Source organism: Catharus ustulatus, chromosome 8 (assembly GCF_009819885.2).
Source record: "Catharus ustulatus isolate bCatUst1 chromosome 8, bCatUst1.pri.v2, whole genome shotgun sequence".
Lineage (NCBI taxonomy): Eukaryota > Metazoa > Chordata > Aves > Passeriformes > Turdidae > Catharus > Catharus ustulatus.
Window position 1 is genome coordinate 3406295 of NC_046228.1, and position 276391 is coordinate 3682685.

The window sequence follows — 276391 nt, forward strand, 5'->3', positions numbered from 1 at the left end:
GCTTGTCCCCCACATACACGCGCTCTTTCAGGCGATGTTTAACCCTTGGATGCCCATTCGGGGCGGCAGGCCAGGCTGTCCCCCGCCTCCCCTCGCAGCGAGCGCTCCGGTGCGCGGCTCCCCGGGGCGGGCGCTCCGCAGGTGCGGGCCGGGCTCTGCCGGCGCTGGCTCCGCTCAGGAAGTGACAAGCACATTTCCTCCTCCTCCTCCTCCTCCTCCTCCTCCTTCTCCTCCTCCTCCTCCTCCTCCTCCTCCTCGCTCCCTCCCTCCGCCCGCCCCGCCCGCAGCACGGCGGCGGCGGCGGCAGCGGAGCGCGGTCGGAGCGGCGCGCACAGCCGGCCCGGCCGGGCCGCTCCGCCGCCACCGCGGGAAGCGCTCGGTAAGCGATGCCCGGAGCGCAGCGAGGCCGTGCCGCCCCGCGGGGTGCCGGGGGGGAGCGGACAAAGGGCGGCGGTGCCCCCTGCCCGGCGATGGGGCGGCTCGGAGGGGATGGGGTAGGAGGGTGGTACCCCCCTCCGCCGCCGCATCCCGGCGCAGCGGGATGGGGATGTCCGCCTTTGTGCCGTCGGGTCTCAGCCCGCCCCGGGGTGAGCGGGGGGCACCGCGGAGGAGCCGCCCGGGCGGGCGTGGAGCGGTGGGATGTGTGTGATGTGTGTCCGGAGCGGCTGGGGGTGCGGGATGCTGTGCGGGGATGGGCGGCTCTCCGGAGTTTGGTCCTCACCCGCTCCGAGTCCTCTGCCTTCGCCACTGGAATTATTTCCTGCCAAAGGATCAACACGTGCTTTCCTTTCTCCGGGCCGGGAGTGCTGCTGCAGGGGGCTGGAGCTCGGGCTGCACAACTCCCCGGGTTCGGGGTCTCACAGCCCGGGAGCCTGGCTGAGCATCCCCGCAGAGATGCTCTCCACTCCCCCCGGGCCAGCGCACCCTCCCCACCGTGCCGTGCTCGGATGTCGCTGCTGGCACGTGTGAGGTGGCTCGGGGCAGCAGAGAGGTGTCCCCAGCCCCCGGCTCTGCTGCCATGGGACACGGCAGCGCCTCGCTGTGCGGAGTGCCTGGCAGTGGGGCTGTCCTAGAAAGCCTGTAAGTCTTGTTTCTCCATCCAGTGACGTCAGGTTGATCAGGCTCTAAGGTACGTGAAGGTTTCATGTATAGCTGCACGCAGAGATTTCACGGGTAAGGGGCTTGTCCTCGATAATTTTAATTTCCTTGACGCGCAGAGAGTTCGCACCAGCCCTGTCACTGAGCTGTGCCGCTGCCTCTCGGTGCCGTGCGGTCTCCACAGACGCTGGTGTACCTTGGCAGCTCACCCCCTCCTTAGGAAATCCTCTGGAGTGAAAAGTAAGCGTAATTTGTTATGAAATAGGCTGATAGACGAAACTTCAGTTGGCGATTGAAACCAGATGTGCATATTTTCCTTTTGAATCCTCAAGCAATACTAAAAGTCTGTTTTGACAGATTAGAAACTACTTGCGAATTGCAGAGGTAGCAGCGTTTTGGGATAATCCAGTAAAAACACGGAGGGCTGTGAGCATCTCTGCCCAGTGTCGGGTATCTCCGAGCACAGGAGATGCTGCTGCCATCACAAAGCCCAGATTCTCTTGGCCTGCCTCTGCCCTGGGCAGAAATATTTACCAGGGCTTGGCTGAGGGCTGAAAAAAGAAATAAAGAAACCCCAAAACAGTGTAGATAATGTTTCTAGAGAAAATATTTGGGGTGGGTCATGAAACAGATTAATTAAAGTCATAGTAAAAAACCTGAATTTCAGAGCAGTTTGCTCTGTCCTTGCCTCTCGTGGCTCAGCATGGGTTTGAAGTGAGCTGATTTATTTCTTCATTTTCAGAAGTCCCGTGGAGCCTGAGGATGCTTGTGGTGGTGGGTGTGTCACACCCAGCTCTGGCACTCAGAGCTCGGGGGAGCAGGATTAGGGCTGGAGGCACTACTGGGAGAAAGCACTCAGCCTCCTTGCTTCCAAAAGTGGGGAGGAAAAAAACCCAGCCAAAACAACCTGCCGTGGAATTTCTTCCTTGTCTCCACTTCAGAGCAGGGAAGGACGCCCTGCCAAGCAGAGCCACGTGGAGCACGGCCACGCGTGCCGGAGGTTTTGCTGCTGGATCCCTGGCTCCAGACTTTCTCACTTCCAGTTTCAACCCAGAGGAGGGAGGAGGGAAACTTCTGCGACTTCCAGCTCTGTGCAGGGCCGAGGTGTCCAGGAACCACAGTGGTTATAGAAAGCAGATGGCCTTTTGCTGTAAATGCAAAACTTTGCATAGGAAATCTGTGCAAATCACTTCAGTGGATAATTGATTTGTGTGAGTGAGATCCAGATTTTTGTATATGGAGATCAAGCAGACTGTGGGACAGAGCCAGCACCAGTGTAGCTTCATTTTCAGTTGTGGATACCTGCATAAATAAATACATGTGCATAAATATGCACACATGCAAATAGGCAAACATATACCAATAAAATCCCCAAATCTGCTTTGGTTAATTATATGCAATAATTTTTTTGTAGCAGTAGCAGCAAAGGCTTGTTTCACTTTCAGCAAAAGTATAGGCAAAGCAAGACACACAACTTTTTGCCAAAATGCCTGGATTTGTGTGCAGAACTGACACCATGGGCTGTGTCCTGATGGGTGGGGAGAGGAATGAGCTTTATCCCACTTGTCTATTTATTATTGCTGGTTGATTTCTGATGTCTCAAATGGCAGCTCTGTGGTTTGAGACTCTTCTTCCTTTTTTTCTTTATTTCTTATAATGCCACACAGAATTTTTCTTTTATGTGTCAGGATGGAGGTGCTTTGCACTTGCCTGGTAAAATCACAGATGGGAAAGAGGACACCCCAAGCTGAAAGGCTGATTTTGGTTTTGTTCCCTTCCCCCTGCCGTGTCACGTGGTTTGTCAAATGATGTTGCTGGGAAATTGTCCTAATGAACATTAATCTGTGGCAGGGCAGACTTTGGACCCAGGGGCTGGGACAGGGAGAGGTGCCAGGGATGCTCACTGCTCTTTGGAGAGCTCAGCCTGGCAGGGTCGAGTCTCCTTCCCACATCCCAGGGGAGGGAGAGGGCAGGCAGAGCCTTGTGTCAGACTGGCACTCACCAAAACTCTCCTAGAGTGAAAATACCTTCAGAAAGACAACTTTTATCCCCATGGCTGTAGGGGACCAGGGCAGGAGAGGAGCTGAGATGTTGCTCCTCTGCAGCTCCTCGAGCAAACTCTTCCTGGCTGTTTTCTGCTCCTTTCTCTCCCAAAACAGGAGGAGGAGGAAGAGGAAGCAAGCCTGCTGACTCGGGGAAACAGAACTAAAAAAAAAAATAAGCAGGTCTGCCGAGCAGCAGAGGGCTGTGAGTGCTGTGGGTCTCACTGGTGGGAGCCACAGTTCCCATTGCAGGGGTCCCTGTGGGGCTGGGCAAAAATATCACCAAAACAACAGGCTGCTCCTCAGAGAGCTAAATATAAACTAATCAGGCCAAGAGGAGGGAATTTTCCACCATGCTGCTCCTCTGCCAGCCTGCCTGGTCATGAAATCTATGGGCTGTTCCCCTGGAGAAAATCCTGTCCCCAGTCCCCAGCATGGCATGGGATGAGTGCCACCACTTTCTTTAGGGATGAGACCTTCTGTAAATTCCTTGGAAGCGGTCAAACCTGAGCCCTGGAGCTCTGGTTGTGCCCACAGGTCTCCCTGCAAGCAGTGGCCGTGATGTAATTGTGAAAAAGGAATTCTCCAAGGTCACACTCTGCACCCACAGCTGCAGCCTGGCTGCTCCCAGCGTTTCTGCAGAGCAGCAATGCAGAACATGGCTCTGCTACAGGGAGCTGGAGGGAGCACATCCATGGGCTGTTTTGTTTTTCCAAACTTTTCTGAGTTGGCTGCCTTCAGAAAGACAAAAATTCCCAAGCAAGAGCCTGTTTCTGAAACCTCACTGGGATGGTGCATCTCAGTACAGGCTGTGTGGGTCTTCAGTCATCAACACGTGGGGTGGGGATTGAAAATTAAAAAGTGTGGTGGTGCAGGCAGTTTCCAGGTAGAATTTCTCCTGGCTTCAGGTGGTTTATCCATGAGTTTTGTAGCCTGTGGTGTTGGATATGTGTGATATTGCATGTTGTGGATCTGACATGTGCTATGTAAGATAAATAAGATTTGGTGTGTTAGAAGTTTCTTTGAAATGCAGGGAGGAGTAAACTGCATTAGACTGACCTGGAGGAGCAGCACCCAACCCTGTGTGAGGCATGGCTGCTCCCAGCACTGCATGCTCTGGGTCCCTGCATGGATGGATGGGAAGTACCAGGCCAGTTTGGCTCAGTAATCACTTAATTTGGGTAATATTTTAAGAACTGGTTGAGTGAGTGCAAAAAAATCTGTTCTGGTGCATTGAGTTTCTGTACCTCCCCCCCAAAAGTGTACCCAAGGGAGACTTGGTCATGGTTTTTGCTTTTAGAGGATTAAATATAGCAGCATCATTGGTGTCACTCCTCTGTAGTCCATTTGAAGCATCCCTTGGGCTACATCATTCCCTATATTTGTGGCTCCTGGCCATAGCTTTTGCTTTCAGCAGCCAGGGCTCGGGGCTGGCTGTGCGGTAGGTACGGGACCGTGGTGAAAGAGGAGTTTGACTTTTTGTGCTTACAAATCCTTAAGTCTCCTAGGGTTTGTAAAAAATGGGATCTGGCAAGCTTTGATCCAGCAGCTGGAAAGCCTGCTCTCCCTCTCTCTGCTCAAAACCAGCCCCTGAAAGGAAGGACAGGAGCCCTTTGGATGGCTGAGGAGAAGCAGGGCTTGGGGAGCTGGTGGTGCACGAGGATGTGGCTGCTGGGGTGCTTTGCTCTCAGCAACTGCTCTGGACTCACCCCTCATCCTGCTCCTAAAGCCAAGGGGATAAGTTAGTGTGTTACTTCTTTGCATTTTAGATTTTTTTTGTCCTTTACCCTATGGTGACTCTTGCAGTAACCCCAGACACGCCCAAGTTGTACAAGTGCCATCCTCACTATTCTGCACCAATGGGAAATGTTAATTGTAAGGAAAAGGAATTAATGCAGACAACTGGCCTTCTCTTGTTAGGACAGCACAGTTAGTGCAGGTGGAGCTGGCCATTTCTCATTTTTAGTGATGTGGCAGTCACAATAACTGTAATTTTTGTGTTTCTGTGCTTGCCTTAACCTTACTGACAGCAGCCTTCTGGTGTGCTGGGCAAGAGTTCTCAATGCTATGAAATTACTTAAAGTATATATATTATTATCCCTGTTACCAACCCTGTCTTTTTTTGTTCCAGCTGGTACAAATGAATATTGTATAATATTTTTGAAAGGACAAGTTTTAATATTATGAACCAGGTGCCAAAAGCTATAATTGTGTACCAAAGCTGAGAAGTCATTATAATTATAAAGATACAGAAAGCATTCAAAATATCCATTTTTGGGTTTGTAGACTCGCTTGTTAACTCAGAAAAACAGAAAAAAAAGGAGAGCCTCGAAGAGCTGTGGCTGCCCCTGATCTCTGGAAGTGTTCAAGGCCAGGTTGGACAGGGCTTGGAGGAACCTGGTGTGGTGGAATGTGTCCCTGCCTGTGGTAGGGGTGGAATGAGATGCTCTTTAAGGTCCCTTCCAGTCCAGGCCATTCTGTGATTATTGGATTATTAGCTGTGTTTTGCAGTGCAATGGATGGTACTTCTCAGAGTGAAAACTTTGTGGTTAATGAAGATGTACATTGCCAAAGTGTAAATGTTTCATTTAGAAACTCTCACCCACATTTTCGGCTGTGCATGGTTTGTGTTGTTGGTAGAAATTACTTTTCCTATGGAGGTTTCAGATGCACATATTTGAAACTTAATTGAAAAGTTCCAGCTCTGTGGGGTGATGGGTTGTGCTGTCAATGCCCTCCCTGTGCCTGTCTTGTGAACCCCATGATACACCATAAAGGTGGCAGCTTCCAGAGGAGCTGGACAAGAGGCAGGCCAGCCTGTGGATTCTTGCACATCCCTCCCTGGGACATGGGGGCTGCTGGGCACAGGGCAACAGCTCACTTGGGGTGTAGGGTTAGTGATTTTCTGAGTTCATTCTTGCTAGAGCATGGACTCAGTGATCTTAAAGGTCCTTTCCAACCTAATGATTCTATGATTCAGTATTTTTTAGAAAGGCAGAGATAAAGCTGTGGGCCTGTCTGAGAGCCCTGTGGTGTTGTAGTTTATTGCAATGATTATTGTCTCTGCTGTTCAGGAAAAAATTGCACTTTGCCCTGGCTCTGGATCTGCATAGCTCCAGCTTCCTGGCGTGCTGGGAGGTGTCCCAGTGCTGGTCTGCTCCCTCCAAGGGACCTGCTCAGCTTCTCCTGCCCTCTCTGAGCTGGCCAGGTCATCCCCAGCAGTTACCACTCCTCATTCTTGTACTGTACCTGAGTCTTGAAGCCCCCCATGTACTCCTGGAGTCCCCTCCAGACCTTGGCCAGAGGTGGGAGGAGGCTCCAGGTGCCCACAGAGGGTGTGGATTGCAGAGCACAGAGGCTGTCCCATCCCTTTTCCTCCTGGATACACCAAATTTACCCAGCCTGTGGACATATCCCTGCATGCCTGGGTAATCTACTGCACCATGCAGGAGCCTGGCACATGCTCTTGCCTTTGAGGTGAGTGGTTTTTGAGCAATTTAGTTTTTTAGGGTGTATCTTAACATCTCTGTAACCAACTGTGCTGGTTGCTTCTCTCTGTTCTGCATTACCACACTGCTCTCTGTGTTTAGCACTTTGCTGGTCTCGAGTCACTTACAGAGCACTGGTTTTCCTGTTTCCTCCCTGATTACTGCCAGAAATACTGCATGGCATAGGGTGGCAGTGTAGTTTCTGCTGCAGCCAGTGTCACCAGTTCCTTGCAGGTCTGTTTGAGGTGTGCCAGTGAAGTGTTTTCAGCAGCTGTCATCCACCCCTGTGCAGGTGTGTTCTACCAGCGCTCCCTTTCACCTGCACAAGGACTGCAGGGAGGGGAGAGCTCTTTCCTTGGGGTGTAACTGTGATTCCTGACTCCCTGACCTTGCACTGGAACCAGAGCCTTGCTGGTCTCACCCACATCATTCACCAGGCTGGCTTGTGCTGTCCTCAGGGACTGTCAGTGGTGATGGCTCACAAGACTTTTGGGCACAATCTTGTAAAATCAAAGGTGTAAATTTATTTGGAGCTGTTGTTAAAGAAGGATCTATATTTAGTACCTGCTGTTTAATATCATCCCAGGTTACTCCTGACAAATGTGGCTGTGTCATTTTCCTTTCTGCTCAGGACAGTTTATGTTGTTTATATTGGCTATTTCTTCCTTTTCTGCATCCTGACTAATATTTCCACCATTCTTTCTGTTGTCAGTGCCACTTCTTATTGTCCTTAATATCTATAAAAACCCCTGTATCTTGTTTTCTAACAGAACCTGCTGTTTAATCACAGTCTCATTTATTTTAGGGACTTGATAATGGTTTACAAATTCCAGGATTCATTAATCCCTTTGCTCATTAGGGTTGCAAGCTGATACATGTTTTTTCCATGTGATGAAGGTGGACCTTTTTGCTGCCCTATTTGTCCTGGGCAATCATTCATGTTTGTGCACTGACAGAATCCCTGGCGTGGTTCCCTTCCTGGCAGCTTTGGAGCTGGGATGGGATGCAGCATTTAGGTCAGTTCTCCTCGGGATGCTGTTTCAGGAGTGGGCTTTGTGCTTCACACCACGCTGCTGCTGGGGCCAACCCATCTGTCCTTTGGGCTTCCCTTTTCTGTGGCACAGGGGAATCTGTTTCTCTCCTGATTTTCAGCTGTGGCATGAGAGAAACAGGGGTATATGGAAACTATCCAGAGATGGAGACCTATGGGGTGGAAAATGCAGATTTTTAATTTCTTTTCCCCCTTTATTACTGCTTATTCACGCTGTCATAAATGAGCTGGAGGACTGCAGGGCAGGACTGTGTTCCTGCCAGCCCAAATAAAACCAGGGCTGTTTGCATTTCCACTTAGTTTTTTTTTTTAATTTTCCTCACCTCTGAGACAGGCTGCAAAATCTGGGGTTTTATAGCTGCTAAGCTACAGTGGAGCTCATCCTGCCTTACTCCATGGGAATCAGGGCATCCCTGGGGACAAAGCATCCCAATTCTGGGAAAGTTGTCCTCTGTGGGTGTTACTTCTTCAGCTGGGCCATCCCCTGGTGGGGTACCTTGCCTTGGAACAGCTCCAGCATGGGAAGCATCTCACTGCTGGCCCTCAGGGATGCCCTGATGGAGCCAAACCTGCCGAAGGTTTGGGCTCTACGTGCTGCTGACACCTCGCAGGAGCCCGGAGAGTGTTACAGCAACAGATTCCGCATTATTCCAGCCTTGCAAGCGTCTCCCTGCAATATTAAAAACAGCAGCTAAAAGCCAAGTGCAAACTCTCCATGAATGACTCTGTGGAAATGCTGTCGGGCACGTTTCAGTGCTGCTTTGGCTTTGATTTGGGCGGGTAAACACGGTGAGTGGGTGTTTGCTTTGACTTTTCTCTCGCAGCAAAAGACTTCCTTTGAGGGAAGGCGAAGCCTCCTGTGCTGTTCCCCATCACAGCATCAGCCCAGCCTGCCTGTGGCTGGGTGCTGGCAGTGCCTTTTCTGCATGCCTGGCAGTGGGAACCCCCCGGTTTGGTCAGGATCAGGGATACCCCTGCCCAGGGCTCTGCTCACGGGTGTCAATAACCCTGGCACAGCCTGGTTTCTCCATCTGGATGCAGCACAGTTGGGATGATGCTGCAGGATGACACCCTTGGCTGTTGTAGGCATCTCCTCCTGCTTGTTCTGCTTCCCAAAATCACCTCCAGAGATCACCTTTGCCACATGGTGGATGCTCGCTGGGGGAGGCAGGATGGGTGCAGCCCGTCCTTTCCTTGCCTTGCTACACCAAGAAGAGCTCCCCTCTGCTCATCACATTCCCCCATCAAACCCAGCTCCTTGGCAGCCCCTGCACGTAGGAACCATCTTCTGGTAACAGATTGTTGTGTATTTAATGAACCCGAGGAAAACAAGGAACGCCAAGGCTGCGGGGCGACGCGCGTTTGCTGTTCCGTCTGCCAAACTCGCGCTAATTCAGACAACTCACAGATGTTTGGCTGCTCCTTCGTTAAAGAGATTTATGGAAGGTGCAGGGCTCGGAAATTTGCAGAGACACGGAGGTGGCAGTGTGGGCAAAGGTTTCCTGGCCCCAGAGCTCCTTCCCTCCCTCCACTGTGCCTTCCCCTTGCTGGTGTTGATGGCAACGGATGGACAAACAGCAGCAAAAGTGCCTTTTGGTCTCTAGGAGGATTAACAAAGGCTCCAGGTTCATCTTTCAGGAGCCCAGGAGCACTTTCAAAGCCACTTCTCAGCTGAGGAATGAACCCCCAGAGCCTGCCCAAGAGCCAAAGTACTTTGGTGCAGTGCAAACAGTGTGGGGTGTGCAGGTGACAGCAGGCACCTGTGTCACCCTTTGTGGGCACAGACACCAAAAGCATCTGAAATTCTTTTAGTACTTCCTGCTGAGTTCAGGGAGGTAATTTCAATTTTTAGAAGGTTCTAAGTGATCATTTTGCTGGGCTTCATGTGAGGCTTCTGCAATCTTAAAGTATTTATCTGTAAAGGGGAGGTGGTGGAAGATAATGTGGAGTCTGGCAGTTGATCCATACATCCATCCAGTATTTTCCTGCTTTAAATCCAGGCATGTCCGTAAGGGCTGTCAACCTCTACCTGTTCTCCATCTCAGCCTTGCAGAAGGGAGAAATCTGACTTGAAAGCAGCATCCAAATTGGCTCTGACAGCGATGATGGTGTTGTGGGTCTTGGCAAGTGTTCCCCAATTACACAGTGAGATGTCCCAGACCCTGCTCCTGCTTCATCTGGGTGGACTTTTAGTGGTCGGTGCTGCAGAGCTGAACTTGCTTTGCATCTCCAGTATTTGCTTCTCACAGGGACCCTGAGAGCAAGGAAACCTGGGCTGGCTGAGAATTCCCCTAAATGAAGGTGGGGAGGCCCTGGCAGAAGTTGACCAGAGAAGCTGTGGCTGCCCCTTGGATCCTTGGAAGTGCCCAAGGCAAGGATGGATGGGGCTTGGAGCCACCTGGACACATGGAAGGTGTCCCTGCCCATGGCAGGGGTTTGCAATGAGATGAGATTTAAGGTCCCTTCCAACCCAAACCATTCAGTGATTCTAGCCCTGAGAGCATTACTGTGTGTCTGTAGACAGATGGAGGCTGTTTCATATAGGCAGGTACTCTGAGGGGTTCATGTGCTGTTTGAAGTTGTTTATGCTTGAGAAGTGAGTCAGTAAAAGCAGTGTGGTGGGGCCATTTACTGTCTTCAGCTCAGACATCCCAGGCTGTATATGGGAAAAGAATATAAGGAAGAGACAAGAATTGTTTTTTTGTGTTTGTTTACTAGAGCAGCATGCTCTGAGCGGTGATTAAAAGTAAACCCAGACCCTGCTGCCTTGTTCAGCATCCCTAGCTGTTGAGATTAAGCAGCCAAAGCAATTCTCAATTCAGCAATTCCTCAGTTTTTGGGAGTGTGGCCAACACTCACAGTGTCTCCCAGACCACTGCAAATTCTTGTAATAAATCTCACAACTGGGGCGGCGGGGGAAACCCACAGAAAGGTGAGATGGTTTGTTGGACCAGCAGGCTGGGCTGCTGCTGCTGCTTCAGCTGCTCTTCTCCAGAGACAACCCTTGGTCCAATACTTCCATGGAAATACTGCTCAAAGGTAGCAGCAGTCCCCTAATGAGTGGAATAGGAACAATTGCAGGTTTGCTCAAAGGACACGTGTAATTTCTGCTATCACTGGGACTGTAGGCTCTGTCTGCCCACACTTCCAGGGATGGGGCAGCCACAGCTTCTCTGGGTAACCTGTGCCAGGGCCTCACCACCCTCACAGGGAAGAATTTTCTCCTGATATCTAATCCAAACCTACTCTCTTTCAGTTTGAAGCCATTCCCCCTTGTCCTGCTGCTTCCCACGGCTCCTCGCTTGCACCTCTCTCTCTCTCTGGTCGCTGTTTTGCGATGACTAATTTTGCTTTCTTCTTTTCCTTTTCAGTTGCCAGGGAGGAAAAGGCAAAGTCACTGCCAGCACCATTTCCTTCGAGCTAAAGATGTTGAGACAAAGCACCTCTGCCCCTGCCCTGTCCTTTCAGTCCTTCTGCTGCTGGTGTGTACAGGACTCATTCCCCTGCCACTCCTACTCCCTAAGAGCACGGGGGCAATAAACCTTTTACTCAAGTAGATGGTGTGTAATTTTCCTTAATTCCTCTTATTCCTAATTTTTGTGAGAGCTTGCCTGCAGCTGAGGCTCAACCCAAGCATGTAGATCTGGGTATGAGCTTGGATTTCAGGCTCTCCCTGGAGCTGGGGGTGTTTGGGTGTGTGGTTTGGGGTTTGGAGTGCAGGGGACCCTCTGCCTTCCCAGGCTGAGAAGGCACATAGAGCAGGGGATGGGAAATAAGAGTTTTATTTGCTTTGTAGTTAATTTCTGGTTGTGGGCAGGACCCTGGTATGTCTGTTGTAGTGAGGGTTAATCTCAGGCTCTGTTGCATGAGGCCATCTGTGGTGGCTGCACGTGGCATTTTTGGTTCCTAATGTGTTCCCATGGGATGGGAGCTGTCATGGGAGACCTCGAGCTCCTTCTGGCTAGGGATTTACTAGGTGGCTGCAGATGTTGGCTCCATCCAGGCTGTCCTGCACTGGCAGGACAGTGAGTTCTGGGCTGTGCTGGGGAGAAGCTGTGCTCCTGTGTGAAGCTGTTGGTCAGAAGCACTGAGGTGATTTGTTTGGTTCTTGAAGCTGTGCAGACCTGTGGAGCCATGCTCACCTCACACACTGCTTCCCCCTTTGCTGTGTTGCATGCAGGCAAGTCCTTTACTTACTGATCAGTGCTGAAAGTGTCTTTGTCTTGTTAGCCCTGGAGAAGTCTAGTCTGGATGCAGGCAGGAGGCAGAGGAACACATTTCCTTATTCCTTTTCTTTGACTGGTAGTCTCTGAGTACTTGGAGCATGGGGCAGCAGAAGTTTTTGCCAGGCTGGACTTGGGCAGGAGTGGAACACTGTGAGAGCCATGGTGTCCTGGATGGTGTTTGCCCTTCCAGCAGCTGGGACAGACCCTGTGGAGCAGCAGGAGCTGCCTGCAGGCTCTGGGTGAGGTGAGCAGGGCTGCAGCCTTTCTCCTCCCCAGGCTGGGCATCCTGGGGCAGCTCTTTGCTCTTGACAGAGTCCCAGGGGACAATCCTGAAGCAGCTGCCTCCGTAGAAATTTTGTCCTTTGAAAGTCATGTGCACTGACTCATGATGCTGTTTGCTCAGGACTAGTCCATGGGGCATTTTCAGAGTGTAAAGATTTCATCTCGGGCCCTGAATGGCATCTTTCACATTTATTGGAGGTTTTCAGCCCATAAATAAACTCAATATTCTCTAATGGCATAGACTAGTGCTCAAGCAAGGGGAACAAACTGCCCAGAGCTGAGCCTACTCAGCCCTGTTGCAGAAGACAAATTATTGCCTGAGTGAGGAAATAAACCCAGACTTAGCTACATGCAGATGATAGACTTCATGGATTTTTTCCAAATTCATAACACAATGAATCAAAAAAGTGAAGATGGACTCCTTGGCATTGTCCAAAGCCCTGGGGGTGAGACAGGCTGTGCAATGAGGAGATTCAGTGCAGCCCCACATCACTTCTATGAAGTGGAAGGATGGGGAGAGAGCCATGATTTTTATTTTGGGTGAATATTGCCATGTCATGCTTGCAGAAAGCCTTAAACCCCACAATTTTCAATTACAGTCACCAGTTTTGGCTATTTCCCCAAATTCTTTGTAGCCCCCTGTAGGGTTTGGGAGGGGATGACCAGCTGTGCTGTGCCTGGTCCTCACAGTGGTCTGACTGCTGGAGAAATCAAAATGTGCATAGGGGAGGGAATTTCTGTCTCACTGGTGAAGTGGGATGGTGGTGAAGCCCTAGAATCATGCTCAGAGCTTGGCCCAGAGGGATTAGATTTGGTTCTTCAGACATGTGGGTCTAACCTGCAGTGAATAAACTCCAGAAACTGCAGAAGCTCCTTGCTCAGCCATTTTCATCAAGCACAGCACAGGGAATGGTGCTGGGCTGGGGTAGGGAGTGGGGTCCTGCTTGGGTCATGGCTTCTTCACTTTGATCAGCATTAAACATTCAGCAGGGGCAGGTGATTTATATTCTGAGAGAATTCTCACTGTTCTGCTTGTGAGGTGCATCAGTATGCAAAATACAGCTCCAGCTCCTCATTCCTGTGTGCCCTTTCTGCTGTAAATAGGTTTTATGTCAGTGTGTGTGTCTGGAGATGGATTATTGAGCTGGACAGGGGTTTCATGTTTTCTGTGCAGAGCCTGGTCATCCCACAGCAAGTGGAAATCTTTGTGATGCTGGTCCTCAGTCGTTTTCACAGGGAGTATTTCTGGGGTCAGACCATGGAATCATGAGGTTGGTAAGGTTGGAAAACACCTCTAAGATTATGGAGTCCAACTGTTTCCCCAGCACAGGCAAGGCCACCACTAACCCATGTCCCCAAGTGCCACAGCAGGGCTTTTAAATCCCTGTAGGGATGGGGACTCCAGGCTTGGTTACCCTTTCTGTGAGGAAGTTTTTCATCATTTGCATGGGGATGTGATTCTGGTCACTGTTTATGCTCCCTCCAGCCATGGCAGAGCACCTGGCAGACAGTTTGCTGAATCTTGATGTCTTTTCCATGTGGCAGGTGAGCAGGGCATGGCTGTGAGTGGTGCTTGGAGCCTGCTGTGCTAACACCAGTCATGTGTGAGACCTCCTTGCAGGGAAGGGCTGTTTATTCCCCCTGAGCAGCTCTAAGGCTGTGCTTGTGCAGCCTTGTTTGTTCCCCAGAGTTTACCTTTCAAGCCTGTGGATGAGAGTTGGATCATTTCACTTCATTTTTTTCCAAGCCCAACACTCCATAGCTGTGGTTCTGTCTGGAAAGCAGCTCTGAGAGAAACCTCTTCCCACCTCTACCACTGCAAAGATCATGAAGTTTCTGCTTGGTCTGTGTTTTGAACCATGTGGAAACCAGGGTTTGCTAAAATTTGGGGATTTCTGTGCACTGTAGTTTCTCAGGGGCTTTTCATACAGCTCAGGAGATTGTGTCAGTCCCAGCAGCCATGGCTCGAGTCTAAACTTAACCTTGACATCATGATGAAGATAGTTCCCTTATCTGATTGCAAATGAGGAAATACATTTCTTAAAGTAATTAATGGTCCCTGCAGAATATCTTTTTATTAGCATGTGTGTGTGTGAAAGAGTCCAGTCTATAAATACACAGTGGTTTCCTCCCCAGCATCAATAGGGTCCATCCTGGCTCTGCAGTTTGTGTCCCCTGGCACTTGTTTGCATGGAGAGGATGTGACAGGGCAGGACCGTGCGTCAGGAGCCCAGAGAGGCAGGATGGGGAGCCAGAGATCACGTTTCACTGGGAAGTTTCCCTTTTCATTGCAGTTTCTCCATGGGGATGGTTCCAAAACCCAAGCAAGCAGTGGTTTAAAATTGCTGATACCTGCGAGAGCGCCCTGGCTGCGGTGTTGGAGGGTGGTGGTGGCTGCCAGCTTGGAGCAGTTTGCTGTGCTGCCTGTCATTAGGGCTGAGATAATTGCAGGGGATGCAGAGGAGCAGGGAGGTGTGATGGTGTGTGCTGCATCCAGGGCAGGGAGCCTCTGCCTGTACTTGTGCTGCTCCTGCCTGGGTGTGTAGCCGAGTCTGCTGCTGCAGCATTAACCATCACCTCGGGGAAGGGTAATTATTCCTGAAGAAATCATTCCTGGTGAATGTGCTTAGCTGCTTTCATGCTGCTCTGAACCCCTGTTTGATCTTTGTGCCCCAGTGTCCTCCCAGCACAGAGAGTTTGTCACTGCAGCAAGCACTCCTATCTCTGGCAGGATCAGGGACAGCTGAGATTGTGATAGATAGAAATCACAGAATCACAGAATGGTGTGGTTTGGAATGCACCTCAAAGAGCATCTCAATCCACCTTCCACTGTCCCAGGCTGCTGCAAGCCCTCTCCAACCCTGGACACATCCAGGGGCAGCCACAGCTGCTCTGGGCACCCTGTGCCAGGGCCACCCCACCCTCCCAGCCAAGAATTCCTTCCCAGTTTCCCATCTAACCCTGCTCACAAATTATGTGTCATTTTGACACTCTGAAATGTTTACTTTTCTATTTGACAGTTTTCATTTGGTCACTGGGTTGCCCAGAGGTTTGTGATGTAGTTACCAGTAAACTGTAAATTATGAGTCCACTGATGTGCCATAGAAAGCTGGAGACTGTACTGGGCACCTTTGGGAACAGTAAATCTTCAGAAAATGTATTGATTCCCAATCTTGGCTTTGCACTCTGGATGAACTTTGTCCTCATAAAATAATAGAAGGTGATTTTTCTTCACCAGCCAGCTGGCCTTTAAATGAGCTACTCTTAACACCACTGCAAGCTCTAATCCAAGCAAACATGGACAGGATGATTTGGGAGCTGGGAAGAGCAGCCATATCAGTTTGGAATAAGGGTTAATACTTAGTGGAATATTTTCATTTATTATCCTTAAATATCACAATTGGCTTTGAGTGGATAGTACAAGATCAGTGTTTTATGCTCTTTGGATTGTGCAAATGGTGGGTTTGGTTGTTTGCATTAACTGCAAAGCAGCAAAATAGCGAAACAGGATTAGGGGAGTGATTTGGGGAAAACGCTGATTTCAGTAATCAGATTTGAGTTGCAATCTGTCTGCTTTACAAGGGAATAATCTGATGGGGAGGATGCCAGGAGGTGAGGCAGGGCTCATGGTCAGGGCTGGGCAGTGCTGGAGGAGCTGCCTTGCAGTTTTTTGCTAAAACTACCTAAGAAATAAGTGAAGATCAAGAGGCATGGTGTGGCCCTTAGGATTTCAGGGCAAGGAGCTGTCTCTCCTTCCTTGCAGAAAACCCTTTGCCTTGTGTTTTTCCCTAAAGGGCTCTTCATAGATTGGGAATCATGGAGTGACTGGGGTGGGATTGGTGCATCCAGGGGATTTCAGAGCCATAATGATGCTGGAGAGGCTTTTTCTGCTGGACATCTGCTCCCAGCTGGTCTGGGGGCAAAAGGTTTCTGTGAGATCAACCTGGAGCTTTAATAATCTCTTCTTTCAGTGTCCTGGTATCTTCAATATAGGGGATGTGAATCTCCTTTTCAAAAGGAAAATTCAGAGGAAACTTTATTAATTTGACTGAAATACTTGTGGATCACCTTGTGTACCTTGTGTGCTTCCAGCAGCTCCCCCGAGTGCCCCATCCTATGAAACACCTCTGTGCTGATGGGGAGCAGACACCAACCATATTTAACATCCTAAAATAAACACACCCCTCAACCAACCACCATCAGGGTGTTTTTTTGGGCAGTGCTTGCCCCTTGCCCAGTGCATCCACCCTCCAGGGCAGTTCCCTAAAGCTGTTCCTCTCTCTCTTTGTGCAGGGAGCTTTCCACACACCGAGGCTGTCCCTGCACATCCCCTGAGGAGCTGGCAGGGCCCAGCCTCTCCTGGGGGAACATGGACTGAAAGAGGAGCTTTGCCAGCCCCATCTGCCAGCACCCCTCTGCCTAGACCCTGATGGACTCTGAGGCAGGACTGCATTACCATGGTGATGATCTTAACCAAAACTCGGGAAAACAAAGGTGCTGACTCCGTAACATGCAGGACTGAGCTGGTAAGCTTTGTGAAATCTCTGCTCAAAACTGTTTTTCTGCCAAGAACTTTGCTGTGGCTTTGTAGTAAGGGTTTTCTTTCCTGCAGGGGTGGGTTGTAGCACTGATTTCTACAAAGCTGCATTAATATCCAAGGAGAGGTGATTAGTAAATGATTGGAGTGCTGTGGCTTTTGCATATTTGGATTTCAGGAAGCACCCAATGGGATAAACAGTACCAAAAAAACCAAATCAATGCTGTGAATAACACAGGTGAGAAGTTGCTTCACTGACAGCGAACAGATGCTCATCATTAATAGCAGGATGAGCAAGTGGGAAGGAGGATTAAGTGGGAGATGGTGAAGGGCAGTGCTGTGGTGCTTAATTTCTCTGGGAGCCTGGAGAGGTGCAAATCCACCATGCTGAATGAGCAGGCAGCAACAAAAAAACAAATTATGGGTGGCAAACCAACTAAAGGATGCTGAGTGTACCTGTGGGAGGGGGAAATGAGGGGCAGCATGGCTGGAGGCAGGATCAGAGCAAATGTTTGGTGATGGAGAGCCATCAGAGCAAGGCTGGCTGTGGACATTTGCCCCTGTGTTCTCCTGGAGAGATGGATGGGCATGGTCTGAGCAGAAAGGCAGGGTGCTCTGAGAGCCTCAGATAAGGGTGTGCAGGAACATAGCAGGAAGCATCTGGCAGGATGAGCCATAAATGGGCATTCTGAACATGAAAGAAATATAAATGCCTGGGTTTGCTGAGGATGACAAACTGTCCAGCTGAGCTCCCAGGCAGAGAGCACGGTGTGCTGGGGTGAAGGCAGGCTGCCCTGGCAGTGAAAGGCAGAGGAGAAGGTGAGCAAGAAAGAGGCAGTGGAAAATTCTGCCTCAAAAGGGTGAAATTTGGGAAGGATATTGATACATTTAAAAAATACCCTTGCTGTAGTGTTAGCTCCTGCTGGGAGGGCAGCATCTCCCATGGCTGCTGCTCAGGGTGGGAAGGGGGAAGCCTGAACATTCAATGTGCCCTGGAAGTGTGTGGGGCAGCTGAAGGGGAGCTGCAGAGAGGCAGATGAGAGGAATTTCTTCTCCTCCTAAGAGAAGGGCTGGGTGCTTGGTGTGTCTGATGGCAGAGCTGTAACACAAGACTTTACCCTCGCTGTTTGCTGAGTGCTTCCTGCAGTTCTGGGGCTGGGGCGGGAGTGCAGGGACTGTCCTGGGCACACAAGGTGAGTTGCTGGGTTGCCTGGACTGTTAAATTGGGGCAGACAATCCCAAGAAGGCTGATCCACTGAAGAAAGCAAGGGTTTTTCTGTTGACTTCATGAGGAAGGCCAAGAAGCAAAACCCAAAGGAAATGAATGTCTGAGCACTGGGGCAGGATCACCTGCCAACAGCCAGTGGGGCTCGTTTGGTTCAGCTCCCAATTTGGTATAAAGACAAAATTCTTACAAAATGGTAATTATACTCAATATGGGACATCTGTCAGACTCCTCTCCCTCCTGCCTTTGCAGACAGTGTCTGGTCTCTGGGGCTGGCACACAGATGTGCACTGGCACAGCTCCTGCCTTCTCTGGGGCTTGTCCCACTTCCATCTTTGCTCCACTTTGGCTGCTCCTTGGAGACAGCTGCCTGTCCTCTCTGCCTCCTGATTAATTCTGCTGATGGATCATAAGGTGGGGCTTGGCAGATGGAGATACCCTTACTTCACCTAGAAAAGTGGCACATGCTCCAAAGGTGACTGACCCTTATTTACCTTCTCCACATCTACACCCAGTAGTTGTTTAATGCCTCCTATTCCTTTATACTCAGTATTTCCAGCATTCTGTATATGAAGTGGGATCCTTTATTTTATTGCCCAGGTGCCAACATTTGGTACATTATCATTGTTGTTGTTATTATTATTATTACTGCTGTCCTCATTATGCACTGGAGATGCTGGAACAGAGAAACTGTGGCTGTCCCATCCCTGGAAATGTCCAAGGCCAGGTTGGATGAGGCTTGGAGCAACCTGGACACATGGAAGGTGTCCCTGCCCAGGTGGAACTGGATGGCTTTAAGGTCCTTTCCAACCCAAACCATTCTGAGATTCCATAGTTGTGTGAGCAGGCAGCATGTGAAACGTGGATCAGCAGGGAAGGTGTGAGTGCAGTGGCCTAATGCCAGATAAAACACAATTATGGCAGTGCAGATGAACGTGGGGGCTGTGCTGGTGCTTCCCTCAGATGATGTAAAGCCTCAGTCAGATGGGATGGTGTTGCCAGGATAGACACTTCAGAAGCCAGAATATGGATATTTTTAGGGGTAATAAAGGAACAATTAGTATGAAAGTGTGTTTTTGCAGGCATAGCTGAAATGGCATGCAGCTGTGGATAACATATTGATTTATTATATGTGAACCCATCCATGCTCATTTTTAGAAGTCTGATGGTGTCTCTTATGCTGTCAAGAGGAAAATTCTTGGGGAAAAAAAGAGTGTAAAAAGCAAGCAGGATTATTTTGTACCCATACAGTGGCATTTCCCCCTATTTTTAGTGCAAATCAGCACAATCTGAGCTCAGACTCCCCAGAAGTGCTGAGGTGAGGACGCCTTGCCTTAGAAACACATTATATGCTTAAAAAAGCTAAATAGCTGCTTTGTACCTAGATGGGAAGGCTTTAATGGGCTTGGATGAGGTTCAAGATACTACTTTTGCTCCTTTATTACCCAATCCAGGATTACCACTGAATTGCAGCTCCCATTTGAGTTTCTCCAGAGTTTTGGGGACCTTGCTGCATCTTTTCCCTGAGGTGAGGGCTGGCTGCAGGACGTTTGATCTGCAATCTCAGGCTTTGGCAAGGACTCTGCACAGCATTTAATTCAAGTTGATTTCCTTGGGGAAAGGTGACTGGGTCTGTGCCCTGGTCCCTGCTGGAGCAGGGCCATGAAGGCTTTGCCCAGGCTGGAGGCAGGATGGTGCCTGGTGCCCAGGTCCAGGCTGCGAGAAGTGAATAGTTTTTCTGGTTGTTTGCAGCACACTCCAAAGATGAGTCAAGGACCTACCCTCTTCTCTTGTGGCGTGATGGGTAAGTAACAGAAGCTTCTCTTTGTGTTTCCTCTGCTCCGGTTCCCTCACAGGGATGGGCAGGGAGATGTCCTGACTTTTGGATGTCTCCAAAACCACTCCCCTGCAGACTCTGGGGTGGGCACCCCTCTATCCCTGCTGTGGGGGCCCACCCCAGCACACCTGTGCCACTCTCCTCCCCAGAGGTGCTTGTTGTGCCCTGTTGCCATTGCTGATTGAATTGCTTATCTCTGTTCCCCTCCCCTTTGATACATTTGCTTATTTTTAGAGCTGCTCTTACAGTTGAGATTATAAACATTTGGGGTCTGAGGTTGTGTTTGAGTACCCAGCCTGAGAGTGTGGTTCTTGACTGTTTGCATGATGCAAGCAATAAATAACAGCATTTATACACCTGGCACAAAGTGGTTGGACAGACCTCAAACAACAAAGAAAATGTCTAATTTTTGCCGTTGACAGTAATCATGATATAATATGCTTGATACCTTTTATGTCAGAGCTTGCTATCAATTTTTAGGCTGAACAGCCCCCCAAATGGGTGGAGGATTGGTGCCTTGGCTGATGATGCTGGAGAGCTGATAGTGCCAGAGGATGAGCTGTTGTGTTGTGCTCTTTGGCGTTCGTAGCGGGGAGCCAATCACTGGGCGAGGCCTCAAAACCCAATTAAAATTGTAGGTCAAGTTTGAGCCAAGCTCCTTGCTGTGAAAGCCAATCCCTCACAGACAAAGAGGCTGCCCCTTTCTTCGTGGACACAACTCTCATTAGCGTTAATGAGAGCTGGGCACATGCACTGACAGGAGATGTCTCCCAAACTCTCTGATAGCTCCAGCCTTTGGGAGGGTGGGGAGATGGAGAGCATTTGTGGTTGTTTTCAGGGCAAAATCACAAGCTTCAAAGTCCAGAAGGGATAGAAACAGCCCATTCTCTCTCTCCTGCCTTTCAAACTTGAGTGAGGAACAAAGAACCCAAATCAGATGGTTTTGTCTTGCACTGTGGCACTGGCAGGCTCTTCAGCAGATATGCAGAGTCTCTGCCTAATTGAGAAGCAGCCTGTCTTTAATAGCTTTGACAGAGCCTTCTGCATTTTCATAGTGCTGCTGTGCTGGTCTTCATGGCTGCCAAATTATCCTTCTGAGAGAACTGAATGTCACCTCCTTGACCTCAGCTTGCCCTGCCGTGGTCTCTGTCCTGCCCAGCCAAGAGGAGTCCTTCCCTCATGTGAGGGCATTGCTTGGCTTGGGTTTCATTTTAGTTATCCTCCCTGAGTGCTCTTCTTGATGTCCCCAAATGTGGGCCACAAACCCAGAATGGAAGCTTGCTTGACTTTATTTAAATAAGTTACTATTGATATGCAAAACTTGGGGAATATTTCAGGTCAAAGTCCCTGTTGGTGGAAAGCACTGAGATAAATAAACACAGTGAAGTTTGGACTGGTAGCACAGACAATATGAGGCAAAGACTCACAGTCCTATCTGTGTTGAAGGTTTGGAGAGAAGTTGGCTGATTTTTGGGGACAAAAGGGGATCTTAGAAAAGAGTCTTTCTGGTGCCTTTGGGGCACCTTTGGGCAGGAAGGCAGTTTACTTCTGAACCCCATAGCCATGGGGCAGCAGGGGAGAGGGAAGCTCAACTTCTGCCAGAGAGAACATCATCCAAACCCTGGAGCTTTTCTTGTAAGGTACTGAACACTGCAAGAATCTGGAAATGGATTATAGGTTGTAACCAAACTCAGTATATTGAGTAAACATTATAAAGACTTGATGTATTGGATGATACATGGCTAGGTCCAGTTCTCAGGGTGACCTAAATAATCTTTTGGTTTTTAGATTTGTGAGAAATATTTCTGTCAGGGAAATGATAATATTACTAGAAAGATTGAGTTTTATCTTTATATAGCCCTTTGCCTGGAGGAAGATTAAAGGTGAAATGCCTAAAACTATAAATTCAACAACTACTGCTTTCCCTTCTCCTTGATGGGTCCTTGAAACACTCAGGAGTGTAAGAATTGTCCTGTTGATGGATAATTTGGGTTTTTTTTCCCCTCCTTTTTTTCCCCTTTTCCTTCCTCAGCAGTCTCTGTGGCAGGTTCCCAGTGAAAAAATATCAGTGACTGTGCTAGAAAAAGGTGGCATATTAGAAAAAGGTGGCATTAGGGTGGCGAGGGCCTGGCACAGGTTAGTGGATGCCCTATCCCTGAAAATGTTCAAGATCAGGTTGGATGGGGCTTGGAGCACCCTGGGGCAGTGGAAAGCATCCCTGCCCATGTCTTTTGCTATCCACCCAAAGACAGAAAAATTCCAATATAGGAAGTCAAAAGTAATGGAATCCCAGAATGGTTTGGATTGGAAGGGACATCAAAGCCCATCTTGCTCCACCTCCTGCCAGGGCAGGGACACCTTCCACTGTCCCAGGCTGCTCCAAGCCCTGACCAACCTGACCTAGTAAGAGAAGCTCAGTGGGTGTGTGCTGACAGCCACGACCTCCTGTTTTCTGTGTAAGCAAGAAATTATCTCTGAGGGAAGCTGCAGGCAGGGTTTCATTGAGGCAGTGACAAGGTGCTTGCACATGCAGGATCCCAATCCCAGCCCTGATTGTAAAAGGGAGGAGGAGGATGATGATGGCTTTGATCCCATCAGGGACAGATCCTGCACTCATCCTCTGGGAAGTGATCCTTTCAAAAATTTCTGTTTTCCCTTGGAGGGCTCTCTCAGAGTTTGTCTCAGAGCAGGGATGGGGCACACAGGTCAGCCTGTCTGTCCTTTGGCACTCTCAGTCACTCCTGCACTCGTTTGGCAGCACCATCATTCCGAGCGTGCCAGGGCAGGGCTGCAGCCTTGGGCTCACTGCTGCACAGCTCTTTATTGGAAGTGGCTTTTCACCATCCTTGGGTGATACCAGGAGAAAAGCCAGCTCTTGGAATCATTAAAGTTGGAAAAGACCTCCAAGATCATCAAGTCCAACCTTGAACTCCTTCCTGAGGGTGATGAATGCATCCTGAAAGCACCTACCAGGCTTGCATGCCTCCTCTTTCTGACCCAGGGTTTTCTGGAATTTCGGGGTGTTTTTTGGAAAGGTTACCACTGTGGAGCATCTTGGTGCACAAACACAAAGAGGAAAAGCTGTGTGGGGAATTCTGTGAGGTGCAGCTGAAGCAGGAACACCTCTCCAGAGGATCCCTTTGAAGAGCTGGGCACGTTTCACTGTGGAGCTCGGGGATTTCCCTCCCCTGTGCAGGCTGTTGGCACAAGGGACCCACAGCCCACAGATGTGTTTAGTCTCCAGAGTAGATTTTGGGGCTGTTGTTTTCATTTTCCATTGAAGCACAGCTCTGCCCATCGTATTTTCTTCTTATTTCTGCTCTAGGAAAGCTCCTTTGCACTGCCATCAACTAATTACAACCATTAAATGTGTTCCACACTTAGAAATTATCTCCTGAACATAAATAGAGGGCAGTGGAAAATGCAGGCTGCCTTTTGCCCTGTGCACAGGGACTGTGAGACCAAAATTCGACTTGAACAACACAGAAAAAAAAAAGGAATTGGATGTGCACCTGTGCACAGACAAATGTTTGGGTTAGGTTCCAAACAGAATTTATCTGCCAAAAAAGATAAGAAAAATTGATTGAAACTCCTAATTGCTTTACAAGTTGCCATAGTAAATTATGTATTAATGTAAATTATTTCATGGGAAAAGAACGTAGGGGAAACTTGAGCAGAAGGATCATGCATTATGTATAAAAAGGAACTGTAAAAATATTATAGCAGCACATTTGTGTGGCTGTAGTTAAAGTTGTGTCAGCGTTTTGGTTTTACACTCTTCTCTGTGGTTATGAGTGGTCGTTAAAATTTACTCTGTGTCACCAGAGGAGCTCAGCAGTCATTTAAAAAGCCCAGGGCCATCACTGAGCTGCAAAGTGCCTGATGTGTCCGTGTGCTGCTCCTGCAAAACCTGGAGCTCAGCCCTTGGAAACGTGGCTGTGATGCTCTGAGGGTGGCTCCCGTTCTCCTTGGAACAGTGCAGAGCTCTCAGGGATGGAGGACAGCACCCATCTCCCCAATTTTGGGATGTGACTCCAGCCCCACGAGGGTTTGTTTGATGTGGTGAAGGTTTTGTGAGAGAACAGCTGGGTTTTGTTAAGGTGTCAGTGTTTATTTTTGCAGTTTTAAGTCAAAATCCAGAAGTAAGATACTATTTCATCCAGGGATACTAACAGCCAAGAAGGACCTGTTTAAGCAGGGCAAGAGCCCCTCAGGCTGCACTTACAGCATGCTCTGGTTGTCCCTTTGTTTTCCAATAGGCAGAGTTTTCCAGCCAGGCAGCTCACTTGCAGACCAAGGGGTTCTCATGGTGGGTTTTATCCTGGAACAAATTGCTGCCTCAGGGTAAACCAGGCTGAGGTTTGTAGTTTAAGAAAATTAATACATGTTTAACTGCAGCAGAATTAATGGCTCCAGTGCAATTATCCTTATCAACGTGCGCAGGATGGGAATCTTATGTCTTTAAAAACTGAGCAGAAAACCAGCTGCTTTTCCTCAATAAGGCTTTCCAGAGTTCTTTAATTATACCCTCGCCCCTTAGACTGCTCCATTTTCAATTTTTTTCAGGGCAACCTGCTTCCTATTTGCACTAAAAACCCATTTTCTGGACTGTGTGATATTTTGGGACTGGTCAGTGATGGCTGGGGACTCGGAGCGGCCAGGTTGTGCCAGCTCACATTGTGCAAGGGGAAAAGCAAATAGCCCCAAGCTGGAGCTGGGGATAGTGGTGCTTTTACCATTTTCTTTGCCAGGTTTGGAAGATTTATAGCTGTTTGTGCTGAAGCAGGGGTGAAAGAGGAAGGTGTCCCGTATCCTCCACACCAAGGCCTTTTGTACAGTCTCCGGCCAGAGGATCGTGGCAGCTTGCCATGAAAAATCGGCTTCTATTTCTGTTTCTTTTGTCTGCTGACCTGACCCAAGAAATCTCTCTGCTGGCAGCACAGTACAGAGGAAAAATAATAAAGATCTAAACATAGATGGAGTTGTCTAGCGCAGATTTCTCACTTTTCATTGTGTTTATTAAAATGAGGAGAGCAACAGTTGAAATGCCGTGCGGTTATTGCGGGCAGGGCCAGGCTCTTTGTGGCTGGAGCTGTTATGGCAGCAGCTGGAGGCAGGGAGAAATGGGAAAATCCTCCAGGAATGGTGCAAGGGGGCCCCAAATCTGACCTCCTCACTCAAAACCTTCATTGGAAGCGTTCTGCACCGTTGCATCTTCCCTATCAGGCTGGTACCTGCAGCTGCGGGCTGGGCACGGCTTTTAATTCATCCTTCAGTTGCCTGAGTGGAAATACCCAAAAAGCCCCCCAGAATATCTCATGGTTTAGATACAATCATGTGAAACTTGGCAGCAACGCTTCTCCAGCACGGCTGGGCTCTGTTTGCAGCAGCCAACGACAAAAACAGGCACTGGTGAGAGGCTGTTGGCTGATGACTTTTTTCCACTGCAGCAGCCGGCGGGGTTGTCCTGCCATGGTTTTCCTGTTGAGGGTTGAAGGTGTATCTGCAGAGAGCCCCGTGCTTTGCAGGGCAGCCCAGCCCTGAGGGTGCTTTTCTTTCTTCTTTTGCTGTTAGTTGGAATGGGATCATCTTCCTGAATCCTCTTTTCCCAATGGGGAGTTGGGGAAGGGTCTGGAGCACAAGTCTGATAAATACAGCTGAGAGAGCTGAGGGGGCACCTTCTCACTCTCCACAACTCTCTGACAGGAGATGGGGAGTCTCCTTCCAGGTAAAAAAGTAATAAAACAAGAGGAAACTGCCTCAAGTTGCACCAAGGGAGGTTTAGATTGGGTTTTAGAGAAAATTTCTTCATGGAAAAGGCTGTCCAGCCCTAGGGCAGTGGTGGAGTCCCTGTCCCTGTAGGGATTTAAGATCCATATGGATGTGGCCCATGGGGACAGGGATCAATGGTGGCCTTGGCAGTGCTGGGTTAATGGTTGGACTTGATGATCCTAGAGGGCTTTTCCAACCTCAGCCATTCTGTGATTCATGTTTTTTAAATTCAGCTGTAAATTCAGGCAAGTTTTAGTTGTGGAGCCCAGGACAAACCACACAGATTTGAGACATGGTTTAGCACAGAGATAACCAATAGCCACAACATTTTACACCGCTGAATTCCCCTTAGCTAGTGCAACCTGGAATATTCAGAGGCATGTTTTTATCTTCTTCTAGCAGTTTTGCTCCTGCTGGGACTGTCACTTTGTCTCTCTCTCCATCTACACCACACAACCCGCTCTGCTGGCAGTTTGGGAAACCATATTCCAAGAGTTAATTAATTTGCACTGGAAAACGTCCCATATGCTACTCTTTTTGTTTATGGACGTCGAAAGCGAGTCGCAGAATTAATTAACGCTAATGCCTGTGCGTGTGTGTTGTTTCTTTTTTTTTTCCCCCTTTCCTTTCTTTCTCCCTTCTGAACCAGAAAATGACAGATGGAGAGATCTCAGCAGGAAATGTCCACTCCAGCTCGAGCAGCCGGGCGCCAGCATCTGGGACTGCCTGTCGGACAAGGGCGAGGAGGGCTCGCGGTGGCCGAGGGACGCGGCCGCCACCTGCTCCGTCACCAACCTGATCAAGGACCTGAGCCTCAGCGACCCCCATGGCCACCCCTCCGCCCCTCCCAGCAAGCGCCAGTGCCGCTCGCTGTCCTTCTCGGATGAGATGTCGGGCTGTGGCACCTCCTGGAGGCCGCTGGGCTCCAAGGTGTGGACGCCGGTGGAGAAGAGGCGCTGCTACAGCGGCGGCAGCGTGCAGCGCTACTCCAACGGCGTGGCCACCATGCAGAGGAGCTCCAGCTTCAGCCTGCCCGCCCGCTCCAACCCTCTCTGCGGCGGGCAGCCCAGGAAATCAGCTGCTGGAGGGCACGGCGGGGACAGGGTGGACATTCAGAGGTCCCTGTCCTGCTCGCACGAGCGCTTCTCGTGCTCCGAGTACGGCGCGGCCTGCACGCCCGAGCTGGGCCGCCGCGCCGCCGGCCTGGCCCGCAGCCGCTCCCAGCCCTGCGTCCTCAACGACAAAAAGGTCGGTGTCAAGCGGAGGAGGCCCGAGGAGGTCCAGGAGCAGCGGCCCTCGCTGGACCTCGCCAAGATGACCCAGGTGAGAGGAGGTGGTGCCGTCCCGCCAAGGGGCTCAGGTGTTCTCTGCTTTGCTCAAAAGCCTTCAGCGGCCTCCAGGCCTTCTTCTGTGCAGGCAGAATGGCCCCTTCCCTTCTAAAGGGATTTCTTTGGCAAGTTCATGCATTTCTCTTCCATGCTGGTTTTTGCACGCCTAGTACACTGTGTCATCATTTCCTTCTGGCACGGGTTTTGAGGAGGAGTGTGTTAAACCCCACGTTTTTGAGTTCAGGGGAGAGGAGCCTTGAGCCTGCCATGGTGAGATGAAGGCAGCAGCCCAAGGCACCCAGGTCTGGCTCTGTCAGGTGCCGAATTCTTACTGCTACAGGCTTTACTTGCTCTTAGGTTCTGTAATTTTCCACTCTGGAGATGTTATCACGTTTCATTTTCAGTTGCAAGCACAGAGCGCAGCCTCTCTCTTCGATCTGCTGCACAGAGCCAGATAACAGATCTCAAGCACGATCTGTTGGGAGGATTTTGTTCCTTGGTCCTCTCCCTGCTGGACCAAGTGACTGGACATTAGCAAGAGACAGAGCAGGAGGCTGCACTGAAGGACAGCGTTTCCCTTCCACACTCATAAGATTTCCTGCAGTTTTATGATTTGACATTTCCCACATCAATAATTTACAGTCACAAAGTCAATGACACCATCAGCTTAGTGTGGAATGGAGATAATGGGGAGTGTGAAGGCCCCAGGGCTCTCACCGTGGGAGCAGGGACACGCTGGCCACCTCCCAGGGTGGCTGTCACCTTCTGCTGGCCTTAAAATTTCCCCCATGGTTTCAGTTCCATGTGGTCGCCTGCTGTGCTTCACCTGTGTTGGGGTGTTTGCCCTAAAGGTTTTTTTGGGGCCAGCAAAGCCTGTTTGGTGCAAGGCATCCCCTTGTCTGCAGAGAAACTGCTGGGAGAAATTCACTGTATGGGTGGGATCCAACATTGTGTGTGCATTTTTGCCTTACAAGAACATGATATTTTATGGTGTTCTGTGCTTGGCAGTGCAGAGGGTGTTTGAAGGAGTGCAGTGGTATTGGAGGAAGAGATCATCTTTTCCTCCTCCAGAGGAGCTTAGAGGATAAAAAGGGCGAAGGAGTCACATATTTGGGTGAGATCAGGCAAAAAACATGAGGATTGCTCTTGTCTTTTCATAAATCACAGCAACAACATTTATTATGCCAAGCTTATTTTATTAGATAATAAGCTGGATGGACAGTAAAAACCACGTACATGCATTGTTATATTTTAGTAGCCACAGGGTGGAATAGCATAACTGCCCTCTGATTTTCTCTGTACAAGCAGACAAGCATCATTTCACTTCCTAGGAAGTGCTCAAGGCCTGGTTGGATGGGGCTTGGGAAAACCCAGTTCAGCAGAAGGTGTTGCTGCCCATAGCACAGGGTGGAATGAGATGGGCTTTAGGGATCCTTTCAGTCCAGACTATTCTGTGTTTCTGTGGTATGATGGACAGGGAAGGAGGAGACTGTCCAGGCTCTGGATGGACAGAGCTTTGTTCCCCTCTGAGGATGTTCTGAGGCAGCTTCTCCATTGCATCAATCCAAGGGGGAAAGTTTGTTGGCTGGTTTGAAAAAAGGGCTTGGCCAAGGAGATCCTGAGGGTCAGCAGGAGCTTCCCTTTCCCTCCAGTGGATGCTGAGCCCAGGCACATGTTTATAATTTGGATGGCCGTGGCTTTGACATGGGTGGGTGATCCAAAGATGACAAAAAATCTAATCACTTGGATGTCCAAACGCAGCTCAGTCCATGTTCCTGGAAAACCCTCAGCTTGAGGAATAGCTGTGTTTTCTCTGGCTGCTGTCCTCCACATCAAAACATCTTCCAAAGTGAGAAAGCAGTGCCTGAACACTCAGCATTGCTCAGTGTTGGGGTGGTTCCTCCTCTGGGAGAAGTGATACCACAAGGAAAGGGTTGGAAGCTCCACACTGTGTGGCACAAGCTCTGTAAGAATGGGGAAAAGGGTTGCCTGGTGCAGCATCTCTCCTAATGCCAGTGGGCACCTCCTCTCCCTGCCCCTCCTGTCCCTCTGGTCCAGGCTGGAGCTGCTGCCGAGCTCCTGGCGGTTGCTACAACCAACAACCAACAGCAGCATCACTAAGGAACTCCCCATGGGATCCAGCCCAAGCAGATCCCATGGATATTTTCAGTTTCCAGGCAGGAAACCCAGCAGAACTCAGGTGCCCATGGCTGCAGGTGAATCCCCAAGCAGGAATGTGCTGCAGGGTGTGGGGCAGCAGGGCTGGAGCAGAGTGGGAAGAAAGCAAAGCTGTGCAAGGGCCAGGGTTTCAGAGCTCAGGGGTTATGGAGAGCAGCTCTGGCAGGAGGCTGGAGGCGTGGGAGGACTGGCACAGAGGGACGAGCAGGATGAGGCAAGTCATGGGGAGCATTCTTGCCTTTGGTGGAGCACGGTCAGAGCCCTCCCCGGGATGGGAATGCCAGAAAAACCAACTAATTCCTCTTGGGGAATAAATGTGCTCGAGAAAACCCTGCACATCTGGGTATCTCCCAGGCTGCTTTTGATGCTTCCAGCCCAGGAGACTGCAAAATTGAGAGATGTCAGAGGAAGAGCTGAAATAATGGCAAGTGTCTGTGTGGCTGCACTCTGTGTGCTCAAGTCTGGGTTTCTATGGGGTGGAAATACCTCATGTGCAATGGGCAAAGGACAGCCAAGGTGTTCAGACTGGACTTTCCAGTTATCCACAAAGGATTCACTTTTCAGATGGGGAAAACGAGACATGGGGCTGAGTCCCTGGGTGCTCATGTGCAAGTGGGAACTGAGGTTGAGGTGCTGGGTACTGGGTCAGTGTCTGGCTCTGGCAGCAGATTGGTTAATTTTTCATTTGTGCTGGTAACCACATGTGTTTGTAGGCTTGAAAGCCGGCACCATAATCAAAATAAAAATAATTTGACCTGAAAGAAATGTTTTCTTCATACCAGGAGGGATATTTAGGCCAGGCAGGAGGGGAGGGAGCTGCTCCTGGAAGCAATTACATGGCTACATAACTGGGCTAATTAAGAGAGAAATCTAAATGTTGAAGTTAAGCTGGGAGGGAAAATACTTAGGAAACTATTGCTTTTCATTCCTCAAAATCCTTGTTGTGTTTCTTCTGTCTGCAATTCCCACAGCCCAGAGAGGGAAGGTGAGCCCTTATCCCTCCCTTTATTATTTACTCATATGGCACCAAACCAGACAGGCTTCAACTTCAGGCAGGAACCAAACCATGCACATGATTGTCATTGAAATAGCAACGAATTTCAAAAGCCACAGGCACCATGGCAATCCTTCTGCTCCTTTTAAATGCACATGAACTCTTTGCCTTGTGCCTCTTTGCCTTCAAACTGGGAGTGATCCAGGGGTTCTCAGGTGAATAAGTGACTGTGAGGTGTCATTTAATTATCCCAAGCCCAGAGGCAAGTGAGGTGGGAAGAATCTGGTTTCTATTCTTCACCCCAATCAAGGAGAGTTTGGGTACCTGCTCTGGCATCTCCAACCTCCTTAACATGAGGACATGAACCATCCTCTCATTTCAGTGTAGGGTTTGGGCTCTCATTCCAGCCTCAGCTTTTGTTCCTTCTTTCCATGTGAAGCACAAGCCCAAAGAGGGCACATCCCTCCTCCCTGATCCCAGCAGTTGTTCTGGCAGAGTGTTAATGAATCTCCTTCCCAGGCACAGTGCTCTTGGCATCACAGCCCCAGGGACTGTGTCTGTACTGGCAGGCCAGAAATGGTTGGGATCAGATTTTTCCATTATTTAGGAGCTGGTTTTTCTTTTTCTGATGTGGGTACATCTAAAATAAATGGGAGATGAAAAGTGTCACAAAGGTGACCTCAGGAGTCCTGATTCTGGCAGGAATGAGTGGTTTTACCCTTTGCAAGTCACTTGGAGAAGCATCTGGGTGAATTAGGTGAGAAGATGGATTTTCTAAAATAAAATCACACTCTGCCAGGGGTGCTGTGTGGTGGAGAGACACCTGCTGGGTTTTCCTCCCCCATGGTGTGGTGGATTCTTCTCCAGAGGAACATGACATGTCCCACCTCCACATCTGCTGCTTTCTGACATCCTGGTGTGAACATTTCCTGGGATCTCGGGCGTTGTGTGCTGGAACGTCTCGTGGCAGCGCAAACATTGGGTTTGGTGGCTTGGCTGAGTCATTGAGGGGAAGCTGAGCCGTGGGCCAGCCCTGCTGGTGGTGTGTGCAGCTTGCCTTCTTTCACACAGGCTCTGGGCAGCTGCAGGGGACACATGACACGTCCCTCACACCAGTGACTGCCACCCTCAGTGGGAATTTGCAGTAATCCCCAGCTGTGGCCACGCAAGCCCTCGCTATCTCTTCCCCATTCTGCTTCCTGCTGTCTAAAATTTTGATGTGGTGGTCACTGAGAGATTTCAATTTGTGTTAGGACAGTTCCAAACACAGCTATCCTTTATACAGATGTGGTTTTTAAATGGGTAATTTATTTTTATAGATGTGTTTATATATTTTACATATATAAATGTTTAAGGGCAGGTTAGATACAGCTTGGAGCAGCCTAGTCTAGTGGAAAGTGTCCTTGCCCAAGTCAGAGGTTGGAATGTGATGGACTTTGAAGCTCCTTCCAGCTCAAACCATTCTATTTTTCCAATTTTTAATGTATATATATATTTGTTCAACCCAACCATATTCCCTGCAGCACAAACCCCAAACAGGAGTAGCCCTGGCTGGAAATGGAGGGTGGTGCTGTAGAGTCTGAAAATACAACTTTCCATGAAAAGAAAGGCACAAATATCTCAGTGGCATGAAAGGCATTGCACTGCTGACAGGAATTGTCAGATGTGAGGAGATTCTGGTTCCTCCCAGTTGTAGGAGCTGTGTTTTGGTAGCAAATCAAGGTTTGGAGGTTGCTCTTGTACCCCATTTCTGATGGCTCTTCAAGGTTTTAGTCCCTCTGTGAGCCTTCAGTGAAGTTGCAGTTTGAAGAGCCACATCTCTCCTAACAAATACTGCACTCCTGGTCTTTATCTCCTGAGTTTTCTCTAACATCCATTTAATTTTCTACAAAGATTGTCCCCATGGACACTGAGGATTCCCAGGTAGCTGTCCAAGTATTTCTCTTCTGTGAAGCTCTGTATTATGTAATGTCTTGCAGTCTATGAGACAGAGAGTAGCTATTCCAGAATAAATAAAGCAATTAAAATACAATATTTCCATGGCTTATGGAGAGCATCCCACAGTTATGAGTTCATAAACAGCTTCTTCCCTTTGAGGGATGAGAGGGTGCTGGCAGCAGTGGGCACCAGCTGAGGAGGTGGTGAGGGTGAAGCCCTGGGTGTGCCTGATGAGGGTGAGTTATAGAGAGGACTTTGTGCCTGTGGGAAGGGTCTGGGCACAAGGGGACCATTGACGTTGTTCCCTGGCTGCCTGCACAGACAGAGCCTTTCACAGGGTGACTTCACTGCCCTAGGAGGAGCACGTGCCTGCAGAGGATGGAGTCATCTGCACCAGGAATCACAGGAGCATCCCCTGAAATGAGCATGTGTGGTTCTTGTGCCTTCAGGGTTAAAATCAGGGTTAAAATCCAGAGGGTCTCCACACACAGTGCAGTGTGTAATGATGGTTGAGAGCCTGGCTGGCCCTTCTGCCTTGTTTTCCCTTCCAAACTTTGGAGCAGTTTCCATGAGCATCCATGCACAAAGGGGTTTGTACACTCCCAGAGCTGAGGTAAGCAGCCCACCAGTTCAGAATGTTTCAAGCTGGTCTTGGCACTGAGTGGGAAAACTTTCAAACTGCAGGGTGGGAGAAGGGACCTCTCCTCTCTGAGCACCCAAGTCTTTCCTTGAGGTTAAAAATCTCTAATTTTCACGTCAGAAGATTTTCTGTTTAAATTCTGGCACCTTTCAGGCTGGCTGGGGAAGGCAGGAGAGGTGGCAGTGATCTTGGTTGGCGCCAGCACCCACTTGAGCCGGTGACAAATATTTCCAAATGTAGTGATAGGCAAAAAACTGGAGGTTTTAAATTCCATACGTATCCCAGGAAATAGTTTGCTATTGATGTAACTTCTGAGAGAGATTCCAGCTTCCAAGCCCCAGTGTTTTTTAAATAAACAGGAATGAGAGCCTGCAAAGGTCAGGTTATGGCTTGGTGGGAAAAAGCCTTTGGTTGAGAATCAAAAGAAACTGGCTGGCTTGAAGGTGGGAGGGACACCTTCCACTATCCCGGGGTGCTCCAAGCCCTGTTCAACCTGGCCTTGGATATTTCCAGGGGTCCAGGGGCAGCCACAGCTTCTCTGGGCACTCTGTGCCAGGACCTCACCATCCACATAGGGAACTATTTCTTCCCAAAAATCCCACCTAACTCTGCCCTATGGGAGTATGAAGGCATTCCCCCTTATCCTGTCACTCCCTTGTCTAAATTCCCTCTCCAGCTCTAGTGCAGCACCTTCAGGCACAGGAAGGGGCTCTAAGATCTCTCCCAGTTCCATCCCATTCCATCCCCTGCTCCTGGCTGTATCCCCTGTTCTTGCCTCCACCCTCCATCCCCTGCTCCCAGCTCCATCCCACCAGCAGGCCCAGGGATGCAGGGTTGAGTTGTTTGCACTCACATGGAGGACAGGGCTGGGAACACAAACAAAGCTTGGCAGTGTGTGTCCCAAACATGGACAAAATCCAATTGTATCCCGAGGATGCACATCTGATTCACCACGTGCTGATTAACCCTTCTGTCCCCAGGCTTGTAGGCTGTGTGACTCCAAATACCAGCTTTGAGAGAGCACAGATTCACCCTTGAAGGAGTCAGCACGCTCAAAAGTGGCATTTTGGCTCAAAAAAAGTCAAAAGGGACTTTTCATGATGGTTTACAAAAAAAAAAAAACAAAAAAACCCAGCACTCTAGGAACTACTGGGTTAGATAGCAGCTGCTGAGAGTCACTTGGAGCCACTTGCCTTGCAAAAATCTTCCAAAGCATTTCAGGAAGGCAAAGCATTTCAGGAAATGGTGCTAAATTACAAACAGACAAACAAATAAATAAATCAAGGCCCTTCATTTCTCCTTTCCAGAGAAAGGTGCTCAAAGTTAGCCCAAAGTTGAGGCTGTGACAGAAAAGTGAGGTGTGTTTCAAGTCTGCTGTGGATTTGCAGATCTTGGTAGGTGGGGGCAGTGGGTACAGGTGCCATACATTGGATTTTTGGTCATCTACAATGTGATTTTATCCCTTTACTTGCTGCTTTTCTCTTTTCAGTGCTGCTGAAACAGTGACATGAAGTTTGGTTTTAATTTTATAAGGTCCTGCCTTATCATTTAGACCTTGAAGTGAGAACCACAGTGGCACAATAGGAATGTTACTTCTATGCTGGAAATTATGAAGTATGAAATGGAATAGGGCTGAGAAAAAAAAAGAATAATTCTGTATTAGTGATGTTTCATGCTACAAGTCAAATCACTGAATTTCCCCAAAGATAAGCCACTCCAAATCCTGGAGTTTTGGCAGCTCTGGGGATGAGACAGGTTCAGGTTGACCTTTTTCTACTGCAATCTATGCTGAGCACTGGCATGAGGGCCTGCAATGCTCCAGGGATCTGCATCCCAAGAGGATGCACAGGAGAAGGCAGAGGTGAAAGGTTGGGAAGGGCAACCTGTAAATAGATAAATGCACAGTGATCACTAATGACATGTCTGTGCAAATGGATTTTTCCAGCTCATAGCAAAGGGTTTGGTGTCTGTTAGGGAAAATATTTGTTCTTGGCAGGAAATGAGGGTTTCCTCCAATTATTATTATGAATAGGAATGGGTTGGGAGGCTGTGCTGGGACTGAGTCCCCACATGTGGGATGCTGTGCTTGGGTGGAACTGTGGAGCCCCAGAGTGGTGCTCACTGCTCCCTGATTCCCTGCATTGCTGTGCCTGCTGTATTTTTCCATGATTTTTGGGATTCATCTCTCCAGCATCTCCCTGGGGCTCTGTAACACCACAGGGGTTCCCACTGGTGGATCATACAACATCTTTTATTTTTGCACTTATGGAATCTCCCTGAACATCCTCACTGGCACTGAGGCAGCTACACACTCCAAGGACAAGAGCAGAGCTGTGAGTAAATCCAGACTGTCTCCACAGGCTCCAAAGGCAGCATCAGTACTAATGACTTAAGGCCTCCTTCTTGCTTTTTTGGTTTTGTTTGTTTAATACTGTGGTGTGAAGTGACTTGGGAGGATAATAGATATTTCTGAGCCTGCTCATGAAAGCTGGGTTTCACACCAAACAGAATAAAAGCAAAATTATCTGCTAAGCTTTGAATGCACCAAATAAGCACTGGTGCCTGTTGCAAAATGGGGACTGGGGGCTGAGTAAAAGTTGTTCTTCAGTGAGTGAGAAGGGAAAAGCTGGGAAGGCAGACCCTGAAAACCAGGGCAGGAATGTGGTACCCACCAGGAGCAGGGCAGGGAGCCATCCCCTGTTCTGGGATGCTGCTGCAGGCACGTTCTGTAGCACCTTGGCCTGGTGGAGGCTGTGGGGCTGCCTGTGAACTGCTCAATGCCCCTATAGATAAATTTTTTAAAGAAAACAGATTAGCAGATGAGTTTGAGCTCCCTGACATGGCAACACTGTGCCTAACCCAGCTCTGCTGTGCACCAGGCACACGGGCTCCTTTTGCTTTTCACATCCCCTCATCAGTGCCTCCTGTGTTTCCCTCCTCAGGTATTCCAGCATTTCTTTCCCAACACTTCATCACTCAGAGGCTCCTTCTGTGGCAGGACAGGGTCGGTGCAAACCCTCTGACCTTCCCAGAGGCAATGCTGATATTGGAAGCCACGTGGGGCAGTGGTCACCAGTGCTCCTTGGGGCAAGCTGGCTGTGTCTCCCTCTTTTTGGGGAGGGCAAACTGCAGCAAGGGAGGTGCTGGTGAGGCTGGGGCATCACTGAGCCTGGCATGTGCCAGTGCTGCAGCCTGGACCTGCTGGCAAAGCTGCTGAGATGCTCTTTTGTTAAAAAGAGGAGAATTGGTTCTTGGAGCCTCAGGATGAAGCCATGCTTGCTGCAGCTCCCTCCTCATGTCCCTTCCATTTCCACTCACCAGGACAGCAGCCTGGGGATGGAGCTGGAGAAGATTGTGGTGTCTTAAAGGCGGTGCAGATCTTTGAACCCAAATGATGTGTGTGTGTGTGTGTGCATGGCCCAAATCAGCTGCCATAATGAAGTTCTGCAGAGCTTAAGATCCAAATCAAACCCATTTTCCAGTCTCATTTCCCAGTCTCAAGCCCCTCTCCCTCCTCCTCAGCAGCACGGATGAGCTCTTTCCCTGGCACTAAAGCCAGGCAGGATTTACCGCGATGCGAACAACCAAAGCATTCATACACAATGATATAAAGATAACAACTCAGCTGAAGGTGTTTTACAGGAGATGTTTGCCTCGGAGAGTGATTTAAACCTGAGCCAGGCAGAGAATCCCCCAGTGGAGGTGACTTTGCTGGCTCGGGAGGGCTGGCAGAGGCTCGGCATTCCCGCATGGAGCTCGCTGTCTGCTTCCCCCTTCCCTTCTGGCACCGGGTTATTTTCATCTTTCTGAAGCAACTGTAGCCCAGTGTGCTAACAGGAGGTGATGACAGCTTGGGAGGTAGGGCCCGTGCTGCTGACAGCTTGTAGCGTTACACCTTTCCCGGGAAAATTGCGGCAATCACCTGGCACGGTGGAGAAAATAAAAAAGTGTTTGAGCAAAAGCCGTGATCACCGCAGGGATCACAGTCCTGCTAATATTTGTTCTGGTAGAGCCACCAGTGTTTGCAGGGACGTGTTTCAGGGAAGAGGTCCCAGCTGGGTGTTCTGCACGGGAAGAGTCAGACAGAGGAATGCTGCTGAGGGATTTCTCCAGATTGCTGTTGGGGCCCTGCAGCCGCCAGCCCCGTCCCTGATGGGGACACATTCCTAAGGGGAGGGAAAACCTGAGGAAAAGGATGGATGTGAGGGGTGAGTCGGTTCCTGAAGCCTTCTCTGATTGTGACCTTGCTCCCTGCACAGTGTGGAAACCCTAGGGGAAAGAGATCTTGGTCACCAGCATGCGAGAAGGGCTTTGTTCTAGAGCACCCCTGCAGCTTATTCCAAGTGACCAGAATTTCTTATTTATGTATTTTTAGATGATTTTTCAAGTACTTCCATTAGCAATGCCTTGTTTTCTCTCAGAGGGCTTGCCCAGAGTGCTGGATCAAGGGAGCTTTGGGAAGGGTTGGGGGAAGAAAAACCAGCAGCTGAAATGGTCAAAAATGGGTCTTTGTGGTCAGTAAGGGTGGTTTGGATGTAAGGTGAGTTGCAGGTGCTCGCTGGGAGAAGCCAGGATGGCCAGAAACATCTCCCAAAAGCCATCTGTGTTGGATTCCCACAGTTTCCCTGAGAACAGCAGGATCTGAGGTGCCTGATACCCCTTTTTGTCTGGCACTGGAGGCCAAGGTTGTGGAGAGGCTCGGAGGGGCCCAGGGCTGCCTGGCCAAGGGGAACAAGTGCCACATTGTGCCCCCAAACCTGCTCTTTTCTGACATCAGTAGAGAGGAGCTGACTGCCTGGTTTTGCTGGCTCAGCAGCTCAGCACATGCTACATTCACCCAGTAAATAAAAAATGAGCAAAGAGCTCTGGAAGGGCTGCAGACACTGCATTGATGGTGGTGGCTGCTCCACAGCCCATGGAATTCTGGCTTGGTGATCACTGGAGGGACCCTTCTGACCCCAGCCGCTGGCAAGGTGAGCTGTGGGATTTTTTGGCAGCCAGTGCCTGTGAAAACTTGCTTTCTGAGCTGTCAAACCTGCCTCAGAGGGAGCGTCCCTGCCCAGCTCCCTCTGCACGTGGCCTTCCTCCACCAGCAGCTGCCGCAGCGCCGGCAGCACCAGGACCATCAGAAGGGGTTTTCCATCCTCCTGTGTTCCCTGGAATGGCTCAAGGGTTGCAGCTTGTGTGGGTTTGAGCAGGGAAAATGAGCCTGTTGGCTTGGTTGTCTTGCCAAAGTCCCATAAAATGCAGAATTTCCCTGAAGGCCAAGTAACTTCATGGCTGTTCCATGAGACACGTCCAAACTTGGAAATGCTTTTCTTTTAGATAGGAACAATGTGCTGTGGACCTGTTGAATTACTCTCCAGTCTGCATCCTCCTTCATTCACCACCACAGGAATCACTCATCTCCTCTGAAGCACTGGAGAGCATCTCCCATCCTCTCAGGATGCCCCATCCCACCTGCAGCAGCCCAGCACATCCACACCTGGGTACCAAACCCTGGGAAGTGCCTGATCCAGGAGATGAGCTCGGTTAAGCAGAGAAGTTAACATTCCCAAAAGTGCCAGGGTTTTGTTTGTAGAAGGGATTTGCACTTCTGAGAGGGCTGTTGACTTTCAGGAGACCTAGGCTTTTCCAGTCCCTAAATCACTGTTGGAAATATGCTTGCAAATTTTGTGAAGTGCTTAGAAAATATTTCTACTATGTCCTCCGGCCTTCTCGTGGTAATTACAAGTTGTACATTAACCACAGTGTGCAGCTCTCTGCCTGAAGCTGTTGCATGCTCAGCACCCAGAAGACAGAGGCACGGCTGGGATTGAAAAAAATATGACCAGGATGACGTGAGGACTGGGTGCATTTGCATAATTAGATAACAAATGCCCTTTTTTCACACGGGCTTGGGGCTTGTGGGTGTTTGAAGGTTTCAGAGACTAAAGGCCATGTGAAATGTAGCTTCCCCCAGCTTGGGCTGTGGTCAGCTCCTCCTGGGGCAGCAGGAACTTCTCTGTTTAGATAGAGCAGCCTCTGCAATGACTTTTTTGTGTGCATGGGGTAGTGCAGCACCCAAAGCCTCTGAGCAATGGTCCATGGGCCCAGCTCAGCACAAGGCCCTTTGATTTGTTAAGAACTGATTGGGGTATGATGCAGAGCCCCTGCATCTCCTTAGGGGCTGTGTAAATGGGTGATCTTCCTTCATTTACAGCCTGGGGTAAGTTTTTTTGGTGGAGTTGCTCCCAGCTTACGTGGATTTGAATGAAAAAACCCTCAAGCAAACATGCCTAATTCTCTGGGAATGCCAGTGGGGATGTTTTGGAGCAAGGTTGTGTCTCAGGCTGAATGGGCCAGCCAGAGCAGATACAGCAGGAGCCCTGTCACTCTGTGTCACCAATGCTCTGTTGGCTACTGAAGTTCTCCCAGCTCCCTCAGCTGCTCCTGGTGCTCCAGACCCTTCCCTGGCTCCATTCCTTTCTCTGGACACCCTCCAGCCCCTCTTTCTTGTCATGACCAGTAAGAGGTAAACATCTCCAGCTGGTGAGGGGGCTGCCTTCCTCTCAGGTATTTATTGAATTCCCATTCAGGCCTATCCCATGGGATGTGTGCAGGCCAAATGTCTGAGAAGTGAATGCACCATCACACACTGGCTTGATGAGAGGCACCACAAGCTGCTGAGCTCCTCCTTGGTCTCCTCCTGCTCAGAGCACACACTCTGCCACTGGGATGGCCTTTTGTTTCCATTGGCACTCGGTAATCAGGGTTTAGTTTGCTCTTTTAAAAAGCAGCCTGGGCTAAAGGCATTCCCTGGCAGGTGAGCACGTTCATGGCCACACTGCATCCCTGGGAGGTTCTGCATGCTCTGCTCCAGAGGGTTTGGAATGCCTTCATGCTCCTTGTCATTCTCTGAGTTTGAAACTGTTTAGAAGACGTGACAGTACATAAACTACATCAAGTTTCTGGCCAAGGTAACCAGGCGTGGAGACTCGGGGAACAGACAACTGTGCTCGCCTGGTCTTTAGTGAGGGGAGCAGCCATGAGCCATCTCAGGAGAGGGTTTAGCAGGACACAAGCTCCAGCTACTTAAAGAAAGGGCTGAAGTTTCTCTTTGCTGGTAAAGGGAGTTGCTGGAAATGTTCATTCATTTTTGGTGAGCTCTGTTCTGCCTTACATGTGGAACAGGGCGATGCATGGAGTGAAGATGGTGATGGGACAGGTGCAGAGCAGGCTGGGGGTGGCTTTGATGCCATTGCCTTTTGCAGGGGCAGGGTGATGCCTTAAGTTTTAAGTTTTTCTGTTCTGCTTGGCTATGCTTTTCTGTTGTGCTTGGGTGGTGAAGACAAAACAGTCCTATTCCAGCTGGGGACTCAAGGACAATCTCTTCAAACTTCAGGCCCTAAGCATGAACAACATGAAAAGAGGAGGGTGGGAAAGCAAGCAAGGAGGAGGAAACTTCATTATTTGAGACTATTAATTGGACAGTTGATTTCTGTCCACTATGCAAATGGACTGAAACCTATAAAAATGAGAGATCTCATGACCAAGCCCTCTTTTGCTTCCACCTTGAAGCCATCCAGGCAGGGCCACAACTGGTGCAGCCTTTGAAGTGCCCTCATAAATATATATTTTATTTCTCTTAACTCTGTCTAGCCTCTGTTCCAGCTCCTGTAGGCATCAGGGGAGCCAAAGGACCTGCCATGGATGGGGAGGTGAGGATTTGCAGCATCTGTCCCTCTCCTGGGGACCTGCTGAGAGTTCCTGCTGCTCCGCTTGTTTTCTGTTGGGCTGGGAGAGCTCGGCTTTGGGGCTGGGAACTCTCCTAGCTGATCTGGTGTAACTTCCATCCCAGCCTCAGGATTCCCCCCAGCCCCTACCTCAGCTGCCTGTCTCCCTTGCCCCTGCAGAACCGCCAGACTTTCAACAGCCTCAGCTGCCTTAGCACCACGGCCGAGGACGGCTCGCAGCGGCTGCCGGGCCCCCAGCCATGGACCGCGGCCCCGGAGGTGATGCCAGGCAGGACCCCCGCCTGCACCCCGGTGCCAGAGCCACCACAAGCCAGGCCTGATGGCCAGCAGGCCAGCAGGGATGACCTGTCCTGCGAGGAGGAGGAGGAGAGCACCGCCAAGGAGGAGGACAGAGCGGCCTGGCGGAGCGGCGGCATGGGCACCGAGAGCCTCTTCCAGCTGGACGGCGAGATAGACATCGAGCAGATAGAAAACAACTGAGGAGGAGCAGCTCTTCTCACCCTGGGGTCTGGGGGCTGCCAGCAGAGCCACGGAGGGCTCCTCCTTGCCAGCGAGTTTGGGGGGTCCTGTCACTGCTCCCCTCCTGCCTGCTGGAGGGGATGAAGCAGCTTTGCCAAAATTTCATCAGGTATTTAGAGGAATTTGTGTGCATGCGTGTGTAAATCTTGAAATTCTTTGTAACTACTGTAGCCAGAGATCAGCCAGTGGGAGGAAAGTGCCTGTCCCACAGGGAAACCGGGCATGGGGATCACCAAAAACTCAGAATCCACGAGTAAATGGCTTTTCCAGGATAGGGAGCTACCCATGTTCCCACAGGTCCCACCTGTGCTAGTTCAGAAAGGGGTGCACAAGGAGAAAGCACCACCCCTGGGACTGGAGAAAGGGATGGAAAAGCAGAATATTGAGATTTGCAAACCGAGCACTGGCTGGTGGCTGCTGGGGTGGCCACGGTTCCTTTTCTTCAGCACTCCCCTCCTTCCCATGTCCCTGGCAGTGCCGTGAGAAGGAAATCACAAGTGAAGTGTTTTGCTTCAATTTAATAATGGCAAGAGCTGGATTTTTACTCCTTTATTTTTAGTTTTCCTTTTCCTGAAGAGGAATTAAACAGATCCCTGGCCCATGTGGGGCAGCATCCACAGCAGCGCTGGCTGGGCACTGGACGGGGATGCTCAAATGCCTTCCTTCCCTATTTTTTTTCCTTCCCAGCCCCCTCTATCAACTCTTTTGGGGAAAAAAAAAACCCTACTCAGGCTCGGTGCCACCTCATTTGGGTTCCCAGCACCCTGTTTTGAGCAGGGCTGGGCTGTTTACCCATTTACCAGCAGCTGTGCCCACTTTGCTACCCGGGGCACGGCTGCCACCCTCTTTTTTTTGGCTTTACTGTGAAGGGCTGCCTGCCCAGGGCATGTTGTGAGGGATTACTTGACAAAGTCAGCTGGCAAGAGGCTGAAAATCCAGGTAGCAGCACTGAAAGCTTTTCCTCTTCCTGTGCCTTTTTTAAGCACAGATAAAGTGGTGACCATTATGTTTGTACTATATGAATTCTCGTTGCTAAAAATGAGCTGTCACTTGCTAACAGGTTTAGAAGGACACATATTTTTTTTCTCCCTCTGGTTTTTTTTTTGGGTTTTTTTATTATTTGTTTGTTTGTTTAAAGCTCTAGGAAAGCTGTACAAATGGCTTCCAGCATCTTCTGGATTCCTTCTGCTGGTTCCTTCAAGCTTAGGGTTAACTTCCCAAGCTTTGCAAACATGAGAAAGGAAAAAACCTTTGATACCAAGAGCAGTTGAAGACAGGACTTTTTAAAGGGGTTTAGCACCCCTGCTGGCAATGTCTTGAGGGTCCATAGCACAGAAAGGCTGAGAGCTGCTGGTACAGGTTTCATTCATCATTTCTGGTTATGTTAGTGCACTTTTTTCCACAGTGGTTTGGGATGCATGTGGCATCTCCCAGCACAGTGGAACCCACTGGCTGTTACCCCTGTCCTGGCACTGCAGAGGTTTTCCTGGTGGCCGTGGCTGTGTCCACTCCCTCCAGGCAAGCAGGACGAGCCCCAGATATTCAGGGAGGGGATGACAGGGATGTCTTTTCATTTTGGGGAACCCTCCAGCTCTTAAAGTGTCGCTTGTTGCATCATTTAGAAGAAAATATATCCTGGGTTAATTTTTATCCCTCCTGTTGAGGAGGGTCCAGCCATGCCAGTGTTTTCCCAGGCTGCTGCCCCTCTGTCCATGCCCCTGCAGTGGCACCCTCACAGCACAATTCTTGGCTTTGAGTCTTCCTGATGCTCCATCCACCCCTCGCCACCACTGACACGTCCTGGTCTCGGGGCACACAGCTCCTGCTGGCCACAGGCACCTCCTCAGCTGAGCAAAAAAGGGCAAATGCACCCAAATCCACGTCCGGTGCCACCGCAGAGCTCCGGGTGGGCTCTGGCGTGGGCATCCCCAGGGCTGGAATTCCTAAGGGCTTCTGTTTTCTTTCCAAGGGCTGCTCCTGGTGCCATGCTAACCCCCCAGAGTGGGAAGGTGGCCAATGGGCCACGGCCCAGCTGTCCTGGACCTGGTGGCCGTTGGGCCACAGCCCAGCTGTCCTGGACGTAGCCGTAGCATTCAGTTTACATTCAGCACAACCCGTTTGCCTTACTAAAAATGCTTCTCCAATGAGTCATGGCCTTACACTGGGCACGTTGGCGTAGGCACAGACTACAGTTAGCGACAGTTTTGAGGCCACAGTGTGTTCTGTTGGGTATTTCTTGTTGGGTTTGTATGATTTCATGTACTTATTCTCAGTTTAAGAAAGCCTTACTTTTAAATTTTTTTTTTCTCTCTCTCTCTCTCTCCGTAGAGATAAAACATTTGTGGATTTATATATATATAAATATATATAAATAAAGTAATTAAAAATATTAAATATAATATAGTATGTGCCTCAGATTCAGGGGACATCCTGTTGATTGTAAAGTCAGAAGTGGCGTTGCTCCCCTGGTGTCAGGAGATCTGTCCCCTACGCAGTGGCAGAGCAGGGCATCCCCTGGGGGTCTTGCTCTTGGTTTGTAAAGAACTTCACCTGTTACACAGATGCTTTGGGAGCCCCCAAACCCCCCAACAAACCCCTGCCAGCTGCCAGAATGTGATACTAAAGTAATATGCAGACAGGGGATGTTATTCCTTGCTAGGTAGCTAAAATAGGCTCATTATTGTGAAGGGATTCAATGGATTGTCCAAGGTGTGACCCAGTCTGGGCAGCAGCCATTTTGGGATGACACCAAAGCTGTGGCAGCAGCAGTAAAGGTTGTTCATCCTGAAAAAAATAGGATTTTAACACAGAAAGTCTTAGCAGGCACACGGGAGTTTGCTGTGTGTTTTGCAGATGTAGCTCTATGAAAGAGTACATTAAAAAAAAAAAAAAAAAAAGAAACCAAGGAAAAGAAGCATTTGTAAAATAGATTGTAATTTTTCCACGTGCTAGCATAGCCTGTTTGGCCAATAAAGTTGTGTTTCAAGTGCATTGTTTAAAGCTCCTGGCTGCCCAGGCGAACAGACTGACGTAGGATGTTCTAGGATTGTAGCAGTGCTTTGCGGCGTGTGTGGGTTCCGTGTTCAAGACAGAAAAAGAAGAGGATGGCCAAATAAAAAACAAACAAAAAAAAAGAAAACAAAAAAAAATGGGAAGAAGAATAAAAACAAAGCCTTCTGAAGCTATGACCTGTAGTAGCCAAGTCTCGCTGGCAATTGCACAAGCGCCGCGGGCCGTGCTGGCCCGGGAGGGGCTGCCCCAGGTGTCCCCTCCACGGGCGGGCGAGGAGGCTGCTCCTGCCCCTCCATGACTTGATTGCACTAGAGCAGCTCAATCTCAGGAAATTGCTTGTTACTTTTACTGTGTAAATAAAGCTTCCTGGTTCAATAACCCCCCAGCTTTGTGTCTCCTCTCTGTGCTGTCCCCGTGGCTGGGGGGTTGGGGACATCACTGATCCTTGGGGTGGTGGCACTGGTTGGAGTTTGATGGGGTTGGAGCCCCCTCTTCTCCTCTCCTGGTTGCATCTCCTTGACATCTCTATAGTTCCTGGGATGTCCTAAAAAATGGATAGGGGTCAGGAAAGCCCTCAACCCACGTCTGTGTAGGAAGGGTGTCCCATGGGTTGCACAAGAAAATGGACATTTTATGATATTCACATGCAGACAGACACACTGACCCTCCCCATGGTAGGGGGACATCTCCCATGCCTCCCCCCAGCCTGTCATTTAGCTGTAACTCAGCCAAAAATATAAACAACAAATGCAAATTGAAGTGCCAAGTAGCACCTCCTTCTTTGTGTTTAAGGACAAACATAAATCTGCCTCTTAAACTCAAATCTAAACTCAAATCTAAACTCAGAGCCCACAGCAGCCCAAGGACACATGGGGGTATTAAATCAGTTCTTGGGGAAAAGGGGCAGTGTCTCCCTGCAGCCTTTGTAACCCAAAAAGGAAAATGACTGCACTTCCTCCAGCAAACAAGCAGTGTAAAAAGTTTCATGACAGATGGCAGGATGTTTATCTCCCTAAACTTAATCAGATTGAAGTGATAGGCTTAGTATAATAGAACAAAAAAGGAAGAATTAGGGGATAAAAAAGAAATTCTCAGTGATCCATCACAGCCTGAACGTTTGGCCAGGGTTTACAGCATCCTTCCATGTGTGTGGATGCTGACAGCACCATACACTTTGGCTGAACCACTACCCAGAGGAGAAAAGATGCAAAAACAGACGAAAAAAACTGCACCAAGGTCATTTTCCCACATGTAGCTTATTTTATTAGAACTCAATTCCCAGCCCCCTTTCCCCTGCTGTCCCCAAGGGATGCTGTCCAGCTCCAGGGCCAGCTGCTAGCTCTGAAAAACAAGTGTTCCAACACTCCAGAAACAGGGAGCATCATTCTGGTGTCCTTCAGTGAGCAGGGTCATCTTCAGCTGTTGGGACTGCTGGAAACAGAGCTGGAATTATCCTTTACCTCCTGCTTGCAGTGGCTGAATGTACACAGTGGGCAGCACATGCTGCCTGAGAGTATGGATATATATTAAATACATTTATAATTACATGATTTCCATGGTCCCTTGGAGATCTGAAGCAGGTTAAAGCCCAAACAGTCCTGCCCAAAGCCCAAGAGAGTACAGAGCTGCTGATATGTTGATTAAAAGGAGACTTTTTCCTCTAAAAGGTGACCCTTGCAAACACTACCATGTGCCAGTGAGGGTGGGCAGAGGACTTGATGGAGCAACCTTTAATATTTTTAACTTTTTGACCCATTTTGAGCCCCTTCCACGCTCTTGCCAGGTGCAGCATGGCCAGGTGTTACCACACACGCTGCAACAGCTGCACTGCAAAACTGACAGGGAGAGAAACCAAAATCCCAGGGGAAGGGCTGCAATGCCTGGGGGCAGGGAGCAGGTCCTTTCAGAAATCCTTATTCTGATTAGGAAAAAAAGGCAAATCTCCTGTCTGTCCTGGCCCTGGATGTGCTGAGCACTCCTGGCAGCAGGAGGGGATTGAGCTGGAGCTGAGCTGGTGCAGCAGATTCTCAGCAGGGCAGGATCAGTCCCAGGGGATGTTCAGTGAGCACAGAATCCCAGAATGTGCTGGAAGGGACCTTAAAGCTCATCCTGTTCCATCCCTGCTATGGCAGGGACCCTTCCACTGTCCCAGGCTGCTCCCAGCCCTGTCCAACCTGGCCTGGGACACTTCCAGGAATGAAGCATCACAGCTTCCCTGGGCACCCTGTGCCTTGGTGTTCCCACCCTCGCAGGGAGGAATTTCTTCCCAATATCCAACTTAAACCTACCTTTTTGAAGCTATTCCTTCTTGTTCTTGCTGGAACTATGCCTGACTCAGCCCTGACAGCTCCCTGGTACAGGGACTGCACATCCAGGATTTCAATGGGGAGAGGTAGGAAACCCCCACCCCCTCCCACATGGCTGCTCATGATCCCCCTGCAGAGGGAAGGCAAAGACCCTCAGCCCCATGGCCTTTTCCAGGAAGAGAAAAGCATTTCAGGTGCTGTAAACATCCCTGCCAGTGCTGATCCAACTGAACACAACAACAAACAGGCCAGATCCAAAGGGTTTATTCCTGACAGCATGGTGCAGTTATTCCCTAAAGTGTTACTGGATTCCTGTGCCCTCACCTGGGGCTGTTCCAGACAGGCTGATCCTGGCAGAACCACAATTCCTGCCTTGCCAAGGCACGTGGGGCTGTCCCCCTCCCCAGGGCTTTTGTGCCACCCCAGGCACACACAGGACCCTGGGGGTGGTGCCTGCAGCCCCCAAGGACACTCCCCAGCCCATCTCAGGCACCCCAAAAGACACAGGACATGGGGGTTAAACAAGTAAATCCACTCATGGGGGAGTGCCTGAGTTCCCTGTTTCCCACCTCCAGGCTGAGTGTGAGCAAAGATAAAAAGGGGGAACAGCCCCCCAGCATCACCCAGAGGAGGCTGAGGCCCCTCACAGGCACCAAGGGCAGGACATTCAAGACCTTGGATGAGAGGTCAGGAGATCATTTCAGTACCATGATGTGAAATATTTCGGAAGGTGGGTGCCCACCCCCCTGGACAAGGCTGGGCTGGGTTAGTTAAGGTGAGATGGAGGTAGGAGAGGATGAAGTGGTTCCATGGAGGGGCTGCATGTGAGGGCTCATCCCTGCTCCTGCTGGGATTTACAGCTGCTGCTGCTGCAGGATGATGTCCACAGCCTCAGCCAGGTTGTTCACGTAGGCATCAGGCTTCACCAAGGGGTGGTGTTCATCAGATGGCCTGGAAGGAGACAGAAGGGCACAGCTGAGCAAGGGCAGCACCCCAAACAGCCCCATGTCCCTGATCATGCTGCTGCCCACAGAGCACAGGCAGCACCAGTGGAGCACCCCTGAGGTTCACATTCCTCCGTCCTGTGTTTATTTTACTCTTTCCCACATGCCCAGGTGGGTCCTAGGTCCTTTGTGCAAATGAGCTCGGCAAAACTTTGCAAAGCCTCAATTGGAAGAGAATTTCCAATTAGTTAATTAACTAATCCAGTGCACTGCATTTTACATGGAACTTCTTTATCCAGGCAATAGCAGCACCATGCTGTAAGGGACATCTCACTGCAAGCCTGGGACCCTACAAAATTACAAATAAATATTCTCCCACAGTTTTTTATCTAGAAATAAATAGAGAAAAGAACAATTCCCTTTCAATCTAGAGACACAGGAAGTCTTCACTTCAGTGAAATGAAGGTTCTGCCAGGTTTAATTTTACAGGACCACCATCCCTTGCAAACCCAGCAGTGGTGGTTTGAAACACCACCAGAAGAAGGTTCAGTCTCACCCTCCACCAAGTCCCCTCCCCAAAGCAGAGTGACTTGAAGCCATTTTTTGCCAATATTTAATTATCAGCACTGGCCTAACGAGGCACAGCTGCACAGTCCCATCCTGCTGATTCAGCAGCACTGCTGCTGGGGAGGGGGGCAGATGTGGGAGGCAGAAATTTTCCAAACCTCACGGTCCTGTTGTGGCTCTTGGGCTGAGAAACCCAACAGCTGCTGAAGGGAAAACATATGTATTCTGTATGCTTAATGACCTTCCTTTGGGAGAGAGATGGGAGCCCAAATGTCCACCTCCCACCTCTGCTGCTCCCTGGGAAGGACAAACCTTTATTTAGCACAGCCTCTCCGTGGGGAAGATGCATTTCCCACCGGATGCAGGGGAGGGCAGAGAGATGATGATGATGATTATTATTATTATTAATGATGTGCAGGATTTGGTGAGCACTTGTCTGTACAAGCACCAAATCATTTCTCCTGTCCCAGCACTGAAGCTCCCCAGGGCTGTTTCCTTCCTGCTCTTTTCTCAGCCGTGCTCCTCACGTCCAAGCCCATCCTCACAAAGGCATGGCCTCTTTTGGAAGCCCACACCGAGTGCTTGAGGCTTTACTTGCTGCAAAGCTGTGCTATGAACTAGGAATAATAAAATATTTTTATATTTTCAGCTGGTGTCCACCTTTCCTTGTGTCACCTGCAAAGCTGAGACTCCATGAAACAGACCCTGCATCTTATTTAAAGGGTGGATGGGTTTTTCTTTAAATACCCAAATTCTATCTTGTTATAGAGAGCAATGAGAATAATAATAATGATGTTTTTTAGGTTTTTCTCAATTGAAAAAGAGTTTGCTGATGGAGAAAAATCTTCACACATAAAGCAAGTAAAAATCCATCGTGTATCCATCCCTTCAGTGGTAATTATTGCTCACTCCTGATTTAACCAAGTGGCTTTGATGAACACAAAAATAACTCTGGGCATACAGTAAAATATCAATTTCTTGTCACTAATCCTTCATTTGAGTGGAGAACTAAATAAAGCAACGAACAGAACTTCTCTGTGCATTTTACACCCTGAAAGATGTTCCTTTCCTAGATTACACATTAGGAGAAAATTTTAAGAACTGCTTGAAACGAGTGCTTTTACAAGAAATTTTCAATTACACAGCACTCTTTGATCTATTAAAAGGATTTTGTGATTAATATCTGTGCTGACTACACAGAAATCCATCTGTAACTCAGCTGCTAAATGCCAGTCATCAAGGAAAAGTCCTGTATACACTTAATGTGTCCTGTGAAAAGGGGGTGTGAGTATGTATATGTACAGATATACATGAAATAAGGTATTTACACCCATTTTCCCAAATACCATGGGATCACAACACACTGCTGTCTCCACTGAAGTTAATATTAAAACACAATAAGGAAAGCAGAGAGCTGGAACAACCACACTTCCCTGCTCTCCTGCCTTTTCCTAGAGCTGCGCATGGAGTTTTTGTCCCTGTCAGTGCCACCACAATTCCTGTTTCATGTGGCCCCTTCCTTTGTCTCACAGGCATTTTGTGGCTCACAAAAGCAGCCAAGGGATGGGTTTGTTCCCCCCTCTGGCTCAGAGCTGCTCTTGAAGCGTCCGACCAAAGGGAACTGCGAGCAATAATCCCCAAACTCTAATGCCAAGAAACAAAGCTCCAAATGCAGCAAAACAACTCAGGAGCCCAAGTCTGGGTGCCAGGAGTGAGGCAAAAGACAGAGCTGTGCCATAAAACCTCTGGGCAAAGCCAGGATGCTGGAGGATGAGCCTTTATTCTGTTGTTCATAGGGAGCCCAGACCATGGCTCTACACCAGCCCCTTCTCTGGGCAGTTTGGGATTTTTCCTAAGAGAAACACCACCCACTGAGAGCTTTAAGATGCCCTGAGGTGAAGCACTGCTCTGGGGCTCAGCCCTGATGTCCTGGGGATTGTTTTGACACATCAGAGCCTCCCTGCACAAGGCCATTGGGTGCAGGTGGAAGCCCGAGCCAAGAGCAGATCTTGGTCTCACCAGCCCAGCTCAGCTTCTCTCCCAGTGACAACAACCCCTTGGCAACTGCAGCTCACACAACTGACACTGAAGGTTACTTTTTAATGCTTTCTTCTTTCATATTCCAGAAATAAATAAATAAATAAAGCATCTATAAATATCATTCATTTGCTAGGTCAGTTGAAGAAGTTAGCATTGAGCTAACTTTAGGACAGGCTCCTTCCGATTTTTTTCTCACATGGGACTCTGCTGGCAGAGAAGAGCATAAATCAAAATGACAGAAAATTATACACTGAAGCTGAACATGGAGCTGTCAGCACTCCTGGCCAGTGCACAAACTTGCTTGTGAAAAATCAGCTACAGCCTTGGGAAACACTCTCTTCTGTAAAGCAGGACTCCTTGGAGGGGCTGAGAGTGCCTGGAAGTGCACACAATCCTTCAGCCCAAACTGGCCATGGCACTGTGAAATGTGACACTCCTGCACTGCCTTTGGTGGCACCTTGCTGGCATTACAAAGGGCTCAGGGAAAGGAGTGGCTCAGCACAGATCCCTCTGAAACCGAGGGTGGTCCCTCCTGTCCTCATGGGGATGTTAGGAGAATGAGTTCCTCAAAAGAAAAGCCACCCAAAGGGACATGACAGCACATGAACAATATGAGCTAGTTTTAACAGGCTGCAGCTCAGAGGCTCCAGTTCCTCAAGTCCATCAAATTCTCCCCAGGAGATGACTGAACTCTCCTCTCCCAGGGGCCATTTATCACTGTCAGGGCTGCAGCAGCTCTGTGGCCCCTGGGGCTCTGAGCCAGACCCCCAGCCCACACTGAACTGCTTAGTTCAGATCACTGCTGCACTTGGAGACATCAGGAAGCACCAGGGTGCTGCAGGAAACTGGCTCTGCAATTTTAACTCTTCACTTGGGAACAGAAGCTCCAGGAATCAGAGAAATTCCTGCCTGTCAGAAAGTGATGGCTTCCTCCAGGTGAAGCACAAAACCAAAATCAGCTCCTGCAAGAATAGGAAGGTTGACTTCCTGTGTGGATTTCCACTTGGATAGGTCTGTTCTGACAGGCTGGACTCCCTGCCTAGACTCAGCTATCAGGAATGGTCTCGTTCCAACCTCTGTGCAGTTTTCTGGAATGTTCACCCAGATGCAGCTGAACATCTCTGAGGGGTGCAGGGATCTATGCCTGGTCCTTTCAGGCACTACTTGGAGTCTTGGAAACAAATACAGAGGAAGGATGACCCCAAACCCACAGACTTAGAGTTAATTCTTTTGTTTCCCACAGCAGTTGGGATTCCAGGTGTGGTCTGTGTGTTGAAGAGAGGACTGGATGGTGCTGTCAGCCAGTTCCCATGGCACTGTCACAGGGAATCACTGCTGGAAAGGGAACTGGACCTGCAGGACCTGCAATGTGACTGAGCCCCTGTGAGCTGGGAGCAAACCATCCCTCCAGGAGCCAAGTCTGAGCTCCAGGCCCTCCCCTCATGCTGTCCTACGAAACTTCACACACCACCTGGAATGGCCTCAGCACCTCCCTCCTGCTCTTCCCCAGCAAAACAAAAAGGGAACACTGGGTTACTGCATGGGCAAAACATTTAAGTGAGAAAAGCCCAGGTGGAGGTGGCTGACATGGGATAGCCATGGACACAGGGATGGAAACAGCATCAGGAACCAGCTCAGTCTGAGACCTGCTGAAACTTGACTTGGGAGAGAGAGAGCAGGCAGGGATTGATCAGCACCTGAGCAGAATCACAGGTTACAATCAGCTCTTACAGCCCTGCAGAAACCAGGCTAGGAAGGAAAAACACCGAGCAGGGTGAAGGCAAGGCACCAAAGTGAATCTGGAAAGGACAAATGGTCCCACACTGCAGTGCCACAGAGCTGCAGTCGTTTGGCAAAGCTGATGGCAGCTCTGCTGTCCCCCTGAGCTCCCAGCAGCACCACCCTTGGCACCCACCAAACCAAACCCCATCCCACAGCTCACCCTGCCTGGCCAAGGCATCTCTGTGCCACCTTTCAGACTTCACCAACTCCCTGACTGAACAGCACCAAATCCTGCTCCACAAAATGAGACAAAAAACCTGAGACCATTTCTCCTGACAGCATACTCTTCAAGGGCTCTTACCATGGCTGTAAAATATGCAAGATTGGGTTTAACAAGGTTTTCTTTATGAGGAATGCAAACAGACACTGTAACCTTTGCTGGTTGCTTTGGAAAGATGCAATAATTAGACTTGGTGCCATGAGTGAAACTCTCTTTTTTTCCTTTTGTGAAACATGAAATTTAATCAGTTTGGCACTGAAAACCCAGATAAATCACAGTGACTGACAGGTCCCTGATGGACAGCTGAGGGATGGTTGTAAAGCACATTTCCTGATCATACAATTAGAGAAAAACCTGCTCTGAAGTCAGTGACAGCACCCAGGGCTGGAGCAGCTCCCAGAACTCCAGGAAACTCCAAACCTGGACCCTCTCATGGCATGGACAGATCCCTGGGATAGGAAGGGAGGCTTTTGTGGTTTAAAAACTGGATTTTTGAGAGCTCCAAGCAAAGAAAACCTGTGCCAGAGCAAACCAGCATCCTCCACTGCTCTTCTCTTGCCTCCCAGAACTTCACAGCCACTAATTGTGTTTAATTGGGACTCATTTAAATGCAAGCATCCACAAACGGGTAGAAATTACAGCCAAATTGTTTGCTAACACCTGAAGGAAGTCTGTGGGCTTACGACTTAATTGTTCCCATTTATGTTAAAACTGCTGCAGTTCCAACTGAGCAGAATAAACCAGCTGAAGTCCAACACTTCTCCAGGTAATGCATCTCAACACGTGAACAATACTAAGATTGAGGGCACAGGGAGTTATCCTTCTGCATAGTTTACCTAAAAATAAAATCATATTAAATTGTTAAATGTTAGAAATCACAGAATCATGGAATGGTCTGGGTTAGAAAGGACCTTAAAGATCTCCTCATTCCATGGGCAGGGACATCTTCCACCTCCCCAGGCTGCTCCAAGCCCCTTCCAACCTGGCCTTGGACATTTCCAGGGATCCAGGGGCAGCCACAGCTGCTCTGGGCGCCCTGTGCCACCCTGCCCATCCTCCCAGGGAACAATTCCTGCCCAAAATCCCACCTAACCCTGCCCTCTGACAGTGGGAAGCTGTTCTCCCTTATCCTATCCCCTTCAGGCACTGGAAGGTTGCCATTCCCCACATCCTTGTTTTTCTGAATTTCAAGACATTTTTTGAGGTGAACAATTGTACTTTTCAAACATACATGCACTGAAAATTTAATTGTAAGTGTTTAATTGGAATTTGTTAGTTTGTAATCAGTTGGCTGCATGGAGATTCTCTAAGCAAAGATCTCAGATACACAATTCCTGGAGTAGCTGCTTAGAAAAGGGTGCTGAGAGCACTGGTAGGGCTGAAAGAGGAGCATGAGGAGTGCTTGGTGTCCCTGCTGCACTCTGCTCCACCAGGTTTTCCACCAGGTCTTTTTGATGCAGGACATCACTTTGGGAAGCAAGGAATAGGTTGGAAATGGGGATTGTAACCACAGATATGAAGAGGTTCAAGGAGAGCAAGTGGGACTTTGTCAAAATAAAGAAGTTAAATGACCAGAGGTGAGAGAACAGACCAAGAGCTGGAGGCTGGCAGGAGCAGAATTCCATGGGTTTCACATAAAAAGCTTGGGAGAGAGTCAGCACAAGCATTTCCCATACTCCTCTCCACAGGCATGACATTTACTGGTGGTGATTGCAAATTAACCCTTGAGCAATCCCAGCTCCTGGCATTTCTGCAGGGTGCAGTGACCATCCACTCTGAGCACACAGGGCTGAGGAAGCAGATGATGGCAGCTGTTTTCCTCCACCCATCCCTATTTATTTTCTCTCTCAGGAAAACCCAGCACATGTGAACATGCCAGATTAAGAGCTCTAGAGATTAAAAGCCCTGAAAGTCTCTGGAGGGGACACACACACCTCTACAGTCAGAAACAGGCACAAAAAGGCAGGATGGTGATGGGACAGAGGGCAGTCCTGGCTAAATGCTCTCATGTCATTACACCAGAGCATGAGATTTTATCAGTGCTGACTTCTTTCCCTTACCTCTAAAATCCCTCATGGAAAAACGCACTGGAAAGTCAAGCTGGTTTGAACAAATATTTAAACAAGCAGAGCACTGGTGTTCCGGCATCTGGGCAGCAATTTTCCTGTCAAAACTGCAGAGCTCTCTCATCTTGCACAGCCAGAGCAGTTCAGCAGGGGCCAGGCATTAAAAGTGTGCATACCAGCATGATGGTGGAGGAGAGGGAGCAGCACACATGCCTGATCTGGGTTTGGACTGGTTCCCAGCCTGCTGATCCCAAAACAGCTGCACACGTGTCCTGGGAACAGCTGGTACAGCAGGGAGAGCTGGAACCTGGTGGGCACAGGATGGGGGGGACACCCAGTCAACCCCTTCTGCCTCAGGGGGCTCTGGTCCCTCCTTCTCTGCCCATAATCCAAATATCTTGTGGGCTGTGAGCTGCTGTGGTCCCATCCAGCCCCAAATCCAAAGGTGCAGCCATCGTGGCTCCATGCTGGGTGATGGATTTGACTCCTGAGAAGACACAGGTGGGAAGGAGTCACTGCAGCAGGGGCTGCCATCCTCAGCCCCCTGAAAACCACTTCAATCCATCCTGCACAGGGATGGAGTGCACTGGTAATATTTGTTCAAGGTACTCTGTTAGGCCAACCAGAGCAGCCAAATATTTGAGAGCACAAAATGCTTCTGCTGCTGCAGAGGTGAACGTTCACCCTCAGCCACCTGAGGCTTCCCATCAGGCTGGACCAGACCCATTTCACCCACAGCTGTCTGTCCAAAAAACAAGATGCTCTGCCCAGGCTGGTGACCTGACCCTCCTCAGGAGCCTCCTGCTCAGGTCACCCCACAGGGAAAGCACACACAGAAATGGAATGGAATCACTTGGGTGATCACTGAGATCACTGAGCCCCAGTTCCCCAGCACTGCCAAGGCCACCACTGAGCCACATCCCCAAGTAACACACCTACAGGTCCCTTAAATCCTCCCAGGGATGGGGGCTCCCCTAGGCAGCTCTTTGCATGAAGAAATTCCTCCTGATGTCCATCCTGAGGCTGTTCCCTCTGCTCCTGTCCCTGTTCCCAGATCCCAAATCCTCCCGGTGTCCCCTCCTGGCAGGGAGTTGTGCAGAGCCAGAAATTCCCCCCCTGAGCCTCCTTTTCTCCAGGCTGAGCCCCTTCCCAGCTCCCTCAGGAATTCTCCAGCCCCTTCCCAACTCCCTCAGGAATTCTCCAGCCCCTTCCCAGCTCCCTCAGGAATTCTCCAGCCCCTTCCCAGCTCCCTCAGGAATTCTCCAGCCCCTTCCCAACTCCCTCAGGAATTCTCCAGCCCCTTCCCAACTCCCTCAGGAATTCTCCAGCCCCTTCCCAGCTCCTCAGGAATTCTCCAGCCCCTTCCCAGCTCCTCAGGAATTCTCCATCCCTTCCCCAGCTCCTCAGGAATTCTCCATCCCTTCCCCAGCTCCTCAGGGATTCTCCAGCCCCTTCCCAGCTCCCTCAGCTGCTCCCCATGGGATTCATGCTCCAGACTCTTCACCAGCTTTCTTTCCCCTGCTTATTCATCCCATGTCCATCCCAGTTTCTTAGATAACAAGTCTGGATAGGAAACAACCTCTGGAAGAGATGATTCTTTTCCCTACTGACTCTATTTAAACCAGATGACAAGCTCATAACCCAGAGCCAGTTCTTGGACAGCCGGAGTTAGGTGTAAAGAATCTAACTTTTCCTACAGTTTAGATTAAGTTCAGTGAGATAAATCCAGCCCCTTGTGCTCCTGCACACGGTGGAAATGAGTCCTGAATGCCAGGCACGTTGGTGTCAGTGCAGTGAGCCACTGGGGCACCAGAAGCTCTGCCTGTGGATGCACCAAGTGCTGCAGTGCAAGCACAGCACAGATGTTTCCAATAAAAGCAAAGCCTCCCTCTCCCCCTCAAAAGTTAAAGGCACATTTGCTTGTTTTCTGAGAAAATCTGAGAATTGCCCCTGCTCTGCCAAACTATCCAGTCTAACAGGGTGTTTGCAAGCACCCTGAGACTCAGCTCTGCCTGCTTGGATTAATTATTGATGACCTGCTCAGCTCTGCCAGATGACCCTACTCAATTCAGTAGAAAATAATTTTAAATGCCCCTGAGAAAGAATCTGGACATAAATATTTTCTTTGTGCATACACACAAACAGATGTGCATCTTAAATGGAGCTGATGCATTAGCTATTAATCAGATTTAATATTACACAGGAGTGAGAAAGATTAATTTCAAGGGGTGAATGTAAAGCTCAGTGGTGCTCAGACATCTTACTCTGTTAGATACTTTTAAAGACCTTAGCCTAAGAGAATATTTCATTGCTTTCCTTTAATACATCACTTACAAAATCCCTATGAAAGGTGTAAAATGAATGCTGGCTTCTGCATTTGCAAAGCATCTCACAGAGATTTAAGTCACAGAACTCTGGCAGATGCAGATTCTAGCAAGAAAGGAGCTTTGCAGATTATAAAAGAAAGAACTCTTAATTTAAGGTTTCAAATGCTGTGTGGAGAAGTTTGACTTAAAAAGTATTAGGCCAGATTGGCACTGATAATGCAACCCTGGAGACAAGACACTCCAAGTCACAGCTTTAAAAGACTGTTTCTCACCAAAGAAGAATTTGAGCTACCCCAAGGAGAATAATATTTGTCTCCAGATGCTGCTCACTAAATCAGCTTTAATTTTAAATGAGAATGAAACTATGAGCTATCTGTGCCACTCCCAGGAAACCCAAGCAGACAGACATGCAGCCAGCTCTCCTTCCAAAGGGAGGAACAGCCAACTCACACACGTGTTGGGAACCAGCACCACCCTGCTCCAAAACCCTTCTCACGTGGGGAGCCAAAAGGCACCTACACTGGAAAATTAAGGCACAATTTATATTTTTGTCTGCAAAATTGTTGGGCCTGGACAAGGCAGCAGCATGGGGTCTGTCTGACTTCTCTTCCCAGACCAGATTCCAGATAGGAATATCACATCCAACCCCCCTCAAGGATGTCAGGAACCCACCTGCTTCTAAATGTGCTCATGCTGAACTGATACAACAAAAAGGGAATATATTTTTGGGCTAAACCCCAGGAGTTCTGCCTTGGCTTTGAGTCAGTGCATGATGTCTCTGGAAGAGCTCAGGGACACCTGAGCACACAGAGCCACCCAAATAACTCAGCCCTGCTCTTCAGAAACTCCTGCTCCTTCTAAAGCAGAAACTTCACTAAAGCTGAATTCCAAATTACGGCTTTTCTGCTTCTGTAAATGAGATCTTCATAATCCTCTCTCTGCAAGTTTGCATGGCCTGAATGGCTGTCTGCCTTCCCTTCCATGACCACAGTGCCAAGGAAATGAAACTTGATTTGCTTGGGAGATTATTTACCAATACCTGGAAGCGTTCAAAAGGTTTGGATGGGGCTTGGAGCAGCCTGGGGTAGTGGAAGGTGACCCTTTCCAATCCAAACTATTCCATGACTCTATGAAGTGATGGAGCCTATCAGGTTTGCTTTTTGCCTTGTTCCAGAGATGAAAACCCCAGATTTGCTGAGCTGTTGAGCAGGTAATGAAGGGAACTTTGTGCAGCCTCCAGGATACTGATGGGGGTCACTGGAGTAAAATCCTAAATCCAGCAGGAAACAACACAGCTCTGTATGGACCAGCAATAGCCCACCCACACTGGATCCCTCTCATTTTTAACTGCACTGGGGAGCTCAGTGCAGAGGAAGGCAGGATGTCCTCTGCAGAGGAGGCTCACAAAGGTGGGAAGCTGTCAGAGGATGAGGACGCTGTGCTCACCGCCCCAGCATCGCTGCAGGAAACCAGCAGCACTGTGCCCTGGGAACACTGAGCTGCAGGGATGGTTGCAGCCTCCTCCTGCTCCTCCTGGCTCTCCTCCACCCCAGCAGGGGCTGAGGGAAGCCAGAGAGCACATTTCTCAAGGTGTCAAACCACATCTAGGCTCGTGCTTAAGAATGGATTACGGAAAGTGCGCTGAGCTGACGCTGTGAGTGCAGGGATTAAATCCCCGAGCTCCTGGCACCCAGCCCTGTGCCTGCACACAGGAACAGCCCAAGGTCTGTACCTGCTTCCCTCCAGCTCTGAGCTCCAGCTCCTCTGATGGAGGCTGCTCGTGTGTCTGCTCAGTGCAGACTCAGAGCCAACCCCTGGCTGAAACTTTCAGGAGTTTTGTCAAATATTGAGTCCCAGTCATGTCAACAGGGATGCTGCTGTGTGCTGTCAAAGAGATAACCCCACATTTCCAACAACTGGGTGATGAATATTTGGGTTTGGGATGCTTGGTTTCAGTTCAGGGAGCTCCACAGGCTCAGTCTGTGTCCTGTGCTAACTTGCACATCCTCCAGCATCATTTTCCCTGTCAGTCCCTTCCACTTCCATAAATACAATGGTTAAAAAATACTGTGGCACCTCCAAATAGCTCTTTAAAGGTAGCTTTTGTGGGACTGGCTGGACATTTCCCATGGCAGTTTATTGCTGGCTGTTACCACACAAACCACAGCCTGGAAGCACAGAATCATCAGCAGGGTGAGTTTGAACCACACCTGGCACACTCAGAACAGCACCAGGCACCAGTGCTGCTTTCAAACCCTGCCACATTCACCCTCCTAGGGCTGAGATGGTTTCTGAGCCAGCTCTTCATGAGCTCCAAGACCCAGAAGCCAAGGACCAGGCTGAGCAAGGTGCCCAAGTGGGCTGGGAATGAAAGGGAGCTTCTCCACCTCCAGTGGAGCTGGCAAGGCTTTCCCATTCCTTAGGAACAGACTGGACTTGGGACATTTCTTAGCCATGAAATCAATAAAAAAGACTTAACAGCTTTAGAACAGAGGAGGAAAAACCCCAAACAAACAAGAGCAGTGGCAAGGTAACTGCTTCACCTTCTTGGTATCTGCAGTATTTGCTTTCATCTGAGCATTGTGGTTGAGACCAGTTTCCTTTGCAGCTTCAAGTGAAGACTGATCCTTTGTAGAATGAGCAGCCCAGAATGAACAGCCCATAATACTGGTTTTAGCTGTGCTCCTGTAACCCAACCTGGCTCAAATGAAGTTTATTTACATACCATGTTCAATACCTTTGAGAAAACATAATACTTAAAATACTTCAAAGATGTACTTTGCACTGGAGGTGGGACAGCCAAGACTGTGGCCAGCACATATTGCTAAATTCCAAAGGCATTTCAGGGTGGAGATATTTGTCTGTGGAGTTAAAAACAACCCAACAATAACCCAGTCCCCTTCAAACTGCATTCAAAGCAGCACAGAGCAACCTGTGGAGGGCTGATCAATCCTCTGATGTTTCTTCTCAGTCTAAAATGAAGCAGTGGCTTGGGGGGGGTTGTGTGCTATGAAAGTATAATATATATAAATATAATAAAGGACCTTTTTAAACAAACCACCCAAGCCCTGACATGGAAAGGGCTTTAGCAGATCATAAAGGGACAGACTTCCTCTTCATCAAGTAAAACATTAAAGGAAATGTTCTAACTTACAGCACTATACATTAATGCTCAGCAATGTAAAGAGTTTAATTGCCTGTTGCTTTCCCACCATAAATTACTACCTGCAGCTAATGGAAAACCTTCCTCCAGACCTGTTTATGCACCTCACTCTCATTTCATACTCTCACATGGATGGAAAAAACAGCAAGGCAGCCTGGAGTTGTCTGAAGTCCCTGCAAATGGGCATGTCCTGAGAAAACAATGAACATTTAAGAATACCACATGTGTTTGGTACAAGTTGTTTGAGCAGCTCATCACATATGCAATATTCTGCAGGTTTTATGATTATTTATATTTTAATTTAATAAATAGCCAGTCAATATTAAACCATGCTGCCACTCACACACAGCTGTTTCCTCCCAAGGAAAGGGCACTTCCCTCTTTTTGAGGGAAAAAATAATCATAGAACCATGGAATGGTTTGGGTTGGAAGGGACCTTAAAGCCCATCCAGTTCCATCCCAGAGAAAGGGACAGGTGGCTTGAAGGAGGAAGAAAAATTACCCATCAGAGGGATGCAGAAATGCAAGGTGACATTTGGACCTGGGTTTCACTCTGCATCTGGGAGATGCTAGCTAGATACAAACCACAACAACAAGCCAGAATCCCAACCACTTTCCCAAAGGATTAATTAAGGAAGCCTCCCCCCCATTCAGAAAAAAATCTGGCTGGAAACTAAATAACAGCAACTGTTTACCCCATTAGAGCTGTGCAGTGAGACAGGAGAATCTCCTACAGCTTCCCACAACTCAAGATAAACATCTCTGTTGTAAAGCAAGAGCCTCTCCACTTTTATTGATGGAGACAGAAAGTGCCAGAGAATGGGAGCTGCTGGATGCAGCCTCTGATTAGCAATTAAGCACTTGGAGAGGGGCAAGGCTGTGGGCACAGCATCCTCCCCACTGATTCACTGAAAACCTTCTCACATCAATCAGCCATCCCTGTCATTTTAGAGCTGGGGTGACAAAGGAGCCTCATGGGGCTCTGTGCAGCCATCAGACCCAGCCTTTCCAGCCTGCAAACCTGGGGGAAGGTGCAGAGGGCTGTGGACAGACCTGTGCCCCCCTCACCAGGGGTGGGCAAGCCCCAGGGTGGCAGGGAGCCTCCAGGATCTGCACTGCACCAGGCATGATCCCTCTGGAACTGCCAGCAAGAACAGGATGGGACACAGGCAGGGGCTGGGCATGGCTCTGTGGAGCTCCCTGAGCAACCTGGGCTGGTGGAAATGTCCCTGCCCATGGCAGGGGGTGAATTAAATCAGCTTTAAGGTCCCTTGCAACCCAAACCATTCTGTGATTCCTCATGGAGCCCTGGGAGAGCATCACCAACCTGCACAGCAACGCTGTGACTGACTCTGGCACGTGGAGGAGACATCAGAGCAGGTATTTTCTCTACAAAAGGACTTACATAAACTCTGAATGCTCACACCAACAGTCCATGTCCTGAATTAAAACCTGCAAGGAGGCTGAGCCCGTGGATCATCCCAGAGAGGTTTGCAGAACTCATCTGACACTGCTGAGGGCTTGGCTTCCCCCTGCACCTCCTTCCCCATGAAAAGCTGCAGCTCAAAAGCCTGGTCCTTGGAGGGAGCACTGGTTTTTATCAGATGGTAACAATGAGTACATCATGAAATCATTTAATAGTTCTCATTAAATGCCTTGCTGGAGAGCAGCCCTGATTTATGGACACTATGCTGTGGGTATAAATAAAGCTGCAGTTTTGCTTGTAACACAGCTGGTCCCGAAAATTAATGTTTTGCTTTCCATAACCTTTGTACTCTCCCCTTCCTCTGCTACTATGGCAAAGCTCAGGGTGTGTAACTGGATCTCTCTGGGGGAGAGGAGACACGTCCAAGGCTCAGCCTGCCCTGGGATGCAGTTCCCAAGGACAGCCCTTACACGTGGATGCACCTCCCTGCTTCAAAACAAAACCCTCAAAAGCTGGAAGTGCTGCTGGAACAGCCTATCTCGGCAGGTCCAGCTCCAAGAAACGCTGATATATTTAGCACTGCTGCATAACTTTCCATCCTTAGCAGCCCAGTGTTATTCCTTTTTCTTTCTGTGGCCAGGGAATAGGACAAAAGCCACTCAAACCAGATGTACATCCGTCTCCAGAGGAGAGGAAATATGAGGCTGCTGTGACACAGGACAGTGGCCAGAGACATTTTTTAATGCTTATATTAACCACAGCACCTAATCCTAAGCAAACACTTCATCAGTAGGTTTTTTTTTAATTTTTAAATACCTTTTAGTCCCAGCACAAGGTGTTCACTGAGCACAGGGAAAGCTGCATGGCCAGGCAGATGTTGGGGAGGCTTAGGAGAAACAAGGAAGGGGAGCAGGGCTTTGCAATCATATGGTTTGCATCTGGAATTTACAGGCATGATAATTTTATAACCCTCTCCTTGCAGTTTTGAAGCAGTGCAATGTTGTTTGCTGCTGCAGGAAACATCCTCCTGCATCTGACAATTAATGTGGCCCTGAGCTGCACCACAGGCACTGGGAAGCTGGCAGAGCCACTGGAGTGCAAATGGGCACTTGTAATTAAAACATAAAGTCTTAAAGTTGACCAGTTTACTTCTGCTCACAGAAATCTGTTAAATCTGGTCGATTTTATATGAGTATATATGAGATTTTCTTCACAAAAGTTGTTTTCTAGTGACTTCATGTACTTCTTTTCTGGTTGAAACCAAGAAACCTCTTACTCAACCAAACATCTTTCATGTATACATAACACATGAGGCTGCAAAATGATTGCAAGGAGGGACTTCTGGGCAGGAGCACTCAAAGCACTGAGACAGCTGAGAACCAAACAATGAGAAAATCACCTCTAACCATAGCAGGAAGTGTGGGAAAGACTAAACTTCTTTTTAAAGAGCAATATTTTCACATTTCCACAGACACAGCCCCAGCTGTGTGCATATTCCAGGCACTAACTGTACATGGACTCACAACCTGCCCAAAACCAAGCCTTAGCTATCATCAGCCTTAGTTTAGCCACATATTTGGCCTCTAAACACGAAGAAATTCAGAATTTTTCCTTGGGAGGCAACGCAGATTTTGGCAACCGCGATTGAGTTTCAAACATTTGAAAGTAATTGCTAATGCACAAAGAAGCTGGAAGTGAGGAGAATTTTCCCCAGGTTGGAGATCAGTGCTGGTTTCCACTCCAGCAGCTCTTGAAGTCAGTCAGACTCAGTCCAACATGCCCTGCACAGATGTCAGCACTATCCCCAAAACACAGACACTCACAGACACGTACATGCATTTGGATCTCTGTTCCTCTGTAGATGGAGAGAATTTATATTCAATTACCTGCCTTTAAAATGATACATAAAGCAGGAAGACAACTTGTTTCAATAGGAAGAATTTATTGGACTAGTTTCTAGGGTGTATTTATTCACAATATAAATTTTTGCTAGGTGAAGGATTTAGATAAATCTGACCTAAAGACTCTGGCTCTTCTCTCCTACTAGTTAATGTCCTGATAATTAATAAAGATTTATTTTTTTCTTGGAATTTAGTACATAAAAATACATGGTCATTAATTCCAGAGTTTCTACTGAGCCACACAGCTGATCACAGGTTCCAATTCCATTTTTCTTGCCATGAACCTTTGTTTCATTTTATTGCTCTTTGGGTTTATGAGAGAGGCTGGGAAGGAGCAGAGGACATGGAGAACCTGCTTCTGCTTCTGACACTTGGGTACATCACTTGGCCTTTCTTGGTTTCCACAACTGGAAAATGAGAATAACACCTTGCTCCTTTGTGTGAGCACCTCAGAACTTCATTAGGGAAAAATCAGATACAGAAGAGTGAGGTGTTTCCAGAGCCTCCAAGATTAGGCAGGGAGAAGATTCAGAGTGATGGATGAATCTGTGGCCAAAAAGAAAATGGATCAGCCACAAACTGGGATGATGGCCTGGCCAGCTGGGAGCCAAAAATGGATTTTGGCATTGACTTCAAGAACTTCAGAGTTTGATTTTTCTACATTGCAGGACCTCATCTTAAACCAGAAACAACAGGATTTCTTGTCTTCCCATTCCCTCTCACCAACATGGATTTTGCACTCCTTAAGGACAGACTTAAACTCAGTTTTGGTAGGAACCTGGAGGAGACTGACAGGCAGTGAAACAACCCTGCAAGGAACACAACCAGCAATAAGAGGAAGAAGAGTGAGAGAAAATAAGGAGGAGTTGTTTGTGAGTCAGCACTGAGCCCCTCTGGGCTGGAGCAGCCATGGGATGTGGGCACAGCAATTTCAGTGATAAATTTGTATATAAAATATGTATATAAACCCTGGTCTCTCTGAGCAGCTGCCTTTTAATTGAGTGGGAATTGTTTCCTTGCAGCTGAGAGCAGGATTTGTCTCTCTATGTGCAATGATAAAAAAGAAGGAAAGGCCTTCTTAGATGATAACCACAGAAATTATCTTGGCCCTGCTAACACTGATACCAAAAATTCAACTGATAAGCCCCTCTCGTGACTGCACTTCTGCCAGAATAAATTTAGAAATTCAGGCTTGTGTGCAAGAATGTTTGCCCAAAGTTTCTGCTGAATGTATACAAGAAAACAATGGTCCTGACCTCCTTCCATCCACACCCATGGAGTCACAGGATTGTTAGGGCTGGAGAGGACCCTGAGCCACCAGGTCCTTCCCCCTGGACAAGGGGGATGGCACAGCCACTCCTCAGAGCAGGTGCTCACAGTCCCTGCCCCAGGAAGGGAGCTGCTGCCAGCAATCAAAGGTAGCCAGCCTGTAAATATTTTGCAGGCAGTAATTACAGCCTGTTTCAATCCTCCACACTGCAAAAAATTGGCTATTCCCAAAGCAGGGAATCCACCTGGGACTGCTTCTTCCAACACCTCCAGCTTCCTTCTGGAGTTCTTCTGGAGTTCTCCAGCCTCCAAGGGACCATGACCACAATCTGATTGTCCCCCAGGGAGGTGGCTCTGGCCTCAAACAGCCACTTGCCCAAACTAGAGAATCACAAGCAGCAGCCTCAGGAAGAGTTAAAACCAAGAGTCCTGCTAAGGCTTAAGTGTTACAAATCTTTGCAGTTAAAATAAATTATTCAGGAGATGTCAGCCTCCCATCAGCACCATATGAGCTACATTTTTAATAGTTCTGTGCACTGAACACGTTCTGTCATAATATCAGTGATGCTGAGCTGTGAGACAAGGAAGGGGAAACCGAGCACGCCGTGAACATGAAAGGAGGAGCTGCTTTCTCTGCAGGGCCATGAAACATTGCTCCAGGCAGAGTGGAGAGGACTCAAACAGACAGAAATAATGCTCTCACTTCAGGAATCACAGCAGGAGCCTCTTCATTTTCCCTCAAAAGCATTTTCCCATCTGATGGGTAATTCAACCACTGCCTTAGGTCTCGTTTATTGTGAACAAATCCACTCTGTGGCTCCACCAGATTTTTCCAAACATGAACTGGAATCAACACCTACCCTAAAATCTCCTGACTTAACCATGAAGAGTCTTCTGCTCTACGTCTCCAGGTATAATAATAAAAGAAGGGAGCATTTCTCTTTGCCTCAGATGTTAAAATAATAAAATAGTAAAACACCACTGACCCATGTATTGATTTATTTGTCCAAATCTCAGTCCATGTGGCCAAACTCTTCTATCTCCCACCCCTTTTTCTATCCCAGAACAGGGGAAGAGGATCAGCCTTCCCACAGGGAAGCTGTTCGGGGTAAGTAACCCAAGAGCAGTCTCTTGTCCTACTCATGGGAAATGGGCTGTTGAGGAGTGATCCCAAATTCCCTTCTTGCTTCTGAACAGGAAACCAATTTTTCCTCCTGTGCTGCAGCTTCAGCAGGTTTTAGCTGAGCGAGGAGACACAACGAGCCACTGCAGGAGAGAAAAGGGATGGGAATATGGGAGATACCCCTGCTCCAGAGCATTGGGGGCACATCAAATCCCACCTCCTGAGGAGCAAACAGCACCTGTGTCCTCTCTCCTACAAATGAGAGCAGCTGCTGGCACAGCGTGGCTGCACCTCGGCAGGGCTGGTTTGCTCTCAGGATGAACCCAGCAAGGTTAATTAAGGAGGTTTTAGTAACTGGTTCTCCTGAGACAGACTCAGATTAAGAGATGGCTGCTCAGGCCAGCAAGGCAGCACATGGAGGATGGAAGAAAGGACCAAGGTTTGGCAGGAGCTGAGGAAAAACTGCAGCCTCTTGTTCATGGCTCAGAGGTTCTGATGAGTGCGAGGCAGGAAATCCCTCTGGATGCCCTCACACACTCCCACTGCTCACCCAGCACCTCCCTGGGACTGAAAGAATCCTACAGAGCACAAAAATGCTGTGGTCAGTCCTGAGTGGGCCTGGTGGCTGAGCAGCCAGCGGAGAGAACCCGAACGTGCCCAGGCTGGAATGAAGAAAATCCAAATGCAAATATGCCAAAGGATCACTTGCAGGAGTCGAGTGCCCTGGGGAGTGGCAGGATGAGCCTGTGCCAGCACGGTGGTTTCTGGGAGTTCAGGCTGTGCCCAAAGGAGAGCTGAGTGATGCCATGGACCCCAGGGAGTGCAGGAAGGGCACTGAAGCCTGAAGGTACAACTGAACTACAAGCTTGGAGCAGCAACGCTCCTGCCTGTGTGAAAAAGAGAATGACAGCCCCTACAATAAAACCAGAGCTCCATCAATTTCCCCAGGCTGATTTATGCCTGCTCCCTCAGCTGTAAAACAGCTTAACTCCACTCACCTGCAGCAGATGGGTTTCATCTGCCATGGCTTTGTACCTCGTAAACCTGGATGCAAGGAGGATGAGCTGGCCCTGTGGTCAGCAAGAGAATGCTTGGCAAAGGCTGATCTGCATCCTGGAGAGAATCCAGCCAGGATACAGGGCTGGCAGTCAGCTACTGTGTGGATGCACCAAACATTTGGTGGAAGGAGGGCAACAAGAGAACAGGAAGCCTGAGCCTGCTTGCCCAGAGTCAGGGACTGCAACAGTGCCTGTCTTTACAGCAAACAGTGCATCCTGCAAGGCTGCCAGGTGAGGAGGGAAATACTTTCCTTTGGGTACCTGGGAGGGTGAGGAACCTTCATCCCATCAAGTGTGAGGTGAGCAGAGCACCAGGATGGAAAAGCAGAGCGAGGGTGGGGAGAGGCAGGTGCTGTTTTTTGGGAGCAATGCTGCCCAAGGTATCAGGGAGGTCGATTTCCTTCTGTGCCTCCTACTCCTCCCATGGAAAAATAGTTTATCTGACATTAACAAAAGAAAGACTGATCTTTTCCAGAAGTACTGAGCAGTGGATCAATACCAAGGTCTACCAAATTAATTAATTCTGGGCCAGGTCCAGTATTGGTTACAGTAATTAACCTCCAACAGGAATTGTGCTCTTCAATGGAATTCAAAATGGAATTTCTGGCAAGGATAAGACTGAGCCCCTGCAGTACCCATCTCCCCAAGAAAAGCACATTTCTGAGTGCCCTCTGGAAAGCTGCTCCTTGTCACTTTACTCTCCATCCTCTCCAGCATCCCCACTTGTTCCCTGGGAGGCTGAAGACCATTCTAGGTATTTCCAGACCTGGTCTGTGTTAACAAGTCAACCACAGTGCACCAGCCAGAGGTGCAAAAACACAGTGACCTTGTGAATAATGAAGACAGACCCAAGCCAGAGCAATTTGTGTTGTTTGGAGCCAGCCTGGCAGTGGCTGCATCAAGAATGCACGGACTCGAATGTGGAACATGTGTTTGTGAGAGCAATAAAGGCTGAGCAGGAAAGCTGGGCTGTAGAGCCTCCTTCCCTCTCTTGGCAGCCTCAAGATTGCTTCTGGTGTTTGACTTTGGGGGTGAGAGCACAACCAAACAGGTGGGCTGAGAGGTGAGCAAGGGTTCACCCTGCCATCCATCCCCAGAAATTGTGTCAGAAATGACTGGCAGCGATGGAACCGCAGGATTTGGGAACATCAGCAAAGCTGGGGTCAGCTCCAACCTGGTGCCTGCTCTGCCCAAGCCCTGTTTTTTATTTAAACCCCTAAAATCAGTTGCTGCTGACCCCTTGAGCAGCTTTTTTTGGAATCTGTGAAATGAACACCCGGACCTGGCTGGCTGCTCTGCAATCCCAGGAGATTTTGGGACAAAACCAGCCTGGCTGTACCCCAGGGAGACAACCCCAGACAAAGCCCTTCTGCTGGGCAGCAGGAGGATGCACAGGGCCAGGTCCTGCCCAGTGCCAATGTGGGAAGGGTTAAGGTAACCACAGTCCCAGGCTTGTTTACCCCAAGCATTAGAGAGGGCTAGTTTGCTGTGAACACACTGATCAATATCTCCCAGCTGCCAGTTTAATCAGGATTAAGTGAGCAGCTATTAATTCTGCTCTTTTCCAACAACATTTAGCCACCATGTGAAAACATTTCTTCCATCACAAACAAATTAACCTTGATATCATCTATCCAGACATCTTAAAGGGACTCAAAACAGAAAACCCCAAATCAAAACACTAACAAGAAGGGCCAAGACCAATAATCTGGCTTTAATTAGAAGTTTTCCAGCTTGCAGCTCCATGAAGCAGTGGTGCTCAGAGCCAAGGTGTGCTTGCCTGGCACACGGAGCTGGAGGCTGGATGGACACCTGCAAAGCCACTTTTGGAGTGTTTGGAGTCCTAAAACATTGTGGAGGAGCAGGGAGCAGCCACCAGGTCCCCAAGGGTCCTTGCAGAGCAATGCCAGAGCAGAGACACCTCCCTGGGACGTGGCCACACGCAGTGTCCCCATGGCAGGACAGGTTTGACTCCTCGGGTCCCCACAGCTCTGCAAACTCCAGGAAATATTTTAACAGCCCAGTCTGCAGCTCACCCACAGGCACTGAGTATTTTTATCTGTGCAAAGTGCTTCTGCTGTGAAACACATCCACCTTGGGCGAGGGGTGGCAGGCAGCCCGGCACAGGCACGGCCACGCATACAAACACGGAGCGATTCAGCCTTGGGACTGAACTCCCTGGGCTAAAGATGACAGATGCTTCCAGATCCACGAAGAAACAGCCACAGCACAGCCACTCTGAAGAGCCAGCTTCTGCTGTTTTGTCTCCTTTTCCCTAAAAAGTCTCTTGTTCTCATCCATGGGGTGAGTCACGGAGGAAGAGAACGCATCTTGGGAAGAAGGGAAGCAGGACACACAGAAGCCCAGCTCTGAGCTTTGTAAAAGCCCTTTCTCCCAGCTATTCTGTACATGGCAAAGGCACCAGAAGTTCTCTGAAAAAAAAAAAGGATGACAGACGGGGCTGGACTTTCTTTCCAAGCTTCCTCTGAAATCACACTTGGCACAGCAGCCCCGGCCTGTTGAAAGAGCATGGGAACGTGCGTGGCAGAGCCGCTCTCAGGTTGGAGCTCCCCGGGCTTTTCTGAGCCATCTGGGCTCTGATTTAGCTTGCAAGTCTGTCAGTCCCAAATAAAAAGTCAGCTCCTAACCCAAGGGTTCAGCTCAGGGTCGACAGCTGAGGAGTGTCTGGAGAACTCACTCTTTAATCCTCCTGGTAACAGCAGTGGGGAAAGGGCTTTGCCACCACAGAGGAAAACTCACCTGATCCCTTCCCATTTCCCAACTCCACTGCCTCATCTAGCTGGAAAAAATCTGCTGTTTCCCCTCTGCTGGAAAAGGAGGGAGAGACCCAGTGCAGACAGGGCTCAGGAGCTGATGATTTTCACAGTGCTGGGTTACACAACCCTTCTTGCAGCCAGCACAGCAAGGCAGTGCTCCAAAGGCTGCTGCTCTCCCTGCAACCCTGACCCTCAGGTCTCACCTGGATTAAGTTTCCTGCTACCATTCCTGGGTGAAAACCACAATTCCCAGATGAAAACCACCATGCCCAGGTAAAAACCACCATGCCCAGGTGAAAACCACCATGCCCAGGTAAAAAGCACAATTCCCAGGTGAAAACCACCATGCTCAGGTAAAAAACACAATTCCCAGGTGAAAACCACCATGCCCAAGAGGTGAGCAGCCTTAGATCAAACAACTCCAGCACAAGCCCCATCTGCAAATCCTCATTCCTGATGTAACTCCAAAGTTTGTGAGAGGCAGGGACATCTGTCTCCCTCCCTCCCCAGGTGTACCAGACAGGTCCTTGAAGAAAGGACAAATTTCACCACGACTCAGCAGCTTGGTCACCCAGTGCAAGCCAAAAAGAGCCAGCCTGGGGGTGGGGAAGCACGTCAGGAGTGGTGAAAAGTCTTTTCAGAGCAAACCTCAAGACTCTTTCATTGCAGAGCTCGGCTTCCTTCCGCACAAACCATCTCAGAACTGCAGAGTGACACCCAGCCCTGATTAACAGATGTGTGGCTCTGGGCCTCCACCCTGCCCACTTGTGTCAGGAGCGATGCTGATATGGATTGAACTGAGCAGCCATTGTTCACCATGCCATATTTCATCCAGAAAAGCAGAGATTGCAGGGAGGTTGGCACATGGCAGGGCAGGTTCAGATAGCACTGAAGGTCAAGCCAAGTGTGGAGGGTTGGAAGCTTTCAGTGCCAGGTAGGACTGTGGATAAAATAAAATCCTGCTCTCCCAGGACTGGCCCTAACCCAGCTCTGCCTCTGGGAATGTTACAATAAGGCTTTGCAGTGGTTCCTGAAAGATCTCAGGGAGTTTTACAAACATCAGGGAACCAAATCTCTCAGTGCTCCCAGGGTGCAACACAAACCAGCTGGGATAACCCACCGAGGCAGGGCTGAAAGTGCCAACAACTCTTTCATTTGTTTTGCTGAAAGGGAAACTGAGGCCCCGGGGGAGTCGAGCCAACCTTCCCTGATTTGCATGCCTGATGTTAGGCAGCTCATCTGCATGAAGAAATAATTTATAATTTTTACTACTACTTCTTCTTTTTTTTTTTTTTTAATCAGATTAAAGTATTACAAGGTTGATCCCCTTTCAGACAGCTTGGTTTGGCTGCATTGTGTTTCAACACTTGGATTTTTCCCACAAAAACACCACCAACTACACTGCAGAAATTTGATCATGCTTACACAGAGAGCCTTGAAAATGGCAACACCAAATAAGTTTTTCCCACAAAAACAAGAATTCCCTGATAGATAAAACACATACTTACTACTCCACAATTAAGAAAACCTCAGCAACTTTAATGCATATTGCCCTTGATCATGTGGAAGCAAGGAAGAACAAAATCATCAGAAGCTGAATTATTCTAAGACCCTATTATCATGGTGTAATCTTATTAAAGAAAATTCATGCTGGTGTAGCCTCTTACCTTCACCACTTACAGAAGAGCCGTGTGGTGCAGCTCTGAGTGCACAGAGATAATAAAATTACAGTGAATTACATGACCTGTGTATGGCCAAAGGAGCATAATTCCATCCCTTGGAGGAGAGTGGCTGATTTTTCTCAGGGAGGTGACACCAGCACTACTCAGTCACTGTGCATAAAGGGACTATTCATCATTATCTGCAGACAAGCAATTTGGGGAAGATCTAGGGGCTGCCAGTGCAGAAAGGCACAGCTTGCTGCCACGGCTGGGCCAACAGCCAGTGCTGCCCTGCTCAGCCTTGCTGGGCTGGACCTGCCCTCCCATCACTGCCCCTGCCCCTGACACGGCCAGCTGGGCTCTGCAAGGTGTGCAATTGGATGATTTTCGAGGTCCCTTCCAACCCAAACCCTGCTGTGAGGGATGTGCCCATCGCTCCCCCACGGCTGCCCCAGGATGCTGCAGCCAGGGCAGGGAAATCCCACCTGCACTGGGCTGATAATGGGCACAAAGGATGCCACAAGAGCCCAGCACTGCAGAAGGCAGAACAACCTGTCAGCAGGTGTGGGGGAGCTGGATTGGAGCAGTTCCACTTCCCACCAAAACACTGCTGGTGAGATCTGAGCTGGTCCAGCCCCCTCATCCAGCTGAGCCAGCTGTTTGGGGAGAGGATGGGTGGCACTGTGGGCTTTGGGGTTTTGGGGCCAGCTGCTGTCTTCCCTAACCAACCCCTACAAAAGGAGTTTAGCTGGCCATGAGTCAGGGACACACAACAAGGAGAGAGCTCTGCTCTGCTCACACCTCCCTCCTTGCATTGTCAAGTGTGAGAGGTTTGCTGTAAGAGGATGGGATTATCCTGCTCACTTAACTTTATGTAAACTTTTCAAAACTAACATTTCATTTCACCCTTTTACTAAAAGAAACATTGGCTTGCATTCCTGTTTCACAGATGATCACACTTGACACCCTTGGGAACGAGGAGCTCATTTAGCCCTGTGAGGTGCCTCTTGTTCCTTTGGGTCTGCACTTGTGTCCAGGCTCAGTTTATCTCAGCTAAAGTGGATTTCCTTTGTTTTATTTTTCTTTTCCTTTTTTATAATAGCTAGTTTATGGATCTGTGAAAACAGCCATACGTGGCTGGCTGCAGCTCTGTTAAACACTTGAAGATGTTCCTCTGTTGAAACAGCTCAGGGGGACTCGAATGCATTTATTCTGCTTTAACAAAGCCTTAATCTTGCCCCTTCCTGAATCTGTGCAGGGTTCAGTGTTCTCCACAACTCCCTGAAACAGCCACGACACCAAATAAATTTGCCTCTCCTGCTTGGTTCTCAGCACAATTTGCAATTAATGAGCGAGGGCTTCACTCACAGTAATTTTTCTCCCATTGTCTGCCCCGAAGCTGGAGCGGAGCAAGAGATTGGAAGAGATTGAGTCTGGCAGCAGTGTAGTTGAAGGCACATCCCTGCTCCCTGCTGTGCTCCTTGAGGATGTGTGTTCAGAGAGCAGGAGGCTTTAGCCACCAGAGCCATGTATTATCACCCTTTGAATAGCCTGCTCTCCTACAAAAACCCAGGGAAGGGTCTTTATCTGAAACCAGAATTGCATGAAAATTAGCTGGGGCTGATGAAGCAGCATCTGTGGCATCTTTTTTTTTAACCCTGCTTTACCTCTCCTCATCTCAACATGTAAATCCTGTCTCTAACGAGATTAATGGCACAGAAACCTCAGGAGCAAAATCTGTGGCTTTTGGAGGAGCACAGAGCTGGAGTTTGCTCTGTAAATCACATCCAGGCTGTTCAGCTGCAGCATCCTCCTGCTCTCAGGTGCCTGCTGGCTGCCCCAGCTCTCCCCAGGGGTGAATGGCCATGTTTGCATACACACACACACAAACTCACATTCATTTGAGGCCTCTCAATGTCCCAAAATCCTGTCTTTATCTTGAATCAGACTGAATCACCTTAGAATCACAGAAGCATTTTTAAGTTAAAAAAGACCTCAAACAGTCCAGCACTGGCAAGCCTCACCTGAACATCTTTTAAATCCCTCTAGGGATGGTGACCCCAGCACTGCTCCATTTTTCTCCCTAACTTGTCTTTATTTCAGGGTGTTGAGTTGTTTGGACATGGCCTCTTCTGGCTGCAGGCTCTCTCCTCTCTGTGCTGCCACCAGAGTGACATCATCTCATGCTAATGAGTTCACCTTAGAGCATCTTCTGTCCCTCCAGCTCAGGGAACCTCTTTGGCACATAATTAGGTTTACTCAGTGCTACTCCTGCACTGTGGGTTGGGGACATCTCTTTGCAGAGGTGATGATTGCAATTCAGCCCTCACTGGGCTCAAACCCTCTCTGCCTTGCTTGTAAACTCACACCACAGACTTGGACATCATGCAAGCAGGATTCCTAAATCAACCTCCAAATTCTAGTGTAAATCAGTGTAAAATCTCCTCTCTGTATCAATGCAGGGCACACCCAGGCCTGCACAGGCAAGGACTTGATAAACTGAGCAAACACCAGCTACTGACTGGGTTAACATGGCCATGTAAGGCTCTCCAAAATGAGATTATCCTGGAACTGCAAACCTCACAGACGTGGTGCCACTGCCATGGCAGGGCTCAGGAGCTGCACAGTGGTGCCAGGGGGGTTTGGGATGATCCCAGATTTACCATTCAGGTAGAGAGGGGTGACCAGAGCTGCCATATAAACAGTGATACACTGCTGTGTCACAGTCTGGGGGCAGCTGTGTGGCCCCAGTTCCAGATGTGTCACTGGAGGTGCTGTGGCACCAAGACCAGAAGGGTTTGCAGTGTCAGACTTGTTGCAAGGAGCCCCACACCTCAGTCCTGAGCTGCTGTGAGGTGCTGCTGCATGGCTGTGCTGAGCTTGGTTTGCTTCAAGGCTGACCCAGATGAGAAGTTCTGAAGACAGGAAGCCTTTATTTAGTGCAGACTGGTCTAAGTGTCACCTCACAAGCTGCTTGGTGACACCCTGACTCATAACCACACGCTCTTCCTGAGCTCACACATTTTCCTCTCCAGCCCTGCCCTTGAGCAGCTGCTGCTCTTACAGAGCCTCTTCCCTGCTCCTCAAGGCCAGGAGAGCACAAGGGAGCTGCACATTCCCAGTTCTGTTTTTTGGGGGGAAGCCAGGTTAGGGAGTCAGTCTGACCTGACCATACTGGGGCACCTGGAACATTGACATCTGCTGGGCTGCTCCTCAGAAATCAAGCCCTGACACCAAATTCCTAGAAATGATGCACAGCTTCTCAATGCCTTAACTGCCCATGGTAATTCTGGGATCCTGTTCCCCTTCTGAGGTGGGTTTGCATTTCCCCTGTGCCCTCCCAAGGACCTCCAGGTGGTTTAGAAACAGGAAGGGTTACTGAAGACAGCTGAAGGTCACAGCTGAGAGAAAAGGGATCACAAGATACTCAAAAATACTTTTTTTTGGTGGTTGGAGAGGCCTCAGAAGCAGTGACTTTTTGACTTTGCAAACATGTCACTTCTGGTGGGAGCTGGGTGGAGACACCACCTACAGCAAATGGCTTTCTCCTGCCCCAGGCAGATCCAGAGAAAAAGAAAGGGCTCTGTGTTTTGTCCTGAGGAACTGCAGAAACAGGTGCTGCCAAAAGAGTGGAAGAAATTAGGTCCAGTGCTTTCCAGGGAGAACACCCTGTTTGCAATCCCTTCTTCATCTGGCATTAAAAAGTTGGATTAAAGCAGCTCAGTTCCTCCAGAGCTGCAAAGGTGAGAGGCAGAGGTGGAACACAGCCCAGCCAAGAGCTGTGAGCCCTTCCTGACCCCCTGGATTCCTGACATTTCAACTTGAGCTCTGCTTCACTTTTCTGATCACAGCTTTCCCTGGACCAACACTAAACACCTTTCCCTGGTAGCAAAGTGTGTTGATTAATCTCTGTCCATCTATTGCAAAGTAACAACAACCTCCTGGCTCTACTCTTTGTGCCCAAAGCAGGGCAGAAAATGGTACCTCTTGCTCAGAAATTAGAAATATATATATAAGTAAAATTATAATATATAATATAATGATATCTATGATTACATAGCAGATACATATATATTATATATATATAAATTAGGTAGCAAATAGATATTCAAAAGGCTCAGAATCACAAACTCTCCCCTCTATTCCATAGGCTTGGAGGGGACTGAAGAAGTCAGGACTCAGAACTGGAGAGCAAAGGAGGGAAGTGACAGGAAATAAATCCAGATTTATATTCCCTCTATTTCTGAGAGCACAAGAAAATCTTATCTGGATGCATCCTTTGAAGTAACCTGAATTCCACTTGGACAAAGAATCTAATTAAGTGCTGCAGGCTTTAGACAACACATTAATATTTTCAACAGTTTGATCCCAAACAGCCATTAAAACTCTTTCTGATATGTGCTAATATGTGTTACACGTTTTTGTTTTAATTAGAACAAGATTGTAATCCATACTTCAGTTAAGTTCATTACACTTAGAATCTTAATGCAATCAAAAGACCAATCAGTCATTAGCTAAGTCCATTTTAATTAGCATTTACAGAAAACTTTTAATTGTGTGCCTGTCCTTCACAGCAGGTGATGAGGGGAGTGAGGCCTTTCTCCCTTATCATGAACCATCTCAAGCTCTGTATTTTGTGTCTTTAACTCATGCCCAGCTAAACTCAGTTTTTAGAGGTTGCTTAGGAAAGAGAGCAGCTGGCCCCAAAACCTCAAACCCCAAAGTTCCACCTTTATTCCCCCAGCAGCTCGGCTGGGCTGGGCTCTACAGGACAGGATGGCATGGTCAGATCTGGCCAAATTCAGGGTGCAGTTTGGTGGAGAGGGGAGTGCAGGGCCAGGGCAGCTCCCCCACATCTGCTGACAGCTCCTTCTGGTTTTCTTCTGCTGTGCCTGGGCTCCTGTGCTCTGTCCTCACGTGTCCTTGTGCTGCTGACACCCATCAGGAACCATCTGGCTCTGAGTCATCACCTGCCCCTCCCTGGCACCACCACAGAGCAAACCTGTGAAGCTCTGAAAAATCTGAAATGTGAAGGAGATTGCTCCAACCAGGCTGAAAAGCAGCATCATCTTCTCAATGTCCAGCATTCCAGCCAGGAAATGTGCTGCCTTTGCTGAACAAGTAGATGAATTTTCCAGATTTCCCCTAAACCAATGGCCAAATCTGTGAAATTCAAAACATATATATATATATATCTATATGTATGTATGTATCTGGGATCACTGTAAAAACCAGACAAGGATAAGCCAAACTGGAGCTGCTGTTGGACAATTTCCACATGGTTTTTACAGAGCTCCTTTTATCCTTGCCCATCAGACTTTGCCCCATGTTTGGGACAAGGCTCCCCACAACAGGGATGGAGAGGATCCCCCTCTCCCATCCCCACCAGCCTCCAGCTCTCTGAAAACCACAGTGCAGGATTTTATTGCAGGACTGTAAATGGTGAACTGCACAGACCAGAATTAATTATTTATTCCTTCATTCCTCAGTGCAGGCAAAGCCAAACTCTCCCTCTCTCCTGGGACTGCACATGAGTACCAGGGGCTGATCCCAGGTGTTGCTGAGGGAGTTTTATTGTGTAAATCTTCCTGAAACTACAAATGAGGAGCAGTGTGCTGGGACAGAGGCTTTGCCCTTGCACAGCAGCATTCTGAGAGCACACCCACCTTTCCCTTCTCAGCAAAACCACTAATACTTTATTTTTCTCACTAATACTTTATTTTTCTCACTAATACTTTACTTTTCTCACTAATACTGCATTTTTTGTAGACTTCAGGTGCCTGATAAATCTCTAAGTTATAAAGTGGCACCTGGAGAGGTCCCTCCCACCTCTCCTTTCACTCTTCTCAGCTTTCCAGCTCCTGTAACCAGGAGAACACCTGAATGGCCCCAGGCACTGTGATCCCTTCCTGCAAAGCATGGAGTTGCTTTTCTTTCAGCTTCATTCCTTTAATCCCCCTTCTCCCCATAACACCTGTTCCTCAGGCTCTGCTCACTCATTCCCAGCAGCAGGATAACCAGTGACTGGCACCTTGCATTATTTTTCCTGGGAAGGAATATTTTCCCTGGCACTGGGCAGCACATCCCACCTGGAAAACACAGTCCAGCTTCACCCTGGGAAAGGGATTTAGCTGCTGCTATTGGAAAATTTGCCAGCATTCTGGGCTGAGTTTGTGCCTTAAAAGCCATGTGCTAAACCTGCAATGATTCCTTCCCCCACTGCTCTGCAGCAGGGATGTTTTAAGGGCAGCACTGAGGGACTGCTCATCCTGGAGGATGCTGTTCCCACCTGAGCTGGAGGCCAGGGGCACACTGAAATGTGCCACCAGTGCCAACACCACTCTCAGCACTGCAGTGGCACCACAGGAGCATCCACTGGCCCAGCTGAGCTTTCTGTTTGCCACCTCAAAGCCCTCAGGAGGGCTTAATCCTGCTTTCAGATCTAATCCATTAAACAAATGCATTATGCAGATTTGCTTTTCTCCTGGAGCTCCAGCAAAGCTCTGTGTCCCATCTCTGTTACACAAGATTTTTGCACAGAACATGTAAAAAATCTGCCTGGGACAGACCACCCATCCTGCAATTTGCTTAGGAAATTCTGGCTGGAAATAGATTTTTCCAGCAGAATGTCCAGCCATGGACACTGCCATGTGCCTGCCATGCTCTGCCTCTCTCAAACCTCACCCAACAGCCCAAATCCTGCCCATCCCAGCCTGAAGAAGCCAAAGTCACCTTCAGCAGGTGAATATTGAAGAGTACAGCCCAAAGTACATGTGGTATCTATAGCCTAATAAAGAAGGAAAGGTAATTTTTTTTCAATTTTTGAACTTACAAAAAGAGCAGAAGACAAACCCAGTGGGAAGAGATTCCAGCTCTTTCCTTTTAATTGAAAATAGATCCATAAAATCCTGCCTAATGCAAGCCCTGGGAAGCAGCTGGATTACACTTCCCAAGGGCAGGATACATTACAATCATTACATCTAAAAGTCACAGGGGTCTAAGCTTAAAAGTAAAAACTACACTGATATTCCCTCCTCCTGCACTCACTCACCACTCCTGACCTCCTTCTGCTAATGCAGGGAGCCTGATTCTGGAATACTCCCCAGGAGATCAGAAATGATGGTGAGTCAGTGATCCAGTTTTAAAGATGAGATGCAGCAGGGATTGGATTCTCCAATGCCACGTGTCAGCTGAAGTCTGGCTGTGTGCTAGACCTGCTGGTCGTGGGAAATCCTACAGGTTGGAGACAAGAAGAGGGATTTCTTCATGTCTGGTAGATCAATGACCTCCAGCAACAATTAGGTCTCCTCACAGTTTATAAATAAATAAAGAAAAAGGAAGATTTAATCTCCCAGCTATTCAGGGCACTGCATATGCAAATATTACACATATGAATATAAAGTAAAATAATTCAGACATCAAAACCTGCACCTGAAGGTCTGTAATTAATTTTTCAATGCATTTTTCAGGTGAGATTATGGCTGAATGGCTAAAGGTGAGCAAAAAGCACCCAGTCCCTGCTGCTGGGTGGAAAGCTGAGCATGTGTGACATGGGACATAACAGTGCAGCAAAAGAAAAGCAATGCACAGGTTACTTTTTATTCAGGAATATCTGCTCCAGAGTTGCTGGGAAATGGGACTGTGGGGACTGGAACTGTGGGACAGGAGCCCCTGGAGCTGGATCCAGCAGAGGAATGAGCTGTCTTTGATGCCATCTACTGGAACGGTGGCTCCAGGGCTGGGACCTGCTGCTCTGCTGCAGACCATAAAATGAGGGCTCGTTCCCACGTGGAGCTGGATGCTGCAGGTGGGATCCAGGCTTGGAAAAGCTGCCAGGACAAAGCGATGCTCTGCAGGAGCCACAGATGCAGGAGGTGAGCTGGTCCTGTGAGCCCACAGGTGTCCAGAGAAAGTGGCAGGGAGGCAGAGCCCAAGGAATGCTGCAGGGCTGGATCCACAGGGGATCATGGCACTCCCAGGACAGGAGAGGAGGGACACAGCAGCTCTTTAAAGGAGGAAGGGCTGCCTCCATTCCCAGCTCAGCCCAGTGCAGGTACCAGACTGGGATCACACAGGGCTGGGCTGCTGCCTGTGAGGACACGAGGAGCAAGATTTGAGTGGTGTGTCAGAAATCCCTGGGGTTTTCCCATGAGGATGGGCCAATCTTCATCAAGTCACTGCACAGCACCAGCTAAGCCTTCCTCCTCCTCCTCCTCCTCCTCCTCCATGTGCCTTTCAGTGTGCCAGACCAGCTTGGACAGGAAAAGCAAGGCTCAGATCTCTGCTCATCTCACTTGTGCTGGTGCTGCTTCCCCTCCAACAGCACCAAAATCACCAGAATTTGCTTTCTGCAGACACTCTGCAAGACAAGAGACAACACCTGGGTGCTTGTTGAATCCTAGCTATTTTAGAAAGATGCTAAATGCCATATTTCACTTCCTGGGGTGATTATTTACAGGAGGTTGTGCCTTTTCTTTAAGAACCACAGCAGGTAAGACCAAGACTGGCCCGGGGTTGTTTTGCTCCCTGTCCCAGTAATTATGATTTGCAGATAGGAAATTGCTGACGAGTGTCCCCTGGGATGGCAGAGCCAGCAATCTCAGGATAAAGGACATTTCTCCCACACTACCTCCCAAAACAAGCTTGACAACATAGTGACAGCCACGTGGCTCCACAAAGCTGGCAGCTCCAGGGAGTATCAGCCCTGTGCTGAGCCCTCCTGTGGCTCCACAACAGTGCTGGCCTTTGGAAAGGTCCCCTTTCATTCTTGTTGTATAAAAGATCCAGGAAACAAAGCCAGGGAAAGAGCTGGCTGCCATGGAGAAGAAGTAAAGGTGGTGGCAAACAACAAAGAGCAAACTGCAAGCTTGGATAAACCATGAGAATAAACTTTCCTCCCGTCTCCTGTAACTACATGAAACTTCCCTGCTATTTGAAAGGACAGCTGGCCAAACTAGACAGAGGAGAAAGCTGAACTAACAGCAGATCTTCATAATTCCACGCTGCCAGTATCTGCAGTCCAATAAATACACAGTCCAACCAGCTGGCCCCTGCATTCCCGTGCCAATAGGTTGTTCTTTATCACTATTTGTTGCTTGTGCACAGCTTGGACAAGCAGCAGAACTGAGAGTTTTCAAAGGGAATGAAAAACAAGCCTGAGAAAGTCACTCATCTGGAAATAAAAGCCCTTTAAAACAACAGGGACTGTTAGGATTTGGGATTTGTGTGTCACTGGTGGAGCCCAAGGACAGGACCCACCTCATTCTGCAGCATGTCACGTTCTCCTGAAGGGACATCACAGATCACAGCATCCCTGGGAACCCTGCAGGACCCCAGCACCTCCATCCCATGTCCCACAGTGAGCAGGGCTGCAGAACATCACATCCAATTTCCTCTTGTGGCCTCCCAGCACACAGTGAAGCATAAGAAGCAATCAAGGCACACTTTATAAATAAAGAAACAAATAAATAAAAACAGGAGTCTGAGGCAAAGAGATAGAGAAAGGAAAAAAATGAGGAAAATGACAGGATGAGTGAAGACTGGACACACCTGAGCTGTAATAAGGGGAGGTGTGAGTCAAAAAAAAAAGGGAAATTTGGTATATTCTGTTCACAGGGCCACACATAGCCCTGTTTAACAGGTTTTGTTGCCTCCAGCATTTCCTGGGCATCTGCCATGGAGATCTGGGCTGCCTCTCCATCCAAACAAATGGGATTGATTAAATCCTATCACACTCTCAAGGATTTCTACAGGCAGGCTGTTCTGTACATTTGCAACGCAGCGATCTGACCAAATTCCCCACAGAGCAATTGCTACAGAAAACTGTTGTTTTACTGCCTTGTCAATCCTCTAGGAGTTTCCTATAAAGGCAGCAGCTCCTGGATTTACTTGGCAATCAGCCCTTTTCCCAAGGATGGCCACCTGGGATGAGTGAGTTTGTGCTGTCAGGACAGGATGCTCTGTGCAGGGGGAGAGGGATGGGCTTTGTGTGCACCAATTCCACAGGACTGTGGGATTCTGTGTTTGGAAAACACAGGTGCATGTGAGCTGGAACAAGCACCACAGCTTTTTCTGCCTGTTTTTTCTTGGATAAAACCTACCTGGCTCTGTGTGTGTGTGGGGGTTTGGCTCAGAGCAGGGCCAGAGCTCTGCTTCCAGCCCACAGAGCCCAGCTTGGTTTGCTCTTCCCCCAAATTTCTCCCTGCACCTTTCCCTGGGGCTGGCAGCACAGCCACGTTCCCCAGGTGAAGTCAGGAGGAGGAACACAGCCTGTCCTGGGGGTTCTGAGCACAGCCTGGGTGTGCCTCTGCAGACCCTCCCTGACCCAGCAGGAACAGCCTGGGGCTGGGACAGGGAATTCCATCAACCCCTCAAACACCAGGATTTGGGCTGCTCACAAAATCCCCTCCCTGAGCCACCTGCAGCCAGGCAGGGACAGTCACTGGGACAACACCAGGGACCCGAGCTGCAGAACCTGGGAGCTGCAAAGCTGTTTATCCATTCCTATCAGAGCCAGGGGCTCCTCTCAATCCAGGAGCATCTGTATGGAATAACACTCTGCATTCCTATTCAGCCTGGATAGGTTTAAACTTTTACATGGCAAACTCCACTGTTTCCCTTTAATTGTCCTTTCCTGTGACAGGCTGTGCTTTGGCAGGGACAAAGCCCCCTGGGATGGTCACACAAGGGGAGGAGGGTGCCAGGAGAAACTCTTTGGAGCTAAATGATGCTCACTGCAGCTGGAACAGAGGGTCCAAGGCACTGATGGAAGGTGAGCAAGTTACTCCATCCCTCCTCAGCCTTCCTATGTAACATCTCCTATAATGCACTTCCCAAAACCTTCCAAGAGCAACCTCTAAGACACTCCATGTTTGCACAGCATGAAAATCCTCTCCCAAGACACAGCACAGATATTGCCACAGCATTTTGCAGCTGAAAACAATCCCAGGTCAGGATTTCAAGAACAGCCCTGCCTCTTGTGACTGTGGGGTGTGATGCCGTAATAATTTAAAAAAAAATTTAAAAAAAAACCACAACAGGAAGCAAGTGATACATTTGGGAGGTGCAAGGCATTTTCCAGCTCCCAGTGGCTTCAGGCAGGGAGGGACCAGAGCTGCCACGTGCAGATGGCAACCCTCCCTGGCCCACAGCTGCTGCACAGCTGGCAGCACGAGCCACAGCCACTGCCACATCCCTCACTGCCACCACTTGGTGCCAAGGCTGCAGCAGGAAACCTGTGAGATAAAACACTCAGGAAGGCACTGATTTCCTAACCCTTGGAGCTGCTGTTGGCTCCCAGGAGCAGCAATCTGCCTCCAGGAGGGTTAAAGGCGGAGCAGAGCTGGCACTGAGGGCACTCTGCACAAAGGGAAGTTCATTTCTTGCTGCTGCCCCACCATCTTCCAAGCACATGCAAATATTATTTCCTTTGTCACACTCAGGCCAAGTGTTTTGTAACCCCCAGGTGACAAAGCTCTGATGTTCCCCCATAAAGCACCAGTCCCACAGCACCCACAGCTCACCCAAACCTTCCAGGACTTGGATGCCTGCAGAAATGTGAGTCAGGCACCAAGGGATGGCAGCACAGGATGTGAAGACACAGCTTTGTAAGCAAGGGCACTGAAGGCTCCTCAAACACATCCTGTCCCTCTGATTACCTGTCCCACCTGAGCTGGTGGCAGCAGAGCAATCCTGGTGACAATCTCTGTGTGCTCCTATGGAAGGTGCAGCAGGAAAAAGGCTCCACACCAGTTCAGACAGGCAAGGCTGAGCTAATTGTGCATTCCACTTTCAACAGTGGCCAGTTTCTGACAGTGGTTTAGGAAAATGGGAGAGGTTTTACATTAGAATGTGTGCCCTGAAGGAAAAATGCCTTTTGAATTTTATTAGGGAGAATTTGGCTTGTGTCTTGAAGCATGAAGGGCTAAAGTGCTACTGAACCCCTTGGACTAAGCCCAGCTCAGAAGGGAGCAAAGGAAATTCTCCTTCTGTCTTCTTTGCACCATCATTTTCATCTTTAGGGGTTTGTTGTTTGGGGTTTTGTGAGTGCTTGCAAAAACTCTAAAATCTCAAATCAAGACTCTGTGTTTCACTCCTGCTGCACAGGAAAGACACTGGTAAGAAAAGAGTAAATATTCAGCCAAAAGGCAGCACACAGCTCATAAAGCCACAAATGCAGACAGGCCTAAAAGTTATGAACTTATTACAAAAAAGACCAGAAACAATTATTAAAACCCAGCCCAGGCATTTTCCTCCACTATTAAATGATGGCAGCAAATGAAGCTTGCAGGTCCAGAGCTCTGCTCCTTTCCCTGCCTTTTCACAGATTCTGGATAACCTCTGTTCTTTAACAGAGCCTGCTTTGTCCCTAAGGGATTTCCCTTCTTGTGCTGCTATTCCTGCATCTAGCAGAGGTTTTCAGTTTTCAGTTTCAGTGAGGGACAGGTGACACCCATGGCTTGGCACAGGGTAACTGCAGTCAGATCTCCAAATATCTCCAAATATTTGACACTCTGATCTTCATGGGGAATTTCTGAATACATCTTGCCTCTCCTTGCAGAGAATCATGGAAAGTTTGGATTGGAAACGACTAAAAACCATCCCAGACACCAGCAGAGACACCTTCCACTGGAACAGGTTGCTCCAAACCCCACTCAGCCTGGCCTGGGACACTTCCAGGGATGGGGGAAACATGCAGAAAAAAACCAAAAACCAACAATTATTCAGAAAAGAAAAATGGGGAGGTCCTGAAGAAGGGAATGAAGGAGCTTTGCTCTCTCCTATTCTCTCTTGAAGCTGGCCAGGTCCTCCTCACCTGCAGAGCCCAGGGGAAGGAGAATATTTTGAGTGACTCCAGCTGATTGTGGGCTGTGCCTCCCTGTGCTCCCATCCCCAGTTCCCACAGTGGTGACAGTGAAAACAACCAGAGCAGCCCAAGGGCCAGGCAGAGGAACTCCCAAGTGTTTATTGAGATTACCAAACTGCACCTCCATAAATCCACTGGATCCCCTGCTGTAGGAAAGGTTGAACAAACAGGCAATAAATTTCAGAGGATTTGGTAAAATTAGGATTGTCGTTACTTTTGCATTCCAAGAAGACTAATCTGGGTTATAATTATCCCAGCCACAGCCAGGCCTTTCAATAGCTCATACACTGATAAATGGAGCGTTCACTCTCACAAATGCCTCTCCTTCCCCTGATGGATGCAATGTGTTCCAGATGGATGGAGAAATCTTTTTTTTTATTTTTATTTTTTTTTATTTTGCACTTGCTAAGCTATTTCCAGGCATCCAGAGCACCACAGGTGTAAATCAGCAGAGCTCTTCCCATTCTCTCCTTAGAGCAATTGAGGATCCAGCCCCTTATTTCTAACCTTAAAACCACAGATTACACAAAGGTGATAAACGAGGGAGGTAAGAAAAAACCCCACCAGACAAACACAAAAGGCATTAATTGCACAAATCACTTTGTGCAAAAAAGCCACTTTAATTAGACTGATTGAAATGCAGGTTGGTTTTTTTTTCCTTTCACTGAGGTCTTTTGTACCCATTTTGTAGGAACAGGAGCTGGCCTCCAAAACCTGTCCTCTCACTCCTCCTCAGGACCAGGACACTGGGAAGAGCCCTCTCAGCAGAGCTCTGTGAGCCCCCAGAGCAGTCCAGCACCTCTGGCTGATGCTCTGATGCCTGATGGAGGCACTCAGAGATGCTCTGTGATGATAAAGGCAGTGCTGCCCCGCAGAGGGATCCCTCTGCCCTGCCACGCTGCTCCTCTGTGATTCCCAGGCTTTCCTCAGGGCACTGGGATTTTCTGAGTGCCTGCCCAGGGCCAGCTGGGAGTCCATCTGCAGCAGGGCTGAGCCCACACCGTGGCCCTGAGGCGCTCACCAGTGGCATTTCCAACATATGTTTGCACAAAATGCTCGAGTCCTTTCAAGCTGAGCACGTGAGCGCCCAACCCTGTGGCCAGTGCCAGCTTTAAGCTGTGCCTCTTGGCCCTGTGTGCACAGGGAAGGATTTCCAAGCTCTGCTCCAGAAATAAATGCATTCATGTTTGTATTTAACGACCAGAAAGATATGGCAGAAAAAATACTCGTGGCTGGAGAGGGGAAAATGTTCTGTGATTCACAAGTGTGTGATGGGGAGATGAGGATTCAGCACAGGGAAGGGGATGCAAGTGTTTCATCAAGCACTGCTCCTCAGAGTGAATGCACAATATGGCTCAATCCATGCTGCAATGCTCTCTTGCTATGCAGAATTTTTATCTGAATGTTATTTGACAGCTTGTGCATCGTGCAGCAGCGTCTGCCAGCACCTCTGGCCACTGCCTCAATCCCAGAGCCCACTCCCCCAGCCCAAGCTAGCCCAAACTCTACCTTAAAACCACAGGGCACACATCTAGGGATGTGTTTCCACAGAGCTCTACAAGTTTATGCACATAAAAATAGAGCTTTGTACAAAACTACTGTATCACAAAACTGAGTGATCAGTCATGCCAAAAACTGCAGGAAGGGACTTTTCAAAGCAGAAGTCCATTTGCTTGGGTAAAAGGCAAGTCCCCACCTCTCCACATAGTTTAAGGATGACAAGGAAGTCGAGTGTTTGCTAGAACATCTCAACCAGCAAGGAAAAATAAAAGCGCTCCGTCGGCAGGAATGAGAGCTGGCTCGGGCAGTGTGTGCTCACTCTCACGTCTGTCAGCTCCACTAATGCTCAGTGAGATGAAGGCTCTGTGCTGGAGCTGCAGCAGGGCTGGCATTCACTCCTGGAGTACCAGATTTATCCCAGCTGCTCAGGTTCAGGCCCCTGCCACTCACCCAGCTGCTCCAGTTGGGCTGTGCCTCATAAACAGTGCCAGGGATCAAAAGCTAAGAGGTTTCACAGCCTGGCTGCAAGTAGAGATTTGTCCCTGGGTCAGGGAGACTTCAAGCTTTCATGCAGAAAAAGGTTAAACCATGGAAAAACTGTCCAAGCTCGAGTCTGGGCCATGTACTCCATGCTGGCATGGGAAGGAAATTCCTGACCCTGCCTGGGCTATCATCTGCCACGGGCTCAGCCAACCCAACCCAGCACCTTTGCAACTGCAGCCACGTCATTTCCCAGCAGACAACCAGAAATATCCTGTGCTTACTCAGGCAGAATCCTACCCAAGGCTGACAAAGTGAGGAGCAGCTCATCAGTGCCTGTTGCTATCTACAAAGGAGGAGTTTCACTGCTGTGATGATCTGAAGGTGCTAAAACCCCAAGAAGGAAGGGCTGGCATGCCTGAACCCCATTCTCAGTCTCTAACCAATAAACTGGTTTCCTATCAGATGTCTCTGTTGACATGGTAAAACTCTTTCCCTCTTTTCATTATCAGAGTTGGGTGAAAATGCCCAGCAGCACACATGAAATCAGCTCTTGACACGGTGTTTACACAGCAACAGCAGCTTTTTCAGCTTCACTGGGGACCCAGAGACCAAACAGTGCCCATGGTTGTGCTCCAGGCATCCTTGCTGTAACAGCATTATAAATACATAATGAGAATTTAAAAGGCAGAAGGAAAACAGATAAAGGAGACTCTCTGTATCACACTTGGCTTTCATCATCTCAAAAGAGCTACAAATTTCAGCATGTGCTCATCAACACTGAGGGAAAGGTGTCCTTGTTAGAGGATGAGCACAGGAGCTGCCTGGCAGCATCCAGAGGGAAAAGACATCAAGTTTCAGAGGAAAGCTGCCACCACATTTTATACACACTGTCACTTCTAAAGAAGAAAAAGCAGCTTAGCACAGAAGCAAGAGGAACTGTGTTCAAGCACAGAACAACAGCAGCAAGGTCATCCATGCCACATGTGCACAGATTTGGATCAAATCCCTGAAGGTTGGCCTGGGAAAAGCTGCTTCAAATATCAGAGAGCCAAATTGTCAGTCAGTACCTGCCATCTCAGGTGCCTCCATGGCCACCTCGAGCAGTATCCATGCACTTGCAAATCCACATCCTGCAGAGTCAAATCACAGCTCTGGCCAACATCATCAGATACCCCTGGGTGGGTTCACAGTCAGCACAGCAACTTCCAGCACACTTCAAAGCAAAGAAAATTGTCATCTTTACAGAACAGACTCAGCTTGAATGGGACCTCATCATCCATCCTTGAATTATACAGACAGCACTCCCAAAACTCCTTCCAACATGCAGCTCCAATCCTGTTCCTCCCCCTTCAGGTCCTTCCTTCCCCATTCCCTCTCTCCCCTGATTCATGGCCACAGCAAATGTGCTGCTTGATTCTCTGCTGACACATGCATTTAGCACTTCTCCACGGAAAGCAACGAGTTTGGAAGCTTTTCCAACTTCCCCTCTGGATGATGTCACCCTGGGTGGGTGCCAGGCTGGGTTTCAAGTGAAAATCCTTCACTTCAGAGTCACACATCCTCCTATTTTTAGGCCTGGACTCAGTGCTGTGCAGCCAACAGCTGAGCTGGACAGTTCTTGTTCCATGAGTCTGTTGGCTGTGTCCTGCCCCACAGAGCCCTCCAGAAATTCAGGGTGACAAATGTGTCCCTGCAATGTGCCCTGGGAATGGGGATGGAGAAGGGCCCTGGGGCTGCAGCTCCCATGCACCCACCTGGCTCTGACAGCTCCATCACCCCACCCTGCCTCCCCAAAATCGTGTTAGTGCCACTGCCCCACGTCCCCAAGGGCACATCCACATGGCTTTTAAATCCCTCCAAGGATGGGGACTCTACCCCTGCCCTGGGTGGCTGTGCCGGGGCTGGACAAACATTTTTGTGAAGAAATTTTTCCTATATCCAATCTAAGCCTTTCCTGGCACAGCTTGAGGCCATTTCCTCTTGTCCTGTTGTTACCTGGGACAAGAGACTCACCACTACACCCTCCTCTCAAGCAGTTATAGAGTAAGAAGGATTCCCCTGAGCTTCCTTTTCTCCAGACTCCATTCCCAGCTCAGCCCAGTGCAGGTACCACACTGGGATCACACAGGGCTGGGCTGCTGCCTGTGAGGACAGGAGGAGCAAGGTTTGGATGGTGTGTCAGAAATCCCTGGGGTTTTCCCATGAGGATGGGCCACTCTTCATCAAGTCACTGCACAGCACCAGCTAAGCCTTCCTCCTCCTCCTCCTCCTCCTCCATGTGCCTTTCAGTGTGCCAGACCAGCTTGGACAGGAAAAGCAAGGCTCAGATCTCTGCTCATCTCACTTGTGCTGGTGCTGCTTCCCCTCCAACAGCACCAAAATCACCAGAATTTGCTTTCTGCAGACACTCTGCAAGACAAGAGACAACACCTGGGTGCTTGTTGAATCCTAGCTATTTTAGAAAGATGCTAAATGCCATATTTCACCTCCTGGGGTGATATTTACAGGAGGTTGAGCCCTTTCTTTAAGAACCACAGCAGGTAAGGATAGGCTGCAGGTCCCACACAGCCCCAGCCTGGGTGAGCTCAGCTCAGCAGGGCTGAGGTGTGACCATGCCCCTGCTGACAGCGACTGACAGCCACACACAGTGAGAACTGCAGTGGTTTTGGGGCAAAGTGTGCCTGTGAGTCACAGCTGCAGGCTGTGTGCACCCAGCCAGGAGCAGGGGCAGTGCTGGCAGCTGCTCTGTACCCAAATCCCTTCTCTGTCACTGCACTGGAGCTCCTGCTGCAGCACACTCACACAGACACATCCCAGCCTGCAGCACTCCCAAAGCTGGCACTGCTTTGTTTTTAACTCTGGCTGAGTCCCATCTCAGCTCCCAAAGGGGTTGAAACCCAGCCCCAGCAGCAGTTCCTGTGTTTGGGGCTGTTCCCTTGTCCTCAGCAGCTGGCAGCTCCTGCATCCCAACAAAACCTGTCTGCACCCCCTCTGCACTGCTGGAATCACTGAATGGGACCTTAAAGCCCATCCAGTTCCAACTTCTTCCACTAAGCCCTGCCCAAACTGGCCCTGGACACTGCCAGGGATGGAAGGCAGCCACTCTGGGTTTGTTGGTTGAACCCATTCGTAGAGAAAAAAATAAATGTCACTGGCTGAGCCTGCAGGGACCCTCCAGCATCCATGGGCACACAGAACAGCATTAAAACAGGAATGCTCAGGTGTTTTGTGCTGCAGGGTGACAGCACAAGGCACTGCTCTGGCACTGCTGCTCCTGAGCATGTTTACAGCACGAGCAAGGGCCCAAGCCAGATTAAATTTCAGATATTGAACCATTTGCTTCAAGGGAGTTACATCAGCAGCTGACTTGTCCTGCCTCTCTGTTGTTTGCTTCTCTCTGCCTTTGAAAACACCAGTCTGCCTTGGTTGTATCAATCAGAGCAGTCTCTCTGAGAGGACTCCATGCACCAAAAAGCCTGGGTGATATTTAGATAAGCAGAGAAGAGGAACCTGTGCTTTAAAAAAAAAAGGAAATCTCCAGCGCAACCCAAATTGTGCAGCTGTCCCAGCAGAGAGCAGAACTGTCAGACTCCTGAGTAATACTGATTTTCCTCACCCACCTGATCCATTCCTCCTTCATTTAACTTATTCTCATTGCAGAGTGATCTTTTTTCTGATATTCAGACCAATTTTTTTCAGAGCAGCACATTCATAGCTGTGTCCTGAGCACACGCTGCTCCCTCGAGGTTTACTATGCTACCAATAAATAAATTACCTGTTAATAAACCCCCCTCAAAGTCACACTTCCCTTTTACACTGAAGATAATTAAATTTATGCATGAGTTACTAATTTCTGTGACTGAACACTGGAATATACTGGGAAGATGGAAGGCTGTGAGCAGATGTGCACACTAAGGCACTGCAGGATTTACTCTGAGCTTCCTCCCCAAAGCTGATTCAAACATTATGGTAACCAAATTGTGGTCAAGAAATTGATAAAAATGTGTGAAGAGCCTCTCACAGACAGAGCAAACCATAATTTGAATATGCAATAAAGGGTGATAAGGCCATGCCTTGGGACTGCCTGCACTCAGCTATCACAACAAAGCTTTAATAAACCAGCTTTAATAAACATTGCTTAAGACATTAACCAACGTGAATTACAATAAAACTTTTCACAGGGCAAACATGGGTTGGAACTCTTTCCATTTAGTACTTGAAACAGGCTTAATTACCAGGATGTGAGGCCCTAAGAATGCCTCTGGTTGTGTTTCTGCACAGAGGGAGTGCCTTTGTCTGCTGGTACCCAGGAGATGGGAAAGAACTCATAAAATTGTTCATCTTGGCTGGGCTGGCAACACAGGGAGCAAGAGAGGGAGGGTGGAGGGATGCTCCTCTGCAGAGCAGCAAGAGGTGACAATTTCTTCACAGAACTTGTCATGAGCTTCCACTGAATTACACAGTGAATTTCTACGTGTGGAGATTTTTTAAAGAATACTTTTATAACTTCATTTAATGACACAACCTGCTTTTCCCAATCCTTAGTCAGCTGATGATGGCAGCCTAAAAGACTTCTCTGTCCCAGCTTTTGTCTTGGTCACATCTTGACTTCTCTCCTGGCAAGCCAATTTACTACAAATTCTGTGTGTTTTCTTTAATCAGGCAAGAGGAACAGATCACAAGCCACTTTATTAAGGAAGTCAGGATAATTATTCTCCGAGGATAATTAAAAAGTAGGGATACATGAAGTAACCTGACCCAGTTCTCCTGGAGAACAGTGGCAGAGCTGGCAGGAGATGGCAGCTCTCATCCTTTCATCCTCCATCCCTGGGGATTCCTTGATGTGTGTAACGAGGCAGCTCAGGGATGCTGACTCTGATGTCAGTACCAGCCATGGCCATGAGATAAATCCCTAACCAAAGGAAGGAAACCCCAGAGAAGATAAATCCACACATTCCAGAGCCATCCCAGAGCTCACAGTGAGCACTGCTGGAAGCCTGCAAACCAGGAGTTTTAGACTTTCTGTGCTGACAGGCACCAACCCTCAAGAAAACACTGAAGCTGTGGAAAAGGCTTCCAACATTAAGTGATAAAACTAGAATCACTAGTTTGAATAGAAGTGTGTAATGTCTCATGGTATAAAACTTAAAAGTTAAGGTTTTAGAATATAGCAATATGTAAAAAGCAAAATGGAAGTTTTAGAGTAGAAGTTTCTTTCTTCTTCACCTTCTTCTCCATGAGCCTAAGCAAGATCTTATTTAATTAAATAAAAAATGCTGCATTACAGATCACAAGTACTTAGTTCTTAAGTTAAAAATAAAAATAATTTAAGTGTTAGCTCTCAATCAAACAGGCCTTAAAAGACCTTGTAATGAGAGAAATAAATCACCATTTCTAACTTGTTAACTAGAAGTGCTGTAGCACCCACTGTAACATAAATAAAAATTAATAAACATCTAAATCCAAACACAAAATATCATCTCTCAAGCTTTTAATCCCAACATGAGCAAAAGAAAAACCAAAACCAAAAAACCTCATGTGTGAAAAGTGATGGGCACCACTGCCATGAATATTCCTGGCTACTGCCACACACCAGCAATGGAAAGTCCATAAGTTAAAAACCAAGGCCTGTAAATAACAAGGAGAAGGGGGAAAGCAATTCTGACCCTCTGCCAAGACCCAGCTGCCATCTGACACACCTGCTGTTTCCAGAGGTACAGGGAGACACTTGGAAAAGCCTCAAAGTCATTTTTCTCTGCTCTAACTTGCAGGCTACAAAGAGGAACGAGGATATGACACAGCACTGCAGAATCAATAGTTATTGTGGGAATCATTGGTTTGATGTCAAGGCCAATTAGCTGCAAGTGGAATGAGCACATACCCTGAGCAGGAAGGCAGGAACATGTTCTTCCCTAGATGGGAAAGATGTTGGCCAGGTGTGCACAGAAACTCTGGAACTGGTGCCACATTTCCCAATGCTGACAAATCCCAGAGCCCTCAGCAGCCTGCAGCAATGGCCTGATCTGTCCTGGACATGGGGCAAACTGAGAGAGGAGAAACCTGCAGCCCAGACTGACCCTCTGCAGCTGGAATTCACACCTAGGAAAGGGCAGACTTGGCCAACAACTATTCACCCTGTGCCAGGTCACCCCAACACACCAATCTTATCCCTTCACCTTCCCACTTGCACCCTGACTTGTGCCAGCAGAAGTTTTATTCCATGTTGCAGACAGGATTTCTTGGACCAACCTGTGCCATGCCTGCTTTGGTTACTGAGAAAGAGTTCAGCACTTGAGATTGAGGAACAAAGTGTGTAATATTAAAGGAAATAGGCTGCACAGATTTTAATTAGCTTTAAAGATCATGAGAAGCAAAACAAAGCAACCCACTTGCAGGGCTCCATGCAAGGTGATGCAAAACTGTTTTTGCAGCAGTTTAACCACATTTTGAACCTCATGCTGGGAGCAGCCAGCAACGGAGAAGACTTTGTAGAGGTCAGGAAAGTGAGAGCCTGGGGAGGAGGCAACCCCAGGGCATATCCCTGCATAACCTGGGTGGGCAGCAGACCTTAAACAGCCCAGAACTGTGGAATCCCAGAGCATCCTGAGCTGGAAGTGCCCCACAGGATCATCAGTGCAGCTGTCCCTGCACAGACACCCCAACAATCCCACCCTGGGCATCCCTGGGAGCTTTGTGCAAACTCCTGGAGCTCTGGCAGCCCTGGGGCTGTGCCCATTCCCTGGGGAGGGAGGAGGGGGACAACAGGGTCCCTTCCAACCCAAACCATTCAGTGGTTCTGTTACTGAATCCTGTGGCAATCCCACCACTCCAGCATCCACTGACACCTGCAGCAGGACCCTGACACCCTTGTGCTGTAAAAGCCTCTTGGGCAAACAGCTCTGGATGCTGGGGAAGCCCCAGGCTGTGAGGTGCACAAGCCAATGATGCCATCCAGAGGTGCTCAGGAGCAGCACAGAACTCTGAGTCATCAAAGGCTGAAGGGAAAGACAGCACCTCTGTATTACAGATCAGATTTTAAACTAACCCCACCAGCAAATAATTACATTTTGGTTATTTTTAATTTATCCTGCCCATCCCTTGTTTATTTTCTGTCGCTTCTCACTGTGTGCTTTGATTTTCTAAGCACACTAAATAAGTCATTCTTAAAAATACAGATACACCTCTGACCTCTCCTGGCAAACAGGAGTTATTTCATTTTACTCCCAGTTGCTGAGAGTAGGCCTGGCACGACATGGGGAATGGAGAGAGACACTCACCTGTATTTCACTGCTCTGCAACAGTGCCTGAGCTGGGAAAACACCAAGCACACACTGACACAGGAAACAATCCTTGTGCCCCATCCAGAACAGCTGGTGAGTCCCTTTCAGCTGTGAAAAATGACTCAGACTTGATAGAAGAAAATGTTTTCCTATCATATGATTATGCATATTTATGGCTGTTTGTGTACACAGAGTTTTTGTGCCTGAACTGCAACATCACCTGGGGCATATTTTATGATGGGTAAAGAATGGAATAGGAGAGTTCTGGTCAGCAAAGACCTAATTCACCTTTGTGTTCAAAGATACCTTCTTCATTGGCACCTGTACCTATCTGTGTGGCAACAAAATGTGGATTTGCAAAGTGATCCCATTAATATCAGAATAAAATCAACAACTGAATTTTTTTTTTTCCCATTAGGAACCTAATGGGATCAGAATCATAGAAAGTCCTGAGTTGGAAGGGACCTGCATGGATCATCAAGTTCAGCTCCTGGCAAAGATTACAGATAAATAATCCCAAAATCACAAACTATATAATTACTTTTTTAATCTTTGGGATTTCCCAAGCTTTATTCAGATACACATCTGATTTTTAGATGTACCATCTTAAAATCACAGAAAATACAATACACCTGTACCTGACATTTTTTCCTCAGAAACCATCACTTACCAGTCCATTGGAATTAAGGCAAAGTGTATTATTTTATCACCTTACATAAACTAAAAAAGAAAAGTGAGGAACAGATTGAGTTGAAAATGAACAAAATAACTTCTCAGATAGTTTATGGCATGATTTTCACATGCTGTACTCCTCCCCAAAGGAACATCCTTCTTTTACAGTCTCAGTATTTGAAAGTGAAGAAAAACTGTGAAAATATAAATTACATCAGATGACAGAGGGTGTAGCTGAACCATGCCACAAGGAGGGAAGAGGAACAAGGGTAAGAGGAGATGGTTAAAATGAGATTTTGAGTGCTGGGATCAGAATGCCAAATGGAGGGACAGATCTCTGCCCAGCACTGGGTCAGCTCCTGTTCAAGGTGCACTCAGGGCCCCCCTGAGCAGCTGGACTGTGACAGCTCAGAGCACAGCACCTTGGGGACACCTGCACAAGGAGGGCTTTGCATTTGGAGCCATGAGTGACCCTGCAGGACCCTGCACTCTGGGAGGGGGAGAGCAGGAGAAGCAGCTCTGGTATTTCAGACTCCTCAGTGCTGGATGTGTGTCTGGAGGGAAGGGCAGACATGTGGAGCCCTTCCTAAAGCTGTGAGAGATGACCCACAGGGATGGCTGAGTCAACAGTCTAATTTTATAATCCTGACCCTGCCACAGGTTTCAAGCGTACAACACTTTCATGGAGCAGCAGGAAAAAAATAAGTAAACCCCAGCAGCAGAAAGTATTTCTTCAAAAGATCAAAGACACTGTCCCCACCTTCCTGCAAAAAAGAAAATACCACCATCCACCCAAGTGCTGCACAAGGAGGTGCTTGGGCAGACAACAAATGCTGACAGCAAGGGAAAGGATGTGCAGAAGGCATGGCAGACCCTGGGGCTGTGGCTGGGAAGGGCAGGGTGTGCACTGACCTGTACTTGCCCGTCCGCACCTGCAGCGCTCTCATCCCGCACTGCTGCGCTCCCCCGACGTCGCTCACGATGTCATCCCCGATCATGACGGCCTGTCAGGGCAGGGAAACACAGCCAAAGTTCATTCCTGCCATTTGTCAGCCCCTCCTGACACAACCAACAGCTTGGTTGGAGGTCTGATGCTGCCACTGGACAAATTAAAGAAGGTAATGCTGTCGCGGTATTGATTAAAGTCATCGCACCTCGAGGGTGATTCACTGGCACAGCACACACCTGTACAGTTTGTAATCAATCACACAAATCAGAGGCATTTGGGGCACAGTTGTAAGAAAATTGAGAGTTTTATGAAGTTCTGTTCCTAACAATCCATTCCTGCTATGCTCCAAGCAGCTTAAATTAAGCTTAACTTCTTAAATCTGCTGTTCTACAGGCTGGTCAAAGGCTTAGCTTGTAATGACTGAGAGCTTGATCCCAGCCTGTTCTCAGGCTGATACAGAAATTTGGGAAACCACTGTAAAATGGAATTTATTCATTTTTGAACAGTATGACACATTTTTGAACAGTATGATCTGTACAGGCCTAGCACCAACAGTGTTACCATCAGTTTATGCCAATATTAATAAACAAAAGTGAGTGGATTATCAAAAAAGTAACTGGTTGTGCTAAGAATTGTCTGGTGTTTGATAAAAAGAGTGCACAGAGCACCTTCCTACCTCTGTTAAAGACATTTATTAGATCAGAGTGTATCAACCAAGGGGTCATTTCTGTTGTCAATCACACCTACAAAATTTGAAGTGCTTATCATCCTGCATTACAAACCACTACATTTATTCAATTCTTCAAATTTAAATTGATTGGGGGATACCATTTTATAGTTTCAACAAAACCCAATATAAACACAAAACAGTAATTTTCCTTTAATGACCCAAAAAATCAGCTTTACACCTCCCAAAGGTGTTCTGGAATATTCTTCAGAGAACAGAGGCAGCACCTAAAACTGGGGAAGCACAGATTTGAAAGTCTGTAATGTAGTTTATCAATCAGATCTTTTGTACTAAACTTTTGTATTAAAGTTTGATTTTGTCTGATATAGAATTAGCTGCTGTATTATGATCTTTAACAATTTTATTTGCATCTTTTAAATCAGCCTTTTGCTTCATAAATTTAACTGCCTGGCTTTCACAACCGTGGTAACTTCCAGCTCCAGACATTTCTGAATTTCCATCCCTTCCCCAGCTCTGTTTTGTTTGAGAAAGAATAAAAATACTAAACCTCCAGAGCTATTTTTATGAATTATCTAGTTGCAACAGGATCTTCTCCCATGTTTTACATTGCATATAAAGGAAAGCTCAGGATATACCTAAATTTTCTGAGAGGATTCATAAACCAAACTGAGCTACAAACAACTAGATCTGGGACAGATCCTGTAGATGGTTCACCTTTCGTTAGTGCTCTGCCAAATCAGCAATTCAACATGAAATGGGGAGAAAATGATGGGTTAGCTTTAAGGAATTAGTGAATAAAGCATCTAAATGTGATAAGGAAAAGAGAATAATCCCACTTTGTGTGCAGAGCTGCAAGAACCTGGCAACACCACCCCCAGCCAACCACCACGACCAACTCCCCCAAGCTGCTCCAGGATATTTAATAATTCTTTAAAATAATTCCTTTTTCTTACAAAATTCCCTCCAACACCTCCCTGAGGGTGAGAGCAAACAGATCTGCATGCCCTTGCTCAGCCCAAACCCTGACATTCAGGATGTAAAGACCATTTCAATCCCGTGTCCTAACAACCAAAAAAAAAATAATTTCCTCTGCCAAAGGAAAAGGGCAGAGCAGGGCAGAGCACCAAGCACTCTCCTGCTCACCAGGGCTGGATTTCAGCCCATCTAGGGGAGTTTTCCAGCAAGACTCTGGCAGCTCTGGAGGTGCAGCTGCAGCTGAGCAGTGATGCCTGTCCAGGCCAGCTTGTGGCACACGCATACAAAAATGTGCTCCAGCCCCCAGGGATTTCACAGATTTACTATCGGTGAAGGGCAATAATCACTAAAGGAGGAGCAATTATTCCCAAATCATTTAGGATTTAAAAAATCATTGGCAAGAAGATAGAGGTCAAAAGGTGTGCTGTCAAGGGAAATAAAAAAAACTCTACCTGTCAAACGTGGGTTTAACTTCCTCTCTGGCTGCAATATGGTAAGAAGAGAGAGAAAGATATAAAACTGAAAGGTCACACAGCCACTGAGAGCAGGAATTAAAAGATCCCCATTCCTGTTCACATTTTACACAAGGATCACACCACTAATCTGTTCAATCCTTCTGCAAAAGTTCATTTTTTTTAGATTGGCTACAACTTAACTAAAAAGAAGGGAAAAATGCAGTGAGTCTCTCTGGGTTTTAAGACAAATCATCAAAGGAGGAGGATGGGTGTAATTTCTGTTTCCCTAACATGGTGACAGGGAGTGTGTGGTTGGACACACACAGTAAATAAAGGAAAAACACTGCTCTCAAAGGCCTCCCATCAGACTCAGCCCAGAGGGGCAGAGCTCCAGGAATTTGGGGTGGAAAGGCAAAATATAATCCCCAGAGTGAGCAATGTCACTGCTGCTGAGACAGACCCTGAGCTGAATGCAGTAACCAAAACTGAGTGAGTTTGGTGAGTAACCAAAACTAAGAAATCATTACAGATGCTGTTGGGGTGCTGAGTGGGAACCTCTGGCAGTTTTTACCTGCAAACAGAGTTTCAGCATTCATTCACTGATCACAGAACAATGTCTGATCAGAAAAGGAATTGTAGAACAAGGAAATGAAGGAGGCAGGAAGATGAGAATGCCCTGGCTGAGCCAGCCCTGCTCCTGTTGCAGCAGTGTTTACCAGGATCAGCTCAGATGGGGATTTTGGAGGCTGGAGCCCATGCAGGATGCAGAAAGGCACAGAAGGCAGTGTGCTAACTCCACCAGAATATTTAACACAGAGAGCGATTCTAGAGTCAGATATATTTATGCCCATACAGATTTTTTGCTATAGATTTAATAACTTTAATCAAGCTAAATGTGCTAGGACCATAAGGAAATAAAGTTTATATACCAAACCTTGATGTACTAAACCCCTTTACACAACAAATACAACACATTTACTTTTCTCCCTGCTCTCCTTCACCCAAGGAATAACACCCCAAGCTTCAGGATCCCACATGATGTTAATTTTGTTTCTATTTAAGAACAACAAAGGTGTGGGGCCAGCCAGTTCTCACTATGCCTTCCTGGACTGAAGCTTGACACTTCCCTTGGCCATTTTTATTTTGGGAGGGAAGATCTTGCCTTGCTGTGGCTGGTGAGCAAGGAGGGGACATTGGCACAGGAGCAGGAGCCCTGTGCCACCCCTGGGTGACCTCCCCCTGCTCTCATGCACCACCAACTCCCACCTGAGGCTTGCAGGTGGCAGCAATGGGAATTGCTGAAGTGCCAGTCCAGTTTATGGACTCCAGCACGACCTGCCATAACTCCCATTAAAGCAGAATAATTCGCTACAGAGAGAACTTTTTATGATTACGTAAAACTACAAGAACCTTAACATTATTTAGGTTTTATTGTAAAGCTGTAAAAATCATCCACTGTTACAGCTGCCTTAAAACACATGAATTAGGCATTTCAGTAACCTTTAGGATGTGTTATTCTTTGTCATAGTACTGAATTGTAAGATAGGTCTGGTTACCTCTAAGAGGTTTAAATTTCCAATCTATTAAAGTAATACTGGCAATCTGTTATTTCTAGGCCATTGAGGAAAGGTTAAAATGAAAATTGGACTTTAGGGAGTTCCTCTTATTCTTAGTGCAGGCTGAAAACATCTCAGCAGCAGAAGGCAAAGTCAGGGTCTCAGTAAGAAGCAGTTATCAAGGGAAACGACTGGTGATAACTTTATTGATTAAAGCAGCTTGAGGAATCTCAGAATTGCCACTGTCTCAAATTACTGTGGTAAGACAGCTTTATTAAAAAGGTATTTTTCATTAAAAGCCAAGTGAAGGAAAATTGTCATATGTTTTCAAAAGCACAGCTCATCTAAAATAGTTTAATGATGGTATGGATTAAATGCATTCCACAGGTGGAATAAATTATTGGAGTAAACATTTTGTGAAAGCAAAGGCAAGTAAAACCAGCCCCTGTCATGTCACTACAAATGCAGAGTTCATTCAGGAGACAGATTAAAATGAAATGTAGTGCACTACAGGAACTTACTGAAGTGACAATACTGAGGTTTTAAACTGAAAATAATGAGGTTTTATTACTGTGTACCACGAACTAAACCAACCTGCAAATCCTTCTCCAAAAGTACATTAAAGTCACAAGGTTGAGCACTCAAAAGTTAGGAAAAGATGTCAGAATTAAGGCAGTTTGCTTGTTGGGAATCTGTTCCTCCTACACATGTGTGAATCATGATCCAGGCTTTAACTCCAGCAGTGGGGATTGTTTTTTCCACAGTGGAAAGCATGGAGTGACTGCTGCCATTATCCAGTGGTGTCTGCTGCACTCCTCCTTGGATGGGTACACACTCACTTCACCTCCAAACTCTCTAAAAATAAAATATTATACTGGACATATATATATTTAAATAATAATAGTAGTAATAATAATATATAAAATTATTATTTTATATACAGTAATTTCACGACTATAAGGCGCACCCTTTTGACTAAAATTTTCCCTCGAACCCGGAAGTGCGCCTTATAGTCCGGTGCGCCTTATCTGATGTACAAAGCGGCGAAATTTGCCAAACCGGAAGTGTGAGCTGAGAGCCGTGGGGGGAGCCGGAAGTGCCACTGCAGCTGGCTGGGGGCGGGCCCGGAGGCCCGCGGCACTGCCCCTGCCGGGTGGAGGCGGGCCAGGGGGACCAAGGCACCGCCCCTCTCCGGTCCAGGCAGTCCTGGGGCCTCATGGCTGCCGGGTGAATGTGGGCTAGGGAGGCCGCGGCACCCGCCTTCCCGGGTCCAGGCAGTCCCAGGAGCCCACGGCTGCCGGGTGAATGTGGGCAAGGGGGGCCGCGGCACCCCCATTCCCGGGTGGAAGCAGTCCCAGGAGCCCATGGCTGCCGGGTGAATGAGGGCAAGGGGGGCCGCGGCACCCGCCTTCCCGGGTCCAGGCAGTCCCAGGAGCCTATGGCTGCCGGGTGAATGAGGGCAAGGGGGGCCGCGGCACCCGCCTTCCCGGGTCCAGGCAGTCCCGGGAGCCCACGGCTGCCGGGTGAATGTGGGCAAGGGGGGCCGCGGCACCCGCCTTCCCGGGTCCAGGCAGTCCCAGGAGCCTATGGCTGCCGGGTGAATGAGGGCAAGGGGGGCCGCGGCACCCGCCTTCCCGGGTCCAGGCAGTCCCGGGAGCCCACGGCTGCCGGGTGAATGTGGGCAAGGGGGGCCGCGGCACCCGCCTTCCCGGGTCCAGGCAGTCCCGGGAGCCCATGGCTGCCGGATGAAGGCAGGCTAGGGAGCCGGCAGCAGCCCCGTTCCTGGGTCCAGGCAGTCCTGGGGAGCCATGGCTGCCGCGTGAATGTGGGCTAGGAGGGCCACGGCAACCCCACTCCTGGCTCCAGGCAGCCGCGGGAGCCCATGGCTGCCGGATGAAGGCAGGCTAGGGAGCCGGCAGCAGCCCCGTTCCTGGGTCCAGGCAGTCCTGGGGAGCCATGGCTGCCGCGTGAATGTGGGCTAGGAGGGCCACGGCAACCCCGCTCCTGGCTCCAGGCAGCCGCGGGAGCCCATGGCTGCCGGATGAAGGCAGGCTAGGGAGCCGGCAGCAGCCCCGTTCCTGGGTCCAGGCAGTCCTGGGGAGCCATGGCTGCCGCGTGAATGTGGGCTAGGAGGGCCACGGCACCCCCATTCCCGGGTGGAAGCAGTCCCAGGAGCCCACGGCTGCCGCGTGAATGTGGGCTAGGAGGGCCACGGCAACCCCGCTCCTGGCTCCAGGCAGCCGCGGGAGCCCATGGCTGCCGGATGAAGGCAGGCTAGGGAGCCGGCAGCAGCCCCGTTCCTGGGTCCAGGCAGTCCTGGGGAGCCATGGCTGCCGCGTGAATGTGGGCTAGGAGGGCCACGGCAACCCCGCTCCTGGCTCCAGGCAGCCGCGGGAGCCCATGGCTGCCGGATGAAGGCAGGCTAGGGAGCCGGCAGCAGCCCCGTTCCTGGGTCCAGGCAGTCCTGGGGAGCCATGGCTGCCGCGTGAATGTGGGCTAGGAGGGCCACGGCAACCCCGCTCCTGGCTCCAGGCAGCCGCGGGAGCCCATGGCTGCCGGATGAAGGCAGGCTAGGGAGCCGGCAGCAGCCCCGTTCCTGGGTCCAGGCAGTCCTGGGGAGCCATGGCTGCCGCGTGAATGTGGGCTAGGAGGGCCACGGCAACCCCGCTCCTGGCTCCAGGCAGCCGCGGGAGCCCATGGCTGCCGGATGAAGGCAGGCTAGGGAGCCGGCAGCAGCCCCGTTCCTGGGTCCAGGCAGTCCTGGGGAGCCATGGCTGCCGCGTGAATGTGGGCTAGGAGGGCCACGGCAACCCCGCTCCTGGCTCCAGGCAGCCGCGGGAGCCCATGGCTGCCGGATGAAGGCAGGCTAGGGAGCCGGCAGCAGCCCCGTTCCTGGGTCCAGGCAGTCCTGGGGAGCCATGGCTGCCGCGTGAATGTGGGCTAGGAGGGCCACGGCACCCCCATTCCCGGGTGGAAGCAGTCCCAGGAGCCCACGGCTGCCGCGTGAATGTGGGCTAGGAAGCCCACGGCAACCCCGCTCCTGGCTCCAGGCAGCCGCGGGAGCCCATGGCTGCCGGATGAAGGCAGGCTAGGGAGCCGGCAGCAGCCCCGTTCCTGGGTCCAGGCAGTCCTGGGGAGCCATGGCTGCCGCGTGAATGTGGGCTAGGAGGGCCACGGCAACCCCGCTCCTGGCTCCAGGCAGCCGCGGGAGCCCATGGCTGCCGGATGAAGGCAGGCTAGGGAGCCGGCAGCAGCCCCGTTCCTGGGTCCAGGCAGTCCTGGGGAGCCATGGCTGCCGCGTGAATGTGGGCTAGGAGGGCCACGGCAACCCCGCTCCTGGCTCCAGGCAGCCGCGGGAGCCCATGGCTGCCGGATGAAGGCAGGCTAGGGAGCCGGCAGCAGCCCCGTTCCTGGGTCCAGGCAGTCCTGGGGAGCCATGGCTGCCGCGTGAATGTGGGCTAGGAGGGCCACGGCAACCCCGCTCCTGGCTCCAGGCAGCCGCGGGAGCCCATGGCTGCCGGATGAAGGCAGGCTAGGGAGCCGGCAGCAGCCCCGTTCCTGGGTCCAGGCAGTCCTGGGGAGCCATGGCTGCCGCGTGAATGTGGGCTAGGAGGGCCACGGCAACCCCGCTCCTGGCTCCAGGCAGCCGCGGGAGCCCATGGCTGCCGGATGAAGGCAGGCTAGGGAGCCGGCAGCAGCCCCGTTCCTGGGTCCAGGCAGTCCTGGGGAGCCATGGCTGCCGCGTGAATGCGGGCTGGGGGGCCGCGGCACCCCCCTTCTCAGGTGGAAGCAGTCCCGGGGGCCCATGGCTGCCGGGTCCAGGGTGGCTCGGTGGCTCGCGGCACCGCCCCTGCCGGGTCCAGGCAGGCCCGGGGGCCAATGGCTGCCGGGTGGAGGCGGGGCCTCGGCCAGCAACCCCACGGGGTGAGCTGGGGGCGGGGCCTCACTGCAAAAAAAAAGTGCGCCTTATAGACCGGTGCGCCTTATCTGATCTACAAAGTTGCAAATTTTGCCGAATCCGGGGGGGTGCGCCTTATAGTCCGGTGCGCCTTATAGTTGTGAAATTACTGTATATAATATTATTAAACTGGACATATCACTACAAGAGACTGATGGCATTGAACATTAGAAACTATATGAAGAAAAAAGCCAAAACTCTGACAAAATATGAAGTTAGGCACGAGCACCAGACATGGCAAACAGCAGAAAATAATGTAAATAATTAAAATAATAAATAATCTCTGCTGGGGACCATCCCTGCTTTTCTGTGTCCAAAATAAACACTCCTGAAGCTGATGGGAACCACTCATTAGGGCTCACCCTATGGGACCATTTTTGCCAGATTTCCTGGGGCAAGGATTTAGAGACAGGAGTTGTGCAGCAGGGATAGCCCAGACTGGGCTGTTTTATTCCTGGGAAGATATGGACAGACTGAAGGGAGTACAGAAAAAAGCAGAGGGACTGAATGGAGGGAAGCAGCAGAACTAAACCACAGAGTTTTAATAAAAAACAACTCCTGCAATGGTTACAAGTCTAGAGACAACTGGATGCAGAAAATATCCAGGAAGGCAAGCAGTTATTTTGGTTGTTAACTGGAGTAAAACTGGAAATAAGGGATGCAGTTTAGAAGGGAAATATCCTGATAAATCTCAGGAACAGCTGCCTTCTCACAAGGCCCACTGGGCTGAACACCATCCCCAGGTACTGACAGGTGTTTGGCTCTCTGAAAACTACTGTGGACAATCCATTAATAACCATGGAGCAGGGGACATTCCTGCATGGGGAAGGAGATGAATTAGATGCCTCACTAGGTTTTTTCCATCTCCCCACTCTATAATAAAGCAAAACCCAAGCACACACTGAATTACAGGGCCATAATTTCATCTCCAGGCTCCAGGGACCTACAAGCCACCCCAAACTTCACTCCTGTTGTTTATAATGTCACCCAAACCCCCCTGATGGAATTATTGTGCTGTAATTCACTGCTGTTTGTGAGGCTTCTCATACTCATCCCTATGTCCTGTGTGACAGAACAACAAATCAATAAAGAGGAGGTGGGAACAAGTACAGAGGGGGGAAAATGGGCTGTACTGAGGAAGCACAACACATTCAGCATGTTTCTGGAAAGCCAGAAACACAGGAGGAGGTTTGGGGGTCACTCAGTGCTTCCTATTCACCAAAACTATAAAATATTTTACTTCTGCCTTTCCCTTTTACTTAAAAAAAAAGGTAGTCAGTGTGACAGCACAGGAAATAAATGACATTTTGGGATCAATCCCATCCCCCTGTAGACTGCCAGGCATTAGGGCACCACTTTTGCCTCTGCCAGGCATGGAGTCCTGCCCACATTCTCCTTCAGCCTTTTTTGTAACTTTTCAAAGCTATAGCAAAGCAGGAAAAAAGCCCCAATGGGCACAAAAAAATGGCACAGCCTGTGGGCAGGGCACCTCAGCCTTACCTGCTCTGCTGGAACTCCCAGTTCTGCCAGGGCTGACTCAAAAAAAGATTTTGCTGGTTTCCCCACCACCTCAGCCTCGATATCACAAGCATACTGGGGAAAGAAAAAGAGAGAAACACAAAAAAATGCTGATTGGGAAAGGATTTGTTCAGCTCCATAACTCCAGTTATAAAACCTTTGTGATTATTGATTTTTGACCTTAAATAACACAATGGATTAGCAGGTGTAGGTGAATATCAGAGAATTTGGACAACAGAAGTGTTCAAAGTTCTCTGGCAGGAGAGAAAATGCTCTTGAAACACCTCAAGGTACAAATCTTTCACATTCTCCATCACTGAGCAATCTTCAAACTTAGTTCCAGTACTGCTCATTTTGTTAGGAGCATCACTCTTAGAGACATAACAAATATCCTTTAAATAAAACTACCAAAAGTACTGCAGGGCCTTAAGAGATAAAGAGGATTTCTTCAACCACCTGGCATAATTTCAGTGATTCAAGTGAAAAAACAAGTTTCAAATCTGTGTTTTGAAAGGTTACATTTGAAAAAGCAGATTTTAGAAGTTACATTTTCCTACAAATAAATATCAGTGCTATGCTGAAAAAAATTTGTTTCTTGCTTGTTGCTAGACAAGTACAAGCCTAACATAACATGGACCTTCAGGTTTTCCTGGGTATCCTACACACAATATTCTGCTTTTTTCTTGTCTGACTCCTCCTTTCAAGGGCCTCACTTGCAATAATAAAGGTACCACAATGGGGAAAAGTTCACAGCTTAAATAAAACAAATTTAACCCAAAAAACCGAACAAAGGCAGAAAAGAAATGAATCCACCCATCTTCAGAAGGTAGCAAATGAGTTTCAATGTGTGGAAACTCCCTCCACCAAGGTGAGTAATTACAGAATGACCCATATTTATCCCAGTTGCTCTTTTAACAAGGTGCACAGTATGCATAATTCCAGCTATAAAATACCTCTAATGCCTTCATATATGCTCCAACATCAAGTTTCAGACCATCAGTTTCTTTATAGTAGCGTCTGGAAATGAAAGTGATAAAGTTCCCATGAAATGAAAATGCTGGCAGTTAAAGACAAAGAAACCACATTTTATTATTTCTGGGCCTTTATAGATGTCCATATGGCTACATAAAATAATAATCAGAATAATCAGAAAATCCCAGGCCTTGGTTTAGCAGCAGGAGTTTAGGAAAGGACAGGCTCAGGGAAAGGATCCCTGAGCTCATCTGGGAACAACATCACTGCTTCAAGGGGATTTCAGTGTCTCAGAGCAGCCTGGGCTGGGCTGTGTGTCACTGCACAGTGACACAGAACCCCTGGCAGGTCACACAGCAGGGCTGGCACCAGCCAGCAGCTGAGAGCTCTCCTCAGGGTGCTGCAAGGAGACCCAGACAGGACCACCAGGGCTGGCCCAGCCTCCCACACGAGCAAACTCTGCTTATCACAGCTAAAAAAGCCCTCCAAGCTGAATTCTGTTCCCTCTACAAATGCTCCATGAAGCTCATGGAATTACAAGGTGTCTTTAGAGAGTTTGTCTGGAATTCACTTTCACACAGGTCTTCCAAGCTCTGGGCAGAGCAAAGACAGGTTTCTGTATGACAGGAAAAAGGTAGGATGAGCAGCTAAGATTGTATGCCTTATCCTCCTGCCATTTTCGATTATTCAGCATAGCCTTCCTTTAAAATGACCACTTGACCTTTGCTAGAACAGCCATTAACCTTCTATAGTCTGGAGTAAACAGCTTAATTTTCTGACAGTGGCATGACAGAAGAAATTACAAAGCCAATTCCCACTCTCAGCCCAAAACAGATGCTAAATGTAAATCACTCCATTTCCAGGAGCAGGGCATTCTGCTCCAGTGCCTCTGACACTTCTGTTTTCTATGGAATGGACTAAAACTTCTACCAAAAGGACCTGCTGGCCAAGGCAGGCACCTTGCTAAGGTTCTGAGCTGGTTCTGCATTTGGCCCTTTGCATCAGTGAGGCTGCTCCAGTCAGGAGAACAGTTCTTATCATTTATAATCTTCCTCCTTTGAGTCAGAGAACTCACCAAAAACTTGCATTCACATTAGCTCAATGATCAGCCATTAAAAAATATCCTCTTGGTGAAAACTGAGCTCTGAATATCCCAAAATCTTCATTTTTTAACAAAAATTATTATTTCAAAGAAGTAACAAAAAAGAGCTGTTTCTATCAATGGATGACCAAATAAATACTTCTACATGCACAAAGCATTTTTGCACTGATGACAGTACACTCCCTAAGCAAAGGTTGAGTTCATATTTAATTTTGACATGTGGTATTACATAACACAAAATTTGATTATTTTATGTACATTAGCCATTCTCCTGTTGGCTCCAGATTTTCTCCTTATCCTTCTCAAGAACAGCAAGGATTTTTCACCCCTGTTCTGGAAGATTAGAGCATGAGTGTCAGGTAAGGCAACACAAGGAATTTAACTGCTCCTTCCCACTGATAAGTTCTCCCCAGCTGGATCAATAACCCACAAACTGAGAAGGGTTTTCATGCCCATTACAGACTATTGAACCACTGAGCAAAGTTGTCACTGCACTTTCCCCAAGAAAAACATGCAGAGCCTCTTTCAAACCCATGCATCACACAACAGGTAAGAAAAGAATAACTCCTTGGAAACTGTTGAGATTTGTCATTATTCATCACAGGAATTACTAATGTTCTGTTTAAAATCTCACAATACATCTAAATTAATTATTTTCAGGAAAACACTCAAACTCCCTGACTGGATTTTTTCCTGTGTGTGAAAGCAGGAAGTCAAAATTTATCTTTAATGGGCAGAGAATAATTAAAAATGCTGTCTGACACTAAAACTACCAAAACAATTGATCTGTCACTTTGAAAGCACCAAAAGCATCAAACTGAACCACAAATCTACACCAACAGCTCTTTACCCGAGCATGGCCTGTGGAAATTCTGGGTTTCTTTCACTATGAAAAATCATTTCTATTCAGTTCAGAGAGGAACACATGGCCACAGGCAGCAGTTAAACCAACAGTTCTCACCTCTGAGATACTAAATACTCACTTGGGGGTCACACACACCAAAATCCAAACTCTCCACGACTCCCATGAGGTTTTGAGGCTCTCCTAAAGCACCAAAAGTCCTTTTCATTGACAGGCACCTGATCAGATCAGGCTCTCAGCCCAGGTACACAGATTAAAAACTAAAAAAATTGGTACCAGGAGTGCCCACACTGATTTCCCCATTAAAGATATTTTTAAAAATTGCAGAGATTGAGGAAAACCAGAGCTGAACTCACCCTTTTCCAAGGGAGATCAGAACAGGCTTCTCCATCCCAATCAGAAGTCGGAAAGCCTCGTTAAGGTTTGCATAGGTGAAGTGTTCTGCTGCATCTCCAAGAACCACACAGTTTGGGTTTGTCTTATCAATCTCAGCAAATTCAGGGACAAGATCTACAAGAGGAGGAAAAAACCCCAAAAATCACAAATCCCTCACCATTTCAGATCCCATGGAAGTGATGGCATTTCCTCAGATCCCTTAGCTCATGACAATATGTGAAAAAATAAATCAGTCTTGGCCTGGATCAAGTGCTCTTCAGACACCAGTTTGTTGGAACCCTGGAGCCTGGGAGTTTTGAACTTTCTGGCACTGACCCTCAAAAGAACACTGCTTTTGACCTGAGGCCTTGGAGAAGGCTTCCAAATTTGAGAGGTGAAGCTGGAATCACTGGTGTGTAGTTTGGGTAGAGGTGTGTGAAGTCACATGGTGAAGGGGTTGGAATTTGGGGTTTTAGAATACAGTAATAGGTATGGGACAAAATGGAGGTTCTGGGGTGTTTTTCTTCCTTCTTGTTCCTTCTTCTTGGTTTTAGGCAGTAGTTTTTGGTTGGATAGAGAATCCTGCAGTGTGGGTCACAGGTGTTTGGTTATTGGGTCAAAAGTATAAATAATATAGATGTTAGCTTTTAATTGGATGGTTAGGCCTTAAAAGACCTTGTAATTAGCAAGATCCAGCTCCTTTTTGTCATTTTTAGCTTGTGTCTTGGGGTGATGCTTCTGACTTTATGATGCTTGTATCCCCAATCATCTGTTCTGTTAGTGTTGAATATTGAGTTCTGCAGCTTAAAAACTGGTTCCAGGAGTGAAGGGGGAAGAATTCTTTTGATTAGTATTGTTAATTTTGCCTGTTAAAGAAAGAGGTTTAACTTTGCCTGTTAAAGAAACAGGGTTTTTTTTCACTTCTCTCCGAGCAAATATTTCCCCAAACCAGTTGGGAGAAAAACTACCTAAATCTGTTTCCTAAAAGACACCCAATCAAATGTTTTCTCCCAAATTTGCCCTAAACCAGAACAAATACAGCTTGTTAGCTAGAAGTGCTGTAGCACTTACTGTACTATAGATAAGAATTAATAAACAACCAAGTCCCAACATGAGAATCCATCTCTCATGCTTCAATCTGAACTCTGAGTGAAGGCAGAGGAAAGAAGAAGAAAATAATGGTGCTGCTATTCACCTGCTGTGAGCTTTCTTTTTGCCCCTGGTAGTTGTTTTACCAGGACCTGAGAGTGCTAATTTCCATCAGCCATCTCTCAGGAGCTCACATTTAGCCAGCAAAGAAAGACTGGAGCCTTGCTTGATGAGTTCCACAAGAATCTTTAGGCTGGTCAAGCAAGATTCTCTCAGAACAAAGGAGAGACAGCCATATTTATAGGTTCAAGGGGGATTCAAACTACAGCCAATAAAAAGTTTATACAAAGAACAGCATCCAATCTAAGTGAGAAGTTCTAAAGGTGAACTGACCAATTACACAAACTAATTTCTAACCAATTCTCTTCCAAGGTGTTAGAGAGTGACCAAATTCTTAAGGAGTTTGGCTCAGCCTTGGTACCTAGGACACCTTATCTATTACAGCAAGTTCTAGGGGGAAGATGGCTTTGGAGGAATTGTATCATCCACAACCTGGAGGACAAAGAGCAGTTCCCCTCCCTCCCTGTGTCCCCAGAGCTGTCCCACCGTGGTGCACCAGCAGGTGAGGTCTCAGCCCGCGCTCCTGCAGCAGGCGGCAGGCGGCCGGCGCTGGCGCCGTCACTTCGGCCACCGAGACGTCGAAGCCCATGGCCCGCAGCTTCCGCACAAAATCCGCCCGCGTCGCCTGCGTCTCGTTGGTGCAGAGCTGCAGCTTCAGCCCAGAGGCTTTGATCCTGCACAGGGAGGCAGCAGAGGGGTTAAATAGGTGAAGGGGATGAGATAAGGGAGGTGAAGATGATAATCTGTGGGACTACAACCAGAGAGCAGAACTGCTGGTACTGCTCAACTTGTCACTACCGATGTGGATCTGTTGGCCGTAGTAGGCCGCAAGCCTTGGCAGGAGTGAGTAGGCCCAAGCCTTGGAAGGAGTGAGTAGGCCCAAGCCTTGGCGGGAGTGAGTAGGCCCAAGCCTTGGCGGGAGTGAGTAGGCCCAAGCCTTGGCAAGAGTGAGTAGGCCCAAGCCTTGGCGGGAGTGAGTAGGCCCAAGCCTTGGCAGGAGTGAGTAGGCCCAAGCCTTGGCAGGAGTGAGTAGGCCCAAGCCTTGGCGGGAGTGAGTAGGCCCAAGCCTTGGCAGGAGTGAGTAGGCCCAAGCCTTGGCAGGAGTGAGTAGGCCCAAGCCTTGGCAGGAGTGAGTAGGCCCAAGCCTTGGCAGGAGTGAGTAGGCCCAAGCCTTGGCAGGAGTGAGTATGCCCAAGCCTTGGCAGGAGTGAGTAGGCCCAAGCCTTGGCGGGAGTGAGTAGGCCCAAGCCTTGACAGGAGTGAATAGGCCCAAGCCTTGGCAAGAGTGAGTAGGCCGCAATCCTTGGCAGAAGAAAGCGGGATTTTGGAGAAGGAATGCAAAAGATACGAAGGTGCTTGGTACAGAGTGCTTAGCCTGCAGTTTCTATGGGGATTTACAAGAAATATTTTATCTACCTGGCTAGCTTAGATGAGGCCTAGATTGTGGAATGTTATCTAGTTGCATGTAAGCAATATACCTTAGTTACACAAATATTATTGGTGCGCTATTTTTAGTAACAATAGAAAAAGTATATAAACTTTGCTTTGTGGATCAATAAATGGCTTCATGGCACCTTGCAAATCATGAAGACCCCGTCCCTTCTTTTACACCACCGTCAATAATCCAAACCAGGATCTTCTGCTGGGACTGGATGCGCCTGAAATCCTGACTGGGCACTGCCAGGTAGATCAGTGATGTTTTCACACTTCAGTGTTTTCAACACTGGGGTGGATCCAGCCATATTTATCATTAAATCTCTCATAAAACACCTGTGCTGTTACTTGGTGGATAATCCTGAAAAATCTGGCACTTTGTGATTCATTAATAAATGTTTAAATGGCTTCTCAGGGAGGAAACACGGCCACGAGTGTCCAGAGCCAAGGACATGGATTGGTACTCTGCAAAAGTTGTTGCTCCATCCCTGGAAGTGTCCAAGGCCAGGCTGGAGCAGCCTGGGATGGTGGAAGGTGTCCCTGTCCATGGCAGAGGTGGAATGGGATGATCTTCAAGGTCCCCTCCAGCCCAAACCCTTCTGTGATCCTGTGAAGCCCTCTGCCTCTGAGCAGCTTTGTTTCCCAAGCTGGTGACCTGTTGTGCATATCCCCCAAAAAACCACTTCCCCAAGGATGAGCTGCCAGCTGTTTGGAGATCCAATAGATTTCAAAGTGGCCACAGAAAATCACATGCACTGAAAATGCACCACAATTCATAAAAAAATAAACATTTGCCTAAGGGACTTTAACTCAGCTCTTGCAATACATGAAAATCCCTACTTATTGTCACTTTTCATGTGAATTTGTGCATAATTATCTTTGAGAACCTGAGTACATGCAGATTCAGATACTTAGGTAAGTCTGGAACTAGGCTTATAAATTCCTATTAAAAATTACTCTTCTTTGCATTAAAATGAAAAAGGGCTTTTCTATTAAGGAAGGCCCTGCACTAATTCTCAAGACAACAAAATATGCTGGGTCCATTTTGTAGGGAAGATGATCCCAACTGGTTGGTGCAAACAGCAAAGCCACCTCAAGACAACAGATCTGATGATGAAGTTTCCATCAAAGGATTCTTGGAAATCTGGTCCTGACCCAGACAGCCCCTTCTGCTCATCAAAACTGCATGCCAGTGTCTTCTTTAATAATGCTGGTGATTCATTTCTTTCTTATTATTTGTCTTTCCTAATCATAAATATGTGAATTATCAATTACACTTAGTGGTTAATTGCCCTTCATAAAGATAGCTTTTCTCTTTTAAATTAGGCAGTTAATATATTGTAACTAATAGCATCCACTTGTACATTATAAATATATCTTCATTGATTGGAGCACTGAATGTGAGATTCACTCTCAAGTTAATGAAGCAATTGAGTGAAGAAGTGCAGGGTGTACCCAGGGAATAATTATTGTTAATGAATTATGATGTGACCTTCTCAGAACAATGAACAATTGGTGTGACAGTGGGATGACAATATTCCACATCTGTTATTCGAGACACGGTTTCAGCTGGAGTTAAAAAGCAAAGCAGTGTAATTTGGATACACAACAAACTTTAATAGAGTGTGCCATGGTTTTTTAAAAAAAAATATTTAAAATGCAAAGCCTCCCTGCATACTCTTAGGGAAAAAAAAAATCCCATGATTCACAACTGCCTGGAAGCAGACATTTGTTGAATTAGAATCTGCTTTTTCTCTTCCTAAAGGTCAACATAATGAATCCAGGGACAAAACCAACCACAGACCTGAACAGACAAACCAGCACCCTCACAGGTCAGCTTGGTGAAAGCACAGATTCACTTTTCCTGTACTACAAAATTCACTTCTTTCTCAGCATTTTGGATGAAAAGCAGAGTGACACTCCTGAAAGGACTGAGCAAAGCAGGAGTCTGGACACATCCTAGACTGCTTCATGCCTTTGTGGCCACCAGCAATTACCACCCCAACAAATGAGCTCAGGAAATGCTTAGGATCAGGTCCACAAAGAGTTAGGCCACGCTGGACAAAAAAAAGGAAGTCCTCATGTGACACATGACTTTTAAAAATATCCTGGAACACTAAATGAAACAAAAATCCTCAAAACTCTAAAGAAGACTTATTTCTACAAAAACACCTTTCCAATGAAAAATCACCTTTTCCTTCCCAATGAGCATCTCTGACAGGACCCCTGTAAACTCTGCCAAATCCTGCACAGAACAGACACACTCACCTGTGCATTCAGCATCACACACACACACACTGGGATGGATCCATCCCTGGATGCTCAGCACAGGGATGGTGAGCAGAGCCTGCAGGACAGCAAACAACTCTTAACTCAGAGCTTAAGTAATGAGGGAGAGCTTTAACCAGCAGCTCTGCATGGAGGAAAACATGGCTCAAATCATGTTTAATGCAAAATTCTTGTTTGGTTCCCCAATCTGGCAGGTTTTGCATGTGGAGAGACTAAAAGAAGTGGGCTGAAGGTCTGTGTCTCACAGGTGTGATGCTCTTCTCAGTGAGTCTCCAGGGCTGCAAAGCTTCAAGGGAAACCTTGAGCCTCTAAACTGACCCAGTGACACAAGGCAAGGAACTGCAATTTCCACTGCTGGCAAGTGTGGGGATGGCAGGAGAAGAATAAAGGACAAGATTTGTAATGTGATGTCTTATGAGATAAAGAGCAAGGGATTAGGTAGCTGCAAGAGCAGAAGAATGAGGCAGCAGGAGATGAAATGCATGAGACACGTCTGATGGAGATCTCCAGCGTGTTACAGATTTATCAGCAGGTCCATGACAGAAGCACAGGCACACCCAGGAAATCCCAGTCAATCAGGCCTTCAGCTGACTCCACACATGGTGATAAGGATCCCACTCAAACTCCATAAGCTCCAGGAAAATCGATCCTGATTAGAGCACGAGGACAGGCAGCACTGCCCTCCGTGCTGCAGGCACCCAGCATGGTCCAGGGACTTGGGGACATCCCAAGGCTGCCTCTCCCTCCCTGTGTGGGGCCATCAGCAGGCTCAGCATCAAAATCAAACAAATCCACTCCATTTCCAACATCCCTGCTCACAGCACTCCTAATGCCCCAGAGCAGGGACAGGGGAGCTTCACCTGAGTGAGGCAGAGCAGCTCCTGACCCTTCATTCAGGCTGTGACAAATGCCAAACTCAGCCCAAGTGGCAAAAGGAACTTGTCAGAGTTTCTGGAGGGGATGGCAGAGCAGAGATGGCAGCAGGGAGCACATGGAAAGGCCACTGTCCCCTCCAGCTGTTTGTCACACAGGCTCTGCTGCCACAGCACACAGCACTGACGGAAAAAGTCACAATAAAAAAAACTTCCAACCCCAAATTAAAAGTGGACAAAGGAGCACTGAGCTACCACACCAGCCTTTACAAAAGGAGAGATTTAAGCCCACTCCAGATCCAAACAACCACTTGGTCACCAAAATGATCCCCAAATCTACACCTGGGGACAGGAGCATGAGAGGGGTTTAATTTCAGCCTGAGGCACCCCTGATGCCTCAGCAGCTCTATGAACTGACCTTTACCTCGTTCTGCTGGAGCAGGACACGGGGCTGAGTGACAATGTCCCACAATGCAATTACCATGCGTCAGATGAGCCAGTCCCTTACAAATCACCTCGAACTTTACACATCTGCTGGCTGTCAGCATCTGCCAGGCTCACTCACCCGAAAATAATGAAAAAAACTCTCATTATTGTTCCATAACAGGTAAAGTGTTAGGACAATTATTGGACATCCTCACTGACCTTGTGCAGACTTAGCCAACTGCCCTTGCCAACCTTTATGGGCAGCCCTTGGGCACATAAAACACAAAATCTGTTCTTTCAGATGATGTAAAGGTTGTGACACTCGTAGGAAAAGCAATGGTCCTGGAATTCGGACTGGGAATCATCAAACTTAAATTCACATTATCCTGCACATGGCTGAAGCAACGAAGGAAAAGGTGTAAGGTTAAACTTTAGATTTCCCATCTTTTCCCACTGTCTTTTGCAGTTTTTCCTAAGGAATCTGCATCTGTGCAGATGGGCAGTGGGGCAGAAAGCAAAACCCTGGGAGAGACAACAAACCTGAGCCTGGAGACTGTCCAACATCAGCTTCAAAGGGTTTGGAAATGTGCTACATGAGATTCCCAGAACTGGCTTTTCATCCTGCTTTTCAGACTGCTATGGGGATTTTTAATTTAAAAGAAAGCATGCTGAGCACTTTTGCTATTTGACTCTTGAGCATTAATGGACAAATTCGAGTGTGCTTCAGGGTGAGCCTCAGCACTGATACCTTGTCTGAAACACAGGGAACCAACAGCACCTGCAAGCAAACCACAGAGTAAAAGCAGGGTTTGTGCAGCAACACCATCCTCCCACCTGGGCAGGGCTCATGTCAGTGCTCCCTGCAGGGTGCTGGTGCTCCAGGTAAAACCTCTCCTGATCCTGCAGGGTTTTCCCAGAACTTCCCTGGGAGCACCACACACACCTGAGGAGCCAGAAGGGTTTCCTGGCTCAGAGCAATAACCCCTTCTGGGGTCCAGCTGTGGAAATGCCTGGTGGGAGGACAACACATTTGCTCTGCTTTAAAGTGTGTTTCTGGCAAAAATGTGCTGTATTTGCTCTGCAAATCTGTGATCCTGCCGTTCCAGCAGCTATTTCAGCTTCTGCAATAACAACAGGCAAAGTCATTATTTCAGAAGGAGGCCATAAGTGCCTTTTTCCATCCTTACATGCTACAAGCTTCTCCATATTCCATGGAAACACTGAATTCCCCAGTGTTTTTTAACCTGGTGGGTGCAATGCAATCAGAGGATTGTGGATAAAACTTCAGGATTTTCCTTCTCTGTCTCAAGACCCAAAATTTTCCATTTCTCTGATTTCTGCCATCACAGCACATCCAAACTTCTTCAATCTTGCTGTCACATCTCTGATGGCACTTTTGTCCCCTGACCTCCTGGTGTTTCCCTTCCCTGTCACTGGCCCTGAGTACAGGCAGGCTCATTAAATCCCTGGTTCTCTGGTGATCCAAATTCTGCTCCCTGCAGCAAGGCTGCCCTGACAAATCCTTACACATGGCACTTTTTGGCCCCAGTCCCTCTCACATTCCTGTGCCTGAAACTCATCTCTACATCTGCTATCTCCCAAGCACAATTTCCTCTCCAGCCCCAGATGGCTCACCTCTCTCTAAATATAGAAGGGGATAATTTGGAGCCAATCCAAAGGAGGGATTGCAAAAGGGATTAAAAATATGGGAGGGCATTACCTTTGCACATGAATAAAAGCAGATTAATAGGCACACATGAAGGAATCACAGGAAGAGGCCAATGTTATTTAAGGGTGGGCAAGGGTGACATAAGGAAGGATACAGTTATAAAAGTAAAGACTCTAGAAATATCACTTTGAGACAGTGTTTGACAGTAAAAACTAAAAAAAAAAAAATCTTTTAAAGCAAACTTTAAAAACTCACCAATGCCTTTATTTAGTTATTTTGATAATTTAGAATTTTTCAGAGGTTGAAAGAAGTCCTAGAAGTTGCAGACTAAAACAAACACAAATTCCATCTTGTCCTGAATTCTCTAGAAAGGCCATTGAATACAGCTGGATACCAGAATTACTGCACAAATTATCCAGCACCATAAATCATAGCCCACCTCCCTGAACAGCAAAGAAGACAACAGATTTGTAGGCAGCAATATCCCACAACAGTAAAATGCAGAATTTAGTATTTAATAAAAATAACACGTGCTTCTGAAGGGAATCTGCAGAAAGAAAGCACAAAGCAGAATATAAGGAAAATCTCTCTGGTCTATTAAGTTCAGTAACAAGATGCATTTAAGACTGCAGATTACCAAATCAGCTTAATGTATTACACCTAAAAGACTTTAACCACACTGCAAGTGGTTCAATAAGTAAACTCTGGCAGCCCTTAAATAGCTGCTAAATCTCCACTTTGGGAGCTGTCAAGAAAAAAATCAGATCTTTGGGGACTCAGTTAGCATGAACAGGTCTGGGATATATTTATTTGCATTAAGCAAAATATTTTTATGGACAACATAGAGAATGGCAGTCCAATAGCTTTTATTCTGTGCAAAAAGGGGGGTGCATGATCTTTAAGGTCGCTTCCAACCCAAACTATTCTATGAAGCTGCTAATTGCTCCATTAAAAATTCATTCAAAAACAAGTTATCTTTGACTGAATTCTCACTTTGTACACCAACTGCACCTGTTGGTAAAGAAGGAATTCTATTTCTGAGACCCTAAAGGTCAATGATGTGTAAATTCCAAAAAATGCAAGCTCTTGCTCATGGAATTTGTGCAGACAGCAGGTGAGCACCCACAACTTCAGGGACAGAAATCTTTTTTAAGAAATAATGAACACTGCTGATTAGCAAAGCAAATATTGGACAGGAATACCCACTGCTCTCAGAAAACTGAGACCTCAGCTAATGTTAGACTGGAGTGCAGCTGAGATAACTGCACCCACTGAGGATCAATTCCTGGATCCCCTTCTGGCTCTGCCAGGGAACAGCAGACAGGACAACACAGAAAATCTTCACTTTTTGTGTGACTGCTTCTTCAGGAAGGCAGTGGCACCTGGGTCACTGGGTTTCTTTGGGTAGAAAGTGCAAAGAGAGTCAAGTACAGAAACAAATTAACAGACATTTACACAAGAGTCTGTAGACTTTATTTGAAGGTCTCTTTCCAGGAGGAACAACTCCTTTTCTAAGGCACAGCACATCTGCACAGCCTGAGCTAAGCCACGTTATCTGCTGTGACAACAAAGATCTCCTACTCCTCGTGGCACACACACTTCCAAAAGGCTCTTTGTGAGCTCCCAACTCGTCTGAACCCCCACACCCTGAATTGTTTTACAGTCCCAGTTCCGCTTGTTCTCCTCACAATCTTCTTCTTGTTAGGCTCTCCAGGTATTTTATTTTCACAGGACTGTCCAGCTGCTCCCCAGCCTCCCTGCTCCCCAGATTTCCGCTGCCCTTTTCAAGGGCTCTGTAGAAAGCTGTGCTAACAGATGCCCCATCCCAGCCCAACAACAGGATGTTGTAAACGTCCAACTACTGTGTGCTTTTCATATGGATATGCTAATGGACACGCTATCAGCACACAGCTGTAAATGCAAATGCCAGAGCCACAGGCTGAGCATCTTTTATGGGTGTTTAACCACCTTCTGTCTTGTAAGGGACCAGCTCCCTGCTATTTGTGAGATAAAAAGCAGCTAGCTCACCTCGTGTCAACGCTGTGTAAATCGATTAAGACAATAACAGCAGGGCACTGAGGCTCGGTTAGGGCTGGCTCCAGGAGAAGCCTTTAAGTCACCGATGGCCTTTCTGATCTGCTCCAAGCATCTGCCAGTGAGCTGCACACGCTGGGAAGACTTGGGTGGGGTTTACAGAACTTTTTCAAAACAAGATGTGCCACAGTTAAGTTAAACAATCGAGAAGCATTGTGTCTTAAAAGTTTTAAAGGGATCAATTATCTTATCGAGTCCCTTCTGGCTTTTTTAGCCATCCATTGCTGTAACATCCTCACCTAAAGATACCAACAGTCCCTGAGAATTTAGAGACATTCCTGGCTCCAGGGGTTAAACCAGGGGTGCCTGGCTGCCACAGCCTGGATAAGAAACAAGGATCCAAATTCACCTCATCCCTTGAGCACAGGACACAAGCTCTGCTCAACAAACACTCCTGTGGCTCACCTTCTCAGCCTCCAGCCCACCTCTCAGTGCACACTGAATCCTTCAATATTTCACAGCTATCAGGGCTGCAGGGAAATCAGCAATAAAGGAAACATTCCCAGCTGTTAAACTTTTAGTGTTTCACCACAGCTTGTATTGATGCCTTGCTCAGGAGGGTCTGTCCAGCTCTGGGAGGGTACTGAATGTCCCCTTGCTCAGGGTGTTCCAGTGTCCATCAGCTTCTCTGGCCATGTTTCTGCTCCATCTGACTGTACTGTTAGCTAAAAACAAACAAACAAGAGGGAGGCACCACTCTGCAGCCATCACAAACAGAAACCAGGCCAAATTCTGCTGGCAGAAATTACACTGCTGCTCTTGCAAACACTAACTCAAATAATGCACAGCAGAAAGAGGCTGAAAACAGGAGAAAAAATGCAGCAAATGTAGTTTTAGGAGGTCAGGACAGCCTCAGTCACATGAAACCAATGACAAATTAGTATTTTTACTTATAATTTTTATTGGAGTGTACTATATGTTGCTACACTAAGTTAATTACTGTAATGGGGGAGATGATGTAGCAAGACAGTTATCAAAATGGTATTAAAGTTTCTGTTGGACATAGATATGCACTGAAAGATTTTAGCTCCTTTAGCACAGGACCACAGCAATTGGAACTGGTTATAAGTTTCCTTGCTATCTGCAATTACAGCTCTTTAATTGATTAAAAAAAAAAAAGAATTAATTTTAAAAGAGCTCCTTTTAGCTTTGATCCATCTGCTTGAAACCACCCAGCTGTACTGTGACACAGACACAAATATTAATGATCAACTGGCAACAGGATAATGAGTCAATAAAGAGTTTAAATGGTGTGAGCCAGAACAATTACTAACCTAATAGGCAGATAAATAAGGCTACTTGACTTTACCCAAGGAAAATGATTATTCTTCCCTACTTACATTGAATGACCTGAACAAAGTGGTTTGGTGGGGCTTTTTCCCTTTCCTGGCACTTTTCCACTCTGCTGTTCCCAGTTGCCACAGCTTCTCCACTGCTCACCAAATCCTCCCAAACAAGATCAGCTTTTTTTCCATTCCAGAATCTGTTGGGTTGCATCTCTAAACCCTCCTCAGAGACTTCTACAGCCCCTTCCAGACAGGCAGAAAGGTCAGATTAGCTGCTGAGGGCTTCCTGTGACTAGCAGGCAAAAAGGGCTTTTAGACATTCCCAGGATTTCCAGAGAAAGCCCATAATTTCCTGCATTTAGCCCAAGGCCAGAGTTTTACTGTTGTTTCATAAGCATATTTCTGATGTTACTGCAAGTCAGACTGCAGTTCACGTTGCCTCCTTGCAGGAGGTTTCAACAAATGCAGTGACCAAGGTTATTAAATAACAGCCTCCAACCCAACAGAAAACGAAGTTTAAAATCTAGGAGCAAAAAAAGGACGTCAAAAGCATCTGGTGAACCAGGACACAGGTATTACTGAATATGTCCTGGTTGGTAAAGGAATGGTCTGATCTCTGACAGCATTTATGCAGTTGTTATTTATGCTTGGTTTGGCCATGCCTGGAGGCCTTGGCTGTGATCTGGGCTGTCCCAGGCTGTGCTCTGCACATGCACAATCCCCTGAAAGAACACCAGGATTTCAACAGAAGCAACTTCTCCCTCTGCCTAGTTTCACTGAATTCCCCAAGGGAATGCTGCTCTCACCTTGGCTGTCCTGGCACCTGCAGCTTCTCCCAGCCAGTGAGCACCACAAGCTGGCCAAGAGCATCAATAATCCTTAAACTTACTTCAAATATTGCTCTCTGACAGCACTGGGAACTCTGATCCATGTGATAACATCCTCTGTGCATCCTACACGTGTTTCAAAAAATATAAACAAAGACATAATTATGAAAAAAAAAAAAGCAAGCAGCAAAGAGTTCTGTTATTACCACTTCATTTGGATCTTCTCTAGTTCTGCCTTTCCATGGTGGTTCCACCAAAATTTAGGCACATATTTAGCTAACCTCATATGATTAATTTTATTGAATTCAAGATTTCTTCCTGCATATTTCCCTGCTCAATAATGCACTCATCCCAAGTGTGTCTGTGCAGAGTGGCCCCAGAGGACAGAAGTTGCAGAGGTGCTCACCAAGCAGCGCTGTCAGTGTTGCACAGGGATTCAGAATTTAGACATTTAAAATATTTCAAGTGGGGCACATGCAGCACAGAATTACAGAATGGTTTGGGCTGGAAGGAACACTAAAGTTCCAATCTCCTGACATGGACAAGGACACCCTGCATTATCCCAGGCTGCTCCAAGCCCCATCCAGCACTCGCCAGGTCAAACACACCTGGATTTTCCACAGTGGGTGAGCGAAGCATCACTGAGAGTCAAAAGGCTCTTTCAGAAATTCACAACCACACAACCAATACCTGTCTTTAAACAAAGCTGTCCTTGCTCCTCTGGCCAAGAAGGACCAATAAGGACACGCTGACGAGTCAGCATAATTAATTAAAGTTACCCGGACAGCACCACCCAGCTCAAAGTGCAGGAGTTCCCTACCTGGGGGCACTGCGAGTATTTCACCACTTTGCTTTGGAGTCACTTCCAAAGCCGGGTAATCATTAACCCAGAGCACAGAAATTCCCCATTTCTGGGCTGCAAGAAGATCCAGCTAAACTGACAACACAGTTAATCCATTTACAGTGTGGGTGATGTTTTAAAAATTACTACGGGGGGGAGAATCCCAGATGTGCTGCTCCAGGTGCAGTGACAGCACAGTGACAAATCCAAACAGAACCACGGGGGTGATGCTCCCAGAGCCTCCTCCCCATCATCCCCATCATCCCCGTCATCCCCATCATCCCCATCATCCCCATCATCTGCGGGCTCCCTCCGCTTCGGGAACCCCCGGGAGCACCGGGTTGAGCCCGAACCCCCCGGGCTCACACAGCTCAGCAGGGTTTAACCCCTTCTGGGTTTAACCCCTTCTGGGTTTAACCCCTGCGGTCCCCGTGGCTCCCCCACCCACCTGCGCACAGCCTCGGCCGAGCCGGCGATGGGGGCCCCTCCGTCGGCCCCGCTGTCGTACAGGACCCCGCTGACATCGAGCAGCAGCCCCCGCACGGCCCGGGCCCAGCCCCAGCCCCAGCCCGCCATGGCCGCTCCCGGCCCGCCCCGCGCTGCGGGAAAGGCAGGCCGGGAAATGCAGTGCAGGAAATGCAGTCTGGGAAATGCAGTCCGGGAAGTGCAGTGCGGGAAATGCAATCAGGGAAATGCAGTGCGGGAAGAGCAGTGCGGGAAATGCAACCAGGGAAATGCAGTCCGGGAAATGCAGTCCGGGAAATGCAGTGCAGGAAATGCAGTCTGGGAAATGCAGTCCGGGAAATGCAACCAGGGAAAGGCAGCCAGGGAAATGCAACCAGGGAAATGCAGTGCGGGAAATGCAGTGCGGGAAATGCAGCGCGGGAAATGCAGTGCGGGCTGCGCTCTGCCCCGGCACAGCTCGGCAAGGCTCGGCACGGCACTGCTGCTGATCATCCCTGCTGCTCATCCCTGCCGGCCTTCCAGACCCCAGCCATGGCACTGGAGTGAAATCAGATGATTTTTAACATCCCCAGGCATGGCACTGGAGTGTAATCAGATGATTTTTAACATCCCCAGCCGTGGCACTGCAGTGAAATCAGATGATTTTTAACATCCTCAGCCGTGGCACTGGAGTGCAGTTAGATGATTTTTAACATCCATGGCACTGGAGTGTAATCAGATAATTTCTAACATCCATGGCACTGGAGTGTAATCAGATGATTTTTAACATCCCCAGCCGTGGCACTGGAGTGCAGTTAGACAATTTTTAACATCCCCTTCCAAGCCAAGCTGCTCGTGCACCAACCTGCACTACCAGGTGGCATCCCCAGCCGTGGCACTGGAGTGCAATCAGATGATTTTTAACATCCATGACACTGGAGTGCAGTCAGATGATTTTTAACATCCCCAGCCATGGCACTGGAGTGCAATCAGATGATTTTTAACATCCCCAGCCATGGCACTGCAGTGAAATCAGATGATTTTTAACATCCCCAGCCATGGCACTGGAATGCAATCAGATGATTTTTAACATCCATGGCACTGCAGTGCAATCAGATGATTTTTAACATCCCCAGCCGTGGCATTGCAGTGCAGTCAGAATATTTTTAACATCCCCAGCCATGGCACTGGAGTGCAGTTCGACAATTTTTAATATCCCCCCCCAACCCAAGCTGCTCATGCACCAACCTGCACTACCAGGTGGCATCCCCAGCCGTGGCACTGGCGTGCAATCAGATTATTTTAAACATCCCCAGCCATGGCACTGCAGTGCAATCAAATTATTTTTAACATCCCCAGCCATGGCACTGCAGTACAATTTTTGACATCCCAAACCATTCTGTGATTCACATGACAACCAACAAAAAAAACCCCCACTGACTCATCACATAGCACCGTATCTACAATCGCAGATAAGATGTTATCAGCTGTGTTGCAGCTTTACGGACAGTATTGTTTTCTCCCATCAATAGCACGGAACAACTCCCAGAATGTATAAGGAGCTGTGCTGGAATTATAGTCCATTTTGTTTTAAGGAAAGCAGAGGAGCCTTGGCAGCATTGATTTGCATCACCGCTTCTGGAATAGCCTCTGGGTTCTCCCTAAAGATAATATCTAAACTGTGAAATTCATTAAATAGACTCAGAAATGGATCAGGTTATTTAAAACAACATTACTAATGGCACAATATCTCAGCTGTCTGCAGCGATAGTGAACATTGTCTTGGATGGTGTTATCAGTCCAGGACACCCGCTATGAATATTGATCCACAGCTTGTTACAGCCATCACTTGCCGTCAGGACAGGTCAGGGTTGAAACCCACCTAGCATCAAAGCAATTTAAAGACAGAACTTGGGCTGAATTTTAATGCCTGAGCTGGGAAAGGGACCAACTTCAGAGTGCTGGAACTAATCCGTGAGTGTGCGCCTTTCCACACGCATGAAATGTTTGTAGGTTGTTGTGTGTGTACATATGAAACTGATGATATTTGAAAACACCTTGTAGCTCACAGGTTCATTTCAATGCTGCACGACAGAACCAACAACTCAAACAGAGATATTAGTAGTCTCACATATACCAGATTTTTTTTTCCCCAGCTCACCACTCCCCACATCCCCAAAACCAAGCTTTAACCACCTGTAGCTTGTGTAGCTTGAACTCAGGTCTGAGCTTCCTTCTCTTCTACATTCTTGTGGTATTCTACCCCAGAGGCCAGTGCCAAAGGGGCTCTTGGATAATTAACATTAACAGTTACTTTTAATCACATCACCTTGCACATGATCATCTCATCTTGTTGCTCTCCCGTTATCTTAAGGCCTGTGCCAATAATTATTTGTGAGCCTAATTCTGCTGAGGCTGAGACAGCTATGAAGAGAAGGAGGGCTGTGCTCTGCATCTTTCCACAGGAATAGAAGTGGAGTAGCAGATTCCTAGTGAGGTTTGCCTTCCCTGGCTGAAGGATGCCTTTCCCCAATCTATCTGATGATTTTGGCACCAACAAAATGGAAATGCCAAGGAGAGGGAAAAGCGATCCCCCTGAACAGGTACAGGTGTGCAGAAATACACTGCAAGCACGTTTCCAAGAAGCAGGGCTGGCTAGAAGTGGTCATGGGGCTGGTGCAGAGTGCGGAGGTTTGGCCTGCTGTCACCTACCCTGTCCCCATTTAAGTGTGAACAGACAATGAAGTGTTTTCCTCCAAGACAAGGAGGGTTGGTTAGGGGGCTGCTCAGAGGGTAGTGTGCCTCCTGCAGCACAGGCAGGCCTCAGTTTCCCTGCCTGCTAACTGGGAACAGTGTGAACACCACGGGAGAGTCACAGGAGTGGCCCAGAGTCTGAGCTACACTGATCCCAAGCTGCTCCCAAAACGAAAAGCTGCTCCTTTCTCCCTGAGGACCAGCAGGTTCACATCTCATGCAGTGGCTGCTGGCACAGGGAGTGCTTGGAGTTTGGATCCTGCCCAGCACAGGGGAGGGATGCACGAGCCATCCCTCCTGTCCGGGTGCCTCTGCACACCAGGCTCACCCCGCTGGACACACACTGACCGGGACAGCTGCAGGTGGCTCAGCGGAGGGCGAGGGGACAGGTGCAGCTCTCCGGGCCCGGGGACACCAGCTGCCGTCGGGTGTGGGTGCAGCCGCATCCCTGCTCCGACAGAGATTCCGGTGCCAGGGGCTGCTGGCCGCCCCCTGCCCACCTCTCTGCACATCCCCCCGCCCAACCCGGGGCAGGTAACGGGAAAGCCCCACCGCAGAGAGCTCGGGATGGAGGGAGGCGCCCGCTGCGCCCCCGCGGAGCCAGCGCGGCGGGGAGGGGGCGCGGGGGCGGCGTGCCAATGGCTGCACTGCCCCCTCCTCTGCCCCCACCCCACCGCCGGCCCCTCCGCCTCCCCGGCCGACCCTCCTCCCCGCCGCTCAGTCCGCACAGCCAGCGCCGAGCGTGCGGCTCGGGAGCGGCCCCGCTCCGCGCCCGGCGCTGCGCTCCGCCGGCTCCGCGCCGGGAGCCGCCAGGTCTCCGGGAGGCGCGGAGGGTGGGGTGGCATGCCGGAATGCCCGGACCGCGGGGCCAAGGCGGCCCCCATCCATCATAAAATCTCCTTCTCCATCTTAGACATCCTGGATCCCCAGAAATTCAGCAGAAGACGCGAACCGTCCTCGGGGAGCTGGGGCAGCGCCCCCCGCTCGGGCGAGCGGGAGAAAAGTTTGGGAAGAGTTGAAGTAGGAAAGGACGCTGCTGCTCCCGGCAGCGGGAGGAATAAACTAGAGGCACATGGTAGGAACGCGCTCGAGTTTCTCCGGCCGGCGCTGGCGGGGCGCGCAGGTGGAGGCGCCGGTCCCGCAGGAGCGAGGGAAGGGGGGCTGGAGCTGCATTTTAAATCTTGATGATGCAGAGGGAATAGCTCTCAATATCCCTGCCCGGCTCCCGGCGTGCGGAGCATCCCGCGCCGCCCGAGCAGGAGGGCGCGCATCGGGGCGCACATCAGGCGCACATCGGGGCGCGCATCAGGGCGCACATCAGGGCGCACATCGGGGCGCGCATCAGGCGCACATCGGGGCGCACATCAGGCGCGCATCAGGGCGCTCCGCCGCCCCGTCCCGGCGCCGGGCGGCTCTTGGCTCTTACCGAGGCACCGCACGGGTTTCTTTTCCCCGGGCGCTCCTTTCCCCGGGGCGGCAGCGGTCGGATGCCCCGGCCCGCGGGACGGCCGGCTGGGTAATTGCTCAGCCCGTCCCCACCGGAGGATGCCTTAGCTCCCGGTGATCGATATCCTATTACCGACTCCCGCCTATCTCCTCCCCGCAGCTTGCAGGTGCCCACTTCAAACCTCCTTCCCCCGGCCTGATCCTAATATTGTTCGATTAAAACTTACCTTTAATAGATGACATCTATCGATCTGGCCCTCGCAAATCTGAAACTCCATTAGCGCAAGGATGGGGAGGGGGGGAGGGGATTTATTTCGCTTCAGAAGGGGACTTTAATAACTTCTTTTTTAATTGGTAAGAAATCCATATCGACGGCTCCCCCCTCTCCACCGCAGATACGGTGGCACAGCGGGGGACGCGGGGGGGGCGGAATTTTTCTGCCCTTTATTTTAGTTTTAATGACTGCCCTTATGTCGGGAGGAGGGAAGGAGAACATGTCGGAGCAGAAGCGCGGGGTTCGGAGCGGGGGGAGCGGGATGCGCTGTGCCCTGACCAGCCCCGCGTTCTCACCTAGATGCGCTCACCCCAGCGGAGAGCGGCGCCGAGGACGGGGGGCAGGAGCGCGACGAGGAGGAGCCGAGCGGGGACGGGACCGGGACAAGGAGCCCGCCCGGGGCAGAGGATCCGGGCTCACCTCGGAGCGCCCGGCGGCGGCGAGCAGAGCCGGGCTGCGGGAAGCCGCGGAGGGCGCGCACCGCCTTCACCTACGAGCAGCTGGTGGCCCTGGAGAACAAATTCCGAGCCACGCGGTACCTGTCGGTCTGCGAGCGCCTCAGCCTGGCGCTCTCCCTCAGCCTCACCGAGACGCAGGTGAAGATCTGGTTCCAGAACCGCCGCACCAAGTGGAAGAAGCAGCACCCGGGCGCCGACGGGGCGGCCCCCGCAGCATCCCCCGCGGCGGCGGCGGGCGGTGGCAGCCCCAGCCCGCCGGGCCCCGCCGCTCTGCCCTTCCAGACTTTCCCTTCCTACGCCGCTGCCAACGTGCTGGTGCCTCCGGCCGCCCCCTTCCCGCTGGCTGCCGGCCCCTTCGCGCCCTTCCTGGGCCCCGCGTACCTCGGCCCCTTCTACGCCCCGCACCTGTGAGGCTGTGGCAGCCCCGGCAGCCAGGAGCGCACCTCAGCCCTTCTGACCCAGCGGGGAAGGAACACCGTCATCACTTCTGCTGCTTCCGTGGCCATTCGAACTGTAAGAAAGTTGATTTTTCCTAGGCGTCACGGCAGCATGCTTAACTTTGACACGCAGAGAAAAAAAAACCCCACTGTAACCACTGGATTTTATTAGCACGTTTGAGATGTAATTATAGGTGTTGGAGATGGGAAAAGCAACCCTCTTTACACATGCCTGACACTAATTCCCTGCAGATTCCTCTCCAAGTTCATTGTTAAGATGCTCCTCGTTGCTGTTCGGCTTGCCAGCACACGTCTGAGCGCTCGAGGGCTCGGAGCTGCGGCGCTCGTTAGCGATGCTGATGCTGATGAGCGCGCAGGCGGCCGTGTCGAATCCCAGGGATGCTCTGCGGAGACATCCCCAGGCTCTGACTGTGCTCCTGGGACTCTGCCGAGCCCTCCCTCCCTTGTTATCGTTTCTGAAAACTGCCAGTCGCGTTCCTGACACCCTACCCGAGGAGAGCTTTGTTTGGGAAGGTGCAGGAAAATGCAGCTCATGTCATCGGGGGACAAGAAGCAAATCTGCCTGGTCAGTGGGAAAGTGTTCAACCGCTGCTCATGGCCACAGCCTCTCTGCCTTTCTCTGCACTTCACAGGTTTTGGATAAGAAGTCTAAAGATCATTCTTTTTGCAGAGACCAGTTGTTCTTGTAATAACACAGCATTAGTGCCAAATGAGGCAGAAAAGAAAACATAAATCAGAGAAAATGATTACATTATTCACTTCTTTTAAAATGGGGCATTTGTGGTAGAAAGTAAGTAAAACACAGAATTTCCAGCATGCTGAGACCTATTTTCCATAACAGAGAAACACATGCTTTTTCTGGTTTTTGCTTTTTGGAGCATTTGTTAGAAGGGAAATCACATTTCATCTTCATCGTTACAAGCACCGGAATGAAAAGGAATTTTAGCTGGGGGCTCATCTGTCCCTGAACGGATGGGAAGTAATTGATTTTAAAAAATCTGTCTCATGCAGTTTTGCAGATTATTACAACACAGTACTCCAGACTGTATCCTCTTGGTCTCTGACAATGCTTTAAAGTATACACTGGCTTTCCAACCAAAAAACTTAGCTCATAAATCCTATCTAGCTCTTGTGTTGGTCTAAATAAAAAGGGTTTTTAAATTAACCCCTGTTTAATTGTTTTTAATTGTACTGGATGAAGCACTGTCTGCTTTGTGGATTATTTGCCCACCTGGTGTGGATTTTGATGGTCCCTGTGCTTCATGTCAGTGACTGAGGGTGATACCTCATCTCCTCTGGGCTGGCTGTGAGGAGGTGATTGATGGGACAACATTCTCTTGCAAAAATCACCCTCCTGACTTCCAGCTTTGCAGGGACGAAGGATGTGAGAGCCACAAGCCTAAGCTTGGGCCAGCTGAAATGACCTGAGGTTGTCTTTCCACAGTGAGAGGAGGTACCCAGTGTCTTCTCAGAGATTTGCAAAGCTGTTAACAGAACACAAAGTTCACCTCAGGTCACGGGCTTGGAAGTCATGGCTGTATGAATGCTTTTACTTGGAGGTTAATTAAAGTAACTTTTTAACCCTAATTTAAGTTAGAGTTACAAAAGATGGGGTCATTTCAGCTGCTTGGGGTGCATCCAGAGCTGCCTTCCATTCTGGCCAGGCACTCAGCAGTCCCAAGTGCCTGAGCCATCAGCTCCCAGCACTGCTGACAAACTGTGTGTCCACTTCTGGCCACTCATGGGCAGTTACGAGCTCAAGCCCTGCAGGGAGGGAAAGGTATTCCTGGAGGCTGGGCTAGTCCTTTTTCTCTGCCTAAATTAGTGTGAACTTCCTTTTTGGTCCCTGGTGATAGTTTTACCAGGACCTGAGAGTGCTAATATCCATCAGCCATCTCTCAGGAGCTCACATTAGCCAACAGAGAAAGACTGGAGGCCTTGCTTGATGAGTTCCACAAGAATCTTTAGGGTGGTCAAGCAGGATTCTCTCAGAGACAAAGGAGAGACAGTCATATTTATAGGTTCAGGGGAGATTCAAACTACAACCAATAAAAATTTATATAAAGAACAGCATCCAATATAAATGAGAAGTTCTAAAGGTGAACTGACCAATTACACAGACTAATTTCTAACCAATTATCTTCCAAAGTGTTAGGAGAGTGACCAAATTCTTAAGGAATTTGGCTCAACCTTGGTATCTAGGATACCTTATCTATTATAGCAAGTTCCAGGGGCCAGGGGAAGATGGCTTTGGAGGAATTGTATCATCCACAAGTTAGGAATAACTACACCTAAATCTTGTAGACTATTCATGACCTCCTACCTGTGATTGTCATCACTTGTCCATGCAAAACCAGGCCACTCTAAGGGGTTCCCAGAGCATGATAGGGTTGGTTACTCACAGTGCACCCAAATTTCTGGTAAAAGACAGGCTTGTGCCCTGCTATGGTCATATGGTTACTTTTTTTCCTTGAGAAGTGTAAATCATAGCAAAAAAACCCAGGGAATGTTACAAGTCAAAATAAATTGTACAAATTGTCCCTTCCTTCAAGATGTGGTTTTTGCTATTCATAAACCTTTCAAGGCTCTGCTTTGCTAGCAATTTTACCCTTGGCAAAACTGTTTTAACTTTAGAAGAAATATTGATTCCTATGCAAGATGCTCTAGCCTTTCTTTTGTCCTATCACTCTGTTAAGTCACTTGTAGCCCAGATTCCCCCCAAAAAATGTTTTGCAGTTATTTCCAGAGAATACAGCAGTCATGGTCCCCATTTTGCATGACATGCACCTCTGCATGCCATAGGAAGGAGGATGCACATCAGTGGGAATGCTGATTTTGTGGCTCTGATCCCAGGCCACCAGAGTTTTTCTGGCTAAATGCTTCCAAACCCTTTGGACAGAGGCTTTGTTGAGTGGGGGCTGCTTGGGTGGGTGATTCTCGTTAGGGAGGTGGTGGCTGGGCATTTATTCCAGCTGAAGTTCCAAGCAGTCCTAGGAACAGCAATTGCAGTCAAACTTTGCACTGCCCAGATGAGGCCATTTGCACTGGGAACATTTATAGAAATGCCCCACTGAGTATCCATTATCTCTAACAATTCTGAATAAAGACTTGTGCAATATTTTCAGGCACAGACAGAAATTCACTTTACTCACAGCTGAATATAGATGTTAAAGGGAATCACAAGTAAGTTCTAGGTGTAAAAAGCAAAAAATGCATCTATATTAAATTAAAAGAGCTTTGAATTGAAATGCTCCAGAGAGAACAGCAAAGTTAGGAGCTTCCCTCATTCCTGGGCAACCTGATCTGGAAGGTGGCATCTCTGCCCATGGAACTTGGTAATTTTTAAGACCCCTTCCAACCCAACCAATTCTGTGATTTGGCACCTGACAGTGTCTGCAGGGAGCAGGCAGCAGCAGCTGGGGGTCAAACTGCCCAAACTACTGCCAATTCTGGGTCCAAGAACCACAAAATCACTTTGGAAACAGACTTGATAATAAAACAAGTACAAGGAGGCACACGGTGACATCACAGGAAATGTCAGAAATGTCAATTTAACCGGACTTTCAGATCTGTACTTAAGAAAAAATATCCACAACAATTCATGCGGTTGAGTTTGCAAAGTTGGAAGAACACAATGAAAAATTAAATACATGGAGGAGTAAAAGATAAAATGTATTTATTGACATGTCAGTGACCAAGCATTTTTCATGCAGGAAATCAATGTGATTTGTTGTGTAATACATGACTGGAAAATTAAACTAAAGTCTATTTCCTTCCTAGCAATCTCTCTATTGTTCTCTCTCTCATTATTATTAGAACAGGTTCTTGAGGTGAGAACAGACTCCCCTGTTTGCCACCTGTGGATTTTTCCTCACTCAAGTCAAGTAGGACATGGAGAGAGAGCCAGAGATGACCCAAAACAAGGAACAAGAGCTCAGAGGTCTCCTACTCTCCCTGCTCCTGGCAGAGCAGCTCCTTCAGCAGAGATGTGATCACTGATTTTTGTGGTCACCGTGGAGCAGGTGAGCGTCACCTCCTGGTGGCAGCAGAGCTTGAGAGGTGGCAGTGCTCTGGTGACTCAGGAATGAAGGAGAAATGTTGCCGTGCTCCCAAACACCTCCCAGGAAAGGGAGCAAAGTCTGATTTTCAGCAGCTTTACAACTCACAGGCAGAGTTGCTAGACGAGACGTCTAGCAAAATATTTGGTGGGTGAGGTTCTCCTGAAGAAAAATTGATAATGATGCTCTTGCATCACTAGGCCTGAACACTGGTTTTGTTATCCAGTGTGACCCTGCATCATCTGAAATCACCTTGATCTTTACAGCACTTTGTTGTCATGGCAAACTCGTTGTGGGCCCCATTTCTGGTAGTGCACTCAGTAAAAGTTTCTGGGAAGATAATGATGTGAACAACTAATTTATGAGCTGCTTGTTAAAGGTTTGCTTTATCCTCTTAGCTGGCATCTTTACCACGTTGTTCTGTGGTGGCTGTGATTCATGCAGCCTGTGGCAACACTGACGCTGCTTTCCACTGCACCACAAATATTAAACTCCATTTCTCTTAGATTTTCCCCTTCAAACACTGAAGAGTTCCCAAGCTGGCTTCTTTCTCAAGCTGATCATCGCTTTTTTCTGTGTTCTGTGGAATGCCACAGGAAAAATGTAATTTAAAATGTGGCATTCCATGGGGCTTAGGCATGCTGCAACACTGCAGAGAGATTTTAGCAGTGTTCAAGATCTGTGCTTTCCCATACCAGATCTATGAACAAGATCAATACAAATAAAAGACTTTTCTCCTTTCTACACATGCTGATTTATTACAGTAGCTTTGATCATAAACAATTGCTATTGTTTAAAGAATGACACCTTAAACATTAATTTTTAAAAAAGAGACTATATGAGATTACATCAACTTTGCAAAATGGGAACCTTCAAAGATGTCAGGTTTTGTATCTGGGGGTCTTTATGAACCTGGCACAACAAACTGAGAGTTGGGTGAGTTGAAACCTTGCCCTCTCAGGTGAGGTCAGCTCTGTGATGATGCCCCAACATCCCAGGGTAGCAATTGGGCCAGTGCCCTCCATGAAACTACCCTGCAAAGCACAAGCATCAGTGAATTTCAGATTTGCTGCTTTTCACTGACATTACTCCAAAAGAGCAACTGATGAATCCCAGAACAGTTTGGGTGGGGAAGGACCTTAAAACCATCCAGTTCCAACCCCCTGTCAGGGCAGGGAACTGTGATAGACAAGCTGCAGAGAGCAAAGAATGAATTAAATTCTTTACCAGTTTATTTGTCCCTTCTAAGGAACAGGCACTTGATAGTTTAAGAGTAGGCAATTTCTGTCAAGGCCTTTCTGAAGACTCCTTCCTTTTGGCTGTATATTTTCCATATTTCCATATCTCAAGGTGTGTGATTCTTGAAAACAATTATGACAAATAAATTGTCTTGAAACCATGGATTGAAAGTAAATTCCTTTTCCTAAGATACATCAAGAAAATGCTCTGAATTATCCAATATTCTAGAAAAATCTAAGGATCATTTAAAGTCCTGCAGGAAGTGGGTAATGATGAGTGACAGGTGATGCAATAGGTCACCTTGCTGATTTTTCACCCCAGTGATACCCAATTAAAGCCCGACCTGGTGCATTGTGTAACTCACCCAGTGTCTGACCACAGCAGCCCCGAGGTCAGAGCTGAGTGCTCACCATTTAGCAAGGTTGGCAATCCTGGTGGCAGCAATGTCAAACTCTGCAGCAGCAGGGCCAGTGGGGATGTGTCATGCTGGAATTTTGAGAAGTTTCCCAGCTCCTGAGATAAAGCATATCCAGATGTTCAGTGCTCAGTTCTGAGATTAACCAAATTGACAAGGTATTTATTCTTATTACCCAGTTAGAAGTATTTATGTTTGTTTTCTGTGTGCTCTCAGAGCTGCCATCTGGGTCACATTTTCAAAGTCAGGAGAGCATGTAAAGGAGTTTTTCCAGAAATCATTGTCCTGATAAAATCCAAGAAGATTGGAAGTCAGGAAGACCAGGTCCTCATGATCCAAATCAAAATACATATGTCAAGGAAGAAGCAAGGTCACATCCAAGGCACATGAAAGCCTGAAATTTAAACAAAGTCTCACTCAAATTTTCTTTGGATTTTATTTTAACATTTGTGAGTTTTATGCTATAAAATGCCAGTTATAAAGTTCTTTTAATTTGTCTTGGGAAAGCCAAAGAAAAGGTTGTTTTCCCCAAGCTCTCTCCAATTTATGTCTTTTTGCTAGTGTGATATCCAAGGAATGTGATGCTCACCAGAACTGTGTGCAGAAAGGCTCATTAAATTAACTACAAATCCAAGAAACAAAAGAGCTTATAATTCACATTTAGGTTTTACACAGAAATAAAATGGCTCTGGATGGCTCTGGATGGCTCTGGATGTAGGTATTGTTGAACTGCAGAGGAAAATAACAATGTAAACTCAAACATGGGGAACAAAGCCTGAGAGAAGACAGCAATTAAAATTCCTTTGATTCTGTAATTCAGTTATCCATGCTGTCATCTAACACAGTATCATGGAAATCTTTGTAAAATAAGCCAACATACAAATCAGGGAGGATAAGTATGAACTGTAGCTCAAGGTTGAGATTGCAAAAGGAATATGAGCTCTAAGGGCTGTTTGTGGTGCTTTAAGCTGGGTTAACTAACACCCATCCAATAAAACAGCATTATTTTGAGGGGCCTGTGCTATGCTTAGCCAAACTATCTCGAAAGATATGAACTAAAAGAGAAATCTCTAAGTGGACTTGAGAGGCAGATCTGCTTTGCATGCATTCCAATTTGTTGCTGCACTGTTGTGACACACAGCACTGTGAAATATTCTAGCTGTGCTGCAGGAAAGGCTAAGGTTTCTTGTGCTGTCTTAATGTAGAGTTCTACTGTCAGTAAATAACCAGAATAACACAATCATGGGCCATGAAAAGCCATTTTTCTATCTAAAGCACTATGAACAATCCAATAATCCCACCCTGAGAGTGCTGTCCAAACACTCCTGGAGCTCTGTCAGGCTGGAGGCTCTGCCCACTGCCCTGGGGAGCCTGTTCAGGGCCCGAGCAGCCCCTGGGGAAGAACCTTCTGATGGCCAGAACCTCCCCTGACACAGCCCCAGTTCCCTCATTCCTGGTTACAGAGAGCAGGGTCAGCACTTCTCTGCCCCTCATGAGGAAGCTCTGTGGTGCTGTGAGTCTTTCCAAGGCATCTCAGCTTTTAGGGTTTGCCCTCCAGACCCTTCACCATCTTCATAGCTTCCTTTGGTCCCTTTCCAGCAGCTCTATACCCTTCATTGTCACACTAGGACTGAAGATTGAGTCCCCCAGGGCAACATTAACTGTGACCTTTGCCTTCAAACCTGCCTTGGCACAGAAAAGTGCCAATTTTTCATTTTTGCTGAGTGGCAGCAGAGTTTCAACCGGAGGAGAAAGGGTGAAGCCTATCCTTGTGGCTCTGCTATGGGTGGGAGGAGAGGTGGGACTGTGCTTGTGCCAGCTCTGTAGATGTGTGCTGGTTTTAGGTAATGATGAACTTGCACCTTGAGCCTCCTGGCTTGGGTGAGCTCCATATCCAGGCTGTGCTCTGAGCTGAGGAAGTGCCCCATGCCATTGAAGAATTGAACACTGGTGCCATGGGGCAAACATCAGCTGCTGAGGAATGTTGAATGTTTCCTGCAGCATTCCTAAGACAGTGCTGAACTCCAGTGAGGAGCCTGCAATCCTGCCTTGGCACCAGTGCTCCAGCTGCTCCCTGAGCAGCATGTGAATCCCTGGCACAGCACTGAGCTTGGGCAGCCAAACAGACACACAATTCCCTGTTCTTTACTCTGCCCATAAATAACCACAATAAGTGGGATGCAATTCCTCAGTCTCTTCACATGCCTAATTCCCAACGACTTCAATGAGCATTTCTGCCAGAGACAGAGCTGTGGAATTACTCCTAACAACTGGCATGACTTAACTTGTTCCTTCTTATAACTTTATGGTTTACTTACATGTCAAATTGTATTTTCTGGGTTAGCAGAATGAATATAATAACCCTCTTTCTTCAAGTAGGTCAGAGTTTTCCTCTTTCCTGCAGGGCAAATTACTGTAAAATGTGAACATTTCATGGATTCCCTTTTCCATATTTTGGTTACTGTCATGTGGAGTCTTTTAGGTATCTACAGGTAACTAAAAAGTACATATTAAGCTTCTGCTTTCCCTTTTTTATTCACATAAAATAATTAATCTAGCTGAGAGCAATTCCTCCAAGATCTACAGTAATAGCTGCTACTGTGCACAATGTGAATGGTTTAAAATTCCAACTTGATGGTGTTTAAAGAAGAAAAGTGGGTGTTTTCTGTGTCTTGATAATAAATACCAAAAACAAAGGGAGAAAGAAAGAGAATTATGATGCTGATCCTACATAAAACTGATCAGGTTTAAATTAAGCAGAGCTTTGAAGGCACTTGGTCTCAGGTCTTGGTTCACCAGATTCCAGTTTGGGAGTTGTTTCATAGCTATAATTTTTAATCTCAGAAACACTTTATATCAGCTTTAAAAAATACATTTACATATAATATCTGTGCATTCCACATTATGTCTGTATTTCTTCTTCTTTCAGACCTCACAGAATCCAAAAGCAAGCAAGTCTTTTCCTGCTTGAGGGTTGCTTGTTTGTTTATTTGTTTGTTTTTGAATCTTTGCCTTCAGACAAGAATCTGCTGTTTTCCTGCATGTCTGGCTGTTGAAATCACCTCTTGGGGCAGTTTGCCTCCAGCTCCATGAGGCAGAGCTGAACCCAGGATTCAGCTCTTCAATTGATCTTGGCTGCCTTTGGTTTGCATTCTTTACATTTTCAGATGTGTATTTCCCTTATATGATAGGTGCTACTTAATCCTTTGGACAAGTTTTGTTCTTTCTGTATTTTTCTGATTATTGTGAAAAGAACATGGTTGGATGAATCTAAACCAATTTGGAGGGGAGGTTAAGAATAAGAGCATTTAAAGGCAGGTAAAAGGCAGCTCTTGAGTTGAGTCTATGAAAGATGAAAGGGATGTAGCTCCCAGCATGTTACTTTTGTGGCTAAATAGGTAAAATGCATCATTAGCATGACCTGAGATAACAGATACATGATCTGCCACGCTGATGAAATGTCAAAGTGAAAAACAATCTAACCTTAAACCAACATTTCTTACCTGGAAAAATCCCATTGATCCCATGGACTGCAAATCCTGAACCATGTCCCATAAGGCTATTTAAGAAAAGTGAGTATGCAACAAATAAAATTATGTGGTTTTTTTTTCCTTACACCAGAGATGGTAGAATAATGGTTTGGGCTGGAAGGGACATTAAAGATCATCCAGCTCCAAACTCTCCTGCCATGGGCAGGGACACCTTCCACTGTCCCAGGCTGTTCCAAGCCCTGCCCAGCCTGGCCTTGGCCAATTGCAGATGCAGGGGCAGCCACAGCAAATCTGGGCACCCTGTGCCAGGGCCTGCCCACCCTCACAGAGAGGATTTGCTTCCTAATATCCAACCTAGACTCACTCTCTGGCACTGGGAAACCTTTCCCTTGTCCTGTCACTCCAGGCCCTTGTCCAAAGTCTCTCCCCATCTTTCTTGTCAGCTCCCTACAGGCACTGGAAGGCTCAGTTAGGTCACCCCAAAACTTCTCAAGGATGAACAATTCCAGTTCTCTCAGCCTTTCCTCACAGCAGAGCTGCTCCATCCCTCTGATCAGCTTGGTGGCCTCCTCTGGACTTGTTCCAGCAGGTTCTTGTCCTTCCCATGCTGGGGACCCCAAAGCTGGATGCAGAGCTCCAGGTGGGGTCTCAGCAGAGTGGAGGGGCAGAATGAACTGGAGCAATGTGTAATTCTCAAAGCAGAGAGGTCATTGTTTATTCTCAGCCTTAACAGTTTAGGCTTTTCACAAAAAATCATAACTTCAATCAGAAATAAAGGGGTTTCAATAGCTCCTAGATAATAACTGCCTCTGGACTTAAGGAACTGGGCACGGTACAACTGTGAATTCATTCAGCAGCCATGAGTCTGAAATATGTTTTGCAATTTAGCACCTAAGGCACAACCTTTTGGTGCTGTATGAACTCATCTTTGGCAGCAGATGCAGGGCACTGTTTGCTGGCAGAATTGGGCTAGTAGGAGACACAAACACATCAGCAAATTGAGCCTAACTCTGTGTGTTTATAAAGAGCTCAACATCATTTGTTCTCCTCCCAGCCCTTGCTGCATCGAGCTGACTGCACATAGGGAAATTTTCTCCGAGGGTGTTGTTCTCCAAAGGGATAACTGGTGCTGCTCCCTGACATCCAAGGTTTGAGCAATTTTTTTTTGAAGATATGACAAGGCTCAGGAATATTTTCAAGTGGCTTGCTTTAGTGAGGGGAGGCTATGCAAATCCTCTGTGTGTCAACTAGGATATCATGTTTTCTTTGTGGAAGAAATAGATTTTTTTTCAGCACTGATAAATTTGTCGGTGCGATTTACGGACAAAGAACAAGAGGCACCCAGAAGTTACCACTAAGTGCTAAGACTGAGGGGTTTTTTGGTTTGCTTTTTTTGTTTTCTTTTAGGGTTGTTTGTTTGTTGCTCTTCCTAGTGAGGGAGATACAATGAAAAGTGAAATATTGTCTGTTTTTTCTGTACTCTGCTCTTGTGAGATCCCACCTGGAGTGCTGGGAGCGAGCCTAGAGGAGGGCACAGCAATGGTTACAAGGATGGAACACCTTTCCTGTGAGTAAAGGCTGAGAGAATTGAGGTTGTTCACCTGGAGAAGGACCCAGGGAGAGCTCAGAGCCACTTCCAGTGCCTAAAGGAGCTCCAGGAGAGCTGGAGAGGGACTTGGACAAGGGATGGAGGGACAGGACACAGGGATGGCTTGTGCTGCTGGCAGGGAGAGATGAGATATTGGGAAGAAATTCCTCCCTGTAAGGGTGATGAGGATGTCCAGAGAAGCTGTGGATGGCCCTGGATCCCTGGCAGTGCCCAAGGCCAGGTTGGATGGGGCTTGGAACAGCCTGGGACAGCGGAAGGTGTCCCTGCCCATGGTAGCAAATGGAACTGGATGGGATTCAAGGTCCTTTCCAACCCAAACCAGTTTTTTGGATAAAACCAGAATGTATTTATGAAACACAGCTTCCCTTAAACATCCAGATCTTGTTACAAAATGCTCTCCAGGTGTAATTTAGCCCGGGGAAAGGTCAGGGTTGCGCTGGCTCGTCCAGCCTGTCCCTGCTCACCTGCTGCTCCCATCTCCCAGCTCCTGCTCAGAGCACCCGGGCCCTCCTGGACCTCACTCCCCCCGCATTCCCTCCCTCTCTCCCGAGGCAGCAGAGCTCAGGTTCGGGGTTCATCGATGCCCATCCATGTGGAGAAGGGCAGGGCATGGGGGTGCTGACTGGACCGTGACGGACTGGGGAGGGGATTGGTGCGGGCAGGCAAAAACACCTGGCACAGGAGCTCCATGGAAAACTCCTCTGCAAAACTAGTGAATCCTGGCTGGTTTCGAATTATTTTCTGTTAGCCATGTATTAAAAAATCGGGGAAAAGCTCATGCACATCTTTTGGGAAGAAAAAGGCCTGTGAGCACACACCTGTCATCACATCCCTGGGGAACCTGCAGCCGCCAGCGGAGGTACCACCACCACCCCACACACTTCCCATTCCCAGGAATGTTTCCCCAGTTCCTCTCAGTGTTTCTGGCAGTTTTTGGCTCGCCCTTTTCTACAGCGGCACGAGGGCTCAAGCACGGCTGACAGCGGGCCGGGCAGAGGGCTCCTCCCGCCAGGGTGTGTGTGGGGTTCTGTGGCTACAAAGATCGCTCCCAGGGCTAATTCGGCAGAGGGGAGCCAGCCCCCAGCCCGAGGGACGGGGATGCCGTGTGAGGGATAGAGGAACACGGTGAGAGAAAGAGGAACGGAGCGCTCTGAGGGCCGCGGTGCCGGTGTGAGGGATAGAGGAACACGGTGAAGGAAAGAGGAACGGAGCCCCAGCTCTGAGGGCCGTGGTGCCCGTGTGAGGGATAGAGGAACACGGTGAGGGAAGGAGGAACGGAGCGCTCTGAGGGCCGTGGTGCCCGTGTGAGGGATAGAGGAACACAGTGAGGGAAAGAGGAACGGAGCGCTCTGAGGGTGTGAGGACACCGCCCCTGAGGGACGCGGGGGGCGGGGCCCTGGCTCGCTCCGCCCGCCAATGGGGAGCCCGCGCTCCAAGGGGCGGTGCCTCAGCGCGGGGGCGGTGGCTGCCAATCAACTCCGACAGCCAATAGGCGGACGAGAATGCGGTGACGTCAGCCTGGAGGGCGGGGCGAGGAGCGGTGACAGTGGCCCGCGGCTGTACCCGCCTTTATCCCCGGGCCCGGCACCGGCAGCACCTCCGGCACCTCCGGCAGCTCCGGCACCTCCAGCAGCTCCAGGTACGGCCCGTCCGGCCCTCGGCGGTCATTCCTGCCTCTCTCCGAGCCGCCGGTTCTGCCCCCCGCAGCCGCCCCCGTCGGCAAGGCCCTGAGGCGCCGGGAGCGCTGGCGCTGTGCGCGGAGCGGGGGAGGTGACAGCCCGTCCCCTCTGTGTCTGTGTCAGCGCTCTCGGCGGTGCCACATCCTTCCTTCTTCCTTCTGCAGTGTCTTTGACCGTGGCCTTGGCGGGGAGCTGGCGAGCGGGGTTTGGTGTTTCACCACTGGGTTTATTGCTTTTCTTTTCTTTTCTTTTTTTTCTTTTTCTTTTTTTTTTTTTTTTTTTTTTTTAAGGCTCGGAGGGAATCTTATCCCTTTCTCCAATGCCCTGGTAGGGGACTGTAGCCAGGCAGCGATCGGGCTCTTTTCCCAAGTAACAAGTGACAGGACGAGGGGGAACGGCTCAGGCTGTGCCAGAGGAGGTTCAGGTTGGATACAGGAGGAGTTTCTTCACTGGAAGGGTGATTTGACATTGGAGGGGCTGCCCAGAGAGGTGTCCCCAGCCCTGGAGGTGTCCAGGGAAGCGCTGCTTGTGCCACTTGGTGCTCTGGGCTGGTGACAAGGTGGGGATCGGGCACAGCTCGGTGATCTCAGAGGTCTTTTCCAGCCCCAGTGATTCTGTGATTCTGCAATTCTTGTCTGCCAGCCTAGGCAGGTCCTGAGCTGTTCCTGCTGTGGTGCTGGTCTGGCATGTCCACACTGATGTCCCCTCCTTGTCCCCTTGAACCCTTTGATTCAGCTGGAGGCTGCAGTGTGGCACCCATCCCTCTCTGCTCTGTCAACATGAACCTGAGTGTTTCCATGTGTTTGGCAATATCCCCCATTTATCTGGGGTGTTTTTCAGTGTCAGGTACATGCAGCCATTCCATTTACCTGTGCAGTCTGCAGGCCTGTCTGGAGAATCTTGCTCAACAGCTGAGCAGAGCTGTTCAAGAGTTTTACAGCTGTGTTTTGAGTGGTTTTTCTATTCTGATGCAAGACCTCTTCCAGTTGATGTAATTCCCTGGCTTCTGATGGCTGTACTGCCTGCTGCAGTGCATGATCATATTTCTTACAGTTGGGAATTAGTTTGATTTTATTTCATTTTGTTTTCTTGGGTTTTTTTCCTTATTATGCCCCTCCTCTTTCCTGAAATATCTGTTCACCTTGTCTTGCTGATCATCAACCCCAAATTCTCCCCCTCCTTTTAGCTCTAGATTCATCTGTAATTCTCAGCTCTTCTCTAGGTAATCTTCCCCACCTTGGATAAAGTGATGTGGCTCAGTTTGCAGGGCAATTCCCTTCATGGAGGAAAAAGCCCTTTTAAAAAAATCTGATTAATGTTTTCCAATATGCAAGAAGTAAAACAAGAACCTCAAACTGGAGATCTATGATCCTTCATGCAGAGAGGTACCTCTGATACAGGCCAGATAAGAGTTTAACTTCTTTGTACTTTTCATTTCAGGAATGTCTGGAAAATCTCCAAAATACAGAAGCTTGTGATAGGATTAGCTGCTGTGCCATGGAGGTGTACCAGGGGCCAGGATCTCACAGACCAATTACATTTTAGGGGTTGAGCAGGTTGAAATTTTGAGTCATCAATTTTTTTTCTTGCACAGAGAAGTATTTGTCTTTTTTTGTTTGCAAAATCCTTGAATAATAATCTTGAAAAGTATTACACAAAGGGCTAATCTTTAACAGCTGGAAACATGCCCAGAGTTGTGCAGCATTCATCTCTTGCTGGAATGGAGAATACTGACTCTTCCTAAACACTTGGATTTTAGTAGATGGAGAAAAGTTTTTTGGCTTTGGTTAGAAGTGAGGAACAGCAAAGTAATTATACCTGAGGAGTCTGCTGAAAGAAATGCCTCTCTGTTCAAGGCAACACATCCAGGGTGTGGATTATTTCCAAAATAAATGAGGGATAAATCCATGACTTGATACTTCTGTCTTCTGCAAGCAGCCTGAACTAACAGCACCCTTGTGTCAGCCATCCTTGCATCCTCCTGTTGGTATTCAATACCTGTATTTTGGGTAGGTTTTTACTGCTTCTGTTAAGTGGAGGAGCAGTGTCCAGGCTGCTCAGCTCCTCACTTTGCTGTGGGGTGTGTTACAGGGAGGCTGCACTTGATAAGCAGAGCAGTTGTGATCTGTGATCCTCCTCTGGGCATTAACCTTCTGCCAGTTTGTAAGTGTGATGTTCTGTGAGACCAGAAACCTGAGCTTTGGGACCTCTTGGCTCTCTGCTGTTCTCTGCTGTGGGAAGAGCCTCCTCAAACAGCTTTGTAAGTGCCAGCTCACTTCCTCTTCTCTGGGAAGTGCCTTTATAGTGAAAGGGGCAGAGAAGAAATCAAAGAGCCTTTGCCTCATGAAGTCCTTCCCTCAGGCTATCCCTAGATGGTGTCAATGCAGATTATGTATTCAGGGGAAATTGCTGGGAAAATACAGAATGCTCTAATGATCTTTAATATCTGACATATTCTTACTTTCTGTCTATTTTTTTAATCATGGAATCCCAGAGTGGTTTGGGATGGAAAAGCTCATCCAGTGCCACTCTCTGCCTTGAGCAGGGACACTTCCACTACCCCAGGTTGCTCCAAGCCCCATGCAGCCTGGCCTTGGACACTTGCAGGGATAGCCAGTATGGAAGTTTGTGACATGATTTGTCTGATGACAGTCTGGTAGAAAATGGGCATTTCAATAGAACAAGAAATTTAATGAACTTAACTTTCTTACTGTAGTGTATATTAGTAAATCAGAATTTAAGGCACAGTGAAAAAGGAACACTTACAGGAAATATGATGAAGCTAGTTCACAGACTTGCTGAGTCACACTGTTTAGTTCTCTTTCTGCAAGTGTAGAGAACAGAAAAAATGACTTGTTTGATGTTAATCCCACCTTAATTTATACTTCATATAAACTTTCTTGGCTGAATTGCAAACCAGTTGAGGAACCTGTAATCCTGGCAGTAAAACCACTTCAATCGTGTCAGCCATTTCTTCTGAAGTGTTCTTAGTGCTAATTATTAACTTTGTTTCTTTTTTCCCCCTCCAGATCTGTATCAGAATTCCTGAAGTCCATCATGCTTTCCAAGCTCAGCCGTTCCCAGAGCCTTGCTGTTCTCTGCAGGGGTCTTCACTCCTCACTGAGCTCTGCTACCTCAGTGGCTCCTAAAAAAACCCTCCAGGGGCCTCTCTCCTCTGATGTAATCTTCGAACGTGAGGCAAAATATGGTGCCCACAACTATCACCCACTGCCTGTTGCTCTGGAGAGAGGAAAAGGTATTTGATTGAGGTTCTTCCCAGAGATTGTAGGTGGGGTGTGTCTGTGTAGGTGAATGAGATCATGGCAGAATGATTTTGAGCTGATACATTTCTGAATCTTTGTTATTTTTTGCTTTTTGTTTTTTTTAGATTAAGATTATTAATGAAATAAAATCAGCTAACTGTTGATTAAAGAGCTGGGTCATGATGCATAATAAAAATTGTGGTGTCTCTAAAATGGTTTAAAGTGTTGATAATTTCCAGAATAATTCAGCAACAAAATTTTCAAGCAACTTAATTTCTTCTGTTACCTTGTGTGGAGAGGTTTAACATTAATAAGAGAATGAGAAGGTGCATTGGAACCCTACCTAAGTCCTTGTGGGCTGTTCATATATTATCACTTAATTTAAATTCACTCTAGTCTTTAATTAAGTTTGAGGAGCCTTTTTTTGTCTTGTGTCTTTTTTTATTTTGTATACTGACCACAGGTTTGTTTTTCCAGGTGTTTACGTGTGGGATGTTGAAGGCAGGAAGTATTTTGACTTTCTGAGTGCTTACAGTGCAGTCAACCAAGGCCACTGTCACCCAAAGATCGTGGATGCTCTGAAAGCCCAGTCTGAAAAACTGACCCTGACATCCAGGGCGTTCTACAACGATGTCCTTGGGGAATATGAGGAGCTTGTCACCAAAATGTTCAATTACAACAAAGTTCTTCCCATGAACACAGGTAAAGAAATCTTTTGTTTCTTGTCTCTGAGATTCAGGGGTTGTGGAACCTTCTCTGATGATGGTGCTGCTTTGTGTTTTAGGAGTGGAAGCTGGAGAAACTGCCTGCAAACTGGCTCGGAAATGGGCCTACACTGTGAAAGGAATTCCGAAGTACAAAGCTAAAATCATTTTTGCAGGTATGTGAAGCGTGTGCTGTGAGTTAAGGAATTGAGGACCTGGACACTGGGATACTGGCAGGCAGCCTGAAGTCACAGGGGAAGCACATCCAGTGCTCCATGCCCTTTTATTCACTTTAAGTGCAGTGCTTTTCATTGCTGAGTTGTTCCTTACATAACTTTTTTGTGGATTTACTCCTCAAACTGGTGCCACACCTCTCATGGATTGCACAATAGACACTGCCCTCTTGGCTTCACCTACCAGGGCTTTTATCCTGCATTTTCCAGGTCTTCCAGAAACTGGCATTAACCCAGGAAAGCCATGCTGCAGCCTCAATCACATAGTGAAAATAAAAGCAACATTGCTAGAGTAAATAATGAACCCTGATTTTCTGTTGGGACATTTCCTCCCTCTACCTGCCTGCCCTGCTTGGCTCTGTAACAGGGAGAAGTTATCAGGCCCTGAAGAGGCTTCTGATTTTTTTTTAAACAAAAAAATTTTTAAAAACCATGTATAATTAAAAAAATTATTATATGTAGTATTCTTTGGTTGTAGATAGAGCAATTCTGTCAATACTAATTTTGTTTAATGGTTCTGTATTTTAGAAAACCTCCCAGAATAAGTTTGCTATTTAAATACTGACCTATTTTTTTTTAGCTGCAAATACTATTTTTAACTTTTGGTACATATAGTAGCCATAAATGCAATTAGGCAGCATTTATAAATTGCAGTGCATACTTGAATTTTGCTTTATGGTTTCTGGAAGTAAATAGAATTTTGTTTTCATTTCTTCTGGGAATTCTTTGAACAAACATTGCTCCTTTTTTCTCTTCTCTATATATTTAATTTTGCTCTTCACACAACTTTTAGTAAGTGTTTTCTCATGTTGCTAAAGGGGATCTGCTCCCAATTTTGGCAGAAAAAAGCTCTTCTGGATAGCTAAGAAATTACTTTGAACATCAGTTTAAAGAACTTTAGTTTGTGCTGGATAGTGAGCTGTGAAGGCACTGACCCCTTAATCTTCCACAATCTTATTAGCACCTTACTACTGATTAGTGAGAGACTCTTGTTCTAACTGAATATTAAAATAAGAATATGATTATCTTGGTAATGGACATGTCAGCTCCTGGACATTTTACCTGATGTTTCCAAATAAAATAGTGCAAATCACAATATTTTTAGATATGTAAGTAGTTTCTTCTGGAACTTTGAAATGCACAGAATTAGATTTTCTGATTTGGGCTTACTGACAGCTTTATTTTTAGGACTTAAATCATTAATGGTGTTTATTCCCCCCCTACATTTTTTAAATAATAATTGCATTAAAGCTGAACATTATCAATAAAAATATGTTATTGGAATTTTTTTCAATTTTCCACACTACTAGCAAAACTGAAGGAAATTATTTTGTATGGTTTTGTTTTATTATGTATGTCAGGTCTTACAGTATAATTTTCTTTTGTTTTTTGAGGTACTTTTGATATAGCAATAGAGATAGAGTGTATTTATGGCATCAATAAACAATGCTAACAATCAGGAAGATGCTAATATCTTGTAAGATAACCCTTAAAATGCATCACCAAGTGGAAAGTGTGATATTCTTTAAAGTGTTCTAGATCTTGATCAGTTTTGTAAGAATTTCCCCTTTTTTTTTCCCAGCTGGCAACTTCTGGGGCAGGACAATGTCTGCCATCTCCAGTTCCACTGACCCATCCAGCTATGATGGCTTTGGGCCCTTCATGCCAGGATTTGAACTGATCCCATACAATGATCTACCAGCTCTTGAGGTATTTGACAATTTTTTTGTTCTCTTGCATGAAATAATTTACAATGTTCTTTGGGAAATAGCAAGGAAAATCAAGTTTATACTTTGAAATGTGCTTTGACATTAAAATACCTGTAAGTAGATATATATAAAGAATGTGTTATAATAATGTATAGGAAATGTGGGTAAATTCTGCTTTGGTTTTGATTTTCAGTTATGCTTTAGGATGTGAAAAGGAAACTACATAATCTGTTTCATTTCCCAGCCACCTGCTCTAGTGGAAATGTCCCTGCCCATGGCAAAAAGTGGGATGGGATGAACTTTAGGGTTCCTTCCCACCCAAAGCACTCTGTGATGCTATGACTAGAATTCACTGCACTTGCAAATATTTATTTCCAGTTTCCCAGCATCCTTAAAACCATGTTCACTTTGACAAGCTCCTGAAATGCCAGCGATTCCCAGTATTTCCCTGGCTTTTCTGAGATTAATCCTGTCAAGCTGTTGGGGAGGGGACCTTGATTAGGTACCATTCCTGTGAGTAAAAACCTCTGTACCTGTTGGTTCTGCCTCAAACAAGTGAGTGGGCTTTGGAGATTGAGGGATTTTCTCCTTGGAGTTGGGTTAGGGGACACAAAGATCTCTCAGTTATAGCTTTGAATCTACATCAGGCTGCCCATGGTGAAAGGCCTGCAAGTATTTAATGCCTTCATTAGAGCTGAATTCATTCTGCTCCTGGGGCAATGCTGAGAAAAGCTGCAGTAAATTCATGCTGGGAATCCTTAGATCTCTTGTGCCTCATGGACTTCTAAACCTTTTTGAACTTGATAGTGCAGGAATGTACCTGTGGACTTTGCTTTAAGGTAAAATTGTTCTGGGGGGGTTTCATTCTATGTTTAAGAAAGAGTTGAGCAATTGTTTGGATTGTGTGGGGTAATATGAAGCTGAGGGTATTTCTGAGGTGATTTATGAACAGATCTCATAAACTGCCTGTCTGGGTTTGCAGTTTGCAAGGTTTGTACCTTCCCAAGCAAGCACAGCAGGTGATTTTACACTGCCTGAAGTGGCACTCAGAGAGAGCTGCCTGACAGCAGTGCTGTCCTCATTCTTTGAGGGAGAACACCAGGGCTAGAATCAGGTTCTGCTACATGTATTTTCTGTGTTTGACCTGAGTAAAAGCTTTTTCTTTTTGTCTCTCCTCTCCCTGTGGCCAATGTTGCAGCGGGCCCTTCAAGACCCCAACGTGGCAGCTTTCATGGTGGAGCCAATCCAAGGGGAAGCAGGTGTGATTGTTCCTGACAAAGGCTACCTCACAGGAGTGAGGGACCTCTGCACAAAACACAACGTGAGAATTCACTGCAACATTAAACATTTAACACTTAATACTACACACAGTGTCTGCTGCTGTAACTTTTAAGTTCACCCTTCTATGCAAGATGTAGAACTTTACATGTTATTTAATAATTCCCTTTTCTTTCAGTAGAATAATGCAGGGATACTTCTTATGTCTCCTGGTAATATCTCACTAGAAAGTACTTCTAAGCAGTGCACATTTTTCACTATTTCTTACCATTGTCACTGATTTTAGTTTCTAATTAATATTCTTCAATTTTAGATTAATCTAACTTCTAATTTATTTTCCACATTATAAGTTTGCAATTCCAGGACCTTTGTTGCTGATGTGCATAACTGCTACCAAGAATCAGTAACAATAATGGTCACAGAATGAAACACTGAGGAAAATGGTTATCAGTGAGCTCTGATTTACAAATCACTGGTCTCTGTTCCAATAGAATCAGATTTCTAATCTGTAAGTGCTGCCCATGATTCTTTTCATATCTTCAAAGGAACACACAGACATATTATTAATAAAGTTGTCTGTTGGAATTAGGTTAGGAATGAGAGTGAAAGTAATTCCCTGTTCTGTTTGGATTTTTCTTCTCTTTAAAGGTTCTGTTTATTGCTGATGAAATACAGACTGGTTTAGCCAGAACAGGGAAAATGCTGGCTGTTGACCATGAAAATGTGAGACCTGACATAATTCTTCTTGGAAAGGCCCTTTCTGGTGGCTTATACCCTGTGAGTACCAAAGAAATACCAATAATTTAAAGTAATATCAAATTACTCAAACATTTGTTGAATAATTTTTTTTCTTACTCATCAACACTGAAAATCTGCCAGTTGGAAGAAAAATAAAACTGATGTTTGTTGTGCTTGGAAATTATTGTTTGCAAGACTAACAGTGATTTATGACCAGACAGTCCAACTTGAGAGAGACATAATAAAATAATGGAATACCTAATACTACCTTTATAGCTGAACAACTGGCATTATTTCATTTGTCTGGCATGCCTGCATGGCTGATTTTATCCTCTTGGAGTGACTTAAATTCCTGCTGATTAGGCTGGAAATTACAATGCTTTGAACTATTTTGGCCATCTGACAGGATTTCTGAGTTGTTAAACCAAATATTGAAGCTTAAACTCTTGAAATAATATTCAGTTTGGAGAAACTCCCCTCAGCTGTGATTGAAAGTTGTGTTACCACTATAGCTAAGTGTATTTAAGGGATTAATTATGGGATTGTCAGATCTGCTATTCTGTAAACAGAGCTGGGAATGTAAATGTAATTTATCACCATAGGCTGCAAATTTCCTGAGCTCTGAGGGAAAGTTTGCTTCAGAGATATTAAAGTTCCCTGTTCTGAAGATGTGAATCTGCTGCCCTTCCCATTTCAGGTGTCAGCAGTGCTGTGTGATGATGAAATCATGCTGACCATTAAACCTGGTGAACATGGATCCACATATGGAGGAAATCCATTAGCTTGCCGTGTGGCAATGGCAGCACTGGAGGTTTGTGTGTGGGGATAGAGATCTGGAATCAAAATTCAAAAGGGTCTCATGAGCTTTGCTTTAATGAATGGTGTTATTTTTCATGCTATGAATAGAAATCTAGCTTTAAATAAGAATGGAAAATTGGTAGTGGTTATCTACAGGTCATAAAACAAATTTTAAATTTTTTATTGGAAATGTGTCCTAATTTCTTTGTTTTTATGACCTTAATGTCTTGAATGCCAAAATAAGATTAATCTAGGGGAAGTTCCAAGCCAATTATAAAAATATAAATTTGGTCAAGTACCTTCAATAATTTCACAAAGACATTTTGAAATTGGCTTATTTTACTATATCAGTAGAAGCTGTGAGAACAGGTACGGATCTCAAACAGAAATTACAATGTCCTGTCCAGAAGGTGCAATTCAATTATTTTGTGATTGCTTGATTGACTTAATTATTACATTGATGCAGATCACAGAAAACCTCATCACTACCCAGTGCTCAGATTTGGACAGATGAAGAGCCTTCAGAGGTCTGCTGTTTACTTGCAAATAACAGCAAACAGAGAGCAGTTAATTTATAATAAAATATCAAAATCGTGATTGTTTCTAGTAGAGTAAAGGCTCCATCCCAACCTGCTGGATTTGCAGCCCATGCAGGGACACTGTGGCTGCAACAGCTTTTGTGTCTCAGCAGGCTCAGTGTCATTATCCATCCTTCCCCTGGTACACAAAACAAATGCAGTGCCCTTCAGCTGATTGTAGATCTGCCTTCTCTTTAGGTAATTGAAGAGGAAAATCTGGCCAAAAATGCAGAAATAATGGGTAATCTGCTAAGAAGTGAGCTCATGAAGACTCCATCCAATATTGTAACTGCTGTGAGAGGAAAAGGGCTCTTAAATGCAATCGTCATCCGGGAAACCAAAGGTGAGGAAATAAAATCAGCTGCACAAACTCAGCATGGAGAAGTATTTTACAACTTGAATTGTAGGTAGGGGATGGCATGTAGATGTGATGTTTGTGTTCAGAACATGGCTATAGTACTGTAGCACCCACTGAAAATTGATTTAATTTACTGTGTGCCATTAAAAATAGGGTTTTTAACTAAGAAAGGATGAACAATTGTTTTTAAAGTGTGATTTGATAATGTTCAAACCTGACAGTGAATTTACTTCCCAATGAATACCTTTATCTCTCCTCTTTGGAAAAAAGCTGTCCACATCTGGAACACCAATTCCTGCCAGATTATGGGAGCATTGGCTGGGATTGGTTGTTTTCAGAAGAGTTAGAGGAGTGAATACAGGAGGCTGCAAAGAAGAAAAAAAGTGAATGATGGAGAACAAGTTCCTAGGGAGTAACACCTTGAATTATATCAGAAATCTGAATATCAAGGAAGGTGGTGGAGGAAAGTGGTGTCATTTTCCACGATGGTGTGCTGAAATCCGAGTTACACAAACATAACCTCATCTGCAGTCCTGTCCACATGTTCCCTTACCTCCTCTTCACATTGTTCCCCTTTTAACCTTTATTTTAAAGTCCTGAGTGCCAGACAAGCAGCGGGCTGTGAAGGAGCAGAGCTCTGTGTGCTGCCACAGAGCTGCTCCGAGTGACCTCTGCGAGCATCCTGCATCTGCCAGCTGGCAAACAGCAGCCCGTGCTGCAGCTGTGACACCTCCTGTGCTGTGCTGGGAGTGCCCTCGGTGCCCTGCTGATGTTCTCCCTCCCTCCCTTTGCAGATTACGACGCCTGGAAGGTGTGTCTGCGCCTCCGCGACAACGGGCTGCTGGCCAAGCCCACACACGGCGACATCATCCGCCTGGCGCCGCCCCTCGTCATCAAGGAGGATGAAATCCGAGAGTCCATCGAAATCATCCACAAGACCATCCTGTCCTTCTGAAAACACGGCTCGTACAGGCTGTGTTGGGATCTGTGTGATGAAGGTCTGCTCTTGAAGCAAGCATCTCCTTTTATCTAAGAGGACTGGACTATTAAAACATAGCTGTATCTTTAAATTATAATGGCTCTGTAGAAAATACAGAATGATTTTGAAGACTTTCCAGTCTTGGAATATTTGGAAATAAAGTTCTGTATGTACTGAACAGCTAAGTTGGAATATTTGAGGAGAGATACCTATAGAAATCTGCTTAATTGTTACAAGTCTTGGCCAAAGTTTAAAGTGTGATTTTTATATATATATATATATATATTTTAGGTTGCCTTGCACTCTCATATCACTCTCCAAAACATGGCATTTGGCAATTTTTGCCCTTCAGCAAGACGTCTGTAGGATGGAAGCACTTATCATTGTGGGTGAATTTGTGTTTTTCATGTACAGCTTGAAAAAAAAATTCTAATGGCGAAGGTTTGACAAACTGGGTGTTATGCTGGTGAACTCGAGAAGCGTCGAGCTGTGTTCTGTGTGTACAATATTTTGATTGTATGACAAGAGATGCTGTTTTCAAGCCTGGTCTCAGTGTTTGGCTTTGCAATCTTGTAAAATAGATCTGAACATTCAGATCTGTTTTTACTGTTACAAAACTTTCAATCATCTGGATGTTTATATTAAAACATGTTTTGCATTAAAAAAAATACGTTGATGTGGAATGAAAATTTCAATTCTTCAAAAAGAGCAAACCTCACAGAAACTTGAAGGTTTTCTTTTTTTTTTTTTTTTTTTTAGCTGGTTTTAACTGAACTAAACCCCAATTAATAACACAGTGCAAAATGTTGCCTTTGCTGAGAGTAGAGATTAAATACAGTCACATGCTCATACTGTGATGTGGTAAATAATCCTTTGGGATTTGGAAGGCACCTAAGTTCAGGCAGTGACCCAGTGTGGTGACAGAACATCTTCTTTTCCTGGCTTTGAGTGAGACAGAAAGCTGTGTCAGCTGTGGGTGAGGTAAGATAGTTCCATTTGGAAAAGGAATGGAAAAGGCTCCTTGTTGCAAGGAGCAATGTGGCAGTGGGATTGTTTTCCTTAGGACAGCAGGAATGGTCTGATCAGCTTGGTGGCGTCCTCTGGACTTGTTCCAGCAGGTTCTTGTCCTTCCCATGCTGGGCACCCCAAAGCTGGATGCAGAGCTCCAGGTGGGGTCTCAGCAGAGGGGAGGGGCAGAATGAACTGGGGCAATGTGTAATTCTCAAAGCAGAGAGGTCATTGTTTATTCTCAGCCTTAACAGTTTAGGCTTTTCACAAAAAAATCATAACTTCAACCAGAAATAAAGGGGTTTCAATAGCTCCTAGATAATAACTGCCTCTGGACTTAAGGAACTGGGCACGGTACAACTGTGAATTCATTCAGCAGCCATGAGTCTGAAATGTATTTTGCAGTTTAGCACCTAAGACACGATGTTTTGGTGCTTTACAAACTCATCTTTGGCAGCAGATGCAGGGCACTGTTTGTTTTATAAGTATATAAAATTCTGTGATTGGCTTTACCCATTTGCATGCTCTGAGAGTATTTATCTGTCTGCTGCTGATGAATTGAGCTCAGATCTTACCCAATCCACTTTCTGGTTGCAGTTTTAATAGGCCAAGACTTTTTGGAACTTGACAATTTTTTCTTTTTCTCTAGCACAGCCCAGTTGAATCTCTGTACTTTTAATTGGTGTTTGAATTGCTTCATGAGTCCAATTTTTTTGCAAGTTTATGAAAATGAGAGTATGTGTAGCCTTTCCCAAGACAAGTCATCCTAAATTGCCTTTTTTTAATGGTGGGGTAGCTGAGTTTTCTGGTTTTCTGTTTTTTTCAGCAATCATGAGTCTGAAATGTGTTTTGCAATTTAGCACCTAAGGCATGATGTTTTGGTGCTGTATGAACTCATCTTTGGCAGCAGATGCAGGGCACTGTTTGCTGGCAGAATTGGGCTAGTAGGAGACACAAACACATCAGCAAACTGAGCCTAACTCTGTGTATTTATAAAGAGCTCAACATCATCCTGCAGGAACGGCCCCATCACAGGAGGACAGGCAGGGATGGGGAATGGGGGAGTGGGGGAATTGGGAGTGGGGAATGTCTGGGCGGGTCGGGAAGGCTGTGCCCGCCCAGCACCGCAGCCAATGCGGGCAGGAGGAGGGCACTGGGCTGCCAGGTTGGGATAAAAGGAGGCTGCGATCCCTGAACCTTCCAGAAACCTCTTGGGCAGCGGGCATGTGCAGTTGTCTGTGCATTACCATAGACTGGGTTTCTGCAGCGCTTCCCTGTCCCCTTTGCGGACGCTGCCCTTTGGCAGAGCGGATTTTTGCGCATTAGGAATAAGACAATAGTGCAGAGAGGTGTTGCCGAGGAAATTCGATGTTTCTGAAAGCTGGGCGTGTGTAACCTGATGGGCAAGGAGAGAAATAGCTGAAAGAAACCACAGCACTGGCTAGACACCTTTCAGACATAAACCTCCAAAAGCCTTAGCAGCACAAAAGTTAATTTTTTTTAGAATTCCAAGGCTGGCAAGGATGAAGGACATGCTCAGGTCTGTTCCCCTGCCCCAACTCTGTTTCTAATAGACAAAAGGGGCTGGAGGGCAGAAGATTGCAGTCTGTGCTTTAGTGCTTCCTTGTCCTTGCTGTCACCAAATTTCCTGCCATGTGTGTGCCACTGTGCCCTTCAGGCCACAGAGCATTATTTTTCTTCTCTCCAACAGCCATCTACATACCTAAAGTTTGTGGTTGCTTCTCTTCTTACTCTTTTCTGGTTAAAATTATCTTTTTTATTTTCTCAAGAGGTGCTGTTCTCTAGAGGCCCTTGCTGTTCTGCAATTCCCTGCTCCCCCATGCTCTCACCAATGCTGGGAAGAGCCAGCAAAGTTGCCATGGTTTGGGTGCTGTCCTGTAGTTTATGTCCAATATTGTGGAGGATTTGGTTTTTTTTGTGGAAACTGTTCTGAAGTGCAGTTTTGAGTCTGTTGTCCCTGTTTGTTTGTGTAATAAACAAGAATTGTGTATAAAACTCTGTGACTTGTTTCAGTCATTTGCACTCTCAGAGAGTGTTTGTTTGCTGATGATGAATTGAGCTCAGATCTTACCCAACCCACTTCCTGGTTGCAGTTTTAAAAGGCCAAGGCTTCAGAACTTGAGAATTTTTTCTTCTTCTCTGGCACACCATTGTTGAATCTTTGTACTTTTAATTGGTGTTTGAATTGCTTCATGAGTCCAATTTTTTAGCAAGCTTATGAAAATGAGAGTGTGTGTAGCCTTTCCCAAGACAAGTCATCCTAAATTGCCTTTATTTAATGGTGGGGTAATTGAGTTTTCTGGTTTAACCTAAAAGCTCTCTGGCCCTCTTAAGTAAGCAAGGACCAGACACACAGCAGACACAGGGTTTTGATGGTTTTGTTTATTACAGTTCAATGCCACAACAAGTACAAAAATACATGTATTATTTCAGCAGTGAGGACAGAACCAGGAACATCGCTTCAGAGACACAAAACCTGTCACCAGCTAACCTGCACTTCAGAAATAAAAACCTAAAAGCCATGCTGGCAGCTGTTTGTGGGTTAGAAGGTGGAGCTGGTGGCCAAAGGGAATGTCATAGCTCCTCTCCTTCTTCTGTGCAAAGTGACAACACGATAGGCTATCAAAGCTCACCTGCCTTTGGAAAGATGTGTCTGTTTTGGGGGGTTGCTATATCATGGAAAGTGGTTTTTGTGTCTTCTGGCAATCCTAAAGTGGGATTTGGCCAGTTGTCAGTGACACTGTTTAAAGCTCTCAAACACTGCTGCTTGTATAACTAACGTGCTTGTAAAACCTGTCTGTGCTTTTGTTGTCTGGGATCTTAATTAGCCTTAGAAAATTTCTCCAGGGCTTTTATTCCCAAAAATATGTCGGCAGCTAAAATGCCCTTACCCACTGAGTGCCAGAAATCCACTGCTCTGGGGTTTGTTCCTGTTCCACTGATTGCTCAAGTGGAGGTAGCTCAGCCAAGGGCTGGTGCTGAGCAAATTTTAATTTGAAGGAGGCCAAACTGAAAATAATGTACAAATTAGTGTAATACACATGCTGAAATGTGCAAAGAAAATAATGTTTCATGAAATGAGTTCAGTTTTTGCACCATGGCTTTGTAGACAGTGAAAAAGTGAGAAGTGCAGTTTCAGAGAATGCCCTTTCAGAACCTTCCTAGTTCATATTTTTTCTAAATTTACATTAGGTAGAGATGCAAGTGTGGAAAGGGCATTATTTTTTCTGCAGTAATTGAAATTTATTTTAAAAATGGTAGTTGAAAGAGCTCTGTATTGCCTATCCAGAGAGCTTAGCTTTTTTTAGCAAGAGCTGTACAGCAATAAAACTTTTTAAAGGCACAAATATGTATCTGCAGAAAGTTTCCTTAAGGATTTGGCTGTAAAGGCTTAATCTGTCTCCATCATATCACTTGCACATATTTTTGTGAAGTAGCTTGTGATGTTTCTTTAAATCAGGAATATGAAATGCTTTTCTAAATGAATAGTGACCCTGCCTCCAGTGCTGTGCAAACACACAGAGGTAATCCAAGCACCCCAGAGCCAAACCAGCATTCCTGGGGCACCCAGGGCAGCCCTTGGCTTCACTGGGAGCTTTGTTTGTGGAAATAATGCCCAATTGTGCTGGCACCTGTGCACTTTGGCAAGGGAAAAGCGCGTGGGTTTTGGCATGAAATCATTAAATATATATACTGGCATAAAAAGAAGAAATGACACTGTTTGTGGGTAAATGTAAACCAAGATTTAAGGGGACCATGTGGAACATTGGGAGGCAAGAATGACACAGTGAATGGGGAGATGGGAAAACATACAGTGCAGGATTTCCCTTTTTTCCTCCTTCCTGCTGGCAGTCTTAGGAATCATGCCTGTGACATTGTCCTTGACCTGAGTTCTTTTCAGCTACAAAACCCATTTGTGTCATCAGACAGTATTTCCTAAAGTTAAATAATCTATTTTGATAATTTTAATAGGATCCAAGTGCCTGGCGGTCATGACTGTTTAAAGAGCTGCACATCTTGAACCTGTTAGAATTTTCCACGACGAAACAATCCCTGTTCTGTTTGTTTTCTAACAACAGTGTTGGGGAGATGAGTTAAGCAGAAAAGCAGGCCTTAGTTATTTCTTTGTTCTTCTTAATTTTGTTTTGTCTGCATCTGCTTCTTCATCTTTTCCACGCTTCCAGCAGCAGGTGGAGCCAGAAGCTCGGCTTTAAACTCAGAGTTTAGTGGTGGGTGGAGAGTTTTTGGGGTTTGGGAACTCCTGGGGGCTTGCTTTTGGGCTTCATTAACACCAAGATGTGACATGAGCTTCAGTCTCAGCTCTGGGTGCTGTCTCAGTGCTTAACTTGTGCTGTGCACTCCTGGGGCTGATCTTGAGTGAAGGGGTTGTTTGAAGAATTCCTGTACCTCTAATGTGGCAAATACCCGGCAATTCTAACTGATAGGGACGTAGGGATGGCTGAGAGGTGAAAAAAATGGTTTTCCTTCTCATGTCACTGAAGTAGGGCAAATGAGAAGGTGGAGATTTGAGACAAAATTTAATTTGGGAACTGCTTTCCCTGGACCTCTGTCGTGTTTCCATCCTGCATGTGAGGCTTAAGCTCTTGGAGCTGCTGTACTTGTGCAGTGAAAAGAGGTGTTTTGCTGAACATTCCCTCAGCAGAAAAAGCAGGCAAAGAAAATAATGATACTGGATTAAAAATCCCTTATAGTAGCCTGGTGGGAAGTTCATGAAGCTTCTGTGTTGAGTATCACTTGTAAGGGGTCTTGAGAGTCACCAAATGTTTGAAAGTGGTGAGTTTCATGGAGTCATTGGGGTTGTAAAAGACCTGTAAGATATCAAATCCAACCTTACTGCTTTGCCTGTCAAACACAGGGCAGTTATTGGGGCCCTTGCAGTGGGATTGCTCAGGGCCCAAGGAGGAGCAGCTGACTTAGGGTTGGAATGCTCTGGTGTTTTTAATTTCCAGTTGAAGTTGTTGTGCCTTTGGTTTCATCCTTGAGGCAGCCCAGCGTGCTGAATGTGTGCAGATAAAAGGTGACCATCAGGAATCCTCTTCAGTTGTTGTTTCCCTTGAAGCTTTCTGTCCCTCTGCTCGGGCTTGCTTGGAGAAATCTGAGCAGAGATTGTGCTGTCTGGAAAATCCCCAGGCTGTTATCGGCACTAGTCCAAACAAATATGGGTAGAAAGCAACTCCTACTCACTGCTGTAGAAAATCCCAGTAATCTGTGATGATTGAGGCTGCGGAGAAAGCCCCTCGAGAGTACTGACCCTTGGCACAATGTGCAAACCAAGCAAAGGGCTGGACCTTGGGTGAACTCCCAGACCTTCCCTGAGTCTGACACATGGGGGACCTAATCCTCAAACGAATACAGTCACTGGGAAGAGCTGTGAAATGAGAAAGGGGAGTAATTACCCCCTAAACACTCAGTTCCTGTGTCTGCCATAGATATTTCCAGCAGACACTGCCTCGGGTGAGCTGTGCTGCAGCCTGGTTTTGTGGAAGGAATAAAAACCATGGCTCAAATTGGCAGTCCTGGGAGGAATGCCAATGGTGTACATTCCATCTGGCTCTTGTTGGCAAGAGGCCAGTGCCTGGAAAATGAAGTATTTGGCCATTTAGGGCTGTGCTGAAGGAGCTTGGGCTCACTTGGATGTGGTGAAAGTTTTCAAGTAATTTTCCTTTAGAAATTACGGTAAGGCTGAGGGAGAACATACCCATGAGTGCTTCCCAACATGCACCTGTGTTGGGACAAGAACTTCTCTTTTCCAGCATTCCATCCAGTTTTTCATCTTTTACCCTTAACTATCATTGAATATGAATCACTTGATCTTTTAAAACTATTTCTGTTAATGTGTTAATAGAACAGAAACATTAATTTCCACCCTGATGGAGGCAGGAAAGCTGAGGAAATCACAAAACCCATTCAGTGATCGCTGTTAGATGAAAATCCTGCTGGACTTTGTGCCCCTGCAACCAGGCTGAATGTTTGTAGGGAAGGCTCTGTGTGTGCATGGACCAGAGCCATGTAATTGGGACGTTTTGTATTGTCTGGGCTGCAGTGGATGCCAGGCAGTTGCTGTACGGACACAGCTGTGGCCTTGCTGATACAGTCCTTCATTTCTCCCTGTCATCTACAGGAACAGTTACTTCATATCAAGGCTAAAGGGAGTGTGAGAAAAGCACTGATATTTGCATGCAGTGCAGTGTCAGCTAAAGAGTTCAGACTGGACCTTAGGAAAGCACAAAAATGAAAACAAGATTAAAGCAGGGTGAGGTGGGTGTTCCTGTGCAGCTCTTGCACTCAGAGCAGAACATACCTACATCATTAAAGACATAGGTAACAACAGAGTGGCCTCTCCAAGCACAGCTGCTTCTTACTAGTGAAGGAACTATTGAAAGAACATAATTTTGGATGGCCTGTATGGATGTGTGGTGGCAGTGCAGCTTGAGTGTTGGCCACCAAAGTGGCCTCAGACAGCCCTGACACTGTGTGGAAGTGTTGGCGCCACTTTAATCAGCGCTCTGAGCCAGCCCATTGTGGCAAGGGCCAGAGCTGCACTCACTTTGCCACTAGCTCCATGCCTAGAGAGGGTCACACTCTGGGAACTGGCAGCCTTAGAGCTATGGCTCCATGGCCTTTTGGCTGACAGATTGCGTTGGAAGGAGGCAAGGATGAGTGGGAGAGGTCTTTTGTGTAGGATTTAAAAAGGATTTATTACTTTGGGGAATCCGCGGTGCAAAAGACAAAGATGGTGAAGGTGCAACAACTTAAGTATGGGGGAGGTTCAAGGGGAAGGTACAAATTCTTAGTGAATTGGAGAAATTGGGAGGAGGGGTAAAGGGTAGGGTTTACAAAGGCGTGGTGTTATGAGCAAGGTAGTGGGGGAAGCTGGGTCACATGGACTAATGAGATGTCCAGTTTTAGGGCATTTCCAAAGAGAAATGCCAGGCAGGGGGCTGGCACGAAGCAGGATTGACAGGTAGTTTGGGATAGATTGACAAGGTGGGTGGGAGGGTGTAATTTTGGATTAAGCCATGAACTTGGGCAATAAGAGAACATACCATTAACAAGAAACACACTGCAACAGAGTTCTGCCCTTTAGGGTCACTGACAGCAGCTTCTCAGGGCTGGCAAGGCCTGAATTGAGGGCAAAGTGGCCTCAGCCAGCCCTGAGAGCGCCTGTGTGGAAGTGCTGGGGCCACTCTCATGGCTCTGAGCCGCGCACTGTCCATCCTGCGGCGCCTGGCGGGTGGGCCGTGCCATACCCCCGAGCCATTGTCCTGCCCCGTTTGAAGCCCTGCCGAGGGCGAGAGGAAGAGCTGCTGGTCCTGAGGGGATGGCTGCCCTAGGGCAGCTGTGATGGTGCCTTGGTGGAGGTGCTGGGCTTGCTGGTGTGAGCCCTGTGGGCTGGCCCGTCCTCCATCCTGCGGCGTTTTGCGGGAGGCCTGTACGTTGTGCGGGATGGGATTTCTTCCTCAGGGTAGCGCCGCTTGACGGCCTGCCGAGGGCTGATGGAGCAGCTACTCCTCAGGAGCAACGAGCCCTGGGACAGTGCTGACAGCACTTGTCTGGAAGTTGTGGGGCTCACAAGCTCTGCTTTGCCAGTGGAACCTGCAGAGAGGGGCAGCAGGATGGAGAGGCCGGTGTGATAACCAGAGCCCTCCTGGAGCCAAGCTGTGTGCCCAAGGCCCTGCTGCCAGGAGCAGCCTGGCCCTGTCCCCGTGTCATGGCCACAAACGCTTTGTTGCCTACCAGAGTCAGTGCCAGCACAGGTGTTGCACTCCCAGGTGTACTTGCCATTGCCCAAAGAGGGGCAGTGTCGGTGGGTGCCCCGGGCAGCGCAGGAGCTGCACAACCACAGCTGCCAGGGTCTGGAGGAGCAGAGGAGATACTGGCTGTGCAAAGTGCCAGAGCAAGGGATGGCCATGGCAGAGCCCTTGTTCTTAGTTGCTCATGCCCGAGTCTGTGGGGAGACAGATCCTGTTGTGATCCCAGCCTTGCTGCTTTGGCAGCTCACCCGTCTGCCTCGGCGTGCTCCCTGCCGCCTGGACACAGGCACGTGGCGGCATCGCAGCGGCCGTGCCTCTGCTGTGAGGGTCCAGCCTCCTGGTCGCTCTGCCATGGTGGTGGGCTGCCAGAGAACGAGGGGGAAGAGTTGAGGCCAGCTGAGCCAGCATCAGGCAGATCCCGGCAGTCACTGCTCCTCTGCCTGTCCCGTTTGCAGCTCCTCACTGGAACTGAGGACAAGAGGCACAGGCCAGAATCCTGCCAGGCTGGCACTGAGCTCGTGCCTGATTCCTTGTGAGCTGGGAGGGGAGAAGCCAACCTCTTGGAGAGTCGGATCCCCATGGTGAGCATTTCCATCATGAACAGCTCTTGGTTCAGGCAGCACGGGCATCGGAAGGCGATGCCGGAGTGCAGAGCCAGTCTCTGGATGCAGTGCCGGTGGAAGCGGGTGTCTTGGCACGCGGGACACCCCATGGTTTTGTAGGAGATTCTGTCTTCCACGGTGTCCAGGCAGATGCTGCAGGTGTTGTCCTGGCTGGGAAGTGGGTGCAGTGCCTGCTGTGGGCGGTGCTCCCAGCAGAAGGACCTGTGAGGAAGGTGGGAGAGGCAAGGGGTGAAGGAAGTGCAGAGTCTTTGGGCTGTGATGGCGATGTGGGTGCAGGAGCTGTGAGGGAGCCCCAGCCCCTGTGTGGGTTCTGCCCCCGACTGTGTCAGGTTGCTGGCAGCTGTCCCTGTGTTCTCCTCGCTTGCATGGCCATTGCTGAGGGAAAGGACTTGGAGATGAACAGGGAGGCTCTGAGGTGAGGCTGGGCAGGCCTTACCTGTAGGTCCCGAAATACTGGGTGATGCATTCGCCGTCTGGGGCGCAGGGCAGGTGGAAGGTGCGGGGGCAGCTGGTCTCACAGCAGGTGATGCTAGCTCCCATCTTGCAGCAGATGAAGCAGCTCTGGAAAGAGCACAGCAGCCCCCTGAGTGTCAGGACTTGGGCTTTGAGGCCAGTCTGCGTCTCCAGACAGGGAGTGGGATGTGGGCAGTGCCAGCTCAGATCCCCCAAAGCCGTCTGTGCCTGAGGCTCCTGTGTGTGCTGGATCTGGGGCTTCTTTGCTGGAGAACTGGAGGAGCTGTCAAAGGTTCTCGTGGTGCAAAGCTCCCTGCCCCTGCCAGGTGCCCCTCACCTTCTTGGCTGCTTCCCTGATGACGTGCTTGGTGTCCTCAAGGAGGAAGTGTCCAGTGTCCTCTTGTGGGAAAAGCCCAGTGGCGAAGATCTGCAAAGCAGGGGAGGCCAGGGGCTTGTTAGGTCAGGAGGGCAGGGCTGTGCTGGGCAGAAAGCTGGGGGGAGCTGCAAGAGAAGTCACCTGGCAGTAGGTGTGGACACAGAGCTGGGCCTTCACGCTCATGTTGCCACAGATGTCGGTGTCTGCCTGGGTCTGGTGGCAGAGCATGCACACTGGAGAGAGAGAGAGAGTGCCACAGGCATGATCACGTCTGTGGGGCTGGGCAAGTGTCCGTGCAGGATCAGTGCCAGGGCTCTGCTGGGACTGTGCTGTGCTGGCTGAAGGGCAGGGCAGGCACAGCCCTGTTGGGGAGCTCCTGCCTTGCCCTGGCATCGTTCTTGCCTCCTGGCTGGCTACCTGGAACCTCCTGTGCCAGTGAAGGGGAACTGTGGGGAGGGGGAGACTTGTGCTGTCACCTTTCTCCTTGGGGACAGTTTCTGGCTGTGCCATGTTGGATCCAGAAGAGGTTGATGGCGAGTGCCTGGAGTGTCTCTGTTGCAGCACTACTGGGATTTCTTCTCCTGACCCTTGTGCAGCAGGGCTGAGTGAAGAGAGGGATGGGTGTGAGCTGCATCAGAGGCACCAGAAGCCTCTGACTTACCCTCGTGCCTGAGCAGCCTTGGGAAGCTCCTCTGCAATCCTCTGCTCGGCTCTGGGGGTTGTGTTGATGCACAGCCACATTTCATGGCTGAGGCTGGGGTCATGATGTCACTGGGGGTACTGTGCCATGGTCAGCACCGATCTGTGAGCTCCCCCAGTACCGTCCTTAGCCATGGTGTCACAGTAGTGGCTGGTTTGGACTCCTGGCACTGAATGTTGTATTTGTGACCAAATGAACGTGGAGTGACATGTTGCAGAGCCCTGGCTGAGCAGCGAGTGCTGAGGCCTGTCCTGCTCCTGATCCCCAGCAGCAGGGACTCAGCTGTTGGCAAGGGACACAGGTGGGACAGCAGATCCCCCAGATGGCAGGGAGAGCCCAGAGCTGACAGCATGTCTGCTCAGCTGCACCCATGCAACTTGCTGTTGCTGCTCTGGGACTGGCAACTCATGGGACAGCTGGTTTGTGAGCCACCGAGGCATTTCATGACCTGCATGAGATGTTGTGATTTCTTTTGCTGATTAAAGTGTCTCAGCACACGTCCTATCAGCTCCTGTGCCAGCTCTAATATTAGTTGTAGCAGCATCCCTGCTCTGGTGCTGCTGGTCCCCAGAACAGGCTGAAGTGCTGGCACTGGGCCAGAGGCTGCTGGCTGTACTGGCTGTACTGGCCACTGGCCAGGCAGAGGCTGTGGTTGCAGGTATGTGAACATGTCCCAAGAACAGGACAGCAGATCCCCCAGATTCCATGGAGAGCCCACAGCTGGCAGCATGTCTGCTCAGCTGCACCAGTGCAAACTTAGTGCTGCTGTCACACTGGTGGCTCTCATACTCCTGGAGGTCAACTCTAGCCCTCATTTTTGCATACTGGGGCTTTAATGTGATTTTATCTTGGGGGATTGTACATGTGGAGCTCAGTATCATTGTCCCAGCAGTCCCAGGAGGCCTGGAGGCTGTGGCTTTGTTCCCTCTTTGGACATCTGAGATGTGCTGGGGAGCTGCATCTGTGTGCCCAGATGGCACCTGTGTCCTGGCCAAAGTTCCTGTTTCAAGTGAGAAAAGAGATTCAGTCACATGAAGGGGTAATGCCATCATACACACTTGTAATGTGGGAGACATACACAGAAACCCTCAAGCAGCTTCTTTTTCCCATTCCTCACCCCACTCTGAAAACACTTGTTTCTTGCAATGGTGATTCCATGGGGATAAGATTTATTCCTTTGCTATATAATCTCATTTTCCCCTCAAATCCTAAATTCCTGACCTGTTTACTGCTCCTGACCTATTTACTGGTCTGCTGAAAGCAGGGACTTCACATGCAGTGATCTGTCTGATTTATGTGCCACCTTGCAAGCATGCCTTTATAAGTCTGGCACTACACACTCAGATTTGGATGAGACCAGGTTTATTCTAGCACAAATTAATTAATCTGTGTTTTGAGTCTGTCTGACACAGTTCCATGGCTAGAAAAAAAAAGATACAGGGAAGATTGAGAAGTTTGAAAATCTGCGTTTCACAGCAAGCTCATGATCAGCACGGGTGATGAAATAGGCATGATTAAATAGCTTAGTCCTAGGTAACAGCAATGGGAACAATGATCCTTCATGTTATATTCAATTTCATCATTCCTTCCAATGAGATCTGGTGCAATTCCCAATATTTTCCTTTAGGAAATACAGAGTATAAATAAAACATTTTACTGTGTGGCAAAAGGCAACATCAGATTTTGTAAGAAGATGTAAGAAAGATTGTGTTTTGTAAAAAAGTGGGAGTGAATGTTCTGCTGTTAGTTTGTATTTATTCTTTCTCCAGGACAACTGGACTTCCCCAGGATGTTTTTGTTTCCCCAGCTCTTTCTGTGCCTCATCCGCTGAATTCTTCAAACCTCACTAAGAAGAAAATTTCCTTCATTACAACTTCATCACCTTTAATTTCTAAAAAGTCTGTCTAATTACACCCTTAAATACCTTGGGAGAGGCATCTCAGACATTCTTGAGGCTACCTGGGAGTAGTTTTGGGTGTGTTTTCCATGTCTGGGTAGCATCCAGGGGACTGCTTTTGCAGATGAATTGATGACAGGTTTTTGCCTGGGCACAGCAGGGATGGTGCAGTTCTGTCTGGGAAATCCCAAAATATTGAGTGAATGTGGCTGGCATTGTATTTCCTACCTTCAGACCCAGCAGTGTCAAGTTTTCTCAAAGCAAAGAGAGAACTTTTCTGTGTGTTCTCAACTCTACTCTTCCAAATCTATGAAAGACACTGGATGAAGGAGTATCCCAGGCTTTTTTGTTGTCTTAGGAAGTTGATCTGTTTGAGGCCACCTGATGACATTTTATTAAGCAGTGAACTGTTGGACATGGTTTTCCTAAGCCTGACAGAGGAAATCATAAGCACTCTATTAGACTGACTTACATTCCATTACCTGACACTCTTCCCCAGGTCAAACTTCTCTTTTAAACCAAATTTATTCCAAATATGATAATGACTTGCCCTATGGAAAGTTTCCCCCAACATAAGGCTTTTAAAGGCTTTGAAACAAACGTTTTTCTTCAGTATAGGAAAAATGTGGCCTTTACTGTAGACTGACATAACACAGTAGATATTGTATTTTTCCTGAGCTGGAGGTGTGTGTAGGGATAGGATGGCAGGGAGGGGTTATGGTTTCTTGGGTCTCTAGGGGAAAATCTGCTTTTTTTTTCCCCACTGTCTGCTCATCCCAGCTGGTTTGTATCACCTCCAGTGCTTTGCAAGGATTATTTATTTCTACTACTTGTAAACAATCTTCTTCCATGCAAATCTTCCCTCAAAATGCCCTTTTCTCTTTGCTTTATATACAGATTACTCAGCCCAGCATCCTCTCAGGCCTGGGATGCACTGGGACTGCAGCCTCTGTTACAATTTCCCAGATCTCATCTGTGTTGGTTTCCTTCCCTGGGGGAAGCCTTATAATAAAAATTCATTATCTGGAGTATAGAGGTGGTTTTAATGTGTTTTATGAAATGACCAGATGAACAGTGAAACTCAGTGCTGCCTGGTACTGAATACTGCTCTTCCTGGATCTCACAGAATCCTCGAGTGGTTTTCTGTGCTGCAGCTGCCTTGGCCAAAGTTCTCTCTGCATCCTGCTTCCCAAAGAGACAGTCTGGGCTGTCCCCACAGCCCCAGTCCCAGGTAACCAGCTCCAGGTAACCCTCCCTACCCTGAGACAAACACACATAACTCAGTAAATGGCACACATTTATAACATTCCTGCTGAATGCCTGGGCTTGCACGTTCTGACTCAACACAGCAACTCCTTTCTCACCAGCTGCTGGGGAATAGTTGGTATTTCCACACCTACAGGGCAGAGAAAAAGAGATTGATGTGCTAATGTCAGCCTTGCCCTAACCAGAGATGGGCTGCCAAAAGCTGCTGAGGCAGTGGTGAAGCAATCTGAAGATAATATGTCTGGTGATAAATTAATTGCAATTTAAAGCTTGGTGGTTTTCCTTTACGAATCCCAAAGAAAGCAAGAGGCACTATGTATAATGGGATAGTGCCAGGCAAGGAAACAGAATTAACAAGGCTTGGAGGGACTCAGATCTGGGTGAAGGAAAACCTCTGTGATGGAGCAGAGGTGAGGGATGGATACCAAGAGAATCACTACAAAGTGATGATTTTTTCACTGACTGTATGTCTCTATTGTCTCTGGGGGACACGAGCTTCTCCCAAGGGTTTTGTGGAAACCATGCTGAGTTTTGTTTCTTTGGGGAAGAGTTTTCAGTGGATAAATGCACTTTTACCCTCACTCCCAATTTATCAGCCATCTGTGTATTATCTCAGTGCTCTGATGCTGTAGTGTCTTGCAGTCCAGTCTGTTTGGCTTCTAAAATCCACCCAGACAACACGCCCCACATGTCAGTGCCTGTGTGTGTGCAGAGCTGTGTGATTCCTCCCTGTGATCATCTCCTGGCTGAGGAGGAGGAGAGGCTTGTCACAGCAGGCTCCTGGTGTGCCTCTGCCCATGGCAGCTTCTCCTCACAGCTCAAAGCCACAAATCATGCTGAGCTGGGGCCAGCAGAACCTCACACTCATCATTGAGGCACTCTTAATTCGGGGGGCAGGTTCTCCCTCCCTGTAACCTTACAGCAGAGGTGAATGTTGCAGTAACTGCATTTCCCTTTGCTTCTGTCCTCCCTTGAAATACCTGATTTGTGGGGTACCTCACAAAGAGTAACCTTTCATTTCCCAGTAGGTATTTTCATCAAAACCAGAGATTTAATTTACTACATTCAGGGTCTGTTGAATAGGACTATTTTGTTTTCTCTAGAAACTTTTGATAGAAGCAGAAAATTTTTTCAGTGCTCCTGTTACTTTTTTTTTTCTTTTTCACATCAAATGAAATATCTTTGTAAAATTGATTGTAATGTACTTTTAGGTAATTACCAGGAGCTGGAGGGAAGTTGTGGGCCAATAAGGATATGGTTTGCTTCCTCCTGCTCAGTGTTTCCCCCCAGAACCATTGGTAGTAACCTGATTGCAGAATAAGTTTCTGGAGGAGCTGTAGAAGTTTGAGTGTAAATCAGCTCAACAGAATGTCTCACTGCAAATAGTTGGTATTTGGGCAGGATACAAAGATCATAGAGTCATGGAGTATCCTGAGTTGGATGACTCACAGGGATCTCAGTGTGACTCCTGGGCCTGCCCAGGACACCCCAACAATCCCACCCTGTGCCTGAGAGCATTGTCCAAATGTTCCTGGAGATGTGGCAGCCTTGGGGCTGTGACCATTCCCTGGGGAGCCTGTTCTGAAATACAGGACACATTTTACAATGCTGGAGGTTGGGTCAGAACCAGACTATGAAATTGGTATCCAAATTTCCACATAGGGATGAAAATGCTCCTGCAGCAAGGCTTTGCCCTTTGTGAGTAAAGAGGACAAATCCATTCCAGAGAACTGGTGGTGCATTTGATAAAAATCCTCGTTGGCTCATTTCTGACCTCAACAAGCAGTTGGAACATTGAATGTTGCAGCCTCCCAGAAGCTGGAACTCCACAAGTTTTACAGCTGGCATTTTGCTCTTGATGGTTCAGCTTATGGTGTAGAGTAGGATTTGAACACCAGCCCAGCTTTTATGAGTGTGTGTCAGGTTAAAGGCACTGGAGTTACACTGTGCACCTGATGGTGAGGCAGGAACAGGCATTTATAAACAGGGATGTTACCAGGAACAGCAGAGTGGGCTGCAGAAACACATCCAGCCTTGCAGGTGCTGAGTTTTAGTACTGGAAACCATAAATTTTACTGCTTCCACGAGGAAACAGAACTGCACCCAATGAGTACCCCAGCTAGTTCCAGGGTGACAAAATCCTAAAATATTAGTCACTTAAATTCTTCTAGGAATTTCTCTGCAGATGTTAATGCCTTCCCTCTCAGTGTGCCCTTAAGAGGGTGGGGAGTGCTGCTGCACTTTTAGGATTTTGGAGGCACTGAGGAGCTGAGCTGCTTCTTGTCAGACACAAAGTCTGCTCCAGAGTATGGAGACTTGGCTTTGATTTGCAAACCCCAGCCCTGTGCACTAACCAGGGCACAATATTTCCTTGTTCTTCTGCCTTCTGAAAGGGCCACTGAGGGTTTGGCTAAGAGCCCTTTTCAATAAATGGGGGCAAAAAGAGAAAAGAGAGTGAACACTTTGGCTTATCAAGTGTTGTTTGCTGAAACTGAGCGCTGGATTGTGACTCCCAGATCAGAGGTTGGCTCTGTGGTGTGTTTGTATGTTGTCTAACACAGTGGATAATTAATCCCAGTTGGGATACTTTGGATATACAAATTATGCAAATCTATTTACTACAAGTAATAAAAACAGTTTAAAAAAAAAATGGGCAAACTCTCTCCTGCTCTCTAAAACGGTTTTTCATTTGAGCCTCAGCATTTTCAGTTAAAATTCAAATCATTCATTCCATATAGCAGCCTTTGCCTTCAGGTTCCCTAATCGTCTCCTCTGGGAAAGTAATAAAATAATTTTTTCCAATTATTTCCATTGCAGTTTTTCTAGATAAAGGAGGGCTTATTCCCAGTCTTGATCTATCAGTTGTTGCTTGATCTCTTCAAAACCCACTCTCATTCTGCTCAGGCCTGGCCTGTAATCAGTTGTGAACAGAAATGGGTGACAAGGCCAGTTAAAAATGAGCAGTCAAGAAGAGACTTAGATGTTAAAGAATGCTTGGTTTGACCTTTGCTGCCAGTGATCTGATGATGGGATCAGGTTTGGGCCAGTGACATAAAAGCTTAGAAAGCCCTGTCCAAAGCCCCTCTTGAGCTCTCCAAGGTGTCCCTGGATCCTTTTCCAGGTGAACACCTCCCTGCCTTTGTAGCAGAGATGCCTCATCCTTGGGAGCATCTTCATGCCTCCCCTGGTCTCTTTTACCAGGTCATTGTAAATAAAGAGAATTACCACAGCATGAAAATGTCCTTAAGAATTTCTAGGAAACATGCAGCTGGCTAAAAAGCAAATAAGACTTTATTTCTCTTTCTTTTTTCCTGATTTTTTTTTTCCTGGGCAAAGCTGACCCAGAGCTGGAGCTGTGTATCTCTAGTTTGGCTGCAAAAGAAACATCATGGATAAAAATCAGGGGGCTGACAACATTCCATCAGGAATAATGTTTTTATTATTACAGGACATTGTACCTTACACAGTGTGGTTTATTTAGTCAAAATAATTGCTGATACTCCAGTGTCCTCCTGAGTGTCAGTAATTATTTTGACTAAATAATACTGGTGTCACTTCACAGGACTTCCCTCAGCTGATGCATGATGGTCATTTCCATCAAAGCTTTAATGACTGGGTATCTCATTAGGAATAGTTGAAGAATATCCACAGTAAACTAATAGCAAATTTCTAGTGGAAAATACTCCCACTGGAAGCCATGACACTAAGAAGTGAATGAAAAAGTAATATTAAATAAAAAACAGCAGCAAAGGACAGCTTGATTTTGAAGAGCTAGTGGAGAATTAGTCACAGAAATTTCTTTAATAAGTTTCAGTCAGTTCCCAGACCGTCAAAGAGCAACATGATGCCTTTCACCCTGCAATCTTCTCACAAGTTATTTACAATTTCCCATCTACTTTTTCTCCAGGGCCCCATATTTTCCCATTTTTCAGGAGTGCTGACAGCAGCTGCTTCTAAACTTTTAACATCAAAATGACACAGATACAAAGAAGGCACATCAGTCTCATGACCCTTCACATCAGGGAGCAGAAATGCTGGGAAACTCTTCTTTAAGAGCTTCAGAGCTGCTGTTGACCTGCAGAGTCCTTGAGACCCTTGTCTCATTTATTTGTGGTGAAATGGAGCTCTCCTAACACACCCCAGGGGAGGAGAGGGGTTTGGTCCTGGCATATGCACAAAAAAACCAGTGATGGCTTCACCTGTCACCCACCCTCCTTGGTGGAAAACCAAGGAAAACCTGGACTTGAAGGCTGGACAGGGCTTGGAGCAGCCTGGTCTAGTGGAAGGTGTTCCTGCCCATGGTGAGGGTGGAAATGAGATGAGCTTTAAAGTCCCATGAACCAAAACCATTTTACAGCTTTCCAAACGTGCTCCCACCAAATATCACTGCCAAAAAGGGTTTGTCCTTGCTGCTTTGAGCTGCTTGTTCTGGGCTGGGATTGGCACAGTTTAACTGCTGTGGAAATCAACTCTCATCCCTAGTCCCTCGTGTACAGAGCTCATAAGGAGGCTGTTGTTGTCACCTAAACAGAAGCACAGTTTGCACTGAAGTCACTTTGGAAGGCAGCTCTGCTTTCTCCATACATGGCACAACGATGTTGTTTTCAATCTAAAAGACTTCTACTAGCCTTCAGGGACAAGAGTAATAAGAAACACAGCAAAAGTGAATTCTTTTAGGGAAGAAGACATGTGTTAGGATTTGTGTCTGCTCCCTGACAGCCTCCCTTGACATGAATGCAAAGAGACTGCCAGGCGTGGTGGTGAATGAGGGGATGCCTCAGAGATTTAAGACTGAAGTGTACCAAAATAAAGACATAACAATTCCACAGTGCACACACCACAAAGCTCTCCAAGGGTAATTACACGGCAATCTGTAGGAATCCATAAATATCCTGCTGTCACGTGTTATTTGTTAGCAAAATCTCCCATGTTTCAGAATAATTAAAGGATAAGTTACACGATATCTGTGCCCAGTGACTCAATAAAGCCGCTTTCACAGCTGTTTTGACATAACATTCACCTTATTTACAAAGAAATTGTGATGCTGAAACAGCTGGGAAACTGCTTTTGATGTTGCCTGACTTTACATCTATTCATAACTGAGACACTAATAGACATCCTATTTACCCAAAATTCCCTGTGTGTTGAACAAGCTACAGAAAACATTTTGGGAGTACTGTCTCAGGGCTCTGGCAGTGAAAGCACTTGTTGCTTTAAGTTCTATAATTCTTCCTAGCTCTCCCTGATAGGAAAAAGGTCTTTTAGTTCAGAGAATATTCTTCATTATTTAAAGAGGAGCCACTTGCCTAAGACTAAAGTACAAACCTGAAGCATCACTCAGTGCCAATGCTGTGAGCCATGAAAACCCTGTGCCTTGATAAGAAACACCGAGAAAAGAAGGTAGAGCTGTCCAGAGAAGCACTCAAGTGACCAGAGGTTTAAGAGTGGAATAAGGTGACACTTAGATATTGTTTGTTTTGCAGAGATTTTCATGCAGGAAGATGGGTGGATGCTGAATTTCCCAATCCCTTGAAATAAGGCATCATCCAGGCTCACTGCTGTGTCTCCTTTGGAGGAGAGATCTGGCAAGAAGACAATGGCAGAGCAAGACTTTGAGGCTGACATGACATTTTTGAGGAACTTTAAGTGGTTTCTTGGATGTTGTTTTAATTGAGATTGCAAAGAGAGCCATTTAAAAAAGCCCAGAACAGTGGGGTGAGGAGCCCAGCCATGTAACAGTGTGAAAATGTTGTGATGCTCAGAGCACTCCTGATGTGTCTGCATCTTCACCAGGAGGCAGATTTGCCTGATCAGCAGCGATCAATAACCCATTACCTTTGGGAAGCCAGCAGAGGACAGCTGCCTTTGAGGTGATGCAGGACCATGATTTCTCTCTTCAAACCCAAATTCTGTTTCCTGGTTCTGATCAGTCTGGGGTGTTGGGGAGGCACAGGAGCTGTGAGAGGTTCATTCCTACAAATCCTCCCCACTCCTGGTGGGTGTGGGTTTTATAAAGTGATGTTTTAAGAGGGATCATTATGCTGTGTTCCAGAACAATGAGGCAGCACGCTGAAGGCAATCACAGCAATGTGCCTGTGCTGTGCATCTCAACTCAGGGCTCCAAGTGCCTGGGGAAGAGATTCCAGGCTCATGCATTATTCACCCACAATAACTATCTTTTAAATTACAAGAGGTAACAACAATCAGTGCTCATTCACCACTGCCATCACGACCCTTAACAAGGACCAGCCCTGTAATTTCACTGCACAAGAATATTCCTGGAATCTCTCTCCTTCTCAGGCTCTTACAAAAATGCAGTGAATAGTGAAAAAAATCGAGCTGGTTATGCCTGTCCTTTCCCTGGAACTTTCCCAGCATCATGACTGCTTCCAGTGGTGGAATCTGCTGAAAACTTTTGGAGCTGAAGTGCTGTAGTTAGAGAATTGTAAGTCAAAATTGCAGAAATACATAAACTCCCTTCCATTTGTGATTAATGATGGACAGTTTTCTGCTTTTCTTTCTGCTGGGTACATTGTACAAGCTGGTTTCTGAGGATAAACACAATTATGTGTGGAAATAAGGGAAAATGGATTTAGACTATGTGCTTTTGTTGCTTAGTTTAATGATTTCGAGGTACATGTCACATTGTGAAGGGCTGCATTTCCTTTTTGGAATGTGTTTTATCAGCTAGACCCAGTGCTTCTGGCACAGATATGAGTGTTACACCAAAAAAGTCATGAAAGATCAGGAGGAATCACAGCCAGAGGCTCTGAGACATCCATTAACCTAATATCACACTGGCAAGAAATCATTTTTTCTGTTTCCTAACTGGAATAAAGAAAATTGAGTACAACCCCACTTGGAGAGATGATAATCCTGGGTGAGACAGCCCTGGCTGGCTGGACTCACTCTGGGGTTGGTTTATTTGATTTTAACTTTGAATGAGGATGAGACACTTCAGTTTGCAGAGCTGTTTTCTTTATGTGGGGATAAGTGAGATGCTGCTGGGATGCAGCATTTTCCCCTCATGCTCTGAAATCTTTCACAAAGACTCACACATTATCATTGTCCCCCAGTTATATAAGCAAGTGTCCCTCAGTTCATCAAGCACAGAGAAATATTACCTGTGCCACTGCCATTGTTGGAATGGATTGCAAGAGGAAGGCATAAAATAAGATTTTGACAGCAAGGGAGACAAAGAGATGAAAAAGAATGTGATTTTCTCCAGAACATGCAGATTATTTTCTAAATCCTAAAGAGTGACAGTTTCTGGGGAATACAAATCAGGCAGCACAAAGGAAGAAAAATAAATTAGATGCACAGCCAGGTAAATCTGGTTAACTGAATGCTTTAGCTGAGTGCAAGTTCCTCTTGTTCCCTAAGTGCTGTGTTCACCTTTTCCATGCACAGCTTCAGTCAGAGGTGAGGACTGTAACTCCAGCCTTGAGGCTGCTGTCATTTGCACCTGTAGCACCTTCAAAGTTGTCCCAGTTTGATTATGGACACTGCAGTGTTTCTCTTCATCCTTTTATCACTAGCATTGGCTGAAATTAGAACAATTTTCCCTGAGCTGCAGAAAAAAGAGGCTGCTGCACTGGCCTGCAGATGTGCAGCTGGAGAGTTGGATGGATCAGTGGTGGCAAGCAGAGCTCAGCAGGGATAGAATCAGAATCACTATGGCTGGAAGAACCTTTTAAAATCATGAAGTCCAGACATTAACCCAGCACTGCCAAGTCTACCTCTCCTTAGCATTCAGTGGGGTCTGTGAGCAATAAAGTCATGAACAATTCTGAGCATTGGCCACCACTGAAGAAGAGATTAAGCAGGATTTTCATTCTGTTAAATATGAAATTCTGAGGAATCTAGCCAGCTGAAAGTCTGTTTTATTTTCAAGTATTTATTTTCACCTTTCCCTCTGCTAATGGTTCATCACAGAAACTTTGGTGACTCAGGGAGTCCAAGCTCCTCTGCAGCCTGGTGAAGAAGTGGTGCAGCCTGCTCTGACGTGCAGCTGTGCAGGCTGAGCTGCTCACACAGGGATTTGGGGGCTGTAATGAGGAGCAGGAGAAGAGTTTCTGTTCCTCCCAAAAGTACAGAAAGGAATGTCCTTGAGTCCTGCTGGGACCACCCATGGTCATCATCTCAGCAAGGCAGGTGGTTCACTCACTGCCTTGAGGGGCATTAAGGGATAAAAGCTTATGACCACTGAACCAGACTGTATCTCCTCAAGAGAATTAATATCTCCTTAAGAGAATTAATATCTCTTCAAGAATTAACGTCAAAGCTGCAATTCTAAAGCTGTGAATTAACTTTCCATCAGAGTTACAGTGCAAGAGCAGATAAACCCACACTACACTCTGCTTGAGCATCACTCTCCTGGTTTTTCCTCCAGAAAGCTTTGAAAGAAGCTGTAGCACTCCTTCATGTTTTGCAAAGCACTACTTGTGGTCTATGTTATTTTTTTGGGACCTTAGAGATCATCTCTCACTCCACCCCTGTCATGGGCAGGGACACCTCCCACTATCTCAGCTTGCTCCAAGCCCCATCCATCCTCTCCTGGAGCACTTCCAGGGATGGGGAGTCCACCTGATTTTGAATGCCTTGCCCAGTATTTCATGTGAATAAACATTGTGCAGAGTAGCTACAAGCAGGTGGACTCCTGACCCTGATGAAATCCATATATCTCCCCACTGAGTCTGTGCAGAATCATTTCTGAGGATAATATTGGCTCTGTACCGTGGCAAAATGAAAATACTTTCATTTTAGTTAAAAGCCTTGATGCCACTGGGGGAAAAGGAAGACACAGTCTCACTCATTTGCTGGTGAAAAGCTCATATCTTGCCCTGCCAAGTGACAGATTTCCTGTCCCTTTGAGTTCATGGCTTTGGAGCCCTTTTAGGGTACCAGCTGATGTGATGATACAGGTTCAGCTCGTTTCCTACATGTCCCCAGAATAAATGTACAAGAAAATGGAATTTAGTAGATCAAGGAAAGATTAATGTAGCAGTAAATGGGCAGAGGCAGAGGAATGTCTTAGCAAGCTGCTGTTCTCTCATCTTGACTCTCTCATCAATACTTTTCAATCTACTGTGCTGAGAGGGATATCACTTTTAATGCCCTAAGGTCACTAAAACCTCACATGAAATCTGTAATCCCTGAGCTGACAGCACAGCAAATGATTTCTCTATTGGTCTTTATAACTGTAATTGCCACTGAACAGAATCTTTATCTATTTCTCACTCTAAATTATGTGACTGATGACACGGATGGTCTCTGTGCAAAGATAAACCCGATGCTTTCTGATGGTGTGAAGCTGATGAACAGTGCTATCTGTTGGCTTTTATGTCTTTCAAAAACAATTTCTTGCCAGATGGTCTTCTGAGATTGTACAGTCTTCTGCTCTGTAGTTGAAGTAACATTGACATTGTAGCATAAACCTTAATTTCCTAGGTATTGTAACCCATAACCACATAATGTAAAAAAAAAAAAGGCAACCTAAGAAAAAATCCCTGAAAAAGAATTTTCCCTGTTGTAGTATAAAACAGAAAAGATTGCAGTGCTGAAGAGTTGTGCAAGTTTGTAAAGCTACTGATTTGTGGAGTGTACATGACTTGGGGCAAAATTAACAAGATACTGAGATTTTTATTAATTTATGTCCTCAGTTCACATGTGCTCATAGCTGTCTGCTGAAGAACTGTGGTGTCCAGCAGCTGCTTATTTATTTCTTTTAGGTCAGGGAGACTTCAGGGATGGGGAGCCACAGCTTCTCTGGGCAGCCTGTGCAGGGCCTCACCACCCTCACAGCAAAGAATTTCTTCCCAGTATCTACTCAAAATCTCTCCTCCTTTGGTCCAAAAACAATTCCCCTTGTCCTGTCACTATCTGCCCATCTTTCCCCCTCTTCTCTGCATCTTTTGGCTTGGCAGTGCTGGGGTCATGAGTGCAGCCACTTTTTTAGCTGCTTTTTCAGCAGATGAACAGAAATGTTTTAATCAGGAGTGAGTGGGAAATGACTTTTCCTGGGTGTCCTCTGCAGTGCTGAGCTCAGCAGCAGCAGGACAGCTTTTCTGTATGGGCAAAAAATGCCAGCCTTTGAACTGCTTGTCAGGTAGCAGAACTTTAATGTTGTCAAAAGACTGTTTTTCCTCTTTCCTTTGTTCCCAGCATTGTCTTCCCATATTTCTCAAATAGATATGAAAGCAGCAGGCTGGATTCTGTGCTGGTTGAGCCCTTACATTTGGCTCAATAAAGATACATTGATTTATAGCTCCTGAGAATCTGGTTTTATACAAAACTTATTAACAACTAAACCCCACCAAAATTGCTGAATCTGATCCTACTGATCCTTGGTTGCTTCAGTGAAACAAAGTAGTTTTATTGTCAGTAGCTTTATTCATCTCTCCTAAGATGTGTCTCACAGTTTTATGAAAAATTCTGTCTTTAAATTATCTAGCATTGAGGACCAGCCTGTTGTACCCCCTGGTTATTAGAACAAACCAAATTAATGCACTTCCTACAAAACAGCACTCCAAATGTTTTAGATAAAAAGTGATTTGGGGTGGAAGGCACGTAATTTTCCTAAGGAGACAAGCACCAGTACAGAGCAGCACTGAGCTAACAGAAAATATGGTTGTTTTTAGAGCAAATACCATCTGTCATAAAGCCATGGGAAAACTCTCAGCAATATCATAAATGTGACCGTGGATGAACTTGGAGGATTTCTCCAGAACCTTCCCAACATGGGGAGAAAAACCATTCCAGGGAAATCTCTCATCTTGAACCCATGTGGAAACTATGCAAGGAAGTATTAATTTCTGGAAAAATGTTCAAAGTGAGAAAGGAAAACAGCATATGGGGATGAAGCAACTCCATGGATTTAAACACCAAACAGGAACAGAGGTGGCTCCACAGTGAACAGCCTGACTGACACAGCATCCAGCCAGGAAGCCAGATGCTGTGGCTACAGAAAATATCTTCCACCACTTGGCATTTGACTCCTCTAGCTGCCAAGGACAATGGAAAAAATTCACACGTGGCAAGTCACACCACAGGATCCAGAAGGCAATTGCATATGAAGAGAGCTGCCTTTAAAAAAGACACAACTGCTCCTTTTTTAATTTTTTTTGGGTGGGGAAGGAAAAAGGCAGAGGAGCTTTTGTGCAGGGGAAATGACACTGCAGTGTTTTATTTGTTGTTCTGGTCAGGGGGATGTGTTTGGGTGCTCAGGTGCAGCCCCAGTGAAGGTTGGACACAGGACAGGTTGCCAGCACTGGTGGGCACCCATGGGTGGTGGCACCCGAGGTGCAGGGAGCAAAAATCAGCTGCAGGGAGTTGTTGGGGTTGTTTTTGAGGAATGAAAACCCAGCATTTGCTGGAGTCCCCACTTTCCTGCCCTGCATGCAGGCAGACGCCCAAGGCTTGCTTTTACAGCAGGCTGGGGGGTCAGAGCCATTAAAGTTCAGCAGGGTTTAGGCAGGGGATTGGGCTACACCTGTGTAAACTGAGTCTTTGTCTTCATTTTCAGGGAGGTTCATGTGTGTGCTCTAGCTGCCACAAGGAGGTCAGGCAAGAATTCCTTATTTTCTGAGATAAGGCTGTAATTAACTCTTTTTAAAACGTATATATTCCCAAAGAAAGGGTGTTCTGAGGTTTGGAAGTCTGGGGATGCAGGGCAGATTTTTATGCCCTCACACATGTTCCCATCTGCCTGCATTTTTTAATTCTAATTTTTATTTTTTTTATGAAGGAGGAAGCCAAAACAAAACTTGGATGACTTTGCCTGCCAAAAAAAAAAAACTCATTTGAAGGGAGAGATGATGATTTGCAGTGATTCTGTTCCCTCTGTGGGTAAGAGTCTGGACAGCTGAGCCCAGTGGGGGTCACATCCTCTGTCTGTCTGTCCAGCAGCACCACCTGAGCTTGGGCAGCATCACTCCAGGTGGTTCCTGGAGAAGGACAGAGAGACAACTCATCTGAAATAAACCCATCCTGTTAGCCCATTATCTCTGGTTTTGTTATCTTCCCCACTTAACTCCCAGCTTTGCAGGAGGATGTTCCCGTGATGCAGTGAAGGGCTCTGCTGTCATAAAGAATAAAAGCTTAGCACTGTTCTCCTTGTTTTTGTAATCACACTCGGGTCACATGGTTTTAATTACTGGTCTGCATTGATGGAGAATGGCTAAATCTGTTCTTTCAGTCACCAAAGAAGCTTGGCAAGGAGACTTTCTACTGGCAAGTCCTCTGCTCCTACTGGGAGAAATCGAGCAGGAGGATGTGTCCTTTAGACCAGTTTAAATGAAGTCTTTATCTTAATCTGCAGAGGGATTAATACTTGAACTCTTATCTGCCATGAGAAGGTCAAGCATGAATCCTTTATTTTCTGAAGTGAGAGTGTCCTGCAAAGCCCCTGCTGTGGGCTGGGATGGAATCCAGTGTGGATTGCCTACTGTGTCCAGCTTTGGCTATCTAAAGACTACAAAGGGATCACACACTCCCCTCCCATGAACAATTATGTACCAAAGGCAGAAAAGAGAAAACATGTCCAGCATAATAAAAAAACCTCTGAGCTTTCCCAGCCTGAGGCCTCGTCCCTGGGTGATTCTCAGCCAGGTTCTGGTGATCAAAGCAGACTGGGCTCTTTGTGGCTAGAAGAGAGAGAGATCCATGGAATTTCCTCCTTGGAGAAGGGAGATGGGAAAAGATAGGAAATGTTTTGGGACCATGGTGTCCATGGGTCTGAGCCCAGGGAAGAGCATTTTTAGGGGACTCCTGGGTTTATTCAGGTGTAAAACTCACCAGCACTTACTGAAAACACAGAATTATGAAGACACTCATAGGTAGGGAAAAGGAAGAAAGGACAGACAGATCTCTCATGGATATTTTTCCACAGTTGATCTGTGTCCACAAAAATGGCCGGAAAGCAGCTGGGGATGTAAATTGGAGGTGTTTGGTGTTGTTTGCACTGGATATTTCCTGCTTTTGCTGTGCTTTCCCACCCTGGGTGAATGGTTTTTTGGCACAGGCAAACTAAAACACAGTAAAACATTAGCATTAATATGTGGCCTTTTAATCTCACTCCTTTTTTTCCCCATATAAGGAGATAAATTCATTTAAGTAAATATTCTCTCTCATTTTATTAAATATCTACCTGGATGAATCGAATTGCTGCTGGAAATGAAACTTGTATTCTGTGCCTGTCTGTGGGCTCTGGTGTCAGTCCCTGTGATCCCACTGGAACCATTCACAGTCAGCTCATGGCCTGTCCTGGTGGTTTCCAGAGCAGTGGTTTCATTAGCTGCACTAATCAATCTTTCTCCTGATTTATTACAGGTTTGTGCTGCAAAGGGAGGCTCCTGTGAGGAGCAGTGAGCCCAGGGCTCTGAGGCTTCTCCCATGGGTTTGTTGTGTGTCTCCACCTGAGGGATGCCTCCAGCACAGCCTCTGGAGCTGTGCCCATCCCCTCTGCCATTCCCTGCCAGGACAAAGAGCTGCAGAGGTGATGTCCAGCAAGAGGAGCCCCCACATCTCTGGAGAGCTTTGCCACCCTCTGGCACTGAACACAGATTTGCCTGAGATTCAAAGCCCTAACTGATGATTTCCCACAAAGCTTCTATTTTTTTCCCCTTAAGAATAAAGTAATACTCTGTAAATTGCTAGTCACTGGAGGCTTTGGGATCATTTCATCACTACCTGACACAGTTACTTGGACACCTTCCTTGGGACCTGGTGCCAAGGCAAGCAGAAAGACTTACCCAATGCAATTAAAGCTCAAACTTTACAGTGATAGGCCCATCAAAAATCCTGTTAGCTCCTCACAGTTTCAGCCAACAGCAGCTTGCCGTGTGTGCAGCCTGTTTTCTGAGCAGGTTTCCCAGGGAGGGGAAGGTGTCCTGTAGAAATGTCAGTGCAAGCAGGATGTGTTTCCAGTGCTGCTGCCTGCAAACCCCTCAGCCCAGTGGCGCAGGAATAAAAATTGTGTGAGTGTTTCCATTGGTGGCTCTGGGCATGGAGTGGGATGTCAGGATCAGGGACAGGTTTGTCCCTGGGTGGAATTGCAGTGGCAGAGTTGCAGGGGTCCAGAGCAGTGGAAGAGAAGGTGGTTATGTTATGTCCTTGGGAGTTCCACATAGATCTCCTCACCATAGGCTGGTAAAAAACAACAAATAACTCCAGAAGGGGGAGTATAAAAGCCAAACCACACAGGAGCAGAATAACAAGTCAGCTGGGGCTGAAGTTTAGTGTCCCCAGCACCCTGACAAGTGTCACTGCCCTGTTGCTGTGCAGCTGTTTCCTGGCTCACACATGAGCTGTCACCAGCAGACACAGGAGCCAGCTGCACACCCTGGCTTTGCATTTCCTTCTTTTACAGCAAACTGAAAAGCACAGAGTGTTTCTGCTCCCTAATGCACTACCTGTCAGTGACTGCACTCAGTGCATCAAGGAAGAAAAATGGTGTTTATAGTCCCCCAGGACAGGAAAGTGGGGGTTTAAATAATTTTGCTTCTTTTAACTCCTCTGGTTTCTCCAGCACAGATGAAAGAAAACAACGCATCAAATATTAATAAGAGAAAGATTTTTGGATTGTGCTTCCACTCCATGAGCTCCTGAAATTACGTGACACTTCCCTCTCCACCATCAGAGCCCTGTTGCTTCCAGAACAGCCCTAACCCATCCAGAGCAGGTGGGAGTTGTTCTGACAGGAGGAGTCCCACTGAAACATGAAAATCCTTTTTATTGGGATGCCAGGAAGCATATCAATAGCAGGCAGCACTGCCTGTGTTGGATAGAGGTGTATGGCTACAGAGAAATTGGGTATTTCCAAACAAACATGAACATTTCTTCACAGGAAGGTTGTCCAGTGGTGGAATTTAAAAATGGAGGGATTTAAAAACTGTGTGGATATTTGGGGACATGGGGCAGAGCTGGGCTTGGCAGCGCTGGGGAATGGCAGAGATCTTTTCCAAGGGAAATGATTCTGTATTGTGATGACAACTAGTGCAAGGGAAATGATTGTGTATTGTGGTAACACCTAGTGCTGGGAAATGTGGCGTTACTGGGAACTGGACAATCTCTTGGAACAGGAAAAATAAGATTTTGGAAGCAGGCTTCTTAGCAAGGGCATGCCAGAATGAGGGTGGGCATAAAGCTTGTTTCACAAAGGGCAGGGTGCTGCTGAGGGGGGACAGTGGGAGGAGAAAGGAGTGAGGGGGAAGGTGAGGAGGGCAAGAGCTGCTGGGTATGAGCTGCCCTGATCTGTGCCATGGCACGAGGTGACAAACCAAGAGCAGGAGCCACCAGGGCACCCTGTGCTGAGCCTGGGGCTGCCCACATCATCTGCAAATGCATCAGTGCTGCCTGATGGAAAATACTCACCCAGCTCCCCCTTCAAGGAGGAAACCTTGAAGTTCAGGACTGTGAGATCCTGGTGACAAAGGGTGTGTGCAGTATGTGATGAGTGGAGCTTTTAGGAGTGTTTTGGAGATTTATGGTGTGCACTGAATTCATTTCATCACCACGCACTTGGTGTGGTTTTCTACTGCATTTAGCTCACAGCTGTGGTTGTGGCTGATGAAGGATGCAGGCTGTGAGCTGGGAGAGATGTGAGGAAACACAGAGATGCAGGGAAAGGGGAAGAGCACTTTGGTTAGGTATCACAGGAATCAGAAATTTTACAGAACCCTCAGAGAGGAATTTGCAAACCTTCACGAAAAGGGTGAATATAGGAGGAAATAGAAGAAGGAAGAGCCCTGAGCTGTGCAGGAAGCCCATCTTCCGTGCCTCTGATAAATCACCTGCATTTCCTGCCCAGGCTCTGGCCAGCTGGGCAAGAGACACAAATAAGTTGTTCCCCACCAGCGTCCTTTGGAAGGAGTTAGTCATTTCCACCTGAAAGAACAAGAATAAAATGGGAAAACATGAGAAGGAGGTGGTGGGAGCAGAGCTGGTGGGGCTGTGCTCTCTCCATGCAGACAGGACATGCAGATCTTGCTGCCTGCATGACCCCATGGACACACAGCCCAAAACTCAGCTCCCAACCTCACCTGCTGCCCTAATTCCCTCTCACCATGGTGCTGAGCTCCTCAAAGCAAGGAGAATGGGTGGTTTAGCATCACACAGTTCTCTGCTCCCTGTCAGCATCAGCTGGAAATTAATTTTTCTGACAACACAAGAAGCCAGCCCTCCACCCTCCTGGGTGTCTATTTGGTAAAGTGAAAGAAAAATAACATTTTATCCTGGGATGGTGCTTTTGGCTGCTGTAGAAAGCGCTTGGAATTTATTGGGAAAGGTAAAAAATGGCCTTGTCACTGATGGCAGGGGGAGCTCCTGTTGCTGGACTTCAGGTGTGGAATATGCACCAGACTTTTGGTTAATGTATAGAAACACATCCCCACACTGCTGAATTTGAAGCACAAAAATACATGTTCCTCTACCAAGCCTGGGAATCTTTCAGCATCTACTTGTTTTTAACACATTTACCATCAACAGGCTGGGAAAGTTCTTCTGTTCCACCTTCCCAGCAGACAGGGCAGGCAGTTTGGGACAAGAAAGAGATGACACTGTTGCCAAATATATTTGGAATTTTCCTCTTTATAAAGATGTTCTGTAAAATAAAGGAATAACCCTAGTTCAGGCTACCTAGTTAAGAGGTGGGATTTTTTAAAATCAAAAGTAGCAGGCACAATGACAAGCCCCAAATTATCATGGATGTCAGTGAAAGTAATTCACTTTATTAAATGGGTCTTGGAGAACATTGCAGGTCCAGGGGCTTTACCCAGATACTGGAATGGAAACTGTTGCATGAAGATCTTACAAATAATTTCAGGCGTAGGAAGCAAAAAAACTCAGCAATTAGAGAATCTAATTAATGAGGATCTTTACATAATTAAATTAATGCCCTGATTGTGGTAAAATGTCACATTAACATTTCGTTGACATTCCTGTTTACTAATAGGACAAGTGTTAAGTGGTGACGCATGACGATTTTTTGGGACACTTTTAGAAAGGAGTGGAGCAGGAATTTGCTTTTCCATCATCCCCTCTGTGGGCAGACAGATGTGAATGCCCACGTCCTTGTCCTGGGAGCAATTTTGGTTTGCTCTTTGACTTCAGCCAAGTCATTGCACTCTCTCTCCAACCCAACTTTTGCTGTGCACCACTGAAGTTTTTATACTTTTTTTTAGCAGCTGGAGGAAAAGAGAGTAGGTTAATCAGACTTGTATTTTTACTTAGATATCTTATCTCCTCTTTTGCTTTTATGTCAAGAATTTCACTGGTGACCAGTGTGGAGGAGAAATATTTTCACCATTTCAGTAATTTCTAAGTAACATGCTCTTGTTTTCTGGGGAGATTAAAACCTATAGTGAATGAAACCTAAACAAACATTTCTAAATCCACCTGAAGGGAGCAGGAAAAAGACTCTGAAATTACAGTAAATGTAATCCCTCCTTTGATATTAATTTGTTTCATCACTGGGATCTTTCAGGATTAGATGCAACACCCAGAACAATTATAACAGGCTTTGGGGAAAAAAAAAAAAGCCTTTGTGTTTTGGAGAGCCAAAATGACACAGCTTTATCACCCAGCCCTGATTTGCACCCAGTTTTCCCTGAACAAGCTGAAGGCTATTGATTTAGGAAACTGATGTTTCACCATTCAAATAAGGGGCAGGGATGCTTGCAAGCATCTCTGGGCACCTGTCTTCTCTTTTTGGGTTAGAAAAACTTTACTGTCTCATTTATCATCTAATCCTGGAGCACAGTGCATCACAAATAGGTCCCAGCTATAGTGGCAGAGGCTAAAAGTAGAGCTGCATCTCTCTGCTTTATTAACAGGACAAAATTTGATTTCAGGTCCTTAGGTAAAGGCTCAAATTCTGAACAAGGAGGTAGATGCCTGAACCTGGCATTACTTTTAATACAGTTTGTTTGATGCAGAATAAAATCTATTACAAATTTTACTTAATTTCTAGCATCTCCATCACAGCTTTGGGGGACAGATAGTGAAGTATTAAAAAAAATAAACATTTATTATATTGATTTTAATGCACAGACTGATGATTTTCAAGGTCACTGGCTAAGTCAGGAACAGATTACTGGAGAGGATCCAGCTCTCATGTGGTTGGGGCTGGTGTATGTGCAGATGGTGTGCTTCATAAATCTCGTGTGTAAAGCATGTGACAAGTGCAGAAACTTTTAATTTTCCTGCTTTTTCTCCCACCTTGGGCTACATTTAAAAGGGAAATGGCACAGGTTGAACAGAGAAACTGTGGTTGGCCCATCCCTGGAATTATTCAGAGCTGGCCTGTGATTTTATTGCAGAACCTATGCAAAAAAAATGGTTTCTGAGTAATGTGGGGCTTTCTAACATAGGGCTAAAGATGCTGATATGAAATCTGAAGACCTTTCCCAGTGCCTTCTCCATGTCACACCTTCAGTGATAACCCATCCATCACTTTTCCTTCAGAAACCACCAGGAACCACTGGAAGCACCACTATCAGGAAATCCCCCTTGATATTCAGCCTTTCTCTCTGAAATCCCATCTCATTATTTTTATTTATAACCTCCTGAAACCCATTGAACAGTTCCTTCTCATTCTTTCCATTTTCAGACACAGGCAGGCAGATACTCACATTCTTATCCAGCATTTACACAGCCAGGCTGTTCAGAACTTTGTTGTAAACTTTCCTCAAAACCCTCTTGAGTTTGCAAGTCCTGTCTCCTTCATCTTCATCAGGTGAGGAAGAAAGTCTGGGGGAGATGCTGTGCAGCAAAAACAGAACACAAACCCTGTGAATTTTTTTGGGGAAAGGGGGAGAAGCAGAGGGAGACATCCAGCAAGAAGTGGTCTGTGCTGTTTGTTTAATTAAAGCTTGTCTTAGAAAAGATTTTTTTGGTTCTGTCATGATTTTTTGGAGCCCTGGCATGGGTTTCCCCATAGAACAGTTGCTGCAGGGGCTTCATGCCCTCACTCAGCTCCTGCTTGATGCTGGGGACATTTTTTGGTCCTGCTAAGCTCCAGAATCTGCCCTCACTTCCCAGCACCTCCTTTCTCCACTGTGAGATGGCATTTCCTTACTGGCAGCTGGTTTTATCTGCTTCTTGCAAATTGACCTTCCAAAAGCTCATTTAAGGAGCTGCAGTGGAAAAACCAAAGGCTTCAGCCAAATGGTGGCTGGCTTTTGTGAGTGAACAAAGGATCGGCCAGGTTTTTGTTGTTTGAATGCCCTTGAGTTCACAACTTGTAAACCCATTTCCCTTTTCCAAACTAATTCTTCCTGCAGGGGCTCGAAGTGAAAATCTTTTGTTGTGGCTGCTGGGGAGTGGCAAGGCTGAGGTAGCCGAGGTACCTAAGTGCCTAATTGCACCAATTTCAGTCGGAGCTGCCCTAAGTGCACCTCGAGGGATGCATATCAAAGCCAGACTTTTAAAGGGGATTGCTCTCCATCTCACTTGGTGATCTCCTTAGTTCCTGTCTGTCGTTTTTTTTTTTTTTTTTCCTCCTTTTTTCAAAACGTGCAGTTCTTCCATTTTTCTTGCTGGCTGGAGAAGCTGAAATGCAGAGAGGAGGAGAATGGTGAGGATGGAAAAATCCAGCTTCCAAACCTTCTGAATGCTGGAAAGGAGGGGATCTGTGCATCAGTTGCATTGCCCTCTGCTTTAGAAGATCCCTACACATCCAACACCAGCTCAGCTTCCTGGGAAAGAATCTGCTCTTGGCCTTTGCTCCCAGCCCACATTGTCTCAGCCTTCAGAGCATCATGCATTTTCAAAGTTGGTTTGCATTGGCTTGCCCTGTCCCAGAGGTATGGAAATGTGATGGATTCAGTGATCTCCTTGCAGTATTTAGCAATGTAGAGCTGCTGTGGCAAGTCCCTGCCACTCAAGGTGTGTATCTATAATTATCTCAGAGTGATGCTCCTCTTTGCTGAGGCAGAACTTCCACCCTGGTGATGCCTCTGTACTCACAGAGCCCAAAGGATCACCACCCTGAGAACCTGGTGGTGTTGTTTGTGAGGAGCTGCTCTGACTTCACATTCAAAGCTAAAACGTCTATTTGGCAGCAAGTGGAATAGTGGGATATTTTAAAATATCTGGCTTGCATCCACCTTCTGGTAGGACTGCTGATCAATTAGAAATGCAATTACCTAATCTGACTCTGGCTAGTGTATAATTAATTAACCTGATGAAGTCAGACAGTCTCCATCCATCTTTAATACAGAGTAAATCACATGTACACAAAAACTCCTTCACATCCCCCTTGCTCTTGCTGAGATTTGAGTGATGTCAGAGTTAGATGGATTTTCAAAATAATTTTTCCACTTGTATTTTGGTAAACACTTGACAAAAATAACAATGTTCTGCTTGGAACAGTTTTGCTCTTCTTTCTATTTCAGTGACTTTTCCAATTTGCTGAAGTGCCTCGTTGTTCCCAATTTGCAGTGTCTACAGATGAAAGCACGGCCAATGAGGTCACCCAGTGACAATTTTTTATTTATGGATTTATTTTTGCAGCCCATGTGACAAAGGCTGGAGCTTCCCCACCTCCTGCATCTTCCTGTGCTTTCCAGTCCTGCTGCTCTCAACTCTTCTTAATCCACAAGAGGGATTGCCCTGTCCTGCACTCCTCAGTGATTTTCTGCAGCATTTTGTGGCTGTTCTGCTTTAAAAAAAGAACATTTTGTGTCCATCCATCAGGGAGAAGGTTCTGACCTTTGCTGGCCTTTGTGCCAAACTCGATGAGTTCAAGGCAGCCCTGAGAGTTTCATGACTTTGCATATTTTATTGCAGCTGCCAGCATCATAAAAAGGCTAAAACAGGATCCAGCAAAAAAGAGGGAAATCAGTGGAGGACACGGTTGGAAGGTTTGGCAGCTACAGCAGGACTTAAAGCTGGACATGGGCAGCCAAAGTGGAGCAAAAAATGGGGAAAACACGTTTTTAGAGCCATTAATTTTTTGTTTACATGGATTTCCTCCCAGTCATCAATACCAAGGTTGGACAGGGCTTGGAGCAACCTGGTCTGGTGGAAGCTGTCCCTGCCCCTAACAGGGAATTGGAACAAGATGATTTTTAAGGTGCCTTCCAACCCAAATCATTTTATGATTCTGTGGTTCTAAGGACCTGCCATGATTTAGGTTTTCAATCCAAGGAAGAAGAATTCTTTCCCACCTTGCATTTTCCAGTAATTATCTGCAATTTCTTAGATGCCAGCCAAGGAAGGGTGACAGAATCAGCCCCTTGGAGAAATATGCTCACCTTGGCCACTGCTGAATTTTTGAAAAATATGTGGAGCATAAATAAATGTGTTTGCTGAGCCTGATGCTTTCACTGCAAATTCCCAAGGAAGCTGCTGTTTTACCTGGCTTTTGTTGCTGTAATTCAGTCAGGGTTGTTCTGCAGTTGATGAAAATGATTTTTACCAGTTGGTCTTTACTGAACTATTTAAAAAAAAAAAAAGCTGTCACCATTTACCAAATCCAAAATATTTTTCCCAGCTCTAGTTCCTAACATTTTTTTGTCAGTTTGCCTGGAATGAAATAATATGTTGTTTTTTTTTTTTTAATGCACATGAATTTGAAAGAATTTTCCTAAGGAATCCTTGGAAGCCTTCCACATACCCTTTATTATTATGACTTTTCAAAAAATATTTTTGGTTTGGTGCAATTCTCATGATGTGTTTGAATTTATTGAATACTTTCAGGAGAAGAACAAAAATAAATAAGCTGGGCTTTACTGACTAAGCACGACTAAATCCAGAGGGCTGCTTTTGAGACAATGTGGACTTTTATGAGTGGGAGTGGGATTACTCAAGTGGGATAAAGTATCCTTAGTCCCTGGCTAAAGTACCTGCTGAAGGATTTTTGCCTTAATTTAGGGAAAGAAAGACTTCATGATCATATTTTATGACTGGCTGTGATTTAGCCCAGCCCTGCTGGTGGGAGCCAGCCTGCAAATACCTCTCATGGAGAGGCAGCTTTTGCAGAGGATTCTGTTCCAGCAGGACTCCTTGTGCTAACAGCTTTCCAAGATGACTTAAAGTATCATCACCTACCCCTATGAAATATAAATCAGAAATTCAGCCCTTCCCGTGGCGGGGGAACAAGGGAGTCTGAAGTGCAAAATGATTTGTGAAGCACTGAAGACACTCTGAAAACGGATCCAGCTTTCAGTTAGGAAAATGTGGGGTTTTTGCAAGAGGCAGAAGATGTAAAATCCCCTTTTCCCATGGGGAGCAGAAACAAAATCCCATTTTAGAAAATCTTCTGCTGGTCTTTTTGAATTTGTTGAGTTTCTCTGGGAGAGAGGAATTCCTGGCAGGGACAAGGGCTCTGATTCTTCACCTCTCTGGAAACTGAGCTGATGTTTTATTTTTCCATGGTGCAGCCTGTTCCTCCTTTGTTGACCTGGATATTCCTTCTTGTTTAGAGTACTTTTGTGCTAGGCTGGAAAAACAAAAACATGGGCTTTTGCTCATTTTTCATCAAGCTAAAATGAAATACAAAAACCCCAAGAAGGCCTTTGGGTTTCCAGAGGCATTTTGGATATGTTAAAAGTATTAAAAATCCCAAGTCTGACAACTGGAGCAAAGGAACTTCAGTTGATGTTTATTTCTTTTGGTCTTTTAAAAGCCTTCTTCTCCCTTGTTTTTTTGGTTTTTTTTTTTTCCTACAGTGGTGAAAAATAATTCAGAAGACTACAATAGAAAAGGACCCTTTTGCTTGCTCTTTCTCCCAATATTTTGGCTTTGAAACTCCTGTGGGGCTTGGAAGGGAGTGATGCATCCTGTGTGCAGAGCTGCCACAGCAGGGCACTCATCGCCCCCATTGTGCAGGATAATGCAGGGATGGGAATAGCAGCAGGAGGAATGGTTTCATGGTGTCCTCCTTCTCCTGAGGGCATTTCCAGTCCCATTTGTACCTCCACCACCAAGGCATGGCAGGGCTGCTCAGCCTCCCCAGCCTGGATTGTTTTTGTGGAGAGCAGGGCCAGAATAAGGGGGAAACAAACAGCAGGATGGGATAAAAGAGCCTCCAAGTATTCCCCTCTCCATTTCTGGCTACAAAAAACTTGAGTCAGGCTGTGCTTTCCCTGTCCCAGGCCCCCTCAGCAGCCCTGGGATCACAAGGACAAAGTGGAACAGAAAAAAGAGTGAAAAAGAAAAGGGAGAGGAACAGAAAAAGGAGAGGAACAGAAAAAGGAGTGGAAGAGAAAAAAGAGTGAACAGAAAAAGGAGTGGAAGAGAAAAAGGAGAGGAACAGAAAAGGGAGAGGGACAGAAAAGGGAGAGGAACAGAAAAGGGAGAGGAACAGAAGAGGGAGAGGAACAGAAAAGGGAGAGGAACAGAAGAGGGAGAGGAACAGAAAAAAAGAGTGGAACAGAAAAAGGAGAGGAACAGAAAAAAGAGTGGAACAGAAAAAGGAGTGGAACAAAAAAAGGAGAGGAACAGAAAAAAGAGTGGAACAGAAAAAGGAGTGGAACAAAAAAAGGAGAGGAACAGAAAAAGGAGAGGACTCTGAGCCCTGATCAGGAAACGAGCATTGATTCAGGAAAGACAACGTGCTGCCTTTAGGGCTGGTGACACCTGAGAACCTGCTCAAAAACTTGTCAAAAGATAAAATCATAAACCAGGAAGTGCTCTTATCCTTGATTCTTACAGGATTTGTGGATTCAGGGGGGCAGATGAAGTGTGGCCCAGGACAGTGACACGCTCACAGCCAGCACCTGCCATGGGATGGCTTCACTTCCAGCACAGAACATCCAGAGATTAAATGGGCTGAATGTTCCATCAACCCCGAATTGAGTCAGCTCCTGTCAGGGTCTAATAAAGCCTTGATCGTTGCAGAAGAAGCTGAAGCTGCAGCTCAGCAGTTGGCTGAGATCCCCTGGGAGCACTGACACACGTCAGCAGCAGGAGCAGCTCGGCAGAGGAGCCAAAAATGCCAAAATGTCACAAGAGGAGCTGGGATGGAGGGCAGGGTGGGTGAAAGCATCCCTGGGTGATGCAGGGCTGTGCCAAGGGGCTGAGCTGGCAGGCAGGAGCTGCTGCATCTCCTGCTGCAGGCATGCACTGGCTCTGGGGCTGTGCATGCAGAGGGACACGGGCAGAGCATCCTGGCCAGGTGCTCCAAAGCACACACTGAGACATCAGCTCAGCTCAGAAATCAGCTTTGGGCACAGGCTGCAGATACATGTAGAGGAGAGAAAAAAAAAACCAACCAAAAAACAGCGCTGCAAATTAAAGATATTAACAAAGTGAAGGGAAATGCCAGCTCCTGCCACCAATGGACAAAAGCAATGCTAATTTTAAAAGGTGATGTGCTACCAGAGAAGAAGTGTTAATTACATGCATGGCAATGCATACATTAACCTTTCACTGCGTTGAAAATATTTCAAATATTTCAGCAACAGGCACTCATCCTGCAGGGAAGGGGAATTGTGTGCTCTGGTTACCTTGACTTTGGGTTCACATGGTAAAAATGTGATGGTGACAGTTTCCTGATTGGGGCAGTTTTGTGTCATTGCATTAAAACACAATTTCCATGCTGTGGTGGCACCTCAGACCGTGTCCTGCCCCGCAGGAGGGGCAGAGGGTGCTCCCAAAAAGCGATCCCAGAGGAGAACATCCATGGGCACATCCCAGCTCATCATTCATGTGCCACATTTATCACTGCGGCATTTATCTCGGGAGTGAATCATCACAAATGAGTCAAATCCTGACCTGTGTGCACAAGTCCTGCTGACACAGGATAATTCATTCCCCTGAGTGAGAACTTGAAGATTAACTCTTTATTTTTATACCTGGGATTAGCAACATTACAGGGCTGATCCTGGTTTCACATCCAACAATGAGGAGAGCAGGGTTGGAAATCCTGGATTTGCCATTCAGGCAAAGGGGTGCTCCACCTGTGGGTAAAGATCTTTTAAAAGGTGAGAATGGTGCCACCCCTTCTTTCCTGCATTCCATTTTGCTCAGTACTGCCTGCCTGGACTTTTGTTTTAATTCTGACAAGGTGCATGGAATTGCAGCAGAGCTCCCCGCAGCACGGGGATAAAAGGAAATCAATCATGTTTTTGACACTTCCTGAAGGAAAGTGTTTAACATACAGGAGATCCATCACAACCACTTGTCAGATAAGCCACCCTGTGCTTGTGGGAACCTGAATATGTGGCATGCCTTAAATGAAATTAAGCTGTTACTAAAGGATGCAGAAAATGCAGCTCTCCACCCGTCTCCTTGTAAAGCATCCTGCCGATTTTTGCCTGTCTTTATAAAAGCACACCCCTCCTATGGCAGGGTACAAACGGATTTAACTTCTGCTGCACCTCTTGGTTCAAAACAGCAAACTCACCATTAATCATTGATCTGGCTTGTCAAGTTCCAGCATCAATTATTGCAGCCCTGGCACATGGGGCTTTGGAATTAAAAGCATCCATAACCTTTGTGTGGAGAGAGCCTTCCTCTTTTTGGCTCAGGAATCCCATTTTTCTTCCACATCACACTCCTGGCTTCCATAGAGGTGGCTGTTGCAGGGTAAAGCTCTGAGCTGATTAAATGGCAGCAGTAAATGGTACCAGACCCCTCCATAAGCAGAAGGTGGTTTTTTGTTTTATTTTCTGGAGCTGATGCTCTGTTCCCTCCCCAAAGTTCAGAGATTCCTTTGTCTCCCTCTCTCTGGGGAGAAAGGAAACCTCTGTACTCCTCTTTTTTCTCCTCACTATGAATGTCTCTTAGTTTTAGGTTTATGAGAATATCTCTGCTTTTCATCCATTCCAGCTGTGACAGATATTTGATAGGTAGGGATGGGAGTTAGGGCCATCAGGGATGGGACATGAATCAGTTGACATTGCCCTGGAGTAATAGGATTCAGATTGGCTCCTGGAGGATGGGAAAATGGCTCTGACAGGGAATCCTGAAATCCTGGGCTGGGGAAATATGGTTTTGTAATTACACTTGTTGATGAGGAAAGGATAAGCAGAGGATAGAGCAGTATTTCTTTTCTGACTGATCCAAGAAATATTAGCCTGCCAATTTTAGAAATCTATGAAAAATCACCTTGTAGTTATTAGGGCTGGGAGTTACAATGAATTACAGAATCCTTAGAGCAATATTTCTGAGAGGTTTTATATAGACACATTTCTTAGCACTGAAAAACAAGGAAATAATACCACACATGGGATTTGTGGCTTGGTAAATGAAAGCAACACTTGCTCTTAGCAACATGAGTGCATAAAAGAGCTGAGTCTTCACTCTGACCTTGGTGGATGTTGCAATCCACAAATTAATGCTCACATTCTACCTGCTCATGGGATGCTGCTCCAAAATGGGCATTTCAGACAGATCTTCACTTCCAGAAGTGTTGTTTGGTCAGGCAGCTGCCAGGCTATTTTGTCCCCATTTCCTCTCACGTTTAAGGGTTGGATTGGTAATTTCTCTGCCTTCCATGGTTCATACAACATTTATTTCAAGGCAGTTTTCATCCTGCAGTGGCACCATATAAGGTGGCTGTGTTTATGGAATGTTGAGATTAAGAAGAAATTGTAGGGAATGAGAATGGGGAGATGTGCAACCCACAGCATCATTTTTTTTCTCTTCAGGATTTTCCAGTTAAAGTAAATCAACAGCATTAAACAACTGTTCAGAGCCTCACATGGAGCTCTGTCTCTGGATGGAAGAGAATCTGTGGCTGCCCCATCCCTGCCGGTGCTGGGTGGGGTTGGAACAGCCTGGGATAGTGGAAGATGTCCTTGCCCAGGGCAGGGGGTGGCACTGAGTGACCTTTAAAGATCCCTTTCAACCCAAACTATTCCATGATCCTATGAAGTGCATCCAAGTCAATGAGACAAAAATAAAAATCTCATTTATTTCAGAGAGAAAAACCACGGGCATTTGCACAGAATATTTTGAGGCGAATGTTTCCTTTTCATTTATCTGCTTTATTAGACAGGAAAAATTGGTCTCTGGACCTTACCAAAACACATACCTTAAATCAAACCAAGCAGCTAAGGACATTAGGCCAGTGAGCTCAACACATCCTTTGCTTTCATGCCTGACCTGGAAGCTAAATTAATAAACAGATTGCTGCCCTGTCTGGCCAGTCAGGTGTGGGAGCAGACAGGAGAGCACGGTGCAGGTTTGTCCTTCAGAGCTGGGCACTGAGCTGAGGGTGAGCTCAGATCAGGGGCTGCATCTCTCCATGGAACAGGGGGAGGAATGGCTCAGAGGAGCTCTGAGGCCGTGGGAGCTGGGTGAACTGCAGCCCAGCGTGGTGGAAATTCAGGAATAATGATTTCACCACGACCTATGAGTAACCCTGTGGCCTTTCTGCTGGGGAGCTGAGTCACTGCAGAACAGAGCATCCCTCGGTGCCTCACCACCCACTGCTGCTGGGATAAACCCCAGGAGCCAGCAGGACCTGAGTGTGAAATGCAGGAGCAGCTTCAGCTGCTGACCCAATGCTCTGTCTGAGGTGGATGGAGCTGAGGTGGTTTTTGGGGAAGCCTTTGTGTGGCACCCCCTCCTCCAGGTGTTCACAGCCAGCACTCCCTCGGTTGGTTCCCAAGAAAAATGACACAAAAAGGGCTTTTCCTCCACTCCAAAAACTGCCAGGAGAGGTTCAGGAGGGCAATGGGCCGCAGATGTTCTTCTGAAGAGAAATAAGGAAGTTGCTACTTCCTATAGTTTGGTTCTGAATTTAGGGGAAATGAAATCAGCATCAGTCATTGGCCAGGTTGTTTGGGGCCCTGAGCAAGTGGGTGGCATCCTGTCCATGGCAGGGCTTGGAATTACATGATCTTTAAGGTCTTTTCCAACCCAAAACATTCCATAATTCTATGACTGCACCTTTCTGAAATGCTCCAAACCCCCATACACTGGCCTAGCCTAAAATGAGGCCGTGTCTTGGCAGTGAAGCAGAAGGGATGGAAAGTTTTAATGGTTTGCCATTTCCTCCCCAAACAAAGACTCACTCCAAAGAGCATGGAGGAGTTTGGGGAGCTTGGAGATAGGCAGCAATGTCGATCCCACTCATTCTCTTGCAATTTCCAGCCCCACAGGTGCATGGAAATGGAGAGTTTTCTGCCAGGAATTTATTTCCACGATTGATTTTGTCAATCCGCTCATCTCTCCCTGGTCCCGCTTGACTCTGAGCTGGTTGTGGATTTAGGATCCTCCCTCAAGTGGGGTGTCAGCCCCTGATCCATCAGGGAACCTTTGCCAGGGGCTCCCAGGGCTGTGCTGGGAAAAGCAGGCGTGCCAAAAAGGGATTAGTGAAACCGCTCATGCCCCGTTCCAAGCCGGATTAAAAATAATAACTCTCATCAGGAGGCTCAGTTTAATTGCTAGGATTATGCCAGCAGTGGAGAGGAAAACTAACAGGAGATGGGTCTGGAGAAACACATTCTCTCAACTTCCCTCACAAAGTGGAGGAGAAAACTGGCCCATGTTCAGTTTTGCCTCTGATTCCACATAATGACTAAATCCTGCGAAGATAATTGGTGTTATGACCATTTGTGCTGGCAGCTGTACTCCAGTACTTTTTAAAATCATTATCTGTTAAGACATTTGCAAATATACAGTGAGCCTTGCAATGCCTCATTAAAGCACTGAGGAAGACAGTCATAAATTTTATTGCCTCAGCATTACATGTTGGAGTCATAACAGTGCAGATCTGTTCTGAATGTATAAATTCCCTTATCGCTTCAGCAAAATCTCTTGCTTTTCTGCTTTGGAGAAGGCATTAAAATGAAAAATGCCATCAGCATTCAAACAGAGAAGTCTGACTGGCTCCATTTTTTTTCATTTAAGGAAAATGCTTGCTCTAGCCACACAGAGAATGTATTTTAGAATGTAACCATACTAAAACATCAGACAAATTCTATTCCTGCAGCAATTTTAGGCAATAGATTTATCTGTGTTGTTTCACTTCTGGCTCGCTGTTTCTCCTGATACACATTAACTTTTATTTCAGGGTCTCTATCCAAGCTTATTGAGGTCAGTGGAAAGATTATCACTGGTTTCTTTCACTTTTGCATGAAACCCTTGATCAGGACATCTCAATTTTTATTAGGAGAGAATAGAATAAATTTGCTAGTGGTTTAGGAAAATTATTTTGCCGTCGGGTTAGAAAAATTGGGTGTTATTAAATGGGACTGAAACACAGAAGTTCATGTGATACCATCCTGTATTCTAGGGACAGGCCTCTAGTCTGTCTTCAAAAATTTGCTGTTTGGTGTAAATTTGTACATATAAAGAAGAAATTTTAGTGAGAGTTTAGTGCTGTGAGCTCTCCAGAAGTTTAACAGTGTTTAACAGTGTTTATATTGTTAGGGATCCCATCAAGTGAGTCACCTGTGCCTTATTCCCCATGAACCTGATGGATAAATGAGCACAAATAAATATTATTTAGCCTGATGCCAACCCCATGGGCTGGGATCAGCTTCTCTGCTCCTCCTACTCTTCCTCCCTGCATCCCTTGGGATGTGGGCAGGGACTTTGCAGGGTGAGTTTTCTCCCTGATGTGCACAGCAGCCCTCTCGTTGTGCAGCTGTGTGTTTGCATCCATATCCAGGGAAAATAAATCCCCTTTGTGTGGCTCCTCAGAAGGAGTTAATCTGTTTAGGATGGAGCCATCTATCCTGTGAGACCTGAGACAGCTGCATTAAGTGACAGGGATGCTGGAACATCCACAATGGACTTTCACTGCCATGCTGACACAGGGAAGGAGACACAGAGCAGGGACAATAAGGTGACACCATCAATATAAAGCCAGCTTTACCATCATTGTCCCCAGTGATTTAATTCAAGGCTCTGAGATCATTCACTTTGAGTTGATGCAGAAATACAGCCTGTGCTTGAAGGTCTGAGCATTTCCAGAGAGATAAAAATACCACTCACTCACAAATTGTTCAAAGCTTTTGCTTGCTTTTTGCAGCTGGATTGGCACGAAGCAATCTTTCAGTGTTCTCTTAAACTCTGCAGGGGAAGGGAATTCCTGCCCTACACTGTGAAATCAACTGGAATGGTGGGAGCAGGAAAGGGTCACCCCCATATCCCTCAGCTTCCAAACAATGTTCACCTGTGCCCTGAAGGATGGAGGCAGAGTTTGGACTGGTCCTTAGCCTTTGGATCCCTGACCTGGCCCAGCTGCTGATCCCTCCACAGCCTCTTCCATCCTCCTGCAGCTCTTTGCTACCCTTGTTCAGAACAGCTTTAAAAGGACAGAAATAAAGCAAACACATTTAGGGTTTGTCATTTCACAGGCAAGACAAAAATCTATAAAAAGAAAACTAAACAAGGAATCATAGGAAAATCTTACCAATAAATGAGAGGCCCCAGAGTCCAGAGGCGTTGCCAGATTTTTTTCCCAGCATGCTGGAAAAACTCTTCCCTGGGATAGATCTGCTTTGTCAAGTGTTGGGAGAATTGGTCTGGCCTTGCTGAAGCTGAGGGTGGAGTTGGGAATGAAGCCTGGCTCTTCTTTGAACTGCACTGCAGAGACAGGAGCACCTCTCACCATAGTTTAGGAGCTGCCACAAACATTTAAGCTTCAGATATTTTTTTTTCCCCATGGCTTTTTCCAAGCTTTAGGTTTCTTCCTTCCCTTCTTGGACTGTCTCATAATTTTGGGAGCCTGACCTGTGAGCAATGCTGGCAGCTGTGCATGCCAGCATTGACATCCCAGCCCTGTGCAGCTGCACAGCCCCCAGACCTCCGTGGGCAGGAGGTCACAACACCTCTGGAAAAAAAATTAAACTGAGAACTAATGTCTGGCCTATCCCCACACCTTCAGCCTGAAAATATGAATGCATTTTAGAAACAATTGGCACCTTTCTGAGGGCTGGCACTGCTACCTCTCACTCAGAGTGGGCAGATGAGGAGGGACAAAGGCTTGGCTTGGCTCCCCAGAATCCCAGTCAACTTCCTAAAACACACCAAGGCAAGGGAGCTGGCTCGGGCTGGTTCCTGTCTGGACCAAGAAGGCGCTCAAATCTGAGTCAGATCCTCGTCCTTGCCTTGTGTAGGATGTTGTACAGCTGTGTGCTTGGTGAGGGGACAGCCCAGCCCTTGGTGAGCTTCAAAGTACAGTCAAATGTGTTCTCCTGAATTGCCTCCAGGGCTGCAAGGAGAGGATTCAGCATCTACAGGAAATAATTTTAGGATTAAACACAGGAAAGGACTTTCTACCCTCTTTTTTTTTCCCCAGTTGCAAATTAATATATTGTCCCTAGTTGCATAGTTAAGGGATGCTGATGAAAGAGAGACTGATCTTTATCAGATCCCAAACATCTCTGGTGCAGCACCTTCATTTCTTTTAAGCTATCCCACGAGAATCTGAGGGTACAGGACAGCAGAGCAATCTGCAGCATGATATCAAAAAGCTGGATAATTTCACCAGCACCCAGTGCTGATATTACAGTTTTCCTTACATTCCCTGTTACAGTTTTCTTACATTCCCTGTTAGAGCAGCACATTTCAGTGCCTCCTTTTCAGCTCAGCCAGAGCCTGGTGTGGGAATTCCTGTGCATTCTCCTTCAGCCTCAGTGCACTGGGAGCATGGGAAGCTGCCCCAAGGAGAATCCATGTGAGGTCTGTCCTAGCACAGCTGATGTGCACTCCACGTGTGACAGCAGGCAGATGTGACAGCAGGCAGATGGACAGGGCTGGGCTCTGTGGCACTGCTCTCAGGTCACCTCCCCTGAACTTTCTGCTGGTGGGAACCAAGCAGCTCCAAATGTTTTGCAAATTGACCCCCCCTTGCCCAGAAAAGCCAAAGGCAAATTGAATTTAGGGTTAAGCGGAGAGGTCAGATGTTCTCATTGCAATATGAAGGATTGAAAGGAAGCCTGGGCTGGTCAAGGTTCAAACCTGGGCTGCTGCAATGGAAGACAGGCCTGTGCTCCTTGGATCCATCCCAGGGAAAGCTCTTGTTTATGCTGGGGTCAAGGACAGCAGCATCTGGCCCAAGACAAGAGGCTCATCCGCTCCAGCCCTTTAATGATATCAGACATGGTGCTTATCACTTCTCATTAAAACATAAAAGGAAGCCAAAAAGGAAGAGCACAGTTTGTTCCATTTCCACTCCAATTAGATGCACTTTGTTACTTTCTAGATCATTCACCCCTGGTTCAGTTGAAGTTTGTTTTAAGGAAGGCTAATCAGCCTTTTAACCAGAGAATCCTCAGCCTCCCACTGCTCCCTTGCAGTGGTGCCTAATCAGGTAGAAGGAACATTTCTGCTTTGTGTAAAGGCTGAAGAAGTGGCCAGTCAGCAAATCACCACTGAGGGCTGCCACGATGCTCCCAGTGATGTGGCACAAATAAATGAGACGTTGCATGTCCAAGAAGGAGGAAAGCCCCTGGAAATGTATTTAATGCATTTAATTCTTTCCAAGCAAGGATGGAGGGAAACTCCTCCTGTGACCAAATGTAGACTGAAAATAGGCCTTGTGATGAACAAATCCATTTTTCCTCAGTTTTTCAGCAAAGCAGAATGCAAGTGGTACATGTGGAAGAGGGAAGGATAAGCACACATGGATGTTCCCATGCAGGCAGTACTGTGAGGAAACCCACTCTTGGATTAAATTAATTAACCCCTCATTTCTGTCCTAGTGCTCCATTTGCTTTCCATCTGGGCATGCAGGACATAAAGGAAAGCAGCCAACTCTGATTAAGGGGAAAAAAGCAACAAGAAATGGGATCATGAATAGCAAAATCAATAACACACCCAATTTGCAAACATCAAAGAAATCTCCTAAGAAATCCTCTTAAAAAGGAGAAGGTGAGAGACTCTCTTCTACTGTCCATTATCAGAATCCATTTGTACCATGAGCACAAGAGCTCTCCAGGTAACCAAAGCCTTTGCTCTTGATCTTTACTTCCCAGTTTTTATGAAGTGGTGATGGAAATGGAGATGAAGCAGAGATGGTGGTGGCTGGGATTCTGCCCTGGAGGAGAGAGGGAAATTCTTTGCATGTTTAACTCTGCTAACTTCACCAGGGATGATGTTGGGCTATTGTCTTGGTACAAGATGTTTTTATATTTTTATGAATGGGCTATTTATGCAGCTTCCATGGAGGATCTTCATCTGGTGGAAAACAATGGGGAGTGATGAGGATCTGCTTTGCAGGGTTACAGATCTGACATCCAGGGCCCCAGTGAGCCCAGTGAAGATAAATCCATTGTATTTAGCTTTGAATAGAAGGAATGCTCCAACTTGAAGCAACACCCCATTGTTTGATACCCTGAAGAAGCTCTCCCAGTGCTTTGGGTCTGGCTGAGAGGAGGACAGGTAGCTGCAATTTCTTCTTGCTGGGATCAAGTAATTGGAGGCAAACAAATTCCTGAAACCCCTCCTTGCAGGGCTGTGCTGAGCTTGGCTCACTGCTCGTGGTGGGACAGTCTTTGCTGCAGCAGGACCTTAATTCCTACCTTTTCCACCTCTCTGCTGACAAATTTCTAAGTAGTGCAGTGGCAGTTTGCTTCTGAGTGGAAACATTAACAGCATGAATATGTTTATAGGCTCACCAGGAGATCTGGCATGGAATAAACTGTGCATACTATTCTTACATAATTACTCTCAAACAAATTTCGCACTTGGAAAGCTGTCAGGTTTTTTCTCCTATTATTTCCATTTTTTCTCTGTGTCACTTTTTTTTTTTGTTTCTTACCATCTTTGTCACTTCTTGGGTGGCAGACACTGGTTATTCTTGTTGGATTTGTGACACTGGCGTTGGGCAGGTTCCTAGAATACAATTGCAAACACCTTCTTTGATCTCCTGCACAGCACAGGCTGAAGGAACCAAGTCAGTAATTCTGTCTTCAGCTCATAAAGCACATTGAAGTATAACCTATCTCTCAGGGTGTTATTGTCTTGATGCATTGGAACCCAGACCTCAAAAAAATGGAGACTCCACCACATTTTCCCTTCTCATAGACTTCAAATAAAAAACTGGTGAGCAGCCATCCCCTAGGCCTAATTCTCTCTGCATACAGCACTGGCATAGACAAGAAGTGGGGAAAATAACTTCAATATTCTATAAAGAGAATTGCTTTTAAATTAAGATATCCCTGTCTGATGTAGCATGATAAACTCACCCTTTTACACTCAACCAGTGAGCCCAGCAGTCAGAGCTGTGTCCTCACTCCACCTTTGTGACTTGATGACATTTCTGGTTTCCACTGAAGACCTCACAGCAGGAGGAGCAGTGGTGGCCTGGTCCCATCCTCTGTGGTGACAGCGTGTGACAGCACAGCTCTGCACAGTCTGTGCTGGGAGAATGGGAATAGGGGAATTAAAGCAACATTTTCCATCCCTGGGAAGTGCCTTTGTGAGCTTCCCCTCCTGCCTGCAGGCTTCTGGCACTGCCTGTCCTTGGGCAGGAGCTGCAGCCTCTCCTTGAGCTCCCCACCCCTCACAGGAGGGAAAAACTGTGGGGTAACAATTAACCAGGGTGAAAACATGAACTGGGACCAGGTCTGTCCCCAACCAAACCTGCTGGGCTCCATCTGCCACAGAATCATGGAATGGTTTGAGTTGGAAAGGACTCAAAGATCACCTGGTTCCACCCCTGCCATGGCAGGGACACCTTCCAGTACCCCAGAGTGTCCAACCTCAATGTCCAACCTGGCCTTGGGGCACTGCCAGGGATCCAGGGGCAGCCACAGCAAATCTGGGACCCTGTGCTGGGTCTCCCCACCCTCACAGGAAGGAATTTCCTCCCAAAACCCCATCAACTCTGCTCTGTGGCAGGGTGAATCCATTCCCCTTGTCCCATCACTCCATCCCTTGTCCCAAATCTCTCCCCATCTTCCTTGTCAGCTCCTTCAGCAGCTGGAAGCCTCAGTCAGGTCACTCTGAAGCTTCTCCTTTCCAGGATGAGCAATCCCAGTTCTCTCAGCCTTTCCTCACAGCAGAGCTGCTCCATCCCTCTGATCATCCTGGGGGTTTCTCTGGACTTGATCCAGCAGGTTTTTGTCCTTCCTGTGCTGGGGACCCCAGAGCTGGGGGCAGAGCTCCAGCTGGGCTGGCAGGGTAGAGGGTCAGCATCAGCCTCCCTGCACAGTGTGCTGGGAAAAGCACAAATCTCCCATAGATTATCTATTCATGAATGCTGAGAGCAACAACAGGCAAAATTGTGATTCCTGGGGTACAAAACAGCAGCAGCCTGTGATGCAGCAGGAATCCTCCTGTTTCTGACAGATTCACATCTCTTTTACAGCTCAGAGTACAGCATTGCTTTCTGACTCTTATTGTTAATAACCATAGATGTTTAGCTGTCTGTTAAGCTTAATGAGAATAATTAGGCTGGATCTGGGGAGCAGAATAGACATGGTGTTGGTTTAGCACCATGCTGTTCCCTGGGGACGCTGTTCTGGTGGCTGAGAGACTGGAAGAAATCATCTCTAACAATGAAAAAAGACTTGGTGAGTCATTCCAGCTATGAAAGGGATTAAAATATTTTTAAACAGAAGAGCAGTTATTAATAAAGTGCAGGAAATGATAGGGAGTTATTGCACTTTGAGCAAAAAGACAAACACGACTCCCTCCCACGTAGAACCCACTTTGATGAAACTCTCCCTCCCTCTTAAATCTTATTTTTATTCCCTCTCAACTTTCTTTCAAAACTTGTTTACTGAAGTGGCCATGATGTTATCCTTTCCCTGGGTGGATACTCCTCTGCAGTAAATGGTTTCTCCTTCTCAGTCTCTGAAATGGGGAAAATTCTCTCCACTCTTTGTTCCAAATGACAAGTGGCCAGTGCAGGTGTCCCGGAGCTCCTGAATCCTCCTGAGGCTCCTTTCTTCACAGATTTCCAGAAGTTTCACCTGTGCCATGAATCCATGCAAAGAAAACTGCCAGTAATTTTGGTCATACTACATAGGAATGGCTGCAGAATGGGACCCCAGTGCTGTTCTGACTGCAAAATTATAACAGAAAAACAAGTGATAATTATATTTTCAATGTCCCCCACCAGCCAAAAAATTCTCACACCCATGAACCCATGGCTCTCAGAGATGTCACCTGGCACCTAGGACACATTTTCTCCATTCTCTATTTTAACCTTTGTCTTCTATTTCAAAGATGAATTTAATACATTTGATTTTTGCACAAGTCCTTTCACGTGCTGGCATTTCCTTTCCTGCAAATATCACAACGCACCTTATTTTTCTCTTGATAAGTTTATGAATTTACTGTAACTTCTTGAAGTGTTCTGGCTGCTTCCCAAAGGAAATTCAAAACAACCCACCCAACTCCAGCTGAAGTGCAAAGTCTTGTTAGTTTGAGTGTTTTTTGACAGGAAAGTGTTTTCCCCAGAACCTTTGCATCAGCTCCCTTCCTAACTCACTGGTGCTGCAAATCAAAACTGTGCCCCACCTCCTGCAGAAGGTTTTGCACAGCTCTGCTTTCTGGCTGCAGGAATTACTTTGTTCTGATTTACTCTGCTCCCTTCCTTTCATCGCCAGTAATTGGATCCCAGTGCTGGAAACCAGCCCAAAGCCCAAGTTTAATTTTAGTCCATGATGCTTTACTTTTGTGATGGCCACTTTGCAAAGCACAATTCCCCTCAGCTACCAGCTCGTATTTATTGTTATAAATGCTCCAAAGCACGGGAACACAAGGGAGAAATGTCCTTCTTCATCTTGAAAACACAATATTCAGTGGCTGGAATGAGCCAAAATGGAAAAATCCAATTATTTTATGATGTATTTGATGCACATCTAGTGCTGTAGAGAGAAGACACGAGCCAGAAAGTTTTGAGCCACAAAATGGATGTTTCAGAGGAAATAAACAAAACCAAATTCTTATTTTTCCTTTTTTTTTTTTCCCTTTTAAAACTTCTATTGTCATAACACCTCAAGCCCTTTATAAGAAAACCACAAAGTTAAGGCTCATTCCCTCTCATTCTCTCTGAGTTGAAAGATGAGGCTCTGGGGCATTGAGTTTAATATCCCTATTTAATATCCCTTTAGTCTATCCTTGCTTCCCTGTTTTAACATTTGTGACCCAGGCTCATATTTCCTTTCTGGATGTCTTCTGAACACTGAGATGAATCTTTGTTTAATTTTGGCTTTCTTCCCCACTGCTGAGATTGTTTTATTTCTTGATCAGCTGTTATAGCAATGATTTTCTGCAATGTTTCTCTTTTTTTCTTTTGGAAACTGTACATCTGCTCTTGGCATCTGTTCCATATCCTTTATGAACACTGAAGCAGTGAATTTATTTGATTTTTTTTTCTTGTCGAGGCTGAGTCTATTGTCTAGAAATTATTTTCTTTGCCTTGAAAAGCTCACTCTCCTTCATCAACACTTTACTCTTCTCACGTTGGAAACACTTCCTATTGCTCATCATCTGGTGGAATCACATTTTATTCCATGTCATTACTCTCCATGTTATTCCTTTAGAGTCTTTAATTGCATTCAGTAACCATTGCAGCCCTTCCCCCTCCTCTGCCTCTTTACTGTTCCTTGTACTTCTTGCACACACATATTTTCTTTTTTTTTTAATGCTACCAGGGTATATTTAATGACATCCACTCTCTCTGAACCTACTAAAAGCTGCCTTCAAAGCTGTGGCTTTTCTACCTTGTGTCATTTTGACCTCTTTATTCCACAGATTTTCATTGCATTTGAATGCAAACATCTCTTTTTTTTTTTAATCACTTATCCTCCCTCACAGTGTGAAGCAAACCACTTCTGCTGGAGAGTTTTAGTCTCATTGAAATATTTTGCTCTTGATAAATTCATCTCAAGTGGAGGATCCCTCTCTGTGTAGTTTTTGCATTGGATTTAGCACTAAAATAACCCTTGTGCACCCCAGCAAAGTGCTTGACTAATGCATTTATTGCTCCAACTTGTTTGTGTCTGTGAAGTTATCATCTTTCATCTTGAAGTATTATTACACACTGCTGGCCAGTAAAGTGAAAATGGACAAACACACAGCTTGGTTTATAACAGATCTTTAAACAGATCTTTTAATGCTTCGCTGAAAAATTACCAACAGAGGCTTTGCTCTCTGGAGAGTGCCAGGAACTCACAAAGCTCAACAATTTCAGGGCAGGGGCAGAGGGAATGGGAGCCCAGCTCACATTTCCAAACCCCAAGGGCTGCTGGATGTGCAGATCCCCTGCAGCTGAGCCAGTGACCCTGCAGAGCTCAGGGTGGGGAAGGGGCTCAGAGCTCCTGGTGTGATTTGTGCAATCTAAATGTGATATGAACACTCATCATCAGGAAATACATGAGGAATTTAAAACCAGCCCAAAAAAAGACAACCCAACATGTAAAAACAAAAAACAAACAAACCCAAAAAACCAAAAACCAAAAAAAAATAGAGAAATTCAGGAAAAGAAGCCAAGTTCAAAATGGATTTTAAAATTCTTACTAGCTAGCTGAAAGCAGGAATCTTTTTTTTTTTTTTTTTAATTTTCACACTAGGAATTCTGTTGCCATTAGGAAATATTTTCTCCTTAGATCACCTTGGAACTTGAGACCCCAGCCTACTCTTGAGATTAACTTCCTAAGTTATGTTTTGAGATGATTATTTAAAACCAAAAATCAGTAGGTTGTAACCATCTGCAAATGCTTGCAGAGCCCAGTGGATCAAAGTTTCCCTGATTTGTGCCATAGAGATTCACTTACTGTTCATGTTTTGGTAGATCATATATTCTCCCTTTGGGATGTGTTTAAAAATTGGAATGGCATCAGAGAACTCACATTACAGAGGAAACTTTGCAAAATTGTCTAATGTGAGTTCCCCTGAATTGCACATTTCCCATTTTCCTTGGGGATAATGGAACAGATCCATCACACTGCTGCTAAAAAGGTTTATTGCAGGGATTGGAAAGGGCTGGAACTCCTCATCCCCGTGGTGTTTATGGCTGCTGGTGGAACAGAAACACCTCCTTTGGGGGAAAGGCTGGAGGAGAGCTGTGCTGGGAAATCAGCCACGTGCAGACAAAGGGATTTCCATTGATATTTTAATGCACAGAAATGGTGAGAACAGCACTGAACGTTCGTTTGGACAAACAATCAAAGGAAAGCCAAGCAGAAAAGCAAAGACAGTTTGTTGGCAGATGGAAAAGGGTTGGGAATGGCTTTGGGGAGGGCTGCCCCACATCTGGTTGGACCCCTGTCCTAAAGGAACAATGCAATAATTGTGAACTGAGCTGGCTTTGGATTGTCTCACTGAAAAATCTTCAAATAAAAGCTATAGTCTAGATGAGATTAAACTGTACCATTTCCTCAGAGCAAGGAAATCCACGTCAAAACCAACTGCAGCCAAGCCTGACAACATGAGCTTGTATTTTATGAGCAGAAAATAAAAAAAATCCCCATTCATATCTTCCAGAAATTAGTAGGGAAAGAGTTTTCTGTTACAGAAGAAACTTCTGCAATGGCCACAACTCAGATCAGATCCCTCACACATTTGGACACTGTGGTTCACCTAATTTTTAGCTTTTTATTTGCAAATACAGATGTTCCATGCATCTATCATTTTTAACCTTTCACACTAGAATGGAAATTACTTTAACACTACACTCACTTCTATTTAATTTTTGAGGATGTGCTGACAAGTACAGGAGATTTTGGTCAATTTTACTAATGAAAAATTGGTTTCCAGAGCCTGGCTATTGAAATGAAATTTGCTGTTTATAATAAGCATGCTATCACTAATTTGCTGAGGAAGCTGCAAATGAAAATTAATTGTTACTCTCAGCACATGATACAAAGGAGAGAAGAAATTGTGCATGGGAATTATTGGTTTTAATAATTGGCTACCCACCCAAAGTAACTCATTGCCATGTGAGAAAGTCTCCCAGCTACCCTGAGGAGGAATGAGGAGTTTAATGATGCCATTGGTGGTGATAATGAGAGTCCCCCAGGCTCTGTCTGACACCTGTGGGCAGCAAAAGCCACCTGTGGTGAGGAGAGGTGAACAGGAAATCCTGCAGGCAGCCCAGAGGGCTCAGTGATGCCATCATCCCCATCTTCTGAAAGCTTCATCAGTGCTGTGTGTTAAATTAGCTGAGCTATTCTCATCCCTGTGCCAGGCTGCTCCTAACAAGTCAGCACTGATTCAGTGCAAACATAACCAGCAGAAAAACACTAAATGCACACATTTCTTAACCAGCAGAAAAATACTAAATACACACATTTCTTAACCAGCAGAAAAATACTAAATGCACACATTTCTTAACCAGCAGAAAAATACTAAATGCACACATTTCTTAACCAGCAGAAAAATACTAAATGCACACATTTCTTAACCAGCAGAAAAATACTAAATGCACACATTTCTTAACCAGCAGAAAAACACTAAATACACCCATTTCTTGAGCAACCTTTAATAACTTTCCTAAAAGCTTTCATTAAACTATAGATAAATTTTCTCAAACTAGCACCATCACACAACACAGCCCATTCCTTTATCCATGCCACATATAAGTGCATGGCCACTTGCTTTTTAAATTAAAATTTTTCCAGATTTCTCTGGAGCTGCAGTGGAAGAAGAAAGGGAGATTCACACATGGCCTTCCCTTCTGACCATGCCTGAAGCTGTGGACCACACTGAAAACCTGGATTTATTTACAGAATTCCAGTCTATGCTGCAGCATTCTTCAGCCACCAGGAAGATGCAGACAGCTCTGCTGATATTTAACTTTATCACTTTGAGTTGTTAATTAACATAAGTAAACACTTTGCTTGCAGAGAACAGGATAATGTGGGAAAGAAATTTGTAAAATGAGCCATGAGGACAGAGCCCTGAGTGTTGTGGGAAGATTCTAGGAGCATCTCTACCCTCCTTTGATTATGTGTTTCTGGAGCAGGTGCTCTCTGTGATTCTGATTTCTGAAGAGCTCATGTATTTTTTCATCTTGGTTGCTGAAGCTCTGAGTATAAACAACGCTGAAATCATCAGCTATTTATTTTGTGTTTGGGGACTGTCAAGAGGAGTAAAAGGATCTGCATACACAGTTCAAATCAGCATTATTTGGCATTTTGATGCACTCAGGGCACTTAGCCATGAAAATCTTGCAGTGTTGAATAGACAGTTTTACAGCTGGGAGACTTTTTAGACTTTTGTTTATGATTGAAGATGCAAGCCACAGCCTGTCCTAGCAAAAAAGCTGGACTAAAGCCAGAGTTCTGAAGTTTTCCTAAGTGGGCCATAGCATAAAAAGAGTTGGTACATTTTTATTATAGCTTTATTTTTCATGAGGAAAAAAGAAGTGAATGCACTACACTACATTTAAAACATCTCTTCTGAAATTTTACAATTACTTGTTACAGACTGCCCAGGTAGCAACTATTTCCTGAAAGAGTCTAATGCTTGTCGTTGTTTAAAGTTGTTTTAAATTGTAGGAATTAAACAGAGACTTGGTGGGAAAAAACCTGAGCCTGAAATTAGTGGCTGCCTACAACGAGCAGCCTTAAATCCTGACATTATTTAGCTTTGCACCCACTTCAGTCAAGGTTTGCAACTCAGCTTCATCACATTTCCTGAGCTCCAAGTTCCCAGGTAAGGGCTTTAAATCAGCAGAGAGCCCCTGGCTGATGGGACACAGGAGCACTTGTGAAATCCCTGGGCAGACCCCAGAGCCCCAGCTGAGAGATGGGAAATTCCTTCCCCAGGTTTTCTGTGGAAGTGGAGCTGGCAGAAGTGATCTCACCCTGGAGCCAAAAGCAGGCACCAGCTGGCTCTTGCTGCACCTGGGATGAGCCAGCAGAGCTCTGGAGACACTCTGGGCATCCCTCACCCACCACAGCAGGGCATGGCAGGGGGCAGGAGCAGCTGGGAGATCAGGGATGGAGAGCTGAGCTCATCCTCTTTCAATAAAATATCAAGGTGTGAGGTCCCATGAGCGCCCCAGAAATGTAAGATGGCAATTGGAGCATTCCTCTGCTTGCTGTGGGGTTGCATTAACCAGCAGGAATTGTCCCTGCTCATTGCAGGGGGGTTGGAATGATGATTTTTGGGGGTTCCTTCCTATCCAAACTGTTCCCTGAGCCTTGGTGAGCCCTGTGCTGCAGGAACAGCCTCAGTCCCAGCTGCTGCTCTCTCACCTGCTCCTCAAGGATAAACTCCTTCCAGTGATTAACTGTTCTTTTTATTAGACTTTTCTTGATACTTAACTTGGCTCTTCTGTTGTATCCTTTATGTTTACTGCATCCTTTATGTTTATTGCTCTTTCTCCTCTAGGCATGAGCATTTATTCCCTTCCTCTTTGATATTGCTTTTACTTATTTGCCAATATCTGTCCCAACAATCTTTTCTTGGCTGAACAGACCACAGGCTCTTGAAATGCTCCCACTTTTTTTGGCTGTGTGATCATTCCACTCCATTCACCTGCAGAGCAAGGCCAGGTGGGGCCATCCTCAGCACCCAGAACTGAGGAGCCCAAAGCTTTGCTGGACTCACAGAAAGAAAGAAGGACTCAACACCTGACATGAACAGCCAGAGAAAATCTCAGCTCACTGTTGGATCACTGTGCCCAAGGGTCCTGTCCCCCAGGAGTGTAAAATAACAGAGATCCCCTCTCCTGAACTGTTTAACTCACCTTCCCCAGCACCTGGCACTGCTGCCCAGGTTCCCTCCCCACCTTTCATGACAACAATCATTTATCAACTTTCTCAAGCAAAACAGCTTAAGCTGGGCTGCTGCTGCTCATCCTAATGAGCCAAAACCTCTTCATATCTTTAAAAGGATTTTGGCTTGGTAAGGTCAGAGGTAAACAACCCACTGTGTCAGGCTAGATTAGATTTCATTTTAAGGTATGACACCTTTTTTTGTTATTAATGCTGCCAGGCACTGAGGGCCTTCATTAACTGCCTGCAGCAAAGCCAACATGATTTTTTTTTTATTTTTTTGTACAACAGAACAGCCAGCAACATGCAAGAAATATTTGTGTTATAAAGGGAGGTTACCTTGAACTCTTCAATAAATTTCAGGTTTTTTTGTTCCCCTGATTTTCTCTAGAGGTAGCCTACCTTGCTTAGTATCCTTCACAAATGCTGATTCCTTTTTCCTCTTGGGGTGCTGTCAGTGTCATCTCAGGGGACTGAAGCAGCCCCATCAGACTCCAGGAAAAGATTAATTTCTCGTTCTGTTCCTTAGTTATTCTTTAGGCTATCACAGCCCATTAATTGGCACCTTGTGCCTCCTTTCATTTGCAAAACCTTTTCTTGGGTGGGTTTTGTGAGACCCCAGAAGGCAGCACCTGGTCCCACCTTGAATCTGGCCAGGGTTAAGGGAGTGTGACAGCATTTCCTGGAGTTATGGATTATAACACTCAATTAAAATGTACTTCCACGTTCCTTCACTTGCTCTGAACAATAACTCACCTTATTCAACAACCTGACCTCTGAAGGGGAACAGCTTCCTTTAAGCATTGCCTCTGAATAAAGGAATTTTATGAAAACAGCAGAAGCACCCATTATGTAATTAAAACTTCCCTGTTTACATGGAAAATCACTGAGATTAATGCTGCAGGAAGATGAAGACTTTAAAGGGGAGAACCTTGACTTTCAAGTTGCGCTGAAGAACATGAGTCATCTTTGGGAATGGGATTAAAGTAAAATTTCTGCTTCAGCAGCAGCCTTTACTTTGTGACACTCCTTTCCCCTGCTTTTCTGGCTCTGCTTGATGTCTGTGCTCAGAGTCAGGCTAGGAAGGGGAGAAAATTAATGCCATCAAGGTATTCCTGCAGCAGCCTCTCTGTTGGAACTGGGGATGTGAGATCTGCGTCAACTCCAACAAAATTATCTTGGCTTCTCCAGATCTCCCCAGTCCTGTGCACTGAGCTGGTCTCACCAAAGTCCTGTGGTGGTGATCCCAAAAGCAGTCATGGTTTGGGATAGGATGTTCTCATTCTGATGTGGAGAGAGAGGAAGAAAGTTCATGAAGAGTCTTGATAAAGGAGACTCTGCTGAAGTTTTACTCTGTGCTGTTTTTCTGGTGTTGCATTTTTATGACTGCTTGTTTTCGAGGTGGTGTTTGAATTATCTATTCTTTTAAAGGTTATAGGCAATAAAAAAGGTAGTGCCAGCAGTTCACTGCCTAGGATAAGATACTCTCAACAACACAGTTAAAATAGAAAGGAAATATGAGTTACTTTATTGATCCCTTAGGAGGAAGCAAAGCCAAACAGCAAAAAAAAAATTTCTTCAGGCTTTGACCTTTATAATACAGGTAGCTATAGAATAGGGACTTTGTGTAGAATAGGGATCATGCATCTGTAGATGAACTGCAATTCATACCTCATTTAAGGCATTAAAATAACAATTTTAAAGCAGGCTGACCTTTGCTGTTTGACAGTGTGTTTGGAGTTTCCATCATCCCCGAAGGTGGAGGAGACAACTCTTGTTCCAGGGCTTGCTGAGGTGGCACTCCCAGGAAATCTCTGAAAGACCAGGGAGGAATTCCTTGGGAAAAGAGGAAGCTATTGCAGGGAAAAGGGATGGGAAAAGGAGTTGCAGATGATTTCTTGGTCCCTTTTGTGCAGTCTGTGAGGAATCACAGTTAGAGAACACTCAGGATCCCTGGTGAAAGAACTTCTGCTCATCACATAAGTGATGCAAAATAAAGTGCAACACTTCTAGGAAGTTGTCAGAACAGATTCTGAGCCATTCCCATTCCTCTGTGTGAGCAGCTCTGTCACAGTGAGGGGAACCCTTGACCCAGTGCAGTGAAACATCCTGGAGAAGGGGAGGACTTGCAGCAAATCCTGCTGCAGATGTGGAGCCCAACTGGAGCAGGGGATGTGTGGGGATTTGGAAGACATCAGCTGAGAAAACCAGAGAGGAATCAGAGCAGAGAATTCCAGGAGCTGTGTGGATACAGGATGATCCTTTAGGAATATGGTGAATATAAGAAACCTGAGCCTAGAAGGTTTTGATGAGCATCACTTTGAAAGCAACACATTAAAAACCAGAGTTGCTGGTTTAATGTGAATTAGGGACACTTGGTGGAGAAATATCAACATTTATCCAAGAACAGCTTCCAGCAGAATGTGTCCTTCAGGACACACCTGAGCTCTGGAAACTCCAGCAGGTGCATTCCCCAGAGAGGTGACACTGCTATTGGAAAGGCTAAATTCCAATGTCAGTTAAATGCTGACAAATGTGGAAGACCAGGGGGGTGTAACAAACCCTCTGTGTGGAGATATTGTTGTGGAATGTTATTGGAGTCCGTGGATGTGAATGGAAAACTATTGAAGGAATAAATTCCCTGACAATGTTGTGCCACCCCACTGACACCTTGCTGGTTTTTATGGGACTTGCCTGCTTCCAGGGTAACCTGAATTCTGCTTTATGTTATAAATAATAATTGTTAGTATTTTTTTTAAGCCAACCAGGCTGATCAGTTGACAAAAAATAAATTTCTAATTTCAGATTTTAAATGTACAACCAGTTATTTAGAAATATCAAAGGATTTACCTGTTCATAGACTGGTAGCAGGTGAACTTTGTTTTAGATGATCAAAAATTATATTCATGGGTTAGGGTTAAAGTTGCTGATGAAAACAAAACTATGTGAGAGAAGAAGGGCAAGGAATTGCTAAAATCTACTTTTTTTTTTTTTTGGAATGGAAAAAGTCTGAGGGCAAATCCCAAGAAGGGTTGTGCTGGTGTGAGCAGCAAAAAGATGTGTTGTTATTTTCTTGGAGGCTTCATCCCTGGGTGAAGAGATGCTTGGCATTATTCACAGAGAAAATGCCAGCTGGAGATGAGTTATGCTGCACTCAGCCCCGAAACTCTGCTCGAGAATGAATCAATTCTGAGCTACAAAGTGTAAGAAAAGCACATAATATTTATGTGGTGTCAAGTTGATGCCCTTGAAAGTGCAGCTCCCAGGACTGGGGGCTGAGGGGCTCCAGAGATTTCAGGGAAGATCTATGGATGCAGCCCAGCTGAGCCACAGAAAATGTTCCCTAATGAAGGAAGTGCCATTTATCTTTCCAAAGTTACAATCCAATCTAGAGGAAACAGCTGAGGGAAAATAGGAAGGATTAATTTTTTAAAATCTTTTCACCCATTTTAGATTTTGTTAATAAAATACTTTCCAAGTGTGGCTTTGCATGGGTGTCAGGAACTCTATTTATTTTTCTGAGCAATGATTTAATACTTTTTGATGAGCCCATATTGCACATGGGTGCTATAAATTTGAACTCCTCTTATAGCACACTTGACCACTATCCTGATTGTACAGAATGGCAGATTTTAGGGTAACATTGCTGGAAAATGGTCTTCAGGGATAATTTTATTTTTTTTTCTCAGAATAGCCTGACAACACAGTCTTTATGTCTGTATAGAACAAACTTTCCTGTAATTTTCAAAGGTTGGGTAGGTTTCTGGGGCTGGTTTTCAAAATAAAATCAAAATAAATAAATATTTTACTCCAAGTGCAACACCTTTACAAGTTTGTGCATTCCTGGGGAATTTAGGTTTTATTTTTGAGGTGTCACTGACCCCTGAGATTGGGTGCCCACAAGGAAATGACCGTGGGTTCTGCTATCCTTAATTCCTGTCCCACTCACCTGTGGGTGCCCTACTTTCTATGATAAAATTCTGCTTTATATCTAATTTTCTATTGCTGAGCTTTATCACTATTGAACAGATAAGTGTGAGGCTGAAATCCAGGTGGGATTCAGGAGCTGGTGTGCTCCTCTTGGATTATTTACCCAGACTCCTGGGCTTGTTTCATCCCTGATGTTTATTTGTGGGAGGTGGGGAATGAGGGATTCATGCCACATCTCAGGTAGAAAGGGATTTTAAACCCACATCACCCCTGTGCTAATTAACAGCTCAAGAAGACAAATCTGCTGCTTCTTCTTCCAGGAGCCCAGCCCACAGCTGGGAGCTGGCTCAAGGCCATGGATGGTGGGGCAGGCACGAGTCCAGCTGTTTGAAGGGAGTTTAATCCCTGCTCCCCAGCCTGCTGTTCAGCCAGCAATGTCAAATCTGTGTCAGCACTCCTGTTTGCATTGTGTTTTTCAGGCATTTAATTATTTCCATCTATTTTAGGAGCTGTCGGTGCACTCTTGCATGCCTGGCCCCTGGAGCTGACGTGTAACTGCCTCTTCTTTGGTAAATTTAAACAGATGCATTATCTGATGAAGTGCTTTGTGTGATTTAGAAGCAGCAGTGGGACTGAGCACGGCGATCAATCAATATTGATTATCACAGTTTTTCCTGGGCTTGAGAGGAGTGTGCTGTGAGCAGGGACTGCAGGGCTCCAGTGCTGCTCCAGCCTTGTCCCTGAGAGAAATCACAGTGAGGGTAATTAATGCTGCTGGCACCAACATTCATTCTGGACTGGTGATGATCTGGCCATTAAAAGGAGCGTGCAGCCTCTCCCATCCTGTACTGCAGTGAGAGGGTGAATGTGTGTTTGTCTGGATGGAATTTGATGGATTATCTCCCTCACTCCTGCCACTGATATTCTTCTAAAGCTCGTTAAACACAAAGTGGTGGCAAAGCCCCGGGATTTTTGCAGCTCCTGGGCCACTCACACACGAGTTCCTGAGCCAATGTGTGTTTTCTCTCCAGCTGTGCAGAAGGAGCAATTGAGGCTCCTAAGTACTGCAGGCAATAAAGAGCTGTGTTAAAAAGAAATACTATGGATGGTTCCTGCAGTGCCTGGGGTGGGAGGGGGGCTGAGGAGGGTGGGATTTTCTGAAATAGCTCTTTGCTTCTGGGTGTCCTTGAAGTCTGTCCCACCCCAGCCTCTCCCTGCCTGGACTGGGGGAATTTCTGGGCATTCTGTGGCCCCTGGCCTGGGATGAACTCGCCTTTTCTGCTCTGTTTTTGTGCAGGTACAGATCTCTTGCACATCCTCCTCTGAGCTCTGGTGGCTTTTGTGCATAAAAACCTCTCAGCAGAATGGGTTACCACATCGTGGTGACAGGCTCCCTCTTCTCCATATCTCCCTTTTGAAACACTAAAAGCTCGTTTGTGCCTTTAAAAATAATAACTTCCATAGATTACAGCCTCAACTGCCTGCCAGCCTGTGTGCCTGCATCTGAACCCTCTTTTATTCCAAAGACTTAACATAAAACTCTTCTGATTTATTGTAAATGCCCTGGAAAAATCCTGCTTTGAGTGGTTTTAAGGTGCCCCTATTGCTCTTTAATCCACTAATACTTGTACCTGCAGCTTCCTGGGCAAAGCTCCTGGGATGTGAATAACAGCAGTGACAGCCTGGCACATCCCTGGGCTGGGTCCCAGCCTGGGGGCAAGGTTCAGCTCTGCCTCTGGAGCCAGGGGATCCTAAATCCAGAGAGCTGCCAGCTGTTCTGGGAGCTGCTCTGCCTGCAGGGGTTGCAAACTCCAAACTGGGAGAAGGTTTTAAACTCTGGGGGTTCCCTCTTTTGGGGTGCAAACTCTGTGGGTGAGGATGGGGACACTTGGGGACAGCTCTGTGACCTGCCCAGCTGTGCCCTGCTGGTGCTTTGGGTGGGAGGTGTCCAGGAGAAGGCACCCCTGGCACCAGCAGCCTGCAATTAGTTATTTGTAGGAGCACTCCAGCAATCTTGCTTTCATCCACGGCCAATGGTAATATTCCAAAGTGGAAATGCAGAAATAACTTGGAGCTCAAAGCAGCTTTTGTTCCCTCACTGATAGAGAAACTTCCTTTTTCTCCTGACACACTGCAGCCACTGAACTGGAGTTATATTTTAATTTTCCCTACAATAAGTCCTCTTTTATAAGTATCTATATCAGCAGAGCTTGTGCTGTTCTACAGGTGTTCTCCAAAAGGCCAGGAGGTTACAAAAAGGAAAGCTGGCACACGCTGTCCATGCTGGGCTCAAACCTTTTCCTCTGTTTAGCATGAAGCCAGTGGAGTTGAGTTCTGTCCCCACACAAATAATGATAGTTCTGCAGCAATAAAACTTGTTGCTGATACGAAAATAATCTCATCAGCTTCACCTTAACCCCCACATTTTCCTAAACTAACAGTTCTGGAGACAAAATACTGACTCACACGACTGCTGAGGCTTTGTGATCTGTGCCTGAAAGAATTCCAGAGTTCTAAGTTGGAACTTATTTTTATTTTTAGTGTTGCTTTATCAAGATGCTTGTCTCCAGCTAGCTCAATCTGCATTTGAAGCCTCTTATTAGCTTGATACTATCAAAATTATTTAACGATTCTTTGTTTGCATATCAAAGACAAAGACTGCACGGCTTGCTTGCAAAGCCAGATCTGATCTTGAATCTTGTGTTAATTCTTTGATCTGGGTGCTCACAGCACAGTGTAGAACAACAAACCACAGCAGTTTCATTAAGATACACTAGTGATAGCATTTCCTGAGAAAAGAAGATTTTATTGCCTGATCTTAGTGAACGTGAGGCTGCTCGTGGTGCATGGAAAGGTCAGACATGACAAGGCTGTTCATGAAAGAGAAATTCTGCACTTGAGGGAGCAGCCAGGGGAGCAGAGCTGGGCACCCCCAGCACCTGCAGGGAAAAGGGAGGGGGAATGAAGCATTTCCAATCCTGTGGGTAATATAAAAATCAGTTAAACCTGCTAAAACTGCCCCACATCTCGCTTGTTGAAGTGCGGTGTTTATTAAGAGTTAGGGTTTATAAATCCTCTCATTTTGGTTCTCCTGATGAGGAGATGTGCACAAGAGTGGAAGCAATGCATGGGTGCAATGCATGGGTGCAATGCATGGGTGCAATGCAAGCTGTGCCTGGCAGCACAGAGCTTGGGACAAGACTTTCCCCTCTCCCTGAGAGGACTTGAGCAGGTATTGGATTTTCCCCAACCATTAGCCCAACTATGCTCAGTTCATAACCCTGCTCCGAGGGAGAAGTCTATAAATGCTTTCAGCATCTGACAAAAGGCTCCTGCTCACCCAGAGCTGCTGTAATTCCTCCTGCAATATTTGTACTGCTGGCAGAGCCACAAATCCTCGCTGTGTGCTGCTGTGCTGGTCCAGCACCTCGTGGTACCCAGAGCGCTGATTGATGATGCTGAGGTGAAGCTCAGAGGAAGGAAACCTTCAATTGCTGTTATCCTGTGAGAGCAGCACGGGCCAGGAGGAGCTTTTGAGAAGGATTTCTTTGAAGTTTTCAGTGAATGGCTGCAGACAAAGGGCAGGATGTGCCCCTCAGCTGTGGGATGGCAGGCTGATGTCTGGCAGGCAAAGCTGAAGGGTTTATAACTAATGGTTGAAAATGCCATGCAAATGTGATTACATTTTATTTTGCTGCAGTAATGGCTGGGGATGGAGCCTGCAGGAGCCATAAAGCCCCTGCCACTGGGGAGCCAGCAGGGATGGAGCTGCTGTGCTGCATTTGCCTAATGGAACAAATGGGCTGGTGCCCTTCCCTGGCAGCTGCCACAGCCTGGAATTCCCTTCTCTTCCCTCAGCCCTTGGGGCTGTTCTGATGTTTGGGGATGATGGATCCTCCACAGGAGCAGGGCTCAGACTGCATTCCCAGGCCAGGCTCCGTGCCCAGACCTTGGTGAGCCATTAAGGAGCTTTTTCCTTGGAGGCTGGGAAATGCCAGCAGTGGAAGTGGATGTTGAAGCCCTGATTTTGAGAGCCAGATTCATAATTGTTTCTTTTTTTTTCTTTTTTTTTTTTTGTTTTCCCCTTGGTCTGAAGTTCCCAATCAGTTCCCTAGCTAGGCTGTGCCTCAGCACAAACTCTCATTCCAACACCTTCAAAAAGAGAAGTTAGATTCAAATTTTGGGACTTAGCTGGAATTTCTCTAGATATGCTGCAATTCTCTTCTGTTTTTGTCAGACTATTGAGTTCTGCTTTTCCAAAAAGCCTATTTTTGACATAAAGCTGGTATTCCATGAGCTAAAAGTGCATTTGGCAAGCCTAAGGATGCTGCACTCATTGTTATTTCAGGGCCAGCAGAGGAGATGCCTTCATTTCCAAGGGAGTGGGACAGTTTGCCATTTGGGGCTTGCTTAAACTAATCAATAACATGGGATTATGACAAGATTTGCCCAAGGCTGAGGATTTCATTGGAACACTTGCTGATGATATTAAAGTGAGACCTCCAACAATGCACCTGATGAAATTTAACCTTCTTAACTAAGGAGCTGTGATGCATTTCACCCCCTGGATGCCAAGGAACTGATTTCTGCAGCCTGGAGAGGAGATCAAGTCCCTGCCATGCACCAGCATGTGACATAAACTGGGAGTTCTCATCTGTGCTGCTCTGCTGATGTGATTTTTTTTTCTTGCAAACATCTCTGGGCACTGGAAATCCAGCCCTTCCTTTACTCTAACACTGCTCAGCTTGGACAGGCATGAAAGCATTCCTGTGTCTCACTGAGCAGACAGCCCCAAAGCTGTGTCTGCAGCAGGTGGCTGTGGTCTTTTTTGTGGTTTTGTTGTCAGATGTGGCTCCTGCTGGGAAGGTGTGCAAGGTGCTGAGGAGAGAGGGAGGGAGAAAAGGGAGCCATGGACAAGCAGGACAAAGTTATTTACACCTCCAGCATCCTGGGCTTTGCTTTCCATCACTCTTACAAAGTGCATGTAACAAAATTAAGGGAATTGTGTCTTAGCTATTCAAAGAAAAGAAAGGGGTGTGCAGGCTGAGTGACCTCCCAGCATTGTGTGGGAGGCTGATGTCAGATGGGAGCCAAGTTCAGTGCTTTTAGCATTTGGCTTTTTTCTGCTTTATCATATTCTGAATGGGGATTTTTTGGTATTTTTGTTGTTGTTTTGCTTTGTGTTTTGTTTTTAATCATCCCCAGAGGAGAAAGGAGAGTCTGACAAGGCATTTGGAGCTCCCTGAGCTCTGCAGGAGCAGCTCCAGCAGAGCAGGAGCAGCCTCAGCTGCAGGTGTTGGGCAGGACCCTCCAGCCTGATTGTCCCAGCTGATTGTCCCCTTGTCCCTCTGCCCCTGCCCTCACCTGTGCAGCAGCAGAGAGCTGAGATAAATTCTTGGCCCAGAAATTTGTGTGTCATTTCCCACCCCCCTCACTATTTAAAAATATAATTATTTTGGGAACAATTCCATACCCACAGAAAGGAGGCTGGCTACTTTGAAACTGAGGTTGCCCCTAATAATCCTTTCTCCAGTGAGATTTGAAGTGTTTTGAGGATACCAAAAACATAAGATTTGTCTTTTTAGAGAAAGAATCTCTTCCTCTTGCCATTTTGCACTGAAATCCTTCTAAAATGATTGAAATGCCTCCCTCAGAGTGCTATTTCATCTTTGCTTCTCTTTTGTGTCTCCTCCTTATTTATGGAAGCAGCTTTGCTGCCTCAATAAACAAGAGCCACATTTTTTCTTGATTTCATCAGGCTGCCAGCACGAGCTGCTCAGGACTCAGCTCTGATTTGCTGCAGTAATCAAGTCAGAGATGAGGAGCAGATCCAATGGTAATGTGAGCACAGGCATCTGGGATGAGATTTGCTATAAAATAGTAAAAAAAAAAATTGTTGAAATATGATAAACTATCAGGGATTAAAGTGAAATGACGGGAAGGAATTTTTACAGATATTTTTTAGCTCTGCCTCCCCAAATCCAGCTCTGATTTTCAGACAGCAGTGTACCTTCAAGCTCAGAAGTAAGGCCAACCTGAAAACCACTGGAATAACCCCTGGCTTTGTAACAATCATCCCTGGAAGAGTTAAAGGCCAGGATGAAGGGGTTTGGAGCCTGGGATAGGGGAAGGTGTCCCTGCCTGTGGCAGGGGTTGGAATGGGATGAGATTTCAGGTCCATTCCAAACCCCAGATCATTTTGGGATTCCATGAGCTACCAGGTGCAGATGAACTCCAGTCCCTTTACCTGGAATTTACTTGTGGTTCATCCCCATCTGAAACCTAAGCCCAGCAGGAAACACTGGAGGAACATGGGAAAATTTTAAGCCACCAGAATTTAAGTATTTTGAGGTTTTTTCTGCTCTAAGGAGGCAGCAAAATCCAGCACACTGTGTCACTCTTCAGTCTGCCTTGCTGCCCAAGTGGGAAATTTTAGCTGCATAGAGCAAAAATTACCCTCTAGAAAGCAGGGAGCACCTAAGAGCTCTTTCCATGAGATGTCCTGGCTGAGGACTTTGGCCAGGAAAGGATCTCACAAACATGGGCTGTGATTCTCTTTGAATTACCTCATGAATTTTACAAGTTTGAGGAACTCCAAACCCACCATTTTTTATAGGATCTAATAGATTTTTTTTCCTCCCTGCTCCTTTCTAACACTGATATGTCACATCAGCTTGTCTGTTGGCAGCTCTTGCAGGTGCAGAGCCAGATCAGCAGAGCTCCTTCACTTCAGTGGAGGGATGCCAGGTGATGCAGGCAGGACCTGGCTCTCCCATCTGAGCTCAGCTATCATGCTTAGCTAAGCCCATTGGCAATTTTCGCCTGAAGATTTTGTGAGAATCAGTTTTGGGTATTTCTTGTTCCAGGATGGTCTGGAAATACCCCAGAGCAGATGTTCTGGTGGCTCAAATTACACTTGCATTGCAAGTCTGGCCTGACCTTGAAAGAGCCAAATCACAGAATGGTTTGGGGTGGAAGGGACCTTAAAGATCATCTCATTCCACCCTGTGCCATGGGCAGGGACACATTCCACTATCCCAGGTTTCTCAGAGCTCCATGGCCTTGGACACTGCAGGGATCCATCAGCTTTAACAAAAATGTTAATGTTTCACTCAAATGTTTCTCTGCCCTAGATCCCCATCTCTTTGATGTGATATTAACTCTTGAACCCTGCTGCTCTGGTTTAGATCCCACTCCCACCATGGATGGTGGTCCTGAGTTAGCAGAGCTCTCCTGTCCTTTTTATCCCTCTACTCCCTGTAATGCTTCCCTGTGCTTAGTGATATCCCACACGGAAATCCTTGTTAGCCTTTCTAATTGCTGTTGTACTATTTAAAACCAGTTTATCCTTTTTTTATTTGGCTGGCCATTTATCCTTGGGGCTGCCTAATTTCCATTGTGTGGATTTATGGGATTGCAGTGCAAGGTTCTGCCTGGCTGGGCTTGCCCAGAGTTCTGCAATCACAAGTGAAAAACCAGCCCTGTTTGATCCTGGATTTTTGATGCATGTTCCATAAAACACATGAGGAGTGTGCCAAGCAAGGGCTCCTTAGAGCAGTCATCATTTGGGATTTGGAAGGTGGTGCTGGCTGTGGGAAGAGTTCCCTTGTGCAGATGTAATGTAAAGCACGTGTACGTTTGGGTCTGCTCATGTTTAACAATGTGTTTGCCAATAATGAAAAACACACATGTCCAACTGACAGTCATGGTTAACTGCTAAACTGCAAGGCCTCATTTGTTCTTTATGCACCATTACCATTTTACAAGATTTAAAGCTTTGTTTTTCTTCTTCTTCTCCTTTTTTGTTAATTTTTTTTTTTTTTTGGGCCTCTGCTAGCAGAAAGCTGAGCTACTCAAAAAAAATCTGTTCTTTCAATGCTCAGGTATCTCATGGTACTTATGGATCAACTTTTCATGGATTTATAGGGGTTGTTATCACTCCCCTGTATAACATTTGTAGGATGTAAATGGGACAGACTATCTGGTATGACAATATGGTGATAAAATATTTACTTTTAATGTAGCGTGTTTACCATTAGATATCAAAACATTTTATTTTAAAAAAACAACAAACTTTTACTTTCAATATAGAGAAACAAGCCAGAAAGTTTAAATTATTTATGCCAAATCCATTACCAGCTCAGTGGCAGAATCAGAAAATGATGCTGGTTTTATTATGTTTGCCAACCCTGTGCAATGCTCAGAATATTTCAGTTAATGAAACATAAACCAATAAATAATAAACCATTAGCAAGTCCTAGGCTTGCCCTGGGATTTCAGTGGGAAGAGACTCAGGCTGTTATTGTGAATTGTAGCAGCTGCTTCAGAAACGTGCTGTCCTTGAGTAGCTGGCTGAAATTTGGTGCCCCATCCTTGTCACTGAAGCACAATTTATTTAATCCATGAAATGCCATTTGCAAATAGTCCCTCAAACAGTTTTGCTCCTAAATTATTACATTTTTCTACATTTTTGATTGGTGTGTGTATAGCTGTTCTCCAGTTCTTCAGGTAATCTTGTGGGTGAATCAAATAAATGATAGAAATCCCATTTTCCTTGATGATAAATGGATAGAGGATAGAAATCCCCTGTTATTCTGCTCTGTTGAATCTAATCCAGATCCCTCCACTGCTTTTTTATTTAGGCTTTCTTGGATTGTAGAATCATGGAGTGGTTTGGGTTAGAAGGGAATTTAAAGATCATCCAGGTCCAACCCCTGCCATTGCCAGAGACAAACCCTGTCCAACCTTGGGCACTGCCAGGGATCCAGGGGCAGCCCCTGTGCCAGCCCTGCCCACCCTGCCAGGGAATTCCAAGATAAAAACAGAGGTTTTGGGACACTAAGAGAGCCCTTTCTCCACTGGACTCCAGAGGAAAACCGGATTTCTCCACATCCCCACTGGAGCTCCAGAGGGAAACTGCTCCTTGTACAGGAGCACTGCTCCAACTGAGCCACATCTGTCACTGCAGGAGGATGCAGCCACCATGGAATGGGACTGCTGCCAACACCCTGCCTGACGGGTGTCAGGTTGTACTCTGACTGTGTCAGGGTTTGGGGTTTGTTCTTTGTAGTGCTGTATTTCTATTTTAATTTCCCTAGTAAAGAACTGTTATTCCTAATTCCCATATCTTTGCCTGAAAACCCCTTGATTTCAAAATTATAATAGTTTGGAGGGAGGGGGTTTACATTCTCCATTTCAAAGAGAAGCTCCTGCCTTTCTCAGCAGACATCTGTCCTCCAAACTAAAGCAGCAACTTTTCATTCTTTGTCCATATATAAGCCACACCTGATTACAAGCTGCGCTTCGGGTTTGTACCAAAATTTTAGTCAGAATGGTGCGGCTTATAATCGTGAAATTACTGTACATTTGCCAGCATCATCCCTCCACTCCAGATTTATGGAGCAAGAAGTGGTCAGGCTTCCCTGGCAGCCTGGCAGTGAGTGAGCAGCAGATTCAGTCTTTGCTAAGAAAAGCACATTGTCCCAGCAGCAGAGCAAATGCATCCATGGCATGCAGGATGTGTGATCCAAGAGATGTGTCTGTGCCTCAGTGGAAAGGCATCTTTTCCATTCCTGTCATCCTGAGGTTTTCTTTACATTGTATGCAGCAGCTCCGAGCTTAATTGCAGGTCAGCAGTTATTTAAGGCAGTCCAGTCTGTTTCTTTTTACCCAAAATAACTTCAAAACGTGCATTTATCCCCTCAGAATGGGTGGGATTGTGTTACAAGGGTAGCTCTGAATAACTCCCCACTAAACACACATCAGAGCTGCTGTCATCGAAGAATAAACTCTCTGTAACCTTCCCAGAGCCACCTTCCTGGGGAGCTGCTGGGAAAGGTCAAGGCTGCTCTTTGCCCAGAACTTCCCTAAAAACCAGGAGGAGATGTTTGGTGGCAGCTTCCTGCAACTGCAGTTGTCAATCTTGGTCACTGTTCTTGCAACAAAACATTTGTTTGCACCCCACCCATGATTGGTTTTGTTTTCCTGGTAGAAAACCATTCCCTGGGTAATTCCAACCACATGTGAGATTTTTTCCATAACAATTTCTGCAAACATCCCTTGAAACACCCACAGTGATTTTCATTCCTGATTCTGAATTGGGACTTTGCATCTTACAAAATGCCACTTCCATTTGCTTCAGTGCTTGGAATTCAATTTATGGCTGGAGCATGGATCTCACTTTTGCCTGCCTGGCCTGAAAATTCTGCCAGGCTTTCTCTTCAGAAACCACCATGGGAGGGAAGAAAGGAGACGCAGCTTTCCCATCCTGCTCTTCCTGATTTTCCAGGACTCCCTTATCTCCCACAAATCCACAAAGCAGTTTCTATATGGGCTTTGGTGCCTTTCCCCAGAGAATGAAGTGCAAAGGCTGAGAAAATCAGCTTGGGTGGAAAGGAGAAATCCATGAGGGCAGGATCAGATGGGGCTGGGAGAATGTCTCATGGATTTGAGGCAATTCTGTGCCTTGGATGGACCTGCATGGACAGTTGTCATTGCCTTTCATCAGCTGGGTCAGGGATTTCTGGACAAGAGCCTGGAGTGACAGAACAAGGGGCAGTGGCTGAGGAGAGGAGAGGGTGGGATGGGATTTTGGGCAGGAATTGTTCCCTGTGAGGGTGGTGGGACCCTGGCAGTGCCCAGGCTGGATGGGTTTGGAGCAGCCTGGGACAGTGGGAGGTGCAATGGCAGGAGGGAATGGGATCTTTGAGTCCCTTCCAACCCAAACCAAACTGTGGGGCTGTGATTCAGGCAGGGATTTTCCAGCAGTGCTGCTCTCCTGGCTCACCAGCAAAAATCCCAAAGGCAAACGTGAGAGCTGCCTTTCCCCTCCAGGATTTCACACCTCGCTGCAGCGTGGGCAGGGAGGACAAATTGACCATTTCACGCTGTGCTGCACTACAAAGGCTGCTCAGCTGAGCATCCAGGTGTGCTGCACAGCTGGAACGCTCCTCTGCTGTGTTACCAGCCTGCTCTGCACGTCCTGGGTGTGCTCTGCTCTGGGAACCACGAGGGATGGAAACATCCCTGAGCTGTCCTGCAGCAGCTGCAGGGCACAAATTTTAAAAACTAAAAAAAAATAAAACGTCAACAAATGATTTCTACCTTTGTGCTGTGCAGGCACTTGAAGCTGCTTTTTAAATCTTTCTAATAGAAAGTTGTTTTTTTCCCTCTAATCAACATTTTGCACTTCTCTTTGGTATGGTCATAGATGGAAATGGAACTTTAGGTAATATTTTTGTTTGGTTGGTTACAAAGGAGGGCATTAAAAGAAAGAATTGCTTTCTCTTAATGCATTTACGGCATGTAACACAAAATTCAGAAGGGAAAAGGCAAAAATCAATTGTAAAGCCTTTAGAAATATTTATAATTCTGGAGGGATAAATAGGCTGGGACTTACCGGATGTTTCTTTTCTTAGGCAGCAGAAAAGCACCAGAAAGGAAAACCAAACTCTTCAAAACTCTATTTTCACAACAGGGTAGTCTGACTACCCTAAGAACCATCTGCTAAAACCAGTCTTATTTTTGTTCTTTTTTTTTGACAGAAACTAATGTGACACTGGATCTGGTTTTAACAATGCACAGTTTTAAAAATATTTTTTGTCCTCAACAAAAGGAGAGTTATGACTCAAGATGACACGTTCCCACAAAACCCAGAGGCTGGACCTTGCTAAATCACAACTCTTTTGGTTTTAAATCACCTCCTGGATGAGGATCTAGCATTCTATTGGGCACTATTTCACAAGAGCTGACGTGGTGGGTGATGTGGTCAGAGGGAAAAGATGTGGTGAGGCAGGGGAGGTGGCAGGGTATTGTTATCCCTGAGAGTTTTCATGTGAATAGTGCCAGTAAACAATTAAAAAATAAGATTTGCAAGAGTGAGGATAAATTAAATCCCCCTCTGTCCACATTTTCCTCCTCTAAGCTGTGAAATTCTGGTCTTGCTGGAGTGGCCCCTCTGTCCCTTTTCTTCCTGCACTGCAGCTGTCACAGGGCTGCTCTTGGCAAAGATTGGGAGCATTTTATATTTTTATATAATTGAAGGAGTCTGCACAGCCAGGTAATCAATGGACTAGGTAAATGCCAATACCAAAATGAAATGGTTAATTGAATTTCATTTCCCTGGGCTGCTGCTTCTGCACTCTCCCAGTGTGCTGCCCTAGGACAGACACCCCTTTCAGGAACAAGAAGGGTCTTTGCATCCAGTGGAATAGCATGGAACCCATTAAAATCCCTGGGAGTCTTTCCATGCTGTTTAACAGGTTTGGCTCATCCCATTTATGAGCTCTAGGGAAGAGTGTTGCTCTTGGCCCTTTCTGCAGAGGCCCCTCTCAGGGTCAGCATCTCATCCTGAGGTGGGGGATGTACCCTTGGAAGGAATTACAGTGCAGGCAAGGGGCCAGAACACTTTTCCTCAGGTGATTTTACACCTCCTGAGAGGCATGTGCTGGGCAGCTCTGATTTATTGCAGAAGGAGTTGGCACCACACATAAAACACCTAATGTTGTGCTAAAACAATTCTCACAACCTCTCTCTCTGAGGCACTGCTCCTGTTTGCTGGCAGCTCGGGGTAATTCCAGTGACAAACGAGTGTGAATTTGTGCATGCTGAAATCTCCCCACACCCCAGCACAGCCTAGGAGCAGGGCCCTGAGAGCAGGACCAGCACTCTCAGAATGATTTACCATTGGAGATCTGGAGGTGGAGGAGACCTGCAGCTGAGATCTCATCTTCAGGATCCTCAGATTCTTACCCCAGCACTTCCCAGGGGATGCTCAGCATTACCCAAAGGCTGTCCCTGGGGACAGAGGTGCTGCTGGGGTGACACTGGAGGGTCACAGCTGCAGGGGCTCTGGCTTTAGTGCCTCCACTTGAGGCTTCTTGTGCACAGCCTTCAAGAGCTTCTGTTCTTTTTGGACTTGAGATTTTCGGTAGTGGAGTGCTCCATCTGTCCAAAAGTGATATAAGTGTGATCTTCCCCTCCCCTTGCCTCCTCTGGAGCATCTTTGATGTGTTTGGGTAGAATAATATGGAATTGGAAAAGCAGCAAGGCCTGTCCTGGTTGTTCTTGTGCTTTCATGTGCTCAGCTGCTTTTTGTGTGAGCAGCCCCTGCTCTGTTCCCAGTCCCTCTGATAATCCACACTCCCTGCTCACTCTCATTTTCACTTCTCCTTCCTCACCTCCCATCCTCACTGGATCTCCATGGCCCAAACCCTCCTCTCCCCAGCAGTCAGGTTTTTAGGGATTCACTGCTTTGCTCATTATTTCCCTTCTCCTCAAATCTGACATTTCAAAATAGCCTGTTTCATTTGGCCAAAAAATCTGTGATGACCTGGAGCTCTAAGGTCCATACTGACACATTCAGCCCTGGATTTTGGTGATTCCCCAGTCTAGGAGTACTGAAGCTTTTCTTTACTTGGAGAAGCTGTGGCTGCCCCAGATCCCTGGAATGTCCAAGGCCAGGTTGGACATTGGGGTTGGAGCAACCTGGGGTGGTGGAAGTGTCCCTGCCATGGCAGGGGTGGCACTTTGAGTCCCTTCCAACCCAAACCATTCCAGGATTCTTTAATTTTAAGCTTTGCTGTGGTTCACTGTAAGGACAGGAGCACTGTGCCAGCTTCAGCCTGAGGGACAGAATGTGCTGGGGGAGAATCAGGAGGTGGATTTGGGGGATTCACCAGCTGGAATGCTTGGCTTTGCCTTGCTCAGGCTGCAAGGTGAGTGTAACTGAGCCCATCTGCAGGTTCCTCACAGCCCCACACTGTCTGTGTGATAGCACAGGGTTAAAAATGTTTCTAAAATCATGGGAATTGTATACAACAAATTCAGGGGTGCAAAGAAAGGTTGGGTCTGGTAGGGCTGGGAAAGGGAACCAGGCCCTGGGAACAAATGTTGAGCTTTGTCTTTATTGAATCATGTGAAACTGCACCTGTGGAATCATCATATGATAAATAATGTGATGGTTAAATGTGATAATTGTTTGGTAAATTGAATATATTATTGTTTGATCATAATATGAATCATGAGAAGCGATGTAATCGAAACAAGAACCATGAGAAAGGAGATTTGGGGTCCTGATGGAAATCACAATAATCCATGCTTGGGTAAGATCAATGTATACAATAGAACAATATGGGTTTAGTAATTATTATAGAGTTAAATAAGGAAAAGGGCATAAAACCTGTCCCTCTGGAACCCATGTGGAGTCAGATTTGGGTTTGTACCCTGATTCCCAGAGCTCTGCAATAACAGCACCTGCACAGAATCATCCTGTGGCTCTGTGTTTCTTTGCTAACATGTGCAGAGCACAGAATCTCCCAGCAGCACAGAGCAATTCACAGCAATTCACAGCACGCCTTCAGCTCCCTTCCAGCAGCTCTGCACATTCCAGAATTCTCTGAGGAGCCACCTCCATCCCTCAGCTCCTCCTGTCTGCTCCTCCCAGTTCCTTTCCAGGCTCTCCCAGTGCAGGTTGTACCCTCTGACTCCCCTTCCAGGAAGGATGAGCTCTGATTGTTCCAGCTCCTTCTGAGTCTCTCGAAAGGCTGAGCCACAACTTCTCCTCAGCCCTGAGTTCCCCACAGGCATCAGGTATGCAAACTGCATTTCCTCCTGCCAGAGGCTTGGAAATTCATGTGCACCTGCTAGGATCTGGCTCTGGTGCACCTTTCATGGTGTTTCATGTAAGATCAGAGCTTTTCCTACCCTGTGATAGAATCCTGCCTGAATTAGGAAGCTTAGTTCCCAGCTTCTTGTTATACAGAATTGAAGTTGGTGACATTTCATGCTTTGAAAAGCTGCTCTGAAGAAGCTAAGATATTATTAGGTGTTATTTGAAAAGCATTTAAAGTATCTCAGCTCCATTTTTCTCCCAGGCTGTTGGGATGGGAACATCTGGCATCAGTGCTTTCTCTAATCTGGAATCTCCAGATGACCAGTGGTGGACAGAGTCCTCTCCAGGCTTTCTTTTCTGGGAAAATCAAACTTGGCTTGGCCTATTTTGAGGTGGGATTATCAAAAAAGCACAATTGCAGGGAGCATCATTATTAAAGAAATATTAAATTGTAGCATGGTGGCATCTGCAGTGCAGCTCCATGTCTGGATCCATCCTTATGGATCTTCCCCAGCCTCAATCCTTTGGCAGATTTGCCACATCTCATCAGTTATTTTTTTATTTCCATATTCATCTGATGATGGGTGCATTGTACCCTGGTGCTTCATTTATGCTTTTCTATTCCTGTGCAAAAATCCCACAGTTTTTGAGAATTAACAATATTTTTAAACCTACATCTATCTCTTTTTTTTCCCCCCCACAAACCTACCAATCTTCAAAGGTGCAATTTTAACTTTGACTTAATGTTTTAGGCTACAGAACCCTTTGGTAGAATTTGCCCCCCAGTGTAATATTTCTGCTTTATTTGCCTTTCTGGTTGATTTTTAACATTATTTTCTGGTAGGACACTTGCTTGAGTACCAGTTTATGGCACAGCTGAGTTGAATTGTTCTTTAATGAAAGATTTCATTCCTCTCTACAGGATTTTGTGAAGAAGCTCTCACTGTACAATTCTCTTCTCTTCTCTTCTCTTCTCTTCTCTTCTCTTCTCTTCTCTTCTCTTCTCTTCTCTTCTCTTCTCTTCTCTTCTCTTCTCTTCTCTTCTCTTCTCTTCTCTTCTCTTCTCTTCTCTTCTCTTCTCTTCTCTTCTCTTCTCTTCTCTTCCTCTTCTCCTCATTTGTCTGCAAATATTTGGGAAAATTGTTGCATTTCTTTCAGTGCTTGCAGTCCTTTCCCTCAATCATGAAACCTCTGAAGTCCATGTTTGCTGTTCAGCAAAAAAGGGAGGAAAGTTTCCATGTTCAGCAACTCACTGGCAGCTCCAGGCATCCTTCACCTATTTACCATTGTCAACATTTTCCCACCTATTTTTCACAGTGAAACCTGAGGGAAGCTAAAGGATGGGAAACCTCTCTTGTAACTATTTTAAATACCTGGAAAAATGAAGGACTTGCTGACTTCTTGGCTCTCCAGGTTTCTTGCATCAGAAGAAGAGCACAAATGACATGAAAGCACAGCTCCTGTTTGAGCAGAGTTTTATTTTTGCCTACATTTTATGCAAAGTGCTGTAGCCTGACTCCTCAAGGCTGATTCTGGTTTTTAGCAGGATAAATCCTCCTTCCCACGGCCTCTGGGGTGAAGTCAAAGCTCTGCCATCTCCTCAGGGTTTGGTTGGGTCTGGCTGAGTTCTGCTGGCATGGTCTCTTCCTGAACTGGGAAATGTGTTTTAAAAAAGAGCAATAAAGTGTCAGGGTCAATAAAGTGTCAAGGGGCTGACAAACGCTGGCCTGTGTGCTCAGACAGCCTCAAGTCACACATCCTGACGGTCCCAAACCAGGCTGTCCCAATTTTCTGCCCAAATTGCTGCTTGTGGTTAAAAACCAGGCCAAGCTGCCTGGGCATCTCTGTTGTCTTCCCCACTGTCTGGGTCTTGCAACCAATTTTCTGTGTTTTCACTTGTATTTCATCTCTCATCCTGCACAGAAAGGTCTCTATACATTTTATTTAAGCTGGAATTTATCATTCATTTCCCTGCTGAAATTAATGGAACTGTTTTCCTGGAAAAGCTGCAGCATGCAGAAGCTCTTGCTCTGTAACACATCACAGATTCCCATGTGCTTTGTTTGAAAAATTGTTCCTAAAAAAACCATGCAAATAATTGAAGATAGCTGGGGCTTGTGATGAGCTTAAGACTGAAATGTCCATCTTCACTTGTGGCTCCTGTTTGCAATTTGTATTTTTTTTTAAATTTGTAATATGAAAGCAACATTCTTCTTCCAAGAGATGGATGCAACTGGAGTTGGTGGCATGGCTGAAGGCAATATTCTCACCTTTTCTTGTTGATTCAAGCTGCAAGTCTTTTCCACTCCAGGATTACCATGAGTTTGGTTTTCCAGCCTTGCTAGGCAACGTTTTGTATCCTTTGAAAATAGGAACATTCGAGTTGCAATTGGCATGGACTGAGAAATACCCTTATTAATGAACCACCCTGTTTTTTGTGCTGTAACTTCCATGCCCTCAGAGTGGGAGCAGGAGGTGACACTTGTGGCCATCAGGCAGGGTGGGAGCTCAGCTCCTTGAATAGATCAGCTCTAATTCAAAATGTGGCCACAAATGAGGTGACCATCATGCCTGGGAGTCAGGAGCTCCAGCTAGTTTGTTTATTGATAGGAAGAATTGCTGTAAATCTGCTTTGGTGGTTTGGGTTTTTTTTTTTAAAAATAAGAAATAAAGACACATTTGTTCCAATAAGAAACACTTCATGCAGCTGAGCTGTGAATAAAAGTAAAAAGGAATAGTGGAATTCGGTGCATGATGTTATTTATAAAAATGGCCTTCACATTTCTGTGGTTTCTTCAACCTGGAAAAGCAAATTTGCCCAAGTTTTCGTTTCCTAAGAGGAGATAAGAGCCCCACTCCCTGGAAAAAGCTCCGTGAAAGGCTCAGCCTTGATGTGTGCTGGCTTATAAAGCACTGCTATATGTAAACCACAGCAATGGAATGTAATTGCAAACTCCTGCTCCATCCTATATATACAGTGCCTAGACAGTCTGGGCAGCTCTGCCCAAAGCAGGGATTTGTTCTGAGGGAGCCAGGGCTGTCTGGGTGTCTGCTCACCTCCCTGTGCCCCTGCCTCCTTCCTCATCCTCCCCCTGTGCAGGGAGGAGCGGGTGTCTTCCCCATAAATGAGGGCTGAGGCAGGGAGGATGATTTACTCACTGTGCAATACTCAACAGCAATTTTTCCTCAGTCTATCAGAAATCCTGCTGTGAACTGCAAATTTTGGGACATTGGGGTGGCAGCCCTGGGTCTGCAGGGGGGTGACAAGGAGCCCACCCTGCATCTTCCTTCCACTGGCACACACTCCAGCTTTTTCACATTTCATCAAGAGCTCCTCACCCCATTCAATATTTGATGGCTGAGTAGGTGATATAATTGTGGTTTTGCCCTGGAATTGCCCCAAATGGGATCAATTGTCCCAAACAGGATCAATTGCCCCAAATGGGATCAGTTTCCCCAAATGGGATCACTTGTCCCAAATAGGATCAATTGCCCTGAATAGGATCAATTGTCCCAAATGGGATCAGTTGCCCCAAGTGGGATCAATTGCCATGAATGGAATCAATTGCCCCAAATGGGATCAATTGTCCCAAACAGGATCAGTTTCCCCAAATGGGATCAATCATCTCAAATAGGAATAATTGCTCTGAATGGGATCAGTTGCCCCAAATGGGATCAATTGCCCCAAATGGGATCAATGACCTGCTGTTGCTCCAGCCCTCAGAGCTGGTGTCAGGAAAGGAGCTGATGTCTGCTCAGCCCTCCTGTGTCCCCTCCAGTCCCTGCTCTGCCCTTGGATCCCAGCCCTTCCATCACTCTCCCTGGCAGGCAAGTTGTGGTGTCCTGCCCCAGCACTCGAGGCTAAACTCCTCTCACAGAATCACTTGGGCTGGAAAAGCTCTCTGAGATCAGGGGTAAACCATGGCCCAAGTGCCACATCCACATGGCTTTGGAACACTTCCAGAGATGCAGATGGGCAGTGTTTAATATTCATGCACCACCTCACATTGCTCCTCCCATCCAGTGCCATTTCCCTGTCTGCATCGCTTGGTGTGCAATTATTTAATCTGGTTATCAACAGATAAACTTTTTCTTTTTTTTCTTTCTTTTTCTTTTTCTTTTTCTTTTTTTCTCTTTTTCTCTTTTTCCTTTTTCCATTTTTTCCCCCAAGTACAGATTTAACTTTACTTTATTTTTTTTTTGTCTTTGCTCTCTGTCTGAAGCAGTGATTTGGGTGAGCCATGACCTCTGGAGGATTGTGGTGTTCACAAGGAGCTGCCTTGCACCAGCTCAGCTCCAGCCTGTGGCAGTGCCACCACTGACCCATTCCTGTGTTAAACCACATCCTCAGGGCTGTGTTTGTTCAACTGTGCAAACAGCACCTTGAGCTCAGTGTTGGGTACTCTAGGAATGCCTCACTCCCTGCAGGGGCAGGATTTGGGCAGGCAAAGCACCTGGGGTGCTTCAAAACCAGCCCCTCTCCCAGGAAAATGGTTTTGGAGTAATTTGTGCCCTAATCCCACTGGGATTTCTGCAGCACATCCCTGTGCTCTCTCCCCCACCAGCTCTCCTGATCCTGGTGGATCTCCCAGGGCTGGGAGCTCCTGCAGGGCACAGGAAAACACCCAGCTTTTAGCTGCTGATGGCTTGAACTGGGGTTAAACTGGAGCAGATCTGTAAATAAAGGACCCTCCAGTCCATTACCAGCCCTCTGCAGTTCAGGCCTGCCAGACTCACTGCATTTCCAAGGTAGCTATTGAAATAAACTCTGTGTTGTGTGGACATGCACATTTACATTTTCACCTCAGCCATTTAGGATCACATGAGCCTTTAAAAGCTTTCCCAGGCTTCAATTGCCTGAGCTGATTATGCACAAATCTGATTTGGGTGCTGGCTCCCTTTCCTGTTATCATCCTATCCTATTTCAGCCACCCCTTCCATCTCGGTTATGGAATCCAGATTTAAGGGGATTTGCCAGAATGTCCACAGAAACCTGTCCTGCTGAATCTGAAACTGATTCCAATAATAATTAATCTTCCCAGCAAAGCTTCTTTTGCAAAAGTTGTGCTGTCACTTTGCCCAGCTACCAACATACATCCCAGTCACTTTATTCCTTTCCTGCTCTGTTTTATGTGTGTTTTGCTAAGGAATAACTGTTTTTTATAACACAAGAGCAAGCAGGGCTAGCTGTATTTCAGTAAAAGAGACAAACAGAAGTTAATTTACACTTGGCAAGCATAGAGATAAAGTGGGACTATGAAAATCAGGTACTGAATTTTAGGTTGTCAAGTAATGAACGTTTAATGGCAGAGATTTTTTTAATGGGAGAAAAATTGCATGTACTCCTCATATTCTCTGCTGGGGCTGTCAAAGTTTGGGGAAAAGTGCTACACAAGCACTTTTCCTCCTGAAGAACAAAAGAACTGCATAATCTTTCATTTCTTTCTAACTTTTGTTTAAAGCTGCCATAATCCTCACCCCCACCCACTCCCTTTAGGATTATTTCTGAGTGGGATTTCTCTCTTCCTCTATTTTGCAGGACTAGCTGGAGCATCACCTGTGTTCCTGTTTTTGGGGGGTTGCATGCAAGATGCATCAGCTGGTGTTGCCACAAGGGTGGGAGAGCTGCAGCTGCAGCATCAATGCACAAGGTTGTCTTCTAAAACCTGCATATAAAGGATGTCAACTTTTTTTTTCCTCCTCTCTTTCTCTATAAGCCTAGGGAGATTTAAAAGTAGTTGGGAAAATTTCCAAAAAAAAAAAAAGAAATGTTTAATAATGCTATTTTTGTCCTGGGCTCTGTGAATTCCTCACGCCTTCCCTCCTCCCCTCTCCTCTGATTTGCACTGTGGGATTAATGAACTGATTCAAGTGCAGATTTCGAATTTGAGAGGTCGCGCCTTTCTTCTGCTGAGGTCCATCCCCCTCTCAGCCAAGCTCTGGCCTGACCTTGAGTGCAGCTCTGCAGCACCCAGGGAAGTGCAGGGGGTGATGCTGGGGGTGATGCTGGGGGTGCTGCAGGGTGGATTCAAAGGGGACCCCATGAAAATCAACCCAAAACACCTTGAATTTCTGCTCTGCTGTCTTGGGTTACAGTACAGGGTGTGAACAAAGGTATCTATTCTATCACCATCTGTTGAGGGTGGGACAGTGATCCTGATCTCCATGGGAGATATTCTGCTAATGGGCCATCCATGGAAACCAGGCAGGGCATTGTTCTTTATCTTTTCACACCCCATCCTTCCTCCAGCCAGTCATTTTCTGCTCATGGCCATTGAGTCCCACTGTGGGACTGATAAAATTACTGCATCCCTTTGGGAGCTGCTCCAGCCAGGGGGAAGAGCCCAACATTTCTTACCAAGATAAAAACAGAGGTTTTGGGACACTAAGGGAGCCCCTTTCTCCACTGGACTCCAGAGGAAAACCGGATTTCTCCACATCCCCACTGGAGCTCTGGAGGGAAACTGCACCTTGTACAGGAGCACTGCTCCAACTGAGCCACATCTGTCACTGCAGGAGGATGCAGCCACCATGGAATGGGACTGCTGCCAACACCCTGCCTGATGGGGTGTCAGGTTGTACTCTGACTGTGTCAGGGTTTGGGGTTTGTTCTTTGTAGTGCTGTATTTCTATTTTAATTTCCCTAGTAAAGAACTGTTATTCCTAATTCCCATATCTTTGCCTGAGAGCCCCTTGATTTCAAAATTATAATAATTTGGAGGGAGGGGGTTTCCATTCTCCATTTGAAAGGCTCCTGCCTTTCTCAGCAGACACCTGTCCTCCAAACCAGGAAATCTGCTGACTCAGCACTGAAGGAGACACTGCAGGAGAGGGGACCTGGGACTGACCAGACCTCTCTGCTTCCCTTTCTCTCAGCATGATTTTCCCTGTAGGCTCCTCACAGCCTTGCCATGGCTGATGGAGAAAGTTCTTTCCTTCATTCATTTCTTCTCATCTGGAACAATTTTTTAGCTTTCCTGCTTCACTGGTTCATACATTTCCAAATGGCTCCTGTTTTCTCCCTTGTGCCCATTCAACTCCTTCCCTTCCTCAGAGTATTAATTAAAAATATTAAAATTTAAAACCTGATTTGTGATAATCTTTCAAAATCAGTGAGGGCTTTTGGGATTCTCTGACTGATCATGTGTTAGAGACAGAAAAAAATCTTCATTTTGGAGCTGAGAGCTGCCCTGGCTGCTTTGCACCTGGGTCACTCCAGCCTGAGGCTCTCCTTGGGCATTTGCTCTTTTTAGGCCATGTGAGAAGGAAATGCAATAATTCCTTCAGGCCATTCTTCTGCAGGATTAAGGGTGTATAAAATATTATAAATGAGCCCTACTTGTACTTCATATTCTGCTTAAAACTAATTTGAGATTGAATAAGACTTAAATCTCTTGATTAAAACTTAATGAAATATGAGAAATTACAGAGTTAGGAGGAAGGGAATGAGCCTCTTGTCTTGTGAATGCAGATGATCTAGAGTAGGCTTTATAAAATTGGTGGATCTTCCAACTTACTTAGAGGTAATTTTCAAGTCTGGCATTGTCACCACCTGGATAATTAGTTGTTTGAGAGAGAAATAAAGGGATTTTGTTTTCAGGGTAAAAGCATCATCCTTAAGTAATGCAGATACCTTTTGCCAAACTTATTCCAAATTGCCTCAGGAGCTGAAACTTCCTCTTTGAATATTGTTAGGAAAAGAATTAACTCTCAGAGGTGCAAGGAGAGGTATAAAACATGGAAACCATGTTGTGAGCCAAGTTTTTAGCAGCAGTTGCACAGTGTATCACCATTCCAGTCTGTCTTTGCCCCAGAAAGTATTTGTTCTTGATTTATCTTTGTTTGGCTTTGGTTTTGCACTGGAAAACCCAAACAAAATGATCTCGTGTTTGTGTAATATTTTAAAATTTACCTATCCAAAAGCCACAAAACCCAAATAATGCTTTCCCCTCATTTTTTTAAATGATGTGGTGAAGCACAAACTTACCAGAGGACCCAAACAGCACATCCTACAGAGATCTCATTTGCCACGTTGCTTATCCTAAATTAAAATGTTTTTTTGGGGGGGGTTGAATGGACTGAAACGATGGGGCAGGTGACAGCAGCTGCCCCCAGAGCTCCCAGAGGGATGGGAGAGGTTTTTTCCCACCCCAGTAAGGGTTGTTGGGGTGCTCCAGCATCACCCCTTGGCTGTCACAGCCTCAGAGCCCCTCCAAACCCCACCCTGGGAGCCCTGATCGCCCTGGGTTTGTGACCCAGAGCTCAGGGGTGCAGTGACAAACTCAAGCCTTTAGAGCTGACAAGGGGCTGCTCCCTTTAGTTATTATATGTGATTGTGGAGCTTTGATTCCCCTGAAACCCGTTCTGTGCTGGAGGAGGAAGGGCAGATCCTCCTTGAGAGGTGCTTGCTTTGCATTTGAAGCAATATCTGATGGCCTGGGATCAGCTCAATAATCAGGATTTCCTCTATAGTTTGGGATCAAAGGTGCTCCCCAGCTTTGCACAAGTGCTGGCAATGCAAAGCAGCTCTGGGCTTGGCTCTGTGTGTGCTGCTCAGCATCCCTGGCCACTGGGAGGGATTTTTTTATCCCCAAATCATGGAAAGGTTGGTGTTTCCCTGAGCAAAACTCAGTGCTGCTCTTAGACCCAGCATTGCTGTCTGAGCATCCTTGTGAGGGTGGGCTGGGGTGGGTTGTGCCCCCTGAAACACCCCAGGGGTGTAAGAACAGGGCTAAAAACCCTCTGAAATTGAGAGGTGAGCTTCTATCTTCGAGTGTGGCTCCAACCCACACCAGTAAAACATTTCACATCATCTCCAGGGGCTCCCTGTTAATTCCAGAGGCAATAACACCTTTGAGGTGGTCAGCATCTACTTAAAAAAAAAAATCAATCCTAACGATACTTGATACATTTTTTCTACATTAAATCATAAATTTAAATCCATTTATTTCCCTTCCCCCAAACGGATAAATAAATAAATAAAAATCAAAATGGCATTTTCACTTTTAATGCTTTCAAGAAAAAAAGCATTTCTCAAGAAATTGCAAGTGGAGATTTGTTGTGTTTTGTTTCAGAAGATTTATGGCCTGAACAAACTCGCTCCTGATGAAAAAATGAATCAGGTTTTTTCAGATCTCTGCTGAGGGTTTGGAGGAGTTTTTAATTATATAAATGAGATACAGAAAGAGAGAAGTGCATATGTGTTTTCAATGCTTGAGAAATGTTTTCTCTGAGTTGCACACACGCTGCTGGACTGCCCTGCCGAGCATTTGCAGCAGCACAGGTTTGTAAAAGCCCCAGGAAAACAGTTGCAGAATTGTATTTACTGAATTTCCCCATAAAGAGCAGTTTTCCTGCCTGAGAAAAACGTTTTCATTACAAAAGGTCTAAGTAAATACAGTCATGTTTCCAGAATTTATTACTTCTTGGGGAAAACATTTTATTAGGAGTTTTATTCCATTACAAATGCTGAATAGGAATTCTGGAGGAGTTGTGTTTGTTTTCTGAAGCGTGCTTAATTTAAGCTTCACCATTGGCCACGACTCCTTCATTACCATACTCAGTAATGGACTTGCATACATTAACATCCATTTCTATGTCCCTAAGAAGATTTTCAGGGGAAAACAATGAGCATTACAATAAATACTCCATTTTCTGCAAGGAGAAAAAGTTATGGCCAATTAGGGATGCAAGATCCCAGCTCCCAGTGATGTCAGAGAGATGAGAAAACAGGAAGATGTTTCCTATTTGACAAATTCCCTTAAGTAACTTGTCATTTCTCAGCTTGTTTCTCTCTATGAGTAACCTGAAAAAGATGAGTTTTTGTTTTATTCAATTTGCAGTCAGCTAATTCCCTCTGCAGAAGGAGAGCTGATGAACAGAGAGGGGAAAGTTTGGAAATCCCACGTGGGAAAGTTCAAGGATGGCTGATGAGCTCAGAAATGTGGAGCCCTGCTTGGGGGTGAGCACAGCTGTTTAATTCTTCTTGTCTGTTTGTGTTTTGGTTTGTTTTGGGTTTTATTTTTGTTTGGTTTTTTTTTTTTTCCAACCTGGGATTACCGCAGCACAAGTGGACTGAGTCAAAGAATCTCATTAGCAAGGGAGGAAATTCTATCAGATGTCAACAAAATAAACCAGAAGAGCAACAGCCTTTAGGAAAAAGCTTCTGGTGGTGCAGCCACCCTGAAGAAGAAGCTGGGAATGGTTCAGCTGAGGGAATCTGGCCCTGGGAGGAAGATTTTAAGGCATGTGCTAAACACCAGGATATAACATTTCTAAGTGTATAATGGCCATTCCTCAAAATAATGCCTTTTGAACGAGCTGGGGGCTTCAGGAAGGTTGAAAAACAGAGAAATAAAGCAAAAGTTGTGTGTGATGCAACACTTGGTGCTGGGTGAGGAGAATCAAGGGCAGGGATAGTGTGGGCTGGCATTGCCCAAGGTGGGGTGCAGGAGATGTGATTGCAGAGCAAAGAATTGCTCAGGAGCAGCAGAAAGCAATTTTTGGCATAAAACCCACTGAAGGGTGCATGAGCAAGAGAGCTGCTTCCCACAGACATTCACTGCTTCATTCAGTGTGGTGAGAGCTCTGAAAAATCTGCACAATCAGAGAATTGTTTGGGTTGGGACAGACCTCTGGGGTCCCTGTGTCAATGAACCCAGCACTGCCAGGGCCACTGCTACCCCCTGCCCCACATGCACACACCTTCTGCATCCCTGCAGAGGCTGTGAAATCACTGGCACTCCATCTCAGGTGCAGCAGGACTGCTCCCAGCCTTGCCACCCCCCTGGCACCCCCAGGAACCACCTGCACCTTTGGAACCACTGGCATTGCTAAACTCAAGGTGTTGAGTTATTTCAGCAACAACCAGCTCCAAAAATCAACCTGGGCTCGAGTTCCCAGTGTAAAAAATCAGATGAAGTCCTGATGGAAGTTAATCTGTGAGTGTTGGTGCTGGATCTGCTGTGTGTGACAAGCAGTTCTAGACCACCAGGCAAGGAAAAGAACTTGCCAACTCTATTTTCCTCTATTTAAAAACCATCCTGTTTCCCTGTAATTACAGAGAGCTTTAGAGCCACGTGCTCCAAGTGTTCAGGAATGGCAGGGAGCACAGTCCTTTCCAGGATCACACAGGGGCTCCAGGAATGCTCTGGCACGAGAGATCCTGCAGCCAAGCATGGGAGGGGCTGTGAAAGGGGCACACAGTGCTGTGGGAGGACATTTAATGCACATGGAGATCCCAAAAACCCCTCAAGGAAGGAAGATGGGGCTCTGGGGTACCTGGTGTAAAGGAAGGTTGGAACTGGGTGGGCTTTCACATCCCTTCCAACCCAAACTACTCCATGAGTCTGTGAAAAGGGATGAATGAGTGTTGGGTTTTGCCCTTTTCAGAGATGGGGCAACTGAGAGGTGTTTTAAAAAACTTTTATTCCATTTTCAGTCTCATATGAAGGGTGAGACAATACAGATGTTATAATCCATGCCATCACAATCAAAAGTCAACTATTTCCTAATTACAATACACTATCAGTGTCTCTTAACCTATCAACTTTTGTCACATCATGCTGTAAAATGCCTTAAAGCCAATCATCTAGGATCACCCCTCATAAGTTCTATTACAATACATTTTTCATAATTCTATTTCTCCAAACTATCTAGTCTTACTTACAAGGCCATCCTTTAAAACTTTTTTCTAACTCCATCTCTCTCTCAACAACATCTGTCCTATTCCATGGCATTTCTAAATCAACATTTCTTATCTCCACGTTTGCATACAAATCCATACTGTGTAAGCCTTGTGTCAAGCCCTAAAAACTCTCTACAACCCATTTCCCACAAACAGGGCAGGATAACCATCAGCAGGATGTGATAACTGCCTTGGCTGCTGCTGGAGATGTTTCTGCAGCAACCCTAGAGGGCCTTTGTGGATTGCACAGCATTTCTGGCTTTGACAACAGCTCCTTCTCCACAGCAACTGGAATGGATTAATGGTTCCCTGCCACAGGGACAGCATCTTTAAACAAACATCCCGAGCTAAGGCTGCTATAAACAGCAGCAAAACCAAGAGGGTTTCAGCATGCAATTACATTTTCTTTGCTCGCCACTTGTGGATGGGGAATCCCAGCCCTTGCTCTGAGCTCTCAGGATCTTTTCCCTCTTCCCTCGATTTCAGCAGGTCCTATTCCCTAACCTGGGCATGCTTTTCTACCTGCTCCTCCTGCTGCTTGTCTGCTTGGAACCCAGCCTTCCCCTGTTTTTGGGATGCAGGAAGGGAGAGACAAGGAGGATGGATGACTCACCAAGGAGACAAAAGATCGTGCATGTTTTTCACGCTCACATCCCCTGCCTGACCCAAAGCAAGCAACCCAGAAAGAGGTGGGAGTCTCCCAAGCCAGACAGAATCGTGATTTCTGTCAGTTTTTTAAACATCCAAACTCCAAATCTCCTAAGCTAAAGCCTGTTCTTTTGAAAGGCAGCGTGCAGGAAGTTTCCAACATTTAAATTTTGTCTGCACTGTAGAGGAGTTACAGTGGGACTTAGATACAAATCTTCAACTGATAAATTAGAGGTATTAAAATCAGGCAGAAGAGAAAAACCCCCAGTTTTACTAAACTGAAGTGGATTTATCTGAAGAGGAAGGCATTCCATCTCAGCTGAAAAATGAGATGATATAAAAATCCACCACCGGAATGTGGCAGGTATCACAAAATTAACCTTCCATCTTCAAATCCGTGTAGGCAGGGAAGGAATCTCCTCAGTCCCTGACTCTCACCCACGCAGGTGCTGGGACCCATCCAAATCCCAGGCTTGAGGCAGCTCCAGTGACAGAAATCAGCAGCAGCTCCTAAAGTTGTGACATGGAGCACTGATGGTGAGGCTGCATCTGCCCCTCTGACAAATGGAGTGCAAGAGCTGTGAATTCTGCACTCACAAATTCTTCCCCAGGTCATAAAATCCTCCCACAAAGACTTCTGTAAAGCTTTAAGCCAAAACACGGAGAGCTTTTGGTTTGATCTGTGAGGATCCCCAGCAGCTTTTACCTTTGTGGATCAGTTCCCACCCTGTGTAGCTGGCACCAATTCCATCCCAAAAACTCTGCCAGGAAGAAAGGCTAGTAGAAAACCTGGAACTCTGCAGTATAAAATTTGGAAAAAATCCGAGGGGGAAAGAGATTAATCTCTGATTTACATCTCAGCTAAAGGTTTTCCTGCTCTCTCTGCTGTTTTTTGTGGGTACAAAGTGTCTTGGTCAGGGGTGTGCCTCCTGTTTAGAGTGTTCCCAAAACACATTGTCTTGGGTTACAATACAGAGTGTGATAAAAGGTATCTGTTCTATCACCATCTGTTCAGGATGGGGGCAGTGATCCTGATCTCCAAGGGAGATATTCTGCTAATGGGCCATCCATTGAAACCAGGCAGGGCATTGTTCTTTACCTTTTCACAACCCATCCTTCCTCCAGCGAGTCATTTTCTGCTCATGGCCATTGAGTCCCACTGTGGGACTGATAAAATTACTGCATCCCATTGGGAGTTGCTCCAGCCAGGGGGAAGAGCCCAACATTTCTTACCAAGATAAAAACAGAGGTTTTGGGACACTAAGGGAGCCCCTTTCTCCACTGGACTCCAGAGGAAAACCGGATTTCTCCACATCACCACTGGAGCTCCGGAGGGAAACTGCACCTTGTACAGGAGCACTGCTCCAACTGAGCCACATCTGTCACTGCAGGAGGATGCAGCCACCATGGGATGGGACTGCTGCCAACACCCTGCCTGACGGGTGTCAGGCTGTACTCTGACTGTGTCAGGGTTTGGGGTTTGTTTCTTTGTAGTGCTGTATTTCTATTTTAATTTCCTAGTAAAGAACTGTTATTCCTAATTCCCATATCTTTGCCTGAAAGCCCCTTGATTTCAAAATGATAATAATTTGGAGGAAGGGGGTTTACATTCTCCATTTCAAAGAGAAGCTCCTGCCTTTCTCAGCAGACACCTGTCCTCCAAACCAAGACACACATCCAGGTGTGTGGGGTCCCCCTGGCACTGCCCAGTGTTGTGGCACCTCTGAGAGCCCTGCTGGACACAGAAACAAAACTTCCCAGGCTTCTTGAACCACCGAATGATGGGGAAAGGTTGCATGTCACAAATCTTCATCTGATTTGGCTCACCCAGGATGGGTGTTTGCTGCCCCTGCAAGAACAAACTCGAGGACAAGTCACTGCTTGTCTGCGTGGCAGTGTCACCCACACAAAAATAGTTCTGCTCAAAAAACCCAGGTTTATTGCATGCTAATTTTAAATCAAATTACCTACAGATTTGCTTGTTTGGAAACAAAGCTCAGCTGATTTCAAACCCAACATTTCAACAAAAATGTGTGTTGGTTTTTTGCTCTGAAAGAATTTCCTGTATTAAAAACAGGCTGCATTGTTATTGGAAGTAAACAAGGCAAATGTTTACAAATAGTCCATATGCAGTTTTGGTTTGGGCAGGACATTTTAATTCCACCCATCAAATAACTGCAAAATCCATTTTGCTCTCTTTTAAAGGCAGTGGAATCAAGTCAGCAGAACCCAGCCTGATAACTATAAAATAATACACAGCAAAAAATTAGATCCTCAAATCCACACATATAACAGTACTTGACTCCATCAGCAGTTTACATATAAATGAGAATATGATGATTTAATATCCACTGATGTACGAGGGCAAGCTTTGACACTCTGTAGAAGCAGAGAAATCTTCCAAATGCAGTTCACATATTCAATTTAAGCCACAAGAACAATGTATTTAGGGAAGGAAGATCAATAGCTCTGTTGCTGCCAGCCCCTCTCAAATGCAAACTGGGCTGTTTTCTCAGAAGAAAAATCTTGCTTCTTGAAAAATCAGAGTCATAGGCTTGGGTTGGAAGGGACCTTAAAGATCATCCAGTCCCAGCCCCCCAAAATGACACCATGGTGCTGGAATGCTGTGATCACCACGGCATTGCAGATTCCTCTGGGCATTGCTGGAGCTGAACAACAGAGCAGCACTTCTCAGAAGGGGCCAGCAGATCCAAGGTGGGAATTGATGGCAGGTTTCCCAAGGAGCCCACGAGCCAGGCTCCAGCTCCAGCCTGAGTTTCGCTCTCTGCCTCCTTCATGCTGTGTTCAGAGGGAGCACAGCTCATCCCCAGGGGGGTTGATGTGCTGTCACTCAGTGATGCACATTCCACATGATGTTGGACCCAGCCCAGCAGCAGGTCAGCACTCCCTGGGCTGAGCAGGGAGCAGGGAGTGGAGATGGGAGAGGAAACTGCAGCCATGGGAGGCTCCATTCCCTTCTCCACATTTCCAATATTCCACTGCAGGCTGAGAGGCATGGAGTTTTGAGTCTGAGGTAAACACAGTGGAAGGAAAAGGAGAAGTCTTGCCAATGTTTGTGTAGCCTTGCTGCCTGATATCCTGCAACTCTCGTACCGGGATTTGCATCATGTGCCAGAACTTGATGAGAATGATATTTCAAGATCAACTCAGTGCGTGGGTGGATCCTGCTCCAAGACATCATTTTTTCTGCTTGAACTAGAATTTACTTACTGGAGAGTCTATTTACACTGCTGGTAGGCTTTTGTGTGCTAAGGACAGGTTAAAATAAATGTTATGAGGAGTAGAGGCAAGCCAGGGCAATCAATTTAATAACTGTGACATTTCTGGGACAACTCTGGAGTAGATCACATCAGAGCAGTAATTAACTCCCTATTATTTATGATAAAGTCAAGTGTTTGATGTGAGTGAAAGACCTAGGAGAGTTTTGACTGACAGTCTTCCATTAGCACAGGCTGCAAAAGCATTTGTAAAGTTGTCAAGCAGGAGATGCCTGGTGTGTTGGGTTTGTCAAGCAGATGTCATCATATCATCACACTGCTGGGACTGTGGGATTTGGATTTGTGGGAGCATTTTTCCCCCACTAGAAGCACTGGCACAAGGACTGGCCATGCCTGGTCTGGTGAGCTCTGATCCCAAACAGGATCCAGTAGCACGGGGAAGGATTTGAGCCCACCAAACTGACCCTCCCTTCAAAAAGAACCAAAAAAAAAAGTGATTCACACTATTAATATCTCAGTGACATTTTGATGAACTTCAGAATGTCCAGAGTGAAGAAAGGTCAGTGCAAAACCCCCATCCTGCTGTCACATCTGTGGTGAGTTAATGCCATAACTCAGAGTTTATTCCTGGTGAGGTCAACCCACGATGCAGAGCCTTGTTTGGGAAGCTGATTTGAGTCATCCCAAATATTTGCTGGGGACCTGCTGGATCCCCACCTGCCTGGGTGAGCCCTGCAGCTGCTCAGCAATCCTGGGAATCACCCATGGCATGGGATCCCCATGGGAATGGGAACCCCCAGCCATCCTACACTGTTTGCTGTCTCTTCCAGGGTCAGAGAAAAAATTTTAAAAAAACCAACAAACCTCACACAGGTTTCTTTTTGTGTGCCAAATTAACAAATATGCAGTGAGAACATTTTTTTGCACTTGAGGTTCTATGGAGAAGAGTGCTGGGAAAATGGGAACACACCCTGATAAACAACAGCTCTGGTATGAGTGTGATTGCTTTAAAAGCTGTGCACAACTGGTTTGTGCTTCCCAGGTAGCTCCTTTGAGATTAATTAGTGCAATATTGTTTGTTAATCTTGTGTCAGGGAGGAAGAAACAGTCAGTTTGGAAGAGACAGTTGCTACTGACCTCAAAGTTGTAGATTCTTGGAAAACCTGAAGCAAAATATTTAAAATAAAGTGTACTTCTCTCTTTAATTCTCTTTAGACCAATGCTGTTTCCATGAGTTGGAAAGTGACATTTGAAAACTGCTGATGGAGATGAGAAATCTTGGAAAGAGTTTGTCGTGGATACCACATGGGAATGGAGAGAAACTTCAGTATTTATGCTAAAGCATTTACATGGGAGGAGGACACAAACTGAATGGAGTGATATTTTCCGTGGTTCCAGGCCTGATGAATAAGGAAAGCACAGGGAGCACAATGCAGCATCTCCCTGCTAGAATCCGAGAAAGGCAGGCTAAAAATAAATGGTTTGGAGATAAATACTCTGTATTTATGTGCTGTTGCTGGCCCTTTGTAGCTGTTGGTTGCAGCAGTGAAAATCACACCCTGAGGGAATGCTGGAGCACCTCGAGGTTCCTGCACAAGCCCTGAAATTACCAAGTATTTTTAGAAGGTGTTTTACACCACAAACAACCCATTGGGAGTCCATTGGGTTGCTCAGAGAGGTTGTGATGCCTCATTCCGAGGTGGGACAGGGCTTGGAGCACCCTGGGACAGTGGGAGGTGACACTGGATGGGCTTTGAGGTCCCTTGCAACCCAAACCATCCTGGGATTCCATGGAAATCCATCAGCTTCCTGAGATCCTGCCACAGACAGCAGGGCTGGGCACCTGGTCCATGAGATGTTATGGATTAAAATCAGCAATCCTCTAGAGAACATTCCATACAAACCAGGATTTTGGGTTGAGAGGCAAGAAAACCCCATTGCTGCCACCATTCCCAAAGACTTGCTGGTTGTTCCCTAGGCTGTGAGGATTTTTCACCAGGTTCCCCTGGTTTATATTCACCACCCCAAAGGATGAAAGCACATTATTAACCTGAAGGTTTCAGCTGAAAGCTCCTCCAGTGTCCAGAAATTCATGGAGAGAGCACCCAAATGCTTTAAGAGGACCACAGGGAAGAAAAGAGAATTGAGAAGACAACAAGAGAATATTAAAAATACTTGTTTTCCTCCATCAGTAATCACTTCCATCTGAGTTACCACTAAAGAAAGCAATTCCAGAGCAGTGGAACCATAACACCAGGGAATGTTATTTAATTACAGAGCCATAACAGTGCATTTCAGCAGCCTTACAACATAAGTCTTAGTTCAGTAACTTTTAGGGTTTGTTATTCTTTGCCTTCCCCTCAAGTTGTAACATCATCCAGGTGGTTATCCCTACAAGGTTTAAATTTCCAATCTATTAAAGCAATCCTAGCAATCTATTATTTCTAGGCCATTGAAGGAAGGTTAAAATGAAAATTACACTGGAGGGAGTAAGTTCTGTTCCAAGTACAGGTTGAAAACATCTCAGAAGTGGAAAGCAGTAAGGTTTCAGTGGAAGAAGGGAAATGAAATGAGTGATAACAGTCATTTAAAGTGATTTAAAGTGATTAAAGCAGCTTGAGAGAGCTAACGTGAACAGATTTTTCCCCCCACTAATGTAGAGGGGAATTTCCAATGCATGATTTAGACAGCTCCTACCTCTGAGCTGTTTTGGTATAACTGAGTTAGGTTTTAAGCACTACATTACAGGGATGGAGAGTTTCATTTTCAGGAGTACACAAGAAGAACAGCATCCATCTCCACACAGCCATCCACCCAATTTAAACAGAGGAGCAGAGAAAAGAAGTTTTGGGAACAGGAGTGAACCCAGTTGAAAAAAGATTCTTTGACATTAAGACCTCATGGATCCCAGCTGGATCATGAAATCTGAACTGAAATCACCTTCACAACTTCTGTCCATGCAGCTGTGATGGGCAGAATGGTTTAGGTTGTTGAGAACCTCACACCTCATCTCATCCCAACCCCTGGCACGAGCAGGGACACCTTGCACAGAAGAGTTGTGCCCCAGACACAGCAATGCTCTGTTTTGGCCAAGCTGAGTGTTATTAATCTAATTTCCCCCTGTTCCTGCAAGTGAGATAAATCCCAGGGAACAAAGCCCATGTGTACCTGTTGGTGCAGAAACAGGAACAGAGCCTTGAATAAAAACCCCTTTAATACCAGGTCTGTTTATTTTTTGCTAGAATAGCAGCAGTTGATTTTATTAATTTTTATGGTGCTGTTGGGAAACTTAATAGTCCTATAAAAGCCACTTTAAAACTCTGTGATTGTCTTACCTCTTCAAACAAATGCATACTCTGGGAATTAAAAAAAAAAAAATAAAAAGGAGAGCATCAACTGGGTAGGGCCATTACTATGAATCATTTCCCTCTTCCTCAACTCCAGAGCCCTGACACAATAGACAAGAGCCTGCATGTTGTTTTTTGGGGGGGAACATGCCAAGGCTCACTAAAAAGGGTGTTTTGTTCCCTGACCCCTGTCTGCTGAGGCTCCCTGGGACTGCCACGTGTGCAGAGCAAATTGCAAGGCACCAAGGGCTCCTGTCAAACAAGGCATTGCACAGCAAGTTGTTTGAAAACAAATAATTCAATCATTTAATGCATTTTCACACAGGAAAGCTGGCTGGTGGCTGGTGGGGATGAATGGCACGCTCAGTGAAAGGAACAACCACTGGAGGTGGAGGGGAGGGAGTTTTTGAGGGTCCCAATTTAGGCAGAGGGAAGAGGGAAATGGAGATTGGAGTGTGGGGTGTGAGGTGGCTGCAGCTCTGAGTGCCCTCAGAAATGTCCCTGTGTTCAGACAAAGGCTTGATGCAGTGGGATTTGTGAAAAATGGAGTGATGGGCCAGGTGTGAGCAGCAGAGGTGTGTCTATCTCTGTACACCATGGCACAGACACGAAAGAGTGTCCCAAAATTCCATTTTTTCCTTTTTATTTTGTACAACCACAGAGCCATACCACACTGAGTGACAATTACTGCCAGGTCTGTTCTGCTGCTACTTGTGTGGCTTTCTGATTATCCATCCCAGAGTGTCCCAGCTCCATCCCAGTGTGTCCGTGTGTCTCAGCTCCATCCCAGCATGGTCCAGCTCCATCCCAGTGTGTCCCAGCTCCATCCCAGCGTGTCCCAGCTGCATCCCAGTGTGTCCCAGTGTGTCCCAGTGTGTCCCAGCATGTCCCAGCTCCATCCCAGGGTGTCTCAGCTCCATCCCAGCATGTCCCAGCTTCATCCCAGTGTGTCCCAGTGTGTCCCAGCTCCATCCCAGTGTGTCCCAGTGTGTCCCAGCTCCATCCCAGCATGTTCCAGCTCCATCCCAGTGTGTCCCAGCTCCATCCCAATGTCCCAGCTCCATCCCAGCATATCCCAGCTCCATCCCAGTGTGTCCCAGTGTGTCCCAGCTCCATCCCAGCATGTCCCAGCTTCATCCCAGTGTGTCCCAGCTCCATCCCAGTGTGTCCCAGTGTGTCCCAGTGTGTCCCAGCTCCATCCCAGTGTGTCCCAGTGTGTCCCAGTGTGTCCCAGCTCCATCCCAGCATGTTCCAGCTCCATCCCAGTGTGTCCCAGCTCCATCCCAATGTCCCAGCTCCATCCCAGCATATCCCAGCTCCATCCCAGTGTGTCCCAGTGTGTCCCAGCTCCATCCCAGCATATCCCAGCTCCATCCCAGTGTGTCCCAGCTCCATCCCAGTGTGTCCCAGCTCCATCCCAGTATATCCCAGCTCCATCCCAGTGTGTCCCAGTATGTCCCAGCTCCCTCCCAGTATGTCCCAGCTCCTTCCCAGTATGTCCAGCTCCATCCCAGTGTGTCCCAGTGTATCCCAGCTCCATCCCAGCGTGTCCCAGCTCCATCTCAGTGTGTTCCAGTGTGTCCCAGCTCCATCCCAGCATGTCCCAGTATGTCCCAGCTCCCTCCCAGTATGTCCCAGTGGCCACCCCAGCAGTCTCAGGGCTGGGTGCCCAGTCTGCTGCAAACAGGGTTTGTTCCCCAGCTCCTCAGGGCAGTGTTTCTCACAGATCACATTTCCATTGAGTTATTCTTGGTTCTGATAATGCCCTTCACAGCTGCAATTTTATCTGAGGTAAATGAGACTTTTAAGGCAGAGAGTGTAATGAGGAGGTTTTGCCTTCTGGGATCATCTCTGCTGCTGACAGAAGCTCTGAGATGGATGTTTCATGCTCTCCTGTGTAAGAGGAAATGAGAATGAGAGCAGCAGATCTGGAGTGGTGTTTCTGCCTTTCTCCATGAGCTCAAACCCTCGGGCTGGTGCCAGGGTGGTTCTGCTGAGGGCTGGAGCTGGAGGGATGGGGAAGGACATGGGACAAGGAGGGAACAGACCAGGTTTTGATAGAGAACTTCCCAGGCTCACTCTGCATCCTCCAGATGTCCTGAAGCACTTGCAGAACACCTTCTCCCCATATACTTTTATTTTACTTTTTAGTAAAATAAATGCTTCCACTTTTTAATCTATAAGAGGATTGATTTAGGTTAGGTGGAAGGAGGAAGTTTTTTACAGTGAGATGAGGTTTCCCAGATTTGTTGTGGCTGCCCCTGATCCCTGGCAGTGCCCAAGGCCAGGCTGGACATTGGGGTTGGACACTGGGGACAGTGGGAGCTGTCCCTGCCATGGCAGGGGTGGCTCTGGGTGAACTTTAACCCAAACCTTCCAGCCCAAACCATCCTGGAACTCTCTGCTCTGCCCCAAACCTCCACTGGACAGGAATAAATTGGTTTTACCCCAGTTGTGTAAATATTGAGATGCTGTTCTCCCTTCTTCACCCTGCTCTGCATGCTGAGCATGCAACAGGCAGATACAAGCTAAATTTCATTTTATTTTTTTTTATTTTTCAGAATGAAAGACACCATCTGTGCCATATCCTCCTGTTTGTGTCTGCTGCATTCTGCAGGCTGCAGCCTGTTGTGGTTGCCAGCACAGAGCCTCTCCAGCTGATGAACTTCTGGGTTTGGTTTTTGATTTTCTTTTTTCTCACAGACATGACTCACTTAATAGTACAAAGGGAAAGAAATTTCCAGTTGCAGGGCTGTTTCTGAAAGTGCTGGGCACCTGGGCTGAAATCTTGCCTGGGAGAGAAGGTGTAAGGTCCTCAGTACCCAAAGCAGCATCCTGATGAATTCCTGACAGGGAGGGTTGAGTGGTAATTCATCCATCAACCTGGGGAAGACTCTGTACCTCTCTTCCAGATAATTGAACTTTAATTTATTTAAATTTAATGGAAAACCATATGGAGAGGAACAGAAAGCTAATTTAAAGCACTGCTCAAAGCAATCAATATGTTAAAAGATTCCGTCAACATTTCACACTCGGTTGCTGAAAAATGTTTAAAATGTATGTTTTTTTTTAATTAGTATTATGAAAACACAGGGTTTCTGGCATGTTGTATTCAAAACTCAAGAGCCAAAATAAGCCTCTGTTGTGAAAATTGAAATATACTCTGGAAGCACAAATCATTTTATTGGAAGTGGAAGTGACAACAGTTTAATATTTTACCAAAAAATGCACATCTCTGAAGACTTCTAGGAAGACACCAATAAATCCTAAAGGGCTCACATCACTGGGTTTCATAGGAAATAAAAGCACTGAAATAGTTGTAGGAGTTGCATGAACAGATTGAAGTTGGCAGGAAGAACACACCAAGGAGCCTTTCAGTGTAAATGGATTAAATACAGATTAAAGCAGACGAATGCGAGATTCCCAATTATGCACATCAAAATTTTAATTATTTTCATATTTTCCTGATTCCTTTGATGCTCCTCAAGGTCAGTTCTTTCCATTCTGGGTGTTGAAAACAAGTCTTTTGTCAATGGTAGGATAATTAACACTCTCCTACTCTTAAATGTTGATCTCCCAACATTGACCATGTTCTGCCCCACAGCCAAATGCAGTTTTATTCAAAGTACAACTTAATTTACTTTTCTATTAAACAAAAAATCTGCAGGCAACTGAAGATCCTAGAAAAGAATAAATGGCCCAGTTATATTTTATCTTATGAAAACATAATGGTTTGATGATGTTGCTGAGGTTCACACCTGCAGTTTGTAATTCTCATTTTGGTTTCATCTTGGTCAAGCTTGAGGAGTTCAAGCTGTAAAAAATAAGAGAAAGGCTGTTCTTTCTGAAAGTTTAATAACTTGGGGTTGTTAGGAAGGCTGGAATCTGAAAGGAGCTGGAACTCCCTGCCATAAAATTTCAGCAACTCGAACAAAGTCTTGTGGAAATTCCTTAAATAGAATTCAGTCAAACCTCATTGAGGGCAGGTCTGACTTTCCTCTGGCTTTTTTAAAAAACAAATTCTTTCAAACATCCCTTTTTAAAAGTTTTTTTTTTTTTTCTTTTGGTAGGCAAATGGTCCTGCAGCATTTTTCATGTTAGATTTGCCAAGTCCTCTCCCAGAAACTTATTGGCATGATGGTTCAGCTTTGCAGAGACTAACAGATCCAATGGAAAAAGAGCAAAAAATGGCTAAAGTGTCTGCTCTTTTATTATTTTATTTTATTTTATTTTAATGTTATTCTTATTTTATTTTTATCCTATTTTATTTTTATTTTTATCTTATTTTATTTTATTATCTTATTTTTATTTTATTTTATTTTATTTTATTTTATTTTATTTTATTTTATTTTATTTTATTGTTTACAATGTAATATTCCTTCATTTTCTTTATGTCTTTTTCCCCTGGATTTTCAACCTCTTGCCATTAGTCCTGACTGTAGAAAACCAAACCATTAAAATGCTGAGGTGCTGCAAACTCTGCTTATTTCTTGCAAGAGCAGTGTAACAGTAAATGGGGGATGCCAAATCTTTGAAATAAAATGCATCATCAAATTGGTCTAATTAAACAAAATTTGTCTTTCATTGGCTGGAAGGAATTTCTCTTACAGTGGAATGTACAGAACTGGAAATTGCACTTTCTATGAGAGGCCCTGAGAGATAAATCTGAGTGATCAGCAGGGAAAAATCCTTAAAGCCACTGGGATTGCAGCAGTGCCAAAGGAAGGGGATGCACCAGAGTGCAGGAGAGGTGGGAGGTGAGGTGGGAGCTGCCCCTCTGATGCTCCTTCCCCATCCACACCATCCTGAAAACATTTCTGACCCAGCTGGGGTGGCATCACAGCTCTCCAAACCTCCCAGCTCACACTGGGACCAGCCCCTGCTGTCTGAGGAACACAAGAAAACCCCAGGAATCCAAAGGTTCTCGTGGTCTTTCAAGCAACCAGAATTATTTAATAGCCTAAAAATGGTTCAATCAAAATTCATTGACAACTACTCAGCAAATATCCTTTCATCTCCTTGTGGGCAAAACCATCTTTCAAACCCTTTAATTTCTAATTTAAGATTCCTTCTGTTCTGTTACCAAATCCCACCCAGAAATCTGCCAAGATCCATCTTGAAACAGCTTAGGTTCCTTCTCCAGCATTATGTTTGATGGAGGGTTTCTAAAATTCAGTGTAGTGATTAGAGACCTTCTAATTCCACACTGAAATGCATTCAAGGCACACATATATATATGTATATATATAATATGTACATACCCATTTGATCCTATCCTACCCTTCCACTTAGTTAATTCTTTTGGTTATCCCCAGATGATTTTTAGAGAAAAATTATAATTTCCTTCTTGGTCTCTAATCTCCTGATTTCCCTGTGATACCTGAGTAGCTGGGCTGGGTAAAAGCCACAGGCTTCAGCTGCAGCACGTGAGGCACTGTGCTGATTTTTACACTTTCTGCCCTCCTTGAATTTTTGTGGAAAATTTGGGGCAGTGGCAAGGGGCAAATGGTGACTGAGCATTGCTTTCTTTGCAGTAATGATGATGGTTTTATAAAATTAGCAATTTAAGGGGCTGAAATGATGAAAGGAGCAGGCAATGAGATCTTGAGCAAGAATTTCACCTCGGATTTCGAGGGCTTGCTCATGGGCTAAGCTGGTATTTGTATTTTTACACAGTGAGCAGTGATTTCTTTTATTGACTCTAACTCGAGACACCTGACTTTGGAAATTATTTCACAGCAGAAGCCTCTGGAGACGTGGCAGAGCCATCTGAGCTCACCTCAGTGGCTCCTGACGAGTCCCCAGAACATTCTGAACTCCTAACAAACACTGAAGTGTCTCCAGAAGGTTTGGATGGCATCACACAACGCTGCCAGGACCCTCCTGGGGTTAAAATCTTGATGTGTGTGAGCTCCAGTGCCACCCACTGACATCCCATCCATTGTCCATGCCATGGACGAGCTGAAGGCAGCACCTCCATGTGCTGGGTGTCACCACGGTGTGTCCTTATGTGCTAGGTGTGTCCCTGATGTGCTGGGTGCCACCAGGAGCGTGTCCTTATGTGCTGGGTGCCACCACAGTGTGTCCTCAATGTGCTGGGTGCCACCAGGAATGTGTCCTTGACGTGCTGGGTGCCACCAGGAGTGTGTCCCTGATGTGCTGGGTGCCACCAGGAGTGTGTCCTTATGTGCTGGGTGCCACCAGGAGTGTGTCCCTGATGTGCTGGGTGCCACCAGGAACGTGTCCTTGATGTGCTGGGTGCCACCAGGAGTGTCTCCTTATGTGCTGGGTGCCACCAGGAGTGTGTCCCTGATGTGCTGGGTGCCACCAGGAACGTGTCCTTGATGTGCTGGATGTGTCTTTGATGTGCTGGGTGTCACCAGGAGTGTGTCCCTGATGTGCTGGGTGCCACCAGGAGTGTGTCCCTGATGTGCTGGGTGCCACAGGAGTGTCTCCTTATGTGCTGGGTGCCACCAGGAGCGTGTCCCTGATGTGCTGGGTGCCACCAGGAATGTGTCCCTGATGTGCTGGGTGCCACCAGGAATGTGTCCCTGATGTGCTGGGTGCCACCACAGTGTGTTCCTGATGTGCTGGGTGCCACCAGGAACGTGTCCCTGATGTGCTGGGTGCCACCAGGAGTGTGTCCTTGATGTGCTGGGTGCCACCACAGTGTGTCCTTGATGTGCTGGGTGCCACCAGGAGCGTGTCCCCGGTGTGCTGGGTGCCACCAGGAGTGTGTCCTTGATGTGCTGGGTGCCACCAGGAACGTGTCCTTATGTGCTGGGTGTGTCCTTGATGTGCTGGGTGTGTCCTTGATGTGCTGGGTGCCACCAGGAGTGTGTCCTTATGTGCTGGGTGTCACCAGGAGTGTGTCCTTATGTGCTGGGGTGCCACCAGGAACGTGTCCCTGATGTGCTGGGTGTCACCAGGAGTGTGTCCTTATGTGCTGGGTGCCACCAGGAACGTGTCCCTGATGTGCTGGGTGCCACCACAATGTGTCCTTGATGTGCTGGGTGCCACCACAGCGTGTCCTTCATGTGCTGGGTGCCACCAGGAGTGTGTCCTCTCACCCAGACTCAGTCCTGCTCTCCTGTGAAGTGCTCCTGACTCAGAATGTTCCATGTTTTCCAGAGCAATAGTGAATATTAAGGGAATAGCAAATATATCATCGTTTTTCCTGTAGATCACATCAATGCTGTGATGTCTGGGTGCATTTGCATAATTAAAACATGGAATTCAGCAAGAGAAGTTGCCTTCATGGATGGCTCCCCTCACCCTCTACAACCAAGCACCATCTGTCATTTACAAGGAAAACTGGCTTTTCAACCAAGTTCTCTCTTCACTGGAATTCAGTATTTTTTATTTCCATGGCAGGAAGCCTTTTCTGGTTCCCAGGATACAATTTGGGACACATAAATCAAGAAGTGCAGGAAAATGCCTGGAGTGTGTCTGGCATGTGCCAGACACGGACTTATTTCTGGAAAACCTTGCTGAAACTGGGAAACCCCTGTCCTGACTGACCTGGATTAAAATCCTTTCCTCCTTCAGGATTTCCTTCCCATCATCTGTGCATTCCCTCCCAGCTGCTCCTCACCTTCCCTCTGCACTCCTGTCTGAAAGCAGAAACAACACCAGCCTCTTCCATCAGGCTTCTCCAAGCTGGATGGAAAGATTGGCTGGTTTGCTGTGATTCATTGTTGTTATTTCTCTTCCTTTCCTTCCTCAGTGTGGGAATTTGTGTCAGACACTACCTGGCAGAGAGAAAGCTGAGGGGAGGAGAGGCTGGGCTGTGAGTGTGATCCTGGGGCAGGGTGGGGCTCTCTGTAGACAACAAAGGAAGAATCTCACATCCTTCAGCACTTCTGCTCCTGTTGGGGTGGAAAAAAAAGCCTGGTCTCTCCCAGGCTGACATATTTTCAATTAATTCCCTTTGAATTTTCTGGGAGCAATCCTCAATAAAAGAAAAAAAGCCAGAGTGAAGCAGCATTCCCCTAACAAAGATTACAGCAGGCAAAACTGGAGACCCCAGCATTCTCCCCCCAGTTTAATAAATCATTTGTTTCTACCTCCTTTTGTACTTACTGTCTGTCCATAGCTCTAACTGAGCTGCCTCAGTGGCTTTTGAAATCAGCTCAGGGAGCTCCTTGCCCTCCTTTCCATGGACAGGGTGTGAAAGCAGAGGGAGTGAGATCCCTGTGACCACTCTTTACACACCTGGGCATGGGTGACATGGCCAAAGACACAAGCAGGGGTCAGAACTGGTTTTTCTGAGGTTTTTCTCAGGTTTTTATGAGGTTCCTGGCCACCATGGATGCAGGGGGAGGATGTGACCACCCTGGATGCCCCAGCCAGCCCAGGGCAGCCTGTCTCAATCATCACTTTCTGCAGCACCAGGAGGCTCCCAGTCCTGGTTGTCACCTATCCCTGGGCTGTGTGGAGAGCTCAGGGGCAGTGTCCCCATCACAGCAGCTTTTCCATGGCTGTCCCCAATCCCCAAGCCCCCCCACATTTCTGATTTCTGCACAGCTTGTCCGGTTCTTGTAACGCACAGCACGAAATTCCTGTGGTGGTGTCTCCAAGTGCCAGCACATGTGGGCTGCTCCCTGGGTACATATTTGTGCTCTTGCCTTTTCAGCATGATTTAAGGCTGTGGGGAGGACAGTTACAAAGGGGGAAAAAAACAAAACCAAACCCCAACCTCTCCCAAGCTGCTGTGGCCAGGCAGCTGAATTTCATACTCACCAACCCCAAGCTGCTCTGAGATAATTAGCCTCAAAAGTCAAAAGAAACGAGCCAGATGTTCCCAAACCTGTTCAGCAGAGTTTCTGCCTTTGATTGTGACAGTTTAGCATATGAAAAAAAAGCTGTCTAAAGTTGGAGCTGGAGTTTAATTTCTAAGATGGTTAAAAAAAAATCTGCTTCATAGGAAGAAACTATCTCAGGAAAGAGCAAAGAGCTTCTGAAAACCAGCAGGATAAAAGGCACTGTTAAGTAAAAAATTAATGCATTTCACCCTCTGTGGAGTTTAAGTCCCAGCTACAACAGAAATTGGGGTATATGAAAGTGATTATGCACACAAAGATACAAATAAAAATCCCCGGTCCTTATGATCTGCATCTATTATAATAATAATTATGGGAAACAAGTGTGCAGCCCATCCCCACCCATTGAAGAATTTGAAAGGAAGCACATGGAAAAGCCATGATACTTATGGGTTTTCAGCTGTATTTTCAATTTTTTTTCATTTAACTTCCATACTAGACTATAATAAAGTCAGCAATGACACCATGAGTTATCCCATCTGAAGAGCTCACCCCATTTTATTTGGGTTTTTTTTTGTGGATCTCAATTCAGCAAGCAACTGAAGGGACTGTGGGAGGATTGAGAAAGAAAAAAGAGAAGTATGAGAGAAGAAGCTAATTAAGATTCTAGACTGTTGGAAAATCCCAATGCCACAGAATATGGAAGGTCAGGTAACTAAGAAACAGTCAAATTAAATTTACTTTCCCCTTTGCTTTCAAGAAAACCTCAGCAGCCACAGAATATTCACCCAAAGGAGAACTGCATGGAAATATTAGGTGAACTTGAGAGAAAAGGGCTTATTGAAATGCTTTCTCAAGAGCACTGGAACACTGCACCGAGCTGCACAGACACCTGCCAAGTGCTGGGACAGAAATCAGTGGCAAAGCAGCACTCAGGGTGATTATCTGATTATCCCTCCTGATGTGGACACACAACAAAGCCTGAGCTGCCTGGAGTCCCTCTGTGTGTGACCTTCCCTGCTGCCCTGCTCTGATCCAATCACTGCCAATGCCTAATGTGGAACGCGTGCTCACAGATAAAATCCCTCCAGAGCAGTCAGGAAGAGGAATGAGTGCAGCTCTGCCAAAAGGAGAGAGGTTCCCGAGTTCAAATCTTTATTGGATTGGGCTGCTGGGGGAATCAGTCACATCCTTGCCCAGTGGCAGCTGGTGTCAGAGCTCACCCTCTGACCAGCCAGCACTGATGGAGCTGAGCTGTAAATCTGTGAGCTCTATTAATCACTTCCCAGCTGGAATAATTTACTGGACTGACACAATCTAATGGGTTCACTGCAATATCCCATACTGTGATTTGATTTCCTTTCTGATAACATTTTTAATTCACAGTCCATAATGACCTTTTCTTTTTATTAATAAAATATCCTACTGAGTTTTCACATCTGCTCAAAGTTATCTAGAACAAGTTTGTCATAATTTTTGGGTAGGATAGTTTTGTAACAGGAAGGATGATTTTGTAATACACTGTTGTACAATAACAAATGAATCTGCTGCAGCTACAGCTACCCTGGATTGAGCAGGGTCCTCGAGCAATTGTTCCCAATTAGTTCTCACTCTTCTGCTTCCCTTTTGAAAGGCATCCTTATCTAGATTTCTGCAAACATGCTAGCAAAGCCCATCTGAGAGCCATTCCTAAAAACTGACTCCAATCTGAGTTTTGCTGAGCCTGGTTTCATGGAATCAGAATGGTTTTGGGTTGGGAGGGACCTAAAGCTCATCTCATCTCATCCCAATCCTCTTCAGACCCATCACATCCATCCCATTGCTTAGCCCCAAGAGTCAGTGTTTGATCAGGTGCCACCAAAGGACAAAAGCCTCAGACATAAATATATCTAATTTTCTAACGTTGTCTTGTCTAATGATGAAGTCCCCAGATTGCCAGTAAAAGAGAATTTCTCCTGCTGGATCAGAAAGCAGGCAGCAACCCCCTGGATGGCTGCAGCTCCCACATCAAAGGCAGCTGGGGAAGATTGGTGGCTGCTGAATATTTCTTCACATAAAGCTGAAGGAAACCCTGCAAGTCAAACCAAGTTGATTTTCAATAGTAGTGAAAAGGCTTTAAAAATGTGATTCATGGAAGAGAAAGCATCTGCAAAGGACGTTCTCATTAGATCCTTGGAAGAAAGTCACTGCTGGTTCTTTGCTGTTTTTCAGGCTGATATCTACTCACTCTGCTTGGGTAAAGCTCATCTGAAACCTGTGAAGGAGGAGAGAGTTATCCTCATTTTTCACAGAGCATTTCAGAGACTGCCTTAGCTAAGGTCACACAGGATGACTGAAGTAGGCACAGGAGGACATCCAGACCATGTGAAGCCCAGTCCTGTGTTGAAACTGCCCAACTTCTTCCCCATGAGCTGGAACTGGACTCATAGATGTACAAGATCCTGTCTATTAGGGCCATTTGACACAGAGAAATGTTTTCAGGGAAGATTCATGTCTAATGAATTAGTAAAAACAAAAGCTGCTGTAAAATAGCTTATGCCTCTAATTATAGTAGGAGAGGAAAAAACACTTCAGCTTCTTTTTGCAAAACTCTATTTGCTTTAGTTTGAACCACAACAGAATTCACATCCTGCAGGAATACACTGGAAGATTACATGTGTCTTGTTTATACAGTATTTACTGTCTTCTTTTAAATTATTTGGCCAAGACTTGTCTTCATAACCACCTTTCTTCAAACAGAATCCACACAAAATGCAACTACACTTATTTAGTGGAATGTATTTGCTTTCTAGCACTCACTGGTCTGACAGGCAAATGTTAATTGGGTGAGAATGCCTCTCAAGTTAATTAGGACAAAATAGTCTGTTCCTATTCCATTGATCAGAAGAACACACTGAAGTATAGCTGAGGCATCAGACACAGATGAGTGTCACTCCTGACAGCCCAAATCTTCCAGCAAATTAAAATACACTTTTATTTACTGCTTGGAATGCTGCACAGAAATACAATCAATGGGGCTATGAGGATGCAATTTGGCATTCAGAGCTTAATGGATGAAATGAATTTTTAAAATACATTTTCAGGCTTTGGTGGTGAGGACAAAGCAAACACAGCAGGTCACAGTGCGAGCACACGCTGTGGGAGCGATGGTCCCTCGGTCTCTGCCTCACTGTCCCTTGGCTCTGCCTCCATGGAATTCTTCCAGACAGAGTTCAAGCTGCAGGGAGGGCTTTGGGAAGTCTCTCATGGCCCATCCCAAGCGTGCCTTCCCCTGTGGAGATGGCTCTGGCCAATGCCTTGCTCCAAACAGAGCTGGTGCTTGCTGTGCTGATCTCAGATGGGAAAGAGGTCTGTGAGTCAGGGGGAAGTGGGAGCTGCGTCATCTGAGAGCTCCACAGGTCACACTGGTGACAGCATGAAGCCAGCTGGACATGGGCTGCCTCTCCATGGGCTGGAAAATCCATTTCGATTGTGCAATTGGTGTCTGTGGTGTGACACAGGAAAGGTCACACAGGAGAGGGCTCATCCCAGGAAACGTGTGCAGCCCCCCAGGATCATCTGCTGTGGAATCAACAAAACCCACACAAATCCAGCCCAAAGCTCCTGTGCTGCTGGGGATGTGCTCCTGTGTTTGGAAAGCAGCAGCAGCAGCAGTGTTGCCTTCCCCAGCACTCACCACCCTGCAGGTGAACAGGAGGGAAGGAGCCCCACAAGCCAGGAGCACTTCTCCTCCTCTGTGTCCTCCCCTTCTGACCTCTCTGGGTATTCCTAGTTGACTTCTGCAAGCACTGAGATATTGATTTCTCCTGCTCCACTCCCAAGCACATCAACATCCACTCCCCTCTGTGCAGAACCAGGACTTGATGATCCTTGTGTGTTCCTTCCAACTCAGGATGTTCTATGGTTCATGATCTCTGACTTTCAAGTCCCTCTGTGTGCTCTTCCTTGACCCAGATTTGACCTCTTGCTGCAAGACAACTTGTTCACATAAAATGTTTTCTTTGTAGAGCCACTTCTTTATTTAGGCAGCTGCTTTTTCCCCTTCTGTCTGCATACCATGCTAAAAAAAAAAAAAAAGTTGCAGATTTTGTATATGATGTAAACCTCCACAGTTCTGCTTTTTTACTTTCAAGCTTGCAGTGCCTTTCACAACAAAGACACTCCCACCCTTGTGGGATCTCCCAGTTTATCCAATAGATCTTTCCAGTGTTTTCATTTGGGGTGAAAATTGGAGCTGGGTGACTCTTCAGGCGAGCAGGAAAGAGAAAATGAAAACAGTCAATAGTAAATTCCCTCAGATTTTTAGATATTATTAATTTGGTTCATTAATTTCTTTTTCCAGGCTGAAAAATCCCCCAAGTGAGAGCTGTGTTTCCCACATCAAATAGCTCCCCACACCTCTGCTTTACTGGGAGTTTTGGAGAAAGCTGGACCCTGTGGACACAGGAGCTATAACACGGCCAGGAGTTACCCTCAGTCCCCTTGCAATCACCCTTTGCCACTCTGCTGACATCACACCTGTGTTTTGGCCAAATTCCTGCAAAATCTACCCTTCAGTTCACAAAAGAGTGCTGTCAGACATGTCAAAGTGAAGGGGGAAGATACAGGGGAATGGGGCTGAGCTCTACAGCATCTCCCAAGGGTAGTTGGATAACCAGAGCTCACGCTTGGGGCTGGATACTTAATTTTTAAAGTGGTGCAGGGAGAATTGAGCATTAACAGGAATGGAAGTCCTCATGAAGCAAACCAAAGAGCCTGAAAATGTGAGTTTAAGCACAGTAAGTGCCAGCAGAGAGATAATTGGGTGCACTCCTGGCCTTATCTGCAGACTCTGCTGTACACAGAGTCATTAAAAGCAATCTCCCAGTGAAAAAGAACACCCGCCTCATATTGAGCTGTTTAAGTGGTTGCTGTAATTATGTTTACAGATGTTTTAAGAATACATGTGTAGGAAACTGCAGGTCTTTAATTAGAGGTGGGCTGGCAGAGGGTGCACTCTGCTCCACTGCAAACAAACCTGTGCTGATGTGACAATGACCTCCCAGTGCGTGTTTGGGGAAGACAGAGGCTGCTTCCCTTCTGCATCCCAAATCTGCTGCAGTGACAAGGACTCTCTGAAAGAACTTCCTAGCTCCAGCTCTCTGTGCTGATCCCTCCTGGGAATGTCACTCTGGCAGGAAGGATGGATGATGGATAGGATGGATGGATGGATGGATGGATGGATGGATGGATGGATGATGGATGGATGGATGATGGATGGATGGATGGATGATGGATGGATGATGGATGGATGGATGATGGATGGATGGATGGATGCTGGATGGATGATGGATGGATGGATGGATGGATGATGGATGGATGGATGGATGGATGATGGATGGATGATGATGGATGATGGATGGATGATGGATGGATGGATGATGGATGGATGATGGATGGATGATTGGGATGGATGATGGATGGATGGATGGATGGATGGATGGATGGATGGATGATGGATGGATGATGGATGGATGTATGGATGATGGATGGATGGATGATGGATGGATGATGGATGGATGATGGATGGATGATGGAAGGATGGATGGATGGATGGATGGATGGATGATGGATGGATGGATGATGGATGGATGCATGGATGATGGATGATGGATGATGGATGGATGGATGGATGGATGGATGGATGATGGATGGATGGATAATGGATGGATGATGGATGGATGATGGATGGATGATGGATGGATGGATGATGGATGGATGATGGATGGATGATGGATGGATGGATGGATGGATGATGGATGGATGATGGATGGATGGATGGATGGATGATGGATGGATGGATAATGGATGGATGATGGATGGATGATGGATGATGGATGGATGGATGGATGGATGGATGATGGATGGATAGATGGATGATGGATGGATGATGGATGGATGGATGGATGGATGAATGATGGATGGATGATGGATGGATGGATGATGGATGGATGGATAATGGATGGATGATGGATGGATGATGGATGGATGGATGGATGGATGGATGGATGATGGATGGATGATGGATGGATGGATGGATGGATGGATGATGGATGGATGATGGATGGATGATGGATGGATGATGGATGGATGGATGATGGATGGATGATGGATGGATGATGGATGGATGATGGATGGATGGATGGATGGATGGATGGATGGATGGATGATGGATGGATGATGGATGGATGATGGATGGATGGATGATGGATGGATGATGGATGGATGATGGATGGATGATGGATGGATGGATGGATGGATGGATGGATGATGGATGGATGGATGGATGGATGCATGGATGATGGATGATGGATGGATGATGGATGGATGGATGGATGGATGATGGATGGATGGATAATGGATGGATGATGGATGGATGATGGATGGATGGATGGATGGATGGATGGATGGATGATGGATGGATGATGGATGGATGGATGGATGGATGGATGGATGGATGATGGATGGATGATGGATGGATGATGGATGGATGGATGATGGATGGATGATGGATGGATGATGGATGGATGATGGAAGGATGGATGGATGGATGGATGGATGATGGATGGATGGATGATGGATGGATGCATGGATGATGGATGATGGATGGATGATGGATGGATGGATGGATGGATGGATGGATGATGGATGGATGGATAATGGATGGATGATGGATGGATGATGGATGGATGATGGATGGATGGATGATGGATGGATGATGGATGGATGATGGATGGATGGATGGATGATGGATGGATGATGGATGGATGGATGGATGCATGATGGATGGATGGATAATGGATGGATGATGGATGGATGATGGATGATGGATGGATGGATGGATGGATGGATGATGGATGGATAGATGGATGATGGATGGATGATGGATGGATGGATGGATGGATGAATGATGGATGGATGATGGATGGATGGATGATGGATGGATGGATAATGGATGGATGATGGATGGATGATGGATGGGATGGATGGATGGATGGATGGATGGATGGATGGATGATGGATGGATGGATGGATGATGGATGGATGATGGATGGATGGATGGATGGATGGATGATGGATGGATGGATGGATGGATGGATGGATGATGGATGGATGATGGATGGATGGAGGATGGATGGATGATGGATGGATGGATGGATGATGGATGGATGGATGGATGGATGGATGGATGATGGATTATCCATCCATCCATCCATCCATCCATCATCCATCCATCCATCATCCATCCATCCATCCATCCATCCATCCATCATCCATCCATCCATCCATCATCCATCCATCCTCCATCCATCCATCATCCATCCATCATCCATCCATCCATCCATCCATCCATCCATCCATCCATCATCCATCCATCCATCCATCCATCCATCCTTCATCCACCATCCTTCCATCCCTCCAGCCATGGTTACCTCCACCCTTCATCCATTATCCATCCGTTCATCCACCCGTTTTTTACTTCTGTTAGCTTGACAGAGAATTCTTATTGGAGAAATCAGAATTTCTTCCATTTCCTGTGCTGTTTGACAGCTTGTTTCCTGTGCTCAGAGCAGTTACTGGCTCTGGTGGTGCCCGGGGATGAAAATGGGGCAGAGCTGCTGTCCCACTCTGGCTGTTTCTCCATGGCTGTGGTACTCTCTGCATTCACCTGGAACACAGTCAAAGACAAGACAAACTTTTACTCTTCACTTTCTTCACTCAGGATGTAATGATTTCATTATGAGGATTAAGCCCTTTTTAAAAAATGAAAATTAAATATTTGAAGACAGTAAATAACATGCAATTTTCAAGCAATTTTCAAGAATGTATTGCTCATTTTTTTTTTATTATTTATTTTTTTTATTTGGAAAGCACTCTGAAAGGATAAATTTCCCCTTTCCCAGGTTATCTGTGATCCACAGGTGTGACAGATACACGTTTATTTTGCAGAGAAGGATTTTCACACCCTTTTTTACAGTGGATTTCCCTTTGAACTGAGCAGCCCTGGAGGGAGAGGATCCTAAAGAGGATTCTAAAGAGGCTGAGCCTGGAGGAAGTCCTCAAAGAGGTCTCCCCTTATTTTATTAATGGAAAAACACCCAATAAACAGGAAGGAGGTGCATGTGGAGAGACCACAGTAGATGGAGAGAAAAGGGAGAAAAGGTTAAAGGGTGGTTGACAAATTTAAATGTGAATGTTTCCAGACTCTCTTGGAACTGGATCAAAGGTGCTGATGTCCCCCAGGCTGTTCTCAATGTTTTGATTCAGGACTAAGATTCTGCATTATGCAAAATATGCTTTCCTGGTAGAGTTTCACCATTTCCTGACCTTAAACCCCAGAATAATTTAACTATTTCAATTTGTCGGCCACAGTGACGTCTACTGATAACTTGGAGATAAGGACTTTCCCACACTTGAAACATGTCAGCACAGCTCTTTTACTAAAATTATACCAGTTTTTTAGCAAAATGCCTTCAATGGCAAAGAACTGTGTAGAACCATTTGGGTGAAGAGAACTGTCCCAGTGTTGGTGGTTTGGTAGTGAAAGGTACACACATAAATGAAGTTTTGAAAACAGCCCATAAAGCAGTGAATAATCATAGAATAGATCCAGGAGGATCTGGGCAGGAAGGGACCTTAAATCCCATCCAGTGCCACCCCCTACCATGAGCAGGGACATCTTCCACCATTCCAGGCTGCTCCAACCCCAATGTCCAACCTGGTCTTGGGCACTTCCAGGGATCCAGGGGAAGCCACAGCTTCTCTGGGCACCCTGTGCCAGGGCTGCCCACCCTCACAAGATACAATTCCTTCCCAATATCCCATCTAACCCTACCCTCTGGCAGTTTACACCTATTCTCTCTTGTCTGGCGTAAGAGGAGCTGATTCTCCTACTCAGGAAAACAGTAGGAGGTTCTTCAGCCCTTCACCCTACACGTGGATTCGTGAATTTTTGGTTGGAATGTAAGAGAGCACCGTCTTGGGCTGAAAGGTTTAGTCTGAGCACTTCATCAAAATCAAGGAGGTCATCCAATGGGATTTTGTAATTGAAACTGAAATTGTAATTGCAATTTTGTCTCCGAATCTGCGAGCTCATGGGTTATGAAATGTCAGCACCATAAAACACCTGCAGCTTTGCAAGCTCCAGCCTGTGTTCTTGGAAAGACTTGGTTTTATTCTCACATCACTTTCCAAGAGAGTTAATTTAACCCTTTCCATGAGAGTTAATTTAACCCTCCAGCTCCCAGAGGCTCTGGGAGAAGCCTTGTTCCTCAGGCCAGCTTTTCCTACCAAATGAGAGATGGGAGCCAGAGATTCAATGGAAGCTGCAGAGCTGAGACACATCCTACAGACCTCACCTCTGACTGGGTCTTGCCTGGAGTTACCCTCCCTTCCCCTCCGAGCTGAAATGAGGAACACAGGCAGATTATGCAACAGAGCCATTTCTGTTCCTTCTGTGCAAATGTGTCCCTCTCTAGATAAACAGATTCCCTTCTCCTTATCTCCATCATCATCTTTGGAGCTAGCCATGGAATTTCAGCCACCATGGTCAAGGGTTTATGTGGAGTAAAGGCTTTTAGGAGGAGAAAGTTTATCTTTTATTGGATTACTCTGAAAGAACAGATAAGCATCCAGGCATGCAAGTCTGACTGTTTGGAGAGGAACTGCTTGTTGGAGACCTTGGCCTTTCTCTCCAGCTTTTTCAGTTTGTCTAACAGAACTATTTTTCCTTGCAAAGCTTGCCATGGCTACTCCTGAAATGCTGCACAGAAGTCAGGGAACAGCAGCCTGGATTCCCAGTCAGGAGAGGCTCAGAGGCAATTTTTGAGGAGCTGGAACATCAGCCATAAACATGAGTTACACGTAGGTCTTATGGGCTCAGATAGGAGCAGGTCTGATTTTTTTTTTTTGGCTGCAGACACTCAAGGTCATTCCTTGGCAGTGTTACAGGAGCAATATTTACACAAGGATGAAGGACAACTTTGTCAAGGCATTTGCACAAATTAAAAACTTTATTTTTCCTTGCTATTATTTATAATAGCAGGCTGAAAAAAAAAGCAAAAAAGCAAAAACCAAAACAAACCCAACCCAAAGTTGGTTTCTCTATGAAGGAATTTTAATTGGTTTTCATGGTAGGATTGAGTGACAATGTTTTTCAAAGCACAGGCTGCATCTTGAGTGAACTGTGAGGATGAGGAGGAAAAGGAAAGTATTTTTCCTTCTTATTGGGAATTCTGTATTCCTAATGGGGAGCAGAGGCTTTAGCACAAGGGATTTATGCTGAGTGATCTGTGCTGAGCTGGAGAACAAGCCATTTTTTCACTCATAATATGAAGAAAATTTAGTCTGGCTTCAGGCTGATCCCTGAATATATGATAATGTAGATAAAAATTTATTGAATTTAGCTTCAACTTTTATAGAATAAAATAAAAAAGGAAAGGTCAGTATTTAAAATCTGTGACTACATATGGACCTTGGTAAGGTCTGTGGATATTGAACACCCTGCTGGAGCTGCTCAATACACAGGAGATACACTCTGTGTACCAAAGAGCAGAAAAATAACAATGAACCACTAATTTAAGTTCCCTGATTGCTCTGGGAATGAACATAAGACATTACACAAGTTTCTGAAATAAATGATCCCATAGACCTTTCATACAAGAAATAAACCTGCACACCTGCATGGCTCATAATGCATGAAAATGGGACAGTGTCCTTGGTAGCTGATTAGAGCTATTTAAAAAACAGCAGTTTCATTTTGTAGGTGGGTGCAGGAATTCCTTAATCTCTTCTCATTCTAAACTGGAATAAAATGTTAACATTTGCTGGTACAATAATCACTGTGTCAGCAGTATTGTGATTTTACAGTTGAGAATCCCAAAAGAACCCAAAGAAAAACTGAAGGTAACATCTTACTGAAATGAAACATTGACAGATTCATCAGGAACTAGAAAATGGAGTCCAAATTCATTTGTCACCTCAAACACTGCAAAGGCAGCCTGGTCCTAGTGCTGCTCCATGTCTGTCTTAGCAAGGATTGTGGGATACAGTCCCAGATGTTTTCTGTTTCTGCCCCAGCAGTGCCCAGAAGGGTTTGAAACACTGTGAGCTTCATCCTGATATGGTCTGGGGTGAAAAAACAAATATTTGCAAATCTACTCCCAGCTTCACTTCCTCTCTGAATGCAGATTTGATCTCAGCACTTCAGTTCTACCCCAGCCCTGCAACGAAGCCGTGCTGGAAATGCTGGGAAACTTTATGGCAGGTGGACACAAAGGGTGAAGCCGGCCCCAGAAAGTCCATTTTGCTCCAGAGCTCTTTAAAATGAAAAGCCTCAAACATTTATTCTTGCTGACAGTGTTAGAAATATATGAGTCTGTCAAAACCCAACTCAGATGCAGTGTTGTGTCTGTCACCGTGTTGGTGGAGTTTAGATAGGAATGAGAAAAAGAATTTGTTTCCTCGGTAGCAGAAAATTGCTTATTTTACAAGGTGCCACGGAGAGTGTTATCTACTTGGGATTTATGGGGTGGAGGCTTTAATAATGCATTTCAGCAGGAAAGGAATGTTTGTTTTATGACATCCTTCCCAGGGCGGTGCTTGGCTTTTCAGATGCATTGTGGCTCGAAAATTCCCAACGCACCTATCAGGGAGCTGGGGCTCCACTTAACCCCAGGGCAAGGCAGGCTTTGCACAGGGCTGGGAGCCCAGATCTTTCCCAAGACTTGGGGGGCAGCTGGGCTGCAGAGGCACCCTGGTGGGGCAGTGTCAGGGACAGAGCATCGAGGCATTAAATGCAGCTCATTATTTTGGACAGCAGCTCTTTGTGTGGAAGCATCATTAGCACCAGCAGCCTGGAGGATATCCTGTAGGACAGCACCAGCATCCAGTCCTGTAAACACTGCCTGCTGATACCTGGGAAGAACAGCGAGCTAGAACGGGCCTTTTGAGCCAAATAAGGATAAAAATGATGTTGTTGCTGCTGTGCAAAGCCAAACCAGGCTGTAATGTGCATTTTTGTGGCCAGCAGCAGCTCTGTCGGCCGAGCAGAACGGTCACAGCCAGCTGAGCAGGGGGGAAGCGCCGTGTGACAAACAGCTAACAGGAGGGCAATATCAAGGAGGTGCAGAGAGTTATTTGTTGCTTAATGAAGAGCCTCTCGAGGCTGAAAATTTACAGTTCAATTTTGTTGGAGTGGGGAATAAAAATAAGCCTCGAGTGGAGCGCGGTGACGCCATGGCGCGCAGGGGAAGCAGCGCAGACCCCGCAGACCTGCAGCCCAAAATTACATTGACAAGGGAAAAGGCAGGCTGAGAACACGAGCCAGCAAAGGTCAGCCAGGGCATGCTATGGGGCTGGTAATTAGGCCACTAATTAGATTCTCTAGGGCAGGCTGGAGAAGGAAGAACGCTTTACAGTAGAAAAAGGAAGAAACAAATTTCCAGTGCGCTGTCAGACGTGTCCCTCCAGACCAACCTGCTGTGATGAGCCAAGGGCTGGTGGAAATGAGGAGCAGCCTGAGCAGCTGGGGGTGGGATACAGGAACCTTGTGACAGGAGGAAGTAGGTTTTCTGGACCAAAGAAACAGTGAAGTTCAGAGAAGGACCTGCTGTGAGTGCTCCAGATCCCCGGAGGAAAGTCCTTGGTCAAACGAGTGGGATCAAAGCTGGGTTTTGGTGAAGGAAGGGGAGGAATGAGGGTGTTCCAGACAGGAATCTTCCCCTGCAAGCCAGAGTGCACTCACTGTCTTTCCATAATGTGTGAGTAATGGGAGTAAGGTGAATTAAAATTAAAAATGCTGAAAATATTCCCTGGAGAAAACCAGGTCCCCAGTGAGTACAAGAAACTGAATTCTTGCCATACAAACACTGCAAGTTGATTTTCTGAGGTGGATTCTTTGCAGAATCACACTCCCCACTGACTTGTGCTTGGCTTCATCCTGATCCCCTCCTCCTGGTCAGATTTAAAAACCACATTTCATCTTATTTTTCATTTCCCGGGCTGTGAGATCAATAGTCTAGTCACACATAAACATAATCCAAATCTTCTTTTTGTACTGTTTCTGTTGTTATCACAGAAAGGACTTGGACTGAAAAGAACATTTTACAAAAGGTTGTTGATTCTGCTGGGATGGATCAAAGCTAGAGCTGTAACATTGCAGGAAGAGAATTCAAATAGAAAGTAAAAAAGTGAAGGCATATGGGACATACAATAAATGCATCACTTTAGCTAGGATTTTTCACCTGTTTTACCCTGTTCATAAGAAGAAATTGTTCCCTGGGAGGGTGGTGAGGCCCTGGCACAGGTGCCCAGAGCAGCTGTGGCTGTTCCTGGATCCCTGGAATGTCCAAATCCAGGTTGGACATTGGGGCTTGGACACCCTGGGGTAGTGGGAGGTGTCCCTGCCCATGGCTTGTAAATATGTGAATATATCTCCAATCTATCCACAAATAAATTCAGTGGACTGTGCTGGGCCAACCAGGAGGAAACAGAACCTAATTAGCATTAAACTCTACTCTTGTGGTGTTTCTTATCTCTGTACAACTTGAAAGTAAAGTTTGGAGTCTAGGTACAGATTATATTGAATGTACAGCATGGAAAATCCTCCCCACAGTCCATTATCTCAGCATTCAAATCTGAGGGGAAACAATCTTTTTTTTGTGGATGATCATTAGAAAGAGCACAATGCCTTCAACTCCACTCCTATGGAAAAGCTGCACTCCAAGAAAAACCTCCAAACTTGGTGGTGGAATTTTTCTAGTTGTATCTTCCTTGAATTCAATACTTTGGTCAGAATTGCATCCAATTCAATCAAGACCATCCATGTCAGCAGCACTTGTCCTGTCACCTTCTTGGCCCAGCACTGGGATGAAAAGAGGGAGACTTTGGATAAGGGAGAGGACTTTTGGAGCAGTTAATAACTGAGCTGTGGAGCTTGGCTACAGCACAGTGAATGTAAGAGGCTGTTGGCCCAGAAAGTTGATCAGAGGTCACCTTTGAGCTCCCCAAAGCAGAAAGCACCAACAGCTGGTGTCCGGTTGAAAAGGGAAAAAACAGATTGTCATTTTTTCGGGCAGCAGCCCTTGCCAGCCTCAGCTGCAGGCAGTGGTGAGATCCCTTGCTGCCTGAGGAAGTGTCCAGCAGAGCTGCAGGAACACAGAGTGCAGAGGAAGGGCTGGCTCTGTGCTCCTGGGGTTTGGGAATGCTCTGCCCCCATGGAGCTGCCAGCCCGGCAGCGGGGTCAGCGCGGAGCACAAACACAACCACAACTTCTCCCGGAGGAAAAAGAGAAAAGGAGCAAGAATAACACTGGATTGTGAACCTGGAACTAGAGGGATGTGGCAGCAGGGACAGGAGTGCCTGGTTTGGGCAGGGTAGAGGGTGAGTGGGAGTTGGAGTGGGAGCATCCTCTGCACCCCTGCAAACACGAGCCCTTGGGGACTACAGCAAATATTTCAGATTTTTTTCAGGATGGAAAACTCTCAGCTTCAATCAGTGGGGGCCACAACAATGATGGGCCGATTTTTATTTCCTTGAAGGAAGTGGGAAATGGACAGAAAAGGGGAATTTTATCACCTCCCACCCTCAATAAACGTGCAGAAGGAGCTCCCAACACCCCCAGTGGTGCTGAGTGCTTCCCCAAGTTCACTGGGCAATACTTGCAGGCTTTAATTGACAGCAGCAGCTTAATTAAACCAAAACAGCAAGACAGTTTCTTGCTAAAAGGGCAGGCAACATAATTTTTTCAGAAATGGATCGTTCCAGCCTTCACTGAGGATTAAACACTCAAACACTCAAATTCTGATAAGTGACTTTGAGCCTGAGTTGCTATCTCATTGCATTTTTTTTTTATTTAAATAATACTGTGAAGTTGTTGGGAGGAATAAAAAGAGCCGAATCTTTATTATTCTTCCTAAGGGATTCATTGCATTCTACTTTGCATTGCTTCATCTTATTACCAAATTTCACTGTACATGCTTTTAATAAATACTTATTGCTATAAAGATAATAACATTCTTATCACATTAATGGCTTTGCAGTGGTGTAAATGAAAATGAATATAATAATGTTAACAATAACCTTGATACAGTAGAACATCGGTAACTGGGAAATTTTTGGTGTTTTTACAGTACAAGAAACCTTTATTTTCTTGTTTTACTCTGCCAGCACTGGAAGGGAAAGTGGGAGAGGCAGAAATTTAGATATTTGTGGAAAAGGCTCAGTGATTATTTCCCATTATAGATCACTGCAGTCTGGTTTATTAAAAATATCTTCTCATCCCCAATTCTTCCCTGAGGTATTTCTGCTGCCTACCAGCTCTGCAATGAATGAGTGCAGACACCATATGGGCACTTGTCTTCCAGGCCTGTGTGTGGGTCTTCTGGGGCTCTGCTCAGATTCCAGCAGATGGGTCAGACTGACATTTCTTTTCTGAACCAGCAGAGAAAAAACAAAAAAAGCATTGGGGCTACACTGCCATTCTAGGCAGTTCTGCAGCTTCTCATCTGAAAAGCTGAATGAATCAGCCACAGGGAATTTTGCTCTCTTTTAAATTGCATCCCTTTGCATGAAAGAAAAAGTCACCTGTGAGTAAATCATCAAAGAAGTGATTTTTGCATGCCTGTACATTTCCCAAGCATTCTCCTTTGTTCATATGCAGGCTGAATTTGAGATGGGAGCACATGGAGCTGAGCACCCACAGATTTTTGGCATGATTTTTTTTCACCTGTGTTGGCCTAAAAACTCTTAACAGGAGCCACTGATACCAGTGGTTGGATGTTCAGCAGCAGAGAGAATAATGAATTCTGAGCAATGAGCTGTGTTAGTACACATGAGAGGAAATTCCAGAGTGCTGGGGAGTGCAGACAGAGGCAATGAGTATTGCAAGATTTCCAGTACTAAGCAGAGATTTCAAACTGTAAAGCCAAGGGTTTATGTGAGGTTAAGCCTTGAGATTTTCAAGTCTGAAAAATTTGATAATGTCAAAGTTATTGTCTTTACTTGGCTGAGCCCTGTCACCACTGCTCATCTGCTTTCATAGTTTGGGGACATTTTTACACACTAGCATAAATTTAACAGAATAAACAGCAATGTAAAAAAAACTACAGATGGTAACTGCAGAGCAGCCAGGCATTGGCCTCCAATGGTGAATTTAACTTTAGGGTTCCCTGTTTTAGCAGATGGCAGATTTCAGACCTGACTTTGCATTGATGTAACTTCTTAAGTGCAAATCTTTTGGTGGGGAAGTCAAATCCACAGAGATTTTGCTTTAGCTGATGTTGCCATTGCCTCAAACATCCGATGTATGTGTGGGTATGTAACTCATCTCATCTCAGATGTTTGGGGTTGGGTTTTCAGCTTGGGGAAGGCAGCTGGATTCTACAACAGGATGGGGAGTGTCAGCCAACACCTTGTGACAGAAGTTACAAGACATGAAATGAAGAATTCCTTTTATATAATCACATAGAATAACATATTGCTCTGCTTCTGACTGGAGATGGAAATAAGAAAATGTGGCTGTAGCACTGTAGGAACCTGCATTAACTCCATCAATGACTCCTGCAGAGCCTGAGGAGCTGTGCAAGAGCCTGACCTTGTCAACATCTCCTTTTCCACAGCATTGTGACAGTGTTCCTATCACTGGCTATAAATGAAAAGTAGATGCCTTTTACAGGGATATGCAGATCCCAGCAGGCACATTCACCTCTCTGCACTAGCACCACTAATTTGTCCTCTCTCCATCACTCTGATTTACAGCAGTCCTCAAAATGCAGGACTAAGGCCTCTCAGTAGTGTTTATCTCACTGTCACTTTGTCACTTTGTCTTGCTCCTATGCCTCTGAGCAGGCAGAAGCTGGCAGCCACTGTCTCCAGCATAAAAGTGGATTGAATAGATTAAAAGTGGCCAAAGGGTACTGTGGAAACCAGAGGTGTGAAGGAAGGTGGCCAGGTCCCCAAACAGAATGAGGAAAGATGGCAAAGCAGCCTTGGTGGGTTAATGCAGCATCCACTGCCCACAAATAAACACCATCATTTCACCATCCAGAAATACCCCAGGGAAATAAACATTTCTCATCATTGCCAGGAAAGCCGAATCATTAAGGAAGCAGAATGATGATGAAATGCAGAAAGTCTTGCTTCTTGAGCACAGCACATTAGTTTCTGGGACACGAGGCTCATTTGTAATAGGGATCTAATTCATATAATCAACACTGAGGCTAAACACTGAAGAGAAGATTTTCTGAAATAAAGATTGATTTCTGTGCCAGTCTTTCCATGCTAAACACAGTCCCAAATTGCATTTCTGTGTCCAGGAGCGGGTGTTTAGAAGCCTGAATATCCATTTGTGCATACCAATGGGCAGCTTGCCTGTGCAACCCGAAGAAAAGCAAGAGAGGGATGGATGGGTTTTCCAAATCTCAACTCCCTGGTGGTGCTTCTTGGCTCTGGCTGTGAGCAGAACTGGCTTGGTGTGCCTGTCTGTCCTCAGTATTGCTGGGCAGGATCCACAAGGCATTGAAGTGCTCCATGGCACCGCTCCGAGCCCTTTGGATCGGGATGAGCTCCTGCTCCCTCTCATCTGCTGTCACAGCAATGCCTGACATTAATATTTCCCCTCTTCACCACAAGTTCTCAAAGCCCTTTCCAAGCCTTATTAAGGTTCACATCACACTCAGGGATGATGCAGAGGTCCTAATGACAAGGAAAAATGAGGACAAGAGAAAGCGACTTGCTCAATGTCACACGTTTGCGACCCAGAGGCTGCAACAGGAGGATTTGAGTCTCAGTAGCTTGCTCTGAGCCCTAATGAATACTAATGACTGGCCATATTGATAATTCACAGTGCTTCCACTGGGTTTAACACACACAAAGTGCAGCTCAAACGCTCATTTTTTCACCCTCAGTGATCACTGGGGCTCTGCACAGTGCTCATCCCATGACCCACTCCACTTTGCAGATGTGGGAAACCACTGAGTTAATCAGATATTGCTCCACCAGCAGGAAGCTGAGCGTGGGAGTGGTTGCAGGATGAAGCATGAAAGAGATGTTCACAGTGTCTGGCTTCTGATAAGTCACCCAGTGCCTGATAGAGGGGTGCTGGAGCTGAGAACTTGGACCCCTGACTGCCAGAACAGGAGCAAGCTCCATTAGAAGCCCATTCAAAGCATCTGAATTCGAAGCTGTTTCCCTCTGCTGAGCCTCTGGAGAGATGAACATTAAAGGTCTCAAGCTAGACATGTGAATATTCTCCCTTAAGTGCTTATTATTATTCCCATTTTGCAGGTGGGTGAACTGGAAAGGACAGGACTGTGCTAAATTAAGCGAGCTGCCCGCGCTGGTTAGGCTCCCTCTCTGCTCCCCCATAAAACTCCTGGAAATGTGCATGAGAGAAAAGAATGTAAAGCTGCATAAATCTCCAGGGGAATATGTTAGGTTGTAAAAATACAGAGACAGCATGGAAATACCTCCAAGTGCTCTGGGAATATATGGTGAGTCATGAGCACCGTATATTAAATGGTCAACGCTTCTCCAACAGAAGCAATTCCTCATGTGAGACCACAGGAGTCACAGGAATTGGCTGTGCCCCAAACTGCCTGATTCAGCAAGATAGCAGCAGTGTGCAGGAGCCCTGCTCTTATGGTTCAGCTTTTAGGAACTGGGAAAAAGGAGAAACTGAGAGATTTTTTTTGATGGATTCAAGCATGGCAGTGTTTTAACAGTGTTTGCCAGAAAAATAAAATGCAGCAAGAATAGATAATCACAGAATGTTCTGAGCTGGAAGGGACCTTAAAGCTCATCTCCTCCAACCCCCAACACCTTCCACTACCCTGAATTGCTCAATATAATTATTGTATGAGCATCTCTCCTATTCTATTTCTTCTGTCTCTGGCATTCTTCCTAAAGCCAAAATTTGGTTTGCAATCGTGGTAGTCATTAAAAATTATCATCTAAGAAAGTGTTTATCAGCTCTATCATTGCAGGTGCACTGGAAGAATGATTGCAAATTAAAATGGCTTTGTAACAAGGCCTGAGCTAGCAAAAAAGGGGGAAAAAAAAAGGCAGAAAAAAGGTATATTAATTTTTCTGAAATTAGAAGATAGAATAACACTCGCAGGAAACATTTATCATTATGTCAGCAAGGAGGTTACATGATTGATCTTTTTAATAATGGTTTTCATAACTTTGAAGGTAAAGACAGTTGGTCTATCTTGGTATTTTTCACAGAACATCTAACAAGTTAAATTACTTTATTTTTGTATCTAAAATGAAGGCTCATATAGCAAAAGCAGGCTTGGAAATTAATCTCTTTGCAGTTGTACAGGGGCAGGGTCCATCCTCTGCTCCTGAAGTTAAAAATCAGGGTGGCACAGACCATGTCTATATAACTAGACCCCACAAACTCAGCACTAAAAAATCAGCCTTGGTACTTCAAATATTTATAAATTATGGCTAAAAGAAAGTCTTTTTTTTTGCAGCACTATGAGATATTTGTCCAGAATGTAAATAGTTTTTAAGGAAAGATTCATACGTGCAGGCACATGACTTGTATGTAAATGTGCTTCATGCCACAAGCTGTTTTATTAATTCTTGAGCCACTGCTGAAGGCTGGGGTTTGCAAGGACTTCATGAATGAAGAGCAACAGATGGGAAAGAGGAAGGACTGGGATGTGTAGGGAAAAGAGCCTATAAAAAGCAGTTAATCTGGTTTTTTTTAGAGGTAGACAGAAGGGTAAAACCACTTAAGGAAACAAGGTACACTTATAACCCAAGCACTCATTAGAACACATCCCTGATCAAATTTTAAACGCTTCATTTTGAATTCAGGAGCTGGAGGAGCAGTAATAAATGACATGGAAGTGAAAACTCAGGGAATTGGAGTGTGCATGTAAAGGGATCTTCAATTCCCTACCAGTGGCTCAGATGTGACAACACAAAGAAGATCTGGAGACCCCACAGTTTGTGTATGGGACAGAAAAGGAAAAAATGTTCTGTGAGAGGAACTAAACAGCTCCAGGAGTAACAACCTTCCCTCCTTACCCACCAGAGCAGTGTGAAACCATGGCTGCTCAGATGGGAAAAGAGGAGTAGAGATCCTGTTGACTCCAGGGTGTGCCTTGAATCAAAATCAGAGAAGCCACCTGATCATTTTAAGAGGTCTGGGAAGTCTTAGAGCATCTTTCACCATTTAATCTGCTGCTCAGCTATCTCAAGCTCTCCATTAATCAAAGCTCAAAAGCATTGCAGATTTTTTTTCCCTAATTTTTTATTAAAGCAAACCATTTAAGCAGAGCTTGAAGCAAGCTAATGCCAAGCTCTTGGCTGCTGCCTCCTGCAGTTTTGCCGTGGCTGTGATGAGCCCCTGGGGGCTGTACACCTCTCTGGGGGCTCCAGGAGGAGCAGCAGCACAGGTGAGCTGCTCCTGGTGCCAGTCTGAACCCATCTCCATCTGCCTTGTGGATCACAGCTCCTTCATTCCCTTCAGAGGTTCACAGAGCTGTGCATGCAGCAGGTTTTGAAGCTTTGCCTGCCCTGGGAATCACAAATTCGTGCTTCCAGAAGCAGCAGGTATCCACAGGCTCCAAGGCTTCTCGTTGCACACGGTGCCACAAAAGAATTATAGTAATTCTGAGCACTGAACCATTAAAATTCTATTTTAATTGATTCCCAGCTACCTCACAACTGCAGCATATTGTTAAATCAGCGGTGGATGAAAGTAGCAGGATGTAACATCTTCTGCATTGCTGCAGGGAGAGCGTATCTAAAACAAGGCAGTAAATCCTGGGTGCCTCATTGCCAGAGAGATGCAGACAAATTGGAAGAAATTCATAAGAAGAGCAATAAAAATGATTAAGGTCGGAAAAGACTGAGTTATGAGGGCAGATTAAAGGAACTTAATATGCATCACTTGGCTAAGTGGTGGCTAAGAGGGGAATGATACCCTTCAACAAGTACTTGGAGGGATAAAGATCACAATAAAAGGGAATGTTTAGGGTGCTGAAGGACACACAGCTCAGGATGAAAGGATGGCACCAGGCAAAAGGCAGCTGGCTCTCAGATTCCATCATTAAAAACTAACAGACCATTTGTGGGAAACCAGATTCTGCCACGTTTACCTAATCATATTTCAGTTTTAATTTTTGCCTGTTCCAGGGACAAAGGCATTGTCTTCAATTAAGGCTGAGCATGAATTCCCAGAGGCGTTCCAAGGAGGTGCATGCCCAGAAGGATAATTCCCAACCCAAGTTGGGAAAACAGCAAGAAAGGCATTCAGAGTATCTGAAGGTTGATCTACCCTTTACTCAGAGCTGAAGGATGTACAAGATATGAAATTAGTGATGTGAATGTGCCTGTTGCCAGGATACCAGGGGCAAAATGAGAGTAATAATGCATTTCTTTCAAATATACACATTCCATTAATTCCGCTGAGAATTACACCAGTATTTTAACAGGAGAACAGACAACTAAGAATAGCAGTCTTCCTTCAATTTTCTCACAGCCTTGGAGCTGGGAGAAGAGCTGAAATAATCTCTGGGGGTGCTGGAGGGCTGCACATCCTAAAGCCAGCCGGTGCCAGACAGCTGGAATTAGGCTGAGCTGAGGCTCGGCTCAAGCAGCTAAAACCCAACATCCACAGCACCTGGTGGTTTTCCAGGCTCACTGCACGGAAACTTTACAGATCCCCACCCACCCAGGGAATTGTTTGGCTCCAGCTCCACCACACCTCAGCTTTCCCTGGAAAAGGGGAGTCCTGGGGGTGCTCCTGGTGATGCCTTCACAGATGTTTTGGGGGAGTTTTGGTCTGTTCCTGTCGCTGCCCACATCCCTTTGGGCTGGAATTAGGATGAGACTTTGTGCTGGCACCCTGCAGCAAGCATCCCTCGAGAAGGCTTTGGGAAGCACTGCCTGGGGATGGAGGGTCATGGGAAAAGGGCTCCCCAAAAGCAGCCGGAGTGGGAAGCAAAATCCTCCCCGGTCCTTGCGGGCAATGAACTCCTTCCTCTGCTTTATGAGTTTGGGAGAGAGGAAGCACAAAGCAGAAACATCTGCATTGCTAAGCCCTCTCTGTGAGAATAACTAGAGATGCTGATGCTGGAAGAGGCACGTGGAGGAAAAGCAGCCCTTTTCCCGGGATTAGCATCCCATTACAGCGGTGCTCTGAGGACACAATCTGATTTATTTATCTCAGAGTTAAATCTATCTGTAAATGCACAGCTCTGCTGCTGGCAAACACAGCCACTGGACCTGTCCATTGGTTTTCTACCCCAAACCACAGCCAGCAGCAAGGAGAAAGGACTCACATGGTTTAAAAAAAAAATAAATTAAAAATCACCTTTTAAATTCACACGTTTGCAACCACTAATTGTGGGCCTGCTTTTCAGCACTGCTAAAGGACTCTCCCATCTTTTTTCACCACATAAGCCTGGTCAGAGCTAAGAAATATGTACAAACTTGTTTTAAAAGTGGGATGATTCTTCATATGTTGCAGAGTAAGCATGGCAACCAGCAGAAATCAGATTTACAGAGGTGGAGGTCAGGACCTTTCTTTTTATGAAAACCAATCAAGTCAGAGATAGCTCTACTATAATTTCTATATTGAAACTTCTTCGTTTCCTCCCTCTTTGAACTCTGAATCATGAGAATTAAAGGTCAGTCAGCTTTTAGGTCTTTAGGCTGTTTATTCTGATTTTTCTTCCTCTGGCAATCGTTACAAGAGCATGTAGTGACAGGACAAGGGGTAATGGATTCAAACTGACAAAGGGCAGGGTTAGATGGGATATTAGAAAAAAATTCTTCCCTGTGGGGTGGTGAGGCCCTGGCACAGGGTGCCCAGAGAAGCTGTGGCTGTCTCATCCCTGGAAGTGTTAAAGGATGGTCTGGACAGGGCTTGGAGCAGCCTGGGACAGGGGAAGGTGTCCCTGCCCAGATGGGCTTTAAAGTCCCTCCAACCCAAACCAGTCTTTGATTCTGTGATTTCTCCTGGTAACACTGTTCCTGGAGAGGGATTAATTATGCCCCTAAAGTTTGTGTTTTCCTCCCCATCTCTCCAGGTAACACTCAAGGCAGTCTGAAAGTGTGTGTGAGATGGGTGGACTCAACCTTTATGGAGTTCCTGGAGTACCACATGTGGAAAACACCACCAAGATTTCTACTCCAGCTGCTGCTTGGTGAGGAATAATATAAACAGAGACTTCCCCAGGGAATGAAGATCTTGTTTTCATGACAGCTTCTTTGATTTTTTTTTGTTATTTAAAAATACAGAAAAAGGAAGGGACTGTAATTACACAGAAATCTGGCTAAGGATAATTGCTATTCAGAGCATCCCACGAGGCCAAAAAGGCCTTGGAGGGCAGCATATTTAATTCAGAACAGAAATGTTGAATATGTGTGAGTATTCTATAAATCACAGGTTTCACCTCATCAGGGTCTTTATTCAGGGTGGCTTTTTTCCCTAAAAACCAGGTGAGATTCAGACGTGATCTGAACAGAGATACATATCTGGTGCTGTAGAAAATGCGTGCATATGTGGCTTCTAAAATATTTTAAAACTTTTTATGTGGTCTTACAGGTGCACAATCACCTGCTTGAAATCTTTAATTAGTTTGGCTGCCAATCAGAGCTGTGTAATTTGTAAACTTCTGCTTTGCATTTACTATTAAGGTACATATGGTTTCCGTGCAAAACAGATTCCCACAGAGCTGCGTGAGTTTTAGATGCTTCTGAAAGTTAAAACCAAAGATGGGCTTGATCACAAAAGGAAGTACTAAATAGAGAATTCACTGTTCTTTCACGTTCAGCTCGTGCTTCCTCTCTTCAAACTCTTAGAAATAATATTGCTGGGTATTAAACACGTGGATTTAAGCTTAGCAGCGTAAGGAGGGAATATGAAGTGTTTTCCTTTTGATAATACTGGCTTTGCAAGTGCTGCATTAAACCTTTGAGGGAAATGCTGTGTGCTGCATCTCAGAGGGGATGTGTGTGTGTCACAGACTTAATAACCAGACTAGACATTTAACCATGTATTTATCATCACAGAGCCACAGAACAGTTTGGGCTGGGAGGGACCTTACAGACCCCCTGCCCTGGGCAGGGACACCTTCCACTGTCCCAGGCTGCTCCCAGCCAAACCTGGCATTGGGCACTGCAGGGATCCAGGGGACAGCCACAGCTGTGCCAGGGCCTCCCCACCCTCCCAGGGAACAATTCCTTCCTAAAATTTAATCTCAGCTTGCCCTCTGACAGTTCAACCCTTCCTATGTATATTCACTGTACATATATATATATATATGTATCTCTTAGAGAACAAACTTCGCATTGAACCGAGCAGCAGATTTCGGCTCCTTCGCCCCGTTTGTGCTGTTGCTATTCCATTCCAAGCCCGGAGCAGGGGATGCTGCTGCATCCATCCCCCCAGGAGTGCGGCAGGGCAGGTCGGGCTGGCCGAGCCACGGCTGTCCTGGGGCTGGGCTCTGCCTGCACACCCGCACTGGGGGTGCCGGTACCGCCGCTCACCCGGGCCACCCCCAAATCCTGCCGGGCTCGGGAGGAGCCCATCTCCCTCGGGATTCTCTCGATCCATCCCCCGGCGCTGCCGCGGGCGCTTTTTAGGGGCCAGGATGTCCGGGGGATGCCCGGGGGATGCTCGGGGATGCTCGGGGGATGCTCGGGGGATGCTCAGCATCCCAGCCCGGGGGTTCCGCGGCGCATCCCCGCTGTGCCCGCAGCCCATCCCGGTTGTGCCCGCAGTCCATCCACGCTGTGTCCCCAACTCATCC

At 46.6% G+C, this 276391-nt stretch overlaps 5 protein-coding genes across 9 annotated transcripts; 3 read left to right on the forward strand and 2 right to left on the reverse strand.

Moving 5' to 3' along the window:
* The first annotated feature begins 304 nt into the window (after positions 1 to 304).
* FAM53B (family with sequence similarity 53 member B) lies at positions 305 to 44282 on the forward strand. 3 transcript variants are annotated; one of them, XM_033065818.1, is made up of 6 exons: positions 305 to 379; positions 11051 to 11239; positions 16481 to 16713; positions 19702 to 19753; positions 26208 to 26881; positions 40532 to 44282. In XM_033065818.1, exons 3-6 carry the CDS (start codon positions 16645 to 16647, stop codon positions 40850 to 40852), a joined length of 1116 nt encoding a protein of 371 aa, XP_032921709.1. In that variant the 5' UTR covers positions 305 to 379; positions 11051 to 11239; positions 16481 to 16644; the 3' UTR covers positions 40853 to 44282. The 3 variants fall into 3 exon arrangements, with proteins under 3 accessions (XP_032921709.1, XP_032921710.1, XP_032921711.1); XM_033065819.1 differs by having other exon boundaries at positions 11051 to 11161; XM_033065820.1 differs by lacking the exon at positions 11051 to 11239 and having other exon boundaries at positions 313 to 379.
* A 2175-nt stretch (positions 44283 to 46457) lies between these two features.
* On the reverse strand, positions 46458 to 120285 carry LOC116999369 (phospholysine phosphohistidine inorganic pyrophosphate phosphatase). 2 transcript variants are annotated; one of them, XM_033066004.2, is made up of 7 exons: positions 120139 to 120285; positions 108439 to 108626; positions 106725 to 106878; positions 104386 to 104449; positions 103415 to 103507; positions 94246 to 94337; positions 46458 to 47160 (listed from the first exon to the last, which is right to left on the reverse strand). In XM_033066004.2, the coding sequence occupies exons 1-7, from the start codon at positions 120264 to 120266 to the stop codon at positions 47064 to 47066; spliced, it is 816 nt and encodes a 271-aa protein (XP_032921895.1). In that variant the 5' UTR covers positions 120267 to 120285; the 3' UTR covers positions 46458 to 47063. The 2 variants fall into 2 exon arrangements, with proteins under 2 accessions (XP_032921895.1, XP_032921896.1); XM_033066005.1 differs by lacking the exon at positions 46458 to 47160 and adding an exon at positions 94052 to 94097.
* Positions 120286 to 124994: 4709 nt separating this feature from the next.
* NKX1-2 (NK1 homeobox 2) lies at positions 124995 to 125898 on the forward strand (the record flags this gene model as incomplete). The annotated part of the gene is made up of 1 exon (XM_033066010.2): positions 124995 to 125898. A coding segment is annotated over one exon (483 nt), but the record flags the coding sequence as incomplete, so codon positions are not given.
* An 11961-nt stretch (positions 125899 to 137859) lies between these two features.
* OAT (ornithine aminotransferase) lies at positions 137860 to 149323 on the forward strand. Of its 2 annotated transcripts, none has more exons than XM_033066596.2 (10): positions 137860 to 137975; positions 141045 to 141271; positions 141756 to 141980; positions 142063 to 142158; positions 143798 to 143925; positions 145123 to 145245; positions 145851 to 145979; positions 146638 to 146751; positions 147515 to 147659; positions 148469 to 149323. In XM_033066596.2, the coding sequence occupies exons 2-10, from the start codon at positions 141073 to 141075 to the stop codon at positions 148627 to 148629; spliced, it is 1320 nt and encodes a 439-aa protein (XP_032922487.1). In that variant the 5' UTR covers positions 137860 to 137975; positions 141045 to 141072; the 3' UTR covers positions 148630 to 149323. The 2 variants fall into 2 exon arrangements, with proteins under 2 accessions (XP_032922487.1, XP_032922488.1); XM_033066597.2 differs by lacking the exon at positions 137860 to 137975 and adding an exon at positions 138122 to 138210.
* A 7710-nt stretch (positions 149324 to 157033) lies between these two features.
* LOC116999375 (PHD finger protein 7-like) lies at positions 157034 to 159743 on the reverse strand. The gene is made up of 8 exons (XM_033066011.1): positions 159731 to 159743; positions 159051 to 159142; positions 158871 to 158960; positions 158517 to 158641; positions 158015 to 158281; positions 157706 to 157819; positions 157441 to 157535; positions 157034 to 157299 (listed from the first exon to the last, which is right to left on the reverse strand). Exons 1-8 carry the CDS (start codon positions 159741 to 159743, stop codon positions 157034 to 157036), a joined length of 1062 nt encoding a protein of 353 aa, XP_032921902.1.
* Between the last annotated feature and the right edge of the window lie 116648 nt (positions 159744 to 276391).

What these genes read in the sequence shown, in the direction of transcription:
- FAM53B (XM_033065818.1), top strand. Translation starts at nt 16,645, where the DNA reads ATGGTGATGATCTTAACCAAAACTCGGGAAAACAAAGGTGCTGACTCC. An exon ending in CTTCTCTTGTGGCGTGATGG is followed by an intron (nt 19,754 to 26,207) that starts GTAAGTAACAGA and finishes CTTCTGAACCAG; the next exon opens with AAAATGACAGATGGAGAGAT. An exon ending in ACCTCGCCAAGATGACCCAG is followed by an intron (nt 26,882 to 40,531) that starts GTGAGAGGAGGT and finishes TTGCCCCTGCAG; the next exon opens with AACCGCCAGACTTTCAACAG.
- LOC116999369 (XM_033066004.2), bottom strand. Translation starts at nt 120,266, where the DNA reads ATGGCGGGCTGGGGCTGGGGCTGGGCCCGGGCCGTGCGGGGGCTGCTG. An exon ending in TCGGCCGAGGCTGTGCGCAG is followed by an intron (nt 108,627 to 120,138) that starts GTGGGTGGGGGA and finishes CTCCCTGTGCAG; the next exon opens with GATCAAAGCCTCTGGGCTGA. An exon ending in TCACCTGCTGGTGCACCACG is followed by an intron (nt 106,879 to 108,438) that starts GTGGGACAGCTC and finishes CTCCTCTTGTAG; the next exon opens with ATCTTGTCCCTGAATTTGCT.
- OAT (XM_033066596.2), top strand. Translation starts at nt 141,073, where the DNA reads ATGCTTTCCAAGCTCAGCCGTTCCCAGAGCCTTGCTGTTCTCTGCAGG. An exon ending in AGTTCTTCCCATGAACACAG is followed by an intron (nt 141,981 to 142,062) that starts GTAAAGAAATCT and finishes TTTGTGTTTTAG; the next exon opens with GAGTGGAAGCTGGAGAAACT. An exon ending in TGGCAATGGCAGCACTGGAG is followed by an intron (nt 146,752 to 147,514) that starts GTTTGTGTGTGG and finishes CCTTCTCTTTAG; the next exon opens with GTAATTGAAGAGGAAAATCT.
- LOC116999375 (XM_033066011.1), bottom strand. An exon ending in GAGCACGCCGAGGCAGACGG is followed by an intron (nt 157,536 to 157,705) that starts GTGAGCTGCCAA and finishes GTGGTTGTGCAG; the next exon opens with CTCCTGCGCTGCCCGGGGCA. An exon ending in CTGTGCTGGCACTGACTCTG is followed by an intron (nt 157,300 to 157,440) that starts GTAGGCAACAAA and finishes CCCTCTCTGCAG; the next exon opens with GTTCCACTGGCAAAGCAGAG.